Source organism: Nuphar pumila, chromosome 5 (assembly GCF_984573655.1).
Source record: "Nuphar pumila chromosome 5, dmNupPumi1.hap1.1, whole genome shotgun sequence".
Lineage (NCBI taxonomy): Eukaryota > Viridiplantae > Streptophyta > Magnoliopsida > Nymphaeales > Nymphaeaceae > Nuphar > Nuphar pumila.
Window position 1 is genome coordinate 57,003,423 of NC_143253.1, and position 288,358 is coordinate 57,291,780.

Here is a 288,358-nt window from a genome sequence, read left to right on the forward strand (position 1 = left end):
GTTTACCCGAACCCGACACGCCAACCCGCCCGCTAACTCGCCATGTAATACCCATGAATTTTATCATATAAATAAACTTAAAATTTACGTTCTTAGGTTGTTACAAGGATATTTTATTGTTTTAATTGTTTAATTGTACTTGATTCGCAGATATCCTATTTAGACCTTCAATGTTGGATCACTAATATCCGGTTCAAAACTTGGATATTCCATTCGGATCTTAGAGATCGGATCACGAACATTTTAATTGGATAATCAATAAGGGATTTTAGGCAAATGGATTGGATCTTTGGTATTGGATCATCATTATCAGGATCAAATTTGAGATTGGATTCAGGATCCATATCAATTAGGATTTATATATATATATATATATATATATATATATATATATATATATATAATATCATATATATATATATATATTATAAAAAGAAATAATAATAATAATAATAATAATAATAATATAAAATAAACATAAACTATACACGGGGATCCACAATTGGATCCATTTTGCGGTTCCACATCGCTTGAGAGACGCGAATCCAACATGTGGTTGGATCTCGGGTCTCAGATCCGGACCTGGCCCGCAACCTACGAAGTGAAAAAATATATATATATATATATATATTTTAGCTTAAAGGCAGCCCAATACGGGTTGCCCGATAAAAACTGGTTGTTAGGGTTCTGAACGAACCCTAACACACATATTCGCTATGGGGGGGAAGGGGGTGAGTCATAGCTTAGCCGTTGGAGGAGAGCTCCTCTATTCTCCGGCTTTCTCCTACAAAGGGGGACCCCGAGTTCGTCTCTCTCACTCTCCTCTGCCTCTCATCTCTCTCTTTGTCTTCTCCTACCCTCTTTGTTAAATCTCCAACGAGCCTGCGCGAACCTTCCCCGACAACCGCCGATGCCGACGACATTCCCCATCGGCGACCCGCGGCCAAGCACCACTGTCGGTCGACGTTCCCCTCTCCGGTAGCCTTGTCGGTGACCTCCCAGCAGCGTCAGCCTCCTCCTCTCGTTGGTTAAGGTAGGATCTCTGTAACTTTTCCTGTAGCTATACCTGTGCTCGGGTGTGTGCGCGTGAGAGACCAAAAATCCCCAAATAGGTGAGGGGTGTTCAGCGTTCTGAAAAAGGGGGGGGGGGGGGTGTCTGTTAACCCTAATCCGAGAACCCCAAATCTACGACTTGGGGGTTTCGGATGTGTAGGGTTCTCTGTGATTTTGCATATGTACGGGTTCCAAGTATGAAATGTGTTGTTGTCAAACTCATATCGATTTTTTTTTTAGGATTTTTGATTCGAGGGAAGGGTTTCTATGATTCATGGATTGGGTATTTTGTTTCAAGGATGCACACACAATCTATTCGTGTGGGTTGAAAAGTGCACGTTTGTAGACCGTGCTTATGGAACTTTTGGTCATGCTACAAGTTCCTCAGATTCAATATTCTAATCAACCATGTTTGTCATTTTTTTTTATATCATGAATTTATGAAATATTCATTTTGATCGAACATCTTATCTTTGGACAAAAAAAATAATAATGTGTCTGTTACGTATAATTACCAAAAGTGGTATGTCAGTAAAGTTTGACCTGTGATCCCCGTGTGATCAGTCACGCGTTACTGATAAACTTGTTGGTCTTTTCACATTACATTTTCCTACTGTCTCGTTACACCGAATTTGCTAAAAGACCGAATCTTTCTTTTTGTTGATATGCTCTTTTAGTATAAACTTTAATTAGAATGTTGTGGCTCCTAGTTAGATCAAATAGTTTTTTTTTTATATAATCTGAAGAAGGTTGGCAGTGATTTTTAGTTAAGACTCCTATGCTTTCTCAGTATAAATCGTACTCAGACATGTGATTTTCAGTGATGTCTAAAATGCTCTTCCAGTATAGATTTGAATTTGGTTGGCTGTAAATTTTTGTGTTATGCATAATATGCTTTCTGAGTATAAAGTAAATAGATATGTTGTGAAGTCTAGTAATGACTCGAGGAGTCAATAGACCGTAATTCTTTTAGTTATTTGAGTGACTAAATAAGACCATGGCTTTTGGATGCATTGAGGGAAAGCTTAATCATAGGACAATGACTTAACCAGCCTTATAATTGGAACTGCGGTTACAAGTTTGTTGTGTACATTTTCTCTGGATTTGTATTAAATGTTGGGTTTTGATTGGGTTAAAGTTAATTTACCATCTTGTTTGGCTGAACAGTTAGTGTTAATTGATTCTCCGTTAATGTTAATAGCATGCCTTGTAAATTGCTGATCAGTTAGAGTTAACTTACTACGTTGTTAGGTTCTAAACGGTTAGTGTTAATTGATTTCCTGTTAATGTTAATAGCATGTTTCGCTACATGTTGATCAGTTAATGTTAACTGACCACCATGTTATATGCTGATCAGTTAATATTGATTTTATACCCTATTATACTTTGACTAACATATCTTGTTATCCTCTGATTAGATGTCGTTAAACAATATTCAGAGCACTGTTTTTATTGCAACAGTATGACCTGCTTTCACCATACTGATTGTTAGTGCACTATTATGGTTTACTTTCATAGTTTTGAGTTCTTGAATCAATAGGAATTTAATTTCACTTAATTACAACAGCATTGACTATGAGTTTTGTATTATGGTGCACCGTTTTGTTTAACTCTGTGTTGGGTTCAGACATATGGGTATGCTGCTAGATTGTATTATGGAAATGCTTATGATAGGTAGATACTCATGATCTATATGCCTATTTAACTTGAGTGAATGTGCTTCCATGTCTACATCACCGCATATTCTGAAACATTAATTGTTAATGTGATGGAGAAAAGGGTATATATGTTGCAAATCACGAATCCTTGAACCTGCCCTAGGTGCCCTTTTTCTTAACAGATCAATACTCTACTTGTTCTTGGTAAGAGTTGATAGTGCATGGCACTACGTGTTGTGTCACACTAGCCCTTGAAATCAGAAGTGGAAATAATGTGAAAAACTTAATCATATATGGAGGTAATGTAAGTCTAACTGGTTTAAAGGTACCAGGGCATTCGTGCTTGACTGGTTTAAAGGCACCGGAGCACTCTGAGTGAGTTTGTGCAATCAATATGGAAAGAAAATTAGAATGTATATGCCTTAGTAAAATGACTAAGGTTGGGGACCTACTACTATGATAGTAGGAGGTAGTTTGGGGAAATGCCCTTGTACTTTGAGAAATTTAAATAAATGAAAAGATTAACCCACTCAGATTCGAGCTTACCTTGAAGAGGGAAAACTCTGGGACATGTGTTTAACTGTTTCGAGCTAAAGTGACTCGTTGGTCCCAGTCCTCGGAGTTGGGGGGACCCGGACTACCAATGTGTCCTAGGTGGTAGCTCTTTGTTCTTCTACAGAAGTTAGAGATGCATCCTATTTTGGTTTTGACCTTTGGGAGGTTCTCTCGGTCACTGGCCGCTCCCTTAGGATTTACAGTTTCGATTAGAACGTTCGGGCTAATAACACACCCATGAATAATAAACCCCCGAATGTTCTCTTCCATTATGGGTGATTCGGTCTGCGTGTACCCGCAGAATAAATAAAGATAAACATTAATTAGAACATTTTAGGTATCACACTGAGTAAATTGCTAAATTTATAGCTTCATAACTCTTTCAAAATATAGTTTTATACTTTTAGCATGCTTTAGAAATTGTAACATGTGAGATATTTGAATCATGTTGATGTGTAGCTAAATGTTATCCATGATAATGTTGTGGTTGTTAGATTAAATGATATACATGTTATTGTTGTTGTGTAGTTCTTTATTTAATCATGTATATGTTGAAAATCACAAATGACACCCACATCACATACTTGACACAAAATATACCTGCAAGAAAAATTACAGTAATTCCTACTTAGACAGTTATAGTCTAATTCTTATAAATTTATCATTTTTTAGGTAAAAAATAGAGTTATGGGCGACTGCGGGATGCAACTTCGATCGAGACTTTGGATTTACTGTTCCCGGGATATTTTGGTTTTCTTTTTTTATTTATTAGAACATGTTATTAAACCCTGATGTTATTATTCATTTGAAAATAAAATAAAATAAATGATTTGGTTTGCTCTCCACTGTAATGTTTCAGAATGTTTAACCTCATAGAATTTGTTGTTTCCGCTGTTTAAAAAAAAATCCTCAAAAATTTGGGTTAAAATTTCTAGGCGTTACACGCCAACCCGTTTACTCAACCCGACTCGTTTATTAAACGAGTTAACTGTGTCGTGTCTGGTTACCTGTTTAATAAATGGGTCAGGTTCGTGTTTGCCACAACCGACCCGTTTAATAAACGGGTTGGGTTCGTGTTGAGGTATGCTGACCCGCCAACCCAACCCAATTGCCACCCCTAGGCCTTGAAGCTAGGGTTGGGAAACGAGACGACCAGCTCGCTGTTCAGTACGTGAAAAGCTCAGCTCAGCTAGGGATGTCAGTGGGCCAGGGTGGGGGACAAGGTCTCCACCCCCACCCCGTCTCAAAATCCAGACTTTCGTCCTTACACTGGTTTGGATTTTAACATCTGTCCCTACCTTCATCCCCATTTCATGTCCTCCATCCTCAGTCTAAACTGGGTGAGGCAGGGTGGGAACCCGTTTTACATAGTCCATTGCCATGCCATCCTTTAAAAGGATTGATGATGGGATGGACAGGGATAAAGACGGGGCAGGAAAAAGCGTAAGTCCATCCTCACACAAGTTTTGATTTTAACCTTTATCCCCGCCTCCATCCCCGTTTCATGTCCTCCATCCCTAGTTCAAACGGGGTGAGGGGGGGAGGGACCCATTTCTGCCTGCCATCCCTAAGCTCAGCTCAGAAATTGAGCTCGACAAGCAAGCTAGAAGCCAGATCATTTAGGTAGACAAGCGGAGCATGAACATGGCAAGCTCACCTCAACTGGTATAGCGTTTTACATATAATTTACTTATATATTTTATATTTTATATTTTATAAATTGATTATATATATTATATATAATATACATATTATATGTGTTTTATATATTTTATTAATTATTTTTACATATTATCTATATTTCATATGTTATATTATCAAACTCAAAAACATTTAATATATATATATATATATATATATATATATATATATATATATATATATATATATATATATATATATATATATATATATATATATATATATATATTAAAAGGAGCCAGGTGGTGATCGGCACCTAACAAGGGTTCAGCTCGACTGTGGCAAGCCGGAGTGTGCCCTTAACGAGCCGAGCCCGAATAGCCCAAGCTCGGCTAGTTAGGCTCATTGAATCGATTATAAGAAAAACCATACCCGAATCCTATAAGAATTACATCAACCAGACTACTCACATCTATAAAATTGTATTTTTGACGTTGTATTGAAATTTGTTGACTTCAATGAAAATTTGAATCAAACCTGAGACTGGTATGAAATTTCATAAACCATACTCACGATCATATACTAATTGGAACATGGTTAACAAATAGCTACCAGGTTGAATCCCCATAGCGGCACACCGATGATCACCATACCGGAAAAGCGATACAAATAGCTGTTAGAACCCCTCAGATGGACGGTCATAGCAGGATTTCCAGGCGAACTGTCAGAGCGGAGCCTTCCCTACAGAGTGATGTTCGAAGGCCTCACCGCGCGATGGCCCCAAATGTCGGGTTTGTCCTTTTCCTCCCTCAGGGATGGCCTCTTTCTGATATCAGCAGCAAATGAAGACCAGTTCTGGATCATCACCCGCAAAAGAGCGTGGCGGGTTGCAGGGAAGACTTTGGTCACCAACAAATGGAGACCAGGGGCCCTGATCAAACTCGAACTCAACACAATGGTGCCCATCTGGATTCAGCTTCCGGAACTCTCGCCGGAGCTCTGGACGGAAGATATTTTTGTAGGAATTGCATAGGCCATCGGAGGGGAATACATCTATGTCGACGCTTATACCGATCGAAAGAGAGGCGAAACTATGCCCGAATCCGCATCGAAGACCCCCTTGCTTTCAAGCCCCAACCAGTGGTGGAAATTAAGATCGAAAACAGAGCCTTGCAAAACCAAGAGATTATCTACGAAAGTAGCATTCGCTACTGTTCATCTTGTGGATCGATATCCCATCCGACGTATCCCTGCGGGGGAAAACAGGCTCTGCCAGAAAAAATTACGGAAGCATCCGACGGAGGCTGGACTCAAGTTAAGGTGTCACGCAAATATCGAAGGGGGAGGGAAGCAAACTCCAAACAGACAGGCAACTCTGCAAGTGGAAGAAGAAGGAGAGAAACAACATCAGGAAGCGGAGAACGCCGGAACTTCCATGGAAGCGGATCTATCCCCTCGCGTTGAACGCGAAGCAGAGCAAACTTCGCTCAGATCCAAAGAGGCCGGAGGGCTGAAACGCCGGAGCATGGCGAAGGCGTGCCAGAGGGAAGCCGAGGGCCGCGACACGGCGAAGACGGACACGAAGAGATGCTCGCCCGAGCTCCCAGATAATTAACTGGGTGCATTAATTTTTTATTTAATTGATTATTTTTGGTATTATAGGAATTAATTTAAGAACTTCATACGAAAATAACCTACAAATGGGTTTGGGTCGGGCTGGACCAACCCACTGAACATTGGCCAATTGAGCCAATGAGATGGCTCATGGGTTGCTCTTCAAACCCGATCCCGACGAGGCAGGCCAAAACCCAGCTCATTAATAAATAATCCGGGTCAACTTAAAACCGGATGGGCTGAGCTCTAAAAGGGTCTGGTTCAGATACCCAACCCAAATTACATGTGGATCAGATTTGGATTAAAATTTTCAGAAATATCCTATTCAAACCTAGCTAAGCAAGCATTCTCTGTATATATTTATATAAAAATGAATACTCCAGATACCTTCTAAATTAGGTGGTTGAGTTTGGAATTCTATTTTCTCTAGTCTATATAACCCAAACCCCAGGGATTGTTATTTGGATGGGCTTGGGTAAGCCCTAACGGGTCAGATATCCAACATGTTGACAGCCCTAACTCTATGCATGACCGGTTATTATACGACTAAAATGTGTCGAGTTGATTTCTGGTTTGAGATTGTTACCTTTTAGGAACAGAAGGCTGAGATACATGAAATCCTACATGTTATTATACTTTTTTTTCTCGCTTATTATACAGGAAAGTGATGACAGGTAGGAAGACCTGCCGCAGTGGAAAGCCCTGCCAAGCTATGGTTAGAGATGCAAACGGACCGCATCCAGATCAGCTAAATACAAAGGGAAGTCGGATCCTGATCGAGTTGGAGCAACCAAAAATCACAAAAAACCTATATTAGATCCGGTCTGCTTGCACCCCTGGTTATGGTCAAGTCACACCACTCAACGGCCCGCCAGGGAGCAACAACGATAAGCAACATTATTATCAAGAGTATGATTATAAGCTAAAAAAAACTTGATATTTAATAAAAAAATGTTAATGGAATATATGTGCCATTTTACGTACTAATTATTATGAAATTTTGCATATGATAATCCTCATAGTATGAAACTAAAAATTATTCTGCTTGCTAATTTGATTGAGTATGTTGAAACATAAATTAATATTGAGAGCTATGCATGTTGAAATAAGATGCAAAATAGTAGGTTTAAAATGTTTGCTTTGACCCTTGTTTCCCTTCTTCGTTTGTGAAAAAAGAAGTGATGGATTGGCTCAAGAAGTGCTAAGAAAGGTACTAACGACAGTGGAACTCTTGTAGGGAATGAGAAACCAAAAAATATAAAGCCGTTTCCTACGTCAAAGGGACACATCATTTTCGTGGTGTGTTTCCGTGTCGATGACGAGCGAACACGCTAGGACACGTAGATACATACACTGACACATATAATAATTTAATACTAAGTTAATATTTCTTTTCAATGTTTTAAAGTATGAATTCAATAAAAATTCTATTTTTATTAAAAATATCAAAGAATTAGTTTTTTACCGATTAAAAAATTAAAAATTTCTGAGTCCACATGTCAACGTCTCTTTGTGGCATAGGCCATTTCTTTTAATTGTAAGGAGTCCCGGGTTCAAAGCCCAGATCATCCCCAACTTGCCTATCAAGAAAAAAAAATCAGTATTGGGAAGATCTTTCAATATAAAAAATAAATATTGGGGTTATATCCCATAATTTGACCAGAGGTTATCCGCCAAGCAAATGTCCCCTATGTATGTGACGGATAAATAAATTATGCATATAAACTAGGAGTTTCACATTGTCTCATAATTCTTTTCATAATTTTTTAGCTTTTCTATGACAAGCTTTTGACAGATGACATTTAAAAATGTGTTCTTGTAAGAAAACAGTGACATGCTACTTGTGACCACATACTGAATCCCAATTACACTTGGTAAACCAACGGGGGGGCTCCACTTGTTTGGTAGGAGCAGTTAGTGCACGTGGAACGTTGCAAGTTCAAAACCCAAAGGTATGAGGTGTATAACCAATCTTGGGTCCAGGCCCACCCACTAGATCACCAGAGCGTTCAAGCGAAAGTCTTGTAGATGACAGATGGAATACACTTCACCTCATTAGATGAAACATAAGAAGCGGAGAGAGATTTCTTTAAAGAGGATTGCCCATCTTCTATGTTAACATGAAGGGAAATCCAAGAAACCCATTTTTTTTCCTTTCATCTGGTAAAGTTCGAATTAACCCTGGCTTCAGTGATGGAAGGGCAATGACAATATGAGTGTGGACAAATTGGGGAAGAATTCTCATGAAAATGAGAAATCTTAATCCAAAGAAGTTTATAACTTGAGAATTCCAGTGTTTGAACCAATTGGGGAAAAGTCCTAGAGAGAGGAATACACGCAACTGCCTTTTGCTTAGGACTGCAACTTCTTATCGGTGGATGCAATGGTCAAGCTCAAGGACACAAAGGAGCCCAACAATTTGGGAATAGTTAGGAATTTGGAGGTTTGAGAATTCTCAAAATGACAACAAACATGGGAATCCTACAAGGCATGATTAGTTGAGAAATGTGAATTCTCTTTATCTAAATTTCCTGCGTCATGCTCTTCAAACTTGAAAGTGTGTAGCTGATTGTAAACTACAGGCACCAAATTCCATTGAAGCTGATGCAGTTCACACACTACACTTTGCTTTACCCCACACACTCGTTGTAACGCCTCAAAATCGTGGACTTGAAACCTTTTATGAAAAATGTTAAAAGCTTTGAAATCAATCATTTATCAGAGTTTAAAACAGAAGTTCAGCGGAAGATCAAGTTCAAAACAACAAGTCCCTAGACCTTGGGCACATTACAACCAAAAAGCAGTTTCCCTCTTACAAACCGATTTGCAGTTCAAATAGATATTTTATTGAAATTAAAGAAGAACCACATTTTGGTAATACAGTTTTAGAAATGCAGAGTTATAATCAAAAGAGATGCTTTCAAAAAACCTTATACCGCATCTATCAAAAGTATCCCCAGGAGCGCAACGTCAGGAAAGGGCATTGCCTTGAGTGCATCGCGTCATCATGCCATCGCAAGCTGTCTCAACCTGTTCACCACCTGCCCATGAAAATGAGTCACTCACACAACAGACTAGTAGGGGTGCAAAGGACAAGAAAGAGCAGAAGCTGCAATAAGTAAGATAAACGCTAGCTCAAGCAGGAACAAGCAAGACTAGCAGATCTAAGCAAATGTGCTGAGGAGTAAGCAAAGCTCTAGTAAAGCAGACAGCTACGTAAAAGAGCAGGAAGGATCAGAGTGCTGAACAAACAATTATAGCAATCTCACAAATATAATAGGTGAAGAGTAACTAACTCTATCCACCAGCCAAGCAAAGCAATTTCATAAGACAGGTATTCATAACAACACTCGTAATACATCCAAGTACCATAGGCTGGCTCAGTCCATCGACAAGTGATTACATTAATCGTGAGGCACAAGCTATTGCATCACAAGCAATTCATAAGCAATACAAGATAAGCAATCAACTAGTATGAGAAGCTAGTTATTACCAAACAAAGAACTGCGTAAGCAGTTTAACCAACAAGGGTAATGCCTCGACGGGCGTACCTAGCTCAACGAATAGCATACCGAACTACCGAGCTAACAAGCAAGCAAAGCACGTCACAACATGCGTATCTCCCGATCATGTGTATAAGTTATATCTTGTCTCATTACTGAGCAGGCCGTTGTGGGAATGCACAAGGCAAAACGTAGAAACAACCGAGATCGATTCGGGGGTCCATTATGCTATGTATTTTATTATACCCCGAATGACTGACTGAGTCCGCTTCCTAAGGGGACGGTCTGTGACCAAGAGAGTAAATCCCCAAAGGCAAAACAAAGGCCCAATGGATACGCATTCGTACTTCTGCAGAAGTGGCCCGAAGGATTTCCCCTAACCTCCGATGACTGGGGAAGGTCGGATCTTTGCCCGAGATTGCCATATATGACTGTCCATCGGAGTTTTGTACCATCCATCCTCTCTCTTGATGAACCGTTCCGAATGAGCACGACGGAGGGTTTCTTAACCGCCGTCCCATTCTCATGCTCTGGTCTTTCAACCCAATCGAGCATCTTGCCTGTGAAGGCGCATGATTATTATTTAGGTGAGTTATACGCGCCATTGCGCGTTCAAGACAAGCACACAATTCACATCTTACTCACAGCAGTACGCATCGTAACTATTCACATATACAATCACAATGAAAAAGGGGTCAATCCTCAGTGAGGGTAGAAACATCACTCCTGTGATCTCAAACACATGCCATTGCATGTTCGAGGCAGACATAGGCCTCTCATCCTACTCATCGTAGTACGCAACGTACCTGTTCAAAAGTACAACCACGATAAAAGGGGTATGGATCTCTCGCAGGAAATCCCAAAGCTTCTACTTTATAGAAACCCACAGTGAACTCATTCCAGTTCCAACTGATCGTGCTCGGGTCCTTTAGACAATTGCGAGCAACCCGCCTATTAGGCGAAAGCAACATAACAGGGTTAGCTTAATGTGTCAATACACACTTAGAGGTTACTGTAGACCTCTCGTTCTGCTCTCGTAGCCCAAACATATCGTATGTGACTAAGGGTACAACTACAAGAGGAGGGACATGAATCCTTCGTAAGAGATCCAACAATACCTTCACAAAGGAAGGCACTACGATCTCGGTTGAACCAGAAAGGCCTAGAAACTAGGTCTTGTATGAGAGGTGAGGTAACGCCGATCTAGTGATGGCGCAAGTACCTTGCTAGGATTCCCGCCCCTACTCGTGCACAGGCTTTTAAACCAGGCTATCTGAGTCAAATCGAATAGGTGAACTAAGGTTGTAACACACCTATCCCGAATGCACCGATTTGGGAGATCTGGCCGCTATCACTTTACAAGCGATACATTCCTGAAAATAGGATCGCACCTAAGACGATGTCTTTTGAGAACTGAAGTGCATAAGTGCGTGTCGTGGCTTGTAAGCCAAGTGAGACGATATACACTACGCACTCGAAGTTGCACTCAGAGAGTGCAAGCTGACAAGAGGCAAACTCATGCACATACTAATACAAAGGTACGACGAGGGACAAGCCTCGGGGGCGAAGCCGCACCGCGAGGGCAGAACGCTAAAGCTCCACACGAGGTATGAGATCATACCTCGATCATCGTAACGCACAAGCAGGCAACTACACAAGCAACTCGTGAGGTAAGAGATCTTATACTGACTACGCAAGTGTAAAGGACGACTCACGAGGCATAGGGTTGCACTTCGATAGATCGATAAGCGCAAGCAGAAAAAGGAGCATGCGACAGAGATAGGATACATGCATGAACAAGGCATATGCACGAAGCGCAACAACCAGGTAAAGACGAATACATACAAAAGGTAATTGCAAGAGCAAGCACGACAACATAAGAAAGTAAAGCACGAAGAGTAAGGCAGAAGCAAAGCCATGGCGCATAAAGCGCGAGGCAACAAGTAAATGCAGGAAGTAAAGTGCAAGAACATAAAGGAGGACCAGGATTACATCCTGGAGAACAAGGCAGACATAAGCAAGTAAATGCCAAGGCGCAAAGCGTGGGGCAGCAGGAAAGTAAAGCGCGAGAAAGTAAAGAGGACAAGGATCGCGAAACCGCGTCCTTGAGTTAAAAGACATGGAATGTAAAGACAGAAATAGAAAGCCTAGGCACATATAGCGCGGCGGCGACAGAAAGGAAAGTGCAGAAAAGTAAAGAGGACAAGGATCGCGAAACCGCGTCCTTGAAGGTAAAGACATACGTATATATATTATACGTATACATATATCATCCTCTTTTAGTTATGTTTCTTATTTTAGCATTTATCAGTTCATTATCCTTTCACGCAAGAATCCCCTACCTTAAGGGGTTGCGGGTCCTCGTACGCATGCAACGTAGGCAAGCAAGAGCTCGAGCTACAGAGGGCAAGCTACATCCACCGTTCAACCTAGAGAGCTTAGATCATTAGTATATGCCACATAAGAAAAGAGAAGCAAACATAGCAAGGTCTTCTGCCTGCAGAAGGCAGAGGCAGGAGCTCTGCATCCTGCAGACAAGGGTGCCAAAGGCAGGGGCCTCAGTCCTGCTTGGCAACAGTAGCAGAGGCAAGGAGCAGGAGCTCCCTGTCTGCTAGCACAAGGAAAGGCAGGGGAGGGAGCAGGGGCTCCCTGCCACACCTGCCACAACAAGGCAGGGGGGAAACACCCCCTGTCAGAACAAGAGACAGGGGGCGCAACCCCCTGCTGGCAGCAAGAACAAGGCAAGGGGGCAAAGCCCCTTGCCAGAGAACACGGAGATGCAGGGGGCAAGCCCCTGCTCGAAAACAGAAAAGCAAGGGGGGCTTCGCCCCCTGCTGGCACAACGCAGGAGGCAGGGGTCCTGGCCCCCTGCCGGCACAATGCAAGAGGCAGGGGGACAGAGCCCCCTGCCGAGGAGCAACAGAATGGTGCAGGGGGGGCTCCGCCCCCTACAGGGGAAACAAACGAAGGCAGGGGGCCCAGCCCCCTGCCGGCAAACAAAAGAAGGCAGGGGGGCAAAGCCCCCTGCCAAGAGGCAACATCAAGGCAGGGGGGACCCCTCCCCCTACCGAAAACCAAACAAAGGAGCAGGGGGGCTCAGTCCCCCTGCTAACCCACTGCAAAAAGGCAGGGGGGGGGGGGGGTAACCCCCTGCCAAGCAAGAGGCGACAGGGGGCTCAACCCCCCTGTCGAACAACAACAAAAAAAAGGAGAAGGTGACAGGGGGCGGAACCCCCTGCCAAGCAAACCAAAAGGAGAAAGGGGGCAGAACCCCCTGCCGAGGGATAATAGGAGAGCAGGGGGGCTCGCCCCCCACCGGGAAGCAAAAAGAAGGCAGGGTGCGAAGCCCCCTGCCGAAGGTAATCACAAAGGCAGGGGGACTCCGCCCCCTACCGAGAAACAAGGGAAAAATGACAGGGGGTGGAACCCCCTGCCAAGAAGAGTCAATCGACAAGGGGTTCAGCCCCCTGTCGACCAACAGCAAAATGGGAGGCAAGGGGGTTTTTAACCCCCTGCCAACAAGCATTAACGACAGGGGCTCAGCCCCCCTGTCGATATACCCTGCACAAAGAAGGAAAAGGGGAGGGTTTACCTCCGAGAACGACAGCAACAGGGGAGTCTGCAGGCTGGAGGGCCGAGGGCCACCGAGGAAGAGGAAGATGCTCGATGGCTGCTGTCGACCGAGGTCACCGAACGGAGGGTGGTGGCGCTGCCGAGGCTCAAGGGTTGTCGAAGTGTCTGCCAGACGCAGGGAGGAGCAGCAAAGAGGGGAAGAGGTCGGCGGCGAGTCGCCGGTGCTCGGAGGCCACAGGGTCGCCGAAACTCAGAGGGGAGGCGAAGAGGTGGCCGCAGGGAGGATCGCCGGTCGGAGAGGGAAGGTGGCGACACCGAAGCTCGCAGGCTGGATCGTCGGACTGATCTACTCGCCGGCAGCCGCGCGAGGGATGGAGCGGATGAGAGAAGGGGCAGCGATCGGGGACTCACCGGAGCTCGAAGGGGGAGAAACGCTGGTCGTCAGGGAGGCCGAGGGGTGCTCGTGTCGTCGGGAGGCCCGTCGGACCGAGAGAGGAGGCGACCGGACGGAGCCGCTCGTCGGCGTCTCCGATCGCCGGCGACAGCTCGAGGGAGGCGGAGCAGAGGAGAGAGAGAAGGGGCGAGGGTTTTGCCCCTTGCCTGAGACACCTGCGTCTTTTTAAAAGACGCAGGTTCTCGAGAGTTCGAGAACCCGGGTCCGGGTTGAGCTCGGGTCCGGCCCGGATCCGGGCCCGACACAGAGGTCAGACCCTGACTCGTGTCCAACACGTGCCAGGCACGTGTCTGACACGAGTCGGACTCGATTTTTTTTTTCCACGGGCTTTACATCCTACCTCCATTAAAAGAATTTCGTCCTCGAAATTCCATAGGAAGGTGATCTGCCTAGACCGCAGCCTAAGGAAACTAGGTAGATTAGGATGCACGCGCGCACACGAACTCCCAAACACATAAGCTTCTGAAGGGATCAGGACAACACATAATGCGTCCCAGAGAAAGGTTCGAAACCAACAACTTGATCGAACAAAGCGTATGTGTGAATTCATTATAAATTTGTCTTAGCCAAAGTTCATAGAGAGCCATAAAAGGAGAAGTTTAGCAGAAGGCTATAAGAATGCTTATTCGCTATCCTCAAGGATGAAGAGACACAACGAGTCATCAAAGAAAATGGGTCTAGTAGAAGACCAAAAGGAAAGGTTAAACATTAACTTCTACTAGACGTGATAAGGGATAAAGAGACAAAACGAGACACTGCTCTAACTTGCGTTCCTTGGACGGGGTCTCTAAATCGTCATCAAGACGTCGTGTGTCACACTCACAAACTCTAACAAACTCTGCGTCATGAATAACCACAATCTATACCCTCTCACGGCCTTATGCGGCCAACTGCCACCTATCAAGACTCGCCTAAGGCGACATACTTTCCTATAAAAGCCCACCTTTCCACAGAAGGTCTGAAACATGATCAAGATCTAAAAATCAATACAGATCTAATTCTTACATCTGAGTTGGGCATAAAAATCATGCTAAAACAGAAAACCAAATCTATAGATTCACAACTGGCTATACTCATCAATATCAGAAAATCAACACAGCTCACCATAGCCTTTCATGGCAATCAAAGTCACACAAGTTCCTCGTCGGACCTCCTGATCCGGGAAACGTACAACCTCACAAGGGATTACCGCTCTAGATGGTATACCTGGTCTTGGACAATACACTTCCTCACAGTTCACCGTCTCCGCGGCTACCCGCTCTTGGACAGTGTATATCCTCACAGAGATTCTACCACTCTAGCCGGATTACCAGATCCTGGTCATACGAACCCTCACCGAAGGCCCTTGGGAACACAATCCTCAACAAATGCCATAATCAAAGAAAACCATCACGATACACGCATCAACACAAATGACCGCTCACAGGGTCGATAGCCACTAATAATCAACAAGATCCACGCCGAATCATCTGGTCTGGGAAGATGTACGACCTCACAAGGAACTACCGCCCTAGATGGTATACTTGGTCTTGGACCATACACTTCCTCACAGTTCACCGTCTTCGCGGCTACCCGGTCTTGGACAGTGCACGTCCTCACAGAATTCTACCACTCTAGTGGGTCACCTGATCTTGGTCATACACCCCCCTCGCAGATAATCCATTGGAGATCAGATCCTCAACAGACGCCACACCCAGTGATACATGCATCAAAACAATCGACTGATCAAAATAATTGACCGGACACAGGGTCAGAAGCCACCAAGATGGGCATAAGCATAAATACCAGCAATATGCATCGTATCACTTCTCATGGCAGAACAAATCACAAAATCGCACATTCTTCCAACAATTCTTATCACGTGGCATATCGATCATATCACATAGAAGATTTAAACTACGTAATTCATCAATGCCACAAGAATATTATATCCTCAAATAGAACCTCAAAGCATGCGCAATCAAAGCATAAATTCTATACACAGAAATACGCAGATAACGTATTATGAATCAACTAAACTTCAACTTACGTAGCTTTTACGTAATCCAATAAATTCACAGGATTCAAGTTGTAAGTGCAAATAAGACAATTCAAATCTTTGCACCATCATATGCATCCACAATTCTTACCTCAAAGCACATCGCATTCGACCACTTCAGCGTGAAACACACACACATATCTACAAGACTTCTCTAGTCCAATACTCGTGATATTCGCCAATCATGCTATACAAAGATGATGTACCCGCACAACTAAACATAATGCGAATCCCTGCAACACAGTTACGTAGGCGTGATGTATCATCAAACTACTAATCATTTGTAGTCGTGAGGTGTCATATATCTAAATGATCCAAACTAATGATTTGTAGGCGTACAAGTCAACCACCTAAAAGTTAATCAGTTGTAGGCGTGACACGTCATTTACCTAATAAGCATCGCAATCAATAAGATCACAAAGACACCAAAGTTACACGAAATTCCATCGATAAGCTTTTACTTAACAAAAATACGCAACAATACACACAAAAAGTCAAAAACTAAGACTAACAAAAGCGTCTACTCGACGCTTTCTATGTGTTCTGTTGCTACTACTGAGAAGGTTGGGGCGTACTGCCCACTCGTCGAAGGTCATCGACCTTCTTTATGCGACAATCACGGATAAAGTGGCCCACCCTGCCACAATAAAAGCAACCACCAGAGGCTCGGGGACATGCCTGTCTATGGTGAACACGATCACAACTCAAACACTTTGGGTTTAACGGTCGTTGAGGCTCATTTCCTTCACTTAGTTTCTGTCTTTTAGCAGGTCGACCCTTGTTGTCAGCACTATCTTCGGCCGACTTTCGGTCGCGCCGTTGGTTAAAGTGGCATTCTTCAGCAGAATGCCCCATCTTTCTGCAAAAGTGACAATCAACAGGGTTCCGAAGGCACATCGGATCGGACAAAACATGAGGGCTGACACCTCGCTTTAGATTGGTGCTCGTGCAAACCAACCTATCAACCTTATGATCCAGGTTCTGGACCATCGCTTGGAGCTGCTCAACTGCTCCGGTTAATGCATCTATAGATTTGATCAGTTTATTGAATGACATCTAAGCAAAAACACATTCCTTAATTAAAATAACTACAAAACAATTTTAAGAGAAAAAGATACTCACAGTGCGATGCAGATGCCAGATGATCAAGGTATACCACTTTCCCAGATGCTCTGATACCAAAAGTTGTAACGCCCCAAAATCGTGGACTTGAAACCTTTTATGAAAAAGGTTAAAAGCTTTGAAATCAATCATTTATTAGAGTTTAAAACAGAAGTTCAGCGGAAGATCAGGTTCAAAACAACAAGTCCCTAGACCTTGGGCACATTACAACCAAAAAGCAGTTTCCCTCTTACAAACCGATTTGCAGTTCAAATAGATATTTTATTGAAATTAAAGAAGAACCACATTTTGGTAATACAGTTTTAGAAATGCAGAGTTATAATCAAAAGAGATGCTTTCAAAAAACCTTATACCGCATCTATCAAAAGTATCCTCAGGAGCGCAACGTCAGGAAAGGGCATTGCCTTGAGTGCATCACGTCATAATGCCATCGCAAGCTGTCTCAACCTGTTCACCACCTGCCCATGAAAATGGGTCAGTCACACAACAGACTAGTAGGGGTGCAAAGGACAAGAAAGAGCAGAAGCTGCAATAAGTAAGATAAACGCTAGCTCAAGCAGGAACAAGCAAGACTAGCAGATCTAAGCAAATGTGCTGAGGAGTAAGCAAAGCTCTAGTAAAGCAGATAGCTACGTAAAAGAGCAGGAAGGATCATAGTGCTGAACAGACAACTATAGCAATCTCACAAATATAATAGGTGAAGAGTAACTAACTCTATCCACCAGCCAAGCAAAGCAATTTTATAAGACAGGTATTCATAACAACACTCGTAATATATCCAAGTACCATAGGCTGACTCAGTCCATCGACAAGTGATTACATTAATCGTGAGGCACAAGCTATTGCATCATAAGCAATTCATAAGCAATACAAGATAAGCAATCAACTAGTATGAGAAGCTAGTTATTACCAAACAAAGAACTGCGTAAGCAGTTTAACCAACAAGGGTAACGCCTCGACGGGCGTACCTAGCTCAATGAATAGCATACCGAACTACCGAGCTAACAAGCAAGCAAGCAAAGCACGTCACAACATGCGTATCTCCCGATCATGTGTATAAGTTATATCTTGTCTCATTACTGAGCAGGCCGTTGTGGGTACGCACAAGGCAAAACGTAGAAACAACCGAGATCGATTCGGGGGTCCATTATGCTATGTATTTTATTATACCCCGAATGACTGACTGAGTCCGCTTCCTAAGGGGACGGTCTGTGACCAAGAGAGTAAATCCCCAAAGGCAAAACAAAGGCCCAATGGATACGCATCCGTACTTCTGCAGAAGTGGCCCGAAGGATTTCCCCTAACCTTCGATGATTGGGGAAGGTCGGATCTTTGCCCGAGATTGCCATATATGACTGTCCATCGGAGTTTTGTACCATCCATCCTCTCTCTTGATGAACCGTTCCGAATGAGCACGACGGAGGGTTTCTTAACCGCCGTCCCATTCTCATGCTCTGGTCTTTCAACCCAATCGAGCATCTTGCCTGTGAAGGCGCATGATTATTATTTAGGTGAGTTATACGCGCCATTGCGCGTTCAAGACAAGCACACAATTCACATCTTACTCACAGCAGTACGCATCGTAACTATTCACATATACAATCACAATGAAAAAGGGGTCAATCCTCAGTGAGGGTAGAAACATCACTCCTGTGATCTCAAACACATGCCATTGCATGTTCGAGGCAGACATAGGCCTCTCATCCTACTCATCGTAGTACGCAACGTACCTGTTCAAAAGTACAACCACGATAAAAGGGGTATGGATCTCTCGCAGGAAATCCCAAAGCTTCTACTTTATAGAAACCCACAGTGAACTCATTCCAGTTCCAACTGATCGTGCTCGGGTCCTTTAGACAATTGCGAGCAACCCGCCTATTAGGCGAAAGAAACATAACAGGGTTAGCTTAATGTGTCAATACACACTTAGAGGTTACTGTAGACCTCTCGTTCTGCTCTCGTAGCCCAAACATATCGTATGTGACTAAGGGTACAACTACAAGAGGAGGGACATGGATCCTTCGTAAGAGATCCAACAATACCTTCACAAAGGAAGGCACTACGATCTCGGTTGAACCAGAAAGGCCTAGAAACTAGGTCTTGTATGAGGGGTGAGGTAACGCCGATCTAGTGATGGCGCAAGTACCTTGCTAGGATTCCCGCCCCTACTCGTGCACAGGCTTTTAAACCAGGCTATCTGAGTCAAATCGAATAGGTGAACTAAGGTTGTAACACACCTATCCCGAATGCACCGATTTGGGAGATCTGGCCGCTATCACTTTACAAGCGATACATTCCTGAAAATATGATCGCACCTAAGACGATGTCTTTTGAGAACTGAAGTGCATAAGTGCGTGTCGTGGCTTGTAAGCCAAGTGAGACGATATACACTACGCACTCGAAGTTGCACTCAGACAGTGCAAGCTGACAAGAGGCAAACTCATGCACATACTAATACAAAGGTACGACGAGGGACAAGCCTCGGGGGCGAAGCCGCACCGCGAGGGCAGAACGCTAAAGCTCCACACGAGGTATGAGATCATACCTCGATCATCGTAACGCACAAGCAGGCAACTACACAAGCAACTCGTGAGGTAAGAGATCTTATACTGACTACGCAAGTGTAAAGGACGACTCACGAGGCATAGGGTTGCACTTCGATAGATCGATAAGCGCAAGCAGAAAAAGGAGCATGCGACAGAGACAGGACACATGCATGAACAAGGCATATGCACGAAGCGCAGCAACCAGGTAAAGACGAATACATACAAAAGGTAATTGCAAGAGCAAGCACGACAACATAAGAAAGTAAAGCACGAAGAGTAAGGCAGAAGCAAAGCCATGGCGCATAAAGCGCGAGGCAACAAGTAAATGCAGGAAGTAAAGTGCAAGAACATAAAGGAGGACCAGGATTACATCCTGGAGAACAAGGCAGACATAAGCAAGTAAATGCCAAGGCGCAAAGCGTGGGGCAGCAGGAAAGTAAAGCGCGAGAAAGTAAAGAGGACAAGGATCGCGAAACCACGTCCTTGAGTTAAAAGACATGGAATGTAAAGACAGAAATAGAAAGCCTAGGCACATATAGCGCGGCGACGACAGAAAGGAAAGTGCAGAAAAGTAAAGAGGACAAGGATCGCGAAACCGCGTCCTTGAAGGTAAAGACATACGTATATATATTATACGTATACATATATCATCCTCTTTTAGTTATCTTTCTTATTTTAGCATTTATCAGTTCATTATCCTTTCACGCAAGAATCCCCTACCTTAAGGGGTTGCGGGTCCTCGTACGCATGCAACGTAGGCAAGCAAGAGCTCGAGCTACAGAGGGCGAGCTAGATCCACCGTTCAACCTGAAGAGCTTAGATCATTAGTATATGCCACATAAGAAAAGAGAAGCAAACATAGCAAGGTCTTCTGCCTGCAGAAGGCAGAGGCAGGAGCTCTGCATCCTGCAGACAAGGGTGCCAAAGGCAGGGGCCTCAGTCCTACTTGGCTACAGTAGCAGAGACAGGGAGCAGGAGTTCCCTGTCTGCTAGCACAAGGAAAGGCAGGGGAGGGAGCAGGGGCTCCCTGCCACACCTGCCACAACAAGGCAGGGGGGAAACACCCCCTGTCAGAACAAGAGACAGGGGGCGCAACCCCCTGCTGGCAGCAAGAACAAGGCAAGGGGGCAAAACCCCTTGCCAGAGAACACGGAGATGCAGGGGGCAAGCCCCTGCTCGAAAACAGAAAAGCAAGGGGGGCTTCGCCCCCTGCTGGCACAACGCAGGAGGCAGGGGTCCTGGCCCCCTGCCGGCACAATGCAAGAGGCAGGGGGACAGAGCCCCCTGCCGAGGAGCAACAGAATGGTGCAGGGGGGGCTCCGCCCCCTACAGGGGAAACAAACGAAGGCAGGGGGCCCAGCCCCCTGCCGGCAAACAAAAGAAGGCAGGGGGGCAAAGCCCCCTGCCAAGAGGCAACATCAAGGCAGGGGGGACCCCTCCCCCTACCGAAAACCAAACAAAGGAGCAGGGGGGCTCAGTCCCCCTGCTAACCCACTGCAAAAAGGCAGGGGGGGGGGTAACCCCCTGCCAAGCAAGAGGCGACAGGGGGGCTCAACCCCCCTGTCGAACAACAACAAAAAAAAAGGAGAAGGTGACAGGGGGCGGACCCCCCTGCCAAGCAAACCAAAAGGAGGCAGGGGGCAGAACCCCCTGCCGAGGGATAATAGGAGAGCAGGGGGGCTCGCCCCCCACCGGGAAGCAAAAAGAAGGCAGGGTGCGAAGCCCCCTGCCGAAGGTAATCACAAAGGCAGGGGGACTCCGCCCCCTACCGAGAAACAAGGGAAAAATGACAGGGGGTGGAACCCCCTGCCAAGAAGAGTCAATCGACAAGGGGTTCAGCCCCCTGTCGACCAACAACAAAATGGGAGGCAAGGGGGTTTTTAACCCCCTGCCAACAAGCATTAACGACAGGGGCTCAGCCCCCCTGTCGATATACCCTGCACAAAGAAGGAAAAGGGGAGGGTTTACCTCCGAGAACGACAGCAACAGGGGAGTCTGCAGGCTGGAGGGCCACCGAGGAAGAGGAAGATGCTCGATGGCTGCTGTCGACCGAGGTCACCGAACGGAGGTTGGTGGCGCTGCCGAGGCTCAAGGGTTGTCGAAGTGTCTGCCAGACGCAGGGAGGAGCAGCAGAGAGGGGAAGAGGTCGGCGGCGAGTCGCCGGTGCTCGGAGGCCACAGGGTCGCCGGAACTCAGAGGGGAGGCGAAGAGGTGGCCGCAGGGAGGATCGCCGGTCGGAGAGGGAAGGTGGCGACGCCGAAGCTCGCAGGCTGGATCGTCGGACTGATCTACTCGCCGGCAGCCGCGCGAGGGATGGAGCGGATGAGAGAAGGGGCAGCGATCGGGGACTCACCGGAGCTCGAAGGGGGAGAAACGCTGGTCGTCAGGGAGGCCGAGGGGTGCTCGTGTCGTCGGGAGGCCCGTCGGACCGAGAGAGGAGGCGACCGGACGGAGCCGCTCGTCGGCGTCTCCGATCGCCGGCGACAGCTCGAGGGAGGCGGAGCAGAGGAGAGAGAGAAGGGGCGAGGGTTTTGCCCCTTGCCCGAGACACCTGCGTCTTTTTAAAAGACGCAGGTTCTCGAGAGTTCGAGAACACGGGTCCGGGTTGAGCTCGGGTCCGGGTTGAGCTCGGGTCCGGCCCAGAGGTCAGACCCTGACTCGTGTCCAACACGTGCCAGGCACGTGTCTGACACGAGTCGGACTCGATTTTTTTTTCCACGGGCTTTACATCCTACCTCCCTTAAAAGAATTTCGTCCTCGAAATTCCATAGGAAGGTGATCTGCCTAGACCGCAGCCTAAGGAAACTAGGTAGATTAGGATGCACGCGCGCACACGAACTCCCAAACACATAAGCTTCTGAAGGGATCAGGACAACACATAATGCGTCCCAGAGAAAGGTTCGAAACCAACAACTTGATCGAACAAAGCGTATGTGTGAATTCATTATAAATTTGTCTTAGCCAAAGTTCATAGAGAGCCATAAAAGGAGAAGTTTAGCAGAAGGCTATAAGAATGCTTATTCGCTATCCTCAAGGATGAAGAGACACAACGAGTCATCAAAGAAAATGGGTCTAGTAGAAGACCAAAAGGAAAGGTTAAACATTAACTTCTACTAGACGTGATAAGGGATAAAGAGACAAAACGAGACACTGCTCTAACTTGCGTTCCTTGGACGGGGTCTCTAAATCGTCATCAAGACGTCGTGTGTCACACTCACAAACTCTAACAAACTCTGCGTCATGAATAACCACAATCTATACCCTCTCACGGCCTTATGCGGCCAACTGCCACCTATCAAGACTCGCCTAAGGCGACATACTTTCCTATAAAAGCCCACCTTTCCACAGAAGGTCTGAAACATGATCAAGATCTAAAAATCAATACAGATCTAATTCTTACATCTGAGTTGGGCATAAAAATCATGCTAAAACAGAAAACCAAATCTATAGATTCACAACTGGCTATACTCATCAATATCAGAAAATCAACACAGCTCACCATAGCCTTTCATGGCAATCAAAGTCACACAAGTTCCTCGTCGGACCTCCTGATCCGGGAAACGTACAACCTCACAAGGGATTACCGCTCTAGATGGTATACCTGGTCTTGGACAATACACTTCCTCACAGTTCACCGTCTCCGCGGCTACCCGCTCTTGGACAGTGTATATCCTCACAGAGATTCTACCACTCTAGCCGGATTACCAGATCCTGGTCATACGAACCCTCACCGAAGGCCCTTGGGAACACAATCCTCAACAAATGCCATAATCAAAGAAAACCATCACGATACACGCATCAACACAAATGACCGCTCACAGGGTCGATAGCCACTAATAATCAACAAGATCCACGCCGAATCATCTGGTCTGGGAAGATGTACGACCTCACAAGGAACTACCGCCCTAGATGGTATACTTGGTCTTGGACCATACACTTCCTCACAGTTCACCGTCTTCGCGGCTACCCGGTCTTGGACAGTGCACGTCCTCACAGAATTCTACCACTCTAGTGGGTCACCTGATCTTGGTCATACACCCCCCTCGCAGATAATCCATTGGAGATCAGATCCTCAACAGACGCCACACCCAGTGATACATGCATCAAAACAATCGACTGATCAAAATAATTGACCGGACACAGGGTCAGAAGCCACCAAGATGGGCATAAGCATAAATACCAGCAATATGCATCGTATCACTTCTCATGGCAGAACAAATCACAAAATCGCACATTCTTCCAACAATTCTTATCACGTGGCATATCGATCATATCACATAGAAGATTTAAACTACGTAATTCATCAATGCCACAAGAATATTATATCCTCAAATAGAACCTCAAAGCATGCGCAATCAAAGCATAAATTCTATACACAGAAATACGCAGATAACGTATTATGAATCAACTAAACTTCAACTTACGTAGCTTTTACGTAATCCAATAAATTCACAGGATTCAAGTTGTAAGTGCAAATAAGACAATTCAAATCTTTGCACCATCATATGCATCCACAATTCTTACCTCAAAGCACATCGCATTCGACCACTTCAGCGTGAAACACACACACATATCTACAAGACTTCTCTAGTCCAATACTCGTGATATTCGCCAATCATGCTATACAAAGATGATGTACCCGCACAACTAAACATAATGCGAATCCCTGCAACACAGTTACGTAGGCGTGATGTATCATCAAACTACTAATCATTTGTAGTCGTGAGGTGTCATATATCTAAATGATCCAAACTAATGATTTGTAGGCGTACAAGTCAACCACCTAAAAGTTAATCAGTTGTAGGCGTGACACGTCATTTACCTAATAAGCATCGCAATCAATAAGATCACAAAGACACCAAAGTTACACGAAATTCCATCGATAAGCTTTTACTTAACAAAAATACGCAACAATACACACAAAAAGTCAAAAACTAAGACTAACAAAAGCGTCTACTCGACGCTTTCTATGTGTTCTGTTGCTACTACTGAGAAGGTTGGGGCGTACTGCCCACTCGTCGAAGGTCATCGACCTTCTTTATGCGACAATCACGGATAAAGTGGCCCACCCTGCCACAATAAAAGCAACCACCAGAGGCTCGGGGACATGCCTGTCTATGGTGAACACGATCACAACTCAAACACTTTGGGTTTAACGGTCGTTGAGGCTCATTTCCTTCACTTAGTTTCTGTCTTTTAGCAGGTCGACCCTTGTTGTCAGCACTATCTTCGGCCGACTTTCGGTCGCGCCGTTGGTTAAAGTGGCATTCTTCAGCAGAATGCCCCATCTTTCTGCAAAAGTGACAATCAACAGGGTTCCGAAGGCACATCGGATCGGACAAAACATGAGGGCTGACACCTCGCTTTAGATTGGTGCTCGTGCAAACCAACCTATCAACCTTATGATCCAGGTTCTGGACCATCGCTTGGAGCTGCTCAACTGCTCCGGTTAATGCATCTATAGATTTGATCAGTTTATTGAATGACATCTAAGCAAAAACACATTCCTTAATTAAAATAACTACAAAACAATTTTAAGAGAAAAAGATACTCACAGTGCGATGCAGATGCCAGATGATCAAGGTATACCACTTTCCCAGATGCTCTGATACCAAAAGTTGTAACGCCCCAAAATCGTGGACTTGAAACCTTTTATGAAAAAGGTTAAAAGCTTTGAAATCAATCATTTATTAGAGTTTAAAACAGAAGTTCAGCGGAAGATCAGGTTCAAAACAACAAGTCCCTAGACCTTGGGCACATTACAACCAAAAAGCAGTTTCCCTCTTACAAACCGATTTGCAGTTCAAATAGATATTTTATTGAAATTAAAGAAGAACCACATTTTGGTAATACAGTTTTAGAAATGCAGAGTTATAATCAAAAGAGATGCTTTCAAAAAACCTTATACCGCATCTATCAAAAGTATCCTCAGGAGCGCAACGTCAGGAAAGGGCATTGCCTTGAGTGCATCACGTCATAATGCCATCGCAAGCTGTCTCAACCTGTTCACCACCTGCCCATGAAAATGGGTCAGTCACACAACAGACTAGTAGGGGTGCAAAGGACAAGAAAGAGCAGAAGCTGCAATAAGTAAGATAAACGCTAGCTCAAGCAGGAACAAGCAAGACTAGCAGATCTAAGCAAATGTGCTGAGGAGTAAGCAAAACTCTAGTAAAGCAGATAGCTACGTAAAAGAGCAGGAAGGATCATAGTGCTGAACAGACAACTATAGCAATCTCACAAATATAATAGGTGAAGAGTAACTAACTCTATCCACCAGCCAAGCAAAGCAATTTTATAAGACAGGTATTCATAACAACACTCGTAATATATCCAAGTACCATAGGCTGGCTCAGTCCATCGACAAGTGATTACATTAATCGTGAGGCACAAGCTATTGCATCATAAGCAATTCATAAGCAATACAAGATAAGCAATCAACTAGTATGAGAAGCTAGTTATTACCAAACAAAGAACTGCGTAAGCAGTTTAACCAACAAGGGTAACGCCTCGACGGGCGTACCTAGCTCAACGAATAGCATACCGAACTACCGAGCTAACAAGCAAGCAAGCAAAGCACGTCACAACATGCGTATCTCCCGATCATGTGTATAAGTTATATCTTGTCTCATTACTGAGCAGGCCGTTGTGGGTACGCACAAGGCAAAACGTAGAAACAGCCGAGATCGATTCGGGGGTCCATTATGCTATGTATTTTATAATACCCCGAATGACTGACTGAGTCCGCTTCCTAAGGGAACAGTCTGTGACCAAGAGAGTAAATCCCCAAAGGCAAAACAAAGGCCCAATGGATACGCATCCGTACTTCTGCAGAAGTGGCCCGAAGGATTTCCCCTAACCTCCGATGATTGGGGAAGGTCGGATCTTTGCCCGAGATTGCCATATATGACTGTCCATCGGAGTTTTGTACCATCCATCCTCTCTCTTGATGAACCGTTCCGAATGAGCACGACGGAGGGTTTCTTAACCGCCGTCCCATTCTCATGCTCTGGTCTTTCAACCCAATCGAGCATCTTGCCTGTGAAGGCGCATGATTATTATTTAGGTGAGTTATACGCGCCATTGCGCGTTCAAGACAAGCACACAATTCACATCTTACTCACAGCAGTACGCATCGTAACTATTCACATATACAATCACAATGAAAAAGGGGTCAATCCTCAGTGAGGGTAGAAACATCACTCCTGTGATCTCAAACACATGCCATTGCATGTTCGAGGCAGACATAGGCCTCTCATCCTACTCATCGTAGTACGCAACGTACCTGTTCAAAAGTACAACCACGATAAAAGGGGTATGGATCTCTCGCAGGAAATCCCAAAGCTTCTACTTTATAGAAACCCACAGTGAACTCATTCCAGTTCCAACTGATCGTGCTCGGGTCCTTTAGACAATTGCGAGCAACTCGCCTATTAGGCGAAAGAAACATAACAGGGTTAGCTTAATGTGTCAATACACACTTAGAGGTTACTGTAGACCTCTCGTTCTGCTCTCGTAGCCCAAACATATCGTATGTGACTAAGGGTACAACTACAAGAGGAGGGACATGGATCCTTCGTAAGAGATCCAACAATACCTTCACAAAGGAAGGCACTACGATCTCGGTTGAACCAGAAAGGCCTAGAAACTAGGTCTTGTATGAGAGGTGAGGTAACACCGATCTAGTGATGGCGCAAGTACCTTGCTAGGATTCCCGCCCCTACTCGTGCACAGGCTTTTAAACCAGGCTATCTGAGTCAAATCGAATAGGTGAACTAAGGTTGTAACACACCTATCCCGAATGCACCGATTTGGGAGATCTGGCCGCTATCACTTTACAAGCGATACATTCCTGAAAATAGGATCGCACCTAAGACGATGTCTTTTGAGAACTGAAGTGCATAAGTGCGTGTCGTGGCTTGTAAGCCAAGTGAGACGATATACACTACGCACTCGAAGTTGCACTCAGACAGTGCAAGCTGACAAGAGGCAAACTCATGCACATACTAATACAAAGGTACGACGAGGGACAAGCCTCGGGGGCGAAGCCGCACCGCGAGGGCAGAACGCTAAAGCTCCACACGAGGTATGAGATCATACCTCGATCATCGTAACGCACAAGCAGGCAACTACACAAGAAACTCGTGAGGTAAGAGATCTTATACTGACTACGCAAGTGTAAAGGACGACTCACGAGGCATAGGGTTGCACTTCGATAGATCGATAAGCGCAAGCAGAAAAAGGAGCATGCGATAGAGATAGGATACATGCATGAACAAGGCATATGCACGAAGCGCAGCAACCAGGTAAAGACGAATACATACAAAAGGTAATTGCAAGAGCAAGCACGACAACACAAGAAAGTAAAGCACGAAGAGTAAGGCAGAAGCAAAGCCATGGCGCATAAAGCGCGAGGCAACAAGTAAATGCAGGAAGTAAAGTGCAAGAACATAAAGGAGGACCAGGATTACATCCTGGAGAACAAGGCAGACATAAGCAAGTAAATGCAAAGGCGCAAAGCGCGGGGTAGCAGGAAAGTAAAGCGCGAGAAAGTAAAGAGGACAAGGATCGCGAAACCGCGTCCTTGAGTTAAAAGACATGGAATGTAAAGACAGAAATAGAAAGCCTAGGCACATATAGCGCGGCGGCGACAGAAAGAAAAGTACAGAAAAGTAAAGAGGACAAGGATCGCGAAACCGCGTCCTTGAAGGTAAAGACATACGTATACATATATCATCCTCTTTTAGTTATCTTTCTTATTTTAGCATTTATCAGTTCATTGTCCTTTCACGCAAGAATCCCCTACCTTAAGGGGTTGCGGGTCCTCGTACGCATGCAACGTAGGCTAGCAAGAGCTCGAGCCACAGAGGGCGAGCTGGATCCATCGTTCAACCTGGAGAGCTTAGATCATTAGTATATGCCACATAAGAAAAGAAAAGCAAACATAGCAAGGTCTTCTGCCTGCAGAAGGCAGAGGCAGGAGCTCTGCATCCTGCAGACAAGGGTGCCAAAGGCAGGGGCCTCAGTCCTGCTTGGCAACAGTAGCAGAGGCAGGGAGCAGGAGCTCCCTGTCTGCTAGCACAAGGAAAGGCAGGGGAGGGAGCAGGGGCTCCCTGCCACAACAAGGCAGGGGGGAAACACCCCCTGTCAGAACAAGAGACAGGGGCGCACCCCCCTGCTGGCAGCAAGAACAAGGCAAGGGGGCAAAGCCCCTTGCCAGAGAACACGGAGATGCAGGGGGCAAGCCCCTGCTCGAAAACAGAAAAGCAAGGGGGGCTTCGCCCCCTGCTGGCACAACGCAGGAGGCAGGGGGCCTGGCCCCCTACCGACACAATGCAAGAGGCAGGGGGACAGAGCCCCCTGCCGAGGAGCAACAGAATGGTGCAGGGGGGGGGGGGGGGGCTCCGCCCCCTGCAGGGGAAACAAACGAAGGCAGGGGGCCCAGCCCCCTGCCGACAAACAAAAGAAGGCAGGGGGCAAAGCCCCCTGCCAAGAGGCAACATCAAGGCAGGGGGACCCCTCCCCCTACCGAAAACCAAACAAAGGAGCAGGGGGGCTCAGTCCCCCTGCTAACCGACTGCAAAAAGGCAGGGGGGGGGGGGGGGGGGTAACCCCCTGCCAAGCAAGAGGCGACAGGAGGGCTCGACCCCCCTGTCGAACAACAGCAAAAAAAAAGGAGAAGGTGACAGGGGGCGAAACCCCCTGCCAAGCAAACCAAAAGGAGGCAGGGGGCAGAACCCCCTACCGAGGGATAATAGGAGAGCAGGGAGGCTCGCCCCCCACCGGGAAGCAAAAAGAAGGCAGGGGTGCGAAGCCCCCTGCCGAAGGTAATCACAAAGGCAGGGGGACTCCGCCCCCTACCGAGAAACAAGGGAAAAATGACAGGGGGTGGAACCCCCTGCCAAGAAGAGTCAATCGACAAGGGGTTCAGCCCCCTGTCGACCAACAACAAAATGGGAGGCAAGGGGGTTTTTAACCCCCTGCCAACAAGCATTAACGACAGGGGCTCAACCCCCCTGTCGATATACCCTGCACAAAGAAGGAAAAGGGGAGGGTTTACCTCCGAGAACGACAGCAACAGGGGAGTCTGCAGGCTGGAGGGCCGAGGGCCACCGAGGAAGAGGAAGATGCTCGGAGGTTGCTGTCGACCGAGGTCACCGAACGGAGGGTGGTGGCGCTGCCGAGGCTCAAGGGCTGTCGAAGTGTCTGCCAAACGCAGGGAGGAGCAGCAGAGAGGGGAAGAGGTCGGCGGCGAGTCGCCGGTGCTCGGAGGCCACAAAGTCGCCGGAACTTAGAGGGGAGGCGAAGAGGTGGCCGCAGGGAGGATCGCCGGTCGGAGAGGGAAGGTGGCGACGCCGAAGCTCGCAGGCTGGATCGTCGGACTGATCTACTCGCCGGCAGCCGCGCGAGGGATGGAGCGGATGAGAGAAGGGGCAGCGATCGGGGACTCACCGGAGCTCGAAGGGGGAGAAACGCCGGTCGTCAGGGAGGCCGAGGGGTGCTCGTGTCGTCGGGAGGCCCGTCGAACCGAGAGAGGAGGCGGCCGGACGGAGCCGCTCGTCGGCGTCTTCGATCGCCGACGACAGCTCGAGGGAGGCAGAGCAGAGGAGAGAGAGAAGGGGCGAGGGTTTTGCCCCTTGCCCGAGACACCTGCGTCTTTTTAAAAGACGCAGGTTCTCGAGAGTTCGAGAACCCGGGTCTGGGTTGAGCTCGGGTCCGGCCCGGATCCGGGCCCGACACAGGGGTCAGACCCTGACTCGTGTCCGACACGTGCCGGGCACGTGTCTGACACGAGTCAGACGCGATTTTTTTTCCACGGGCTTTACACTCGTTCACTGGATGCATCACAAACCCATTCAGAACTCAGAACATCAAAAGATTGGAAAGTAATTGCACCACAATAAGAGACCCACTGAATTCAAGTATGGATACAAACCGAACAATAATCATATAAAGGAAAAGGACAACAGCTTATGTAAAAATTCTAAGAATGAAAGAGCATGCAATTCCGAAAAAAAACAAATGCCAGCCTTTGTTTAAGAATTAAAAATAGGGGCTCATATGAGAACACACTGAGATGACTAAACAAGAGATAAATAACACAGAAGAAATACAACATATACAAATACCTTCAAATTGCAAAATTGTGAAGTGAACAGATGCTGATGCTCTATTGAGCAACCTCAGGTGATGGGGTTGGAGCAGTAACTGGTGATAAGGATGGAGCTGGGGTTGGAGCAGCAACTGGTGATGGGGATGGGGATGGAGCTGGGGCTGGAGCACTAGTAGGTGAAAGAATCGGAGCACTAACAGGTGTAGGGGAAGCATCAGTTGTTGCAGAGGCAGCATTTTCTGGTGCAGGGGAAGCATTTACTGCTGGGGGTGGAGTTGGTGCCTGTAAAAGCAGTGGCTTGCTTGGTTGCTGAGCACTTTGTGATGGAGGTGGTTTCTGAATTGTAATTGTCGCCGGTAAAGAGGGCATTCCAGGAGGAAGAATTTCGATAGGTGGCTTATTTCCAGCATCTGCTAAGCTTGTGAGAACTGGTTCTTCCAGAGAACCCAGCCCCGCAGCTGCTGAATCTGATTGTACTGACTTGTATGATGGGATATTCTCACGTTCCTTTTGTAATGCCTTATTCCATGTCTGAACTAAATTCTTCAGTGATGGCCGCCCATGTGCCTGTATCATTATTACAATTCAATATAAACGTTACAGTTCATAGATGCATATTAGTGGACTTGAGGATAGATAATGACAAATGAAAGCGAGATAAATTGTCTGAAAGGATATCAGTTTCTAGTTGGTATTACATGAGCATGGAGAACAGCCTCTGCAAGCATCCCTGTATCCTGCATTGCCTTCTCCATCAAAGCATTGTCCCCCAAAACAGATGCTGCAAAAGCAGCTTCACGACCTTGGCCAGCCATAATCAGGTTATTTACAAGACCCTGGGAAGAGGGCAGAAAAGTTGGTGCAAAGAGTACCAGGTAAATAAATGGCAACTCAAGAATGCAAACACAGAAACATTCCATAAGTCAATAGCAAACTGATAAATCACCAACATAAACAAAAAAAAAAGGTCCAAAATGTCTGGCTTTACTCTAAGACAATGTAGTTTGAGAAAGAACATGAAAAGCACTACAGCTGCAGTTCAAGACACCTGTTCAACTATTGGCTGGACTTGAGTGTTACAGGTCAAAGTTGATAATATTAACAACAGACCCCAGCATTCATATCCCTGATTACCATTATATGAAACATGAAACCATTTGACTTTCTCCAGAAAAGAAACTACCAACCCTCATAGGCGCGAGCCAATAGCAACTGAACACAAAGCTTGACCATCTTTCTTTTTTTCTTTTTGAGAAATAGTAGAATTCTATTAAAGGAAAGAAAGAGTGATAAGGAGCCGCAGAACAGATACAACGAGTGCAGCAGTGAGAGAGTGAATCCTCACAGCACCCTCTGCTTAGATCTTGTGATGAATCACAGAAATACTAGAACAGATTAAGCAGCTTTTTAGAAAAATGAACAAAACGAAAATAGGTGAATTTTTGTCTCTTCCGGGATGGAACACATAATGCACTGGTTAGCCAACTGAATAACATATTTCAGCTCTACCTCGAGCAATATCTCCACTCTCCGGTTCTCCACTTAGCATGAATAGTTCAGTCAAGTTTTATTTCACCGAATAAGTGAACTGGGCTCTCTTCCACGACGGGATGCATATAATAAGTTTCAATACTGTATTTGCAGATAAAACGATTGAAAAAAACTTTATGCAAATAAAAGAATATCCACTAAACAAGAAGTTTTAGAAGGCAAGGAGCAAGCATCTTGATCAGTATCAAACCTAACCAACAGCTTACACCACAGGTACGGGTGAAAAGAGTACAAAGCACACTATTTTTTAAAGTGTGGTTACGGGAGAAGGCGGGGTGGGGTTGTGGTGTCTATATATATATATATATATATATATATGAGAACTGTGTTGAGACGTGTTTATAAGGGTCTTTTGGGGTTTTCGTATTATTGTCTATTTTGTGTGGGTCTTTTTGTAATTTGGTGCTCACGGTTAATCTCTACTTAATAAGAGATTAACCCTAATATGAACAAGATCTTTTGTTTTAGCGTCTCTATGTGAGTCGACGTCAGCATGGTATCAGAGCATGGTGAGGTCCTTCTCGCCTGAGGCATATTGACGTCACCACATCTCCTTCTTCAGCAGCAACGGCAGATCTGGTAGGTGCCTTAGCTTCTTCATCATCGATTAGATCTGCTTCCTTTGGGAGGAGGACGTCGGTTACAGAAGGGTCAGACCTGATGCTAGGTTTTTGTCAGCTGCAACACCATTAAAACAGGTATGGTGTCGTGACAGAAATCTGGATTAGGTCTAACCATTGGTGTTGATGTCGAAAAAAAAAAGGTGAAGGTTAACCTAGATCGAGTAGTAGTCGAGTTTTTTTTTGGCTGATCTGAAATCTAAGATCACGTCAGGTGTTGGATCAAGTCGTGTGGACAGGTAGGTCGGTGTTGTAGATGAGTTTTTTTTTAGAATTGTTTGGACGTGATTGTTGAAAGCTGCGACTGCCCAATCTGTTCTATCAAGCTTTATTAGTGCATCTGATCTAAAGTCTGAATATCAGATTGTGTGAAGGTCACTTGACTGCTGTGATTTTTATAACTATTGGTCGAAATGGCTGATTCACAAAAAGGGGAGCAGAAAAAAGACGCTTCGACAGACTATAAAGCCTTCACAAATCCCTTTTCGTATGGAACGTCAGTAAAATTAGATGAGACCAACTATGCAAGATGGTCACGAACATTTATGATGTCCATCTCAGGTCATCGCAGGAAGCATATTTGTTGGAGTCTGAACCGATAGAAAAATTTGGAATATATGCAACGTGGGAAGAGAACAACGATATCATTATGTCCTGGATTATGAACAATGTACAACCGCATATTGCCGATGGTCTCATATATTATTCTTCAACCAAGCAGATGTGGGATAACTTGAGGGATACATACTCACAAGAAACTAACGTGAGTCGTATTCTTCAAGTAGAACAGGAAATATATCAACTGCAGCAAGGGGATCAAACTTTGGCTCAATACCACGCATCCGTTAAGGCTGCGTTTGAGAGGCTGAATGCGCATAGACCTTTGTGCTGTAACAAACGAAAGTTTCACCAGGAGCAGACCATGGTGGCTCGCTTTCTTACTGGACTATCTTCAGAGTACTCGGTGGCTAAAGTCCAGATGTTGACAGAAATAGACGTTCCTACTCTTGCTGATGCATATAATCGCCTGAGCAGGCTGGCTATGTCTCTTCCTAATTCTCAGTCGAAAGCCCAATCCTCTGCTTTATCTGTTTCATTTGGTCGTGGTCGAGGAACTGTTACAAATTTCAGAGGAAGAGGTCGTGGTCGTGGTACTGGAGGCAAAGGCAAGTTGCAGTGCTCCTTCTGTGGTCGATCTGGTCATTTAGAAGATAGATGCTTTGACAAACATGGCAGGCCTCCTTCTTCAACGGCCAAAGCTGCTCCCTTGGCTCAAGTGGTCAAATCATATGCAAATTATTCCAATGATTCTGTAACTCTTAGCAGGGCTGAATATGACGAGCTTCTAGCCTTACGCCCATCTACTTCGAATTCTCTGATCGCTGAGGTTGCGTGCTTGGTAGGTGATGGCCTATCTGGCCAAGGTGGTAGGTGGATCATTGATTCAAGAGCATCTAAACACTTGTGTGAAAATTCATGTAATTTTTTAAGTTTAAAACCTGTGTCTGATCATAAAAGGGTAGTTCTTGCTGATGGCAATTCTTCCCCAATTGTAGGGCAGGAAAACATGTCTATTTTCCCTACTCTTCAATTGTCAAATGTTCTTCATGCTCATTTTCCACATAATTTATTATCTGTCAGTCGAATGACAAAAGAGCTGAATTGTAGGGTGATTTTTTATCCTATGTGTTGCACTTTTCAAGACTTGCTAATGGGAAAGAGGATTGGTGGCGGCTATGAAGAAGGTGGTGTGTATTATCTACATCAACCAGTGGGTTCAGTCTATTCTGCTGTTACATCATCCTCAAGTCCTTTGTTGTGGCATCATCGTCTGGGTCACCTTCTAGTGTCAAAACTTCGTCGTGTCATTCCTCATATACCTCATTCAGTTTCTTTTCAATGTGAAACATGTCAATTGGGAAAACATTGCCGAAGCTCTTTTCCCTCTATTCAGAGTCCGTCGAGTCAAAGATTGTTTGATCTTCTTCATGTCGATGTATGGGGTCCGAGTAGGATTCCTGGTAGGTCTCAGTGTCATTATTTGGTTATTGTTGATGATTTCTCAAGGTTATCGTGGGTGTTCCTGTTAAAAGATCGGTCTCAAGTCTCTGTTATTCTTAAATCTTTAATTGCTGAAATAAAGACTCAATTTGACATGTGTGTTAAAATTGTTCGCACTGATAATGCTCTTGAGTTCAAATCCAAAGACTTAATTCAATTATATTCTGCTAATGAGATTCAACCTCAATTTACATGTCCCCGTACATCCCAGCAAAATGGTGTGGCTGAGAGGAAACATAGATAAATCCTCAATGTTGCTCGGTGCCTAATGATTCAATCCAATATGTCTGCGTCATACTGGGGCGAAGTGGTTTTGACTGCCGACTTTCTCATAAATTGCATGCCTTCAAGTTCTATAGAAGACCATATCCCAATTCAAATTCTTCATCTAGAGGTTCCTCTTTTTCCTATCCCCCCTAAAGTTTTTGGATGTGTGTGTTTTGTGCATAGCTGGGTCCTAATCGAGATAAACTTGCTTCGCAGTCTATTAAATGCGTTTTTCTTGGGTATCCTAAGAATAAAAAAGGATATCGTTGCTATGACCCTACATCCCATAAAGAGTATGTCAGTGCAGATGTTACCTTCTTTGAGTCTCTTCCATATTTTTCGAGTACTCCTCCAAGGTTACAGGAGAGCCATGGTGGTATCCTTCCTCTACCGATTCCTCCTTTTCCGTTAGAGTCGTTTCCTCCATAGTTCTTGGCTCCATCCTCTGGTGTGTCTCGCTATCGAGACCCTCTAATAGTATACACTCACAGGTTACCACCTACCTCCATGCCCCCATTATCCCCTTCTTCTGAGGTAAGTATCCCTGAGCATATTAAAGTTTCTGCTCTTGATGATGATCTTCCTATTGCTCTGCACAAGGGAAAGAGACAGTGCACCCTTCATCCCATTTCTCAGTTTGTTTCAGAAATTAATCTTGGGGCATCTATGAAGAATTTTATTTCGGCTCTGTCTACCTCCTTTGTTCCTCTCCATCACAATCAAGCGCTATTCGACCCCAAATGGATGCAGGCTATGCGGGATGAGATAGATGCCCTTTGCTCTCGGGGCACTTGGGACTTGGTTGATCCCAGAGTTACCGAAAACGCACATGCATAAGGGGAAGCGCGCTTCGGAAGCGCGAAACGCGGCGCTTCCGAAACGCACGAGGAAGCGCACGTAAAAAAGAAGAAATGCATCCCCCTTTAAAGGGAAACACTTCCCTCTTTAAAGGGAGACACGTTTCCCTTTAAAGGGGGACACATCCCCCTTGAAAGGGGGATGCATTTACGAAATATCTTTTTTACCCTTTTTAAAAACGAAATTAACACGTGAAAAACAACAACAACAACAACTACGCCTTCATCCCAAAACAATTGGGGTCAGCGATATGAACCAAAAAAGAAATTCATTTTGGGTCTTCCACATGAATCCTTTTCCTCCAATCATTTCTATCCAACGCCATGTCCTCGGTGAGGTTCAAAGCATTCATATCCTTTCCTATCATCTCCATCCAAGTCTTCCTAGGCCTACCCCGACCTCTTTTAACTAATATATTTTCCCATTTCTCCAACCTTCAAACTGGAGCATCATTAGGCCTTCGCCGAATATGTCCAAACCACCGTAAACGATTCTCTCGCATCTTATTTTCAATGGGTGCAACACCTACCTTCTTACGTATCTCTTCGTTCCGAATCTTATCTTTTATTGTATTTCCACACATCCATCTAAGCATCCGCATCTCAGCTACACTCATTTTTTGAATATGATGTCTCTTGGCAGCCCAACATTCCGTACCATATAGTAAAGCGGGTCTAATAGTCGTCCTATAAAACTTTCCCTTCAACCGCAATGGCATTCTACGATCGCACAACACTCCAGTAGCACTTTTCCATTTCATCCACCCAACCTTTATCCTATGATTTACATCTCCATCAATTTCTCCATACTTTTGAATGATGGATCCCAAATATTTGAAATAATCATTCACCGGTATATCTTGCTCACCAAGCTTCACTACACTCCCATCCCTACTTCGTTGCTTACTAAACCGACATTCCATATATTCAGTCTTACTCTTACTCAACTTAAAACCTCTAGCTTCCAATGTCTGTCTCCATAATTCTAACTTAGCATTAACCCCAGCTCTAGACTCATCAATCAAAACAATGTCATCAGCAAACAACATACACCACGGTACATTTTCTTGAATTGATCTCGTAAGCTCATCCATCACTATCGCAAATAGGAAAGGGCTTAAAGCAGATCTTTGATGTAACCCAACCGTTATCGGAAAATTGGTTGTCACCCCTCCACAAGTGCGGACATTGGTTACTACTCCTTCATACATATCTTTAATTATACTAATGTACTTGAGAGAAACACCTTTCTTCATCATTGTCCACCAGAGAACGTCCCTAGGTACTCTATCGTATGCCTTCTCTAAATCAATAAAAACCATATGCAAATCTTTGTTCCTCTCTTTATATCTTTCAATAAGTTGTCTAAGAAGATGTATAGCTTCCATAGTTGATCTTCCAGGCATAAAACCAAATTGATTCTCCGATATCATGACAACCTTCCTCAACCTAGACTCAATCACCCTCTCCCAAAGTTTCATAGTATGACTCATGAGTTTTATACCACGATAGTTTGTGCAATCTTGTATATCACCCTTATTCTTATATAAAGGCACCAAAGTACTCTTCCTCCACTCATTAGGCATCTTATTTGTTCGCCAAATCAAGTTAAAAAGATTTGTCAACCATTCTAAACCTTTCTCTCCCAAGCATTTCCAAGCCTCGATAGGTATACCATCTGGGCCAACTGCCCTTCTTGATTTCATTTTCTTCAAAGCCTCTGCAATTTCTTTCTTTTGAATCTTGCGCATGAAGTCACGATTTATCTCATGAAAAGGAATGGAGAAGTCTCCAAGATCTTGAGCATGACTATCATTAAATAGCTTATCAAAATAATCTTTCCATCTCTCCTTAATCTCCTCATCTTTGACTAAAACCCTTTGCGTTTCATCTTTGATACATCTAACCATACCCAAATCCTTCGATTTCCTAAAAACAAGAAACTAAAAAAAAAATCCGAATAAGGGCAAAACGGGCATTTAAAAAAAAGTGAAAACTTAATAACGAAGGCTTAGGGTTTTGTTTTTCACCCGACTCCTCTCTCTCTCTCTCTCATTTTCGACCACCGACGACCGGCGACCTCCTTCGATTGACGACCTCCTCCAATCGGCGACCTCCGATGACCTCCTCCGATCGGCGACCTCCGACGATCAGCGACCGACGACCGACGACCTCCTCCTTTGTTGACATCCGACGACCGAAGACCTCCTCGAGCGACGTTGGCAATGTCTCTGTTCAGGTATGTTCTCCTCTCTCATCCACTGACGTCTTGCGACCTCTCTCTTTCGATTCGCTCTCCTCTCTCATCCACGTGTAATCAACGAGCGCAGTTACCATAGATATGTTGGTACACCCCCTGTGATACGAGCTTTAGACTCGAATGATCAAGACTGTTTCCTTGTATAGACTCAAATAGGGGCTATCGCTTACACCCCCTGTGATACGGGCGAAACACTGATTGTCTTTGCTGATTCGGGTATCAATTTTCTGATTTGGGTTTTAGATGAACATAAAAAGATCTAATTTCTTTTAAGGACTTTTGTTGAGATTTTAATTCTATTTAAATTAGATATGTTGGTTTAAATGTTGATCTGCTTGTTTCTTGTACTAGGTTCACGAATGATCAAGATTGTTTCTGTTTGAAATAAATTGATTCGCGTTATAGATTTTTAATATGCATCCTTCTAAAATGGGTTCACAGTTTCACACTGATGGTAGTTAAATCGATTGATCAATGCTTGTGTTCCGATGTTTATTACGGACAGGTTTTCAAGAATCATATATATAACCTTATGGGTTTTATACACAAATTTTGCTATATGCATTGAGTCTTGGACTCTTGGCTGATTCATGTACTGGATCATTAAATTTGATTTGATGGCCATTAAACCAAAATTTCTGATAAGAATAAATAGAACTATAGTCTTAGATTGGATTTATCAGGCTTCTACATATTTGTGATTTCCTGGTTTAAATTAAATCTGTGGTGTTTCAATTGTCATGTTTGTTTGAGATTTAGTTTAATTAAACTTGAATTTTAAGGCTTGATGCTTTCCTCTGTATTCATTACGGGTGTTAATGCTATTAGAAAAATGAAATCTGATTGGTTTCACAGTTCTGAAATTTAGATTGTGACTGCGAAGCTGTGTGTGATACATGTTGTCTGGATTATTTTAAGAAATGAGCATGATTAGTTTATGTGCAACGCTGACACTGAAGTTGTTTTAATAAACCCCACGGTATTTTACGGGAATTCGATTGCAAGGGACGTTCATGGTTCACTTTGGGTCTCTTTTTTTTCCCTTTTGTTTCTGCATTCCACTCTCCATCTTTTGTTGTTAATAATAGTTTTTTTTAAGTGTTTTAAAATGATTCCTATACTTTTATGATGCAGGTATATTTGACTGTTCTTTGCTTCATTAATGACCATCACAAGCTATGATCACGATAATTATGATGACGATGATGATTCTTTGTACAATTTGGAGCATGAATCGTCTAATGGTGTTGGGAAGGACAATGCAAGAAAGGGCAAGAGGTCTTCTGATTGTCCATATCAGTTTGAGGACAAAAATGAAAATTGTTTTGATGAGCAAGATGAAGAAGAATATGACTTGGATGACTACTATTCTGAAGATGACCAAGATGATGAACCACCTAGCATGCATAAAACAACAGTGCTATGGCGCCATGTATTGAAACAAAAAAAGAGTAGACAAAGAAAGCAAGGTGGAACCTAGGTTTTTATGTGCAGGCACTGCAAAAATATTTATCATGGGTCATATACTCGAGTTTTTGCACATCTCATGGGATCTTCAAAGGGACAAAGTGTTGGGATTGCCTTTTGCCCTATAGTTGCAAAAAATGCAGAATTGGCAAAAAAAAATTAAGAGACAATTTCGCAGAATGGAGGTTTCATCAAGTGCATTTGAGTTGAGGAGATCAAGAATTGATAATCCAAAGAAGCCTATTAGTATGACTACATCATCTAGTGGAAGCCGAAAAACAGTTGATATTCGTGATACCTTTAAAAAGGTAGAAAGAGATGATGTAGATCACAAAATTATCAGATTTTTGTGTGCAAATGGCATACCTTTCAATGTGCTTCGATCACCATATTGGGAAGAGATGATATCTGTAGTTAGTAAAGTGCCTGGATATAAACCCCCATCATATGAAAAAGCGCGAACAACGTTGCTTGACAGTGAGAAAGAGTGTGTTCACAGAGAGTTAAATGAATTTCGAGAAAAGTTTGAGGAGTTTGGAGTTTCCATTGTCTCATACGGTTGGATAAATATCAAGAACAAACACTTGATAAATATACTTGCCTCAAACTGTTTTGGCTCGATGTTCTTATATACAAACAATTTTTCTAATGTGCAACAGTCAACTGCAAACATTGCCGAGTTTTTGAAGACGGGATTTAGACTTATGGGGCCTTCTAATGTAGTGCAAGTGATTACAGACAATGCAGCAAATTGCAAGTTAGCAGGTGAAGAATTAAAACAAATGTATAATTATATTTTTTTGTCACCTTGTGTTGTGCACACACTTAATTTGATCTTTAAGGATTTGGAATATGAGTTTCATTGGTTGGGAGAAACATATTTGCAGAGTAAATAAATTGTGAAGTATATTACAAATCATTCAAAGGCACTAGCAATATTTAGAAGCAATGAAAAATTAGAGTTAATAAAGATTGCAAAAACAAGGTTTGCTTCACATTATACTACTTTGAAGCGCTTGCTTGATGTGAGGGAGAGCTTGAGGCTCACAGTAATTTCAGATAGATGGAGCGAGTGGAAACAGTCATGCACGGATGAAACTATGAAAAAATGGCTGTTACAACAGAAACAACTGTTCTTGACGAAGAATATTGAGATTTTGTACGTTTAGCATTATTGATTACAAAACCCATATATAAGATGATTAAATTTTGTGATCAGGAAGGCCCTATAATTGGTGAAGTGTATAAATGCATGGACAACATGTTGGGGGAAATCAAAGACAATCTAAAAAGACAACCAGATTTGTATGAAAAGATTCATGAGATTGTCTCAAATAGACGGGATAGAGTGAATGTGTCTCTCCATAGTCTAGTCCACATGCTTACTCCAAAATATTACGAGTCGGAGTATCTCAAGATCCCAACAACAGAAGGGGTCAAACGAGTTTCTCCTGGTAAAATTTTTATTCTATCTATTTAATAAACTTTAAAGTTTAATGATTTAATGATTTTATTATTTCATTTGCATTTTCTTGTTATAGTTATTAAACAATTTTTTTACAGAAAAGGATAATGATATCTTAGACGGTGCAATGCTTGCGCTTGAAGTGATATCTGTTGGAAATGAAGACATATCTACACTTTATAGGTCACAACTTATGGCTTTTGCATCAAGAAGTGAAAGATTTAGCCAAAATACAGCAAGAATAGATGCACTGAATCCTATAATGTCGGTGCTTAATTGGTGGCGTTTTTACAGTGGTGATACACCTGAGTTGAGAGCATTAGCCATTAAGGTTTTATCTCAACCTATTAGCACATCTTCTGCAGAAATAGTGTGGAGCACCTATAGTTATATTCACAATATTAAAAGAAATAGGCTCAATGAAGATCGTGCTGATACCTTAGTGTATATTCATTCCAATCTTCAATTGATTGACAAGTATGCTTAAATTATGTTGTACTTTTGTTTTGGTATTTTTTTTCTCTTTTTCTATCATTGATTATTTATTACCATTCATATTTTATATTCTTGTTATAAAAAGGTGCAACAATCGCTACAAAGAAGGACCTAGTCGAAAATGAGATATCAATCCATAACTTCCTATTGTAGAAGAAAATACGTTGAGATTAGAGGACATGCGTTGGAGAGATTTGGATGATAGTGCACAACAATCAAGCACTATTTCCAAATCCAAACCCAAAGATGCACAAACAAGAGCTCCATTACCTCCAATAATCATATGTACAAATGAAGTTGAAAAGGATACAAATCAATCCAACAGAGCTAATAGAACTGCAGATATACAAGAGCGACCATGTAAAACCCGCAATAAAAAAAAATTTGTTTTGGACCCGGGCTGGGTCGGGTCCGGACCCGACTCGAGCCCCTTTTCTTTAGGGTTTTAATAACCCGACTCGAGAAGGGGATTTTTGAGAAAACCCCCTTCACGAGCGCCGCACCCCCTTTCCCCCCCTTCGTTTTCGGGTGGATTGGGGAAACCCACCGGGGTTTCCCCTTTCATCGCCCCCTGGGGCCTTTAAGTTCCTCGTGGGAGGGCGAGGGGAGTCACGCCTCCCACTCGAAGCCCTTCGCCCCCCCCTGTGCCGACCTCCTCCTTCCCTGCGCACGCCTCCAGCGCTGCCCTCGATCCCCTCACGACGATCCCCCCTTCTCCTCTGCTGCGCACGCCGGCCACCGCCTCCCAGGTATGCCGTTCTCCTCCCTCTTCTCCCCCTCTCTGTCACCTCGTCGGGAGGCCGACAGGCGGCTCACAGCCCCTGCCGCGACCTCCCACCTCCCCTGTGACCACCGGGGGCTCAACAAGTGGCCTATGGGGCCCCTGTCATTCCCTCAAGGAATTTGTCGGAGTGTCGGCAGGGGACCAAGGCCCCTGCGACGCCCCCCCTCACCCCCCTGTGGGTGATAGGGAAACCGACGGGAGGTCGGTTGCCCTCCCTGTCACCCCTGCCCCAGTCTCTCTTTCTGGCAGGGGTCAGTCCCCCTGCCACCTCTCGATCACCTGTAGGCAGGGGCAATGCCCCTGCCGCTTCATGTTTCCTGGCAGGCAGGGGTAGTGCCCCTGCCGCCTTCCTGTCTCGGCTGGCAGGGGCAATGCCCCTGTCGCCCTTTGTTTTGTTGGGCTGGCAGGGGCTCACCCCCTGCCACCTCTTGGCTTTTGGCAGGGCAGGGGATAACCCCCCTGCTGCCCCTTGATTCTCAGCACGCAGGGGCTTGTCCCCCCATCACCCCCCGTCCCGAGCTCTCTCCCTCTCTCTGTCGGCAGGGGTTGGCCCCCTGCCGCCTCTCGACTGTCGGCAGGGGCTGGCCCCTGCCTCCTTGTTGCTGTCGGCAGGGGCTCAGCCCCTACCGTTTCATGGTTTTTGACAGGGGCTGCCTCCCCTGCCGCATCGATGCTGCCGACAGGGGCTGGTCCCCTGCCGTCTCGTGTTGTCGGCAGGGGCTGGCCCCCCTACCGCTTCGTGGCTGTCGGCAGGGGCTCAGCCCCTGCCGCCTCGCTGTTTTTTGACAGGGGCTCATCCCCTGTCGCCCCGCTGTTGTCGGTAGGCAGGGGCTCGCTCCCCTGTCACTTGTTTGTTTTCGGCCAGCAGGGGCACACCCCTGCTCTGCCTCTCTCTTTTTCGATCGACAGACCGGACCTTCTATTCTTCGCATGATAATTAACGTAGTGCTGAATATTTCACACTTGTAGATTTACGCAACGAGTCCAGTTCGCGCTCCGTGGCCCGACCCTCGTATCATCCACATGTTAATATATATATATATATATATATATATATATATATATATATATATACATATACTTATATATACATTCGTATATATACAAGTATATGTATACATATATGTATATATATACATATTCTAATTTATTGAAATACCCGATAGGGGTATTATTGTAATTCTGTCATTGTACCTTTCCTTTTCTTTTTTATCTTTTTCCTTTTTTCTTTTTCCTTTTTACTTTTTTGTCTTTTTATTTTTTCACTTTAGGATGACCACAAGGGGCTCCACTCTTGTAGTCGTTGGGGCCCCAACGGTCATATTTCTGACCGTTGGAGCTCCCAACGACTACAAGGGAGCCCCCTTGTAGTCTCTTCTTTAGAGCCTCCCTCCTCTATAAATAGAGGAGGTGTTCTCCTTCTCATGTATGGGTTTTATACCCCTCTCTCTTCTCTTCTTCAATAATATCCAACTTATGACTTTAAGTCATTTCCATATTTGAGAGTTTTTGTGTGTGCACATTTGGTATTTGTGTTCTTGGCTTTAGTGGTCACTCTTTAAGAGTGACATTTGCTCTATTGGTGCTTCCGCCTCTTTTCATTACATGGTATCAGAGCTCGGTTGGTGATTGGGCTTCTCTTTTATCATCTTGGAACGCGTGCCTCTCAAAGTTTTTGAAGAAGAGAAGAATATTTGGTGCCGATGGAACGTGACTCTAAAGTGGAGCTCTCTTTTAAGCTAAATGGGTCCAACTAACTCATGTGGGCCTCCGCTATGGAAAATCACCTAAGAGGTAAGAAACTTTGGGGTTTTGTTATGGGAACTACTCCCGAACCCTCTCTTGTTCTCACCAAAATTGAAAATGAGATTGAGAAGGCTTTAGATGGCGATGAGCGCATCAAAGCCATTAATGAACATCAATCCAAAATTGAGGATTGGGAAAGTAACCACGCAAAATTTTGGCATGGTTTATGAACAATGTAGATCTTAAAAATTGTGCTAATATTGCCAAATTTAGAAGGGCCAATGAGGCTTGGTTTTTCCTTAAGGGTATGTATACCCAAAAGGATCTTGCTCGACAATTTTTTTGTCAAGAGAAAATCCGTTCTACCAAACAAATGGACATGAGTGTCCGGGACTACTTTAGCTCTCTAACCCCCCTTTGGGATGAGCTTGCTCTTCTTGAGCCTAAGTGGGTTGCTCCACAAGATATTGAGCTAAGAAGGGAACAAATTGAAAATGAGCACTTTTTTCAATTCCTTCGTGGCCTTCGCCCGGAATTTGAACAAGGGCATCTCTTCTCCATAGAAGCAAAGCCCTACCTATTGAAGATGCCCTTGCCGAGATATGTCAAGAAGAGACTCGACTTGGTTTGAGCATTAAGGGTGATGATGTTTTGGCCGTTACTAGGCCCGGATCTAATGTTAAAGCATATAGACCTCCCCACTTTAACAAAAATAACTATGGACCTAGAAAGGGGATTATATGCCATTATTGTAATGAACCGGGGCACATAAGACCGGTTTGCCCAAAGCTTAAAGGAAAAGTTGCCGCGGTTGGAGAAGATTCTCCAAAGAAGGAAGAAAGCACCAAAGAAGGAGATATCAAAGAAACTCTAAATCACATCTCCGAAGTTCAACATCTACTCAAGGCTTCTCCTTCAACATCCGGGGCCGCCATTGCCTATTCTTCATCTCCTCCAGGTATGTGGATACTAGACTCCGGTGCTTCTTTTCATATGACATCTCATAAAAATTCTCTTTCAAATGTTTTTTCCGAACCTATATCTTCTTGTGTTTCAACGGCCGATGGTACATCATTAAAAATTGAAAGTATTGGATCCCTTAATTTTAAAAACTTTTTTGTTCCTAAAGTAAGAATCGTTCCTAAAATAAATTTAAACCTTTTTTCCGTATCTCAAATTACCGATCATGGATGCCAAGTCTCTTTCTCACCCAAGGATTGCACCGTGCAGGATCTCCAGTCAGGGAAGCTGATTGGGCAAGGCCATAGAAGGGGTGACCTCTATTTTATGGATTTTTTGACTCTTCCATCTAAGCCATCGTGCAATCTTGTAAAGGACAAAAGTATTGGAATATGGAACGAGAGACTTGGCCATCCAAATTTTGTAAAAATGTCTCTTTTTCCGTTTTTGAACAATACTTGTAAAGACAATCACATGACTTGTAAAGATTGCATTTTTGGGAAATCTAAAGCTATTCCATTTCCACAAAGAAGTTACTTTACCACTCGGCCATTTGAACTTATTCATTCCGATGTATGGGGACCTTCCCCTATTTTGTCTAAAGGTGGTTTTTCGTATTACGTGGTATTTATTGATGATTTTACTCGATTCACATGGATTTACTTCCTAAGTCGTAAATCCGAAGTTTTTTCCTTTTTTAAAGAATTTCATGCAATGGTCAAAAACCAATTTTTGGGAAATCTATCTATTCTTAGATCCGATTCGGGAGGCGAATATATGTCCAATGATTTTCAAACCTATTTGAAAGAAAATGGAATTTTTCACCAACGTTCTTGTCCCAACACTCCGCAACAAAATGGCCTTGCGGAAAGAAAGCATAGGCACATAATAGAGACTACAAGAACGTTATTAATCTCAAGAAACATTCCAAAATCTTTTTGGGCCGAAGCGGTTCTAACCTCTTCATATCTTATCAATAGAACTCCTTCGTCCTCCTTGAAAAATCTTTCTCCATTTGAAAAACTTTACAATATGTCTCCCGATTATAAAAGACTAAGAATTTTTGGATGTAAATGTTTTGTTTTAACCCACAAGAATGATAAACTTTCCCCTAGGGCTATTGAATGCATTTTTTTGGGATATGGCGAAAAACAAAAAGGATATCGATGTTTTGACATACTTAAAAACAAGCTTTATATCTCTAAAGATGTCACATTCCTTGAAGAGGAAAGTGGTTTTTCGCACCAACCAAATGAAAATATTGATTATTCATTCTTATTTGACTTATTGCCTAAAGATGATCATATTGATCCTAATGAATCCCTTAGTGAAGATCTTGTTGAACATCCAAGCGATGATCAAAACTTAGAACAAAATGTTTCAAGACAAATACAAGTCTACTCTAGAAGGAATGAAAGGAATCCTCCTTGTGCCCTTGAAAGATTTTCCCAAAATGACTCCATCGAAGAGACTTCTCAAAGAAGGTCAAATTGGATTTCTAAAATACCAAATAGATTTGTTTCTTATGACTCTTTTTCGCCTAATTTTCGAGCATGTCTACTTGCTCTTCACTCCTTTCATGAACCATCTCATTACAATGATGCTAAGCAATATGCTCATTGGAATGATGCTATGCAACTTGAACTTAATGCCCTTAAAAAGGCACAAACTTGGGAAATCATTGATCCTCCCAATGACAAGAAACCCATTGGATGTAGATGGGTTTTTAAAGTGAAAACTAAGAGTGATGGTTCATTGGAAAGATATAAGGCTAGGTTGGTAGCCAAGGGATATGCCCAAGAGTATGGGGTAGATTATGATGAAACCTTTGCCCCCGTTGCTCGAATGACTAGTGTTCGAGCTCTCATTGCTATAGCCGCAGTTAAAAAATGGCCAATCTTTCAACTAGATGTCAAAAATGCCTTTTTGAATGGTAATTTAAATGAAGAAGTATATATGGAACCGCCTCCAGGTATGGATTTAAATGAAAAAAATTTGAAATTAAAAAAGGCCTTATATGGTCTTAAGCAAGCTCCTAAAGCTTGGTATGATAGGTTTAGTAATGTATTAATAAATTTAGGTTTTTCTTCTTGTTATACTGACACTGCTCTTTTTGTTAAAAGGACAGGTGACTCCATTATTATGCTTCTGCTTTATGTTGATGATATGATCATCACTGGGAATGACATAAAGGGAGTAGATAATGTAAAGACCATGTTAAAAGACACTTTTGATATGTCTGACCTTGGTTATTTGAGATATTTTTTAGGGATTGAAGTGGCTTATTCCCCGCGAGGATACATCTTATCTCAGATGAAATTAGCTGCTGAAATTTGTGCCAAATCAGGAATATCTGATGAAAAGAAAGTTGAGACTCCTGAAGTCATTAATGCAAAACTGAGACTTGAAGATGGTGTTCTTCTCGAGGATCCAACCCCCTACCGTCAATTAATCGGATCTCTCACCTATCTATCCATCACACGTCCTGACATTGCTCATGCGGTTCATGCAGTAAGCCAGTTTCAGCATGCACCTACTTCAGTTCATATGGCAGCCGTATTGAGAATTGTCAGATATATCAAAAATACTATATCCAAAGGACTCTTCTTATCCTCTTCCTCCTCTCTTGACTTAACTGCTTTTACTGATGCTGACTGGGGAGGAAATCCCAATGATCGTATCTCAATAACCGGTCTTTGTATTTTTTTAGGTGAATCCCTCATTTCGTGGAGATGCAAGAAACAACAGAAGGTCTCACTGTCATCCACTGAAGCTGAATATCGGGCCATGACAATGACAACTATGGAAATCGTATGGCTCATAAGTCTCCTTGCTGACATGGGCGTCCCCATTTCTACTCCCACCAAGCTCTGCTGTGACAACAAAAGTGCAATTTACATTGCTAGTAATCACACCTTTCATGAGCGGACCAAGCATATTGAAATGGACTGCCATTATGTTCGAGACGAATACCTCAGAGGGACTATCTCATTACCATATGTTACTTCAGAGCATCAACTAGCTGACTTCTTCACCAAGGCGCTCCCAACTCCACGATTCATGTTTCTCCTTAGCAAACTTTCGGTCTTCTCCCCGTAAAGTTTGAGGGGGCGTGTTAAAAAAAAATAAATAAATATATATATATATATATATATATATATATATATATATATATATACATATACTTATATATATACATTCGTATATATACAAGTATATGTATACATATATGTATATATATACATATTCTAATTTATTGAAATACCCGATAGGGGTATTATTGTAATTCAGTCATTGTACCTTTCCTTTTCTTTTTTATCTTTTTCCTTTTTCCTTTTTACTTTTTTGTCTTTTTATTTTTTCACTTTAGGATGACCACAAGGGGCCCCACTCTTGTAGTCGTTGGGGCCCCAACGGTCATATTTCTGACCGTTGGAGCTCCCAACGACTACAAGGGAGCCCCCTTGTAGTCTCTTCTTTAGAGCCTCCCTCCTCTATAAATAGAGGAGGTGTTCTCCTTCTCATGTATGGGTTTTATACCCCTCTCTCTTCTCTTCTTCAATAATATCCAACTTATGACTTTAAGTCATTTCCATATTTGAGAGTTTTTGTGTGTGCACATTTGGTATTTGTGTTCTTGGCTTTAGTGGTCACTCTTTAAGAGTGACATTTGCTCTATTGGTGCTTCCGCCTCTTTTTATTACACCACACCCGTAGACGTACGCAGCTGCACGACATCCCGATGTAGGGTAAAGTCGCACAAAGGGCAATTGATGAATGTATTTAAGTTGAAATGATTAAGATGCCATGCTAGATATGCTTAGAGTTACATTGCTTTTGCATTGCGTATTATCATGTTTGTATGCTTAGGGGTCGAGGTACAATTTCATTCTTCGATCATTATTTTGCATAGTTGCTTATAAGTTTGAGGTGTGGTTTCGTACTTCGTGCAATACCTATGCTCTCGTTTGCTTGCATATATTTTTGCCTGCACGTTTCCTTTGAGTGAGGTACGACTTCGTGTCTCATGTATTACTTATGACCTTATGTGTCTGCCTATCTAAGTGGTCAAGGTATGGTTTGGCACCTTGTGTGTTACTTATGCGTTTTTCCCTCGATGTGCGGCATCGCAAGTCGAGAGTTGTTTGTTGACATGTTATAACCTGCATATGCTCACACTCATGGTAAATATGTACTTACATAAACGTAGTCTTGTGCCTATCCTGTTATCACTTGTTTTCAAAACACTAGAAGTACTTTAAAAGAGGGTTTCCTCCTGCGAACCCAGTGCTCTTCAAATGGCACAACTTTTGCAAAGTTAAGTTTTAATCCTCGCAGGATTTCGAAGTCACATATAGGCCCTCCCAGGTCCACACACTTGGGAGAAATATTTTATAACCCCGATTCGAGTTGCGACTCAATTTGAATAACCCCGATCAGGGGCATGAGGCTATGGATGAGTGGGGTTCTGTTGAAGGACCCATTCTTTATTTATCAATCTAGTGTCGCATGTTGATACTAAGATAAATTTTGGATGCAAGATTGATAGTGTTGCGTGAATGACTTAATGTGGCATTATGGCTTTTAAGGATGAATCGTGTCAAATGAGCACTCCTTTATTCTTTGGATCATTATGAAATTGTGTGTTGGGTGTTCCTTTTGAGAAGCCCACACACCTCCCTGGTTCAGTATAGTGTACTTTTAGACATGCACAACATGTTAAGTACTTTGTTGATCGGACGAGAGATCCGAGATGACCTTGTATCATGAAATATGAAAAATGTTGTTGAAGTGAATTCAAGACTTATCTTGCCAGGCTATGTTGTATAAATTCTTTTGCAGATAATATCTGTTGGGGTTTCTTTTGTGGAACAATTTTTCTTTCATCGTAGTCGTACTTTTGACAAGTACGACCGTACTTTTTGACAAGTACGTCTTCTTACGTTGCGATGATTGGATGAGTAGGTTGTGGCAACCTCGATGAGTGCAAATAACAAAATGTTGTGATCACCTAAATAAGTAATGTTTTCGCCTTCACCGGCAAGATACTCGAGTTGGTCGAAAGACCAGAGTATGTAGAATGGGTCTTCAGTTAACTACCCCTGATTTACTCATTCGAATCGCTGACTCCTGTCAGGAGAGAGGACAAGAAGGTACAAAACTTCGATGGACAGACCATTAATGGCAGTTACGAGCAAAAGACTCGGCTTCCCCAGTCATCGGAGTTAGGGGAATGGGACTACCATAATTATCCTAGGTGGTAGCTCTCCATGTTTGGGATGCATCCATTGTTTATGCTGCTTTGGGGATTTTTCTCTTGGTCACCGACCGTCCCCTTAGGTGCGGACTCAGTCAGCTATCCGGGTTATCATAAAATACATAGCATAATAAACCCCCGGATCAGTCTAGGCTGTTTCTAGAGTCATGCCTTGTGCGTACCCGCTTGGCCAGTTAATATCAAAACATAATTTAAATCCGATCATATAATGTGTTCAGTTATGCACGTATGAAAGTTATAGGGTACAACAGGTTCAGTACTTATGGAATTGTGTGTGTGGTTGATGAAGCATTGTATTTCGCTAGTTAACTTTCTTGTGCAGTGCTTTGCTGGTAATAGTTAGCCTACTTGTGTCAGTAAAATGCTTGTAATAATTTTAGCATTGTGCTCATGATAGTTGCTCTGTAAATCTGTTGAAATTAAATTGATATATAATTGCCTGTCTACTTGACATATTAAATTATTCTGCTTAATTATGTTCAATATTGTCATGTCCGTGCACCTACCAGTTTTTAGCGAAACTGACCCATTTTATGGGCAGTTAATGGATAGATAATACAGTCTGCGATGGCACGATGGCGTGATGAGGTCAAGATAGAGCTCTTTCCATGACGTTTCGTTCATGAGGACATGTTGGTAAATTTAGTATAAAGGGTGTTTCAAAATTTCTCTTTTATTAAACCGTGAGTTAATAAAACTGTTTTAGTAAGCTTCTTCTTGGTTTCAACAAACGAATTCTCAATTATTGAAACTCCATTTCTAAACTGTTTGATTTCAATGGTTGTGCGGGATTTGACAAAGGAAAGTTTACGCTGTAATGCGCTCAAGGTCCATTGACTTGTGGTTTTAAAAACATCATTTTCCGCTGAAGTACTATTTAAACTCTGATTATTGTATGATTTTCAAAGCTTTCTAAACTATTCTAAAAGTTACAAGTCCTGGATTTTTGGGGCGTTACAGACCATCAGTTCCTCAAGGTCGGATTGATCGTTTCTTTAGCAGGAGACCTAAGCAAGGTATGTTGATATTGTGTTTTTTATATTTTAAATTATGGTTTTTGAACATTTTAATTTTTTAACGTATTCATTATAGGAAATGAAGGAAGAAGCAGAAGACATGGTCGTGGAGGACAAGAAACACATGATGATGCAGAAAGTTCGCGATCTATTGCTGACTTAAAGAGGAAGAGAAAGATGACAGATTAATAAACTCTTGAATTATTAATTATTTTTTTGATGATGTAGCTGGAGTAGTCCAACTTAAAAACTTTTATGTTACTTTTTTGTCATGGTCTTGTAATATTTTGTTAGTAAACTGTACTTTTATTTTGAATCTTGTATGATGAAGTGAAGTAGTGGATTATGTTAATTTTAAGTTTAGAGTTTAGAACTTTGTAGCTTATAATTTACAGTTTAGAAATTTATAGCTTAAAAATTTAACCAGATCTTTATGTAATCTTTGAGTTTATTGATTTCTCATTTTCTATGTTGCAGAGATGACAAGATTTACAACAATCACAACATCAAATAACAAGTCATTTGATTCTTTCGTTGAAAAAGATACACTTTTTAATCAAATTTAATTGTTTTCTTAATGCATTATTTAGTGCTTGCATGCATTTGTTAAATGGTTGTAACAAGAATGTGAATTATGATCTTCTCTTGATGTATGATTTTTTAAATGCATGACAGTTGCAATATGATGCATTTGTTATATAATTACAACTTATATCATTTATTGTCTTAGATACATGTTTTATTTTGTTAATGATGACATAAATTTTATTTTTTGATAAAATAAAAATATATAATATTATAATTACATTTTTGCTTCCCTTTCGATTCTTATTCGCTTTTCACTCGAATCCTATGTCGCTTCCTAGGTCGTTTCCGAGACGCTTCCTAGGTCGCTTCCAAGACGCTTCCTAAGTCGCTTCCAAGACGCTTCCGAGACCCTTCCTGGTTCGCTCTTAAGTCGTCCCGCTCTTCCCGCTTCCTAAAATTTTAGAAGTGCCTCGCTTCCCGCTTCCGCTTCCCGTATCGCTTCCCGCTCCCGCTTCCTCGATTGACAACTCTGGTTGATCCTCTTGCTGATGCATATATTATTGGTTGCAAATGGGTATATACCATTAAATATAACTCAGATGGGTCAATTGAACGATACAAAGCCCGGTTGTTTGCAAAAGACTATACTCAAACTTATGGTGTTGACTTCTTTGAAACTTTTTCCCCAGTTGCTCGACTTGGCACTATTTGTCTCGTTCTTTCTGTTGTTGTGCACTATGGATGGCCCTTGTTTCAGTTGGATGTCAAGAATGCCTTTTTGTACGGGGATTTGCACGAAACAGTCTACATGCAACAACCCCCAGGCTTTGAGGTTCAGAGAGAGTGTCAGAAGGTGTGCAGGTTGAAGAAGGCTATTTATGGCCTAAAGCAGAGCCCTCAGGCATGGTTTCATAAATTATTTGAGGTAATGTCGGTTTTTGGCTTTGTCAGGTCAGCCTCCGACCACTCTTTGTTTATCAAGAAAACTAGTGCTGAAATTATTGTTATGGTGGTATATGTCGATGACATCATATTGACAGGGAGCAGTGCCCAAGATATTTCTGCAACAAAGGATCATCTTCAGAAACATTTTGTTACTAAAGATCTTGGTCCCCTCCGATATTTTCTTGATATCGAGGTGGCAAGAAACAAAGAGGGCTTAGTTTTGTCGCAAAAAAAAGTATGTTTTGGATTTATTAAAAGAAACTGGAATGCTAGGAGCGAAGCCAGCTAGCATTCCGATGGATCCCAAAACTCATATGTTCGATGAGAAGTCTGAATATGTGGATAGTGCCAGTTTTAGATCCTTGGTGGGTAAGTTGTTATATGTGACTGTTCCTAGACCTGACATTTCATTAGCCGTGTGTAAAATCAGTCAATTCATGGATAAACCTACCAAAGTTCACTGGGATGCAACTATGATGGTTCTCAGGTACTTAAAGTCATCTCCTGGTAAAGGACTATTGTTTAAACAAAATTTCTCTTTGGACGTTGTTGCTTACACTGACGCAGATTATGCGGGGTCTATTGAAGATAGAAAGTCAACAACTGGATTTTGTGTTTTTGTGGGAGGAAATCTCATTACCTGGAGGAGTAAGAAACAAACTGTTGTAGCCAGGTCGAGGGCTAAATCGGAATACCGAGCTATGACTCAGACAGCAACTGAGATTATGTGGGTAAAATCAGTTTTGACCGACCTTCAGGTGAAAGTATCCCTACCTATGTTGATGGTGTGTGACAATAGGGCTGCTACATATATTGCCAACAACCCAGTTTTTCATGAAATGACTAAACATATTGAAGTTGGCTGTCACTACGAACGTGACTTGGTTCAGGCTGGTTATATTTGCACAGATCATATAGCTTCCGAAGATCAAGTAGCTGATGTCTTCACCAAGGCTCTGGCGAGACCTAGTTTCTCTCATTGTTGTGACAAGCTGAGCATGATTGATATCTATGCTCCAGCTTGAAGGGGAGTGTTGAGACGTGTTTATAAGGGTCTTTTGGGGTTTTCGTATTATTGTCTATTTTGTGTGGGTCTTTTTGTAATTTGGTGCTCACGGTTAATATCTATTTAAGAAGATATTAACCCTAATATGAACAAGATCTTTTGTTTTAGCGTAACAAACCGAACATATTAGGCCCCATTTCTCGTTCTGCTCCATAGGTTTTAAGTGTTTTATGATAGATCTGAATTGTTAGATGTGTTTAGCATGCTCGATTTAGTGGGAATCAACTCTTGGATCATGTTTTTTTGATGAAAAAACATATTTTTATGAGCCAGGAAAACTGGTACCTTCATAGCCATTGATTTTGGATCACCAAAAAAACCTACATACAGGTAAGATTCCAGCGATCCAAAAGCCAGTTCCCACTAAACAAAACCTACATATCACATCTACGGTGTTAGATGTGAGAAAAAAAACTTAAAACTACGATTTTTGAAGAGGCCTAATGAGACCTAATGAAAAAAGGGGCCTAAGGAACGCATTACTCATATATATATATATATATATATATATATATATATATATATATATATATATATATATATATTTGTTTATAGGTACAAATGCCTATTTTTTTTCATTTGTTTTCATTTTTTGGTTGTTTTAATCAAAACTAACCTTACAGATGTGATCTACATGTTTTTCTTAGTGGGAATTGGCTCTTATATTGTCCAGGCAGGTTTTTGTGAGGCTTAAAAATCAACGGCCTACAATGTGTGATACTTTCTGGGGTCATAAAATTGTGTTTTTTTGTTAAAAAAAGCACAATTCAAAAGCTGATCCCCACTACTTTGGACATGCTGAATCCATCTATAAGGTCCTATTGGATCAAAATAACCTGTACAATGGAAATCTAGAGGCATTTGTAATAATACATTACCATCTAAGTCACACGGACTCGGCTAGGGAGGTGCCGCACCCGAGTCGACACGCCCCGACACGGGTGCGGACACGGACTCGGCTTGGACTCGGTCAACGCTGAGTTGGACTCGATCAACGAGTCGAGGCCAAGTCCGTCCACATTTTGGACTCTGTCAACTTTGACCGAGTCCAAAAATGTTCATTTGTCCCTAAAAAATGAAAATTTTTTATATTTTTTATTTAAAAAAAATATAAAAAGAGTCACAGTGCACAGTGCTGTGCACAGTGGACTGTGCTGCAGTCACAGACACAGTCACAGACTGTGTTGTGTCTGTGCACTTTTTAAAAAAAATAATATATATATATATAGCCGAGTCCCCATGTCCAAAAATTTTAAAATTGCGCCGCACCCGTGTCGCACCCGCACCCGCACCCATGTGACATAGATTACCATATATATATATATTCCAAAAGTTCTCCATTTTTTATATTCAGAATAGCACGTGGACTGCCATATGAAAAGTACTACACAAAATTATTCCTTACACTTAGGCGAGTAAGCTCTCCATGATTTGCAAGACGTAGTGCTAGTCCTCTCAACTCCTGAGATTGCAAAGCACCCTTCACAGAGCCTGCAGCAGCAAGCCTTTTCAAAGCTTCACGGGCAATGTCAGATTGAGCAGTTGCATCTGCTGCATCAATGAGATCCAAAAACTCTCTGGAGAATTTTACTATCCCTTGAACAGCATCCACAAGATTTTCTTGTTTAGCTGAAGCTAAACTCAGGATTTCAGTAACATCAGTTCCAATATTTTCTTGACCGATATCCCTGCTGTTGCTCATTGTCAAAAGGCACTGAAGTGCTCGCTTCAAGTCGTTGCTCTGCATAGCCAAATCAAATTCTAACCTAGAAAACACCACAAGAAAAGACCTAAATTCAGAAATTGATCCTAAGAAGGTAACAGAAGCCAAAAATATGTAATAGTCACAGCACATGTACAATTGCAATAATCAGTCGATATTTAATGGCTATCACTCAATGAAGAAAAGGTAAAACAAGATAATGCTTCTGATAGTTGAAAACAAACTAGGAAAGTTTGCTTTCTCTAGGTCTTCAACCTCTTAGATATCCCAGGCAAGTGAAGTGCTTCAGTTGCATAACCCATCCCAAGCATGAACTGTGCCAAATCATCATGGTGCTCTCGAGCAAGCCTACTTGCCCTGAAACAATATCGAAATGTTTAGCTCTTTTACACGGTCCAGAAATAACAGGAAAGACAAAAACTGTCTTTTAGAAGGCATACCGTTTCACAGCACTAACTGCATCCCCATAAGCAGCAAGGCAACGACAAAGAATACCAGGATGGCCGAGTGCTATTGCATGAGCACACATGTACCTGTGGCAGGAAAGCAAACTCGGTTTCATAATGAGAATTACTCCATCAGGACCCATATGATGGTGATGTTAATGATGAAGATTATATTTATTGTTATCACTGTTATTATACGATGATGATGATGATGACAATGATGTTCATGATGGAACAAATAAAGAGTTAATTCTGTTTCACTGACACCCGAACATTCTCACACACAACTTAATTTGTAACCTGCAGTTTGCAAAATGTCAAAAACAACCATAAAGCCACTATATAGAGAAACTGATTACAAGTGCATGAATGTGTAAGGACCAAATGTTTGGTGGTATTTGACAGTACCATACCATTCATGGTTCCTTTATTAGGAAACACACCTCGGATTGAGTTCTCTTCGACGAAAAACCAGTTTTTTTTTCAATCATAAAATTTTGGTGCATTCTGGGTAGTTGATTTTTAAGTTATTAATAAATCTGTATCACAAGCAATTTAAAACATTTAACAAAATATTCATAGGGTTTTGATTGACAAATATTCAACAAAATATTGAAAAGCTAGCACAGTTTACTAGATACAATGATACTACATACAAGCACCAAATACCTATGTCACATGGGTGCGGGTAGGGGTGGCAATTTCTGACACGACCCGCCAACCCGCCGCTTAGGCGGGTTCGGCTTAAGCCAACCCGTTTAATAAACGGGTCGACCCGCGTAACCCGTTTATTAAACAGGTCGGGTTCGGGTTGGGGGTATGCCAACCCGCCAACCCGGCTGACCCGTTTAATAAACGGGTTAGGCGGGTGGGTCAACCCGCCAACCCGTCTGCCAACCCGCCAACCTGCCAACCCAATCCGTCAACCCGCCAACCCGACCCGCCAACCTGAAAACCCGTTTACCCGACCCAACCCATTTATTAAATGGGTTGGCGGGTCGGGTTCGTGTTTGCCACAGCCGACCCGTTTAATAAACGGGTCGGGTTCGGGTTGAGGTATGCTGACACGCCAACCCGCCAACCCGACCCGATTGCCACCCCTAGGTGCGGGTACGAGTGCAACATGGGTGCGGAGCAATTTCAAAAATTTTGGACACAGGGACACGGCTATATATATGTATATATATTTAGAATATATATATTTTAAAATATACATAAAAAGATCAATTTTTTTAGTTTTTATATGTCTTTTGCCCAAAAAAATAGACAAAACTAGACTCGGTCAAAGTTGACCGAATCCAAAATGTGGACGGACTCAGCCCCGGTGCATTGACCGAGTCCGACACTTGGTTGACCGTGTCTGCCCCGTGTCCGAAGCCGCACCCGTGTCGGGGCGTGTCGATGCGGGTGTGTCGACCTTATAGCCGAGTCCGTGTGACTTAGCCAAATACACACATATAACGATGATTTTTCAGCAGTACAACAGTTGGCAACCAGGTTTCATCAAATGATGTAATGAAAGACAGTGGTAAGGAGCCAAAGTAGAAATTCAGACAATGAAATTTCCATCACGTACTCTTGCCAGCTGTAAAATCAAGGGTACATTTCAAGTTAACAGAAAAAGTGAAGGAGATTTTGCTTAGAAACTTATGTAACAGATAGCCGATAGGACTTCTTGCCAAGATATTTTCCTATAATCAAATTCTCATGGAATCTTGTTGCAGAACATACACAGAAAATTCAGCAATCAAGCTTTATCAACAATACGGTTGGACCACCAAGTCACAGAAGGCATTAGGCCTAAGCTGAACCATGAGAATCTAAATGCAAAAATTGCTTTGAAGAAATCTATTACTATACTGTACTAAGTGATATTGTCATGGAGTAGTCCTTTTGAACTTTTCATAGGCCATTTTAGTCATTTCTTCATTAGAAGTCCTTTCGTCAAATGTAGTAGGTCAAATGTAGTAGGTATATTTCTATCCATTATTGTACATGTACCTATTCATTTGAGAAAGAATGAACTTCATTGTGCCTCATTTCTCTTTCTCTCTTCTTCTTTGGATTCCACACACTCTTTTATTATTACAATATGATATTTCTAAGCATATAAATAAAATCTCTAACAGCCATTAGCCTTTGACAAAGAAATGCATCGTACAAATGTAAAGGGGTTTATTCATGTTAAACCATGGAGAAGGAAATGGATGTAACTATAATGCCAACGCATAGAAGCATGATATGATGTAAGATTGTACCCCTTATAGATGAACTAAGAACTCAGAAGTAATCCAAAGGCATAAAACAAAATAAGGCACTAAGCACAGTCAAAATTGGAAAAACCAACCAAGAAGCACAATCGCACCACCTCGCTATAGTGTTGGTGCCTACCGCAAATAATATAAGTGTTTTGCATTGCACAGAACATCCCCAACATGGCCATGGTTCAACTAAAGAACCCACCCCAATCTTATCTTCATATATTCGTGTTGATCTCACATCTGCCTTGCCCCTCTATCAAGCAGCTACTCTACCTTCCTAGACAAGACATAGGAAGTTGATACCAGGCACTCTTCCCTATGCTCGGTGAAGTCTCAAGAGCCAAAAATACTCTGACCGAGACACTTTTCATAACTGAAAGACTTTTTCACCAAGTGTGAGATGGTCACAAGCATGGGGGCAAAGAGGAAGAGGTGAGAGAGAAACAAGAGAGAGAGAGAGTATGGCTAACACTAAACTGCAAGTTATGGAAAAAAGGAATACATGCAACTGCTATCAGAAAAGTCAGTTGTTATCATCAACCTAAGTGGGTGGTCTCCCAAATATGTTACAAGAATACTGTCAACTTGAAGAAATATAAATCATGTCACTTTATTTGGCCAAGATGCATAGAATCAAGCACTAACATTATGGCAGGAAAGACTTAAAGATTCCTGACCATCTACGAGTAAATGACAATTACCTATCAATGAGCCATAGAACCCCCTCTCTGACACCAACAACAACAAGAGGTCCAATGGGACGCTTCTGCTCAGCAGGAAATCTAGCGGCCGCCACTGATACACCTCCCCCACCAACAGCTATCTCACTAGCCTTTCTTTCTTCCATATCTCTTGACAGTATTGAATCCTCCACGTCTATTTTAGATTGTTTTGGCAAACTCAAAAATGGTGGCACAGAAGGAGCATGCTGAAAAGAAGCTAGGCGTACAACCTTGCAGAAAATAAATATTAATAAGCACAGATGAAGTAAGAACATAACTAAGTAACTGATAAACCATTCAAAACTGAGGAATGAAAACTGCAAGTGGTTAAACACATGAAATAACAAACCAAAGAATAAAAGATCATCTAATATTTACCTTGTAGCGTACATGTTCAAAGGTTTCACATAAGAAGGCTCTGAACATGTGGAGCATATGACCATAACCATAAATTCAAGGAGGCAGCAGCTCAAGTGCAGCTAGCTGCCTTATGGGAATCCTGTTTAATATGGGAGTGAACATGCTGCCTTATGAAAATCATGCTTAATGTTGGACTGAACAAATACTTGTCTATCAACAGGATGCACATGGGACCATCTATGCATACTTGCTAGCTATGCTTAATATGGGAGTGAACATGCTGCCTTATGAAAATCATGTTTAATGTTGGACTGAACAAATACTTGTCTATCAAGAGAATGCACATGGGGCCATCTATGCATACGTGCTAGCTAAATTCATCACATTTTGAAAAAAAAGACTGGAAGATTAGAAGATCAGAACCATAATAAATGAAACGCATGGTGCTGACAAGGAGAAGAAGACTCTTTGCATTCAATAATTCAGTTACACTTCCATTTTAAGAACTTTGTATCTTACAATGATGTGTAATTACAACTCTTTCATAATAACAAGCATCTAACTAAAAGAAGGGACAGTCACTAGCAGGTGAGCTATTAACAGACATGAGGGAAAATAAAACTGAATTGTTGAGAGAGACCATGTAAGCAAGATTATCTCTACTCTGTATCTTGCTAAGGTAGTTGTAGTCTTCCTCCATGCCCCAAGAACTGAGAGAAAATGGTCTTTTCTATTATATCACAGTTTGGGCATTCTGTGGTTGCTCATAGGAGATTGGGATGCGGTTAGAAACTCGATAGAACATTGAGGAAAGCCTCCTAACACTGTTGCACTAGAGAAATTTAGTGCTGTAATTAACATTTAGAAATTAATGGAACTAAACAGTACTGAGGTTAAGTTCACATGGAACAACAAACAAGAAGATGATGGGTTCTGGGCTAGTACATAGATCAAGCTTTTGCTAATCTAGAATGGATGATGAAATACCATGATTCAAGAATAAGATGGAAGTTCTTGCTCTATCTTGGACCACAAAATTATATGGTGTGTGGTGAGACAAGAGTTTGACCCCTACAAGCCCACAACACTATTTAAAATTTTCAAAATATGGATAATGAAGGCAAGCTGTCAAAAAATTTCAAGAATAGCTAGAAAGCTAAGTTCTATTGTTGCCCCATGATGAATCTAGATAAAGTTAAGAAGAGTCTAGTCTTATCAAACAAGCTAGTTCTGAAAAGGTGAATGAGAAATTTGTCAACAAGGATCTTTCATTTAAGGTGACACATAAAATTGAAAGTGGAGATCGAAGAATCCTTTTGGTGACAAAAATATCAAAGTAAACACATTAGCAAGGGAGACAAGAAGACTGTGTACTTCCATGCTCAAGTGGAAAAGCAACATCCAGTGGGTAAACATTCATTTGTTAATGACAGATGATGGCTCTAGCCAGTATGGTGTGAAGCAAACCTCTCAAGAAGAAACTGAGTTATTTATTAGTCCCTTCATTAATGGTCAACTGAAAAAAGAGGCTAACCAAATATTAAGCAGAAGACCTAGTCTTGTTGGTGCCAGTCAATAACGTTGATGTTAGAAGAGGGATATTCAAGAAGAATGGCAATCACCAGGTGTAGATGCATTCACTAGTCTATATTTCCGGTCTGTTAGGATATTGTTGAAAAGGACAATTGTTCAGCAACTGAGAACCTTTCAACAGGAAAAGTTCTCAAAAATATTGATGCCAAACTTTGTTCTAATTTCAAAATCCCAAGGAGCAACAAAGTTATCTGAATTATGCTTTTTAGCTTATGTAATTTTATCTATAAGATAATCAAGAAGATCACAGTGTCAGCGGGATGAGGAATATAATACAGCAGATAATATTTCATCACCAGCAACTTTTCTGAAAGGTTTCTATATTTAGAATAGTTCATAATTGCTGATGAACTGGCAAAATTCCATGACAGCGAGTAAAAAGAAATGTGATTTTCAAAACCAACCTTGCCAAAGCTTATGATGGCATTGATTATGACTTCCTGGAGGAGCTTATGAACGTCTTTGAGTTTGCTGAAAAGGGATTCAGAAAGTCATGGTTTGTATTAGAATGGAGGGGCCATCAATGGACAGCCTGAGAATATGTTTCATAGTAGTAGAGGAGTCCTCTGACCAGCAGAGCAAACAATGATTAGCCAAGCAATAGCCTCTCCTCTTGACATTCAATTGAATAGACACCCATCTATAGATGGTAACCATGATAATACCACTGCCTTTCTACAAGGACCATTCTAAATTGACTTTTTGGGAAAAAGGGGAGGCACCAAGATCCATTAGAGACTTGTAAGCTGTAAGCCTATTTAGCTTTATGAAGCCATTTGTATAAGACAAAGTGAACCTATTTTTCTTGTCATCATTAAATTCTTTATCCCATTAATGTTTAGGTCCTAACTTTCTTTAACATTTCACATCAAATTTATTCTATCTTATCACTTGATCCTTTCTTATCTTCATAGTATACTCTTAAAAAATATGAGAAACAGAATTCCCATTAAATTCATTTATGTGTACAATTGCATACACAATATGCAGGTCCCTAGATTCTTGCATACACAAGTAAATGTGCATCATACATAACAATATTTCCCCATTTATGCATAAGGCTTTTGGCTCTAGAAAGAAAACTGGCCATTAATTTACAAGCACCTGCAACATAGGAGGTCTCAAAGGTATTCTCTCTTGAACAACAGCTTGAGGAGCCTCGACTGTGATCAGAGCTAATTCTCCATGCACAGCAACAGCTCTTGCCTGGGCTTCTCTTATTCTCTGCTCTTCTTTTCTCTTTCTCGTCTCAAGATCAATAGGTGTGACTCCAGCATCCACAAAAACACACCTATAAATGGAAAGTATAATTCAGCAAGAATATAGCAAGAACAAACACTAAAGAAATGCAAAATAGCAGGTTTTCTTCAGAGAATCAAAATCTTTGATACCATCTTAATCGCAACAGAACAGTAACATGAAGTAGAACACTAAGCAAAATGTAAGAGAAATACTCATGAGAGATTGTAAAATAAGAGTGCTTCTTGTACAAACTTTGGACCAATAATGACAAGATATGGACAAGGATATGCTTTAGTTTGGTCATCATGCTGCTACATAAAACACAACCAGATGATCCGCCATCCTTCCAACTCCTACTATTTCAATTCCTTCCCCCTAATTTATCATTCTCAACACTGTCCTATCTGCACTTATATTTGTCTATCTACTCCTTCCTCCATAGAGTTCGAAAGAAACCAATTTTGCCTCCTCTATTATCAATCCAACCTAGGGAATCAATAGTCATCTAACCCTAAGAAGATAACTTGTTATAACTGAAGTAACCTGATAATTAGGAAGCCCTCACAGTCAATAGAGGGGGTAGGAATGGGTGTTTTACTTATTGCATATGGTAGGTTTCAAAATAAGAACCTTTCCTTTTTGTCTTTGTTTTTAGCTTAGGTTGATGAAGTAACCAATCAAATATACGATATTAATATTATCCTGCTTTTTGTAATTGGCTACTCATGGTAGGAATATTGAACTTCTTGGATATTTTCCACTAAACTGGTGCATCATGTGTAACAGTAGCCTTGAAATTAATTGCTGCATTTTCTCTAGCTCTAGCTTTATTGAACAACTCTTTGTACTTGTGTGGCCCAAAGAGATTAATGTATTGTACACACCCAATTTTGACTGAGTCATTTCATGTCAAGAGTCATATGCCAAAATATAGTGTTTTCGGTTTATTTCGGAGTTATTTTAACTTCAACTTCATTTTTTTCTCTAAAACGACACCCTCAAGATTTTTGTCCAAAAGATCAATTAAACCAGAGGATTTTAGCTTTTAAACAAAACAAAAATCAAGTCAATATGACATTAGAGGAGAAAATTATGACCAAAACAAGGTGACTTGTTCAGCACAAATCTTGTTTTCAGGTAGGGCCCACTTTGAGTGAATTTTTGACCTCCAAAACGATCAAATTTGGTTTTTCACTTAAAAAATGAATTAAAGTAGAAGATGCTAGTTTTTCAACGCATAAAAAATCACATCAAAAGGACATCTAGAGAGAAAGTTATGGCCGAAACAAGTTAACTTGTTGAGCATATCTTAGCCTGTTGCTAATGACAATCAGAGATCGTCGTTAGGAAACTGTTAATGACAATCCAATTGTCGTTAGCACTATGTGTCATTAGCACTTCTGTAGTGTCTTTCACGTACCATTTGGCTCATTTGATCTAAATTCATGTGTAGATTGGAAATAATTAAATAAACTTCTAGAAATCTCTCATTCCTATCCCAAACGCTCGAAAACTCCATACAATGAACCTATCCTTCATTATAGAATCCCGAAAAGCTACCATGTTTATCTTCTTATCCCAGAAACCTTAGCCCCTAAGAAAGGTAACTTTGGCCAATCAGAAAGATACCTTCAAGCATCCAACCAATAGGGTTGTGCCATGTCATCAGAAGCCGAATCTAGATCTTGGATTCATGGAATTAGAATCCAAACCCGTCAGAAAAACTGCAAATAGGGACCCCCTTGTGAGAAATCACCAAAACCTGTTCATAAACAAGAAAACACAGAGAGGAGAGAGAATGGAACTGTGTTTCACGTATTCCCCTTAATAAATAGGGGTGTGATCTGATTCTATTTAATATAAAGCAATAACCCTGTAACCCTAATACACAGTTTACAATAATACCCTTATATGTAACAGTTTACATTACTACACGTTGGACAAGTTTATAAATATGGGTTGGATCCAGATCCTGACCCAAAACCATATATAAAGTATCATACTCTAATAGCCCCCCTCAAGTTGTGCATGGTGTTGAACCATAGACAACTTGTTTTTCAAGGACCAAAATCTGCATTCTGTGAGACCCTTAGTAAACAAATCAGCCGCCTGATCTTCTGCTCGAACATAGCCAGGTTTAATCTCTTTTTCTTCAATCTTCTGCCTAATAAAATGTTGATCAATCTCAATGTGCTTAGTTTTGCTGTGATGAATAGGGTTAAGAGATATCTGAATAACACTTTGATTATCACAAAGGAGAAGACAACTGGCGATCTGCTCTTGTAACTGAGACAACAAGTGCCTAATCCATGTAACCTCTGTTGTAGCAGCAGCCATTGCCCTGTATTCAGCTTCTGTACTAGATCTAGCCATTGCCTTCTGCTTTCTACTACTCCAGGAAATAAGATTGGCACCAAGAAAAATAATATAACCCGAAACTGACTTTCGATCATCAGGGTCTCCAGCCCAATCTGCATCTGAGTAGACAGTGATGCCATGAGCAGTCTTCATGGGTCTTCTTTTGGTGTACAAAAGTCCATCTCCAATAGTAATCTTTAAGTATCTTAGTATCCTTTTCACTGCATCCATGTGTCCAACCCTTGGCTCATGCATAAATTGAGAAACTTGATTAACTAGATATGTGATATACGACCTGGTAAAAGTGAGGTATTGAAGCATCCCCACTAGACTTCGATATTCAGTGGGATCATGATACAACTCTCCATCTTGTGTGCTCAATTTCTGATTAAGCACACTAAGAGTAGCAAGGGGTTTGCAATCCTTCATTCTAGCCTTTTCTAATAGATCCAAGGTGTATTTTTGCTAGGTCAGAGCAAGTTTGTCTCCTTGTTTATCTACCTCTACTCCAAGAAAAAATCGAAGAGCACCAAGATCCTTCATCTTGAATCTCTGACTCAAAAGATCTTTAGTTTCTTGAATATGGTTCTCACTATTTCCTGTAATAATTATATCATCAACATATATCAGTAGGAAAGTAGTAATCCTCATACCTCGAAGGATAAAAAGGGAATGATCCAATTGTGATCGTTGAAAACCATATCTTTGAATCTCTAAGGAAAAACTTTCAAACCACAGAGTGTTCTTTTTTATTTGCAAACATATCCCTTAGGGTCCCCTTCAGTATACCCTGGTGGTTGTTCCATATATACCTCCTCCTTTTAAGTCCTCATGGAGAAAGGCATTCTTCACATCTAACTGGCTTATTCTCCAACCATAATCTACAACCAAAGAGATGACAATACGAATTGTGCCTATCTTCACAACTGGACTAAAAGTTTCATCATAGTCTTGTATGAACTCTTGTGTGAACCCCTTAGATACAAGACGAGCTTTATAACGCTCAACACTCCCATCTGGTTTGTATTTGATCTTGTAAACCCATCGCGACTCAACAACATTTTTATCTGGAGGTCGAGGAATGACTATCCATGTTTGGCATTGGTACAAAGCCTCCATCTCTTCATTCATGGCTTGAACCCACTTTTTGGAATTAATCGCTTGAAGGAAATGCTTAGGCTCACTCTCCTTCTCAATTTGTGACAAAAATAACTGAAAATCCATAGTGAAATTCTCATAACTAACCCACCTTTCAATAGGATACTGAATTCTTTCTGAGTGTCTGATAGGAGATGCCATTGTAGTAGGAACAGAAGAATTTGGGTCATTGAGGGAGGAAGACTGAGGAACTTCTCGTTCACTATCATCGGAAGGTGAAGGAGGATTCCTCTCTCTTCTCGTATAGACTTGTCCAACAAACTTATTTATTTCTCGAGATGCTAGACTCTCTACTGCAAGTTCCTGCACTCTTCCATTTCCTTCTTGAGATGATATCTCTTGCGCACAGGTGGAAGAACAACTATTGTTTTCCTCAGAAAATAGTCCTGCGTTGAGCCATGGATCATAGAAGAGCGTATTCATATTAGTCTTGGCAGAAACAACTCTTTCATCTCCAAAATCATTCTCATCAAAAACCACATTTCTAGAGATCTTGATTCGCCTGTTGACCGGATCATAGCACCTATATCCTTTATGATGATCTGAGTACCCAACAAATCTACATTTTAACGCTTTAGCCTGAAATTTATTACGCAGAGAAGAGTCAATATGAACATAGCATATAATCTAAAAGCCTTTAGTTCATCATAATTAGGGTGCTTCCCAAACAAAATGAAATGAGGCAATTTATTCTCTAAAATGTTCATGGGTAGACGGTTGATAACGTGAACAACAAAATGAAATGCTTCGGTCCATAATCTTATTGGGAGATTACTTTTGTGCATCATGCTCATAGCACTTTCAACGATGTGGCGATGCCTTCGTTCTGCAATCCCATTCTGCTGAGGCGTATGCAGGCAAGATACTCTACGATTAATCCCACTATCTTGGAGATAATTAACAAAGTCTTGAGAAGAATATTCTCCCCCACCATCACATTGAAAATGTAGAATATTGCCGGAGAAATGAGTTTTAATTAAAATATGAAAGTGACGGAAAATGAAGAATACTTCGGATTTATTTTTCATAAAGTATATCCAAGTAAAACAAGAGAATTTATCAATGAAAATAACATAATACCTACAGACAGAATTAGAAGATTCGGGGGCTAGCCCCCACACATCAGAACAAACAATCTCAAAAGACCTTGAAGCTCTTTCATTTATTGAATAGAAAGGAAGCACATGACTTTTACACATTTGACAACTTGAACACAATTTATTATCTGACCTAGAGTTCAAGCTGGACTCAGGAATAAGTCCATCAGACACAAGTTGTTCAACAAAGACTTGACTACAATGACCAAGACGTGAATGCCAAGGATTAGGCTTATTACATTTATTTGAGGATTCCAGACTAAAAACACGAACATTTTTTGACGAAAAAGACTGAGGAGACGACTTTAAGGCAAACTGAATATAAGTAGAAGGATCTTCCTGGAAGACATACATGTTTCTACGTCGTTCCCCTCTAGCGAACGTCTTCTTCGTTTGTAGATCCTTGACATAAACAAAGGATAGAGTAAATTCAACAGAGAAATTGGTATGATCAACAAGATTGGAGACTGAAACAATGTTTTTCTTAATGTTTTGGGGCATGAAGAACATTTGAAAGGTGAAGGGAAGAATTAGACAAAGGGATCCATCTCCAGTGACAATGCTACATTTTCCAAAATAGGGAGTTAAGGTAGAAAACTTACCAGCATTACCTGTGACATGGGTAGCTGCCCCTGAATCAATGTACCACATCCCTCTTTCATCTCGCTTCAAATCAAGTTCAGACAACGTGGCCAATAGAAGCTCCTTCACATCTCCCCCAAATTTCGACAAACTCTCCTTTTGTCCCGATGAACTCTCTCCCTTTTGAAACTTTCCTTTATTCTGTGGATTGTGTCAACAGTTGGCTTTGATGTGCCCCCGCTTATTACAGAAGTAACATGTGGGTACATTTTTTGTATTGAAGTTGGATGCAATATTCGGGGTGGGCAATAATCCACGCCCACCTTAAATACCACGCCCATGTCCTCTACCGCCACCAAAACTGCCATCTCCACATCCCTGACCAAAAAGGACTCCAGTAGCAAGAACCTGCCCACCATTCTCATTTGACATGCCCTTCAAAGTCATCTCATATTGTAGTAGCTTGGCCTGCAAATCCTGAAAAGATGGTAAGTCTGGTAGACACAACAGTGAAGTCGAAAGCACATGAAATTCTGGCCCTAATCCATTCAATGTCTGTCTAACTTTATCTTTATCCACCACCTTGTATCCCACTACTGCTAGTTGATCACTGATGCTCTTAATCTGGTTCAAGTACTCCATTATAGACATAGAGCCCTTGGTAAGCAGTTGAAATTCGCGTTGAAGGAATGAAATCCTAACCTCTGATATTTGAGAGTAGGTTTTCACCAACTTATCCTACAATTCTTTCGCTGAACATTCATCTGGAATTCCTACCAACACCTCTTGCGAGAGAGTGGAAGTGATAAAAGCGACTGCGGCTTGATCACGTTTCATCCAAGTCTCGTATTTAGGATTTGATAGTTGTTGTATAGAGACAACTCCATTTTCATCCTTAGTTTCTTGCATGACAGATTCTGGAGGAGCTGAAATAGATCCATCCAGGTGTCCAGAAATACCTTGACTCTTAATGAATGGAAGGATTTGTCGTTTCCAAGTCAAGAAGTTCAAATTGGTAAGTTTTTCAGAAATAAGTTAACCAAGAAAGTTAGATGATAGAAAAGATTGAGAAGAGGAATCCATGACGGGACAAAAAAGTTTTTTTTTTAGAAATAAGTTCGATCTGATTTCATCAAAAGAAGACTGCAAGTCTGATTCAACCACTGCACACTGTAGATAGTAATGTGATAAATTAGTGTGGGCAGATTTGCAAGTCTACACACAGAAGAACACGAGTTTAACCAAGTAGTGACTCTGATTAAGAAAGAACGAATAAGATGCAAATCAGACGTCACTTGAGAAAAATAAATTGATCAAACAATAGATCTGAGTATATCGGATGCTATGTGGGAAATAGAATTCAACGTGAGAAAAAAAATCAATCAGACGTTAGATCTGAATGTGTCAGATGTCATAAAGTACCAGACGTTATATCAGATCTGGTTCCCTTTACTTGAAAGAATACCCAGATCTGTTTACACACAGATATGCAATAACAGAGATAGAAATAGAGCGGTTTTAAGAAAGGAGAAGAAGATTTCAGAAAAGAGATGAGATGAAGAAGACTTAGAAAAGAGAAAAGTTCTTTCGAGACACACCTTCCGGAGGAAAATCCAGCCCTAGGGTCAGATCTGCTCTGATACCATGTGAGAAATCACCAAAACCTGTTCATAAACAAGAAAACACAGAGAGGAGAGAGAATGGAACTGTGTTTCACGTATTCCCTTTAATGAATAGGGGTGTGATCTGATTCTATTTAATATAAAGCAATAACCCTGTAACCCTAATACATAGTTTACAATAATACCCTTATATGTAACAGTTTACAATACTACACGTTGGACAAGTTTATAAATATGGGTTGGATCCAGATCCTGACCCAAAACCATATATAAAGTATCATACTCTAATACCCCTCTCCCTAGTTAAGCATGTAGAACCACAGTAAGGAAACCTTGCTGCACTAAGAGCCCACCCTAGCCTAGGCTGATGCTACTAAGATGAGATCACTAGCCAACTATCCTAGTCTAGGTCCAGCCCTAGGATCCACCCCATCGGACCTGAACCTCCCTAAGCCCAAGTCGTGCGGAGGTGCCGCCAGATTCTTGTCGCGCTCGTCAACATCATAGAAAAGGGCTACCTAAGCCCGAGGTAAAATTTGGTTCCTTGCACTTTTTATTATAATTATTTCATTTATTTTATTATAAAAATGTTGATTTTTCTAACAAATATCATATTTTATGTTTTTATGCTTTTTCGAGCCTTGATGGTGGCTCACACCATCAAGCTCACTTTCTTTTAGGATCCGCATACGAGGTACAAGTTCCTTGCAAGCTAAAGCCCAAAAATTGAAGATTTTGAAGTTCCTGGTGCGGTTGATCTCTATCAGCGGAAGAGGAAAGGCGTACAACTTGAAGATTGAACCCCACATTTCTCTCTTATCTTATATTTGAATCCGATTTTCGAATCCAAACTCTTTTTCGGAATACCCTATTTTTGGTTTTCAAAATTTGGGGATCCATATGTATTCAATTTTGGATCTAGAAGTTGCTTGCTGATGTTGGTGAGATGGCTAGCACCCAGAGGGAAGAAGTAAAAGGTGGATTTTCTTTGGTGGAAGTCAGCCTGCTGTCTTATTTGGCTTGAATGCAATGTGCGCTTATTCTAGAGCCATAATCTTGCTACTTCTAAGAAAGTCCTTTGGTGGATTCAGCTATTCATAAAGAATGCTACAATTGCTCAATGGTTGGATAAATGTGGAGGGATTTGATAAACATTTAATAGGCTAGGAGCTCTGTGCATGTGGGAAACTTCTGGCTGATACACCTTTGTTCTTTTCCTACTTTTCTTCTTTTGCTAGGTATACTTTCTTTCTATAATCTTGAGCCATGATATCATAAATTCTTTTTGAATTCAGGGAAAAGAATATGGATCTTAGAAATTATGATTGCAATGGTCAAAGATGAGAAGATTTTGATATTTCACCAGCAGCTATTGCATGTGACAGTTGAATGATACAGATGGCTCATCCTAAAGGAGGAAAGTCAGGTTTGAACCCCACAGCAGATGATTCTCCAACTTGACTATTAAACAACGATGCAAATGAATTCAGGAACTTGTGACATGGATGGATGGATGAAATTGTACAAGTAAATGCATGATTTCAAATGTTGTTCGGCGTTTTAAATTAGCCTTAGATCAGAGCATAATTATGATGTGATGCTTCCCTTTTTCAATCATCACCAATCATCCCAAACCTTAGTTCTTTAGTTACATCAGAACTCAAGGCCCAGTAAAACTGAAACAATGGAAAATTTTACTGAAATATATTGTGCACATACCATAAAAGAAGAGGTAATTTATTCCATGACAACATGGATGCGGTAACGATGCACACTGACACCAAACATTTCAGTTATCAGGGAAGCAATAATAGCCAAGTAAACCAGCCAAACATTCAAATATAAATGTAGAAATTGATGTTCAACTATCAATAATAATGAAGCCCTAATCAGACTTACTCAATAGTAGTAGGTGTAACAACAAATAGTTGTCTGCGATGCCAAACACCACTGGTTGCAGAAGGAATTGCTACGTCTCCCAGGTATCGATATTGAGGGCGCAATGAAGAAATAACAATATACTGCGGGTAAGCAAATGCACAATATTCAACAGTTTGATCCCATGCAGTCCATTCTGGCTGAGAAAGTAGACCACTGACAGGCTGAAAGGTTTCCCAACTGCAATGTAAAAACAAACACTGAACAACTTGGCAAAAAGTATTCAAAGAAATCAAGGAACATTAATGAAATAGGAAGAAACCACTGGACAGCACAAGAAACATGAAAATTTATATCAGATCAGAAATGAGAACATATGATGAGGAAAAAGATGAAAACGTGAAATAGAATAGCTATGATATTGTCAAAAGGTATTAGTTTGCACCTATAGAGCTGAAAGTTTTGAGGTGCTGCTTCAGCCATTGAAGACTTCATGGAAGAAAAATCATCGGTAGTAGCAAAAGATGAATAGCCTGACAATGGTGATGATTGAATGGCTGAAATTGTGGTTGCTACACCAGGGCCGATCCTACGTGATGTACGATATGCAACACCAAGTAAAGCACCACCGTGCAAGCCAATAACCTGTCAAGAAAAACAATTAAGAAAGAGAAAAGGTGAAAAATTGAGAAAAGAAAGTTGTATCTGAGGTCACAAAACTCACACACACAAACACCATGACAAATGATGACGTAATATCGTGTATTTTTATACTGTGTTAAACCTTGAAATTTCTGAAAATTTGGCTAAGTGTTGTAGAAACATCGATAAAATCTTCGATGCTAGATTATGATATTTGAGTCGGGGCTTAGTTCAAGTCTCATCGACAAGACCTAAATGAGCCAATTAATAGGTGATAAAAACTTTTATTTTCGACCTTTAAAACCAAGCGAAATTCAAGTTAAATTTAGGCAAAATTCGAGTTATATATCGTTAGATGCGCCTCAAAATTCTGAGTTCGATGATATTTTATTTTTCTGAATTCAGGCTACAGTTGGCTTGAAAATCATATTTTTTTCAAAAAAGCCCCCCCCCCCTCGATGGGACCAGGTCTGGATTGGATCGAACCAGATCCGATCCATATGAACCAAGTTAATATGGATCTGAACTCAATCCAAAACCCATATTAATTAGGATCCGATCCACCTCAGGATCCATATGGATTTTGGATATGGATTTGGATCTTGGATCTAGATTCAGGTCCAAATTTCAAGTCCAGCAAAATTAAAGCTTTAGATTCAATATAAAGGTTTAATTTAAGGAAATTTAAAGTTAAAAAGACTCCCAGAGAGATAAGGCACCCTTTGAAATTTTTTGGATATTTATTAATTAATAAATAATTTATTAAATTAATATTAAAATTTATTAAATTCTGAATTTTTTAGATAAGGTAGTTAAAAAGTAATTAGGGTTCTCTAGAAGAGCCCCATCGGGTTGAGTAAACCAAAAAGGTAAGTCTTTAAAAAAAGGTACGGGTTGAAAAAGTAAAAAAAAAAGAGTTAGAGAAAAATTAGGAAAGTAGGTTGGAGATAGTTCCATATAGAAATTCTACCTCCAGCTCTCATATGAGAAACCCTAGAGGGGGCCGTCACCCTCTAGAGGCCTTCCTTATTATAAAAGCTCAAAAGAGAGAGAGAGAGAGAGAGAGAGAGAGAGAGAGTGGGTGAGGAAGACAAGAGAAGGAGAGGAGGAAAAGAAGAAGAGAAGAAGCCTTCTTCCTCTCCGGTCATCCAAGATTTTTTGGTCGTTTTAGAGCTTCGAAAAAGGTACGAGTTCCTCTCTCAACTCAAACAGGAAGAAGTAGTGTAAGTAAATTCCATGTAATGTTTTTGGTGAAAGGGGAAAAGAATGAAAGAATGAGAATCCAATTTAAAATATGTAATATATACATACATAATGTTACAATGGTTATGTATCTATATATTTATATACATATATGCATAGAAGATGTCGTCTTGTCGTTCCCTACCGATATATATATATACATGCAATAAAAAATCAGAATGACGATGAAAGCTGCTGATTTCTGTGCACATAATGGAATCTGTCCCACTGTTCAAAATGACAGATCTACCGATTTTGAAGGGGTGCACAGATAGAGTTCTATATATATATATATATATATATATATATATATATATATATATAATGTTCCTTTTCTGTTTTTTTATCGGTCATATGAAACATGCTATTAAGATTATGTCTATCGAATGGGTTTCTTGTAAAACATCATATTGAATGCTTTTCTTTTTTTTGTACTATGCATGACGTTATGGGGTGTTGATAAGACCCTTGTCATGTACAGGGTGAAAAGGCGTCGTCATTCATGACTGGGTCTGGATCCTGAGATCCAGACTCAATTCGTTTTAGTCATTTAAACACATGCTCATTAATGGCATGTTGTAATTTTAGTATTTTATGTAATGGGTATTTTCGTACCCTAATTTTTGTACATGTGTATACTTAATGTAAAGCAAGAACCGTAGACCCTATTGGGGTTTTCTTCTGCAGCCATCGGAGCCTCTCTCTCCTCTCTCATCGTTTTCTGACATGGTATCAGAGCAGTGATCCTCTCCAAGGTCTTCTTCCAAGGTATTCCTCTTTTTCTTACTCTTTCTTCTTCTCTTGAATCTCCAAGCCAATGTATTCTGCAAAATATCCTTTTTCAGTCAACGCATTCTCTTTCCTTTCTGCATATTTTTCCTGTTTTTAAAATCTGCATCTAATCTCTTTCTATTTCTAAAATTTGCATCTTTATTCCTAAAATTTGCATCTAATCTCTTTCTATTTCTAAAAATCTGAATTTGCATACGTTTCTTACTCATTATCCTCCTTATTCTCGTTCCTTTCACATCTAATCTCATACTGTTTGATGTGATTTCATTTTCTTTTCACATCATGTCCATATTGTTCCTTATTTTTTTCAGAAAAATAAGGTCAGATTTAGATCTGAGTAAAATATCAGATTTCTTTTCTTTTCGGGTTTCCTTTCTTTTTATTCCTCTTTGCATTTTTCGAAAAGAAAAACACGTTACATTCAAATAACGTGTTTCTGCTTTGCATTTCATTGATTGATCTTTATTCAGATCGGTTTACTGCATAACCTCGGTTTCTGTCTCGGGTTGGTCTGCAAAAAAAAAAAAGACAACTGAGTTCTCTGAAACTTCGTCTTTGTTCTGACTTTTATTTGTTGCTCCTTAAAAGTCTTGCTTTCACCCAATTTTCTCACCTGAAAAAGACAAATCATCTCATTCATAAGAAGTCAAGACCTTTCTGGACATCTAGATGGCTCTGTTTTTGTTCGTCCAGAGTTCATATCACAAGATGGCAAGACTGGGGAGGGTGACACTTCCATTACTTTTGTCAGAAATCTAGAATATATATCCTGGATGAAGCGAGATTAGGCTTTAGTTGCCTACATCACTTCCACCCTGTCACAGGAGCTGCTTGTGGCAATCCCAGATGACTGCACAACTATGCAGTTATGGCATCGTCTTGTTCAGACGTATTCTCAAGTTTCTCAGGCTAGAGTTTTATTTTTAAAAAAAGAGTTTCAAATGCTGAGAAAGGACTCCATGACTATCATGGAGTATTTAAACAAAATGAAAACTATCACAGATCAGGTGGTTATTGTGGGTTGTGCGATCAGTGATAAAGATATGGTGCAACAAACTTTGAGCGGGCTGGGACCCGATTATCATATGATGGTTACTTTCGTGCTTTGTTTGCCAGACTTACCTACATTTGAAGATCTTCGTGCTAAGCTCTTACAGTATGAGATGACTTTAAAAGGATTCTTTGAAGGTAATCACAACCCCATTGGAGCACACGATGTTCTTGCCACAAGCGTTAGCTATGGTCGAGGACGTAGCATGTATGAATCTCGAGAAAGGGGAGGTCAAGAGAGGAATGGACAAGGAGCTCGTGGAATATTACCTACTCCCAGTATGCCTCCTAATCGGCAAAGGCAAAGAACAACACCTACCTTCTTTCTATGCAACAAAAGGGGGTGCATAAAGGCAAATTGCTGGTTTAATACGCAAAATAGAAGAAAGCAATTGGAGACAAGAAAGGGAACAAATACATTGAAGAATAGTGGAGAAGTCAAAGAACTGTTATTATATGTCTTAGCTGAATTGAACATTAAACAAAATGATCAAGGCACTTGGTATGTTGATTCTGGTTCAGCCACTCATGTCACTGGTGATGCTGGTAAGCTCTTAAATCTTGTTCCTTATGTTGGTAGAAATAATAGTCACTGGAGATGAGTCTCACCACCATATTTCGCATATTGGAAATTTTGTAATTCCTATGTCTAACTTTTCTCTTGCTCTTTCAAATGTCATTCATGCTCCTAATATCAAGAAAAATATTGTTTTTGTCTCTAAGCTTGTAGATGACATTAATGCTTTAGTTGAGTTTACTCATTTTTCTGTTTGTATTAAGAACCTTCACACGAGGGAAACGTTCGCTGAAGGAAAACGTCAAGAGAATATGTATGTGTTCCAAGAGAATCCTTCCTCTCATGTTCAGCCTGTTGACTCTATCTTGAAGCTCACATCATCATCTTCAGTTCCTTCTGATAGTGTTTTTAATCTTTCTGAATGTATTGAGCCAAATCTTTGGCATGGTCGTCTGGGTCATTGTAGTAGTCGCTTTATTGATAAGCTTGTTTCAAGTAGTCTTATTCCCAAGTCAAGTCTGAATTTAAGTGTCGATAATAAAAAATGTTCTAGTTGTCTTCAGTGTAATAGTCATGTTCTTCCATTTTATTCCATTAATAAAAGAGCTTCAAGACCATTTGAAATTATATGTTCTGATGTTTGGGGTCCGACTCCAGTTCCTTCAATGTCCGGCACTAGATATTATCTCAGTTTTGTTGACAGCTATTCTCGATATACATGAATCTTCTTTATGAAAAGTAAATCTAAAACCTTCAAGTTATTTTGAAATTTTCATTCCTTTGTTTAAAATCAATTCTCTGAGAATATCATTTGTTTCTAATATGATGGAGGGGGTGAATTATCTTCAAATGACTTTATTAGTTTCCTCCAGACAAATGGGATAAGTAGACAGGTGTCTTGCCCTCATACACCTCAACATAATGGGATTGCTGAACAGAAGCATCGCCATATTGTCGAGAGTGCAATGAGCATGATGCATGATAGTAATCTTCCAGTTACCTTCTGAACAAAGGCTTTTCATACAACAGTCTATGCCATACATTGATTGCCCATAAACATCTTGGAAAACAAATCACCCTATTTCTCTTTGTATGGTGTGCATCCAAACTATCATGATTTGCGTGTATTCGGGTGTGTATGTTATGTTCATGTTGATAGTTTCATGCGGCACAAGTTTCAGGATAAGGCCTTAAAGTGAAGATTTGTTGGGTACGCTGATGATTACAAATGCTATGATCTTGTGAGCCAACGCATCAAAATATCTAAAAATGTTGTATTTGACGAATCAAATTTTGGTCATAGTGCTAACACTCCTCCAAAAATCAAAGTTTATCTTCCTTGGTTGAATTCAGATCTTTTTTCTAGTATTGATGATGTTTGTTCTTCTGAATGTAATCAAAGAGATGAGGAAAACGTATCTATTGTTGCACAAAGAACTCATGAAAGTGTGATTTTTGAACCACTGTCGGCCCCCGAAAGGTATAAAGGCATTGTTTACTCTAGACGTGAGAAGGAGATACCTCTCAGCTCTAATCAGGAGCAGAATTCCCCTTTTGTTTCCATTCAATCACCTGTTCACAGAAGATCTACCCGATCTCGACATCCAATTGATAGGTGGGTTAGTTATGAGAACTTCACGATGGACTTTCAACTCTTTTTAGCCTCTTTGGGCAAGGAAGATCAACCCACAACATTTTATCAAGCAATAAATTCTAAGAGATGGATTGAAGCAATGAATAAAGAAATGGAAGCTCTTCATGAATGTGACACTTGGGATATTGTTCCCCGACCACACAATGTTTAGATTCATACATGTAAAAAGTCCGAATTTATACATGTTGAATGTTCAAATTTATACATGTCACATATGCTGATTTTTACATGTTAAATATTCAGATTTTTACATGTTAGATATTCAGACTTAAACATGTTACATGTTCAAATTTGTACATGTTAAATATTCGGAATTTCACATGTTAAATGTTTGGATTTTACATGTTATTATACATGTTGAATGTGCAGATTTATGCATATTGAATATTCAGATTTATGTCCAGATTATTTATTTTTATGACTGGACTGTTATGTATGTTTTCATATGATTATTATGCATGCTTCCATGTAATTGTTAGGAATATTTTCACGTAACTACCATGCATAATTTTATGTGACGGTTCATGAGACTTGAAATCTCACTAAGAGTATGTGCTAACAAAAGGGGCAGCACGTATCTGCAGAAAATAGCATGAGATTGCCAATGGAGTACCAGTGCTGTCCCGTGTGCGGGCAGCATAGCTCCGGGCTCGGTAGCTATGTGTCATAGCCCAAGTTAACTGATTTGACAAAAGTAATTGTTGTTTTCATGATCATGGGATTTACTACAATAATGCAATAGAATTGCATATTATGAAAACTTGAATTTTTAAGTTGCTTAGTGTTGTATCATCAATCATCATACGCATGCTTGAATGATAATGCATGAGACAAAATATGAGAACAAAATGTGTGTTCCAAGCGTGTGTTCATATGCATATGAAATAGTTATACATGTCCATTCGTAATGTTTGTGAATGCACGTGCATTTGTAAGCATGTTGAATGATTGCATAAATTACATGTTCACTATGGTTTTTGCATGTAAAACCCCCAAAAAAATATTGAATATAGGTTGGATTCGACCGGATCCGGAACCAACCCGCACCCTTGTGTTTTTCTATTTAAACACCGCAGGGGGCGGGGGGTTATCTTTTACGCAGAAAGGAAACCCCTGCTCTCTCTCCCTGATTTCCCTCTCATCTCCCCCCTGCTCTTTCTCCCCTTCTCCTCGACGCTCACCCCGCTCCCTCTCTTTTCGTCGGAGCTGACTGACCCCGCAGGTACACGCCACCTCTCTTCTCCATGTCTTTCTCTCCCTCTCTCCTTCTGGTTTAGCCGACAGGAGGGCGCCACCCTTCCTACCATCTCCTCCTCCTCTTTTCGGTCAGTAGGCAAGGGAGACGCCTCCTGCCTCCTCTTTTTGGTCAGTAGGTAGAGGAGACGCCCCTTGCCTCCTCTTTTCGGTCAGTAGGCAAGAGTAACGCCCCCTGCCTCATCCTCATCTCCGATTAGCAGGCAGGGGCGATGCCCATGCCGCCTCCTCCTTTCCCCCTCTTTTTGAGTAGGCAGGAGGGGCGGTCATCCTGCCCCCATGTGTTTTTTTCGAACCCTTTCAGCTGCAGCAGGATGCTGGAGCTGAGAGGGCACCCCGAGTTGGGCTCGATCAGAAAAAGCCCAACCCGATTCGATTATCTCAGCCAGACCGAGCCCACCCCCTTCCCCTTTCCTTTTTATGTCTCTCCTCAGGCAATCGGAATCGAGCCCGGCTCGGTTGGGGTTCCAACCGAGTTTGGCTCGGCAAAGTGTTGCCTAGCCCAACTCTGCCTCTCCCTGCCTGCAACCAGTCAGGCTCAACATAGACGAACCTGGCTAACCCCGGGTCCCAGCTCGGCTCACCCCGATTAGGGACTTGGCTCAGCCAGTCGGCCCGAATCAAGGTCGAGTTTGGCCCATGCGACACAAACCTGGCACAAATACGTAATTTTAAAAAAGAATTCCCTTGTTCTTATTTTCGCAGTATGACGAATACTTTAGTGCACCCCATTGGTGCAACAGACTCAACACGTGCACCGAGGCACAAGCCATTTATAACCTACCCTCAGAATCGTCAGCAAATCTGACAATCTCTTATGTAAGGAAAAGTTGCATACAAAGCAATGGCTGAACACTTCTAACATTATATATATATATATAACTCAAGGATGTAGTTTTGCGTATCTTTCCATTTAAATTTATGCAATTTACTTTGTCACCACATTGTTACGTGCACAGGCTACTGCTTATATAATTTATTTGGTCGATATACGATTTTGTACACCGTGCACTGCTTACGCAATTTATTGAGCCGATATATGGTTTCGTACATCATATACTGCTTACGCAATTTATTTAGCCGATGTCGATTACATACATCGGACATCGAGTCTTGCTTTATATCATTTACATTGCCGCCACGCTATGATGTAGATAGGCTCATGTCTCTCTCTCTCTCTTTCTCTCTCTCTCTCTCTCTCTCTCTCTCTCTCTCTATATATATATATATATATATATATATATATATATATATATATATATATATATATATATATATATATATATATATATATATATATATATATTATGCCGCCGCGCTGTAATGTATAAAGGCTTATGCTTTGAAAAGCAAGAAACACATATCTGACAGTTGCACATTCGCAACCAAGTCTTTTCCTCAAACCTACGTAGCCCTAAGAGGTATGCACGATCTTTTTGTTTGATATCCGAAAATGATTCGGAACTCCTCGGACAAGAGCACAGGAAGTTGAGATTTTCTAATAAAGTTGGGGTTTTCTTTATAAGAAATTGATACCCCCTTCTTCGTAGTATCATTATCCAACATGCGCAGCATGTTAGTACTACGATGATTGCATAAGAGGTTTATAGTGACCTCGTAGTGTGCAATAGAACAGTGATAAAAAGAAAATCACAGAAATGGTGATAAACGGATAATTAAGAATAATAAATAATGTTGGGGTTTCTTTCTGAGAAACTGATACCGCTCTCATTGTAACATGTAATACCAGTTAAAAAAAAAATTTAAGATCGGACCCGGGTCGGGTCCAGACCCGACCCGGATCCAACCTGTGCCAGCCCCTCGAAAACCCTTTTCGAGGGGACTGGCAGCCCACAGGGGGAGGGGAGCCTCCGGCGACACAGGGGGCGAGCCCTGTGTGCGCCCCCTCCCTACTAAAAGACGAGAGGGGAGAGGGGAGGGCCTACGAGCCTCCCCCGACCCCCCGACTCTCTCTCTCATCATTGTGATGGAGGTGGTGAGTATACATCAAAGGATTTTACTGATTTTCTCCAAAGTAATGGAATAAAGCGTAGAGTGTCTTGTCCACATACGCCACAGCAAAATGGGGTTGCTGAGAGAAAGCATAGACATATTGTTGAAACGGTCATGAGCATGATGCACGACTGTAAGCATTCCATTCAGCCGTCTATATCATAAATCGTCTGCCTATGACAGTTTTGCAAAATAGTTCACCATTCTCTTCTCTTTTCGACATTCAACCTGATTATAATGTTCTGCGTGTGTTTGGATGCATTTGTTATGTTCATATTGATGATTCTCTCAGGAATAAATTCCAACCAAAAGCTTCCAAGTGTAGATTTGTGGGATATGCTGATGATTATAAAGGTTATCAATGTTATGACCCTATGACTAAGCGTGTTAAGATTTCCAAGAATGTTGTGTTTGACGAGAATAATCTTGGAGATGTATCATTTAATACCTGTCAAAGAATTCCCAAAGAAGAAGTTTATCATCCGTGGATGAATGCAGAATTATTTGCAGATGCTTAGGGTGATTGCTCACCTCAGTGTACGCAAGAAACTAATTCGGCTGACCAAAATGATATTGACTCAGGTCAAGCATGCTTACCTCAATCTGGTAATCAGGTTAGTGGAGATTCACACACTGAAGAAGGGGCAGGCCCACAATCGCATCCTATTGACAAATTTAAAGGGTATGTATATGCGCGGAGAGAAAAAGGTACTCCCTTGCTCCTCACACTGGATCAGATACTTATGTGTCTATTCAAAATCTGAGGAGTTCAAATAGAATCAGACATCCTATTGAGAGTCAGTTACAATAATTTTTCTATGGATCTTCAACTTTTCCTGTCTTAGGTTGATAAGCATGATGAACTCATAGGGTTTCATCATGTTGTGAAATCAAACAAATGAATTGAGGCCATGAATGAAGAACTGAAAGCGCTTCATGAATGTCAGACATGGGAAATTGTTGTCAGACCTCCTAACAAAAATGTTGTTGATTCTAAGTGGGTTTATAAAATCAAATATAAACCCGATAGCACTATAGAACGATACAAAGCAAGACTTGTTGCAAAGGGGTTTACACAGAAATATGTTCAGGATTATGATGAGACTTTCAGTCCCGTGGTCAAAATGGAGACAATAAGAATTATATTGTCTTTAGCTGTCAAACATTGTTGGACATTAAGTCAATTAGATGTCAAAAATGCATTTCTTCATGAAGACTTGAAGGAAGAAGTTTACATGGAACAACCTCTAGGATATGTTGAGGGAGACCCAAGCACATATGTATGCAGACTAAAAAGAGCCATATATGGTTTGAAGCAGGCCTCGTGCTCGTGGTTTGAGAGTTTCTCCTTAGAAATACAGAGGCATGGGTTCTCTAGATCTCTCTTAGACCACTCATTGTTTATCTTAAAGGATAAAGGCATAACCACCTTGTCGTTGATATATGTTGATGATATTGTAGTTACAGGGAATTCAATGAATCACATTGAAGAAATAAAAAGACTATTAAGTCAAAGGTTTAAGATGAAAGATTTGGGAGATTTGCGTTATTTCCTTGGTGTCGAGGTAGACAGGAAAGATGGTTACCTGACCTTGACACAACATAAATACACACTGAATTTATTGAAGAAATTTGGCATGTAAGATTGCAAGCCTTTGTCTACACCGAGTGTCTTACATCAAAAACTCAATTCACAGGATAGAGATTTATACCCCGACCCTACAAGATATCGAAGTGTAGTTGGTATGCTTCAATATCTTACCTTTACTCGCCCTGACATTGTTTATTCTATTAATCAAGTGTCACAGTTCATGCATGAGCCACGAACAGGGCATATAGATGCAGTCAAGAGAATGTTGAGATACTTAAAAGGTACCATTGGAGATGGGTTGGTGTATCAGAAAAGTTGGAAAAGATGAAGCATGCATGATGTCACGATCTACAGTGATGGGGACTGGGCAGGATATCTTGATGAAAGGAGGTCAGTTTCCGGATATTACATCTTCCCTAGGGAAAACCTAGTATCCTGGAGCAGTAGAAAACAAAAACCAGTAGCTAGATCAAGCACTGAGGTTGAATATCGATCGATGGTTGCTGCAACTGCCGAAGCTACTTGGACAAGACATTTGTTGAATAAATTGGAGGAACAGATCTCCAAATCTATCTTATTGTGTGACAATCAAAGTGCCATTAATATATACTTTAATCCTATTTTCCAGAGTAAGACAAAACACATTGAGATAGATCAGCGTTTCATTCGACAGAAGGTTGAAGACAAAGAGATTGAGCCTCATTTCATTCCTACAGAAGACCAGGTGGCGGATTTATTTACAAAGGGCTTGACAAAAAACAGATTTTGGTTCTTGAAGAACAAGTTATCCATGGTTCAAGACCATGCACAACTTGAGGGAGGGTATTAAGTGTCGTGTAGTGTTGGACCCAGTTTGGGTCTGACCCAGACCCAAACTGGGATTGCGCATTTACGTGCTTATTGTGTCACGGATGTAAATATTGTACTCTGTTATGGGATAGCTTTGTACTTTGTAAACTAATACCTAATGTTTTAAATACAATATACCAGGCCACGATAACGCATGTTGAAATATCGTGAACCTGTGCAACCTCATCAACACTAAGTTTTCCCTCTTCTTCTACCTCTCTTCTTCTCTTACTTTTCTCTGTTGAAGATTAGGTCTGATGCAAACGTAACTTCTAACATTACGCCCAAAATTGTCACAAAAAAGGCAGCAGATTGGCATAAACGAACCGCAAGTGAAGGCCAGCAACAACAACAACAACCTTAGTAACAACCATAAAGAGAGGTGTTAGGCCGCGTCTATGCCACCATGACCAGACAAGTAAAAGATAGCGAATAGAAACTCTGATAGTCGTAGGTTAAGCCTTTTTGTGATTCAGTACGAATTTTGCCAGGCAAAAGTTCATCAATGAAATATAGTATAAAATTTTGTTCAACCGAGTATTTAGCTCAAACTTTTCTCATAAACTCATTATGAATTGTCTTGATCACTTTAAGAGCTTATATGTTTGGGCACATACACATGTTGTGTATCATGGTTAACCCCGATTAACTTAGACTACGATCTCTTCAGATAACCTTGGAAGAAAAACCTGTGGAGATCGTGGATAGACGAGACCAAGTGTTAAGATCGAAAACTATATCTCTAGTCAAGGTTCATTGGTAGCATCATGGAATCGATGAATGCACCTAGGAACCTAAAACCGACATTAGGGAAAAAATACCCTGACTTGTACTTTGAGTTATAACTTCTGTAAAATTTTGCGAACAAAATTAATTTAAGGGAGGTAGAATATAACCCCCCCCAAAAAAAAAAATATCAGATCCAGGTTGGATCCGACAGGATCCAACTCAAATCTGAAACCAACCCACACCCCCGTGTTTTTCTATTTAAACACCGCAGAGGGTTTCTCTTTTACACAGAAAGGAAATCCCTGCTCTCTCTCCCCGATTTCCCTCTCATCTCCCCTGTGCACTTTCTCCCCCCTCTCTCCGACGCTCACCCCGCTCCCTCTCTTTTCACTGGAGCTGCTTGACCCCGCAGGTACGCACCTCCTCTCTTCTCCTTCTCCTTCTCTCTCTCTTTCCCTCTCTATTTTTTTAGCTGGCAGGAGGGCGCTGCCCCTCCTGTCGTCTCCTACTCTTCTCGGTCAGCAGGTAAGGGCGATGCCCCTGCCTCCTCTTTTCGGTCAGTAGTCAGGGGTGACGCCTCCTGCCTCCTCTTTTCGGTCAGTAGTCAGGGGTGACGCCTCCTGCCTCCTCTTTTAGGTTAGTAGGCAGGGGTGACGCCCCCTGCCTCCTCCTCTGATCGGTTAGTAGGCAGGGGCGACACCCCCTGCCTCCTATGCTCGATCAGCAGGCAGGGGCGACGCCCCCTGCCTCGTCTTTATCTCCGATTAGCAGGCAGGAGTGATGCCCTTGCCGCCTCCAAATTTCCCCCAAATTTTGCGGAGGCAGGAGTGGCGGTCCTACTGCCCCCGTGTTTTTTTTTTCGAACCCTTTCAGCTGCAGCTAAGAGGGCACCCCGAGCTGGGCTCGGTCTGAACCAAGCCCAACCCGGTTCGATTATCTCAGTCGGACTGAGCCCAACCAGGTCCTCTATCTTAGAGGACTAAGCCTAAGCTCGGTCCCGTCTAGGGACAAGGCTGGGCTCAACAGCCATATTGAGCCCAGCCCGATCCTGTATCTCAGAGGACCGAGCCTAAGGTCAGTCCCGTCCAGGGAAAGGGCCAGACTCGGCCTGGTAACCGAGCCCACCCCCTTCCCCTTTCCTTTTTTTGTCTCTCAGGCAATCGAAATCGAGCAAGGCTCAGTTGGGATTCCAAACGAGTCTGGCTCGACTGTAGTCTGTCCAGCCCAACTCGACCCCTCCCCGCCTACGGCCAGTCAGGCTTAGCCGAGCCGAACCTGGCTAACCTCGGGTCCCATCTCGGCTCACCCAGATTCGAGACCTGGCTCAGCCAGTCAGCCCGAATCAGGGTTGAGTTCGGCCCCTACGACATAAACCTGGCACAAATGCGTAATTTTAAAAAAGAATTTTCTTGTTCTTATTTTCGCAGTACGACGAAGCACCCCATTGGCGTAACGGACTCGACATGCACACCGAGGAACGGGCCATTTATAACCTACGCTCGGAATCGTCAGCGAATCCGACAATCTCTAAGGTAGAAGAAAGTTGCATACGAGGACAATGGCAGGACACTTCTAACACACACACACACACACACACACACACACACACACACATATATATATATATATATATATATATATATATATATATATATATATATATATATATATATATATATATATATATATATACACACATGCTTTTAACTCAAGGATGCAGTTTTGCGTACCATTTAAATTTATGCAATTTACTTTGTTGTCGCGTTGTTACGTGCATAGGCTACTACTTATGTAATTTATTTGGCCGATGTATGGTTTCGTACATTGTGCACTGCTTACGCAATTTATTTAGTCGATGTACGGTTTCGTACATCGTGCACTGCTTACGCAATTTATTTAGCCGATGCACGGTTATGTACATCGTGCAATGCTTACGCAGTTTATTTAGCTTGATATGTGGTTTCGCACATCGAGTCTTACTTTATGTCATTTACATTGTTGCCGCGCTATGATGTGCACAGACTCATGTCTTGATATATATATAAATTATGCTATTGTGCTTAATGGGCATAAGCTTATGCTTTGTAACATATGTATTATATATACTTATATATATAACCTTATAAGGTACGTAGTTTTGCATACACATGCCTACCTTGCATTACGTCTGTTTTTAAAGATGCAGATTTGCGCATGCCCGCCAAGTCTTTAAAGAAAAAGGGAATTTCATGCGAGATTCTGATTTTTGAAGTATTTGTTATTTCGAAAAGCAAGAAACACATATATGACGGTTGCTCATTCGCAACCAAAGTCTTTTCCTCAAACCTGTGTAATCCTAAGAAGTATGCATAGTCTTTTTGCTTGATATCCGAAAATGACTTGGATCTCCTCGACCAAGAGCACGAGAAGTTAAGATTTTCTAATAAAGTTGGGGTTTTCTTTCTGATAAACGGATACCCCTTTCATCGTAGTATCATTATCCGACATGTGCATGTTAGTACTACGATAATTGGATGAGAGGTTTATGGTGACCTCGTAGGGTGCAATTGCACTGTGATAAAAAGAAAATCGCATAAATGGTGATAAACAGAACATTAAAATTTTTAAATAATGTTAGGGTTTCTTTATGAGAAACTGATACCCTTCTCATCATAACATACATGGCATGTTAGTAATACGATGATTGGATGAAAATTTTATGGTAATCTCATAATGTGCAAATGCACAATGATGAAAAGAAAATCACAAAAATGATGATCATCGCCTTCACAGGTAAGATGCTCGATTTTGTTTGAAAGACCTGAGCATGTAGAACAGGTCATCAGTTAAAATAGAACCTGACATACCCATTCGTCTCTTGGTTCCATCAAGGGAGATGATGTGATGATACAAAACTCTGATTGAAAGGTTGTTAACAACTATACTCCACGAGCAAATGGCACGGTGTCCTTAGTCATCGGAGTTAGGGGATTTGACTACTAAACATTATCCTAGGTGGTAGATCTCATGAACTTCTGCAGAAGTTGGATGCATTCCTTGCCACAAATGCCACTGAGGGAATTCTCTTTGGATCATTGGCCATCTCCTTTACTTGTCCGGGGTATCTTAATACATAGCATAACAAACCCCCGGGCAGTCTCAGTTGTTTCTGCGTTTATCTTATGCGTACCTTCAGGACAACTAATATGAAAACAAAGTTATTATGTTCACTTTACTTATTTTGACTTGCACACCGTGAAAGGAACAACATATATGTTAGTTTTGTTCTGAATTTTGTTAGCATGCTCATTTTGTTCTCTTCAGAAACATCTAATAAAATTGGAATGATACAAAAACAAGATTAGCATGCTTATTTTGCTTATTCTAAACATCACATCACGAAAGTAACAACGTATATGTTAGTTTTGTTCTTAATTTTGATATCTATGCACCTACCAGATTTTTATCAATCTGGTTCATTTTATGGGTACAGGTAATGATTAGGTCAGTACGGCAAGCGATGACACGATGACATAATGATATCAAGATGAGACTCTTTCCCTAACGTTTCACTTTTGAGGACATTTTTATAATTTGGTATAAAGGTTTCTTTGAAATTTCACTTTTTGTATAAACTTTAAAACCACGTTTTTAATCTATTTGGTTACAATGAATATACGAAGTTACAAATCCGTTGTATAATGGAAAAGGTTCACCCGTAATGTCCCCAAAGGTTCGTTGACATGTTATTTCGAATACCATTTTTCGCTGAACTGGTATGTTAAACTTTGTTAAAGAAATGATTACAAGGCTTCCCAAAATTTTCCTAAAAAATTATAAGTCCGAGATTTTGGGGGTGTTACATTGCATGTGATGCATGAGTGGTCGAAATGTGCACCATTCCAAGGGCAGGTGTTGCTCTAAGTTTTGTTGAGTACACTGCAAAAATCCATATAAAATTATTGGTTTTTCAAATTAATTGCACTGCAAATATTGAGACGGGCTAGAGTCTCGTGTTGTGTTTTGTATGTTGATTTGCAAAACAATTTTTTTGTAAAAAACATGTCTTTTGATAAAAGAGACAAAATAGTGTAATTAATGTTTCTTCTTAGATGTCCCTTCCATAGTGTGAGAATCCTGGATGGCGGTTTTAGGGAATCGTGAGGATACTAAAACTCTTAGTGCGATTATGCCCCTGAACCCCATATGGTGGTTCACCTCCCGGCCACGGTTTTAGGGAATTTTCGCCCCTTTGCTTGGGAGTGGTATGTAGACACAGTTGTAGTTTTGGTATACCAAGAAAGTGATATCAGTGGATGTTGATTTCTCTGGTGTCCCGACATTAGATGTTGATTTCCCTGGTGTCCCGACATTAGATGTTGATTTCTAATGTTCCGATACATGGTGTTGATTCCTGATATCGGTTGAAGGTCAAGTGTGAAACCCAGTAATAAAATACAAATTGTGTGTTAAGCTACAACTGAGAACCTATTGTTAAAATGTACCATATATATGTAACATATATATAATAATAATATAATATATTATTATTATAATATTTTCTTTTTCTTTATTTCTTTTTTTTGTATCTAGTTCATTTTGAACTAGATTAATAAACAAGTCAAATTCCTAATTGGAACTTGATCAGTTATAGTTGTTGGACCCTAGTCCAACGACTCTACGGGAGAGCACAAAATGAGCTCTCCCTCCTCTCTTCCATTCTTTATAAATAGGGGGGTGATCCCCTTCAACAAAAGTACTCAATGCTTCTTAAGCATTTTATTATTAATAAAGATTTATTATTTCATTGTTGTGTTCTTCCTTTTATACCCTTTTAGGGGTTTGCTTGAAGTGTCTTTATAGACACTCTTTTGGTGGATTCAAGTGCGTTTGTGGAAGACCACTATTTCATTACATGGTATCAGAGTCGTGGAGATCTTGAAGAGTTGACTCATTTTTTGTGCCTCACTTGCAAAAGGTGTTTCATCACCTTGTTCTTGGCTCAAGAAGATTTGTTTGAAGAAATAAATCTATTGAAGAAACTTTTTGCTACAAAAAATTGTATTTCATCCTCTCTCTTATACTTTTTTTTCTTCTTTTCTTTTTCTCTTCTCTCATCTATTCCTTTCTCACCCTTGTAAAAGATGGATGACAATGATAAGATCACCATCATACCCATGAAGCTAAATTATACTAATTATGTAATGTTGGCTTCGATTATGAAGCACCACATTTGGGGAAAAGGGGTATGGGATATATTGGATGGTTCCGATTCGGAACCTAAACTATCTCTCACCAAAATAGAGGGTGATAAAGAAGTTTCTCTAACGGAAGAGGAGAAAAGCAAGGCATTAGCCACTTATGAAAAGAAATGAAAAGAATTGAGGATAAGGCATGCAAAAATTATGTCATGGCTAATTAATAGCGTAGACATTAAAAAATGCTTTAATCTTGCTAAGTTCGAACATGCCGATGCGGCTTGAGGAAATATCTTAAAAATATGTATTCCCTTAAAGATATTGCACGTGTATAATTTACAATACAAAGTTCGGACAATGACTCAAAAGGATAAAACCATTCGAGAATATTACAATGAGTTGTCCAAACTTTGGGAAGAACTGACTCTTTTAGAGTCGAAATGGCATTGTCCCGAAGACATTGTATAAGATCGCGTATTTTTTGTCCTTAGTCAATTCATGAAATTTTCGAAATTTGGCTAAGTCTGGTGGGAAAATCGTTTGAGGCTCGAGTTTTAGACCAATGTTTTAGAGTTTGGGTTTGACCCAAGTCTCATCGATAAGGTCGAGGCGAGCCAATCGAAACGTAGTAAAGAGTTTTAATTTCGACTTTTAAATTCAAGCGAAATTCGGAATTTGATATTCGTGTAATATATCGTTGGATGTGTCTCAGAATTCTGAGCGCGATGGTATTTTACTTTTCTAAATTCAAGTTTCGGTTGGCCCACAAATCACGTTTTTCTAAAATTTTAGCAGTTTGTTGAAACGGATCCGAAGTTGGATCGAATTGGATCCAAGGCCTAGGATCCGAATTTTTATGGATTTGGGTCCTAGTTAAGTCCTATAAAAATCAGGACTTGATCCGGGTCTTACTCCAAATTTTTGTTTTGGTATGGGTTTGGATCCGGATCCAAATCCAAGCCCAACGTTTTTTTTTTACTTTAAATTCATCTAGGGGCTTTAAATTGAAGTTAGTTTCATATAAAAAGTCTTCCTAGTCAATATGACCAATTTTGGAAGCTTTCAAATATTTAAGAATAAATAAATTCAAAAAAATAAATTTATTTATTTATTAATTTTTACTAATTTCGGGATTTGGGTTAAGGAGGTTTAGGGTTAACCCTCTTCCTTAACTAATTAGGAGACTAGAGGTTTCTAAATCAACTAAAAAGTAAAAAAAAAAAGGAGTTTCAAAAAAAATGGAAAGTTCCCTAGAGAGAGAGACCCATCTTTGGAAACTCTCTCTAGAGAGTTTCCCGCTATTAAGAGGGGGGCGGCAGCCCTTCTCCCTCATTTACTCAAAGAGAAAAAAATAAAACAAGAAAGGGAGAGAGAAAAGAGAGAAGAGAGAAAAGAGAAAAGAGAGGAGAGGAAAGAAAGGGAGAGAGAAAGAGAGGAGTAGGAAGGAGGAGATTGAAGAACAAGGGTGGAAACCATTGTTGCTCAGCCAAGCACCTTCCACAGCCCTTTTTTTGAATTTTTTTTCTCTAAAGGTACGGGTACTATCTTTTGATTCGAATGAGGGATCAAATATGGATGTGTTTCCATGCGTGATTCGGTGGGGATCCATGGGCAAAAGGGCTGGATGTACATGCCTACTCTTGCTTGTGAAGAAGAGGGGCTGTATGGATCCCTCCATATCCATGTGGTTGAGGCTTTGAAGGCTTCAAAAAACTAAAATTTTCTGTGTATAATATTTCTGTATTAAAAACAAAATTTTTGAATGATATACAAGCATGTTGTTCAATGCCTAATATTCGTGGAAGCTGCTTGTTGGGGATCAACCCCCCTTGTTTGTTTTTCGTTTACGCTTTCCTCTCATTTTAAGAAAAGAAATTTTTATGTGCGAGGTCAGCAGTGGTTGGGGCACGTTCTACCTAGACATATATATATATATATATATAGTCCATCTGCGCCCCATAAGGTGCTGGCCTGACAGGCCGCACCATTGGCTGTAGGCCCAGTCGAGTAATCGGCTGGGCATGTTATTGTAAAAAAAAAAGAGAGGATAAATTAAGTTTTTATTTTTGTACCCAGGGTTCGGCTGGCTGTCGGACCAGCCGAACTGGGCTCGGTTGGCCTGACAGGCCGAGCCTGGGTGGAGGCCTGTAGTTGCAAAAAAAATTAAAAAGAAAACAAGAGAACAGAAAAAAAATAGAATAAGATATATATAGAGTTTAAAATATTTTTTTTTTGTTATGCTTTTATTTTGCTGTTATGCTGTCCAATTTTGACAGCCTACACAGGCCCAGACTGGGGCCTGTGTATACGCTGCCATAACCAACCAGGTGTTGGCTGGACATGGGATGGGTGTTAACTTCCTTATAAACAGAATTTTTCTTTTAAAATATACATACGAGTGTTAATGATAGGCACCTACAGACATGCATAGATTGAATCAAATTATGCAACAGCAAGTATGCTCTTATTAAAAAATTTTCATTCGACAGTCATGTAGTACGTACTACAGTAATTGTGTTGATGTGCCTATGTTTATTGCAAACAAACTCATTGCATTGCTAGTTACACACGTGAAAACAAATATGCATTGATGTTTCTTTTAATGGAAAACATGCATTTACAAGTAGGTGTGCACATGATGGGAACATGTAGTGATATGCATATGCAATGTTTGTCGAGATTATGCAACCAACATGAATAGGCACACAGTTTGGGAATATGAATGCACATAAGTAAGCTCACTTAAAAGGAAACGTGCATAGACTTGAGTATGCATATGGTGAAACTCTGAAATTTGCTATGGTTATGCGTAAGGAATAAGAGCTTGCAATTGACTTGAAAATGCGCAATTTGAAAGTGTTGAGAATAGGTGGTTTTAAGTGAAGTCTTTTTATATATTAGAGGCTATTTGAAATTTTGATTTTATAGTAGGCTTAAATGTAACTACTCTTTTCAGCCTCTCTCTATTTAACATAGAGAGAGGCCCTAATAACGAGTTAACAGGTTCTATTATTTGCAGCCGTCTCTCTCTCTCTCTCTCTCGTCTCTCTCTCTCCTTTTCTCTCTCTCTCCCTCTCCCTCTCTCTCTCTCTCTCTACCTAGGGTTCGGTGCACTTCATTTCTTCCGCAACATGGTATCAGAGCCTACGATCTCAGGAGCGTGATCTACACCAAGGAGCGTGATCTACACCAGGAGCGTGACCTACATCAGGAGCGTGATCTGCAATGATCTCGAACCAGGTGTGGATTAAATTTTTTTAGATCTGATAACAGATCTGGGCCAGATCTGTCATCAGATCTAATGACCATCGTGGGAGTGTATCTTCAGGTCAGGCAGCCCTAACCCCCTTCTCTTGATCGAGATCTATTGATATTTTCTGGATTTGGCAGCTGATAACAATGTTTACCTTCCATGCTATCGTGATTGTCATGATTGTTGTGATTGTCGTGATTCTTCATGTTGTCGTTAATTTCTTTACTGTCGTGACTGCAACTGAAGGCGTGACTTCAGCATCTATCGTGATTGCAGCATCTATCGTTATTGGTTTTTTTTTTCATGCTGTCGTGATTAGTTAATCAGTTCATGTTGTCAGTTCATGCTGTCGTGATTAGTGGAAACAACAAGTTGGTTTTATCTGCTGTGATGAAAATTATCAGTTTTTTTGTCGAGGGAGTCTGTGTGGAGGATAGATGCTGGTCGTCAGTTCTGGCTGATGCGTGATTGTCTTATATGTGTGTGCAGTTGTTCAATATTCATGTGTGTGGGCTGCTGTCCACTACTGTAGCAGAAATTGCAGGCTTGATTCCCTGCTGTGCTGGGAAAATACTCTTCTTGTGGCCTGCTGTTCCTTATTGTCGGTGTTTTTTTTGTAACAGCTGCTGGGTTGTTGTGTGAGTGTAACACACGTTATTGAAATCTGTCCCTGCTGAAACAAGAGTATATTTTTAGTATGGCTGAAACTTCAAAATGTGATTCCAAAATGGAACATATTGGGGAGTATAAGGCTTTTGCCAACCCCTTCTCGTATGGCTCTTCCATAAGGTTGAATGAAACCAACTATGCCAGGTAGTCCAGAACTTTTATGATGTCGGTATCAGGACATCGTCGAAAACATATTTTGTTGAAAGGCGAACCCACTGAGAAATTGGGAAAATATGTTACTTGGATGAAGATAATGCCATAGTTATTTCATGGATCATGAATAGTGTCGAACCCCATATTGCAGATGGATTGATCTACTATAATACAGTCAAACTGATGTGGGACAATCTTCGTGATACATACTCACAAGAAACGAATGTGAGTCGTATCCTGCAAGTCGAACAGGAAATATATAATTTGCAACAGGGAGATCAGACCTTGGCCCAGTACTATGCCTCTGTCAAAGCTGCGTTTGAAAGACTTAATGCTCACAGGCCTCTTTGTTGCTCGAAGCAAAAGGATCATCAAGAACAAACCATGGTTGCTCGTTTTCTTACAGGTCTTTCTTCAGATTTTTCTGTTGCAAAAGTTCAAATGTTGACTGGATCAGATGTTCCCACTCTTGTTGATGCTTACAATCGTCTGAGTAGACTTGCGATCTCTCTGCCACAATCTCAGCCTGTGACTCAGTCATCTGCTCTTGTTGCCCCATCTAGTTATGGGCGTGGAAATATTCAGAATATCAGAGGACGTGGACGTGGTATGGGAGGCAGAGGAAAGCTTCAATGTACATTCTATGGAAAATCTGAACATTTAGAAGATCGTTGCTGGGATAAGCATGGTCGGCCAACCTCTTCTTCATCAAAGTCATATACTGCAAAAGCAAATGTTACTACTATCGAGGCAACAAATGTACAAGAGAATATCGCTGCAAATGAAAGTAGTATCACCCTTAGTCGTGCGGAATATGATGAGCTGATAGCTCTTCGACCTTTGAGTTCCACCCCTCTTGTAGCTGGTGTTGCCTATTCAACCGAACATCATCTTCATCCGACTGATAGTAAGTGGGTTATTGACTATGGTGCATCCAGACATTTGTGTGAAAATTCACGTGTTTTTTCAGATCTAAAGGATATTAAGGCTCAGCTTGGAGTCTCATTAGCCGATGGGAGCTCCTCCCCGGTTGTTGGTCAGGGAAATATTTCTATATCCTCCTCATTACAGTTGAAAAATGTTCTTCATGCTCCAAACTTTCCTCAAAGTTTACTCTCTGTTAGTTGCCTTATAAAAGAACAAAACTGTAGAGTAATATTTGATCCAATGGGTTGTCATTTTCAGGATTTGCTGACGGGGAAGAAGATTGGTGGAGGCTATGAAGAAAATGGAATTTACTACCTACATCATCCAATGGGTATTGTTCATGCTGCAGTGGAACATTCATTCAGTCCTATTCAGTGGCATCGTCGTCTTGGTCATCCTTCATTGTCAAAGATTTGGTCGGTCTTTTCTCAGATTCCTTCCACCACATCATTTCAATGTGAAGCATGTCAGTTGGGCAAGCATCATCGAAGTTCGTTCCCTTCGAGTCAGAGTCAGTCTAGTAATAAAGTTTTTGAACTTCTTCATGCAGATGTATGGGGTCCTAGTAAGATTCCTACTAGGACTCAGTGTTGTTATTATCTTGTTATTGTTGATGATTTCTCTAAGTTATCATGGGTATTTTTAATAAAAGAACGGTCAGAAGTTCCAAGTATTATCAAATCCCTAATTCTTGAAATAAAAACTCAGTTTGAATCTATTGTCAAGATTGTTCGCACTGATGATGCTCTTGAGTTTAAATCAAAAGGTCTGTTACAATTTTACCAAGATCATGGCATCCAACCCCAAACTTCCTGCACCTATTCATCTCAACAAAATGGGGTGGCTGAGCGAAAACATCGGCACCTCCTTGATGTTGCCAGGACCATTATGATTCAATCCAATGTTCCTGCATTATACTGGGGTGATGCGATTACCACTGCTTGCTATCTGATCAACCGCATGCCTTCGTCTTCTGTGGGTGACCAAATTCCATTACATATCCTAAAACCTAATTCCCCACTTTTTTCTTTCTCACCAAAAATATTTGGATGTGTTTGTTTTGTACACAAACTTGGCCTTGACCGTGATAAATTAGCCGCTCAAGCTACAAAATGCATATTTATCGGTTATCCAAAAAATCAAAAGGGCTATCGATGTTATGATCCTATTTCTCGCCGAGAGTATGTCAGTGCGGATGTATCTTTCCAGGAAATCTCCATATTACTCTAGTTCTGGTTCCCCGCTGCAGGTTGATCCAGCTGAGTCTTTTCCATTACCTATACCTCCTTTTCCTTTGGAATTTGTGCCCTCATTACCGAACCAAACTTTATCCTCTTCTAGATTTAATAATCCTCCATTGGTATATGTGCGTAGAGCTCCACTTTCGCAAGAGCCTTCATCTTCTTCTTCTCCTGAGGTAAGTTCTACTGACACTGTTGATCTTCAGGATGATGATAACAGGCCTATTGCTCTACGAAAGGGGACAAGACAATGTAGCTTATATCCCATATCTCATTTTGTCTCCGATGCCAGAATTGGAAATCAGATGAAGTCTTTTATTTCAGCCTTATCTGCTGAAACTATTCCTTTGAACTATCAACAGGCAGGGCTTGATAATCGCTGGAAGCTGGCTATGCAAGAAGAAATGGATGCTTTAGTATCTCAGCATGCATGGGATCTAGTTGATTCCCCAGCAGATGCTGACATTGTTGGATGTAAATGGGTATATACAATAAAGTACAAATCTGATGGTTCTATTGAAAGGTACAAGGCCAAATTAGTAGCGAAAGGATATACTCAGACATATGGTATTGATTTCTTTGAAACTTTTTCTCCTGTTGCACGGATGGGTACCATTCGTCTTGTTCTCTCAGTAGTTGTTCAGCTTGGTTGGAGCTTGTGTCAGTTAGATGTGAAGAATGCCTTTCTATATGGGGATCTATCTGAAACCGTTTACATGCACCAACCTCCTGGTTTCGGGGTTGAGGGGGAGTGTCAGAAGGTGTGTAGATTAAGAAAGGCGATTTATGGCTTGAAACAGAGTCCTCGAGCATGGTTTCAAAAATTGTTTGAAGTGATGTCATGCTTTGGCTTTAACAAGCCAGCAGCAGATCATACACTATTTATCAAGAAAACTAGCTCTGGAATAGTTGTTATGGTGGTATATGTGGATGACATCATTCTTACAGGAGATGATGTGAAAGTTATTCAAGCCACAAAGGCTCATCTCCAAAAACACTTTGTTACAAAAGACCTTAGTTCACTCAGGTATTTTCTGGGTATAGAAGTTGCCAAGAGCCGTGAAGGGATGGTTTTGTCTCAATGGAAGTATGTTCTTGACTTATTAAAGGAAACGGGAATGTTGAGAGCTAAACCAACAAACATTCCCATGGACCATAAAGTTCAGTTGTTTGAAGAAGGGTCAAAACCGGTTGATAGCAAAAGCTATCGCTCCCTAGTAGGGAAGCTACTGTATGTAACTGTGACTAGGCCGTATATTGCTTTAGCAGTAAGCAAAATTAGTCAGTTTATGGACAAACCAACTGAGGTACACTGAAATGCAGCTATTATGATTCTCAAATACCTAAAATCTTCTCCTGGAAAGGGGTTATTGTTCAGAAAAGGTGGAAATCTGGAGATAGTGGCCTATTCTGATGCTGACTATGCAGGATCTGTAGTGGATAGAAAATCTACCACAGGATTCTGTGTGTTTCTGGGAGACAACTTGATTTCTTGGAGAAGTAAGAAACAAAATGTTGTTTCTAGGTCAAGTGCAGAATCGGAATATCGGGCTATGGCCCAAACAACTGCTGAATTGATATGGGTTCGTACTATTCTTAATGATCTTCAGGTGAAAGTTTCTTCTCCCATGACCATGATGTGTGATAATAAAGCGGCAACATATATAGCGAATAATCCTGTATTTCATAAGAGAACAAAGCACATTGAGGTTGATTGCCACTATGTAAGAGATATGGTTCAAGCTAGTCATATCACTACCAAATACCTAAAGTCTGAAGACCAAGTTGCAGATATGTGTACAAAACCTCTTGATAGACCAAATTTCTCAAAATGTTGTGACAAGCTGAGCATGATTGATATCTATGCTCCAGCTTGAGGGGGAGTGTTGAGAATAGGTGGTTTTAAGTGAAGTCTTTTTATATATTAGAGGCTATTTGAAATTTTGATTTTGTAGTAGGCTTAAATGTAACTACTCTTTTCAGCATCTCTCTATTTAACATAGAGAGAGACCCTAATAACAAGTTAACAGGTTATATTATTTGCAGTCGTCTCTCTCTCTCTCTCGTCTCTCTCTCTCGTCTCTCTCTCTCTCTCCTTTTCTCTCTCTCTCCCTCTCTCTCTCTCTACCTAGGGTTCGGTGCACTTCATCTCTTCCGCAACAGAAAGTACGTGATTTACTTAACATATAACATGTGGTTTATGCATATGGTGCATCGATAATCAAAATGAATCATCAAGGGCTTAGTAGGCCCGAGTTGTGGGTTGTTTTTCCTTATTCATCTCAATGCATCGCAAAAATCATATTTTTTTACTATTTCATTTTATTGCACAGTTCTATATGTTTCCACGGGCTGGAGTCCTGTGATGGCTCTCGCGGAGTGTGTGCGAGCTTTTGCCTTTGTTTTTGCATGCTGAATTGCGAAACTCAAGAACTGACTTTTAAATAAAAAGAAAGTAACTAAGAACAATGTAATATACGTTCTGGGATCTCACATTTGAAGAATGAGAATCTTAGAGGTCCGGTCTTGGGGAGACTGTGAGGATACAAAAAACTTTTTGGGCTTTACTTTTGTCCCCTAAACCCGATATTGAGGTTCCTTCTCCTGGCCATGGTTTTAGGGAGAGTTCGTCACTTGACCTGGGGGTGGTGTGTTTTGACACAGCTGTTGTTTTTTTGTACCAAAAGGTGACACTCGTGGGCGTGAGATGTCCCTTGTATCCCCGACATTAGATGTGGAGGTCTAATGTTCCGAAGATGATTCGGTCGAGGGCTAAGTTTGGAACTCAGTAATAAAATACAAATTGTGTGCTAAGCTACCCTGAGAATCTAACTTGACCTCAGAGATTGTACCCGTTTGGTGTATCCGCGAGCAACAGTAATTAAAAAGAGAAACTTAAAGTTGTATGCATTTAATAGGGCATGCATGTGGAAAAAGGGAAAACTTAAATGAAAGATAACAAAAGGATTCATGCATTGCACATAAATCATGCATTTTCCTGTTATATATTAAATCATGCATATTTTAATTATTTCCTCAATCATTACATGACGGTGAGTGTGTAATGTTTACTTCTTATTGCATGTTGAAGTTTTGTTTTTTGCTACTGCTTAAATGTCGATGCATGCTTAGCACTTATAACTATTGCATGAAAAACTTCTTAAATGTTATATAATGTCAGGTTGCATTTCCCTCAGATTATTGCATGAAAACTTATCTATATTCTTTTTCTCACATGTTTCACTAGAAGTAGTTGTGCTCAGGATTTCGGTTCTGACACCCTACTTTATTGGTTTTTCACAGGGTCAGATGATCAGTGAAGTTGGCAGCTACTGGGAGGGCATGAGAGTCACACTTGATTCTTGACAGCTTCAGTAATGAACAGAGTGACTCTTTTTTTTCTTTTAGTTCTACTGTTCTTTTCAGTTTCTTGTTTCAGTCAGTTGTTACGTTACGCTCTGTTAAGTAGAACACTATCTCTGAAATTGATTCTTGATTTATAAATAAAGAGGTTGTTTAGGTTCTTATGAATGATGATTGTAAGTTCATTTGTGGTGTTTGGCTATCTAGTTGGAATTGGAACTGTGAGGACCCCGGGTGTCTGAGAAGTTTTCTGCACTATTTAAAAAAAAGTTGCATTTTCAAAGGGTATGAGTTGGGGTCGTTACACATTGAGCTTCGTAAAAAACTTGATATGGAGCATTTTTATCAATTTATAAATGGTTTAAGACCGAAATTTAAGTCGACTAAATCGGCTTTTCTTCATTGAGGAAAAGTTTCCTCTATCATTGATACTATAAAGGAACTAACTATGGAGGAAAACATAATTAAAAATAATACTCCAAAACCAGAAGATGATTCCGTTCTAGTTGTGTCTAGGTCGGGTAATCATGTACGCTCTTATAGGCCACCTCATTTCAATAGACAAAATAGTGACTATGACAAGAGAAAAGTTATTTGTCACCATTGTCATAAATCAGGGCCTATAGGCCTCAGTGTCCTAAACTTAAAGAGCTAAGAGAAAAGAGAGTCGCGACTGTTGGATCGGAACCCAAAGATCAAGATGCACTGGTTTCTATGGCTCAATTAATGAAAATTCTTCAACCCCTTATCAAAAGAGCTTCCTTCTTATCTAAAACCTCAACTGGAGTAGTTGTTTCATCCTTTTCCGATATAGGTAACTTTTCTTTGGTTCTTGACTCTGGTGCTTCTTTTTATATAACCCCAAATGATAATAGTTTATCCAAATGTTTTAAAAATAAGTCAAGTGTGTCAAAAGTTTTTTTAGTTGATGGAACCTCTTTTGAAGTAGAAAGAATAGGAAATTTTGAAAAGATCCATAAAACTAAAAAAAAAATATTCTAAAAGTTAGATATATTCCTAAACTAAATTTAAATCTTTTATCTGATTCTCAAATAACTGATTATGGATGTAATGTCTCATTTTATTCTCATGGTCGTTGGGTACATGATCGTCAGTCAAGAAAGCTGATTGGGGAAGCCATAGAGAAGGAGGACTTTGTTACATGGATTCTTTAGAATTGTCTAAGAATGCTTTCTGTTATAATATTTAGAAAATAGATTTGGATTTGTGGCACAAAAGACATGATCATCCTCATATGGCCAAAATCCAACATTTTACTAGTCTTGAAAAATTTTGTAATTCTGAAAATTTTACTTGTAAAGATTGTATTCTTGGCAAAATGAAAAGATTATCATTTCATGATAAAACCTTTGTTTCTTCTAGACCACTTGAATTAGTACATTCGGATGTTTGGGGTCCTGCACGAACTGTTTCAAAAGGTGGATTTGCATATTATGTCATTTTTGTTGATGATTTTTCTAGGCATACTTGGATTTACTTTCTTAAACATAAATCGAAAGTCTTTTCATACTTTTAAACATTTCATAACATGGTTAAAAACAAATTTCAAAGTGATATATCCATTTTTCGCACAGATTTACGGGGAGAATTTATGTCCAATGAATTAAAAAACTATCTTAGTTTACATGGCATTACACATCAAAGGTCTTCTCCATACACACCACAACAAAATGGACTGGCCGAACGTAAACATCGACACATCATGGAAACAACTAAGACTTTATTAATAGTAAATCATGTTCCAAAAGAATTTTGGGCAGAAGTTGTCCTAACTGCTACTTATTTTATTAATCGAATGTCATCTTCCTCTTTGAAAAATATAACTCCAATTGAAAACCTTGTGAATCTTTCTCCGGATTACTTTAGATTGAAAGTGTTTGAATGCAAGTGCTTTGTTTTCACTAACAAAAATGACAAACTCTCTTCCCATGTGATTCCCTATGCTTTTTTAGGATATACCAATAATAAAAAAGGCTATAGGTATTTTGATTTTCAAAATGAACTATATGTATCAAGAAATGTATCTTTCCTTGAAAAAGAATGCTCCTTTGATTTTGAAAAACCTAAGGAAGTCACTGAATATTCTTGCATAATAGATTTGACCTCAAAACCTATTGAATGTGATATTGAATGTGACTTTGGCAATGATCAAAGTACTATTGATCTCGAACACAATGATGGCAATGAAGAGCAAATCTATAGGGATGTTAGTTTACAATATTCTAGACGAAGAGAGTCAAATATTCCATATGCACTAGAAAAATATTTTGAAGTATCCACCCGATGGTCATATCGAGTTTCGAAGCCTCCTCAAAAATTTGTGTCATACGAATCCTTTTCACCCACATATAGGGCAGCTATTGCATTAATACACTCATATGAGGAACCATCATCATACTCTCAAGCCAAAAATTATGTAGAATTGGTAGAAGCCATGAAAATTGAGTTGGATGCACTTGAAAAGGCTTCTACTTGGACTATTCAAGATCTTCCTCTAGGTAAGAAACCTAGAGGCTGTCGAAGGGTTTACAAAGTTAAAACCAAGAGTAATGGAACTCTTGAAAGATATAAAGCCCGACTAGTGGCCAAAGGCTATGCCCAAGAATATGATATCGATTATGAAAAAACTTTTGCCCCAGTTGCTCGTATGACCACTGTCAGAACCTTAATTGCCTTTGCTTCCATTAGAAAATGACTCATATTTCAAATGGTGTCAAAGATGCATTTCTAAATAGAAACCTAGTAAAAGAAGTGTACATGGAAGCTCCACCTGATATTAGTATTCTCAAGGTTAAACCTCTTCGTTTAAAAAAAGCTCTTTATTGTCTTAAACAAACACAAAAAGCTTGGTGTGATAGGTTTAGTCAGGTTATACTGAATATTGGTTTTCAATCCTGTTTAACTGACATTGCTTTGTTTATTAAGAGTTCTGATGCAGGGGTTATAGTGCTTCTTTTCTATGTGGATGATATAATCATCACTGAAGGCGATAAACAGAAAGTTGAAAACATCAAAAAACTTCTTAAATCTCATTTTGAAATGATTGATTTAGGTTTATTAAGATATTTTTTAGGAATTGAAGTTGCTTATTCTCCTCGTGGGTATTTAATGTCTTAATCTAAATTTGCTTTTGATATTGTTTACAGGTCTGAAATTACAGATGGTAAGAAAGTAGATACTTCAGAAGTTGTCAACGTTAAGATCAGAATTGATGATGAAGAACCTCTTGAAGCTCTTACTCCTTAAAGACAGCTAATGGGAGCACTTTTCTATCTTTCCATTACCAGACCAAACATAGCACACACTGTACACACAACCAACCAGTTCCAACATGCTCCCACTATTGTCCACATGGGAGCCATTCTGCGTATTATTAGATATATTAAGTCATCTCTTTCACGAGGACTTTTTTTGTCTTCTACCTCCTCACTAGATCTAATCGCATATACTAATGCTGATTGGGGAGGTGATCCCAATAATAGACACTTAACAACTGGTTTTTGTGTTATTCTAGGTAAATCGTTAATCTTGTAGAGATACAAAAAGCAGCAGAAGGTCTTTCTCTCATCCACAAAAGTTGAATACTAAACCATGACAACCACGACCATGAAAGTAGTTTGGCTCAGACGTCTGCTTGCCGACATGGGAGTTGAAGCAACGCAAGCTTCACGTATGTGTTGTGACAACAAGAGTGCGATCTACATTGCAAGCAACCGGACATTTCATAAGCGCACCAAACATATTGAGATGGACTGTTACTATGCCAGAGAGGAATATTTACATGGAACCATTGATATGCCCTATGTTACATTAGAATATCAATTAGTAAACTTCTTCACCAAGCCTCTCGGCACTCCAAATTTTACTTCCTCTTAGACAAACTTTTGCTCATTGTATCGTAAGTTTGAGGGAGAGTGTTAAAATATAACATGTATGTAACATATATATAATAATAATATAATATATTATTATTATATATAATATTTTCTTTTATTGTTTTCTTTTTCTTTATTTCTTTTTTTTCGTATCTAGTTCATTTTAAACTAGATTAATAAACTAGTCAAGTTCCTAGTTGGAACTTGACCTAGTTATAGTTGTTGGACACTACTCCAATGCCTATAATTAGAGCCGTTGGACTCTGTTGGACTAGGGTCCAACGACTCTATGTCTCCCTCTTCTCTTCCATTCTTTATAAATAGGGGTGATCCCCTTCAACAAAAGTACTCAATGCTTCTTAAGCATTTTATTATTAATAAAGATTTATTATTTCATTATTGTGTTCTTCCTTTTATACCCTTTTATGGGTTTGCTTGAAATGTCTTTATAGACACTCTTTTGGTGGATTCAAGTGTGTTCGTAGAAGACCACCATTTCAATACACCTATCTTTAACTTCGGGAATTGTTGTGCGCATTTTTTAGTATTTGCGGCTTTTAATGAAAAGTGAAACTAAAATTGTGTGCATTTAATAGGGACATGCATACAAAAGAAAACTCTGATAATAACTTAATAAGTTAGTTATGCATGTGCATTGATTTCATGCATATTTACTATTTTGCATTAATTCATGCAAATGTTACTTGTTTTATTCTATGTTATTTATTGTTAATGTATGATATGTGATTTTAAATGCATGAATAGTAAATGAATTATGTAATTGTAGTAGTTATAATACCCTAAAAATGTTACATGAATTTGATTTATGCTTTTTTTGCCTATTTGAATTGTTAGAGAAATTCGTAAGTAGGATCTTTTATTCTGACCATGTGCACTTTATGCTTTTCATAACCGCTGAAGCCCAATGATGAGACTGACTGCCACAGGGAGCCTACGAGACCTGCGTGACTACTTTCTGACATCTTGTTTGGGACAATGTGACTATTTTTTTTTATTGATATTTATTTTATTATGTTCTTAAACTTGAATTATTAACAAATAAAGTTATTTTAGCTTGGTTGATGGTTAGTGTAAGATTCCTTATGGTTTGCATCATGGTTGTCAATCGAGAAAGCGGGAGCGGAAAGCGATACGGGAAGTGGAAGCGAGAAGCGAGGCACTTTCAAAATTTTAGGAAGCGGGAAGCGTGGGACGACTTAGGAGTGAATCAGGAAGCGTCTCGGAATGACCTAGGAAGCAAACCAAAAGCGACCTAGGAAGCGAGGGGGAAGCGAAAAAAGAAAAAAAAATGAAAAAAAATAAAAAATAGAGGAAGCGAGGGGGAGGGAAACCCGCTTCCCATAAAAGGGAAGCGCGCTTCCGAAATGTGCTTCGGGGAAGCGGGCTTCCCCAGTTACCTAGGCGTTTCCGGCAACTCTCGTTTGCATTGTGTTATGTCGGTAAGGCCCCAGATCTTTGGATATGATTTCCACAATTGTTTAAAAAAGAAATTACTTTTCAACGAAGATGAGTTGGGGTCGTTACCGATGAACTTTGAAGCACAATGACCAGATTAATTGTTATGTCATAACATCACTGTTGGATGTCATAATCATGCCAACTACGGTTATCAGGCAAGGACAGAAATTTTATAGGCAGCTGAGATTGCATCAGCCAATCATAGTCTATGTCATAACTAGTATGTAAGGTGATACTGAATAGGAGTCAAAATGGAGTAACTGTGTGACATACATCAGAGTTTGACCTTGCCAGCAGCAGGAATGCATTGTAATGGTGGTTTCACAATTTTTAATATTGACTTCAATGAATTTATTATTGATTGACCATTCATACATAGGGATTCTCCAATTCTTGCTGCCAAACAATAAGACGACCTTATGGTCCCTTTTTTTCTTTGGGCTTGCAGTACAAACATGATGCATGGTATCAATATCAATGCCCAACCAGTCTTAGCTTTTAGATAGAAGAGAGAACTAGAATAAAACTAATTTCTTTTTAAATAAGTTCTCTGAGAGCAGGACCAGCATCTTCTTCTTAGTTCATTGCTACAAGTGCACAGGCACCAAATGCTATCCATGGAAATAAAAAATTAAAAAAGGAAGCCCTATTGTGCTTCCCTTCTGCTGAACAAAGTGCATATGGTAAGACTGCCATGTTTTTTCAGTTCACTTCCACAACACATTTGGTACCAACATAGAAACGGGAAGGTTGGGATAACATAACTGCATCCCTCCAAAAAAATACTAATCAATTGCAAAATACTAAAATTACTTTTATATATTTATCTTTTGCCAATCCCTGTAAATACAGAGCCTCCATAAGGCAATTTGCATCTTTTATTCTTCTTCTTCTTCCTCCTCAACACTTCTTGTCCAGAATAAGCAAAATAGTAGAAGAGGATGATATTGCAACATAAGCTCAGTAACAAGAATACATTCAGACACTTGATTCAAATATGGGTAATATTAGGAACTGAAAGCAGCATTGAAAAATATAAAGGATAAGCATATTCAACTTAAAATAGATAGAAGAGGAAGAAAAGGAAAGGAAAAACAAATGAGGCATAAGACTTTAAAAAATCACTCATACCGGTTCACTGCGCCCATCTATGGATCTCGTTAGGACATTTGAAGTACCATCATCCAGCAAGATACGTACTTGAACAGTGGCAGCTGAAGCTGCACTGGCAGCAGCAGCAGCAGCTTGAGCTGCAACTGCAGCAGCTTCTTTTGCTTTTCTAGATGAACCTGCTTTAGGAACAAGTGGAATTCTAGGAACTATTGTGGACTCCAGCAAAGCATATCTATCACGGCATGTATCCCAGGCAAAAAGCCTTCCCGTGCCAGAGTGAACAATAGACCAATCACTGACCTTGTACACAGAAAAATATGGAACATCAGGCCACACAATCGAGACATACCTGCAAGCAAATAAAAGAAAATGAGGATATGAACCATTTTATCTGGCAATAGAAAATCTTGGATAATGGATACATTTAAAAAATAAAAGTCAAAATAATCTGATGGATAGTGGAAGACAAAACATGATTACACACAGACTTATAATACAGTGTAAAACAATCAACTTGAATACCTAAATCCATAACATAAGTTATTTTTGTCCTCCGAAAAAAAGAAAAACTCAAGATTTTAACGCTATGCTCAACTTCTCTCATATTCAACTAAGCTTAATGAGTTATACTTGCAGGTTACAGGTTTGACCAGTAGGACTAGGGGTGGCAATCGGGTCGGGTTGGCAGGTTGGCAGGTTGGCGGGTTAGCATACCTCAACACGAACACGACCCGTTTATTAAACGGGTCGGATGTGGCAAACACGAACACGACCCATTTATTAAACGGGTAACACGACACGACACAATTAACCCGTTTAATAAACGAGTCAGGTCGACACGACCCGATTACACCTCCATATGTATTCTGTTCTATCTTCTTTCAAGAAATGGTGTCTGTTAAAATGCTTTGGTAATGATGAAACATTGTACGTTCTTTCCGTCACTGCAAAAGTTAGTAGCATTCAGATACAACAACAACTACGCCTTCATCCCAAAACAATTGGGGTCGGCGATATGAACCAAAAAAAAAAATCATTCTGGGTCTTCCACATGAATCCTTCTCCTCCAATCATTTCTATCCAATGTCATGTCCTCGGTGAGGTTCAAAGCATTCATATCCTTTCCTATCATCTTCATCCAAGTCTTCTTAGGCCTACCCCGACCTCTTTTAACTAATATATTTTCCCATTTCTCCATCCTTCTAACTGGAGCATCATTAGGCCTTCGCCGAATATGTCCAAACCACCGTAAACGATTCTCTCTCATCTTATTTTCAATGGATGCAATGCCTACCTTCTTACGTATCTCCTCGTTTTGAATCTTATCTTTTATTGTATTTCCACACATCCATCTAAGCATACGCATCTCAGCTACACTCATTTTTTAAATATGATGTCTCTTGGCAGCCCAACATTCCGTACCATATAGTAAAGCGGGCTTAATTGTCGTCCTATAAAACTTCCCTTCAACCGCAATGGCATTCTACGATCGCACAACACACCAGTTGCACTTTTCCATAACATTCAGATAAAAAAATAAAATAAATAGTGACCAAGATAGGTTGATGATGCAAGAGATGGTCACCATAAATGATCAGAGCCGCCTGAGTTTATTATTTCTGCCAGAGACTGAAGGACAAGAAAGAATCAGAGATTCAGGCAATGATGGCATTGCACCCAACCTCAATGACAATAAAAACCTCGTGCTTCAGTCTTTTGCCTCTAACTTTCCAATCTATAAAGCCTATGTCTTCCTTGCATCAAACAATGGTATTACTGTCACCAACAAAATTTAAATCCCAAACTATTCATCATCCATCCCCTGTCAAACGTTCTTTCAGTCAAAAGATGTTGATCCTAGGCGCCAAACTCAGAAGTCCGAACCTTCAAGACTGACTAAATTACATAAGTACCCTTAATGCAGAGAAAAAAAAAGAAAATGTGAAAACCCATTCAATGCACAAAATATCATAAGTTATTATGTCATTAAAAGTTGAGAGCCAAGAACTTATCCATTAAATAGACAAGACCAGATGGTGAGTTGCTTTGCTGCACCTTTAGAAGCAAAAACATTCTTTTCGGAAACCGCATCTGGGTTATCTTCCTTGCAACGTATATATAAACGGGTTGTGGGTTGACGGGTTCGGGTAAACGGGTTGACCCACCCGCCTAACCCGTTTATTAAACGGGTCACCTGGGTTGGCGGGTTGGCATACCCCTAACACTATAATAACCACAATTTTTCCATTTAAAATTTTAATGTCTTATGCATGATATGAGCGGATTTGGGCACGGATCCAAGTTTCGGATCCAGAACCCATACCTAAGTGATACCTTTTATACGTATAAACCTATTAAATATTAAAATACGTAAATAAGAAAATAATAAATATATATATATATCATTGGGTAGGGTTTTGGATCCAACTATGGATCCACTTTCCTAAACAAGACCCGGATCCAACACGTTGTTGGATCCCGAGTGCGGGTCGCGGTTCGGACCCAGACCCGGCCCACACCGTATAAAACTTTAATAAAGGGAGGGATTTACAAAGGGGGGGGGGGGGGGGGGGGGGGGGCAACCAGATATGGGTTGCCCGATAAGCATGAGAAAGGGGAAAAACCCCTCCCCCGATATATCGAGTGTTAGGGTTCAGTGGAACCCTAACACGTCAAGAGGTGGGGAGGTGGGGGAGCACACCGCAGCCGCCGGTAAGGTAGGGTTTCCTTCCTTTTCGGGTGGCCACCCTCCTACAAAAGGGGACCCCCGAACCCCTCTTTCTCCCTCTCTTGCTATCCCACTCACTCTCTCACTCCTCTACCTCCCTAACCTTCGAATCGCCCTCCGATCTCCGGCCTGCAGCTCGAAACCTTGCCGGGAGAAGCCGACCGACCTCCTCTCGTGGCTGTCGCAACACCTTCGCCGGAAAATGGTGGGAGTTCAGTACTTTTATTGTTCGGTGTTGAGTGCATCCGGGTATGTGGGTCGGTCAAGAAAGAAACCTTGTTATCGCATAAATTGGGGTTTTCATTTGGGGGGTTTCCGATGACTGCGTGCAATCATTTCAGATTTGGTGGTTTTTCAATCTTAGCATGGAATAAACTCGGATTTTTGAGTTTTCTAGCTCAATCTTATGTTAAAGAAAGTCTGATTTCTGGATGTATATAAACTTATAATCGTGGAGTTCGTTTCTTTTCATGTTGGTCATTAGATTTTGTTTCCATCCTTTTTTCATGTGCCGATTTTTTATTTAAAAAAATAAATAAAATAAAATTAAGGGTAATCCGCTATATTTATAACAATTATAAAAATCTGAAATTTTGGGTCTTAATATCTCCAACAGCCATCTTATCGCTAATCATAAAAACGAAATTCATGTTGGATGTTGATTTGCCGGTAGGAACAACGAGTTTTGTTTGAATTAGTGTAATTTTATTTACTTTCTTGACTGTAGTAGCACCTTATGGTCGACAAGTAACATATTGATTATATTATGGTGTGTTAATGCAAAAACTGAAATTTTGTTTGGCTACTTTCATGAAATTATAATTTTCTTCCATTTACGCAATGGCTATATTCTGCCCAGTTGTACAGGGAAACACATAGCTAGAATGTTTCTTTAGGTCGGGTTGTTGAAATGAGGTTTCACTGTAACCTACTTAAGATTCATACTTTTAATGAGATCTCTAGACTGAATAGTTATGCACAGATTCATAGACTTGCACAATCAAGCTAGGAAATGAGTATATCAGCAAACGTATGCATAGTAATTTAAATTGATGTTTAGTCACATATTAAACTGCATAGTAACTTGTAAATGTAAATTGATGTTTAGTTACATATTAAGATGCATAGTAACTAGTAATTTAAATTGATGTTTAGTTGCATATTAAGCTGCATAGTAACTAGTAATTTAAATTGATGTTTAGTTGCATATTAAACAGCATAGTAACTTGTAAATTTAAATTGATGTTTAGTTGCATATTAAACTGCGTAGTAACTTGTAAATTTACATTGATATTTAGTTACATATTAAGTTGCATAGTAACTAGTAATTTAAATTGATGTTTAGTTGCATATTAAACTGCATAGTAACTTGTAAATTTAAATTGATGTTTAGTTGCATATTAAGTTGCATAGTAACTGGTAAATTTAAATTGAGGAGTAGTTGCATATTAAGCTGCATGCAAATTTGGTGTTCACTGCATAGTAACTTGTAGGATAAATTGATATTTAGTGGCTGCATAATTTATGATGTTCAATTTCATATTCCTTAAAATGTCCCAATGTTCATTATGTGTACATCATCTAGAAGGTTCGAATGGCCATTTAGAGGCTTATTCTCCAATGTTCCTATGCATGTGAAACTGTATATTTTTTTGAGGTACTATTGTCAGACCCTACATAATTGCTGAAAGTATCAAATGCCAAACAAGCTGCATATCTTGTGGAATGTTCAAATGAGAAGAAATGTATATAGTAGTGTTACCAAATCTCAAGACACCAACAGTGTCTTTGCTTGTTGGCAGAGCTTTTAAATACATGCCACCCTTTTTATACATGAAGGTGTGGCGGCAATTTACTATTAAAGAATAAATCAATAATAATAATAATGATTCGACAACCGAATCTATGGGTCGGTTTGTTGTGGACATATGAATGTCCAGCCAGTGTATTGAGGGTCTTGCATAGGCCATCGAAGTTATGATGTGAATCCACATGAAAATGAGAATATAATATTGTTGCTTGACTGGGTTAAAGGCACCGGAGCACTTTGGGTGGGTTATGCAATCAATATGACAAAGGATTGAGACTGTTCTATACCCTTGGTAAATTGACTAAGGTTGGGAATTCTATTGCTGTGGTAGTAGAAGGAAGTTGGGGAAATGCCATGTACTTCGGGAAATAAATTAAATGAAAAGATTAACCCACTCAGTTTCGGGCTTACCTTGGAGAGGGTAGGTGGTACAAAACTCTGGGGACATGTTTACTGTTTCGACCTAAAGTGACTCGTTGGTCCTCAGTCCTCGGAGTTGGGGGACCCAGACTACCAATATGTCCTAGGTGGTAGCTCTTTGTTCTTCTGCAGAAGTTAAGGATGCATCATGTTTTGGTTTTGGCCTTTGGGAGTTTCTCTCGGTCACTGGCCGCTCCCTTGGGATGTCAGTCTCAGTTAGAATGTTCTGGTTAATAAAATACCCTTGAATAATATACCCCTGAACGTTTTCTTCTGAGATGGTTGCCTTGGCCCGTGTGTACCCGCGGGATGAGAAAAGATAAACATCAATTAGAAAATGTTAGGTATCACAATGAGTGGAGTTACTAGGGAGACAGGTTCATATTCTTCCAGCATGTTCTGAGCTTGTGATGAAATGACGTCCTGCACTGTGTAGATGTGAGATAATCAAATTCGTATTGGGACTGCTACATGAATGTTATGCATTACTGTTATTGTTGTTGTAAAACATGCTTTAATTGCTTAATGCCTTGTTTAATTGTTGTCGTTGCATAAAATGTTATAATTGCTTAATTATAACTGCTGTATAATCTGTTTATGTGCTTAGATATATGTCTGTTACTGCTGATACATAGTCTTCTTTGTGCGATCCTTAATAGGTTGAAAATTTACACATGACAACCACATCACATACTAGATTCATGACATACCTGCATTAAGAGTACAGTCTTTCCTACTTAGACGTGGTAGTCTAATTCCTATAATTTTTATCATTTTCAGGCATACAGTAGTTCTATGAGCGACGCGGGATGAGGCGCTGACCAAGACTTGATCTACTTGTTCCCTGGCGGTCCTACTTTCTTTCATATTGGAATTTTTATTTTGAGACTCATAATGTGAAAACTCTGATGTTGGATTCTATTATTATTGAAATAAAAATAAATGGTGTGGTTTGCTTTTATCTCCCTGTATCGTTCTAAAATGCTTAACCCTGGAATTATTAGTTGATTCCACTATGAAAAAGAAAAAAAATCCTTAAAAAATCTGGGTTAAAATTTCGAGGCGTTACAGCTATGGTATCAGAGCCTGGGAACAATAAATCAAAGATCACGGTCATGCCACATCCTGAGATCGCTATGTGAGTATAATTTTTTTTTTGTCATGATAATTACATTGTTTCTCCTATATAAGTATAAATATATACATGTAATGATTTTTTTTTGAAACACTACAATTCAAAGATAGTAAAACTGTGTGTATTGAAATGATTAATAGATGTATCGTCGATCCCAAGCTAGTTCGAGCACAACCAATGAATGGCAGGAGCAAAGGGGTTTCGTGATGGAAACTCTCGGTAATCTGGCTCAGGCAATGGACACACAAACGCGCAACCAGACAGAGCTAGCTGCGGCCATAGGCAGGAGTCAAAATACCAACACGATCACATATGAGAAATTCCTGAAATTAAACCCGCCAATGTTTTCAGGAAAGACTGACCCAGAGGTAGCCGAGAACTGGATTGCAGAAACAGAGCGAGCATTTCGGGTTTTGCCTATTCCCGAGAATAAACAAACGGACTTTGGTACCTATCGCTTGACGGAAGATGCTCAAAAGTGGTGGGACACAACCCAACCATCCACTTTGTCGGGATGGATACTATTCCATGGGAAGATTTCAAGCGGACATTTTTAGAGACATATTTCCCCCAGTACGCTCGTGATCAGAAGCATTAGGAGTTTTTGGAGCTTACTCAAGGAAATATGAATTTGGTAGAATACACTACCAAATTTCGGACCTTGGAGCGTTATTGCCCAAATTTGTTCTCGAATGATAAAGCCAGAGCAACTAGGTATGTTTGCGGACTCAAGGACGGATTACGACCACGAGTGATGATTAATCTGTCGTCCACCCTCGCACAAGCCATTGAAGTGGCTACTATGCTGAACGAAGAATGGGAGCGATCAAAAAAGAGTCAAAAGGACACACCGGGGAAGCGGGGAGCCGGTCCGCAGCAGCACTACAGTGGCAAGAAGTACCAACCACCTTACAAGAAGCAGAGGTACAATGGTGGGAATCGTCCTCCGCAGCAACAAGGACAAAATCGGGTGTGCCAGAAGTGCAACCGGTTCCACTACGGACAACCTTGCCCCAGAGACACCGGTGCATGTCTCTACTGTGGAAAGATGGGTCACTATGTCCGTCAGTGCCACAAGAAGATGGCGGATATGCAGAAACGGAATGCCGGAGCAGGGCAGCAGCATCAACCATCTCAGCAGCAGCAAACACCACAGCAAAATGCACATAAGAGGGTGCTTGGACGCGTAGGAGTTGGAGAAAGGAAATCTGGTACAAGGTACGATATTTGTCAATGGCTGTGCTGCACTTGTTCTATTTGACTGTGGTGCTACACATTTGTTCATATCTATAGAGTTTGTGAAATTACTAGGTGCACATACTGAATCTCTGAAACATGAATTATATATGTACAATCTGATAGGATATAATTCGATATGTGTAAACTACATCCCTGATGTCATAATTGTACTGGAAGGACATAACTTACCTGCTGACCTAATCTTGCTCGATATTACTGAATATGATGTCATATTGGGGATGGATTGGTTATATGAACATTATGTCAATGTTCTCTGTCGCCAAGGGAAAGTGGTTTTGTTCCGACCAGGATTGCCAAAGGTTGAGTTTCGGCTCTCCAGACCTACGGTGAAGGGCCGAATTGTATCGGTATTAAAGGTTTAGAAGTATATGAGGCAAGGGTGCCGAGCATTCCTAGTAAATGTATTCTCCTGCGAGTCGAAGGTCACACCATTAGGAGAACTTGAAGTGGTTCGTGAATTCCCAGAGGTGTTTCCGGATGAGTTGCCTGGACTACCTCCACAGCGTGAGGTGGATTTTCATATCGAGTTGGTGCCTGGGACGACACCGATCTCGAAAGCGCCTTATCGTATGGCCCAGCGGAATTGGAGGAACTAAAGAAACAACTCCAGGAGTTGATGGAGCAAGGCTTCATTAGACCTAGTGTGTCACCATGGGGAGCATCAGTTCTTTTTGTGAAGAAGAAAGATGGTTCTATGAGGCTGTGTATAGACTATGGGATGTTGAATCAAGCGACCGTCAAAAATAAGTATCCCCTACCTCGCATTGAAGACTTGTTCGATCAATTGCAAAAGGCTAAGGTGTTTTCAAAAATCGATCTTAGATCTGGGTATCACCAACTTCGGATCAAGGATGATGATATTCCCAAAACAGCCTTCAGAACAAGGTACGGTCACTACGAGTTCGTAGTTATGCCATTCGGACTGACAAATGCTCCCGCAGCATTCATGGATTTGATGAATCGAGTATTCAGAGCGTACTTGGATACTTTTGTGATTGTCTTTATTGACGATATACTTATATACTCAGAAAGCATAGAGCAACATCGAGAACATTTGAGGATTGTATTGGGGACTCTCAAGGAACACCAGTTGTTCGCCAAATTCTCCAAGTGTGAATTCTGGCTCGAGAAGGTCATGTTCTTGGGCCATGTCATATCGCGAGACGGAGTAGCCGTGGACCCGGCTAAGGTTGAAATTGTATTAAATTGGGGTCAATCGAAGAACATCGGTGATATCAGGAGTTTTCTAGGATTAGCAGGCTATTATAGAAGATTCATTCAGGATTTTTCACGGATTGTCATGCCCATGTCCAAGCTTCTGAGGAAAGGAGTTAAGTTTGAATGGACGGATAAATGCGAGGAGAGTTTCCAAATCTTAAAGAAGAAGCTTACCACCGCACCAGTGTTGGCTTTACCTTCAGGTCATGGCGGTTTTGTAGTCTACTCAGACGCATCAGGTACTGGGTTGGGGTGTGTTTTAATGCAAAATGGTAAAGTGATAGCTTATGCCTCTCGCCAATTAAAGATTCATGAACGAAACTATCCAACTCATGATCTCGAATTGGCAGCCGTAGTGTTCGCTTTGAAGATATGGCGACATTACCTGTATAGGGAACAATTCGAGGTATTTACTGATCACAAAAGTCTCAAGTACCTGTTTTCCCAGAAAGAGTTGAATATTGTGACAACGACGATGGTTGGAGTTTATAAAGGGTTACGATTTTACCATTTCCTATCACCCAGGAAAGGCAAATGTGGTAGCTGACTCTCTCAGTCGCAAAGTTGGTTGCAGTTTGTCTAGTCTATTGACAAAAGGGTGGAGTTTGGTGGAAGAATTCATTGATTGGAAACCGTTCGCAGATGTCTTGGGAAGTATCAAGTTATCTAAATTGTATGCTCATTCGGAGATCCTTACAAAGATTATTGAAGGTCAGAAAGAGGATCCCCAGTATGAGAAACTGAAGTCACTAGCCCAACAAGAAAATTCACACTTCTCACTCAAAGAAGATGGCAGTATATGGATGCAAAAGCGACTTTGGGTCCCTAGTGATCCCAAGTTGAAAGAAGAACTATTGGGTGAAGCACATAGGTCCAAGTACACCATACACCCAGGGGGCACAAAAATGTTTAAAGATTTACAACGAGGGTATTGGTGGAATGGAATGAAGCGTGAGGTCGCAAGTTTTGTCTCGAAGTGTTTGACTTGTCAACAAGTCAAGGTGGAACATCAGAAGCCTGGCGAAATGATACAACAAATGGAGATTCCACAGTGGAAATGGGAAGAAATCACCATGGACTTCGTTGTGGGTTTGCCCAAAACACAGAAACAACATGACGCTATATGGGTAATAGTGGATCGACTGACCAAATCGGCTCACTTCCTACCCATACGAATAAATCAATCTCTCGAGAGCTTAGCATACTTATACATCAGAGAGGTTGTTCGACTGCATGGAGTACCAGTCTCTATTATATCAGATCGAGATCCTCGTTTTACTTCTCGGTTTTGGAGTCAGTTGCAACAGGCCTTGGGTACAAAACTGAAGCTGAGTACCGCTTTTCATCCCCAGACTGACGGACAATCAGAGAGGACTATCCAGACGCTAGAAGATATGCTGCGAGCATGTATGCTGGATTGGAAAGGTGAGTGGGACAAGCATGTTATTTTATTCGAATATGCTTACAATAATAGTTACCATGCGAGTATCGGCATGGCTCCTTTCGAAGCTCTGTACGGAAGACCATGTAGATCACCTGTGTATTGGGATGAAATTGGTGAACGGTCGGTAGAATCACCAATCGTGTTACAACATTATACCCAACAGATCAAGATGATAAGAAATAGACTGCTTACAGCCTAAAGTCGACAAAAGAGTTATGCAGATCAGAGGCGCAGGGAACTCACTTTTGATGTGGGGGATCGGGTCTTTGTGAAAGTATCATCCACCAAAAGTGTGTTTCGTTTTGGTAAGAAAGGAAAATTGAGCCCTAGATATGTCGAACCTTTTGAGATTTTGGAACGAATTGGAGAAACGGCCTATCGTATAGTCCTACATCCCCAGTATGCGCAGATCCATAACGTATTCCATGTATCTATGTTAAGAAAATATCTTCAAGATCCGTCGCATGTCATCCAGTATGAGGATGTAGATATAACAGAAGACCTAACAATGGAAGAAAAAACAGGGGAAATATTGGAACGAAGCGAGCGAGTCTTGAGATCAAAGACCATTCCTCTCGTCAAGGTGAGATGGCAACACCATGGCATTGATGAAAGCACGTGGGAACTAGAGGCTAATATGTGGGAGAAGTACCCTAATCTTTTCGAGTAAGCACCTACAGGTAAATTTCGAGGACGAAATTCTTTTTAGGGGGAAAGGATGTCATAACCACAAATTTTTCATTTAAAATTTTAATGTTTTATGCGTGATATGGGCGGATTTGGGCACAGATCCAAGTTTCAGATCCAGAACCCATACCTAAGTGATACCTTTTATACGTATAAACCTATTAAATATTAAAATACGTAAATAAGAAAATAATAAAATATATATATATATATATCATTGGGTAGGGTTTTGGATCCAACTATGGATCCACTTTCCTAAACAAGTGGTTACACTCATGATTTTTTGGTCATTTCACCATTTTGTTAGCTCAGGTAGGCATGGATTTATACTTTTCCTTTTGCTCTTCCAAAACTGCAAGTGATGCCACCAAAGATGCATATCCCCACACGCACACACAGCTGAGTAGCCAGAAAGAGAACCTTCTTCAGATATAAGAGCTCGTTCCATTACAAGGATTGGCCTATTCCAGAATCCTGTCCAGGAAACTGTTTTTGACATAAAACTTTGAAAGCTGAACTTCAACATTGGGCCTTGGTCATTAAACTTTTGCTGCACAAGCTCAATTAAAGTTACAGATACATGAAAAATTTGTAACACTTTCCTTGTAATAAGTCCTACCCTATCAATATTCATGTCAGGCATAACTGTCTATATCTTATCTGTGTTATATTACTGTCAAAATCCGTCTATGCTTAATCTGTATTATATTACTGTCAAGGCAGCAATTTGCAACACCAATCCCCTTCTATGGAAAATGGAGATGGTTGTGATACTTGTGAAAATAAGATAATGATTACCAAATCAATGTAATAGATAATACTGCTTCAGACACAAACTGTGTATGCCACAACAAATGATCGCAGAATTCTAGGCATGTGATTCAGAAAAGTAACAGATGTTGGACAAGCCAAGCTACCAAATTTCTAGACATTATCTCCACATAATGCATGCATGTCTGCACACACACACATGTATGTTATATTCATCGTAAAGGAAGAATGCAAGAAAATCCTTCCAAGAGAATATTTGCTTGATTACAAGAGCTTAACATCGTAAGGACCTCTCCAACAAAAAAGTAAAATAAAATAAAACAAAACAAAACAATAAAAGAAAAACAAGTTGCAGTTGACATTGCAATATTTATAGAAGGTAAAATGATGATTTTAACCAATTACGATATTTCTTACTTTCCAGAACTGCTCGTAGAAATAACTGAATAAGTATCATGTGGCACGGGTGTACTGATATGCTTCTTTGTTTGCTTAACAGGAATTGGCTCCAATGTATCCATCCTTGACCTTCTGGTCTCAGAAATAGAGCTAGTACTTCCTAGAGTTGGATTGGATGGATTTGCTAGCTGAAAGTTGAGCAACTTAAGTTCCTTTTCAACAACATATACAACAGAATGTTCCCTCCCACCTGGTGGTGTTGGTAAGGGAGCTGCAGCTGGAAGAGATCTTGCATCAAACTCACTGAGGATGACACCAATATTTGTACCAGTAGCAACAAGATGTGGTTGCAAAGGATGTGCAACCATGCAGTACACCTGCATCAAATACAAAAGGTGGAGTTACAGAAACTCTACCAGACAAATGAAAAATGACAGCATCAGTTGCATATGCAAAATTGGAGTACAATCACTGAAATTAAAAGAAAACTCTGAAAAGAAAAATGAAAAAAAAGGCTCTAAGTTTTTGCAAGACTAGAATCATCCATGGACCATCAGCCTAAATCTAAAGAAACAGCAATATTTTTTGAAAATACTTATGAACACAAGCAGCCAACCAAAATCTCCTGTGTAATGCATCATCATTGACATTTTTTTCCTCCATAGGTAACTCAGAATATCCAATACGATAGATGGCAGTAAAATGCCTAATCATGTTGAGAAATATCAAGAAGTTATCTGAAAATGCAAACGATGCACATGAAAGTAATTTCTATAGGATAGTGCATATAGTCCATATGATATTAAACATTGTGAAATTTACATAAGCAGCAAAACTGCCAATATTTAATCCACGGGAACAAATGTAACAGAAAATACAGAACAGAAAGGACGACAGTTAAGCCCATGGCTTCAGTTAATTCTGTAAGCCAGTGCTTTATGACCAACAAATGCAGCAAAATTAAATGTACAGGAAACTAAAAATGGTAGAACTAGACACTGGTTCAGGCAAGGCTTGAGACAGCTCAACCATGCTTTTGTCAGGCTCGACCGCAGGTCTTATAAAGTTTGGGCACAGAACCTGGGCCCATGTAGTTAGTGTAATCAAGTGAGCGGAAGAATAACAAAAAAAACCTCTAAGGTATTACAATAACAAGAAACAACAAACACAATCACAAGTCCATAAAATGGACAATACAAACACAATTAATGGCAAATACATAAGCACACAAGGTGCATATAATAGCCACTAAGGGCAATCAGAAAAAGAATAAAAAATAGTGTTTGTATTAAGTCAAAATGCTTAGGAAAAGCATTAGTTACAAGAGGAGACTTTAACCCCTTTTTATAGAACACATGAGGGCCAATATAGTCGTTGGGATGCTCCCAACAGCTATAAATATAGACGTTGGGGAGATCCCAACTATATTGGTCTAAGACCAATATGCCCTTACACAAAATGTAAAAGACAAAAAATAAAATAAAAGGAAAAAATACAAGTCTGCCCCTAATGAGAAATACTTATTACATACATGTAAAATGACTAAAATGACCCTATAAGGGCAAAAACCTATTACAATAGAAAACTAATATTATATATATATATATATATTAATAGTTAGGTAGTCTCTGAAAAGAAGTCGTCATTCACATATGGGTTTGGATTCGAGATCCAGACCCAAACTCGAGTTTATTTAGTCACATGTTCATTAATGGTTCATTGTAATTTAGTCTATTGTGTAAAGGGTATTTTAGTACCCTAATATTTGTATCAGCTAATACTTAATGACAAGCCATATACGCAGACCCTGATTGAGGTTTTCTGCAGCCACACGTTTTCTCTCTCTATTCTTTACTTGTTCTTGTGAATGAATGATAGAACCCATGATTTCTAACATGGTATCAGAGCCAAAGATCCAATATTGAAGATCGTGCCCTTCTTATGAGCCTCAAGCCAAGTTTCTTTGTCTCTTTCTAAGGTATCTCTCTATCGGATCTCATCTATTCTCCATTTTATTCCCTTGTTCTTAAGCCCAATCTTGAACCTATTCAAGTTAACGTGTTTCCTTTCTTCTAAATTCCAAGTTTTGGACTTGTTCAGGTCGACTTTGCTTTTCATCTATTTTCTTCTTTCTGTTTCTGTTCTTCTTTTCTCATTGCTGAACGTGATCTCATCCAACAACAGTTTCAATAATCATGCAAGATCAAATTTGCTCTATGCGTGATTTCAAGAGTTGAAATCACGTCAATCTAGTTCTCTTGTCGTTTTCAAATTAATGTCAAATCAAATTCTGATCTGAGCGTGACCTCAGATCTGTTTTTAATTGATTGATATTATCTTTGAATCTTTTCAGATCAGATTCACCCTTGGAACTTCTTCTCTTTTCTCTACAATTCCGAAAACAAAAACATGCTATTTTCAATAATGTGCCTCTTACTGGTTAACTTCATTCAAAACAGATTTTACTGCATAGCCTGGTTTTCTGCCTCGAATTTGCATATCGTTCAACAACAACAACAACAACTACGCCTTCATCCCAAAACAATTGGGGTTGGCGATATGAACCAAAAAAGAAAATCATTCTAGGTCTTCCACATGAATCCTTCTCCTCCAATCATTTATATCCAATGTCATGTCCTCGGTGAGGTTCAAAGCATTTATATCCTTTCCTATCATCTCCATCCAAGTCTTCCTAGGCCTACCCCGACCTATTTTAACTAATATATTTTCCCATTTCTCCATCCTTCTAATTGGAGCATCATTAGGCCTTCGTCGAATATGTCCAAACCACCGTAAACGATTCTCCCTCATCTTATTTTCAATGGGTGCAATGCCTACCTTCTTACGTATCTCCTCGTTCTGAATCTTATCTTTTATTGTATTTCCACACATCCATCTAAGCATACGCATCTCAGCTACACTCATTTTTTGAATATGATGTCTCTTGGCAGCCCAACATTCGTACCATATAGTAAAGCGGGCCTAATTAACGAATTTGCATATCGTTAATTAAAAAAAAAGGCAGCAAAATTCTTTGACATTAAAATCTTTGTTCTGAATTTTTTATTCGGATCCAATAGACCTTATTTGTTCTAAAGTAAATCTTGTTTCTTATTCTTTCTCGTTTTTTTGTATTTCAATAGACTATGGATTCATTTTCCTCTTCTCAATCTAGTCTCTCTTCAAACTTTCTTAGTCAACTCGTGTATGAGAAACTGAACAATTCTAATTTCCTAACCTGAAAGAGATAAATCATCCCATTTATAAGAAGTCAGGATCTTTCTGCACATCTGGATGGCTGTGTTTTTGTTCCTCCAGAGTTCATATCACAAGAAGGAAATAATAGTGAAGGAAATAATAGTGAGGGAGACACTTCTATTACTTTTGTTAGAAATCCAGAGTACATATCCTGGATCAAGCGAGATCAGGCGTTGGTTGCCTACATCACTTCCACTTTGTCACAGGAGGTGCTTGTAGCAATCCCAGATGACTGCTCAGCTATGCAGTTATGGTATCGACTTGTTCAGACGTATTCTCAAGTTTCTCATGCCAGAGTACTATTTTTAAATAAAGAGTTTCAAATGTTGAGGAAGGACTCCATAACTATCATGGAGTGCTTGAACAAAATGAAGACTATTATAGATCAGTTGGCCATTATGGGTTGTATAGTCAGTGCCTATTGGAATAAAAGAGAGCATTGTGGTCTCTAATGGACCGATTACAATCTCATAAAAGAGATAAGTATGAAATACAAAATAGCAAAAAGGCACGAGCCTATTGGAATAAAAAGAGAGCTTTATAAATATCACAAAAATGCTTCTAAGAGCATTGAGATACAAGAGTAGTGTAAGGCTCTGTTTATAGATCCCCACTCAAGGTATGGGAGGCAGTCCAACCGCCATTGGACTTCCTTCTAACGGTCATATCTATGATGGTAGGGGGATTAGTTCAACGACTAGTTGGACTGCCTCCCAATAGTCATATTATGACTGCAACATAATAAAATAAAAACAAAAATAAAAAAAAAGATTGCATTTCAGTTCCTAGTGGACGGTACTAAATACAAAAAGACAAAAATACCCTTGACAGGTATTCGTATATACATATAATTTTAACAATAAGAATCTAATAAGTGACTCATGCATGTGCATTGATAGCATGCATATTTATTGTTCTGCATTAGTTCATGCAACTTTACTTATTTATTTCCCTGTTAGTTGTTGTCAATGCATAATATTTAATCTTATTTTGAATGTCTGAATAGCTATTGAGTTGTGATATTGTTGTAGTTATGTTTTCTCTAAAAATATTGCATGGATTTGATTTATATTTTTCTTGCTTATTTGAATCTTTAAAGGAATTCGTATGCAAGATCTTTGATTCTAACTTTGTGCCCTTTATGTTTTTCACAGGACCTGAAGCCTAATGATGAGGACGTCTGCTATATGGGGCTTACGAGGCAGTGTGACTACTTTCTGATATTTTCTTTGGGACAGTGTCACTCCATTATTATTGACATTTATTTGATTATGTTCTCTTTTAAAGAGGGATGAGTTGGGGTCATTACAATTTTCATTCAAAACTCAACTAATTTTAATTTTTTTCATGTCATCTTTTTAGGCAAATCAAAAATTTATAAGCAAGGAGGCACAAAGAGTAATTTGATCCCATAAATTAAGAACATTTGATGAATTAGATGCATGAGTTAAGAAGAAGTAGAGACTATTTTGAATGAAAAGGACATTCAGTGGATTAACATGGAAAGAGCACAAGAGGTAGATGATGAAGACCCCATGTATCTTGGAGACGATGTGGATGTCAAAAAAGGGAAAGAAGAAGAAGAAGATAATGAAGACGATTATGATTATTGATGTATCATGTTTTATTAAAAAACTTGTTCTTGTGAGATGCTTTTGTTTATGTAATATGAAAGTATGACTCTTGTGTTATATAATAGAGACAAATGTTTCATATGTGATTTTATGTAATGTAGATTGTGCAATTCATCATTATTTCATGTAATATGATTTTTTTTAGAATTTTTACTAAATGTTTTTTATTTTTCTTGATTTTTTGAGATTTTTTTTGGATTTTTTATTAAAAATTTACGATATGATACGGTGTTACTATTGAGTTGACCGATAAGGGTAATGATACACTACTTACAACCTTGATCTCAGGGAAAAAAGAGTGTTTTAACGTACGATATGGTACAATACGTATTGTAACTTTGGGAGAAACTGATACGATACGAGTGTGTATCATATCTGTATTGGGTATATCATATGATACACCCCCAATATCAACCCATATCGTACGATATAGGGTGTATCATACAATACACCTTCGACATGCTTTAAAAAAACTGAGTTGCTTTTTTACTTTTGGGGTTTTAAATACCTCTTGAGGGTTGACTCCCTCATTTGCGTAGAAGCCATTAGAGGGGAACCCACGCACCCTATGAGCCGTGAGAGCGATTTGGGGATCGATTCATGCGCAATGGAGAGGGCTTTTACAATTTTCTTAATAATGCATTTCATCGAGCAGGCGAATATCGCGGTTGTTGACATTCGTACTGCTAAGACTTAAGTTTGTTATGTGTGTGTAAACTTGTCGAATATTTGTATGCCTATATTTTTATTTGGTGGTTAATTTGGTATGTTTTATTTTAGATCTTTCAATATCGTCTTCACATTCATATTACAAAGATGATCTTACATGGCAATACTACGGAAGCATGGATGATGTACCACGACTAGGGTTATTATTGAGATGTTTGTTTTGTAGTGTTATTATTAGAAGTGGACTGCATAGATTTAAGCAATATATTGTAGATCTTCGTCAAAATATACGGTTTATGTCATTATCCATCAATTCATTACCACTTTTTGTGTTGATGTTATTGATGAACTAGAAGAAATTCAAAGAAGAATTTTGCAAAAAATGCAAAGAAGAACTTTCAACCATTGTTTCAAATTTGAAGATGATGATGACGACTCACTTGCCAAAAAAAAATGACTGAAGATAAAAAAATCATCGCACGGCAGTTGGATGCAACACTAAGGAGTTATTGTCCTAATGTTTGACAAATAGGCATTAGAAGATAGTTTAGTTTTAGGAACTTTATAGTTTAGAACTTTAGAGATGAAGATTGGCATGTAAGACATTGGTTAAATGTAATGTTTTTTGTTATCATGAACTCTTAGTAGGAGTCATGACTTATGACATTTTAGTATGACTTGGATGTAAATTTAATATTGTTAAAAGGCTTTAATTGTGTTTAAAATTTAAATTATGTAGTTGCCTTTTATTTATATTATCAGTTATTAGTTGCATAGTTTGTTATTAATTTTAGTAGGAGGAGGAGAAGAAGAAGATGATGATTATGACTATTGAGGTTTTATATAATATTTTGTTTTTGTTTTTGTTTTTGTTTTTGTAATATGAAAGTAGGAGTCTTGTGGCATGTTTTTAATTGCAAGAGTCTTATGCAGCTCATAGAAACATAAATGCTTCATATGTGATTTTATGGTTGTATTTTGTGCAATTCATCATTGTTTCATGTGTTGTGATTTTTTTAGATTTTTTGCTATTTTTTTTCTTGATTTTTTTAAAAAAATTGGAATTTTTTTATTAAAAAATTATGATACGATATGAAACAGGCTAATTTTCACCCGACCAATAAGGGGTAACAATACGATACAACCTTGGGGAAAAACATAAAAAATACAAAGCTATCTTTAGAAGTGTAGAATGTATCCTATATTATATAGTGTCTACATGTGGCAGCATCTAGAAGTATCAGCATCGACTCAATTAGGCTAGTCATTTTGAAATACCCGTCACATAGATCTAAATCAGATAAGTTTCTGTAAAGCTAAAACTGCTGTGTCAGGAAATGAAAACACCTAGTTAAATATTGAACGAGAAATAAATTTGTAACTTCAGGGCATTCAAATTCTAAAAAGGCAAAAAGACACTGGAAATGAATAAGATGCAAATTCTTGAGGTGTTGCCACTCCATTTTGAGCACAGGATGCATCCCCTTGTCTGGATGAGGGAGATAGCTCCCTCCTTATAGGGCAAAGACCAAATTGGAAGCTAAACATGCAATTTGTTTCTCATCAAGAATAAAATAACTCAGATGGCATTTGTAATGAACTTTTTGGATTCACCCATGAAGGAACATCACCAAGAGCTGGGAGTCACAACTTCAATACCCATGGGTATATAATTCTTGTACAACTGGTACAGGTCTGCCTAACCCCAGCTTGCCTGTCTGAGAAAACAAATGAATCTTGGATCCACTGACTCAGATCTGTACCAGATGTACTTGAAATATAGAAACACCCACTACTTGAAAGAAATGAATAAAACCTGTTCTTATCCAAAAAATGAAAGATGCTTCAAGCATCTTGTTGATTCAACTTACTGCAATGACTGGCAGCATTTACCAGGTTATTGCAGAGGTAAAACCAAGACATTTTACCCAACCAAAAAGCTTTTGTCAATAGAAGCTGGATAATAGACCGGTATTATTACTTATGATGCCATTCACACCATGAACTTTTGTCATATGTTGGCATTCATTGTCAGGGTCAAGTTGGAGAAACCTTTAAAACTTGAGGACTTCTACTTTTTAACATGATGTGGACCTATGAGAGACCCATCCAACATTTACCCAGATGATTTCATGCATTTCAGCATTAATTGTCTAAATAAAGATTTCTTTTCTCTCGGAAGACTACTTCAGCAACGTAATCAAGCTACCTGCCTTCTTTTCAATCTAACAGTCAGTTTCTTAGTTTACTTTCTCAACAAAATACTAATGACATGCAACTTTTGCATACTTCCAAAGTGGATGAGCTTCAAAGTGATGCATCTAAGCACATCCAAGGAGTAAAGTTGAGGTCCTGTGAACATCGAAGGACCTCTTTAAATAAAAGATAGTGAGCTTGAACAAACAAAGATTAAAGAACTATGTAAAGCTATTGAGTAATGGCAAAATATACATATCAGGTATATGTGCCTTGCAATTGCATGTTCCTTTTTTTCTTTAACTTTCTTCATGTGTTTGGGAGTTTATTAAGATATACTGTTAAAGATCCCAATTACCTTTTATCACTTACAGTTCATCAAAACGTTGCAGATCAGATTGTAAAGAGATCCAGTGCTTCTCATGGAGAACCTGGTGGTGTCATAGCATTCCTTTGGTAAAACAGAACAGGTTTTACTGCTCCAGTAACCATATTCAATAGCTTGTGGTAAAGGAAAGTGTATTCCACAGAACTCATACTAAAAAATGGTGCTGGATGTTGTATAAAAAAGAAGACAACCGGTTGGAGCGTGCTCTTTCCATGTTGCTATCACTTATGTAAATAGACCAATAATTGGACGCATCCGCATCCAGAGCAGTAACCATGTTAATACAACATAATAGTACAGTTTAATAAAGCAAGAACTTCAAGGCAGCAAAAAATCTATTCATGGCAAAAGGCAAGCCTAATTCACACAAGTGCCTGGAATAGGAAATTTCTTCCTGTAGTAAAAAAGAAATTTTAGTGGCATAGAATCCAAGAACACACAAACCCTAAAAAGTTTAAAACAAATCAACAATATTCATCAGCTCACTTACTGCCTGGGATGTTGCAATCATTTTGCCCAGTGCACAGGAGCAAGATAAGAGGAAATCCAGTACGTGATAGGAATTTCCAGGATAAAAGCAAGATGACACAAGTAGCACACACTTTATATTGGACATTCAAATGATAAATCACCGTGATGTTCAGAAGTGAAGGTGGTGGTCGAAATGAACTGGCAACACACGACCTCTTTCATTTGAATTATCACTAAACTAGAAACTCGTGTAAGCAAACATAAGACTAGAGAATAAAATCTGTTGCTTAGGTAAAGTAAAATGTCCACTATAAAAAGTGACTGATACAAGATATTAGACGCTTGTGATAGCCAAGGAAATAAAATGAGCAAGTAGTGGATCATACCCTAAGTTTTTTACTAGCGGCAATTGCATAAGGAGGAACTAGTGATGACAGTTCACATAATGGCCTCGTTAATGCAGAGTAAGTTGGATGTTCAACAGACCTGCAAAATCAGATAACAAGCATTAGGCCAAAACACATCAGCATCACCAACTTGATGATATCAAGCAACATTAATGTTAAAACAGGCAAACTTTTACCAAATATGAGAATCCTTCACACATGTTAATATATCAATGCTTGGGGCACGAGGATGACACCAGGATGCCACGCTATGACAAGCGAGCTTTGAAACAGGCTTTATACGCCTCAACTCCTACTCAGTAAAATGGTAGCATGTTAGAGCGGTTACACAGTAATCCCAAGATGTAAGTTTCAAACTGGAAGAAACAACGGATGGTAAAAACCTTGAATGAGACTGTATCCCAAATAGCCAATGCCTTGTCCACACCAATCGTGATCATCTGAGGGGCACCTCCCAATACCCTAGAAATTTGAACAGCTACAACTCCACCATCATGTGCCTTGAGAAACATGAAAATAAAGCAATTTCATAATTAAAAAGAAATTATGATATATAAATGCAAAATGCATTTCATAAGATATTTATGACTAAACTATTGCTTATACCATAAGCAAAAGCTAAAATTAAGGATGCCAAAAGGATGAGAATTTCATTTAAAGCTATTAACGTGAATTTATCAGTTCTCTGGCATGCATAACATAAATATGTCAAATTTTAAGTCTCTCCTTGTATTGCTCTTGATTAAATGAAGGACTTCAGAAAGCTGTTACTCAAGTTTTTTTTAAGACTTTGGACTAAATCATCTTGGAACTCAAGTTTATAGGTAGATACTTTATATATAGGGAAAGTATTTGGTACCCTCTTGGGTAAGGAACCCCCTAACTGGAACTCATACTGGGAGGTTTTTTGACCAAATCTAACTAACACCATGGATGAATTCAGCATGGTTAAAATAGTAGAAATCGACTATTGGATCATATTTTCTTGACGTAAAAATACAATTTTATGAGGATTGAAAATTTAGTACGTTGTGAGCTGTTGATTTTTCAAACCCTGCAAAATCTTACAAACACATTGGAGTAACATGATCCAAGCACCGATTTCTACTAACCCAAACATGTGTTAGGACTATCAAGAATAGTCGGATCTGGATCCAGACCCAGATTCAAATGTATTTGTATTTTTGTATTTATTCCATATGATGGAGGACGATGTTGTAATATAGAGTAGACCCTTTATATAAGAAAAGACGTCACCCTAGAGAGAGTGAGCCATCAGGTTTACCTCCTTCAACATCTTTCTTTCTTCTTTCTCTGTTTCTGTTTTGTCAGTTTATTGTACAGGATCAAGTCTCCAAGGATATTTCACATGGTATCATAGCCTAAAAAATTTGTTACATGGCAAAAAAAGGATAAGTCAGTCATAGCATTTTGTTAGAATTGTATTTGTCTTGGATATGGATCCAATATGGGATCCATATCCGTACGTATGCTCCCCCATACTTGGGCGGTAGCATACTTGTAAATCTTGTAATGTTTTCATGTATTTTGTTTAGAGGTGTAAGATCCTATATATACATAATTGAAGAGGGACACAGATATTGCGTGCCCTACTTTTCTCTCTCCTTTTGGCGTCTTCCTCCTCTCTTCCTTTCCTCTCTTCTCTTTCATTACTTTGATTTTCAGATTGAAGATTGTTCTCCAAAGCTTGAAGGCGCTCTATCTTGAAGACTTATTCAGATTCTTACATGGTATCAGAGCGGAACGTCACCTGGTAATCCAAATCCCCAAATCTGTCTTCTTTACCCTAACCCTAAAATCATTATTTCTGCCGCCATTTTTTCTCTCATCTCCCTCGTTCGTAATACTCTGCCTGCGTCAACATAGACGCAAAAATACCCAAACTCTAATACCTCTTTTTCTGTCTGCGTCAATATAAACGCAGAAATACCCTAACCCTAATTTTTTTTTCTGTCCACGTCAAAATATACTGTCTGTGTCTATTCTGATTGTTATTCTCTTGTGTTCTGTGTTCATCTTAGTGATTTTCTTTTATGCATACTAGTTTTTCATACGTGACCTCTTGCTAGAATCTCTGACCTCCTTCCTGCATGCTGTATGTTGCTATCTTTCTGTTGTTTTCCTGCGTGCTATCCCTCTTTCGATTGCTTTTCAAACAGCATATTCTCTGCTAGCATATCCGCCATCCTTTGCGGGTAATTTTCTGCTAGTTTCTTGTTGGGTTTCACAGCAGCACTGCTTTTCTCTGCTTCACGTCAAATGGTGCTTCTTTAATCTTACATTCCAGCATTATATCAGCACAACCATGTCTGCCCTCTCTTTGAGTTTCCTCTCCCAACTCATCTCCCAAAAGTTAACCCATTCCAACTATTTGACGTGGAAACGTCAAATAGTCCCTTTCATTAAAAGTCATTGTCTATATGGTCACATTGATGGCTCTACTCCAGTCCCGCCTGAATCGATTTTGTGTGAAACAAAGGATGCTACTAGTTCGGTGACTGCTACAGATAATATCCCTAATCCGGCATATGCCGTATGGATGGCACATGATCAAGCTTTAGTTGCTTATATTACTTCTACTCTCTCTGAAGAAGTGCTTGCAGGTATAGATGATGATATCTCAGCTTTTCAATTATGGAATATGCTTGCAAATACATACTCTCAAGTTTCAGAAGCTAGATATCTCCAATTGAAGCGTCAATTTCAAAGCATCAATAGAGGCTCCAGATCTGTACTTGAGTATCTCTATGAGATTAAAAATGTCAGCGATCAACTTGCCATTATTGGTCATCCTATTTCAGACAAGGATAAAGTTCAGCAGGCCCTCAGTGGACTAGGGTCAGAATTTGATATATTTTGCACTGCTCTAGAGGTTCTTCCTACTTTACCCTCTTTTGAAGACTTAAAGGCAAAATTGATCCAGCATGAGGCTAGTAGAGTTCACAGGCATGATGCTTCCCTTTCTACTTCACCTAGTGTTTTAGTTACTTCTACACATGGTATGTCAGGACAACGTGCACATACTTGGGCTCACACATCCGGCCAAGGAAAGGGTATTCTTCCTACTCCTCAGGGCAGTACTCCTGTTAACATGCCAAAGCGTATCCCTACATGTTTCTATTGCAACAAGAGAGGACATGTTAAATCTGAATGTTGGCACAATCCTCAGAACAAAGCCAAGGGAGGTCGACGTGATCACAGGCCCACCCCCTCTACCACTTCTAGATCGTCTTCCTCCTCCTTCACGCCCGATGCACAACAACTCCTAATGACAGCTATGTCTAACCTGAATCTCAAGCAAAATGATGATGGTGTCTGGTATGTGGATTCTGGTGCTGCCGCCCATGTGACAGATGATGCAGGTAAACTCTCTAGTGCTTCTCCATATTTAGCAAAAGGTTTTGTAGTTACAGGTGATGGCACTCATCACAAAATTACTCACATTGGAAATGCATATGTTTCTTTGCCGCATACTTCTCTTCCTTTACACAATGTTTTAGTTGTCCCTAATGTCAAGAAAAACATTATTTCAGTATCTAAACTCATTGATGACTCTTCCTCATCAGTTGAATTCACTCCTTCCTCTGTTTTTGTCAAGGATCCTCTCACCAAGACGATATTCGTTGAAGGAACTCGTGAAGGCAACATGTACGTCCTCAAAGAAGCTCCTCCAGTGTCCAAGTCCAGTCCACCTGCTTCCTTTCCTATTAGTCCGAATGAAGTTAATTTGACTCAAATTGATATGCCCTCTGTTTGGCATAATCGATTAGGCCATTGTAGTCATTCTTTTATTTCTAGTCTTGTTATGGATGGATTGTTGCACAAATCCAGTTTGAGTCATGTTAGTGAGTCAGGCATGTGCTCAAGTTGTCAACTTTGTAAGAGTCATGCCCTCCCTTTTAATTCCATCAATAAAAGAGCTTCTAAATTGTTTGAGACGATTTACTCTGATGTTTGGGGACCAGCTCCTGTCTCATCTTCTTCCAGTAGTAGATACTATGTCATTTTTGTTGATTCTTTTTCTCGCTATACATGGATACACTTTATAAAACACAAGTATGAAGTGTTCCATCTGTTCACTCAATTTCATGCCCTCATTCAAAACAAATTTTCATCCAACATAGTGCATTTTCAATGTGATGGTGGTGGTGAATATTTATCATCTGAATTTACTGAATACTTGCTAAATCATGGCATCACTAGACAGATATCTTGTCCACACACACCACAGCAAAATGGCATTGCAGAACGCAAGCACCGACACATTGTAGAGATTGCCTTAAGCCTGCTCCATGACACTGATCTCCCTATGACTCTATGGACTGAGGCATTTCACACGGCTGTTTATGTTATAAATCGATTGCCTTTAGCTCTTCTCGCAGGGAAATCTCCTTTCTTCCTTTTGAATCATGAGCATCCTAAGTATGATGAGCTTCGGGTTTTTGGATGCATTTGTTATGTTCATGTTGATTCCAGCCTCCGGAACAAACTTCAAGCTCGGGCTGTTATGTGTCAGTTTGTGGGCTATGCAGATCATTATCGAGGCTATAGGTGCTATAATCCCCTAACAGGTCGTATACATATTTAAGGACATGTTTTTGATGAACTCAGGTTGCAGTTTCACACTTCTTCCAAGGCTCTTCATGATTCAGCGTCCAGACTGTATGATCCATGGTTATGTGCTGATATCTTAGGCGATGGGATTCAACCGACTACCTTCTCAGCCCCTTATGACAGTACTCACATTGAAGCAGATATGTCTGATGCCCAGATGGATGATCCTCCTTTAGACAGGTTTTCTGGCTTGGTTTATTCTCGTCGCACTCCTGCCTCTACTACTGATTCTGCCATTGTTCCTTCCCATCCACGAAGGTCCACTCGAATGAGGCATCTCGTGGATAGATGGGTAAGCTATTGAAAGTGCACTAGGATCGAGGCAACGAGCACTAGAGGGGGGTGAATAGTGCTTTTAAAACTTTCTGCGGAATATAGAAGGATTTTGCAAATCTCAAAGCAAACACACAAAGAACACAAGATTTTATCCTGGTTCGGTCAAACCCGACCTACATCCAGTCCCCAAGCAAAACCCGCTTGAGATTTTCCACTATCAACCTTGTAAACTACAAGATCACACAGACCATAACCGGTCCCACTTTCAGTAACAACCCAACTGAAAGCAAACAACTCTTTTACACCAAGGAGTCCTTCTTTTTACAGAAAAGAAATAAGAACTTACAATACAACCTATGAGCCTTCCTTTTGAATGCAAATGAGATGCAATTGGCTTTTAGGTTGTTGAAACACTCTACTCACGAATTCACTATCTCTCAAAGTGATTTGAGTGAAAAACTGCAGTGAAAATATCACGTGAGTGAGAAAACAAATACTTGAATGAATAGGAGTGAAAAGCAAGATTCAAATCGATTGAATTTGATGTTTTTGAGTGTAAAATGCACTCATTTATAGTTAAAAGATTACATACGTTGAGAGTATGAAAGGGTGTCAAAACGGTCCATTTTGAACGATCAAAACGTTTGAAAAATGAAAAGACACACCTTTTTAAAGTTTCAGGAAAACGGCAAAATTAGTCGACTGAAACATCAGTTAGTCGACTAATAGTTAGTTATTAGTAGACTGACAGTTATCGTCGGTCGACTGATCTGTTAATCGAGCCATTTGAAAAACTGAACTTTTGAAACTTAGTCGACTTAAGAAAAGTTAGTCGACTGATAATATCATCAGTAGACTGAAAAACCTTTTAGTCGACTGCTGCTAAAATCTTCTGAAAAACAAACATTCTGTTCGGTCGATTGATAAAAAGCATTAGTCGACTGCTGCTAAATTTTTTCAGAAAACACATGTTCTGTTCAGTCGACTGAAAAACCATTAGTCGACTGCTGCTAATTTTCCAGAAAACAGACATTCTGTCCAGTCGACTGATAAAACCTTTGGTCGACTAATTTGACAAGAATGACTTTTTAGAAAATATGGCGCGAAAGGATTAGTCGACTGATAAGTCTATTGGTCGACTAATAAATATGAAAATTTAAGAAAAGAGTTTTCTAAAAAGATTTTCAAAAGAGTTTCTTTTAGAAAAGTTTTTCTAAAGACTTTTAAGGTGAAATGCAACCTAAATATGCACTCTAAGTAAGGCTCTTACAAGAATCTAAGACTTTTAATGAATTAAACATTTGCACACTAGTCTTCAAGGATTCTTCACCGAATTCTTCAATTTCTTCATAGCCTTAGCTGAAATGCAGTTGATTCTACATGCTCATCATCAAAACCTTGTACTTGAAGTATCATGTATGGCTTCATTATCGTAACAGCTATGACACTTTCACTTTGGATTTTCAGCTTTTTATGACCAGTTTGCATAAACAGATTGAACCAAAGTGTTATTCTCAAGCCTCTAAAAATTCCCGTTGGATTGAAGCTATGAATGAAGAAATGAAAGCCTTGAATGAATGTCAAACATGGGAAGTCGTTCCACGGCCAAGGGATAAAAATGTTGTTGGGTCTAAATGGGTTTATAAAATCAAATATAAACCAGATGGCAGTATTGATAGGTATAAAGCTCGACTTGTGGCTAGAGGTTTCACTCAACAACATGGCGAAGATTATGATGAGACTTTCAGCCCTGTTGTTAAGATGAGTACCATTCGAGTTATTCTTTCTCTTGCAGTTACTCTTGGATGGCCATTACATCAACTTGATGTCAAAAATGCATTTTTTCATGGTTTCCTCAAAGACTGACGTTTACATGGAACAACCACCAGGATATGCTACTAATGATTCTAATTTATGGGTATGCAAGTTGCACAAGTCATTATATGAGTTAAAACAGGCTTCTCGTTCATGGTTTGAAAGGTTCTCCCTTCACATTCAAGAAGCTGGTTTTCAGAAGAGTGCCCATGATCATTCTCTATTTATCTATCACAAAGGAGGGATCACTACTTGGTTATTGATATATGTGGATGACATAGTTCTCACGGGTAATACTTCCTCTCACATCGTTCAAGTCAAAGAGGTGTTAGAACAACACTTCAAAATGAAGGATCTCGGGGACCTCAGATACTTCTTGGGTGTTGAATTAGACAGGACTGATGACTCTCTCACTCTTTCCCAACACAAGTATGCCCTTGATATTCTCACCTCCTCTGGTATGACTGATTGTAAGCCCATTAACACGCCCAGCATTTTGCATGCAAAGTTGAACGTTTCAGATGGAAGTCCTGCATATCCTGATCCGACCTTTTATCGCAGTATTGTTGGGAAACTTCAATATCTGACATTCACTCGGCCCGACATTGTATATGCTGTCAATCAAGTTTCCCAATTTATGCATGCTCCCACAGACACTCATATGGAAGCTGTCAAGCGTATCTTACGTTATCTCAAGGGGACTATTGGCGATGGACTTACTTATAAACGCATGTCTCCTACTGTGGATGGTCATATTATCTCTACTTACACTGATGTTGATTGGGAAAGCGATCTTGATGAACGTCGATCTGTTTCTGGCTATTGTGTCTTTCTCAATTCTAACCTTGTCTGTTGGAGTAGTCGCAGACAACGCGCCATTGCAAAATCCAGCACAGAAGCTGAATATAGGGCCATGGCTGCTGGCACTGCTGATGCTACTTGGCTTCGTCACCTCCTTGGGGAATTATCTCTTCCTATTGCTCAGTCTTCCGTGTTGGTTGACAATCAGAGTGCCATTAAAATTTCATTCAATCCCATATTTCACAGTCGTACCAAGCATATTGAGATTGATCAACATTTCATTCGTCAGAAAATAGAAGATGAGGAAATCTCCCCTGCATATATACATACTTCTGAGCAAGTTGCTGATCTTTTCACCAAAGGACTCACTGGATCACAGTTTTGGCATTTGAAGAACAAGTTGGGCATGATGAAAACTCATGCACAACTTGAGGGGGGATGTTAGAATTGTATTTGTCTTGGATATGGATCTAATATGGGATCCATATCCGTACGTATGCTCCCCATACTTGGGCGGTGGCATACTTGTAAATCTTGTAATGTTTTCATGTATTTTGTTTAGAGGTGTAAGATCCTATATATACATAATTGAAGAGGGACACAGATATTACGTGCCCTACTTTTCTCTCTCCTTTTGGCGTCTTCCTCCTCTCTTCCTTTCCTCTCTTCTCTTTCATTACTTTGATTTTCAGATTGAAGATTGTTCTCCAAAGCTTGAAGGCGCTCTATCTTGAAGACTTATTCAGATTCTTACACATTTATCAGTGCTATCCTCTCCCGTGGGGTCCTTTTACACATCCCATCAGGAGTGCCAGCAAAAGAGTTGTGGGATACCTAAGGTATGGGCAGATTTCTACTCTCAGGATATATTAGTTGAAAGCAAATTTTTCAGAGTGAAAAATGGGGGATTCACATGTTACTGAATATCTTAAAAAAATCAAAGTTCTTATAGATCAGCTTGCTGCCATAGGATCCCCACTGTTGGATGAAAATATATGCAAGAAAAGAAAACAGTTAGAGGACTTGGGCAAGAGTACATGTTCATTGTTGTTTATACTAGAACTGCCCCTCGTCCACCATTTGATAAACTGTGAACCATGCTATCAGAACATGAAGCTATGTTCAACATACCATTCGGGTCCCAAAAGGATGAGGTGAATCATGAAGTCATGGTTGCAGCCCAAAATTTTAACTCTTCCCGAGGAAGAGGGCATGGTCATGGGCACAATTTTGGTGGACATGGAGCAAGTATTCTTCATACACCTTCTTCCTCTTTTAATCAAGCGAATGTGATATGTCAAATGTGTGGGAAGAAGGGTCATATATGTTCCAATTGCTATTGGCGTTATGTTCATACTTATCAGCCACCTACAGTGTTGATTCCAGATCGTTTCTGGGACCTTGCAGTTGTTGCCCCACCTTTAGCTGGTGCTGGTCTGTGTGCTCCAGCAAATTTTATGCAGGCTCCCACCACTCCACTTCAGTTGGTGATTAACACGATTTGGAGGCCCTTACTGCTGGATTTGAGGAGCTCAATTTCCAATAAAAACATAATCATGTTGGGAATCTGTGGGCTGTCAACATGCATTCTTCATCCCAGAGTTATCGGAAGCGCCTAGCCTAGTGGGGAAGCGCGCCTCCCCGAAGCGTGTTTCAGAAGCGTGAAACATCGCGCTTCTGAAACGCGCTGGGAAGTGCCAATTTTTTTGGGGAAGTGCGCTTCTCATTTATGGGAAACATGCTTCCCCCGCACTTCCCCCTTTTGTCATTTTTATTTTTATTTTTATTTTTATTTTTATTTTTATTTTATTTTATTTTTATTTTATTTTATTTTATTTTTATTTTTTTTTATTTTTTTGCTTCCCCTCGCTTCCTAGGTCGCTTCCGATTCGCTTCCTAGGTCGCTTCCGAGACGATTCTTAATTCGCTTTGAAGTCATCCCATGCTTCCCGCTTCCTAAAATTTTGAAAGTGTCACGCTTCCCGCTTTCGCTTCTTGTATCACTTTCCACTACCGCTTCCTCGACTGGCAACCATGCTTCATCCCCAAATGGAATGCACTCTACATCAGAACACTCTCCTGACACCTCTCCTCAAGGTTGGTTCATGGATTCAGGGGCTACACATCATGTTACGGGAGATTCAGGTAAACTCTCTCATGTTGAACCTTTTCGTGGTAATAGGAGCGTGATTACTGGAGAGGAGAAACATCACCATATTACTCACATAGGCACAGTTGTTGTTCGCACAAGTGAAAGGTCTTTTTCTTTATTTAATACCTTACTTGTGCCCAATATCCAGAAAAATCCTTTTTTTTTTCAACTTTGTCGTGATACTAATTCTCTAATCTCCTTTTTTTCGCCCTCTGTTTCTATAAAGGGCATTCCCACGAATCAAACGCTCGCTGAGGGGAGAAGATGCAGAAATCTATATGTCCTGAATGAAGCTCTCAAGTCACTTTCATCGTTAGCCAGTCATTCGTTGTTTGCATCGTCATCAAGTGCAGGAGTTCAACCACAAGTTGATGTTTAGCACCGTAGATTAGGTCATTGCAGTTCGAGTTTTCTTGATCTTTTATATAATAAAGGTTTTATTGATGTCAAAAGAAGAAATTTTTCTTCTTGTGTTAGTTGTATTTTTAAAAGTCATTAACTACATTTTTCCATATCAAATAAAGGAGCTTCTTTTCCTTTTGAGCTTATTTACTCTGATGTTTTGGGACCTTCTCCTGTTATGTCCCTATCAAAATCCAAATAGTACGTGATTTTTGTCGATGACTTTACGCGTTTCACTTGAATATATTTTTTGAAATCCAAGGACCAAGTCTTCCATATTTTTTGTAGATTCAAAACACATGTTGAAACCCAATTTTCTCAAAAAATCTTAGCCTTACAGAGTGATGGTGGTAATGAATACATCTCCAATTAATTCACATAATTCTTACTTGATAATGGGATTCGGTGTTAGCTGAGTTGTCCAAGGACTTCCCAACAAAATGGTGTGGTTGAACGTAAACACCATCATAGGGTGGAAACAACCTTAACTATGATGTATGATGCTAATCTCAAGACTGGTTTGTGGTCGAAAGCATTTTATATTGTCTTTTATTTGATAAATAGGATGCCACTATCCAATCTTGGAGGAGAATCTTCCTATTTTTTGTTATATGGTTCATATCCCAATGTCGGTGTTTTGTTCACATTAATGATTCGATGTGAAATAAATTATCTCTCAGGGCAACTATGTGTCAATTTATTGGCTATGATGGAGTATATAAGATATAGATGTTTTGATTATGCTACAAATAAAGTCCTTGTTGTTAAAATATACATGTAATCAATATATTTATATATATATATATAAATATATTCACCCATACCCGATAAGGGGTATTTCTATAAAATCGCCCAATAGGGGCAGTATAGTCTTTTTCCTTTTTTTACTTTTTCTTTTCTTTTTCCTTTTTCTCCTTTTTCCTTATTTTTTCTTTTTTGTGCATTAAATGCACCTTCATTGGGGGGCCCAACAAGGAGTCGTTGGGATCCCCAACGGTCACAATTGTGACCGTTGGGAGCCCAACGACACCTTGTTGGGTCTCCCAATGGTGCCTTTTCTCTCTTTTCTCTAAACCCTCTCACACTCCTCTCTTGCCTATAAATAAGTGGGGTCTCCCCCTTTGTAATGTGTGGCTTCTTCAAGCCCTTTAGTGCATTTATAAGATTTTATGCTTTCTAGCCATTATTTGCTTTTGTGTATGTCCTCTTTTGGACTTGTTCTTTGATTTCTATGTGTGAATGTCCATTGTAGGACATACATTTCTTTTCCGCATATTTCATTACATGGTATCAGAGCCTTGGTTGTGCTCTTGATTCATATTGCTAGTTGTTTTGTTCTATCTCTCTTTGCTTGTCCTCCATTGTTGATTATATAATGGAAGGAGAACAAAAGATTGATCTCTCCTTCAAGCTCAATGGTACTAACTACATGATGTGGGCCGCCGCCATGGAGAACAACCTCAAAGGTAAAAAACTTTGGGGATACGTTATGGGCACCATTAGGGAACCTCAACTTCAACTTACGAAAATAGATGGTGATCAAGAAAAAGCCCTAGAAGGAAATGCTCGCATGAAGGCTATTGAAGATCACCAATCCAAGGTTGAAGATTGGAAAAGTAAGCATGCAAAAATTCTTGCATGGTTCATGAACAACGTGGAGCTAAAGATTTGCGCCAACATTGCTAAATTCTGCCTAGCAAATGAAGCATGGTTCTTTATGAAAGGTATGTATACCCAAAAAGACCTTGCTCGTCAATTCTTTATCCAAGAAAAAATTCGTACCATTAAGCAAGGTGAAATGAGTGTAAGAGATTACTATAGCACTCTTGGCCCTTTGTGGGATGAGTTATCTCTTCTTGAACCTAAATGGGTATCAAGTGAAGATGTGGAAATGCGAAGAGAACAAATAGAGAAAGAACACTTTTTCCAATTTTTACATGGGCTTAGGCCCAAATATGAACAAGTGAGGTCCTCCCTCCTTCATAGATCCAAACCACTTCCCTTGGAAGATGCAATAGCCGAAATATGCCAAGAGGAAACACGTCTTGGTATGATTAAAGGAGGAGATGAAGTTCTTGCCGTGACTAAACCCGACAATCATATGAAAACCTACAAGCCTCCACACTTTGGGAGGCAAAATAACTATAATGGCAATTATAGGAAAGCCATTTGCCATCATTGCCAAGAACCGGGTCATATAAGACCTAATTGTCCAAAGATAAATGAACCTCCAAAAGGTAAAGTTGCTATTATTGAAGAAATCTCGCAAAAGAAGGAGGAGCCAATGAAAGGGAAAGAGTCTTTCTCCCTTGCTCAACTATCCGAAGCACTTCAAATCCTACTCAAGTCACCATCAACTTCGGGAGCCGCCATTGCCTCTTCTTCTCCTCCAGGTACGCCTTCTTTGATTTTTGACTCTGGAGCATCTTTTCATATGACCCCTATTGAAAATGGACTATCCAATGTATGTAGCAACTCCAAAAATTCCTATGTTTCCACCGCCGATGGTACCTCTTTACAAGTTAAAAGTTTTGGAACCTTAGATTTTTCAAAAGATTTTTTTGTGCCAAATGTAAGAGTAGTACCTCAACTTAATTTAAATCTTTTATCTGTCTCTCAAATATGAGATCATGGATGTGAAATCTCCTTCTCAACCCAAGATTGCTCTATATAGGATCTCCAGTCCGGGAAGCAGATTGGGCAAGGCCATAGGAGGGGAGATCTCTACTACATGACCAATTTGAAACTTCCTACTAACTCATTTTGTAATCATGTCCAAGATAAAAATATAGAAACTTGGCATCAAAGACTTGGACATCCAAGTTTCTCAAAAATGTACTCCTTTCCTTTTGGAAAGAAATTTTGTAATGAGAAACATTTTGTTTGTAAGAGTTGTATTTTTGGAAAAATGAAATCCACCCCCTTTCCAAAGAGAACATTTGTGTCAAAAAGACCCTTTGAACTAGTTCATTCGGATGTTTGGGGTCCTTCTCCGGTCATATCAAAAGGAGGATACTCATATTATGTTACTTTCATTGATGATTTCACTCGATATGTGTGGATATATTTTCTCAATCTAAAATCCGAAGTCTTTAACTTTTTTAAAAAGTTTCATATGATTGTCAAAAATCAATTTTCAACTAATATCTCCATTCTTCGATCCGATTCCGTTGGAGAATATCTATCAAATGAATTTCAAGAATATTTGGAAACCAATGGAATTGTCATCAAAGGTCATGTCCTAGGACTCCCCAACAAAACGGTCTAGCCGAAAGAAAGCATAGACATATCTTGGAAACCTCTAGGACTCTTCTCATTTCCAAAGAAATTCCAAAATGCTATTGGGCTGAAGCCGCCTTAACCTCTACTTATTTGATAAATAGGATGATATCCTCATCTCTACAAAATATATCTCCATATGAAAAACTTTTTGAAAGAACACCCGATTTTAATAGATTAAGAATTTTTGGGTGTAAGTGTTTTGTCCTTACACATAAAAGAGATAAGTTATCTCCCAAAGCTATCGAATGTGTGTTCTTAGGATACGGAGAAAATCAAAAGGGTTTTAGGTGCTTCGATCCCAAAAGCAACAAACTATATGTATCCAAAGATGTTACCTTTTTAGAAAATGAGAACGGTTTTGAGAAAAATAAAGATATTGATGAAAGCGAATATGCTTTCTTATTTGATCTTCTCTCTCAAGAAGATGTGACTCCCCACGTTGAGGATGTTTCTAATGATTTAGAGGATACTCCTCTTAGTAATGTTGAAAATGGAAGTAATGATGTTGAAAATAGGTTAATTCAAACCTATGCTAGGCGTGGTCAAGAAACTCCCATTAGTGCGTTAGAAAAATATTCTCAAAGTTCCAACATAGAAGAAACCTCTTTAAGGAGATCTAGCCGGATCTCCAATCCACCAAATAGGTTTGTTTCCTATGAGTCCCTAACACCTAAATATAGGGCATGCCTAATTGCATTACACTCTTATCATGAACCATCACACTATAATGAAGCCAAAAACATTCCTCAATGGGTTGAAGCCATGAAACTAGAACTTAGTGCCCTTGAAAAGGCTAAAACTTGGGAAATATCTTCATTACCCACTGGAAAGAAGTCTATTGGATGTAGATGGGTCTTCAAAATTAAAACTAAAAGTGATGGGTCATTAGAACGTTATAAAGCTAGGTTGGTAGCCAAAGGGTATGCTCAAGAGTACGGAATAGATTATGAAGAAACCTTCGCTCCCGTAGCTAGAATGACTAGTGTTAGGACTCTTATTGCAGTTGCATCCGTTAAAAAATGACCTATCTATCAATTGGATGTTAAGAACGCATTTCTTAATGGCGAATTAAGTGAAGAGGTCTATATGGACCCTCCACCGGGAGTATCTATTGGTGAAAACAAAATTCTTAAACTAAAAAAGGCACTATATGGGTTAAAGCAAGCTCTGAAAGCTTGGCATGACAGATTTAGCAGTGTAATGACTAGTTTGAATTTTCGTTCATGTTATACTGACACTGCGTTGTTTGTGAAAAGTGCAGGATCTTCAGTAGTGATTCTACTACTATATGTTGATGATATGATCATCACTGGAAGTGATGAACAAGGAATCCATGATATTAAGAAAGTTTTAAAAGAAAATTTTGATATGTCTGACCTTGGTTTCTTAAGATATTTTTTAGGTATTGAAGTTGCCTACTCTCCCCGAGGGTATATTCTCTCTCAGATGAAACTTGTTGCTGACATTTGTTCCAAATCTGGCATTTACGATGATAAGAAGGCAGACACCCCTGAGGTCATCAATGCAAAGTTAATGTTGGAAGATGGAACACTTCTCGAGAATCCTACTCCCTACCGGCAACTTGTTGGGGCCCTGACCTACTTATCCATCTCTCGGCCAGACATAGCTCATGCAGTTCACTCAGTCAGTCAGTTTCAACATGCACCTACATCTGTGCACATGAGTGCAGTCTTAAGAATAGTCAGATACATTAAAAACACCATAACTAAGGGAGTTTTTCTTTCCTCTTCATCATCTCTTGATTTAATTGCTTATACTGATGCTGATTGGGGAGGAAACCCTAATGATAGAGTCTCAACTACCGGTTTTTGTGTTTTCCTAGGTGACTCTAGGATCTCTTGGAGATGCAAGAAGCAGCAAAAGGTGTCATTATCCTCAACTGAAGCGGAATATCGTGCAATGGCCACTACAACCATGGAGCTTGTATGGCTTAGAAGTCTCCTCAATGATATGGGCGTAATCATCTCCACTCCTTCGAAGATGTGTTGTGATAACAAAAGCGCCATTTACATTGCAAGCAATCACACCTTCCATGAGCGGACTAAACACATAGAGATGGACTGCCACTATGTTCGAGATGAATACTTAAAAGGAACCATAGCACTGCCCTACGTCACATTCGAGTACCAGTTGGCGGACTTCTTCACTAAAGCTCTTGCTACTCCTCGTTTCATGTTTCTTCTCAACAAGCTTTCGGTTGTATCCCCGTAAAGCTTGAGGGGGGGTGTTAAAATATACATGTAATCAATATATTTATATATATATATATATATAAATATATATATACATATAAATATATTCACCCATACCCGATAAGGGGTATTTCTATAAAATCGCCCAATAGGGGCAGTATAGTCTTTTTCCTTTTTTACTTTTTCTTTTCTTTTTCCTTTTTCTCCTTTTTCCTTATTTTTTCTTTTTTCTTTTTTGTGCATTAAATGCACCTTCATTGGGGGGCCCAACAAGGAGTCGTTGGGCCCCCAACGGTCACAATTGTGACCGTTGGGAGCCCAACGACACCTTGTTGGGTCTCCCAATGGTGCCTTTTCTCTCTTTTCTCTAAACCCTCTCTCACTCCTCTCTTGCTTATAAATAAGTGGGGTCTCCCCCTTTGTAATGTGTGGCTTCTTCAAGCCCTTTAGTGCATTTATAAGATTTTATGCTTTCTAGCCATTATTGGCTTTTGTGTATGTCCTCTTTTGGACTTGTTCTTTGATTTCTATGTGTGAATGTCCATTGTAGGACATACATTTCTTTTCCGCATATTTCATTACACTTGTTTGAAAACATATGTGGCATTGTGTTCTGTTAACAACACATCCTTGCAGTATTTTTGGCCATTCTCATCACAAAAAATGCAGCAGACACTTAGTGGTAATGTTGCAACCAATGATGCTCGACCAGCAGCCACATCTTCAGTTGTTCATACACAGTCATTAGCACAGCCACCTTTTCAATTTTTTAAACAAGTGTACAGCAGAAGAAATGAGCATCGACCTGACACGTATCGTGAGCTTGCTGCCCTGCACAATGCCTTAGCGAATCAGCCCAACGACTCTCCCGCTTACCAGATTTCTAAGTCTGTTCCATGTGATACCAGCAGGGCTACAGTTCAGCCTAATCAGATGTCTAGTGGTGCGAAAATTCAGCCACCTGTCCCTTCCACAAATGATGATCTTGTTCACCTGCAAGTCTCCTCTATTCGCATGACCAACAGAGTAAGGCATCCTCCTGAGAGATGGGTCAGCTATGAAGCTTTTTCTCTAGATTTTTAGGTTTATGCTACTTTACTTGCTGAGGTTCAAGAGCCACGGTCCTTTGTTGAAACTACCCGACATCCACATTGGATAGATGCCATGAATGAATAGATATCATCCCTTTATAAATGTCATACATGTGAAATGGTTTTTTAGCCAGAAGGCAAGAATGTTGTGTATAAAATTAAACAAAAATCTGATGGCAACATTGAACGTTTTAAAGTCATGTTAGTGGCGAAAAGCTACACTCAGGAACATGGACTTGATTTTGATGAAACATTCAGCCCAGTTGTTCAAATGGGAACGATTCGAATTGTTTTGTCTCTAGCAGTATCCAATGGATGGGATTTATTCCAATTGAATGGTAAAAACGCCTTCCTCCATGGTGATTTGTATGAAGAGGTGTATATGGAACACCCACCTGACTACCCTAAGGAAGACACTCAGTCCACCGTGCTCAGGTTAAAGAAAGCTATATATGTCCTCAAACAAGCATCGCGCGCATGGTTTGATATGCTCAGCAATACGGTACGGTCACTTGGGTTTGAGTGTAGTCATTGTGACTATTCCTTATTTGTCTACAGTGACAAATCTGATATTACTATTATCTTGGTTTATGTGGATGATATAATTATCACTGGCAACAATGGTGCTAAGATTAAGTAGTTGAAATCCATTCTTCATGGAAGGTTTCACATGAAGGACTTGGGTCCCCTTCGGTTTTTCTTGGGTGTGCAGGTGGATCAACAATCAGGTCGTCTAATTCTATAATTGCACAAGTATGTTAGAGACATTCTTCACCATATTGGAATGTTGCAGTGTAGGCATGTACATACTCCTATGGTCATTCAGACTCAATTGGGCAATGCTCTTTCTGATCATGTTGACTTTCCTGAGCCAGAAAAATACTGCAGCATCGTTGGTGCTTTGCAACACTTGACCTTCATGCGCCCAGACTTAGCATTTTTGGTGAATCAAGTATCACAGTTTATGCATAAGCCATAGGTGAAGTATATGAAAGCTGTGAAAAGAATTCTATGATATATTAAAGGTACTCTCCCAGATGGCCTCATTTATGTCAGACTTGTTTCGGTGCGTACTTAAGTCTCTATCAAAGTTATCGCATATTCGGATGTTGATAGGGAACATGATCCTTTTGCGAGATGTTTTGTGACTAGCTATGGGGTTTATTTGGGTACTCACCTCGTATCTTGGGCTAGTTGAAAGCAAAACAGTGGCACGTTCGAGTACGAAAGCGGAATATTGAGCTATGTCAGTGGTTACTACTAAAGTTGCATGGATTAAACATATCTTATTCAGCTTGCATCAGCGTATATTCAGTTCCCTATTATATTGTGATAACCGTAGTGTGGTGACCATCTCTACTGATTTGGTTCAACATGGTAAGATGAAACACGTAGAGATTGATCAACATTTCGTCAGATAAAAAGTGAAAGACAAAGAAATCCAGCTGGTGTTTATTCGAGGAGAGGACCAGGTCGTTGATCTTTTCACCAAAGCACTTACCACTGGCACTTGAAATCCAAATTGTCCATGGTTATCAACCATGCTCGGTTTGAGGGGGCATGTTAAGACTATCAAGAATAGTTGGAACTAGATCCAGACCCAGATCCAAATGTATTTGCATTTTTGTATCTATTCCATATGATGGAGAACAATATTGTAATATAGAGTAGACCCTTTATATAAGAAAAGACGTCACCCTAGAGAGAGTGAGACGTCAGGTTTATCTCCTTCAACATCTTTCGCTCTTCTTTCTTTGTTTTTGTTTTGTCTGTTTATTGTGCAAGATCAAGTCTCCAAGGATATTTCACATGTAGATCACATCGGGAGGGCCAGATGTGCAAAAAACATCAAAAAATAAAAAATATTACAGTTTTTTACTTGGGGTTCCTCACCCACAAGGGTAGCAAACATTAACCCGTATATACATATATACATACATACGTACGTAAATACATACATACATATAGAGAGAGTTCAAATTTCTTCTGTGGTATTCGTTCTTTTCCCTTTTCATTGAACTTTTGATCAGAACTACTGAGAAAAAACAAATTTTTTTAATCATTTCCAAGGGATTTTCTCGCTGAGCAGACAAGATCTTTTGTTGTTTATTGCATATAACCCAATAAACACATAGATTGGCAATGAAATAATGCAATTGATTAAGAAGTTGTCAAATCTATCTGAATACTTGAAAAGATGTAATTTTTTATTAATGCATTGAGAAATAAATTACAAAGAGTTACCTTCAAGCTCAGTTTAGGTACAAGTTCCCGAGAATCTTGAATGTGATCTGCGCTCCAGAGTACAAGCAGTCCATCATTCCCACCAGAAACCAGAAGTGCCTGGAAGCATTAATAAATGGAACAACTTAAAGAAACAACCTTGATCTTTCCTCTCTTAAAACAAAGGAAATTAAGGGTGGATTTGGATAGATTGTTGACTGAGGAAGGTGTCAGAAAGTTTATTTTAATCACATATGAGAAGTTTGTCAAATTAGACAGAATAATAATTCCTTTTTCCCACCTCATGCAAACATTATGAATTGCTGGCATGAGAGAATTCTCATTAGCAAGAATTATCCCCAGTTGTATCCAAGGCACTCTTAGTTAAGATAGACCACAGAAGCACTACAGAATCAAAAGTGAAGAGAACATGTATAATTACATATTAAAATACAAATCAACCAGCCCAAAATATAGTTTAACAGGCATTGAAGAAATAAACAAACTTGTGTCCAAAAATGGCAACCAAAATAAAATAAAACAAAATGTGACAGGATAAGTTGTAAAAATGCAATACAATTGATATAAAATATAACCAGCAGCTTTACATGGAAATTACCTCACCAGAAGAGGCAAAGAATGTAATCAAACAAGAAATTGATCCTTTATGACCGCCAGTATATCTGCGAACAAGCTGCAAACAAGACTTTTTCAGCTCCAAGAAGTTCCAATAATGAAGAAAGACCAATGGTTGCTAAAAGGCAAAATTATTAGCTTATGTTGTCAACAGCAGACCTTGAAATCTCATTATCAATATTTATCATCTTCCATGCGCCATTATTCTTAAAAAAGTAGGGTTCCAATCCATATGACAGCAGTCAGTTTTCAAGTCATTCCTCAACAGATAAATGTTCAAGAATACCCCATCACACTTCTCAACATAAACTAGAATAAATAAACAATAACAGGAAATACAACCATTACCAACCTTCCATGTAATCATTGAAAGGACTCGAATTACACCATCCGAGCCACCAAAGGCAACAAGAGGGCCATCACCAGCAGCTGACCTTGACAAAAATTCCATGCTGCAGTGACAAGCCAAAATGTTCAGAAAATAGTAAACAAGCTGGTTGGGCATAAACTAAGTATGAACTTTGCATCAGAACATGGCATGGTACCACATGTTATAACATTTACCCCTTGTACAGCTGACAAAAATTAAGAACTTCATAATATTCATGCAGCTTGATTTATGAACTTCCATTCCAGAGGAAAATACCAGGCTAAAGTTAAGTGAAAGGATTCTGCAACAAACAGTAGAGGACGAAAATTGCAACGGTGCAATATCTGAAGATTCTGAACTAACCAGATTCCTTAGGTAATGGTTTAAGAATATAAACTATAAAGCACAAGGCCAGGAAAAACACAACCCACAATGTACATGAGAACAGGGTCATAGAATTTGCTGGACGAGACAGCACCCAATTTGCTGAAATCATGAACCTCTCTCTCACAGAGAAATGTAAGCACTTAGCAACCTGCAACCCTTGTGACTGCTCAAAAATACAACCGGATGTTAGTTACATGCAACTCTAGTGACCGCGGGCTCATGATAGAGCCCATACATGAGTCGAGCAGAGACTGAGCTTGGCGTATTCAACTCAAGCAACCTTATTAAAAAGAATTATATTTCCTTAACTTGTAAAACTGTGAATCTGTGACAGGATGAGATTTGAAATCATATCCAACTTAGAATCCACAAGGTGGCCACAGCACAACACCACTTTTCTTGTATTCACACACAAATATACATGTATATGATTCATTATCACACATATAGACGACATTTTGACAAAATCACAACATCATCCTGATACAGTACCAAAATGATTTAAAATGGAAAACATTCATAATTTTTCATATTACTTTTTCTATACTTTATGTATGGTTTTTATCTTATCTTCTATTTCTTATATTTGGAAAACTTTTCTACCTTTTCTTCATACCCTAAAAAAGAAAAGAATGCCAAAATCTGCTTTTCACTTCATAACTATTTCCTTTTTTCTAAAAAAATGATGAGGCCTCTAAGGGATTTTCCCAAGATTACAGGAAAATGGAAAATGTATAAGATTGTGAGCAATTATTTTTTCAAGATATGTAATATGGGTACTTTAAAATGTTCAGCATATCAGATAAAAATTGTTGTGAGCAAATTTTATCTGATTTATATTTTTCTATATTTTCTTCATCTTCAATGAAGTCTCTCTCTCTCTCTCTCTCTCTCTCTCTCTCTCTCTCTCTCTCTCTCTCTCTCTCTCTCTCTCTCTCTCTCTCTCTCTCTCCATGTATTGTACACCTGCACCATATTCATATCTATGTGACATAGTTGTGAAGATATCACAACATCAGTATTGGTGACTATATAATGAACTAATGAGTTAATCAAGCCCCGACAAGCTTCAGCACAGCATCGATCTCAACACCCTTAGCTGAACGAGCCTTAAAGTAGTGCAAGCTTTGCTCATTTATTGAACAAAAAGTTCAAGCCATGCCCAAGCCTCTCACAAGAGAATAGACTCATTGCCCACACACACACACATGTTTTATTATTATATTTAATGTTATGCAATTATACAAGTTTTGTGATATGTTACGCTAAATTACACACAATCTTATGTTCATTCATAGTCACAATCATATGTCTATTATTAAATGTAACTATTTATTGTAATATTTTTGTGCTTTTTGATGTTTTGTTCTTTTGGTTCCGATTATGCCGACTAGTCCATCTACACCTGAATGGTCCTTTTAGGGGTTTTCTGCCCCGACTAGCATTTTTTGATAATTACGCGGTTTATAGTTGGAACGTCAAAAATCTTGCAATACCTATAAGATATATTAGTGATTTTCGGTTTTTCTATATTTTTTGTTGCTTCATTTTCCCTTGCTCTAATATAGTCGGAAGCTTCCAAGGAATTCTCCCACTTCATAAATCTATATTCTCCATATGATTTCTCACTGATAAACTCAAGAAAGCTTTAGTAGGTCAAGCAATTCATAAATATTCTTCTCTCACAAAGATCAAAAACCATAATGTCCATAAGTGGGTCTATTACTTCAAAGAAATATTACCAAACATCAATACATTGTTCCAAGAAAATACAAACATGGATGCAAAAGAACCACCAAACAAATACAGTTCTTATATTCTTATGGACCAACACAAATAGGGTTGCTGACAATAGAAGGTTGTAGCTACAATGTTGATGTGTCAACATTTATCTCTGTATCACTTGCAATTAGAACCAGAGCACACATTGCCAGGCCAGGATACCTCCAGCTTTTAACAACGCAAAAATACACAGAGAAAAGACTTACCAAAGAAGGGATTTGTTGTCAAGGTCTTGTTTTGGTACATCACGACCACGCATTGTGACGAGGTCAAGAAATATGGCTTTATTCTCACAGCAAACAACAAGGAAATGCCTGCCCCTAGTTGAAGAAGCAGGGGGAGTAAAAGCTGACAAATGCTGGTTAACTGCAGCTGGAGCTTCGGCAGCAGCAGAACGATTACGCCAAAGTTGCCAAAAGTGCACATCGTCATCATAAAAACCCACCTGTTTAACACTTTATTTAATGATAAAATAAAAATATTTTTCCTGTCAGCAGAAATTTCAAGAAAAAGATATCACATTGACTATTTTGAGAAAACAAGGCAAAGGTACATAAAATAATCACCTCCCACCACGTATAGCCTCTGTGGGTTTTCCTCTTAGTTCTGCGTGTGAAAAGGAAATTCAATACAAATTATCATCATTTCACTCAGGAAAAAATACACTTAAGATTTGAAAAATGATGATAAAAATTTAACCTTCGATATAGATGATGACTAGATCTGTTTGTAGCTGTGTGCACATAGTGTAGTCATACCAAGCGGTTTATGCATTTTACTGCATTGTATCCCAGTACAACAGAAAGTCGTTTTACCTCCCATGCCCATATCAAAAACAACTTTTTTTTCGAGTTTGTGTGTGTATGAGTGTGCGTGCAATTTTTGCAAAATACAGATTCAAGAAACTAAAGAAATAGTGAGACATGAAGCCGCATTTACTACAACACCATACAAGAAATTGCACTCTCTGAAACTCAAAAGGTTGGATGAACGAAACATTAAAAACACGAGCATCCTGTTCAAGTCAGTCTTCCAGCAATTTCGGATGTGTCTCGCTTTCCCATTTTCTATGGTAGAAATCAACCATTGAAACGTTCATCATTCTCCTAAACATATGTGATCAGCTGCAGAAGCAACCGCAATTTTTCTAATGTTTTTTCCAGAAAGGAAAAGAAAATCACCCCACAAAAAGATTTATAGCAAACAAAGGTTTATGAATTTGCCAACTACACTTGGTAAATTGATCCAGTGTGACGAATCACGAACTCACGGACACAATTTTCAGCTGAAGAGGAATCTAAATGCCAATAAATTAGAAGGAGCAAAAGCAAAAAACCAAATAAAAAGAAAATTAAAGGATATAAACAGGAAAAAGAAAAGCAACAAATTCTTCATGTCAAGGACTAGTTTCCATATCACAGAATGAATAGCAACAAGCACGTGCAAGCAACCACGAGTTCTCAAAGCACGCAATCTAGCAAATCAACGAAATTCAAACAAACACCGCATAACACAAACAAGGAACCAGCATTTTTCATTCCAAATCGAGTACACTCAAACAGAAACGCAGCTCAGTGACGAGATCGTTACCGGATTCGCCCTCGGCGAGCTTCTCCAATTTCGCTCCGACGAGGCGCCTCTCGTCGACACCTCCGGCCTTCAACTCATATATAATCTAAACGATTCACGAAAGGCTTTCAGAATGAGATCGATGGATATGAGGCAAAAAAATCGGAAGAAAAAAAATGCCCTAAAAAGGAGGAAAAAGGATGACGGCGAGAACCTGGCGGTGCTCCCAATTCCAGACGACGACGTGATCGGAGGCGTCCGCCGTCGCGATCCAAGGGTGCGTCGGGTGCACCTGAATCCGTACGATCTTGTCGCTCGTCGGCCGGAATGCTCTCAACCTCAACATCTTCCCTCCTCCCTCTCTCTTCTCTTCTTCCTTTCCTTCTTCCTCTTCTCAGGTCGGCCTCTAGTAGCGCGGAGACATTCCGGATGGTCTAGATCTGTTGGCGGCAAGGGAGATTCCGGTCATTTCCCGCGTCGGGCGTTCGGTGAAGCCGATCGGATATCGGACGGAAAATGAGGTCGATCGGAAGCCGGTGGGACGGACTTAAGCATGAATACGGGTCGGATATGGATAGGGTCAGACTTGACTCGATATCGTATCTGTTTTTTCGAAGAGTAAATCCGGATCCAATTTCGGTTCCACTCGAATCTTGTATATGTAAACGGCTCAGATTCGAGTCGAAAGTAGCCAATACCAGGTCCTATTAATTAGTTCGGATTTGGATTCGGATTCAGGTGGAGAAAAGGTAATACTGAATCCAATTAAATATACGTAATTGGACTGGGTTACGATTTCTTAACCGAATCTGGTTATTAATCAGATCCAGTTTCCTACTTTCTTTATAGAGTAAAAATTGTGTTGGACCTTGAATAACATCCGACCCATTCACATCCCTCGTTGAATTGTCGTGAACTAGTACAATTTTTTTGTTTGATTTATGACACGGAGGAACCACACCCGGGATTGGAGCCCTAGTCGCCCTGGGTTTAGTTTGTTGCATTTAAGGTCGCTAAAACTCCATTAGAAAACATTTTTTGCATTTAGAAATAAAATATCGATTTAAACAGTTGAGTAAAGCAAAACACATGATTGATCTTTGGTTCGATTACCCCTAGTTATGGCGCCAAGAACGGTTGAACCACGTACCGACAGTCGAGTCCCATTCTTCAAAATTTTCTCGCATTTTAAAACGGAGGTGAGTCATTTTCAAAATCTTTTTCAAATGTCAGTTTGACTTGCAAAAGTAAAATTTTGCAATGATAATACTTACCCAAAGATAGCCTAGGTTCTCAAGGCTTAACTGGAAATAGGTTTTTTCTATTTATTTCATATTGTAACTTGTGTAGACTTTAAGAGCCTATCCTTGGCCTATATATAGGTCCTTGTTTTTTAGCTTTGGTATGATTTTTTTTTTAAATTGCCCTTTCTTAAAATTGTCTGTCCCTCTCTCTCTTTCTTTCTCTACTGAGTCCCTACCCCTTGACTCGTCTCTCTCTCTCTAAGGGCCAATTGTTTCTCACATCAGGGTGTTTAGATCCTTGTGGGTTTGATTATACTCATTGGACCAAGTTGTTGCCTAGTCTCCACTCGGTTCGATGCAGTCAACTCCAACACTATAGTGATCTCGATCCTCTCAAGCTCAACTCGTGTAACTCAGACCTTCTCCAACTAAACCAATATTGTAGTAGACCCTTACCCACTTAGCCAAGTCTTTGTAAGTCATTAAAATCATTATCTTATCCAATTTCCAAGTTGAAACCTCACCTAAACAGATTCTGCCCAAAACTAGTTTGCTAATGGAACTAGTTTTTCGTCAGACTTTGCATCATTGCCCATCCCAAACCATAAAGCCTTTGGGTTTGAAATTTTTACTCAGCCTTCATTAGAATATCCACTTTCAACCATCCAAAATTCATGATTTACTGGTTTCCAAATTTTGAGAAACTAATTTTTTAATATGGGTCTCCTTGAACCAAAACTCACTCTGCCTACAGAAAACCCTAAAAAACTTACAACTTATTCAAGTCATATCTCTCTGACCCTGTATTACCTTACCTTCAAATTTTACCCAGACCTAGTCCAAGGTGTCCAGAACCATCTCTTAAAATTTGAGATTTTTCTATAATTGGGCATACTGATATTTTTACCAAAACCCATCAGAAAAATAAAACCCTATCCACCCAAATTTGACTTTGACCTAACTGAGCTTACTTAAGCCCATCAAACCTAATCCCATACCCTGCAACACACTATTCAATACCCCTTAATGTCACCACATCTCTCGCCACTCCCATGGTAACAATCCCTTGCCAAATGCCTTAGCCTCCCACCATTATAGCAAGCGCCACCACCGTCTCCTCCACACCCACCTCCTCCTCCTCCATAACCACTGCCTCCTACACCATAACTGCCAGCGATGCCGCCATATCCACCATGGCCTTTGGGTCCTCCACTCTTGCTTCCCTTTCACCGCCATAACTACCACCCCCTTCTCCTCGACCTCTACCACCATCATCGGAAAACCCTCTTCTGCCACCGAACAAGGGGGAACCATCAAGGTTGGTGATGTGGATGGCCTTGGTCCTGCCATCCTCATCCCTCTCGACCTCATACTCGATAACCTCGCCCTCAATGAGGAATGCGCAAAGGGTGGGGAAGGGAGGAGGGGAAAGGGGTATCAAGTCATCTTCTCACAGAGAGAGAGAGAGAGAGAGAGAGAATATCCAATAAAACTTAAAAAAATAATATGGATGCGTTGGGTGCGTTCAACCCAAGTCTGACACCCACCATATCCGACGATATGTTGCACTCTCTCTCTATATATATATATACATAGTCAACCCTAAACATACAATTTGGTACCAAGTATTAAATAAAACACATGCAAACCAACATAATCATCCATGACACCAACCAAACATGAATAGTATAAGGCTATTAATATATATATATATAGATAGATAGATAGAGAGAGAGAGAGAGAAACTTAAGCATGCAAAAAAAAAATATATGAAACTCACCTTTCGACCTAAGTTACTAGAGTTGATAGAAGACTGAAAAGTTGACCAAAAAGATGTTGCAACCTTGCCTGAATGCTGCAAGATGAATTTTACATGAATCACCATAAAGGAAAGAGAAAAGGGATTAGTATCCTAAAGGGAAAATGGTTAAAGGTTTTAATGAGAAACCAAAAAAAAAAACGAAAAAATGAACTTCAATGACTTTATATATCAATCAGAAAGTATGCAAAGGTAAAAACAATCACAAAATGACAGTGACAATGAATTGCAAAGGTAATACGACATTTGTAGATGTACATTGGGAGTATTAAGTTAAAGAAAGTTCGTATATTTTGTGAACATTTTCAAACATGATTTGCGATGGTCATAATATATTTGTGGACATACAATGAAAATATAGTTAAAGGAGGTTCACACATTTTGAGGACATTCACAAAAATGATTTATGAAGGTCGTACTATATTTGTAGATGATTTCAAAAGTATTTAGTTAAAGAAAGTTCACACATTTTGGAGATATTCTTAAAAATGATTTGTAACAATCATACTATTTGCATACGTACATTGGGAAATATAGTTAAAGGAGGTTCACATAGTTTGAGGACATAAAAAAGAATGATTTGTGAAGGTCATATTATATTTGCAGACGTAACATCATACGTCAAGAGTATTTAGTTAAAGAAGGTTCACATAATTTGGAGACATTCACAAAAATGTCCTAAAAAGTTAGGAATCAATCATTTTTTTATATGGGGGTATTTTGGTAAATTATAAGGCATTTAGGAGAATACACCATTTTTAAGGTCAGTATAATCATTTTTTTATTGATTTTTTAAGTGAAGTCCGATTAAATTAGATTTCAACCTACCCTATACCATATATTCTTATGGACCATGGGTGAACAGGGGCTTCTGAGTTGTTTTTCGTAAATCTGTCCTTCCAAATGTGTTTGGCATGCTTGATTTGCTAGGGACTGACACTTGTTTCATGTTTTTTGAATGAAAAAGTGATTTTTAAGCATTGAATATTTATGAAATTTTTGGACTATTGATTTTAAAACCTTATAAAAAACATACCTCCACGTCAGAAACAAACACTTCCAAAGACTTTTCATCCGAGGAAAAAACAACCCAAGAGCCAATCCCTATAGAATCGAGCATGCAGACCACACAACACCCTTAAAAACAACATGGATGCAAGCGACCAATGTAACCTCCTTTTGGACAAATTAGGGCGATCATAGTCCTTGGTGGTCACCTAGCTTGAGTTCTCCTGAAGGACCCTCATAAATCCTCATTCTTGGATTAAGACAACTTTTGCGGGTCAAATTTATAGGACACTTTAAATTTGGTTGAGATAATCAGTACATGTTAAAAGGAAGATAGATCTCTTACCGACTTCTTTTTGTTTTTTTTGTTTGAAGAAAAAGAGAAACATTTCATTAATAAAATCATCAACTAGAGATGGACTTTGGTCCTAGAGAAATCAACAACCACTTTTGCGGCCTCACATTCCGATGAATTAGATTGGGGGCTGCTGATTGATTTCCTAAGCCCACGAATTTTGGTCTTGTTTTCCTGTTTTTTGTGTAATTTTTTGTATTTTGATGGTTGCTGAGTGTGTGGGATTGGATGTGTGATATCTCATTACTCCTCAACCTTCATGCTTAGTTCCTTCTCTTTTGTACCACTATATCGTTATTAATATATATATATATCTAAAAAAAGAAGAGAAATGGCATTTGAAAATTGAATGGATCCAATGGACATCCTGAAATCCTTATGTTTGACCGATCATAAAGAACACATCCATCATAATAAGCTGAGAAATCACAAACGGAATCGAGCCAGCATCATTGAAGATACAAGAATTATGTTCATGCCAATAAACCACCAAGTCGGAAGAAGACAACACCTTCAAACAAAGTGTCATCTGTTAGAACCTAAAAAATTAAATGGTAATGATTGTGTGCTCCCGGAGTACATACTCCCAACTAATAAAAGCTTTAGATTTTTCACTTTTAGAACATTTTTTGTTGATCAGACCCTATAGATATAACCTATAAGCATGATTTAGTAGAAAACAAGTTTTGGATCATGTGATTATAGCATACATGTATGTTTTTTAAGACCTTTAAAAATCAACTGCTCACAATGTTTCAAAATTTCATGACTTAAAAAATCCTATTTTTATGTCCAAAAAACATGATCCAAAGCATGATTCCTATCAAATAAACTATGTTGAGTACATCCATAAGGTTTGATTGAGAAGATACAACCTACAACCATGATTTCTAGTATGTGGGAGTAGGTACTCCCGAAGCACGAAGCATTACTCAAAATTAAAAGGCCCAAAGAGTAGGTCCCTAACCCGAGACTCCTCACGTGCAAGCAGATTCTTTTACAGACTTATAAGGTGCGTTTGATTGGTGCGATGCAACACATACGTGTGTGTAAAATTGAGTATATATAGTACATATATATAATATTAACATGCGTACATGAGCCTTAGTTGGTGGGCTTTCAGGTATAGGTAAGTGCCTTAGTGTGATTGCAGATAAGCAAGACCTTGTAAAGCCCGGAAAATCCCATATGATCCAATATGCAAAATATCAAAAGATGGTTTTTATTGATTAAAAAGTTAAAAAAATTGTGTCCTCATATCCTATTTTCTAAAACATTTTCAAACTTGTGAGTTGAACCCATGTCACATGTCCTTGTGTCCACGAATCTTTGTGAGATGGATTTCACAATGTCCTCTCCATCCCCGACTCCTTTTATCTTCCCCCATACTTCAAAGTTCAACTTGTTGAACATACTGAGATCTTACTACATCTGAATGCAACTTATTTTACAAGCACTAAAGAACTCATTGCTGAGCCAAAAATTGTGGGTACCTTGGTTCATTTACTAGCCTACTTGGTTACACTCTATACTAATTGAATTGGTAAAGAGCTATTGATCGGGGATAAAGAGTTAAAATATATGGGTGTAAGCCTAACTAAACTCAAATATTCAAGATCAGCTAGGTTCAAGTTGAAAAGGTGAACCAAGTATGAATTTTCAACGAAAAATGATCGTACTATCTTTATAGAATGGGATGATTTCAGAAATGCCTCACAATTTGCCGAAATCCTCCTCATGCTCAAAATTTTGATTCTTGACTTTTTTAGGATACTTTTATCCTTCAACATATGTGTGCAAACCTCCTGATGCTCGCACAAATATGCTACAAACCTCTTGATGTTTGCATGCAAACTTCCTTAAGTTTGCACAAATATATATGTTGCAAACCTCTTGACATTTGCACAAATATATTGTGAACATCCTTACATTCGCATGTGACCCACTGATGTTTGCACAAATATGTTGCAAACCTCTTGACATTCGCATGTGAACCTCCTGACGTTCCCATAAATATGTTGTAAACCTCATGATGTTTATACAAATATATTGTGAACCCCCTGACATTCACACATATATATTGTGAACCTCATGATGTTTAATGTGAACCTCATAACGATCACACAAATATGTTGCAAACCACTTGACATTTGCACAAATATATTGTGAACCTCCTAATGTTCACACAAATATGTTGTGAACATCCTAACGTTTGCACAAATATATTATGAACCTTCTGTCATTCTCACAAATATGTTATGAACCTTTTGACGTTCTCCTAAATATGTTGTGAACCTCCTGAAGTTTCCATAAATATATTGTGAATGTCAGGAGGTTTGCATGAAATTTTACAATGATGATATAAACTTTATGTTATGTAGTAGTGATATTTACTTAACTGTTTTCATTGTACTACATAACAAAGTTAAACAATAAGCAGTTGAAAGTAAATTTCAAGAAGCAGTTGATGAAGAAAATAACTATCGAAAAATAATGTTTCAAACGATGATAGGAAATGTGTGGAGAATGTGCATTTATCTCAGACAATATCTGTTAAAGAAAATCATGAGGCTAACATCTAGCTCTCTCAAATAGTTGGCAATATTGATATTCATAACATGCACACATAGGGCATACAGTTGTCCCAACCAATTAGAGATATAGATATCATACACACAAATAATAAAAACTTGCACTAACAATTAATGTTATACATGATTAGGGGATGCATGCAGAGAATGTGTAACTATGTTAGCAAACAAGTGATGTTGATGTTTACTACAATAATGTTGATAATATCCAGCCATCTAAAGTAGATAATATCCTAGATACAAGTTGTTGGACTATGTAATCTATGTTTGAGATATAGGTATTATTTTATAGTTAATCATAAAATTTGAAAATACAAGAATGATGTATACATGCAAGCAAATGAAGAGATAAATACGATGCCTTGTAATTTAGTCTATGCATATCAACAACCAATTAGTGGTAGCAACGATTATGTAGACAACAGAGAATCTGATGATGAGAATGACTATACTGTGTCAAATGAGGGTGACTGAAATGATATGCGAGAACTGAGACACATGACATGAGACAATTAATGGTGAATGCAAATGATGTTCAAATAACAATTGAAAAATTGAACCCTTGATTTGTATAAGCTATATGAGCATTTATTAGGCAGTAGAATTATTATTTTTCCTAATGAAACATGGCTGAATAGGTTTTCATTCAGTGGATTCTCATATAATGAAGAGCAATTGAAAATCATTGAAATAGAGGCATTTAAAATGATTGACAAGTTGCGTAATAAAAAACTTAATGACCAAGAATCTTTTTAGTAGCTAATAGACTTAAATGATGGAGACATTGATGTCAGTCAAAGGTTTAATAATTTAAATCATTGTCATGTATATTTGAAGGATCATGCGATTAGACATAACTATAAAACAAAATTATTGAAAAGTTGCAATAATAGAGTGACTATTGTATGCACAAGAAAGAACCTGCAAACTATGGCTGATTGTCACTAGAAGATCCATTACACAAAAGTGTGCAGAATAACGTTATTTCAAGTGAAAACATATAAAAGAGAGTGTATATGTGGTGGCTCATTGAGCAACCTTCGAGTAAAAAAAGTCTTTTCCGTGTGGATTATAGGTGTTTTCACCAATGACATGATAACCTAAAGATGACTCTAAGAGAAAAAATTAATGACATTAGTCATGAGGAAGGTGTTGACATTAGTTACAAACAAGCATGGCATAGACGAAACTGTAAAAAAAAGTGCTATATGGTATATACGAAGAGTTCTTTAAGATGCTTTATACTATTTGGATCATTTGATGAAGGCAATCCTAAGAATTCTAGGGGACATTGAGACTGATAAAAAAGACTAATTTAAGTCTATTTTTTATCCTTACATTCATGCATAGATGAATTTTTAAAATGGCGTCCTCCAGTTCTTATGGTAGATGACATGTTCTTAAAAGGAAAATACATGAGTATATTGTTGTCAATGCATAATATTGATCATTCTAGTGAGATTTTTTTTGTAGCATTTGCACTTATAGATAAGAAATCCAAGAAATCATGTGCATGGTTTTTAGAGTTTCTGAAGCAAGAACTCATATGCTATGATAAGACAATTGATAATTATCTTAAATAGGCACCTAGGGCTCTTGTATGTTGTCCCAACACATGTCAAGTTGGATATTGCATGAAGTATTTGACAAAGAACTTTGCTAAAAAAAATTAGTGCAACACTTAGTGCACTTTCGTATAGCCCAACTTGAGCATCTACGCAACAATAGTGCATATATTTTCTAAAAAAAATTGGAAGCAAGATCAAGCCATATGTGATTATATTATCACTGACGTGAAACCAATATTTTAGGCTACATCTTACTTTTCAGGAAAAAGATATGGGTGCTTAACATTTAATATAGTACATTTGCCCTATACGCGACAAGCTCCTAGCGTCTTTTCTTAAGAGGTTTTGTATCATGTTGATGATACTATTTGAAAAAAAAAATCATATCGAGAAAAAAATGTTAGATGTCATTGTGCAGAGGTAAAAAAATGGTAGAGGCACTAAAAAAAGGATAACTGCGGTTCGTATTGAAAGCAGCTTGGCGCCACCCCCATGATTTTTCTTTATTGTTATATTTTATGTTTGGGGCGGGTTTTGATATATCTCTCATTAGAAACTTATGTATCTAATGATCCATATGGGTGTGTATTAGGGGTTACTAAGAGGGATGCAAAGGTCTTTTAGGGTCAATAAGAGTTGCATGAGGAATGATTGAATTATCAAGGGCAAGAAAGTCCTTTCGTTTGACTCAATGCCCTACTAGGGGTCTGGTGGGCTTTTTACAAGGCTCAATACCCCCTAGGAGCATTGTCATTATTTGTCAGAGGAGACAATGTCCCCCAGAGATATTTTCCAAGATGGAAATATCCAGGTGGCTTGGAGGTCTGTAACTACCTATAAGGCATTATAGAATGTGTCATATTTTGAATTCTAAATCAATTAAAGATTATCAATTTGGCTTACTAGTTTTTTGGTAGGATTGGATCTTTCCTTAGGCAAGAGATTAGCTCTCTTGGATTCTTTTCAAAGGAGATTTTCTTTCTCTTTTCCCTGACTGTTATCATATATATTGCTACTGATGTCAGTATGTGACCTGCGATCGATATCACGATTGCAACATTGATTTTGAGAAAGGAGAATGTTCTTTATTGGGTGACAAGTGGGTGAGATTCTATGTGAACATGTAATTGCATACATTCTGTATGAGGGTGAGCTACTCAAAAATTACTGTAACAAATACTTTAAAGTTGATTCATATATAGTTGCATATTATACATTCTCATTCTTTTCAATCGTAGATAATGCCCTACATAACCCTCCATTGACTTTTATTCAAGTTTATCCACCAAAGGTGACACGTAAATGAGAGTGATCTAAGGTAAAAAGATGAAAAATAACACCAAAGAATGTGTCATACAAGTGTAATATATGTTGCGAGAATAACCATAACTGACATATATATGCATAGTAGTATGTTTGAGTATTTATTACTAAATATGTGTGCTTGTGTGTGTATTTGTTAGGATTTGCTGACTTAATTACTTCTATGTATTTTTTGAGAGTTTTTAATGAACTGCTCCAATATCTTTATTGATAGGTGATGAGTTTATTGCTCCTATATCTTCTATGTATATCTCAAGTCTTCCGCAATATGGATAAAGTGCTTAAAGGAAAACCTGACAGAAGAAATGTTGCAATCAAATAACCACATGTATAAAGTGTATCCAATTATGGTAAGTTGTATAAGAAACAAGTATTGTATATATTTATTTGTAGTACACATACATGTTTATATTCAATTGCAATTGACCATGAAAACATGTAGATGAGAACTAACTCGATCAACAACTAAAAGAACAGGAGTATGATTATGATTTTGGTATAGAGACATTGTTGACTAGTGATGCAAGTATTAGGTTTGCATATTTTTTTGTTATATATATTGATTTAAATCTAGCATGGATATATCACACATGTTGATTATGTAGCATTTAGAAAGATTCATAACTATAATTGAACATGTTCATATACAGTACCAAACAACAGGAAATGAATTATCAAAGACCACTTACCTTAACATGTGGTTCTCAGTGAGTCCCGAAAGCGATCTTATTTTTCTCCATGACTCACATGAACTAACCGCTTAATATTATTGTTCACAACAAATAGTTAGCAAACTCGATAGGCAATTTGGGGCTTGTGCTTTCTTGGAGAGCTATAACTTAGGATATCTTTTTAAGAAATGTGACAAGGTATTTGTCATATTGTATTAGTTATGTATTATAGTGCATACTTATCTTTACATTTACACTACATATGATGCATATTTATGTCTTCGGCCGATTTATGTTGCAGATCTTAATCCCTATCAATTGAAGCAATCAACACTAGGTTCTTTTAGAGATGAATATGAATGCAAGAGAGTTCAGGTTATACAATTTCACTACAACAATAACGAATGTAGACAATGATGTTGCAGATCTAGTATGAACTGTTGACTTATTTAATAATGTATTTAATTTGCTCTCATATTAGGTAGAATTAATGTTGTGTTTCAACTATATTATTTTGCAGAACAATTTGACTATGACATTTATATTGAATGGTAAGTCTATTTTGTGCAAGGGATTCCTCAACAAAATAATGAGAAATTACTTTCGTATATGATTCTTAACTCAATATATACAAGTATATGTTTTTGACAATGCAATTGTTACATGTATGATTGCAGTATATTTGTGCTAATGTATATGAAGTACTTGGCAAGCGGATGCAACTCAGTTTCACGTAGGTACACTGTCATGTATGGTTTTATTGGGTGCTTGAAATATAAGCTAATTAGTTTATTTGCTAATAACCTTTTTAGGAGGACATAAAATATGTAAGGATATCGTTGGTCAAATACTACAATGAACTAAAGAAGAAGAAGCCAATGCAAGCAAAGGCAAACAGAAAAAAACAAAGGCAACCATGACAATAACTCCAGAGAAAAAAAAAGAACGACGACAACCATGACAATGACTTTGATAGCTAGTCAGGTAGAGCTGGAGGCTTATGATGGAGAAGTTTCTCTTGAAAAATTATAGCATCATTTGATATGAATGATTGTGTACTGCAATTCATGAAGAAACATAAAAATGTTTTGTAAATAACATACATTTTTTATGCACACCAAAGCGTGTGAATGTCAGGACATTTGCACAATAACTTAACCTCCCAATTTAGTGATATGCGAACATCAAAACATATACAAACATCATTGAATTGAGAGGTTAACTTATTGCATGATTTTTTTGATATTCACCCTTTGATATGCGAACATCAGGACATATCCAGACATCATTGAATTGGAAGGTTAAGTTACTGAGCTAATGTACTGACATTCACACTCTGATATGTGAGCATCATCGAATTGTTAGGTTAATCAACTGCACAAATGTCCTAATGTTCAGACACTAAGATATGTGAATCACTAAATTGAAAGGTTAAGTTACTGTGAAAATGTCTTAATGTTCACAAATATTTGTGAACATCAAATAATTTAAAGGTTAAGTTAATGCACAAATGTCCTGACATTCACACACTAAGATATGAAAACACCACTAAATTAAGAGATTAATCAACTATGCAAATGTCCTGATGTTCATAAACTCTGATATGCGAACTTCACTGAATTGAGAGGTTAATCAATTGTACAAATGTCTTGATGTTCACACACTTAGATATGTGAACATCACTGAATTGAAAGGTTAAATTACTTCGTGAATTCCCAATGTTTGCACACACATATTTGTGAACATCATTGAATTAGATGGTTAAGTTACTTAGAGAATGTCCTGATGTTTGCACACTCGGATATGCGAACATTATCATTCAAACATAATATATACATGTTATTTACATAAAATCTGATTTATTCATTCAAGCCTTGTCAATACATTCACTTAGTCAAATCCTACCCATAAATTCATACATTTAAACACAATATAGAAAACTTGCTATGTACATGTAATCTCATGTTTTTGTCAAAAATATATTAAAATCCTGACAATACATTCATTCTTTCAAAATTTTCCAATACATCTCATATTTTTGTTAAAATACTTTAAAACACTGCCAATATATTCATACATTCAAATATAACATAAACATTCACTCCTTCAAACCCTGCCAACACATTCATACATTTAGACACAGTATAAAACCTGCCAATACATTCATTCCTTTAAACACTATAAATATCCATAGATTCAAACACATTATAAAAATTCTATTTATCTATATAAAATCTCATGCTTTTGTAAAAAAACATAAAGAATACAATATTATAAAAGGTATGTTATAAGTAACTACCAAAATATTCATAAATATCAACCACAATATAAAAGGGGTATGCTATTTACAAAACATTTCATATTTCTTTAAAACTTAAGGATCACATAGCCAAGAAATCTATGGGTTGTGACCCCTAGAGATGTTGCATATCTTGCACACATGCTTTAAAGTCATGAAATTCCTTATTTTGTAGAAGTTTTTCCTTCGTAGCGAGCAGTTCATCCTGGGCCAATAGAAGTTTCTTCTTCATAGCAAGCAGCTATTCCTAGGCCTGTAGAAGCTTTTAATTTATTGCAACTCATTCATTCAAGCTCGTCAGAGTTGTATGTAATTGAGAGCTTTTAGTCTTTGCAACTACTAATTCAACATTTGCATCATCTGATCAATTTCAACTCTCACTATACCTGAAGTCCTTCTATGCTTTGGACTTAAAACCCCAATTTGCTTGACTCCCTTGCATTTGGAGACAAAGTATATCTATAAGTTTGATACTAAAATTATGAATTTGCGTGATAATAGATTTTTTATAGAGTTAGTTACATATCATAATTTAATCATTTAATATAAAATTAAAATTGATTCATTTTAGTTTACTAGTTATAATTGCAAACATTAACAAATAACTGATATACTAATGCATACACATCAATAATTGAATACATGATAGTAAATTGCAATATATAACTTAGTCTCTTATAAACATAATTCACACATTCACATATCACAATTTAATAATTGAATATAACATTAAAGTTGATTCATTTTAGTTTACTAGTTACAACTGCACACATCAATAAATAATTGACCAACTATTGCACACACAACAATTATTGAATATATGGTAATGGATTATAATATATAATTGGTTCTTTTAGAAACATGCTTCACACACACTTACATATCACAATTTAACAATTGAATATAATAATAAAATTGATTTATTTTAGTTTACTAGTTATAATTACACATATCAACAAATAATAGATCCACTATTGCATACACATCAACAATATTAGAAAGTACCTATCCACGAGTACTAGACCATGTGACCCATTGTGACCTTTTCATAAGAGCATGCAATTCCTCCTCCATGGGATAATCTTCTCCTTCTCTCTTCTCCACCCTCTTATTAGTGTCATCTTCCACCTCAATATGATCATCCTCTCTCTCTACCCTCTTCTCCACCTCAGCCTCCTCCCTTTGCAGAGGATCCTCCTCTTCCCTCTCATCACCCACACTCTTACTCTCCACCTCAACCTTCGCCTCATCCCTTTTCTAAGGTTCCTCTTTGGTCCTCTCACAACCCACAACCTTGTCCTTCTCCATCCTCTCCTTCATCTCAACCTTAGCCTCCTCCCTTTGTTGAGGTTTTTTCTCTGCCCTCTCTACCCTCATGGTGTTCACTCTCACCCTCTCCATCTCATCATTTTCACTATAAGTGGCTATGTCTCCTACTTCCTCGTGCTTGCAGGTTAGTAACGATCGAAGAATCAAAAGTCATGGACTCCTTATACTTTTTAACCACTAACTGCTTACTAATATCTCATCTCTCTCTTTAGATGCTTCTTGGATGTGATACATGAATATGGACACAAACACAACAACCTTTTTTTTTTTGCAAAAATTTTTCTTACAGAATCCTCCTTTTTCAATGAGGTCTTGGGCCTTTTATTTTATCATAACAATCTCGATCTCATCTTACTAATATTGCATTTCTTGTGAATTATATTGGAAAGTCATGTCCTTGGCCACATAGCAGGTTCCTTGTCTATCCACTTATGAAGCTTATCCCATACATCATAGTATGAACCATTAGCTAGTGGGTATTATTTTTAAAAAAATAGTATTCAAGAGAGAACAACTTTAGTATATTACACAAGGTTTATGGTAGAGATCAATTTCAATCGACCTATTTGTAACATGTATATATCCTACCTATTTCTATGAAGGAACAATAGGCATTGATGTCTCCATGACACTTTCTTCACTCGTCATTTTTATAATACAAGATAAACAATTTTCTCTATAGCCAAATTTGAGGAGAGGTAAACAAACATAATAGAATATTGAAATGCAAAAAATACTTGAGAATCATGCCATTGTTCTCTTGTCATCTTTATAATACAAGATAAATTCAAGGATAGAGACATACCAAATTAAGGAAAAAAAGTGGGCAACAAAGACTCACATGAAATTGAATTAAACAAAAAAAATAGAATAGGCTATTGAATATACAAAAATAATTTAAGAAAATAATTGATTCATGCCACTGTTTCACATGTAATTGTTTCACAAAATAATTGATTCATGCCACTTCTTTAAAAAATAAAAAATTCAATAGTTATAAGAAAAAAAACTTGTTCTTACTAAAAACTTCGCCCTTGATGATGTCAATAACACCTCACTGAGAAAGCTTGTAAAAAAAAATTGCCTTCGAAAACAGGTTGGGTACCACAAAACTCTCGCTAAGAAACCCCAATGCTATGCAAAAGTTTTCCTCAAATGCAAAATATAGCTTTTATACATACGAAGAGTCACATTTAATACACGTACGGAGGTTCACAAATGTTACTGCGAGGGTCAGGTGATTCATAAAAACCTCATGAGAATATTAGTGAATCACATGTTGAATATGCGAATGTTTGATATATCTGCAACTGAGCTCAAAAGTTTTGTATATACAGAGGATGTTTATGAGTCGTCTGTGCAAATGTCAGGAGAACATTTACAAATATAAGTAGAAAACAAGCAAAGGTAAGGACATTTGCAGATGTGAGACTTTTGAGAATGTCTTACATTTGTAAATGCCTTACTTTTGCAAATGTTTGACTTTTGCAAACATATGCACGTACTTTATATAAATTTTTAGTTAAAAGAGGTTCACATAGTGTCTGTGCGAAGGTCATGATGTTCGCAAATGTGTGACACAAACTTGCAATAAGAAAACATGTGAAGGTAAGGACATTCACAACACATATTTGCTAATGTTAGAAATATATTTGTAGGCATAGGTCTAGACTTTAGGTGAGTTTTTAGTTAAAGGAGGTTCACATGGTAGATGCATGAAGGTCATAACATCTAAAAATATGTGACATGGACTTGTCAAGCTTGAATAAAAAAATATGCAAAGGTAAAGACATTCGCAACAGACATTTATGAAGATAGGGTACATTTGCAGATGTACGTCATGACTTTAAGCGACTTTTTAGTTACAAGAGGTTCACATGATGTCTGCGAGAATGTCAGAATTGACACAAATGTATGGAGCAAACCAACTGATCTTGAAACTTTTAAATTCTCTACAAGGTTTGCATGAGGCATGCAAATCTTAGAAGATCCACACATTTCATATGTGAATATCCTGTGTTGGGATTCAAGTTAGCCCTGTTCGCAAATATTTTATGTGAATTTTATCAAGTCCATGAAATGTTCATGTGAATGTTGCAACCTTCAAATGATGTATGATCTATCACACAAGCATCAATATTTTTGCTTGTGCGAATGGTAAAAATGTCCTAAAAAGTCGAGAATCAAAAATTTGAATATGGAAAGCATTTTGGCAAATTATGAGACATTTTTGAAATTATGTCATTTTACGATAATAGTATAATCATTTTTTGCCATTTTATAATAGTCAATTCTTATAAAATCAGGCATGTAGAACACATTTGAATGGCCATATTTAAGAAAAACATGGAAACAAATTAAAGGTTTAGTGGGCTGGTGGTAGGTAGCTACCATATATATATATTGCCTTTATGAAACTACTACATGTGAATTCCTCATTGGTTTTTTAAAACAAATAACAAAAAGGTTTCCCACAAAAAATACAATATTTTTTAGAAAGTAGTCCCAATACTTGGATCCGAACTTGAGATATGGGGATGTTCTTCAAGATCTCTTGCCTTTCCTCCTCAGTTGAGAAAGGACCAGCCAGACGAGGTACCTTCGATCTTCATTTTGGGGTGACAATGTTGTAAAAGTACATACTTTGAGTGCAAACCCACAAAAAATACATGTTTAGTAGCGGGAACCACCAAATCAGAAAAAAACATGAAAACACAAACAATATACTAATGTTAGCCATATCTAAACTTACAAAAATGAATCAAATGGATAATAAAAAAGCACCAAATCTCACCTCAGGCTTAGGTAGTCTTTTCTACGGTTGACAAGTGCGGGAGCACGGGCAACACTTTAGCTTGGTGCAGGCTCAAAATGAAGGAAGATGGAGATCTGGACCCTAGACTAGGCTTGATGTGGGATAGAACTAGACTAGGTCAACTAGGCTAGGTCGGCTAAGCTAAGTTTGGTTCTGCAGAGATTTCGACAGAGTAAGGGTGCTAGGAGAGACAAAGACCAAATCTTCTATAGAAGGTGCCCATTATTTATGGTTTTTCTAATCAATTCAAAAAAGTTTCCTTCATATCCGGGATCCATATGGATGGGTGACTCCTATTGGATTGGTTTAAATCAAGTGCTAGGATTTATCCAAGGTATGCTGCCTTAAATAAAGATTTTATTTTTGTAAATAGGATTTGGAAAGGAGGATATTTGGATTTAATTTCGAAAGGTAAGTGGTGAAGATAAGGGCTGGATGTACTTTCTGAAAAGAACACTCAGAATCTAATAACGATAAATGATTTTTTTATAAAAGGCTGCTGAAGACACATTTTAAGTCAGCGACAAATGAATGTATCGTTAACTTGACTAATGACAACAAATCATGTGAGAACAACAACTGATGACGACGATTTATAGGAGGTGACAACCGTTAACGACAATTGAATATGTCATTAAGGTACATTGATGTCACGACCCAGAACACGATTGATGATAATGATAATTCAAAATAGTTTATGACAATTCAAAGTTTGATAACGACAATTAAATGTATGGTAACACTAATTAAATGTATCGTTACCACCCTAGAACTTGTTTTAGACATAACTTTTGATTTTGATATCAGTTTGACTTGATTTTTTGCTTGTTGGAAAGTTGTAAACCTTTTCTTTAATTTTTCTTTTGGTCAAAAGCCTTAAAGAGGTCATTTAAAGGTCAAAAATCAGATTAGAGTCAACTTAAGTGATGAAGTTCAAGGTTATTTATATAAAAAATATCTTGTTCCAAAATGGGGTATCTACATAATGCCCCTTTTTGTTGTCTAGTGTACGAAGTTTGGTCGATAACAAAGAAGTAGGTACACCAACTTTAAAAAGAGTAAAAGGTCGGTTCTGATAATTTGTTAAAAAAAAAGGTTTTTGACAAAGGAAAAAACATGGATGACTTGAATATGCAAGATGATAGCTAAAGGCGTGTAGATAGCTTAACACAAGAGATTTTTGTGATGTCTGTAATATAGATGGAGAGGTCTGCCCAAATGAGGTTGGACTGCAGACTAAGTTAGTACATGATTTCACATGAGGGTTTTCTCTTGAACTCGGTGATGTGAGTAAGAAGTCTTGCTAAGTGAGACCAAACGAAAATGAAACAAGTGCCCTTATCAATTGAAAATCACACGAAAGACAACTGATGATTTTGATAAAGACAAGCTTCTTATTGAAAAGACAGACATAGATAAACTTTTAAGGAAAAAACATAAAAAAAAGACAAGATATTTTTGGACTTTTTTTAAAGACAATGATTTCATTTGAAAAAGGCGTCTCTTAGGACAAGTTTGAGTTTATGATGGTTTATATGCTCATCAAATGGGTTTCGGATTGCTCCATCAATCCATAGGATAACCTATGGGCCTAATGTTCATCTATCTACGTGATGATCCTAAAATAGATTTGGGTAAGCTTTTCTTAATAGGACACGGGACAATTGAGTTCCTAAGAACTGTCAATTGCAAGAAAACTTGTTAATAATATGCAGAAAAATGCATATGATATGACATGATAATGCATGTTGAAATGCTTTAATTTGACTTATTTTGATCAAGATGATCTCGGAGCAAGTTCTTAAGATATTTTTTTTGACTCATGAAAGATAAACTTTTTGATAAAATAATACAAAAAATACTTATCATTAGCTTGCATTTTTTGGCAGTTATTGAGCTCCCAATGAGCTAAGAGCCTTATAACATGAACCAATAGTGAATTCGCCTTTACTATGCTTCCATGATAGTTTGTCAGCCCCAGCAGACTGGTTGAACCGATGGATCTCGCTTATGATGCTCATTTATTCTTGCAAACCAATAGTGACCTGCCTTTCCAAAAAAAAGTGGTCTCTCCCATTGCCCACCTTAACACTTGCAACCTCTATAAAGTCATCAAGCACATTCATCAACCCTTTCCACATGCCAGAGCCATTTTGCCATTTAGAGTTTGGGATCCAACCCAAGGCCAACCCTTAATATCATGTTTAGCTGTTTAACAATGAAATCCACTTACTTTCCATCGTGCATAACGTCCACCACCACTTAATGAGGTTGGCCTGATTCATCTTATCAATTTTCGAGACCTCAAGGCGAGTTGAGATCAAAGGAGCGGCTAAGTGCCATGGCTATGTGACACTGGCCTGACAGCATTGCATGGGGCCCACAGCTATAGTGAAGACCCCACATAAATGAAAGTGCACTAGGATCGAGGCAACGAGCACTAGAGGGGGGGGGGTGAATAGTGCTTTTAAAACTTTCTGCGGAATATTGAAGGATTTTGCAAATCTCTAAACAAACACACAAAGAACACAAGATTTTATCCTGGTTCGGTCAAACCCCACCTACATCCAGTCCCCAAGCAAAACCCGCTTGAGATTTTCCACTATCAACCTTGTAAACTACAAGATCACACAGACCATAACCGGTCCCACTTTCAGTAACAATCCCACTGAAAGCAAACAACTCCTTTACACCAAGGAGTCCTTCTTTTTACACAAAAGAAATAACAACTTACAATACAACCTATGAGCCTTCCTTTTGAATGCAAATGAGATGCAATTGGCTTTTGAGGTTGTTAAAACACTCTACTCACGAATTCACTATCTGTCAAAGTGATTTGAGTGAAAAACTGAAGTGAAAATATCATGTGAGTGAGAAAACAAATACTTGAATGGGTAGGAGTGAAAAACAAGAAGTAATTCAATATAATTCTATTGAATTTGATGTTTTTGAGTGTAGAATGCACTCATATTTATAGTTAAAAGATTCCATACGTTGAGAGTATGAAAGGGTGTCAAAACTGTCCATTTTGAAAAATCAAAACGTTTGAAAAATGAAAAGACACGCCTTTTTGAAGTTTCAGGAAAATGACAAAATTAGTCGACTGAAACATCAGTTAGTCGACTAATAGTTAGTTATTAGTAGACTGACAGTTATCGTCGGTCGACTGATCTGTTAATCGAGCTGTTTGAAAATCTGAACTTTTGAAACTTAGTCGTCTTAAGAAAAGTTAGTCGACTGATAATATCATCAGTAGACTGAAAAACCTTTTAGTCGACTGCTGCTAAAAACTTCTGAAAAACAAACATTCTGTTCGGTCGACTGATAAAAAGCATTAGTCGACTGCTGCTAAATTTTTTCAGAAAACACATGTTCTGTTCAGTCGACTGAAAAACCATTAGTCGACTGCTGCTAATTTTCCAGAAAACAGACATTCTGTCAAGTCGACTGATAAAACCTTCGGTCGACTAATTTGACACGAATGACTTTTTAGAAAATATGGTGCGAAAGGATTAGTCGACTGATAAGTCTATTGGTCGACAAATAAACATGAAAATTTAAGAAAAGAGTTTTCTAAAAAGATTTTCAAAAGAGTTTCTTTTAGAAAAGTTTTTCTAAAGACTTTTAAGATGAAATGCAACCTAAATATGCACTCTAAGTAAGGCTCTTACAAGAATCTAAGACTTTTTAATGAATTTAAACATTTGCACACTAGTCTTCAAGGATTCTTCACCGAATTCTTCAATTTCTTCATAGCCTTAGCTGAAATGCAGTTGATTCCACTTTCTCATCATCAAAACCTTGTACTTGAAGTATCATGTATGGCTTCATTGTTGTAACAATCTCCCCCTTTTTGATGATGACAAACTTAATCAAAGATGAAAATTTAAATGCATAGATGGAGATTTTACTCCCCCTATCAATATGCTGCAAAACATTAAGAGTTAGCACATTTAAAGCACATATATCACATATTGATTGGTTTGCATTTCCATTCATCATTTCTTCATGCATTTAGAAATACATTCATTCAAAGCTTTCTTTTTCTATTAATTTTGCATTTCTCATGCAAGATCTCTTGTAATGCTATCTTTATCAATGCAAGATCTCCTGTAATGCTATCTTTATCTTTTTCTCCCCCTTTGTCAGAATAAAAAAGAGTAAGGGCAAAAATAGCATAAGCAGGAATAGACATTTAACTCGTATCTCTATTTTAAAACACGACAAGAGAGTTCCGGCGTGTTTTGAAGATGCGCCAGTCACTGCAAGAGGATTCCGGCGTTTCAAGATCACGTCCACAAGATTCTGGCGTCTCCCTGTTACGGTAAGAAAATCCCGGCGATGATGGAGTCGAACGACACTCCGAGGGTTTTTCGGAAGAGAAAGAGAGACAAAAGAGAAAGAGGGGTTTTTGGTTTAAGGGTTTCGTTTTTTAAAAAAAATGAAAAGGTACGAAGTGAAACGATGCCTCTTTAAAAACGGGTTTTAAAAAACAAATCCAAGGGGTGTCGGGTCCCTTCACTTAAATTTTTTTTTTTAAAAAAATTTAGTCGACTAAAACTTTATCGGTCGACTAAAAAAGTGCGACTTATTCTAAAAATATCATCAGTCGACTAGAACTATATCGGTCGACTAATATGATGCGATACATTCCAAAATATAAAAACACCAGTCGACTAGAATTTTATCGGTCGACTAAAACAGTGCGATTTTGAGATTTTGTTCAAAAAACAGCATTTTTATAAATCCAAAAATGAGCAAATACCTAGTTCTCTCCTAATTCTCATAAAATCTTCATTTTTAAGAGGTTTAGTGAAGATATCGGCATGTTGTTCTTTAGTGGAAATAAAATTTAACAAAATATCTCCTTTTAACACATGATCTCTTAAAAAATGATGTCTAGCTTCAATATGCTTAGTTCTTGAGTGCTGAATAGGATTTTTCGAAAGATTTATAGCACTAGTGTTATCACAATAAATAGTTGTTGTGGAGTAATTCAAACCAAAATCTTTTAAGGTCTGTTTCATCCAAAGTACTTGTGAACTTGCTAAACTAGCTGCTATATATTCAGCTTCAGTTGTTGAGAGTGATACTGAATTTTGCTTTTTACTAAACCAAGAGACTAAGGAATTTCTCAAGAAATGACAAGTTCCACTAGTACTCTTGCGATCAGATTTACTTCCTACAAAATCTGCATCACTATATGAAACTAAATCAAAGGAAGATGATTTTGGGTAAAACAAACCGAAATCTGAAGTATCTTTCAAATATCGAAGAATTTGTTTTACTGCAGTTAAATGAGATTTCTTTGGATTAGCTTGAAATCTTGCACACATATAAACACTAAACATAATATCAGGTCGACTAGCAGTTAAGTATAATAGAGATCCGATCATACCTCTGTAGAGCTTAGTATCTACACTTTTACCATTTTCATCTTTATCAAGAGAAATAGTTGTACTCATAGGATTCCTTCTTGATTTCGATGAGTCCATCCCAAATCTCTTGAGAAGTTCTTTTGTATACTTACCCTGATTGATGAAGATTCCTTCTTCAGTTTGCTTTATTTGAAGTCCAAGGAAGTAGTTTAATTTGCCCATCAAGCTCATTTCAAACTCTTCCTGCATAGCCTTAGCAAATTCTTTACAAAGAGAATCATTAGTAGAACCAAATATTATGTCATCAACATAAATTTGCACAATAAGAATATCTGAATTAAGATTTTTAATAAATAAAGTGGAGTCTACCCGACCAATGGAAAAACCAGATTGTTCTAGAAAATTTTGTAGTCTTTCATACCACGCTCTTGGTGCTTGTTTGAGTCCATACAGAGCTCTTTTCAATTTGTAGACCTTTTCTGGATATTTCTCATTTTCAAAGCCTGGGGGTTGCTCTACATAAACTTCTTCATTGATGTGTCCATTTAAAAATTCACTCTTAACATCAATTTGATATAACTTGAAGTTCATGTAACTAGCAAAAGCAAGCATCATACGAATTTACTCTAATCGAGCCACTGGTGCATAGGTTTCATCAAAATCTATGCCTTCTTCTTGATTATAGCCTTGTGCCACTAGCCTTGCTTTGTTACGAATGACTTCACCATTTTCATTCAGCTTATTTCGGAAGACCCATCTTGTTCCAATTACTGGATGATCCTTTGGTCTATCAACTAGATCCCAAACATCATTCCTAGTAAATTGGTTAAGTTCTTCAGACATGGCTAAAAGCCAAACTTCATCATCACATGCCTTATTGATATTCTTTGGTTCTAATTTAGATATGAAAGCAATATTTGCAATATATTTTTCTAACTGCCTTCTAGTTAGGACACCACTCTTTATTTCACCAATAACTTGTTCATGTGGATGATTAGGAACTTCTTTCCAAACCGGTTGAAGAGAAATATTTTCTTGAGAAGTACTCTCTATCAAGAGTTCTTCTTGAAGTATTGCTTCTTCTTCTTCGCTCAGAGGAATAACCTGCTCACAATTCTCATCAAATGCAACATGTAGAGATTCTTCAATACAAGATGTTCTTTTATTGAAAATACGATATGCTTTACTTCTAGAAGAATATCCAAGAAATATTGATTCATCTGATTTTGAATCAAACTTATCAAGATTATCTTTGGTATTTAACAAGAAACATTTACTACCAAAAATTTTGAAATATGAGATCTTTGGTATACGATCATAATACAATTCAAAACATGTTTTATGTAAAATTGGTCAAATAAGAACACGATTTAAGACATAACATGCTGTATTAATTACTTCAGCCCAAAAATATTTTGGTAAATTTTTATCTTGAAGCATGGTTCTAGCACTTTCTTGCAAAGTTCTATTCTTTCTTTCAACAACTCCATTTTGTGGAGCCGCTCTAGGAAAAGCAAAGTTGTGAGATATACCATGTAAATCACAAAACTTTAGAAAAGATTCATTTTCAAATTCACCACCATGATCACTACGAATTTTAATAATAGATGTAGATTTTTCATTTGTAATTCTTCTACAAAGTTTAGAAAATTCTGAAAAAGCATCATTTTTGCTTTTTAGAAAAATCACCCATGTAAACCGAGAATAATCATCTACTATAACAAAAGCATACTTGCTACCATTCAAACTTTGAATTCTAGATGGTCCAAATAGATCTAAATGTAAAAGTTCAAGAGGACGTTTTGTTGAAACTATATCTTTAGCTTTAAAAGAACACTTGATTTGTTTACCCCTTTGACAAGCATCACATAAGTGATCCTTTTTATATGGTATTCTAGGTAGGCCTCTTACAAGATCATTCTTGAATAATTTTGAAATAATTTTAAAATTAACATGTACAAGTCTCTTGTGCCATAACCATTGAATTTCATTTGAAACAATAAGACATTTTTCATTAAAAGAGGGCAATTCATCTAGATATTTCATACACATTGTTTCTTCTTTTACCTTTAAAAATGATCTTTTTAGATTGAAAATCAGAAATTGAGCATAAATCATTTTCAAAAGAAACATAAAAACCTTTATCACATAATTGACTAATAGATATTAAATTATGCATTAAACCATCTACTAAAAGAACATTTTCTATCAAGGGAAATTTTTGATTACCAATATTACCAATACCTATCACTTTTCCCTTGTTATTGTCACCAAAGGTGACGGTTCCTCCATCCTTATTTTGGAGGGTGGAAAATAACTCCGGCCTTCCAGTCATATGTTTGGAACAACCGCTGTCCAATATCCATTTGCTCCTTTTGTTGTGTACCTACAACAAAATCAGAAAATAGAGCATTTGACCCCTTTCTATTTTCGGGTCCATGAGAGTTAGTCTTAAGAATCCATATCCATTTGGATTTTGGTTTCCTTTGATAATAAGTATTCTTTCTATAAAAGGATTTAGAATAAACATTTCTAGAATAATCATTTCTAGATGCATTTCTATTAGAACTAAAAAATTTAGTTTTATGAACAAAAGGTTGAGAATAATGTCTTTGATTTTTCACCACATAGTTTGGTCTATTTTGAGTATCAAAGAAGCTATATCCCAATCCGGTTTTATTAACCGAGCATCTTTGAGAACCAAGAAGTTTTTCTAGATTCTCTTGACCATTTGTGAATTTGGTCACTATAGAAAGAAGATCATTTGACTTTTCTTTAAGACTAGATATTTCTTTTTGTAAGAGATTGGTTCTAACTCCAATTTCTTTTATCTCAAGTGCTTGGCAAGAATTTTCCTTCTTGAGATCTTCTATTTCTTGAAGTAACACTTTATTTTGAGAGTCAAGAGTTAAATTTTCAGTTTTTAACTCTTTATTTTTAGAATTAAGACTCTTAAATTTAGTATATAAATCATTAAATGCTTCAAATAACTCATCATAGTAAAATTGACTTACCGAATCTTCTTGTGCTACAAAACACATGTTGGCGACTTCTTCATTTGATTCTTCATCGGAAGAGGAGTCACTATCATCCCAACAGGCTTGAAATGCCTTTTTCTTCTTGAATTGGTCCTTGGGCTTGAATTTGAGAAGAGGACAATCTTTCTTGATATGTCCTGCCTTTTTGCAGTTAAAGCACTTTACTTCATTGGGAATGGAAGAATCTGCTTTCTTTGCCTTTCTTTGAAATCTTCCCTTTTTGATGAATCTTCTGAATTGCCTTGTGATGAGGGCAATATCTTCATCTTCTTCAGAATTTTCTGAGTCAGAAGTAGCCTTAAAAGCAAGAGACTTCTTTTTAGGCTCTTCTTCTTGTCTGTCTTGAAGTTGGACCTCATATGCCATTAGGTTACCAACTAAGTCTTCAAGAGTGAGAGTATTGAGATCATTTGCTTCTTCAGTAGCAGTGGTTTTTCTCTCCCATTCAGGAGTTAAACACCTTAGAATCTTTCTCACTAAATCCACTTGTGAATATTCTTTTTCAAGGGATTTCAAAGTGTTAGTTATATCGGTCATTCTAGTTACCATGTCCGATATAGATTCATTTTGCTTCATTTTGAACAATTCAAATTTATGAACTAAAGAAGCAATTTTAGATTCCTTTACCTTTGACGTACCTTTGTGAGTCACGAGAAGAGTATGCCATATTTTATTTGCTGTAGAGCATTGAGAGATGCGATTAAACTCTACCTTGTCAACGCCACAATATAATGCATTCATGGCTTTGGCATTCAGTGAAGCAGTCTTCTTTTCATCATCGGTCCATTGACTGAAATCAGTTGATGGAGTTTGGTACTTTTCTGAAACAACTATCCAGATTTCGAGATCCATGGATTGCAAGAATATTGTCATTCTTACTTTCCAGTATCCATAGTTTGTTCCGTCGAAGAGAGGAGGACGAACAGAGGAGCTTTCTTCTTTGTGCAGAGATGTTGTAGTTGTCATGCTAGATGATGGTCAAATCAAAGTAATAGCTAACCTGTGCTCTGATACCAAATGAAAGTGCATTAGGATCGAGGCAACAAGCACTAGAGGGGGGGGGGTGAATAGTGCTTTTAAAACTTTCTGCGGAATATTGAAGGATTTTGCAAATCTCAAAGCAAACACACAAAGAACACAAGATTTTATCCTGGTTCGGTCAAACCCGACCTACATCCAGTCCCCAAGCAAAACCCGCTTGAGATTTCCCACTATCAACCTTGTAAACTACAAGATCACACAGACCATAACCGGTCCCACTTTCAGTAACAATCCCACTGAAAGCAAACAACTCCTTTACACCAAGGAGTCCTTCTTTTTACACAAAAGAAATAACAACTTACAATACAACCTATGAGCCTTCCTTTTGAATGCAAATGAGATGCAATTGGCTTTTGAGGTTGTTAAAACACTCTACTCACGAATTCACTATCTCTCAAAGTGATTTGAGTGAAAAACTGAAGTGAAAATATCATGTGAGTGAGAAAACAAATACTTGAATGGATAGGAGTGAAAAGCAAGAAGTAATTCAATATAATTCTATTGAATTTCATGTTTTTGAGTATAGAATGCACTCATTTTATAGTTAAAAGATTCCATACGTTGAGAGTATGAAAGGGTGTCAAAACTGTCCATTTTGAAAAAACAAAACGTTTGAAAAATGAAAAGACACACTTTTTTGAAGTTTCAGGAAAATGACAAAATTAGTCGACTGAAACATCAGTTAGTCGACTAATAGTTAGTTATTAGTAGACTGACAGTTATCGTCGGTCGACTGATCTGTTAATCGAGCCGTTTGAAAATCTGAACTTTTGAAACTTAGTCGACTTGAGAAAAGTTAGTCAACTGATAATATCATCAGTAGACTGAAAAACCTTTTAGTCGACTGCTGATAAAAACTTCTGAAAAACAAACATTTTGTTCGGTCGACTGATAAAAAGCATTAGTCGACTGCTGTTAAATTTTTTCAGAAAACACATGTTCTGTTCAGTCGACTGAAAAACCATTAGTCGACTGCTGCTAATTTTCCAGAAAACAGACATTCTGTCCAGTCGAGTGATAAAACCTTCGGTCGACTATTTTGATACGAATGACTTTTTAGAAAATATGGCGCGAAAGGATTAGTCGACTGATAAGTCTATTGGTCGACTAATAAACATGAAAATTTAAGAAAAGAGTTTTCTAAAAAGATTTTCAAAAGAGTTTCTTTTAGAAAAGTTTTTCTAAAGACTTTTAAGATGAAATGCAACCTAAATATGCACTCTAAGTAAGGCTCTTACAAGAATCTAAGACTGTTTAATGAATTTAAACATTTGCACACTAGTCTTCAAGGATTCTTCACCGAATTCTTCAATTTCTTCATAGCCTTAGCTGAAATGCAGTTGATTCCACTTGCTCATCATCAAAACCTTGTACTTGAAGTATCATGTATGGCTTCATTGTCGTAACAATAAAATGCTGTCATGTGATTAGCCAAGGCACTTAGCAGCTGATCCTTGCTCCTTGTTTAGAAGTAAGCTTGCATGAGGTCACTTTTAGCTTTAAATCAGGTAATTTCCTAATAATGTCTCACCTAGGGAAGTAAACGGGCCCGGTTTACCCGGACCCGACCTGAACCAAACCATATAAGGTTCAAGTATGGTGATAAATAATAAGACCTGGGTCCAGACCTGAAGATTCAATTAATACATGGACTCAGGTATAGTTTGAGAAATTTTATACCAGATCTGAGTTCTGATTAAGACCCCTAAATTATTAATGTGAAAATGATAAAAAATATGGTTTTATTGGGTATGTTCCTAGTTTGGTTCATGTAGTTCTTATTGAGTCTGGGTATGGTTTTTTATAGTGGACTAATCGGGTCCAGACCAGATACCATACTCTTTAAATCTGGTCCAAGTCTGGTTCTAGTTGGGTTGAAACTAAACCTGAACCGTTGACACCCCTAGACCCACCTTTTACCTGATATTCTATGTCAGGTACCACTTTTTCAAAAATTCTTGTTACAGGCCAAAGTTTTTTCAATAATGGTCAAATACGGACCTTGAGTTTGGGAACACATGATTGTGCCCTTTCACCCAAAAATGGGAATGGCCTAGATACCATCACTGACCCACTATTTCATGTTAAGAGTAGTGGTGAAGCCCAAATCCAACCATTTGTCCGCCCTAGTTATGAGTTTATAAATAGATTGGATTTGGATACAGATCTGGCAAGATCTAGGCCCAATCTGACCATTTTCAACCCTAGTTATCTATGCCACAAAGACACGTGGACACCAGGACATGTGATCTAGATTTGAGTCCATTCAAAATGTTTTTAGAAAATATGACATGAAGACAAGGAAATTTTAAATTTTTAATGAATAAAAAACTATTTTTTAAATATTTTAATATTAAAAATTGCATTTTTATAGAAATACAACCCCAAAACATTAAAAATAATAACATAGTATTGAAATATATTACACATGTGTCAATGTCTGTGTCCACATGTCAAAAGATGTTTAGTCGTGTCACAAAGAACACATCACAAAAATGTCATATATGCCTATGAAATAGCAAGTTTTGACATATGTTTGAAATGGATCTGATCAATATTTTCAGCTGCAAAACATCCAGAATGCACACGTGAAAGAAGAAAGACTTGAATGCATTGAGTAAAAAAAGCATGCAAGATTTTTCCACATGAATATGCAGTGCAGTTCTGCGATATAGCATAACTATCTAGCCTGGGATACAAGGATTCATGGGTGAGGGATCCTCCATATTCTTTAGGACCATACTCACTCACAACTCATAGAAGAAGGTCTCAGACAATGAGAAGATGCCTAACTATATTTTGATAAACAAATTAATTTATAAAAGGAGTATTACTAACTATATTTTGATAATTTGGTTAATGAAGAGTTTGATTTAGATAAAGATATACCTGAACATTAGCGGTGTATGTAGAAGCAACATCAGCTACCTTACTCAAGGGTGCAAGAAGGTTTCTATAAGCATTGCCAGAAGTTTTAAAACCATGACATAGCAAAACAACATCTTCTCGAAGGAGTCCACTCTGAAGTGTGAGAAGAGATTTGCATATTTTTCATCGAAAACTATTTGATGGTAAATATTGGATGTATATTTATAAGTAAATAAATGTTCAAATTTTTAGATTTTTATCTACTAATTGATCTTCCTTTGGTTAACAACGAGCATTGAAGAAAAAATTGGCGAATAGAGTAAAACAGACGGTCTAACGTATTGTCTTCATAACTTCGGAGGTATCATACGCGGGTAAGTTTCTTATTCTATAAGTTTATTTTTTTCATATAGTATAGTGCTAAATATGTTTGATCTAATAGATTCTTAATTTGTTATGTGCAAACTACAATAGATGGGCAAGAATCGATGATAAATGCGTTCTACAAAGAGAATCACACTCAATCAGATCACATGACATTCATCTGTAGCAAAACAAAAGATACTTTTATAAGTAACTCACACTTCGTATTGCCACATTCATTCATTGTATTTTGTATATTATCATTAGTTACTGATAACCAATTATTAATGATATACAAACGAAGCTGCAATCTGTGAAGATTAAAAATTCAACATCTTCTTCACAAAGAAGCTCATCGATGATGCAATGAGACATCTTTACAAGGTCCTCAAGGAGAGGTACATACATGTGAGAGAGATGGATGCATTTTTTTCTCCATCCAAATCATCATACTCCAACCAAGCCTCAGTTTCCCAACTATCTACTCAGTTGGAAGCAACACAAATGAAGGTCCAACAATTAACAGATAAAATGATATGAGAGAGAGAAACAACTAGAAAGCTTAGAGAAGATATGCAGGCCTTCATGGATGCGCAAAGATAGAACCCCTTATCCTAGATATAAAAATTTTGAACTCTTTACTTATATAAGAAGTGTATATGTTTTGATTTTTAAACTCTTTGCTACAATTAAATTTTGATTTATGTGCATATTAGAAGTGTATATGTTTGTTACAGGCTTAGAGAGGATGAAATAGGGTGTAAGGGGTTTGTATTTGAAGTATGTTTGTTGTAGGCTTAGAGAGGATGTAGTGAATTTGTATTTGAAGTGTGTTTGTTGCAGGCTTGGAAAGGATGTAAGGGGGTTTGTATTTTTGAAGAGTATTTGAAGTTTTTGTTGAATGTATGTTTGAAGTGTATGCCAATAGTTTGAAGTGTGTTGAATGTTTGGGGATGTATTTTTGAAGTTGAATGTTTGAAGTGTAATGTTGTTTTTGTTGAATGTATGTTTCAGTTGTTAATTTTAATATATTTGAAGTTTTTGTTGAAGTATATATTTTTGGATGTAATTTTTTTTTTAAAACTAATTGATAGTTTTTAATTTGCAAGTTTATAGCATATAACAGTGATATTCCTATCTCGTCGTTATAGGTGAGATCCCTTTCTTGCTATATAGCTAGCTTATAATGGCAAGTTAATTCTTCCTATTATAGCCTATAATGATGAGTTAATGCTCGGCACTGTGGACTATAATGGTGATCTAGGAATGTTAAAACATATAGGTAGCCCATAACGGTGAGCCAGAGTCTTGCCATCATAAGTATCTCGCAGTTAAAACAATCTCATCATTATAGGCTACCTCGCTGCTATTAGTGTTTTCAGTTCTGACGAATAATCTCGCTGGTGTTGGGTCACCTTTAAAGACGACCTATAAATGTCATTGTTATTGGTCAACAAAGGTCATTTCTTTATGCTGACTTATCAGTGAGAATTTTGGCCGTTATAAGCTAATAACGACAAGAAATAGAGCAATAGTGGTGAGAAAAATCACCGCTATTGACCCTGATCCTTGTATGTGTCTCTCTCTCTTTCTCTCTCTGAGCAACTTGATGTATATATTGTTTTATGATGATGTTCTCTTTGAGTTATTTGATGCTTATTTTTACTAACAAAGCAGCAAATCTTTTGCAGTTAGATGAATGTATTCTATGGTGAGTATATGAGAGGGTTGATAATAAGAATGTCATGAGCGGACCAACGGGTGCTCCACTTATCTGGTAAGAGCAGCTAGTGCATGTCACCTTGTGTTGGAATGTCACAAGTTTGAATTCCAATGGCATCGTTGTATAACTAGTAGGGGGTTTGCCTAACCCCAGCTTGCCTATAAAAAAAAAGGAATGTCATGAGGTAACGAAATGGACAATAATGTGTTCTGTTTTGTTTGATCTCTCCTGATGGACTCTCATAAAGCCTCAATGTTGAATTAGGTTAACTTTTGTTGGTCAAATTTGATTGAGATAATCCAAACATGTAGAAAAGAAGATAGGATCGTCTTTTATGGATTTACAAAGTTCAAACCAAGACAACCAATGAATTGTTCAAGCCCATCAAGGCTATGCATTACTTCTTGCTCTCACTTTTCTGTGAACTAGTGTTGACCCAACATGTCCAAGTCATTCCAGTCATTGAACCCCTTAAAAATCATGCCTAAAAATTAGCAGTATTCTGACTGTTTTAATTAGTTTTCTATCAAAATTGAACTTCAAGAGGTGGATCTTGAAACTACAGGATTCCTATATTTTCCACCGACCAGGGGACAATATAACTATAACTATGATTTCACTTCTAGATGAAAAAGGTTAGCAATTTACCCATCTTAGTTGTATGGTCTCACAAAACTTGACCCAATCGAACCATAGTATGAGAATAAATAACAAAAAATAATCATATTGTATGATAAAATGATGAGTTTCTCCCAAAACCCTACAATTTTCCAAAATCCACCTAATGACCAAAACCATAAATGTTGAACATTAAAATGACCAATTTAACCTTCATATGTACGGTCCTCCTGAGGATATACAAATTTCTTTTGTCAGATTTTACTATTGATTTTTGACCCAAAAATTGAAGGATTTCAAAGAAACACAAAAAAGAACAAAGAAACTATACATAAATACCTTTTCAACATCTAAATCATTGAAAAACAATGAATGAGCGATGAGATACAACCCCTATAACATCCCAAAAAAGGAGATGACAAGTGTGATTACGCCTAGCTCGGTTATTCTATGCTATTTTCTGGCCATCTGCGCTAAAAATTTAGAATAATAATAAAAATGATAGAGATAGATCGATATGTTAGCTTTTTAATACCACAAAGATTGCCTTGATCTGATGAGCGATTGGAGAGCAAAAACCTTTGAAAGATAAACTTTTTTGTTGTATCACACCATCTAACTAAAAAGTAGATTCACGCGATTTTTTTACAGACCTCACTAAATCCGCATCAAATATAGGCGAGGATGAGGAAGTCCACATAAAATATAGGCAAAAAATGACCAGGAAGTCTGCATATATTTTATGCAAACTCCCTCATCCTCACCTATATTCTATGCAGACTTCTTGAGGTTTTCTTCATAAAATATATGCAGACTTTCTCATTCTCGCCTATTTTTATGCAGACTTCATGAAGTCTTTCTTATAAAATATATACAGACTTTCTCATCCTCGCAAATATCAATAATTTTTTGCTTATATTTTATGCAAACTTCCTCATCCTCGCCTATATTTTATGTACTTCATGAGGTTTGCAAAAAAAATTATGTGAATCTAACTTTTAGTCAGAAGGTGTGATACAACCGAAAAGTCTATCTTCTAGAGGATGTTTCTCCCCAACCGCTCATTAGATCAAGGCGATCTTGGTGGCATTAAAAAGGTAATTGATTCTGTTATTTTTATTATTTTTTAAGATTTTCACCACATGTGATCAAAAAATGGCATAGAATAACATGGCTAGGCGCAATCACCTTTTTTCAGAACATTATTGGGGTTGTATCTCAATGTTTGTTTATCATTTTTCAGTGATTCAAATGTTGTTGAAAAGGTATTTCTGTCTAGTTTTTTTGTTTTTCATGTGTTTCACTAGAATCCTTCAATTTCTAGGTTGAAAATCAGTAGTAAAGTCTGTCACTGAAAAAATTTGCATATCCTCATGAGGTTCACACATGCAAAGGTTCAAATAATAATTTTAATGCCCAATATTTGTGGTTTTTATCGGGCGATTTTTTGGCAAATTATAGGGTTTTTTGAGAAACATATCAACTTTGTTGTGCATTACAATCATTTTTCAAATAAATAAGCTATATAAGTTCCCTAGTGTTGACAATCTCACGTACACACTAATTTCCCCAGTCAATCTCTCTCTCTCTCTTCCAATTTTTTGAGGTCACTAATCTTCAGCCGCAATGAAGAAAACAAAGCACCACAATGAGACAAGAATAGGATTTAAGTTGCTCCCTATAAAGCAAGAATTTGTGGGCCACTATTTGCGAGAGAAACTACTTTCTAAGGGCGGTGACTATGATAGCAAGAACTTGATTCCTATTGTCGATGTGTACACTCAGTCCATCCGAAAAAACTTGGAGGTTCTTGCTCTCTCTCTCTCTCTGTCTTTGTGGTAGACTAGCTAGTATGGATTTGGTCAAGTTGGCCATGCACAATCATAGGTTCCATTGACCACGAAGTGAAGTGGCCCAAAAAATGAGTGTCACTTGTTGTTTATCATTGGTTACCTCTACATGTGACGGGAGAGAACTGCAATTAGAGTAGCTACCCTAAAAGGGGAGTGTCACCTACCTTTGACTAGCGTTGGTGACCTCTATAGTTTATGTAGAGCACCACAAATGTTGTATATGACCATGTATTGATGAGTGTCGCCTACCGTTATTTAGCAATGGTGACCTCTTAAAGGGTGAGAGTGTCGCATCCCATGGTAGTGTCAGGAAAGGCCCACTCTGGTCCTTGACGAGTGCCCCTAGGTCCCAAGTCCTCTAGTCTAAGTGAACTCCCTAATGGGAGGGACTTTGACATATAATGCTTCTTCAACAATATGCTGTTTGTTGGAGTGATTTTCTCACACACATCAAATTTAGAAACCATAAGGAATGAGTGGGCAAATACAATGATAGGGCTGAAACACACAAAATGTGTTCTTCAGCCCGATCACAACGTCATGCCTTCAGGAATGGATGGATCAACTCAAAGATATAGAGCTTGCTCAAGACATGCAGTTACCATCTTGATTTGCATTATTTCCCATACATGTTATCTTTTAGAGTTTTTCCCATAATTATCCATCTCTTATAAGGCAAACCTAAAATCACCATTTCATTGATTTTCCACAATCATCCTTACATCTCAAAATGTTAAGACAAATGCACCCTTCCATAATGTGATTTCTGTTGGACTTATAAAGCGGGTCCAACCAAAAGTGACCCATATTGACACAAGTCCATCAAGGGGAAGACATAGTGTCTTCTCTGAAGGCTTTTGGGTTATAGGACATTTATGAGAAATGAATTGTTCTCATAATTGTCCATGAATACCTCTTAATAACCCATGAAATGAAAATCCTACACCCACTATAAATAGATCACCATAAAATATGATGGGAACTGCATGTTAAGGTGATCTCTCTGTCTCTCTCTCTTTGGGTTCAAGAGACCTGCTCACCATTCAACCTGATGGCCTGGTCTCATCAAGAGCGTCGATTGGCTGAGGTGAACACCGACCACCTACATCTATCAAAGCTTCTCCAGATCGACCATGGCAATGTCTAGTAAGTCATGTTCTCTCATAGTTTACGTCAGTATTGGGTTATGGGCCCACATCACACTGCCACTGTGTGTGTGGGTGCATCATCAATCTAGCCATGCTTGCTAGATTCGATGATCTTTTCATCTCCCTCATCGGACTCTCATTCAGTTTTTGAGAATCAACGATGTAATAATGCAGGTGCAAGACAACGACGCACCGTCTGTCGGCTAGTTGTAGATTCCATGTTGGCTCTGTCAAGGCCAACAAAAGTCGTTGTCATCAAGCGTAAGCATCAGTGAGCCAAGCTTTCACCATGTTTTTGGAGCCCTCACATTGAGTTCCCTCCACCATGATGAGATAGTAGCAGCTGGCACCATGAGGTCGGGTCAGGCCTTACCGGGCGGCGACTGACCACCTGAGGCCAACCATCATCGCTAGTAGCTTGAGGCCATCCGTGCGTGGCAGCTATAGTCCCCACCACATTTTTGGTCGGCATTGTGGCAGTGAAAAGCCATTGTTGTTTTCAGCCAATCTTTCGGCTGGCTGACATCACCGGCGAATGTTCGACGATGACGGTGGCTGGCCGCAAGAGTCTGGCCATCAACGATGGTTGCTGAGGCAGCTGTCGATGGCAGCCGCTGTCGGCCATGAACATTGGGGTAAGGGGGTCGAATCCTTGCTTTCACAAAAGAGTTGTCAAATGGTGACTAGGTTGGACAACCTTAGGCCATCAGAGTAAGACCATCGTCGATGGTCGCCATGGTAGGCTGCCGGTGGCGGCCGTTGAAGGTGGAAAGAAGGGGGCCCATTTCATAATCCTTCATAGTCCATCTGATTTTGACCTCTTTGCTTACTGAATCTTGACCCTTCAATATTTTTTATAATACACATAATGATGAGTGATTCTTTAATAACCTCTTAACTAAGTGTGTTGAAGAGAAAAAAAGATTGAAGAGTGAGAAGGTGCATAGTACACATATAGCTTTTCATCAAGAAAAGTGTAGGCCTAGGGCAATAAAGGGTTCATTCAAGAAGAAAAGAAAGAAGAAAACCTCTTGAGAGAGTTCTAACTCTCAGGCGAATGCCAAATCCCAGTCTAAAGGTTCTTCTATAAAGTGTTTTTTCTGTAAAAAGAAGAAACATAAGAAAGTAGATTTTTTGAAGCATAACAAATGGCTCAAGAAGGAAGGTAACAAGTCATTCATTTTGCATAAGTGCAATTTAATTCCTGTTTCATTGCATAGTTGGTAGATTGATTCTAGTGTTATAGTGCACATTGCCAACTTTTTGCAGGCATTTTTGAACAAAAGGGAACAAATGGATGCATTCACATGCCAAGAACATTGGGACCTGCAGAGTCTAAAGACTTGTGAAAGAAGAAATTTTTGGATCCTTTAACTTCATAGATTCAAAACCATGTGTTGACTTCATAAAGGCGAAACAGTCCCACACATATAAGAAATATGCCAAACGCAATAATGAAAAATTAGAGATTGTGCATACAGATGTTTGCAGGCCATTTTTCTCATATTACACGGGTAAAAAATATCTTGTCACCTTTATAGATGATTACTCATGGTATACATATCTCTACTTATTATTTGAGAAATCTAAAATGTTAAGTTTTTTAAGGATTTCAAGAAAGAAGTAGAGAAACAAACTAGTGAAGTTATAAAAGTGGTTAGGTCTGATAGAGGTGGTGAATATTATGATTTTTCACTCATATGAGATAAAAGAAATGGTCATTAACATAGTTTTTAAAAGAAAAAGGCATTATACTTCGATACACCATGTCAGGTAGTGCTTATTAGAATGGTGTAGCTAAAAGGAGAAATTATATGCTTAAAAAATAGTTTGAGCGATCTTAAATCACTTAAATCTTCTTTTCACCTTATGGGGTAAAGCTCTTAAGACAACAATACACATATTAAACAAAATTCCTATGAAGGCTGTCCAAAAGACTGCTTATGAGTTATGGACTGGTAGAAAACCTTTCTTATCATATATGTGTATATAAGGATGTCCAGCTAAAGCTAAATTGTATGACCCACATATAAAAGCCATTGATCTTAGGATGACTAGTGATTTTTTCATTAGTTATCCAGAAAGATCAAAGGGCTTTAGGTTTTATTATCCATCTCATACACCATAAATAATGAAAACAGATAAAACACGATTTTTTAAAAAATGTTCTTTTGGGATAAATGCATCTCAAAGTCTTGCAATTGAGAAATTACAAGATTCAATTTTCATATCTACGAAGGAAAAAGACAGTTTTCTCAATCAATATCCCTTTGGATAATGTTAGGAAAAATCAAGTTAATGAGCCTCAATCCCAAGTAAAACAAGTTGTTGATGATGATATAGTAGATGTTCAATTTAAACCATATATAACACTTATATGGAGGTCCACGAGGACCAAAGAATCTGCTATCCATCCAAACTATGTGGTGTATTTGCAAGAACACAATGATTTTATAGATATTGATGATGATCCCTTAACCTTTGCAGAAGCTATTGAAAGTGAAAGATTGACACATTGGATCAATGCTATGAAAGAAGAGCTTGTCTCTATGGCAAAGAACTTAGTGTGAGATTTAGTACTTTGACCTAATAGAGTTAGACCTGTAGGTTATAAATGGGACTTTAAGATAAAAATAGACTCTAAAGGGCGAGTAAAGAGATACAAAGCTAGGATTATTGCAAAGTGATTCACACATATGGAGCACATTGATTATAATGAAACATTTTCTCATGTCTCAACGAAGGAATCATTGTAAATATTCATTACCCTCGTAGCTCATTTTGATTTAGAGCTACATGAAATAGATGTGAAAACAACTTTTCTGAATGGGGATCTGGAAGAGGAGGTATATATGCAGCAACCTCCTGATTTCATTATAGATAACTCAAATAATTTAGTTTGCAAACTGAAGAAATCAATATATGGACTTAAACAAGCCTCTCTTCAGTGGTATACAAATATTCAATCAGGTGATTTTAAATTTTGGATTCATTAAAGACATTATTGATTAGTGCATATACCTTAAGGCTAGTGGGAGTACGCTCATAATTTTGGTTTTGTATGTTGATGATATTCTTCTTGCAACTAATAATTTGAATCTGGTACATTAAATAAAAAAAAATTCTCTTTCATTTTGATATGAAGGACATGGGTGAAGTCGTTTATGTCCTTAGAATTGAGATCCGTCATGATAGAACTAAGGGTGTACTTGGTCTCTCTAAAAAATCCTATATCCTTAAAGTTCTTAAAAGATATAGGATGAAAAATTCCTCTCTTGATTCTGCACCTATAGTAGAAGGAGATAAATTGAGCGTAAAAGACTGTCCTGAGGATGATAATAAAAAGGCTCAGATGACAAGCACTCCATATACTTAGGTGGTTGGGAGTTTACAATATGTGCAGATCTACACGTGACCAGACATCACTTTTGCTGTTGTGATGATTGGTATATATCAGTCCAATCCAGGCATTGCACACTGAAAGACTGAAGAATGTCATGTACTATTTATAAGGAACGAAGGATTGGACCTACAAAAAAGTTGACCACCTGGAGGTCGTTAGACACTTTGATTTAGACTTAGGAGGATGTCTCAATAGTAGAAAGTCTACTACTGGATACGTCTTCCTACTGACAAGTGGTATCACCTCATGGAAAAGAGAAAAGCAATGTACAACTGTAGCTCACACCATGAATGTAGAATTTATTGCTCAATACGAGACTTCATCTCAAACCATATAAATCAAAAACTTCATCATGGGTCTTGGTATAGTAGACTCTATTGAGAGGCCACTAAAGATCTTGTGTAATAATAAAGTTGTTGTATCCTTTCGAATAACAAGAGTTCTACCTCATGTTGACACATAAAGTTAAAGTACATTGTTGTTAAAGGAATGACTGAGAATTATTTAATGTGCATTGATACAACCAGTACGAAGGAAATGACTGCAAATCCTCTTACTAAAGGGTTAACACCGAGATTATATTCTCAACATATAATGAGGATGAGTTTACTTGATTTCTTCTTATGCATGACAATATATTATGGTTATATGTGATCACATTTATGAAACTAAATTGATTCTCTATGGTTTTGTGCATTGTTGATTCTGTGTAAAGTGTCTCTCATTTTAAAGAGAGAATAACAAAATAAAATATTAATAGAACCAATAAAGTGGGTATGAGACCAACCTTTTCATAAAGGCATTCTAAACATGCTACACTTAGAATGAATAATATTGTAGTACATAGAAATATGATATCTCATACAAAAATGTTTATATCTATGACTTGTATGATTTATTCTTGTGATTTAGTATAGCTTATGAACCCACACAAAACTTGAATCAAGATAACGGTAAAGAACCCCGATAAAAAGTTTTTTCGTGTCAATGGGTCAAGTGATAGAATGTTGGACTTATGAAGCGGGTCAAATCTGAAGTGATATTGGCATGGGTCCATCAAGGGAAGACGTATGGTGTTCTCAAGGGGCTTTTGGGTTACAAGACATTTATGAGAAATGACTTGTTCTCATAATTGTCCATGAATACCTTAATAACCCATGAAATAAAAAGCCTCCTCCCACTATAAATAGATCACCATAGAGTGTGATGAGAACTGTGTGATAAGGCGATCTGTCTCTCTCTGGGTTCAAAGGTATTGCTCACCATTTGACTTGATGACATGGGCTTATTGAGGGCATTGATTGGCTGAGGAGAATGCCGACCACCCACATCTATCGAACCTTCCCCGGATCAACCATAGCAGGTTCTAGTAAGTGGCATTCTCCTGTAGTTTACATCAATATTTCTAGTTGCCTTAAGGATGGTTTTGCCGTGGTTGGGAAAAAAGGTGATGATTTTATAAAATAGAGAGAGGATTTTGCAAAATCAAATAAAGAAAGAATAATTAGAACAAAACTATATATTTAAGATACTGAAGTATGATACTGTTTGCTTTACTACTTCAGATTTCCCAGAATGAATAATGTCACCATGTCAGATATTCAACTCGAGCAGGATTTCTCTCATGTGGTGCCTTGCATGGTGGAAACGAACTCAATTCATAGAGTCCTATGAGGATTTCATTTTGTTTGGGAACAAGCATTATCTTCGTGATATATTTCCAAGCATTTGTCATCAAAAGATACATATGTTAGCAGATATGAGACCAGTTAAAAATAATAGTAGAGTTCCCTCTACTTCAAGCTTTGGATGTGGTTCTAACCATCAGGTTTTGTAATTCACGAGCAGTATGAGAATTTATAGTTTGATTTCACAAGATGCCACATCTAATGAAGCTCACAATTTAAGGCATTCAAGAAGAATTGATAGCCAAAGAAGTGTAGAAACAAGTGGTGACCAAAAATAAGATTTAGGAAAATCGAGATCCCAAGCCCAAAGGCATATTCTTAAGATTGCTATCTTTAGAACTTCAATTGCCCCACTTAGAGAATTTTGAAGATGCAAAAAGGGTTTGTTCACAACCGAGTTTTCATGATACAACTAGGTTTGAACTTCAAGCGAGTCATTGCTTCGCAAGATCAGGTGACCTTTCCCACACTTGAACTTGGCAAGCCAAATCAAGAACAAAAGAATAGAAAGAGAAAGCTTGAGAATCAAAAAATTTGATAATCCAAAAGATGAAAAATAAGTAAATTTATAGAATTTAGGAAGGCCAAGACGGTTTTGTGATAAATGAAATTAAAGGCCATAAATCCACCAATTTAAAAATTAGACAAAAATGATCATGAACGGTCACCTGCCTTTGACTAACGATAAAAAACCTCCAAAATCGTCCAACAGTCACAATGCTCCATAAATGTTATATAAATGCATTTTTAAAGTCTTTTAAACAACCAAACCATTCGAAAAACATAAAGTCAAAAGATGGCTTGGTTAAAGCAGACTTCAACACCTCACATGCGCCTCACGCCGTTGCGAGCGTGCAAAGCGTAACAACATCTACAAGTTACCCTAACACACAAGGTTTACCAAAGTAAAGAATAGAGAACAAACACTCTATTTAAACTACCAGATAATTTCTCCCTCTTAGATATGAGACTACACATTTTCAAAGCACTTTTGGTGGGAAACAATAAATCACCAAAAACTTTACAAAGATGCTATATTTGAAACTTTTTCTAACAATACTCCACTAGTTTCAAAATATACTTGACTTGCATAAAAAACTTATGCATTAGTGAGAGTGTCTACATGATTTGAACTCCCACTTAGTGAATGAAAACCTAAATTAACCGAGGTGCTAAGTGGACTTACCTTGAACTTAGCTCCTTATATTGTTAACCGAGTTTTCAATCACACACAAGCTTTTAAAAGTTCAATTGTGTGGATTTCAAGTTAGCACATTTATAGCCTTGTGCTTGCCTGGATTCATGAGTGCTCTAGAGAATTGCTAATTCTCATAAGAAGCGGCTCACACTTCTATACTCACAAAGATGAGTTTGTCTAGGTATTCTCTAGCACACACCCGAGCCTTAAGGCCTACGAACTTATTAAGAGCTATTAGCTCAACCCTCACATTAATTACAGCTCATGAGCACACATCAAGAATGGACTCATATAAATATGCTCAATACCTGTCACTCATCAATTCATTTCCCATTGAACTTAGGCATGTGGGATTTCCAACACTTTGGGTTGGGTAGCTTTAGACGATGACTTAATTGGCTTAATTCCTATTCCCCTCAATGTTTTACTAATGACATCTCTCGAAAGGTGTTTTGTAAATGGGTCTGCCAAGTTTTGACATAACTTTATATATTTCAATAATATAATAATGTCATCAATCAATTTTCTTATAAAACTTTGTCTTAGACTAATTTGTGTAGACTTTTCATTGTATTTCATATTACCAGCTTTAAATATAGTTGATGGGCTATCACAAAATATTGAAATAACAGGTGTAGACTTCTCACATAGTGGAATATCCACTAGCATATTGTTAAGCCATTCAGCTTGTATACAAGCAGACACCAGCATAATAAACTCAGCTTCCATTGTATAATGAGTTATACAGGTTTGTTTCTTAGACCCCCATACAACTGATCCTCCACCAAGGGCAAAAACCCAACTAATCATAGATTTGAAATCTTTAAATTCAGTGTTACAACTTTCATAATTATACCCTTCAATAATAACAAGAAACTCAGTATAGTGGATTCCGTAGTCCAAAGAATGCTTAAGATATCTAAGAATCATGTTCACAATATTTCAATGTTGATGTCCAGGATTATTAGTATATCTACACACCTTGCTCATTGCACAGGCAATATCAGACCTTGTGCAATTCATTGCATACATAAGACTACCTACAACATTGAAATATTTTTAAAATTTTCTCAATATATCCATACTTTGTAAGAATTTTGTCAATATAATGTGATTGAAATAATATAATACCATTTTATTTCTTAGAATTTTGATTCCTAAAATAATATCTATAACACCCAAATCTTTCTTACAAAACATGGAAGATAAAAATCTTTTTGTTTAGTTTACACATTAACTATTAGAACACAAACTAAGCATATAATCAACATGTAAACAAATAATAATAATAGAATTATAATGTACTTTATTGTATACACAATTATCAACATCATGTATTTTAATACAATTATTTACCAGAATACTATCAAATTTTTCATGCCTTTGCTTAGGTGCTTGCTTTAATCCGTATAAGGATTTCTTAAGTTTACAAACTTTGCGTTCATGCCCTAGCACTACAAAACCTTCACATTGCTCCATATATACCTCTTCGTCTAAATCTCTATTCAAAAAGGCTATTTTCAAGCCCATTTAATGGATTTGAAGCTTATTTATGTCAACTATGGCAATTAAAATTCTAATAGTAGATATTCTGGTTATAGGAGAAAAACTATCAAAATAATCAATACCTACTTTTTCTTTAAATCCTTTTGCAACCAAACGAGCTTTAAATTTATCAATTATGCCATAGACTTTTAATTTCTTTTTGAAAATCCATTTGCAGCCAATAGTTTTACAACCAACAGGTAAATTTACTGATTTCCAGACATTATTAGACATAATTGAGTCAATTTAATCATTTATAGCTTTTCTTCAAAAGGCAACATCTTGAAAAGACGTAGCCTCTTGAAACGATACATGATCATTCTCAATTAGAAATATATAAAAGTCCGAACCAAAATTAGTTGGTTTTCTAATGCATTTACTGTGCCTAACTTCAGTTTCAGGTTCATGACCACAATCATTAAAATATTTAATCATGTCATAAACCAGATGATCATCAAATACAATATAAGTACCATCAAGAAGCGATTAAAATTTTTTTTTATGTTCTATGAAAGTTGCATCTCTATATTCAATAATAACATCATTAGAAATATCCAAAAATCTATATGATTTACTATATTCAGAATATCCAACAAATGTATATTTGAATGCTTTAGGTCCAACTTTCATTCTTTTATTTTCTGAAATTTTAACATATGCTAAACAACCCCAAATAAAAAAATAACTAAGATTAGGTTTCTTACCAAAACACAATTCATAAGGTGATTTATCAAATTTAGAAAAAAAAACTCGGTTTAGAATATAACAAGAAGTAAGTAGAGCCGCTCCTCACAAGTTGGGATGTAAACTCGTATTAAGAAGCATATCACTTATCATTTCTACAAGTGTTTTGTTTTTATTTTCTGCTACACCATTTTGCTCAGGAGTTTTAGGGGCAGAGGTTTGATGAATAATACCATTATCTCCATAGATTTTATCAAATTCTCCACCTAAGTATTTACATCCTCTATCTGTTCTTAAATGTATAATCATGGTTTTAAACCTATTTTGCACTTCAGCAAGATAAAAAAAGAATTTGAAAAATGCTTCATATTTATGTTTCATTAAATAGTCATAATAAAATTTTGAGTAGTCATCTATAAAGGTAATTAAATATTATCACCACGACTCGGAACATTATCCATCGTACATACATCTGAATGCATAATTCAAGTAATTTATAATTATTTTCTACAGTAGAAAATGAGAGTCTAGATAGCTTAGTTTGAATGCATGTCTCACACATATGATTATGATCTATTTTGACATGACAAAGAAGGAGACCAAAATTAGTCATATTATGAATGCAACGAGAATTAATATGTCCTAATCGTGAATACCCAAGAAAATAGGAGTCAACCATATAAACAAAATTAACATATTCATTTATGCTCATCATGAACATACCACTATTGGCAAACCCTTTTCCCTCAAAGATTTTTCCTTTGGTCACAGTTATAATCCTAGACTCAATAACAATTTTGAAACCTTTTTGTGATAGTAGATCTACATAGATTAAATTTTTATGAACTTCTGGAGCATAGTGGACACTTTCAAGTGTTAAGATTTTCCCATTAGGTGAAACTTAATTTCCACACTTCTTTTTCTCAGCACTTTAGTTGAGAAAGAGTTTTCCATAAAGAGATTACATCCCTCCCCCATTACTTCATACAACTTGAATAAGTTCCTATTGTTTGCCACATGAATAGTATTTTTAGTATCCAGGTACTAGTCCTTATTCGTAGCCACCATGAAGGTTACAGAGATTACATCAACAAGCCTCTCCTCAAACTCATTTGACTTGGGACCAGTCCTCTTCCGTTTTCTGCATTCTCTAGCAAAATGGTCAAACTTGCCACAAACATAGCAACTGATTTTCTTTTTATCAGCTAGGTTTTTTCCTTTCATGAAATTCCTTTTTGTTTTTGTGAGTTTTCATGATTTTTCCACACCTGTTATTAATAATATTCACTTTAGGATAACCCTTTTTAAGACTCAAATTCTTTTTGTCACAAAGACGAGTCTTCTCATCAAATCAGATGTCCTTAAAAAGACCATATAAAGTGATTTTTCTCATTTTTATATTTTAGGTGATTCCTATATTCTTTCCAGGAATCAGTTAATTTCTCAATGATGACTACAACTTGGAAGTCATCATCAAGATACATACCTTCTCTCTAGATCTTATAAGCCAATATTTGTATCTCATGAATTTGAGCAAGTATAGTCTTATCATCAATAATAAAAAAATTAACATACTAGTCTATGATAAACCTTTTTTTTCTATCATCTTTTGTATTATACTTGATCTCCAGAGTAATCCACAATTCTCTAGACGACTCCAAAGGAGAATACAAGTCAAAGAGAGAATCAGCTAAATTGTTCAGAATATGCCCTTTATATCGGTAGTTGTCTATGTGTCACTTATCTCGCTGTTTCTTATGTTCTTTTGTCTCAACTTCTCCAACAACAATAGTGGGACACGCCTTTTTGAGGACATAGTCGATATGCTGCTCAGACAAAAAGAAATAGACCTTCGATTGCCACCGCTTGAAGTTTGACCAATCAAATTGATCATGTTTCTCAAGGTCACGACCCAACAAATTGATAGAGTTGGGTGTCAAACCAGAGGCCATATTGAAATTCTAAAATTGTTGAAAAAAGTAGTGACCAAAAATAGGATTTAGGAAAATCGAGATCTCAAGCCTAGAGGCACGTTCTTAAGATCAATATCTTTAGAACTTCAATCACCCCACTTCGAGAATTTGGAAGATGCAAAAAGGGTTTGTTCACGACTGAGTTCCTAGGATATAACTAGGCTTGAACCTCAAGAGAGTCACTACTTCGCAAGATCAGGTGACCTCTCTCACCCTTGAACTTGATAAGCCAAATCAAGAACAAAAGAATAGAAAGAAAAAGCTTGAGAACCAGAAAATTTGATAATCCAAAATATGAAAAATGAAGAAATTTATAGACTTTATGAAGGCCAAGATGTTTTTTATGATAAATGAAATTAAAGACCATAAATCCAATGGTTTAAAAATTGGACAAAAATGATCATGAACTATCACCCACCTTTGACAAACGATCAAGGACCTCCAAAACCCTCCAACAGTAACAATGCCCCATAAACACTATTAAATGCATTTTTAAAGTCTTTCAAATGACCAAACCATTTGAAAAATGGAAAGTCAAAAGATGACTTGGTCAAAGCGGACCTCAACACCTCACATGTGCCTTGCTTCACTGTGAGCATGCAAAGTGCAAAGTATGACATCAAAAGGCCATATTGTGCCTCAAGCACCCTTGCGCACACACACACACACACGTGTGGGTGAACGATACATCCGTTCCTGTGCGAAATGCAACAATGTCTGCAAGTTACCCTAACACACAAGGTTTACCAAAGTAAAGAATATAGAACAAACACTCCATTTAAACCACTAGAAAATTTTCCCCCTCTTAGATATGTGACTAAACATTTTGAAAGCACTTTTAGTGGGAAAAAATAGATCACCAAAAACTTTACAAATATGATATATTTTGAAACTTTTTCCAACAATCCACCACTAGTTTCAAAATATACTTGGCTTGCATAGAAAACTTATGCATTAATAAGAGTGTCTACAAGACTTGAACTCCCACTTAGTGAAAGAAAACTTAAATTAACCAAGGTGCTAAATGAGCTTACCTTGAATTTAGCTCCTTATATTATTAACCAAGTTTTTAATTACACATAGGTTTTTAACAGTTTAATTGTGTGGATTTTAAATTGACACATTTAGAGCCTTATGCTTTCCTAGATTCATGAGTGCTCTAGAGAATTGCTAATTCTTATTAGAAGCGGCTCACACTTCTAGACTTACATAGGTGAGTTTTTCTAGGTGTTCCGTAACACACACACACTAGCCTTAAGGCCTACAAACTTATTAAGAGCTATTAGTTCAACCCTCATATTAGTTACAGCTCATGAGCACACATCAGGAATGAACTCACATAAATATGCTCAATACCTATCATTCATCAATTCATTTTCCATTGAACCTAGGCATGTGAGATCTCCAATGCTCTAGGTTGGGTATCTTTAGACAATGACTTAATTGGCTTAATTTTCATTTCTCCTGATGTTTTACTGATGACATCTCTCGAAAGACCTTTTATAAATGAGTCTGCTAAGTTTTGACATGACTTTACATATTTCAATGATATAATATTGTCATTAATCATTTATCTTATAAAACTATGTCTTAAACTAATATGTCTAGACTTCTTATTGTATTTCATATTACCTACTTTACATATAACTGATTGGCTTTCACAAAACATTGAAATAGCAGGTATGTGATTCTCACCTAGTAGAATAATCTTTTTAACATATTTTTAAGTCATTCAGCTTCTCTACAAGCAAATGCCAAAGCAATAAACTCAGATTCTATTGTAGAATGAGTTATACATGTTTGTTTCTTAGATCCCAATGCAACTTTTCCTCCACCAAGGGTACAAATCCAACAACTCATAGATTTGGAATATTAAAATTTAGTGTTCCAATTTGCATCATTATACCCTTTAATAATAATAGAAAACTTGGTATAGTGGATTCCATAGTCTAAAGTATGCTTAAGATATCTAAGAATCTTGTTTACAACATTCTAATATTGATGTCTAAGATTATTAGTATATCTATACACCTTGCTCATTACATAGGCTATATCAATCATTGTGTAATTCATTGCATAGATAAGAGTACCTACAACACTGACATACTTTAATTATCGAGCACTTACACTATCATTAGAAGTCAATTCAGATTTGGATCATATGGAGTGCATGCAGGTGAACAATAAATATATCCATACTTTGTAAGAGTTTTCTCAATATAATATGATTAACATAATACAATGCCATTATTATTTCTCATAATTTTGATTCTTAAAATAATATCTGCAACACCCAAATCTTTTATACAAAACATGAAAGATAAAATCTTTTTGTTTGGTTTAACATTCACTATTAGAACACAAAATAAGCATAACATCAACATATAAACAAATAATAATAATAACATTATAATCTACTTTACTGTAGACACACTTATCATTATATATTTTGACACCATTATTTACCAGAGAACTATCAAATTTCTCATGCCTTTGTTTAGTGGCTTGCTTTAATTCGTATAAGGATTTTTCAAGTTTAAAAACTTTGCATTCTTGCCCTAGCATTACAAAACCTTCAGGTTGCTCCATATATATCTCTTCGTCTAATTCTTCATTAAAAAAGTATAATTTCACATCCATTTAATGGATTTAAAGCTTATATATGACAACCATGATAATCAGAATTCTAATAGTAGATATTTTAGTTATAAAAGCAAAAGTATCAAAATATTCAATACATACTTTTTGTTTAAATCCTTTTATAACCAAATGAGCTTTAAATTTATCAATTGTACCATCGACTTTTAATTTCTTTTTAAAAATTTATTTGCAACTAATAGTTTTACAACCAATAGGTAAATCCACTGATTTCTAAACATTATTAGACATAATTGAGTCAATTTCATCATTTATAGCTTATTTTCAAAAGGCAGCATCTTGAGAAGACATAGCCTCTTGAAAAGACACATGATCATTCTCAATTAGAAATGTATAAAAGTCTGAACCGAAATTAGTTGGTTTTCTAATGTGTTTACTGTGCCTAACTTCAGTTTCAAGTTCAATATCATAATCATTAGAATATTCAATTATGTCATTAACCAGATGTTCATCAACTAAAGTATGAGTACCATAAAGAAGAAAATCAAACACATTTTTATGTTCTATGAGAGATGCATCACTAGATTCAATAATAAAATCATTAGCAATATCCAGAAATCGATATAATTTACTATGTTCAGCATATCCAACAAATGCATATTTGAATGTTTTAGGTCCAACTTTCTTTCTTTTATTTTCTGGAATTTTAACATATGCTAAACAACTTCAAACACAAAAATAACTAAGATTAGGTTTCTTACGAAAATACAATTCATAAGGTGATTTATCAGATTTAGAATAAGAAACTCGGTTTAGAATATAACAAGAAGTAAGTAGAGCCTCTCCTCATAAGTTGGGATGTAAACCCATATTAAGAAGCATAGTACTCATCATTTCTACAAGTGTTTTGTTTTTTCTTTCTGCTACATCATTTTGCTCAAGAGTTTTAAGAGCAAATATTTGATGAATAATACCATTATCTCTACAAAATTTATCACATTCTTTACCTAAGTATTCACATCCTCTATATGTTCTTAAATATACAATCTTGGTTTTAAACCTATTTTGCACTTCAGCAAGATAAAAAAAGAATTTAAAAAAATGTTTCAAATTTATGTTTCATCAAATAAACATAACAAAATTTTGAGTAGTCATCTATAAAGGTAATTAAATACCTATTGTCACCATGACTCAGAACATTATCCATCATACACACATCTGAATACACTAATTTAAGTAATTTATAATTCTTTTCTACACTAGGAAATGTGAGTCTAGTTAACTTAGTTTGAATGCATGTCTTGCATTTATGATTATGTTCTATTTTGACATGATAAGAAAGTAGACCAAAATTAGTCATATTATGAATGCTGCGAGAATTAATATGTCCTAATCTTGAATGCTAAAGAAAATAGGAGTGAACCGTATAAACAAAACTAACATATTCATTTATGCTCATCTTGAACATACCACTAGTGGCAAACCCTTTTCCTATAAAGATTTTTCCTTTGGTCACAATTACAATCCTAGACTCAATAACAATTTTGAAACCATTTTGTAATAGTAGATCTGCAGAGATTAAAATTTTATGAACTTTTGGAGTATAGTGGACATTCTCAAGTGTTAGGACTTTCCCGGAGGTGAAACTTAATTTCTATACTCTCATTTCTCAGCATTTTAGTTGAGGAAGAGTTTTTCATAAAGAGATTACATCCCTCCCCCACTACTTCATATAACTTGAACAAGTTGATGCCGTTTGCTACATGAACAATGCTTTCAGTATTCAGGTACCAATCCTTATTCTTAGCTACTATGAAGGTTACAAAGATTACAACAATAAGCCTCTCCTTTGACTCATTTAGCTTAAAACCAGTCCTCTTCTGTTCTCTGTATTCTCTAGCAAGATGGTCAAACTTGTCACAAACATAACAACTGATTCTCTTTTTATCAGTTAGCTTTTTTCATTTCACGAAATTCTTTTTGTTTTTGTGAGTTTTTATGATTTTTTCACCCCTATTACTAATAATATTCACTTTAGAATAACCCTTTTTAGGACTTGAATTCTTTTTGTCACGAAGACGAGTCTCCTTATCAAATCGAATGTCCTTAAGAAGACCACATAAAGTGATTTTCTCATTTTTATGTTTTAGGTGATTCTTATATTCTTTCTAGGAATCAGTTAGTTTTTCAATGATGACTGCAACTTAGAAGTCATCATCAAGATACATACTTTCTTCCTTGATTTTATAAGTTAATATTTGCATCTCATGAATTTGATCAAGTATAGGCTTATCAAATTGAATGTCCTTAAGAAGACCACATAAAGTGATTTTCTCATTTTTATGTTTTAGGTGATTCTTATATTCTTTTCAGGAATCAATTAGTTTTCCAATGATGACTGCAACTTGGAAGTCATCATCAAGATACATACCTTCTCTCTTGATTTTATAAGCTAATATTTGCATCTCATGAATTTGATCAAGCATAGGCTTATCATTAACAATAGAAAAATTAACATACTGGTCTACAATAAACCTTTTATTTTCAACGTCTTCTGCATTGTACTTGATCTCCAAAGCATTCCACAATTCTCTAGCCGACTCCAAAGGAGAATACAAGTCAAAGAGAGAATCAACTAAAGTGTTCAGGATATGCCCTTTGCATTGGTAGTTGTTTGTGTGTCACTTCTCTCATTGTTTTTTCTATTCTATTATCTCAACTTCTCCATCAGCGATAGTGGGACGAGACTTTTTGAGGACATAGTCGATGCGTAGCTTGAACAACAAGAAAGAGACCTTTGATTGCCACTGTTTGAAGTTTGACCCATCAAATCGATCGAGTTTCTTAAGGTCATAGCTTAGCAGATTGATAGAGTTGGATGTCAAACCAGATGCCATATTGAAGTTCTAAAATTATTGAAAAAAGTAGTAACCAAAAACATGATTTAGAAAAATTGAGATCCCAAGCCTAAAGGCACGTTCTTAAGATCAATATCTTTAAAACTTCAATCGCCCCACTTCAAGAATTCTGAAGATGCAAAAAAGGTTTGTTCACGACTAAGTTCTCAGAATACAACTAGCCTTGAACCTCAAGAGAGTCACTGTTTCGCAAGATCAGGTGACCTCTCTCACGCATGAACTTGGTACGCCAAATCGAGAACAAAAGAATAGAAAGAGAAAGCTTGAGAATTAGAAAATCTGATAATCCAAAAAGATGAAAAATGGAAAAAATTATAGACTTTAGGAAGGCCAAAGTGTTTTTGTGATAAATGAAATTAAAGGCTCAACAGTCTGAAAATTAGATGAAAGTGACCATGAATGATCACCACCTTTGACTAACAATCAAGGACCTCCAAAACTGTCCAATAGTAACAATGCTGCATAAACGCTATTAAATGCATTTTTAAAGTCTTTCAAATGGTCAAACCATTCCAAAAATGAAAAGTCAAAAGACATCTTTGTCAAAGCGAACCTCAACACCTCACATGCGCCTCACTCCACTGAAAGAGTGTGAAAATTGGATGAAAATGACCCTGAATGGTCACCCGCCTTTGACTAACGATCAAGGACCTCCAAAATTGTCCAATAGTAACAATGCCCCATAAACGCTATTAAATGCATTTTTAAAGTCTTTCAAACCGTCAAACCATTCCAAAACTGAAAAGTCAAAAGATGGCTTTGTCAAAGCGAACCTCAACCCCTCACATGCGGCTCGTTCCGCTGAGAGAGTGCGAAAGTCACCCTAACACACAAGGTTTACCAAAGTAAAGAATAGAGAACAAACACTCTATTTAAACCACTAGAAAAAATTCTCCCTCTTAGATATGGGGACTAAACATTTCCAAAGCACTTTTGGTGGGAAATAATAAATCACCAAAAACTTTACAAATATTCTATATTTTGAAACGTTTTCCAACAAGAAGTATAACCTACGCGCAGATACAATCCCTTCCCATTTGTCTGATTCGACTGCAATTGGGTCTTATATTGTCATATATTCATATACTTTCTGTCTTTTTTTATTAAAACACACCTGTCCATATAGTTCATTTGATTGACTTTCATTGTTGTTTATTGATTCTTCCTTTACCATTTTTGTATAAAGTACAAGTGATGTATACAATTCATGTATTTTCAATTTTTCTATTGATTCTTACCTGTGCATATGGTTCATTTGATTGATCATTCTAGTATAAAACCGTAACAATCTATTTTTGTAATTTGATAGGGGGGGGGGGGGGGCACAATGCATTCTGCATTCTAAAAATTGTGTCAGTAAGAAGTTAATAATAAGTTGCAGCGACCAACAAAAGTTGGTTGGCTTGGCTTAAAGCGCTGAAAGACGTCAATGATACAGATAATACATTGGCTAATTTTCTCCAAGGATGAACTTTGCGTGCTCACCTGTGGATTACTACAACACGATGTACAGGAAGAAGGGGGAGGGGGTTGTATTTTGCAAAGATAAACCCTTTGATAGATTTTGTAGACCGACTTTTTGTCCCTCCAGGGTGTCCCCCAGCTGAATCTTTATTCGAATAAAAAAGAAAGTAATAAGTTCACTCACTCACATACCTTCAAGAAAATGTAATCCGCACTCTGAAAAAATCACTTAAAAAGTTTTAACAGTAAGTTGACCCCCACTCACAACTTGACACAAGCGAGATGCTAAAGTGAGAAATTAAGGTAAATGAAAGAAGTGTACCAGTCAGTCAGTCGAATCTGACATATGTTTCCATATAATAATTGATCACCTTTGCTGTTACGAAAGCCAAAATGAGTCTAATTACATTGAGCTTATTAATAATAACACGATAATAAAGGGGATTGTGACAGATTAATAACTTGGTGGTCCAAGCATTTTGGCAATTTCATAGTTGAGGGACTTGTTGCCCACTAGATCATTAGGGTTACACTTTTACTACACTAGGTTGCACCCAATTACTTCATAGGCAATGCTTACTTAGCCTTGTTAGTCTATGAGATTTTGAGCATGGCTAAAGGACACACATTCCACAGAGCCCCATCACCAAGAGGTGATGATAATGCTCATGATTGCACATGGCATACAGTGATGATAATGCTCATGATTGTACATGGCATACAGTGATGATAATATTAGTGATTATCAAGGAAACTACCTCCAAAAGAGCATAAGAGTTTGACTCGGATCCATGATATCCATGTCGGATGTGAGTTAGATTCTAAACTATTTAACTGACTACCTCCAAAAGTGGATGAAGAGTTTGACTCAGATCCATGGTATTCATATTGGATGTGAATTAGACTAAAACTATTTAACTGTCATATGATCTGTCCTGGGGATGTCAGCGAAACAAGTTTGGATCGGATATCTGACCGACCTGACTCCATTTAGTCTGATCTGGTATCAAATTTGGAGTCTGATTAATAATCGAATTCAGATTCAGATTCGCCTTTTTATCTGTGACAACGAACTTGCCCAATTCCATAGGAAGTTTTGCATCCTCATGAAAGTCGTGAAGCATCAAGAAGAAATCTTCCTTGAAAACCTCCCAAATAGCTCAAAAAAACTCGATTGAAAACCCCATCGACGGCCTTAAGCTCATCCATAGAAAAGGGTTGCTCTAGAGCACTGCAATCACCCTCCTCAATGCGCGGGAGCTGCAGGCCAGCCAAGCCAATGCGGTGACAAAGCAGCGAACCTATTTCTGACTCTACTAAAATGTCATCACCCTTGTCCCACAAATAGATAAGGCAGAAATATGATTATGATGTCTTCTTGCTGAGGCAAAAAAGTGAAAGCATTTTGTATTTGTGTCCTCCCTTTCCCTTGGGCGCCATTCGGAAATCTGAATACCTAACTGCTTCTCCCTCAAGCAACTAGACTCATCGGCAATGTCAACACTGTTATGTCCTTGCCCCTCCTCCCAAAAAACTTTGTAGGCTCGTGAGCTCCTCCTCCCAGGCTGAAATTTGAGAGAATTTGGCCACACCCATTTATTTCCACCAATGAATAAGTCAACCTTTTTAACAATATTGTGAATAGCTGCCCACTTCCCCCCCTCTTACTCCAAGGATGATCTGAAACTCTAAAACCGTTTTGGATTTGGGTCTAGTTCAAAAGACATGATAACAAGGTCAGAACTTGATTTTCCTTCTGCCTAAATAATTGACAGAACGTGCTCGGCGAGCCATGTTTGTGTTGTTTAATTTGCTGAATATCAGCTCATGCCCAAGCTAGACTAATGAGTCTAAGCTGACTGACTATGACCATTACGAGAGCCAGATCTCTCTCTCTCTCTCTCTCTCTCTCTCTCTCTCTCTCATGAGGAGAAACCCTCGCTAGGTACCAACGGGCTCCGCGTGGTTGGTAGGAGCTGTCAGTGCACGTCTCCTTGTGGTGGAACGTTGCAGGTTCAAACCCCAGTGGTACACGTTGAATAAGACTGGTGGGGGTCTGCCTAACCCCAGCTTGCCTTTCGAAAAAAAAAAAACTCTCGCGAGACACTTAATGGGCCCGAGTAGGGTCTACGACCATCCTGACTTACGTGCCCCAACCGTCCAAAAGCTTGGGCACACTTGTGCGCCAATGTACGAACCCACTGAAACTTGCAAAAGCCGAGCTTAGCTGAATAGCTTCTGAGAAATTTACGCACCAACGTAGAAGCCCACTCTTATCTTTTGAGAGAGAGAGAGAGAGAGAGAGAGAGAGAGAGAGAGAGAGAGAGAGAGAGAGAGAGAGAGATTCAATAAGGCAATCTATGTTGAAATTAAATTTATTCCTTTTTGTCAACCATTGTATAAAAACAAATTATGTGATAATCATCTGAATGTATATAATCAACTTGATTTGAGGAAGTTTGTGAACCATTGTACTGAATCCTTGGGATGCCTTGTCAAGTTATTTTTGTAATCCACAAAGTAGAGCCCGAACCTTGAAGTGAAGCCAGCAGCCCACTCCCAATTATCCAAAAGTGACCATACAAAATACCCTTTCACATTACACCCATCTTCCCTGCATTAGTATATACCAAATGTTTTTTCAGAAGAGCATTAGTACCAAATCATTGTCACATTTTGAGAAATTTTCTCATCAAAACCTTGACCTTGTTTGTGGATCTTCTAATCTAGGTCAAGCCTGGCTTGTGCACTTCATCACGTTAGGTTTGATGGAGTTTCTTTTCTTTCTAGGTATACTTAACTGTTTCAAACATACCTAGAAGCTTTTTTCTTTAAGATATGACCATCAGAACCATACCCAACAAGTTAGACTTAACATGTGATTCTGCCATGGTATATTTTTAGCTAAACAAGCCTTTTTTTTTTTTGGACTAGCAAGAAAGCATGTTTTGGATCAAGCAATTTAGATGTTAAGCTAGATATTCTAGAAAATTTCAAATTTTGATGGCCTAGGTTCTGCCAAAATCTCATGACCAGGTCTCTGATAAGCTTGAACATATAGATGGTTGTCATTTTCCAAGATTTGTACACGTGCAATCTTGCACACGTGTGCGTGTGTGCACTGTGTCCTTCACATTTAGGGCATGTGCTACGATCCGCTATGGTGTGTTTAGCCCCCACGAGAATCATTCTCTCACACAATTGAGAGGACTCATGTTGCTCCATTTTCTCATGTTTAAGCAAACATGAGAAAATAAGGCATGAGAGTCTGTTTCCCATTTGCAGTAAGAATTATTCTCATCTGACCCCATATGATTCTGATTCATAAGATTCCATTTCTCATTGGAATCGGACTAAAATGGTAGGCCAAGAAAACGTGTTCTTAATCTAGTGATAGACATCAATTCACTGTAGTATATTCGATCGAACGTTTGAACCCAATTAGCCTAGAATATAATGGGATGGGCTGATGCTGCCTGGCTTAGGCAGGACCAGATCTAGGTGTGGGTCAGATAGCAAGAAGCAGACCTGGTAAAATCTCTATTATTAATATATAGATCGCTCGAACTCGGGTCAAGCTTATAAGCTTAAAAATCAGACTTGAGTCCATATCAACCATGGTAATTTTGTGGATCAAACGGCCAGGTAGCTATGAGACACTAGGTCCAGAGTTACCTAACATTGTCCAAGACCACCCCAGATCAAAACGTATGAAATACAAGTAGACCATTGCTTCATATTAAAGAACTTACTTAATTGAAGCGAGCAGGTTTGTGAGATAATCATTATGGTATTTGATCCTTTTCTCATCCTTGAGTGCTTGCTTGATGGGGATCAAGGGGTTGTTTGCATCATCCATCCCTGTAACACAACGGTTGATGTCATTAGACAAACATAGTGCTATGGAAGCGACACATTCTTTGATATTCTTAACCGAAAAAATTAGGGACGATACAATTGGGCTAAGGGTCAACAACACAGTGCTTTGTGGTTAGGACTGGTAAGTGAATCTAGCTGCTTGCTACTTGACTAAGTTGGGCTCCACAAAGAGCTCATTCTGGCTCAAGTAGGATCAATTTGGTTCAACAGGCATATGTGACGACTCCATCACATTCAATCAGTCAAGTCTGATGGAGCAAAGGCTGCTCTACTCAGGTAGGCTCATACATAATACATACACATAACGCGTACATACATTGTAATGCCCATAATTTTTTGAGAAAATTTCTTGAATTTTCACATTTTTCTTTATTGAATTTTATATAAAAAATTTTAAATTTTGGTAGGCACTGTGTTGTAGGATTTAGAAAAAAATCCAAGTATGAAGAAAATACCCCTATTTGCCCTCTTTTTGTTTTTTCGAATCTCTCTTTATCTTCTCCAAGAAATTCCTCTTCTCATTTTTTTCATACCAAACCCTTGGTGTTTTCAACATTGGATCAGCAAGGGAGGCATCCACGATCATGTGAGGAGCGTAAGAAGGTCGTGGGTGAGGCCGTCATTCATGCCAGATGGCCGATTTGTATTAGAAGAGCAATCTACACACGTATGATCGATTTTTCGTTAAAAAGGTAGGAAAGTTCTAAGTTCTATACGTAAAACAAAATTCATGGGTATGAATTATTTTGATTTTTCATAAGTACAAACCCTAAATCTTGTCTCCCATATGTGGGTTTGGTTTAGGGCCATTGATGCATGTGATGAAAAGAGGTTTTAGAAAGAAAACCCTTCTAAAAATAATTTTCTCAAGAAAATTGATTCCTCATAAAATAAAACTGTCAAAACTGCAAAATACACATGTTACTCAGTTATTTTTCTATAAAATTCGATTTAGATTAGTAGATTATGTTCATATAGATGTGTTGTAAAAATTAAAGCAATTTCTACAATCTTTTTATAGGAAAGTATCTGTTTAGGTGTTATCGAGTTTCTAAGAAAAAAAATTGATAAGTTTAGTATGTAAAAACCATGATATGTATGATTATTTTTATGCAAATTTTAATTGGAGATCATAGTGTATGTGCATGTGCATATTCTAGAATTATAGAATAATTTTTTTATTTTTGTTTATAGAAAAAAAATAAAAAATATGAATTCGAGTGGCCCATTTTGGTCCCACCTGAATGCATATTCTCGTTATTACGTATTTTTGGCCTAACACCCAACCGATAAATCGCTCGTATCTTACTCGTTTGAAGGAGTTTTGATGAGAGGTTTATTGTATTGAAAAGCAAATTTTTGCATCTATTATAAAATTTTGAGCTTTATTCATAGGCTGAGCACAATTCTGTGATAATCAAAATAGAAAAGTGCAGGTCTATACCAAAACGTTCGTAACTTCCTCATTTAGATGAATTTTTACTAACGGTTTGTAGCATAGAAAAGCTGACAAAATTTTCTTCAAACAGTAAAAAATTAAGCTCTAACCATTAACTAATTTTTTTTTTGTAGTCTCTATAATAGTTGAACAAAGTTAGGTTTTTGCGAGTTTGGATCCGGTTTAGAATCCAACTAGCTAATTATAGCGAAAACTATGCGAATGTGTATATGCTATTTTGAATGAATGTTTAGCTGCTATAAACTGTTAAAATTATGAGTTTACTGAAGGGAATTGAAGTGCTCACTTATAAGACACAAATTGATAAAATTATTAAGGAACAAGCATGCCTTTGTGGCCTATATCGAATGGACAAACCAAAGTGTCCATTATGCATATTGAATGTGATTGTTATATATTATTGAACATGCTGCAATTTTTTGCATATGACTGCCATGTATGTAATTTAAATGATGTAAATGAATAGATGTATCTAATGTTAAATAAACTTTTAATTCCTTGTTATGCATTCATGCTCAATTTTGAAAGGAATGAAACACATGCTAAGATTTCGAACTAAAGGTTTCGAAAATGCATCCTTAGACTCTGAAGTGGCTGAACTTATTGAATGAGACTGTTAAATGGATGTTGTATGTAAAATAAATAATTAAAAGTTAAACATGTAACATAAAATTATTGATACTCACTGGGAGAAGGTAAGTAGTACTAATCTGGCTTCGTGGGTACTGATTTGAGCACAAAAAGTTGCTCCTCCCCAACCAGGAAGATAGGCAAACCTCCACATTTGACTACAATGTGGAGGATACAAAATCTCATGAGTAAAGTCCAATGCATCGGGATGATAGTGTGAGAACTTTTCTCGCTCTTTGTGTCCCTCACCCGTTACTGGCAAATGGTGCCCATCCAGGATAAAATCACTTTTTGATTGAAAACAATGTTTGTGCTGTGGCCCAGACCTAGGAATTCTCCCTGTGTTTGTACCCACAGGGTTTTGAAAACTATAACATAAATGATTGTGCATTAGATAAGCATAACATGCATCATATAATAAAGAAAATTTAATTAAAGATAAGAATTGGTTCATGCATGAGAATCAACTTCTGCATTGGTTAATTTTGTTCATGCAACCTGAAGTATTTTAGTGTGAATGAATGACTGATAAATGTTAAATTCTGCATTATAAGCTTACTTAGACTATTTGCATCATATGTTAAATTTGTTTGTATATAATTTTGTTAAATGCATGAAAATCTAAAGTAGTTCCTGCTTACGTATTTTGAATTACATGTTTGGTATAGCTTTACCTTACTGAAACAAGTTTTGTCTGACTCTATGAATATTAATGTTTTCAGAAAGTGAGTGATCTCATATGCGATGGCGAGAGGTTGCAACGGAGACCAAGCCATACCTTTTTTACACCTACGATGTTTTGAATTGAGAGCATTTTTAATATCTCAAAGACTCTGATATTTGATTTAACTTGATAATGGACATTTATATTTAATTTGGACATGTATGACCATTTGATTCAATTTATAAGTATTTGATTTTTATTAAATGTATATATGAATGTGAATGTTATAAGAAGTAATGTGCCAAGTTTTAGTTCCGATTGATTTTACTCCGCTGCAATTTTATAAAGAGATTTAAATGTATTTACAAAAAAAAAACATGATTTTTAGGATTTAAAAATTGAGGTGTTATATATGCACACACACATATGAGAAATGTATTTACAAAAAAATGTATGCACACACACACATATAAGAAATGTGTTTGTCTGGAGTCTGGACCTTGCAAAAAATCATAGTTGCATTTGTTTTTTTCTCAACTTGTGGTGTATCATAGTTTACTCAATAGAAAACATGTCTTGGATTATTTTTGTTTAGAGGTGTTTTTTGGATAGAAAAAAGTCAAGGGATCATATCACACTTAATCATAAAAATATTCAACATTGAATCAATTTGATATAAAGTTCTTCTGTTTCTTTCTGAAAAAACAAAGATATAAAGGATGTCACAAAAACAAACATATCTACAGGTTTAGACTGATGAAAAAACTGATGCAACCATGATGTCTTGCTGGGACTTAGCAATGGTCATAATAAAAACGGGTCCTAACAAATGCATTCCTCGAGATGAGGAATGCATCTAAGAGAAGTGGGTTGTCCGAGAGTTCGATTTGTTTTCTTGTCCTCTGTTTTTCTTCTCTATTTTTTTTTTTATAATTCTGTTGTTCTCAAACTTGGCCCATTGACAATTTTGCTTAAATATTAACTGAGCTTCATTCAGTAGGCTGAATCCTAATTTGAGATCAAACTAAAGGAGCCCAAAGTTACATACATTTTTGGGTAAATTGACTTGCTCACGAGAAATGAACAGGTATTCTTTTCTTGAATATATAAAATTAACAAGCAACCTTTGACCAAAATAACTGTGATAGTTTGAGATCATCATGGTGCCAATGTAAAGAAGAAAGAAAATGAGCTTGGAAAATGCCACCAAAATATGCTTTAATTATATAATTACCATTTTCTGTGATGATGACAGGAGGGTTCCCGTACTTGTTCTTGATATAATTCATCAGGCTTCTCATCCCTTGAGGCACAATGTAAAGCCATATTGAAGATGCCTGCCATTCCCCCAGTTAGTATGTGCTTAGCTATGTAATATCTCTCTTAATTATAAACATGAAAGCAAGCATTGGCTCTAAAAGGCAATTCTACAGCTGGGAGTTAAGGCCTAGGTGACTTGTGCACAGTTTGGTATGTATGGATCTGGTGCAGAAATGAAACAAATAAGAACAAACATCAGATTTTCAATCATAAATGTGATGAAACTCATAAAAAGTTTAATATTCTAGTCTGGTATGGATGAGAAGATTAAGACAGGCTTTCATAAAAGCATTTACCATGATATGTAAAATTCTATATTACTGGGTAAGTACCTTATCTCCAATGGCTTTCCCATTTTTGAAGGCTGGAGACGCAAAAGCAAAAAGTAAGGAAACAGAGTCAGCACAAGGATGTAATGAGGAAAATGTCAGTTCAGAAGTTTTACATGTACTATCCCCTTCACGAGAAGCATTTTTCATTTAGGAGGCATTTTTTCCCCATTGTTAAGTGCTACTGTGAACAATTATATGGGATTACAGAAAATCATACTGCAGACTGCCATTTTCAACTTTCATCAAGCTGTTAATGCACAAAAGGATTGAGAGCCCTTTGATGTAAAGTGATTTTCTAATTCTAAAAACATACAGTAGAAAAGGGGAATTTGACATCCAAGACCATGCAGGGAAGTTGTTGGCTTCTGCTTCGTATTCAAGTTACTATTACTAATACTTACGTTGAAGCTATAGCAGTACAGAAACAGAAATACTTACGTTGAGTTATGGCACCAGAATCTGCCAATGCATCATGAAGGAGGGTTCCAATTATGTTGGTAGAGTTTTTACTTGCATAATATGTCGTGTAATGATTTATACCAACGAAATCTAAAGACCCTTTAACCAGAGCTGATTCATCTTCTGTGAAGTTTGGTAGCCGGCTTCCTACTCGGCTTCTCATTGAGCTTGGATAATCTCCAGTAAACAGTGGATCCATAAACCTGATGGAGATCAAATGAAAAGAAAAATAGGTCCGCCAATGACTACCAGAAACAAAGGAACACCATCTACACAAAGATCTGAAAAGCTCATCATGTCAATAAAATGATATTCTTACCATCCAAACTGGAAATCTTGTGCTCGTTGTGTTGCTGCAATGTCTTCTGAAGAGTTCGAGATTGACTCATACCACATCACATCCAATGCTATTCCAATTGATCCATTTTGTTGAGTCTGTCATCTCTCATACAATCAGACTAACTTAATTTGCCATAATGAATCTTCTATTGTCACTATTGTTTAATGAAAGCAATGGTCCTTATAAAAGGAAAAATTGTCTATTCATTCTCAAATTGATTCTGGTTGTTTAATAAGCAACTCCTACATAATAAAATTTTAAAGCACTACTGTTGTCCTGCTAAAATTATCTTGAAGAGAAATAAAATCATATATACCTGGGTGTATTCTCAGTCATTTTACTAGTTACTACCCATATTTCACTATTGCAGCCAGCATATTAGTGAGCTACAGCAGCAAGTCATGCACACACACACACACACACACACACACACACACACACACACAGAGAGAGAGAGAGAGGCAAGCAAGCACACATGTTCTGGAGACAATCAAGAAACCTCCCCTCTCAGAGGTTATTACCTTATATTTTCTTCGATAAATATCGGCAACCTTAGCATGTGAGAGCAAGACATTGTGTGCAACAGTGTAAGGTTCAGTAGCTGAGTTCCCTGCACTGCAGAAGAGATGAAGGAGAACAGAGCACCTTCCTGGTGCCTGAAGTCCAACATCATATCCTTGTATTGCAAATGTATGTGGCTCATTAAAGGTGATCCAGTGCTTCACCCTGTCACCGAATTTTTGAAAGCATGTCTCCGCATAGTTTGCGAAGTCATCTCTGAAATCACATAACAACAGAATTAACAAATATTTAATCTATATGAAAACAGTCAGATGTTCCACAAAGCATCCAATGCATGTTCTATATGAAAACAGTCAGATGGCAACAGTTAACCACTGAATATTATAGAGATTAGAGAAAACCATATTGTTCTACAAATATGTCAATCCAAAACTTGACCTGCCACCAACATATAAATCACGCCAACCACCCACTGATGGTGGTCCAAGTAGGCTTCTAGTTCCACACTTCATTATACTGGGTTGCATAACTGAAATTGTTTGTCGGTTCAAATCCCAAAAACTGAAATTGATGCTCCACTACTACAAGGTAATGCAACTGTGCTGCATTGACATAGTTGCAGCATATTCACCAATATGACAATTGGTGAATATGACGGTAAGCCATGCGATGAACGGCATCCAAAATATCATGGTTGAACTACATGTTTTCAGCCGTTCATTTTGCAAATTCTTGACGCCGTTCCTCTAGGGCATCAACGGCTTTGAAAACAAACGTGGGACCATCTAGCAGACGTAGAGTCTTTTTTCGACAGAGAAAGCTGGGTGTTAGTTATACAACCATACCATTTGGGGTTCTAACTTGCAACGTCCCAACACAAGGTGACGTGCACTAACTGCTCCTGCCAGACAATTGGAGCCCCGGTTGGTATCTAGCAGATCTAGAGTCCAACCATGATATTTGGGATGCCGTTCATTGCATGGATGAGCAGCATCAGGGTGACCTCTGATGGATTACCATCAGTCTGACCTGATACACACTCGGAGGAATTCTCAGTCGTTATGATTCCTAGAAATAGAAGTCATGGAAAGTGCAAGGTATAGCCACTAGATGGTACTTCTCACTTTTCCACACAAAATTTTGTATCACGAGATTTTCGTCTAATCCAATAATCTTCTGAAAAAATGAATCATAAAAAACAGTGAATTAATCTTGGCATGCACATGGTAAAACGTGATACTGGATTATGGCGATTAACCTCATAAACGAGTGTATCTCTCTTTCATAGGAAATAAGGCCTCCAAACAAACATATCCATGAGAAATATATAGTAGAACCCACATAATAAATGCACAAAAGCAGTTTTTCTGTCAAAATGGGTTCATACCTCCTCCAAGGGGAAGCACTTTCCCTCCAAAATGACCCTTTGGAAGGAAAGAGGCTTCCCTTAAGTGGGAGTAGTGTAACAAATGCATGTTATTGCACTAAAGGAAAGAGCCCCCTCACCAGCTTAGTGCCTTGTGATTTATGAATCTGACTCCACCAGATTTTCAAACGTGTTATGTCAAAACATTTATTAAGGCTATATACGGAGCACACGTATATAATATGAATCAACTCATAAAAGAACATACATTATTTTGGGGGCTCAAGATTTATCTATCAATTCCACCATATTTTCAAATTTGTTTCGTCAAAGCATATCATTAATAGTACACAACATATGCATATAGTCAGTCTCAACTGATAAAGGAACTCACATTATTTTGGGGCTGAGCCAGCCTGAATACTTGTCGTTTAAGGCTTGGGGAAGATCCCAGTGGTACAATGTCGCATATGGTTCAATTCCTGCAATTTCCAATGTTCCCCAATAATTAACATGAAATTGATCTCTTTTGTAGTGACTACCTAATGTTTCTCACGTCATAGTAGGTGTATTTCTACCTTTGTCCAGTAAAGCATTTATGAGATTATTGTAGTGATCAATCCCAGCCTGATTTATAGAACCGGTGCCATCTGCAAGCAAAAATAAATAAATAAAAACATGGTGAATTTATAAGCTGATGTTCCTGATGGCATAAATGCAGTGGTAGAAGCTGTCAGTGCACGTCTCCTTGTGGTGGAACGTTGTAGGTTCAAAACCCAGCAGTACGTTGAATAATAACCTAACACCAGTTTGCCTTTAAAAGAAAATAAATAGATAAATAATGCAGAGGCATTGATCAGATTTCCTGCTTACTAGGAAAAATACGAGACCACGCAATGGAGAAACGATACGCATCCATTCCCATGTTAGCCATTAATTGTATGTCTTCCTGCATTGCATGCATGTTCACAAAGAGGCATTAGATTTCTCTTCCCCCACCAGTCTTGTGTGAGTGGAAAGACTGTTTTCATGTGTCCCCAAAATATGGTTTTGCCAAAATGTGGTGTAAGGATGGAGTTGCCAAAAATATCTTTTTATAAATTATGTCAGAAATGCCGTGTTGGGGCTGCCTAACTCTATTTCCAATGCAGTGTTTTGGCAACACCAAACAGCCAAGAGCACACTGGCGGGGAAACTGATGTGATTACTGCTCCCAAAGAGGGATGATTATCCTTAGTTTATTAGGAAGCACACTTTGAATTGAGTTGTTTCCATATAAGAATCTTTATATTTCAGTCTTTGTAGTTATTGATTTTTGAAGGGCTTGAAAAAATGGTTTACAATCAAGTTCAGGGTCTCAAATGTTTTTTTTTTAACTGGAAAAACCACCCCAAGTGCAGAGACCTAGCTGCACTGGCTCAACCTGCCATACTTACTGTCATTGTTCTGTCAGCATAAAACTCCGAGGGCTTATCCTTGGGTCCCTTTGATGCCATTCATCTACTAGATGAATGGCACCAACCACTGTGGCTGGAGCCTTCAGAGATGCTTTAAATGCTGTTCATGGAGGACATCAACGGCTCTCAAAATTGTGGAACGCACCATAAAGAATCCTACTGCTACTTAATCCAATGAAAAATAATATGAAAAAAAATATAGGACTCCAATGAAATATCCCTAGGGCCTCAAGTTCTCTTGAGCCACCCCTGCCCACACACCATTGTTGGATAGTTTACTTCTTAGATAGGTTGCACAAAATTTTTCAGAGCCATTGATTTCTTGGTGAACTGCATCTAAAGCACAAAAAGTAAACAGATAAAAAACAAGAAAAAAATGGTGGTGTTTGGGTTGCCGAGCATTCAAGAACCTCCGATGATATTACCACTGACCTGACGTGGTCTCTAAATAGATCTCTCTCTCTCAACTCAAACACAAGAAAAAATGATGGTGTTTGGGTTGCCGAGCATTCAAGCACTAGAGTAAGGCTGTCAATGATGCGGGTACCAGACCCATTAGGGTATACCTGAACCTGCCCAAATAACAATTTGTTTTTTTTTGGATAATCCAAGGGAAGCCACCCATCACCGACCGCACCTTGGCTAGCATCCCGTTGACAGAGCCGGACCAAAGAGGCCAATGAGGCTTGGGCCTCAGGGCTCCTGGGCCCAAAAAAAAATTTAGGGGCCCATTTTTAAGGCCCGAGCTCCCCATAAAAATTTGAGGGGCCCATTTTATTGTTATTTTGATTCTTTAAAAAAAAATCGGAAGCGCTACCCCCGAACTCCTACTATTAATAGGGGGGCCCATTTTTTTTCTCGGCCTCAGGCTCCATAAAACACAGGTACGGCTCTGCCCGTTGATAAAACCCTTAAGGTCCCTTCTGCCCACCGAGAAGTACTCAGCTTCGACCTTGCGACAAGAGACACCACTGGTTTCGAACTTATAATGTGTCGCCCCTACCAGATGAGAGGAGCCCTTGTGGGCTCAAATAACAAATTGTTAACACTGGTGGAGCTGCACCATTTCCGAGGAACCTTCTTTTCTTTTATTCATTTATTTTTCCTCTCTCATTGTTGCATGATATAGGTGAATACCAGATGTATAATGCATCAGCAGGCATCAGGTCTTAGCAAGTAAGCTACTTACAAAACTTCCTTTTGTAGATGAGAACTTTCTTAACCTAAGCAGTTATATGTAATTTTTCAAACTTTAAGCCTGAATTTCTAAATGTGACAAAAGTTGGGCATGTCTTTTGTAAATTATTCTGTTTTTACTTTTCCATGCATAAAGTATGCCCACAGTATTAGGCACAGTGCCAAGACTAGAATCCATTAACCTGATGATCTCAAACCATATGCTCCAACTTGGTGGAATTTTTATAATTACTGCAAAATTTTTCGTGGTATCCCCATGGGAATTTCTAGAAATGCTGGAGATCAGAAACTTGGTCATGCTTAACGTGACAACCAAACGGACCATAACAGATAAGGGGATGAAGGCCGTAGCCAAGCTCAATGTGGTGACCTAAGAAGTAGCGGTTTGCGTACCTTATAACGATGGTATTGATCCACTGTGACATCTCCGTTGCTAAAGTCCAGCACCTTACCTGCATAGGGGCAACGCCTGAATTGTGTTATTAACTTATGATTGATGAAGTTGTAGTTCTCTTGCAAGGATCAATGAGTTAAGAGGCCTGGTAGGGATGCAAACGGTTCGGATCTGGAACAGCTAAATACATGCGGATTCGGCTCGGAATCAGATCCGACACAGCCAAAAATTGCAAAACCTCCATCCTGGAGCCGACCCATTTGCATCCCTAATTACAGGCCACACCGTGGTTGATCCAAATATGAGGCTGAACTTAAAGCAATAGGTTTGAATCCATGATCTTGATCAGAACTAGATCCAGTGAGGTGCAAGGTTAAATCGGGGTCTGAATTTTACATGAAGATACTGGATCCAGTAAAAAATGGCTGAAAACAGCAATTTTCAAATTAAAAAAAGTATAGATGATATAATTCAGATCCCAATTTTATCAACAAAATTATTGATCTGAGCCGTGGGGGGGGGGGGGGGGGGTCTAGCCTTGCACTCAGTTTAGGCAAATGATCTGCTCATGGACCCTGCAGGTCCATCTGTTCACGGCCTTCTTAGAGCACATAAAAAACTCTGAAGCATGAGAAACATCACAATGCTCAACCTAATGCCATAAACGGTTCAGCTCTGATTGGATCCAAGTCTCACCAAGTCTGGTGTATGTGACCATGTTTAACCAGCCTGACCCTTCAGCAGGTCGGGCTACTTGGACTGGACCCCATCACGCCTTAAAATGCCGGCCCAAACCCGGTGTCCACCACTGCCAACGGTGTTGGCATATTGTAAAATAATTAGACATGACATAATATTTGGAAAACAAGTCCTACATAGATCAGATACATGTGCAAAAATGAAAGTTGCTTTCCCAAAATCTTATTTTTGCCGAAGTTAATCCCCAAGGCAATTTTTTTTTCTTTTTCAGTTCTATTTGGAAACTGACAGTTCATATGGGAGTTCGTGCATTTGGTAGATACATGTCCAAACTTCCGGTTTGGTTTGGACTCAGGTGAAACCAGACTTGGATTAGATTTTTGGGTATGGTATCGTACCCAGGTCTAATCGGGTCTACTGTAAGATAAATCATACCCAAACCCGATAACAACTACATGAACCAGACCCGGTAAAATAATAATTTTATCATTTTTTATATTGAAAAATTGCGGGTCTTAATTGGAACTTGTGTCGGGCCCAGGTCTGGTATAAAATTTTACAAACTATACCTGGGTCCATGTATTAATTGGACCTTCGAGTCCGGACTTGGGTCTTAATTGGGTTTTCTTATTTGTCATAATACCCAGACTCTATAGGGTTTGGTTCGGATTGGGTCCGGGTAAACCTGACCCGTGCCTCTTTATATTTACACTAAAGAGTAAAAAGTGGATTTGGTAGCTACCACCTCTGGGAGGTATTGGGCAGTTACCACTTTTCCAATACACGTGTTATTTTTAAAAAGAGAAAATTCCACTTTCTGGAAACTGCCAAACAGAGGCTTATCCTTACCATTATCCAATCTTCCTTAAATTGTATCAGATGATAATAGCGCCCTTTTCTTTCTCGCCAAGGTAAATGAGGCTTGGGTGGCTTGCAATGGGATGAAAACACTGTTTCAGTGTTGCTAAAATATAGTTTTGCCAATGTGTGTTGTTGAGAGATGGAGTTGTCAAAAACATATTGTGAAAGGAGCTTAAATGTGGCAACCCATTGTTTCAGCAGCGCCACTGCTCCCAAACAGCAAGACAGTATGAAAGCATGACAGAAACCACAAAACAACCACCGATTTAGGGATGGCAGTGGACTGGGGTGGGGGACAAGGTCTCCACCCCCGCCCCATCTCAAAATCCGAACCTCCATCCCCGCCTCCATCCTGGCACGGGGATGAATATTAACCTCCACCCCCCATCTCCGGTTCAAACGGGGGCGAGGCAGGGTGGGGCCCGTTTTCCCTTAGTTTATAGTCATCCCTTAAAGGATTGGGGACGGTACGAGGCGGGGTGGGGGCTTGGCGGGGATTGGGACGGGGACAGGGCGGAACGGGGAAAAGCGTAAGTCCATCCCCACACGGGGATAGATTTTAACCTTCATCCCCTATCCAAAGGGGGCGAGGCAGGGCGTCCACTGCCATCCCTACACCGATTCAAGGCTCCCAAACATAGCCTAAGTGTTCTTCAACTCCAAAAGGCAATATGCGATACTAAAAGGAAAACAAGTATGCAGATGATGAATGCTAATACTAGGTCTCCATTTGGCAGTTCCCACCAAACCCATGGTTAATTAAAAAAAAATCAGAAATATGAGACCTGTTTTTGGAAATCTGCAAAAGGGTGATCCCTAATTGAAATTTTCCCTTTTGGAAAATGATTAGTGTAGGAAAAACGGAAGAAAAAATGAATCAGGCGAATGAAAACAGCAGCTGCAAATTACCAAAAGAATGAGAGAATTTGTCCCACACGGTCATTCCTCTTCCATCTTCCTTATAAGCTCCTTCATACTGCAAAGTAAAAAGGAAAAAAAAAATAACGGCTAAATCACCGTTTGAGATGTTAGCAAGTTTTCACTAAATAACCTATAGAAATCGCATCCGCATGCTAAACAGCTAATGAAGTCTGCTGGATAGTATGGTACTGTCAATTGTACCAAATGCAGCAATTTTGCAGGTCACAATTGAAAGAAACTACCAAGGGCTTGGTTTGCAGGTCACAATTGATTAGAACTCGGGAACTGTGATTCTTAGGATCATGGCTGACTGTCAATGGATCCATTATCCGGTCCATTACGGTGTACCCAAAACCGCCCAAATAACTAATTGTGGGATTAAGGTTGAGATTTTGTCAGGTCATGCAAGAAAATGGAATCCCAAATCCATGTCCATATAACTTAAGCAGCTTAATTATATTGACTAAAAATACATGTAGAATACTTGGGTCAAGCAAGGTCAAGTCAGATATCTAAGAAAAATCAGAACTTAAACCCGACCCACATATTTCTTGAGTTGGGTTCGGGTCGACCCAATTAATATTCTGGCTGATACGCATTTTATATGCCCATACCCAGGTGTTGGAGTCCAGGTTGGTTAGACTGGTAGCTAGAGTCGAGTACCCAATACAAACCTGACGTGTTGAAGATCTACAGTGACAATCATTATTGGTTTAGGAGAGCAGTGACCATCATCACCATCACCATCACCATCACCATCACCATCATGGGGTCAATAAGAGGCCGTTTGTTTTTTCAATGGGCAAGGGGATCTAAGGATTTTACCAACTAGAGGCCAGCCTACGTGGGGGGACACATGGGGCCGGGCATACTCATATTTAATGAGTGTGTCCCCAACAAATGTCCAAACAACGAGTAAGGTGGCAGACCCACATCACCAGCAAGGGGATGCAATAGCGTGTGTTTTTTAATTACCATTATGCATGAATCGATGAATATTGTGTGATTTGATTTTTGTTAGAATATTAAATTTTTTTTATTAATTAACATATATGTATAATTTTTTGTAAGATTTTTGTGTATTTTTTTAATTATCATTAGGCATAAATTCATGAATATTGCATGATTTTATTTCAGTTAGAATATTAAGAGCTTTTTTATCAATTAGCATAAATTCATAATTGTGATGTTTATAAAAGTTAGGGTTTTGTTTTGTTTTTTCTAGAATGACATAAATGTTTAATTAAGGATTTAAGATTTTTGTGTTTTTAAAATTATTATTGGGCATGAATCCATGAATATTGTGTGATTTGATTTTGATTAGAATATTAAGAATTTTTTATTAGTAAACATAAATGCATAATCTATAATGTTTGTAGGAATTAAAAATTTGATTTGGTTGTTTTAGAATGACATAAATGTTTAGTTGTGGTTTTAGGGGGTTTTTGTGTTTTTTTTAATTACCATTAAGCATGAATCCATGAATATTGCTTAATTTGATTTTGGTTAGAATATTAAGGTTTTTTTAACAGTTAGCATAAATACATAATTTATGAAGCTTTGTAGGATTAGAGATTTGATTTTTTTTTCAAGTTGCGAATTAGTATAGTTTATTAGTAATTATTTTTTCTTTTACTTTCTATGTGTGCCCACCCTAGTTTAGAATCCCTTGATTCAAATGCCCCTAGATGAACCGACATGATCTCACCACTAACAACACCATCAACTCTATACTTTTTGTTATGCTTGGTTCATTAGATACGAGTGCAAACAACAATCTTACTTAAAGAACCACATCTATAGTGAACTACACATGCTATCTAATTGGAAAAACTATATTTTTTTAGATCTTTTTAGACTTTTTTTATAGATCTATTCCTGTAGACATGTTTTTTCATGGCTTGTCTAGCATAAACCAAAATTTGGATAATGAGATTATGATGTATTCAAGTGTTTCAAGAGCTTAATCAACAGTCCGCAATGCACCAAAATGTCAACAATCTTGTATCCTAAATCATTGTAGATGGCTTCAAGGGATAAAGTTTTGGTTGTTTGCTTAATCTAAATTATATTTGTATTCTCTATCACTTTAGATTTAAGAAAAAATAAAAAATAAAAACTCATGAAAATTTCGGTTCACACTCTAGTGCTCATATTTCTAGTTCTCATATTCTAGTGTGTGTGTCTATATATATATATATATATATATATATATATATATATATATATATATATATATATATATATATATATATATATATATATATATATATATATATATATGTGTGTGTGTGTGTGTGTGTGTGAAAAAATATATGGTGGTTATGTACCATAATACCATATGGCAGTATACACTTTTGTTTGTGTAGATCTAGCACTCAAATGGTAGATCTAACCATACAGATGAGTTTAGCATGGTTTGTTTACTATGTTACAAGGTTTTGTCATGTTTGATACATTATAAAATTATATTTTCAAGATGGCAAAAAATCAACGGCTCACAATTTATGAAAATAAGGGTGGTTGAAAAATTGTATAAAAGATCATATTTCAGTAATTTTAACACATGAATACAGTAAAAAGGGCATGCTAAGCATGATCCAAAGTTAGATTTTGCATTTGGAGCTTAGATATATGAAAATCAAGTGTATGTTATGATGGTACAATACCACCCTAGAAGCTATATATATTGCGTGTGTGCCAAGGATTCCTTTCACAAACTAAAGCTCACCACTCTTTTTTTTCTCATAATGGTGGAAAAACCACCTTGCTAGCTAAGCTCGTATCCGAAACCTTCTCCTTGCACATTAGAGAATACACTAGGATTTGACATTGCAAGAAGGGACATGCATTCGTGGGTTTCAAACTAGTAACATCCCATCAACTTGGTGACGTTCATGAGTTGTCGTCCTTACCAGATGAGTGAAGCTTTATGGCATATCTTTGATCATGTAAATACGGGTTAATATTTTGTATTAATGAAGATACGAAACTATTGAGTAGAAATCACCTACCCTTCATTTTTTTTTTAGATTTTTTTCGTAGATCCAACCTATTTATGTGCGCTACTAGCTATGTTTGTTTAGTAGAAAATAGGTTTTGAATTACATGATTGTGGCATGTAAATATGCTTTTCAAAAGCATTAAAAATCAATGGCCTTCGATGTACCAAAATTTTATGACTTAAAAAGTGGCATTTTTACATTAAAAAACCACGATCCAAGGTTTGATCCTTAGCAAACGAACCATGCTTAATACATCTGTGCTTAGAATGAGTTGATAAAGTTTGAAACTATGATTTCTACCTCAATAATTCCGTACCTTCGTTAGTACCAAACATAAACGCTGTATGAATAGTTGCTTAGAGAAGAAAACGCTAAAAAGTTCAAACAAATCTAATATGGCACGTATGCCCCCAAAGCACAGCTGTTTCAGTCAATTCCACAATACGTGCCGGCAAAGCTGCTACCAGAATGCCGTTGTGGTCGCTAAGCAAACGGAGCACATACTGGATGAACATGCAATCTTCTCCACAGTGAAAATGAAAATGGAGCAAGATGGAAAACTTTACCATTCCAAAACTTTTCCTAATATGATGCCCACAAAAGCTAAGGAGGATCAGGTGCAATGTGATTGCATACTTTCAGTGTGCTGCTGCACCTGATCACTCTCTATCTTTGGGATACAACCTGTCATCTGCTGGGCCAACAGCACATGGTGGGTGATCAAATGCAGCAGCACACCAAAAGTGTGCAATCACATTGCACCTGTTCTTCCCTCCACAAAAGCTCTGAGTGAGTCGTAAATATCACCAGATCGAAGAGACATGATAAGTTTGAAACCTATAGGTGCAAGTCCCTTGCTGCAAGGCCGAAGTTGGGGGATACTCTTTTATTGGCAAGAGGGATCTGGGGCTTTTACACTAATGAGTTTGCCAGGGAACGAGGCAGTTTTTCCATTTATATATCCAATTAAAATAAAAAACTCCCATCACAAAGAAAAACAAGAAAAGGAGAGGTGATGTGATTTCTGATCTCCAAGATTCCTGTTAAGAACTAAGGATTACATGAAGTAGAAGATAAAGAGATTGAAAATTCACCTGATAGGCAGAGGAAGCGGTTCCAAACACAAACCCTTCTGGGAAACTGCCTCTGTTGATGTCCGAAGTGCCAAAAGAAAAGCCTTGAATGATTAAAACAATCACCAGGAGTGCACCAATTTGACTGCCATTTCTGTACCCCATGCTACAAGTGAAGGAAGCCTATTTTGGAGAGAGAGAGAGAGAGAGAGAGAGAGAGAGAGATTATTGTTATTTTGGTTTGATGTCAATGTGTATAAATGGAGGAGGGTGAGAGTTGCTGGTTAGTGGGAGTGGGTCCCAGGGTGAGTTGCAATCGTTGGGTACTGGAATTACTCATTTCACACTCTTTGTTTTTCTTTTTTCTTGTATGGTTCTTTATGTCGTGCACTCTACTTTTCATGAATTCACATGTTTGGATTTTCCCAAAAGGGAGGACAGTAGCTCTTCTGGCTTGTTGGCATTAGCTAATAGTTTTCCTATATTGCGACAAAGTGGATGCCGGACGCTCACCCACATGCGTTGTTGGTGGGTTTTGTTGGCATTAGCTCATGGTTTCCTATTGGGATTGGAGTTCAAGGTTATGCTCATAGTTATCGAAAGCTTCTTGCTATATCGAGAAGCTCATTTCTTGGGAAACTCACTTCGAAAGAGGAAAACTCATGGCTTTCGCAAGAAGAATAGACTTTAGAAAAGCTGCTTTCAAAATATGGAAATCTTGATTCTCATTAGTGGAAAGCCCTCTTCTGTTTCGTTTCCCTAATCGATCCTCTTTCGCTTTCTTAATGTTTCCCTCTCGTTTTTGTCACTTCTCAATAGCTTCGTCATATCTATGTAAGTTTTTATTAAAAATTAATACTTTCTTATGACAAGCTTGCCAGTTGGTTTTATATGGTTTTATGTTTGTGTTAATGTCACTTCTTATTTGCTTCTGCCCATGCTTCATATTTCTAACTTTTTTTTCATGTGCTTGCATAATTGCTTGATATAGTTCTCTCCCACTTCCTGCTTCATACTATTTTTCTAACACTCGCTTCTCAGCTTCTGCTTCATGCATAGTTTCTTGTATCAATTTTGTTACTTGATAACTATGGTTATGCCACAAAAAACACCGGCATGAGCTAACTCATGACACGGATTCGATGTGCAAGTTCAAAATATAAAGTAGGACATGTGTCATGAGGTCATGAACATGTTGGATTTTTGAGTCAGATCGAATCTTAGATATGACCCATATTGACCCGGGTACGTACATCAAGGGTCCAAATGATTGTGGTTGTTCATATCATTGCGGGTTACGGTCGTAGGACAGTTATGGAAACCTCCCACCATATCCCACTATAATAAATAGGAGACTCATGGTAGCGTGATTAGTACTACAGATGTCTGTTATCATTTTCTCATCTCGTCTAGGGTTCAAGGGTTCTACTCGCCTTCACCAAAGGTTCATCCAGACCATTCATGGCCGCTTTTGGTAAGTGGTTGTTTTTATCCCTTTGGGCTAACATTAGGTTATAGGAGACCCGGTATCCAATTGGATTGGGTCTGATCCAAAACCTGATTCGAGTGTCCCATTCTGGGTGGACCGGGTTTGGATCTTTTGATTTGGCCCGAGCCCATGGTCTGTTTTGGCAGATCGGGTTAGAATCTATGGATTGGATCAAGTCAAGAACTGAACCCTGTTAACCCTGGAACATAACTGGTTCAGGAACCAATTCAGTCATTCTGGGATCGATTTAGTATATTTTAAAACTGATTTCTAGCTTTTCAGGACCAGTTCATAGTTTCTAGGATCGATTCAGGGATTTTGGAGACCGATTCAGGGGGTTTGGAGACTGGTTCAAGGGTTTGGGAGATTGGTTTAGGGTTTCTAGGACTAGTTCAGTGCTTTATGAGATCGGTTCAATGCTTTTTGGTGCCAGTTGAGGGCTTTCAGTGACCGATTCAGGGTCTTTAAGGGCTCATTCAAGGCCATTTTTAGACTCAATCTCGGGTATTACTTGTAAAAGTATGCTTTTGTCATTTATCTCGTACTTTTATATGGTATTTTTATCATGGAAGGTGACTTTAGCATGATATTATGTTTATTTTATATTGTTTTGAGTTGTTTATGATATTTAAGCATGAGATTATGACTAAATTCAAAGTATATGTGATGTGGCACGCTTCACAATGTGATTATACTTACAGTAAAAGATCTCAATCAACTCACTCTTGCAATCACCAAAGTAATCTGAGTTGTGTTGATTGAGGGTTCCGTGGATGGTATTTGATTGTGTGTGACTTTATGAAGCAATGATTCTACCCAAAGGCAGGTCATTGTGTTACAAATTCACATATGGTATAATAGCAAGTATATACATCAGTCTATTAAGCATGTTCGTACCCATATGTATAGTGTTGAATTGTATCTGGTTACAGGATCTATTAGTTTCACCAATTGAAGTCAATTCTTTGAGAATTAAGGAGGAAAAACAACTTTAAGTATTATTATTTTCACCAAAGTAGAATGATAATGAATCTATTATGCTTACCTTAGAAAAGGTGAATAATAAAGAGTTTCATGTTTGCCCTTTCGATATGAATCTTGCATGAACATTTATTTGATTTTTTTTTTGTTCTTGTTATACCAGGTTCCATGATCATTGACGATTCTAGCAATATTCTCATTTTAGATGAATAATTTTTTTTTTGTTGAAAAAAAATTATGTTGTTCACTTTAGGTTACATGGACTTAGATTTAGTTTTAAGAACTAACGAATTACTTGCTCTCACAGAGCAAAGCACATCCAATGAGAAGGTGACCTCTGAGAAGCGGGAGCACTCAAATAGACCTAGCTTGTTGCTTTTGCAATCATGAGTGTTTAAGAATATTCGAGGCACAATCTCTCACTGTAGGACAGTGAAAGAATTTCTGAGAGACCATTCCCTTAACCTTGTGGAGTGAAGCTCATAGGACAATAGTGCATATATTAAACAAGGTTCCTATTAGGGTTATTCTAAAAACTTCTTATGAGTTATGGATAGGTAAGAGACTTTTATTGTCATATATGCGCATATGGGGATATTCGACTAAAGCTAAATTGTATAACCCACATATAAAAGTCTTTGATCCTAAAACGATGAGTGAATTTTTTATTGGTTTTCCAGAATGATCAAATGGTGTTAAGTTCTATTGTCCATCTCATAGACCACAAATAATGGAAACAAACAAAGCAAGATTTCTTAAAAATAGTTCTATCAGGATAGATGCACCTCAAAGTCTAGAATTTGAAATTATAAGATTCAATTTCTTTACCTACAAAGAAAAAAACCAGTTTTTTTTTATTATTGTCCTTTTGAATGATGTTAGGGAAAATCCATTCAATAACAATCAATCTCAAGTAGAACATGTTGCTGATGAGGATATACAACAACAAGATACAAATGTTTAAATTAAACAATCAATTGTGTTGCACTTGTATGGAGGTCCATGGGGACCAAAAAATTTGCTATTCACCCTAACTATGTGGTATATTTATAAGAGCCCAATGATTTTATAGATATTGATGATGATTTATTAAACTTTGCAAACACCATTGAAAGTGATAGATCAACACATTGGACCAAAGTCATGAAAGAAGACCTTCACTCTATGGCAAAGAACTAAGCATGAAATCTAGTATCTCGACCTGATAGAGTCAAACCTATTGGTTGTAAGTGTGTTTTTAAGATCAAAACAAACTTTAAAGGGCAAGTGCAGAGGTACAAGGCTAGGCTTGTTGCAAAGAGATTCACTCAATTGGAGGGCATTGATTATAAATAACTAAAAAATCACTGAGAATAATCATGACCCTCGTAACTCATTTTTATTTAGAGCTATATCAAATTGATTCTAAAATGACTTTCCTGAATGGAGATCAGAAAGATGAGATATATATGCAACAACTTAAACAATTTAGTTTGCAAATTGTTCGGATGACAAACTATTTGGATGACAAACCCTATTTGTCGATTTGCTAACCTTTTGTTGTCGTCTTATGTCATCTAGCAACTATTTATCATTCGTCTTCTACCGTCCAACAACGTTTTGTCATTTAGCTTTCGCCATCTACAGACCCACGTGTCTGCATGATCGCTGTCTGGCAATGTTTTGTCATTCGACTTTTGTCGTCTGCAGACCCGCATGTCTATAGGATCGTCGTCTGACAACATTTTATAATCCAACTTCTGTCATCCGCATACCCACATATCTACAGACCTGCCATTCGCAGACTCGTGTGCCTACAGTTTTGCTATCTGCTAGGCTTTTGATGTTCGAGGACAGTGTAATCTGTAGACAATGTTGTTCGCTCTGCCTGTAGTCTTGGTAAGTTCTGTTATCTGTTAGATTCTACCATCTGATAGATCGACCGACCGATAGGTTTTGCCATCTGATAGACCTCATTGTTGCATTCTTTTGTTTTCTTATAGATCTTCTGTTTAGTTTTTTTTTACTTATTTATCTGACATATAGGTAATCTTACATTAGACACATGCATAAATATTAGGCTTAGGTCTTATCACATTTTAGAAATACTTACTAAAAAAAATTACATTATATAGAAAATAGGAAAAATATCATCTCCAACAAGCTAGGGTTGATTGAGACCTTTTTTGATTCATTGTATGCTCTTGATACTTTTTTTTATCCCTTCTCTTAAGTTAGAGCTCCTCTTTTATTTTGGTTTTTTAAAAATTTCTTGTCCTATCATTTGGTTCTTCAGATCCCCCCACCAGTACTCTAAAGTTGTTAACTTGGGTATATTGGTGGTGATAGCATTGGAGCAGGATAATCCACATAAGTACCCTTAAGTTGTTAGCTTGGATATATCGGTGTTGACTCAGAAGAGAACCCTAAATCTTAGAACTCGAACAGACCTCACAGATCTATGAATACATTTTTTGAGTAGAACTAGGATACCCACTATTTTTTAAAATCTCTCGTTACTTGTTTGGGTCTGTGTGAACCAATTGCTTGGGGTATAATGAATACCTGATCAAAAACCCAAAAACTCCAAATGTAATCTATCCTAGAAGAATCACCTCTAGAGAATCCCATGTACGGGAAGCCACCCCATATGATACAAAATATTATATTTGATGAGAATTTAGAAGAGAGGAGCCACACTGACATTCCTGATGAGTTTATGGACGATCAAAAAAGGAAAAATGCCATAATGTTTCCCGAGTCTAACTCACATCAGTATCCTCATCGATCTTGTAAAGTCTCTCATGCGGGTTACGAGATGCGTAGTTCTAGCACAAATGAGTCGACCAAAAGATGAATCCTAGAAACCTCATATTTTAAAGCTTGGTTCAAAGAACAACACTCTCACTAGTCTTGTAAAAGTCTTCGTGCAAGTTACGAGACGGATAATTCTAGCACAGGTGAGTCTATAAGGAGACGAACCCTTAAGACCTCACATTTCAAAGCCCAATCTAAAAAAATGATGTGATAGCATAAGACAGTCAAAGCATGAAAATGATGGAGAAAAAATTAAGAGAGATTCAAAAGCAACTAGAACAATAATATGCACGAGCCAATAGAAGGGATAGAAGTGCCCAAGAGTCAGAACGCGAATGAGCATGTGTCAACAGGAAGAACAGGAGAGCCCAAGAGTCAGATTTTGAAAAGGGCTAGAGTCAGTGGGGAGAGTCTCAAGTGTTTGATGTGGAGAAGAGAGTACATAGACCTAGGCTGACCTGTCCAGTCTGAACCATGTCATCTGAATCAAACAAAACAAATTAAATCAATGGAAGACATGGTCCAGTGCCTAAGCTCGAAGATAAGATACATCAACATAGACCAGAGAGAATACTCTGTGGATGACTTCTTGCTGGAGGAATATAATGACGAGGATAATGAGACCTCTCTAAGATTCCTAAAGTTTAGTGGGAATGGAAACCCAAGAACACACATGACTCTGTTCATGAAAAATATGACAAAGTACAAAAAAAATGACAGGTTCTTGATCAATTGGTTCCCTAGAAGTTTAAAGGGAGAGACCCTAAATTGGTTCACCACGCAGAACCTCTAAGACATAATAGAATTTGATTAGATCATAAATATGTTCATCGAGAGGTTCAAATTTAATATAGAGGTCCTCCCCACTATAAGTCAATTGTATGACCTTAAACAAATGAATGGCAAAAACACCCACAATTCATCAATTAGTGGCACTCCATGGCCAGTAGGATGAAGGGGTCGATCTTAGACTCTCATGCACTGGTCATCCTGATTGACAACTTCTCCTAATCTCTACAAAATCTCATCAACATGTCTCAGGTCAAAACCTATGCCGACCTCATAAAAAAGGCTACAACCTTCGAAGTAAGCATAAAAAAGAGAGTGTATGACAGGTTCCTAAAAACTAGTAGGGATGAAACCATCTACAAGATGTCTAACTAGATCCACAACCAAGTCAATGCAATATGGACCTTAGAACGAGGTGAGTGAAGGCTAAACAATCAAATTTAGACCAAGCAAGGCGATCAAGCCCGAAGAGGAGATAGCAAAAAAGACACACCTAAAACGTCAAAAACAACTATATATAGAGGGAACCCAAAATGGACTAAGGACACAATGTTCTCCAAGTTCCAACAAGCCCAGTTAGATATCCTAGATCTCTGGTTAAAGGACGGCTTGGTGAAGTTGCTCGAAGTGTCGAACACTAAGTATTGTCGATACCACAAAGTTGTGGAGCACGACACTAAGGAATGTTTTATCCTTTGGCATGTTATCTAGGATAATATCTAAAGTGGTGACCTCCTCACAAACCAAGAGCAAGAACAATCCCAAGAAAAGGAGGACGTGAACCACAATGAAGAGGAAGAAGTTCAAGCCTATGAGCCCAGAGAAGAATGGTTCTTAAAACAGGTCAGCGAGCATAAAGCATCAACCATTATAGTAGTCTGTATTCTACGAGTCATTTCATATAGTGACAGTCACTGACAACAATCAGTGGTTCCCCAAGTGTGTTATTAAGAGGACATGAAAGTACCAAGAAGATACATCCCACAAGATAAATAAGAAATTTTGGAGATGTCCCATCAGATAATTGTGATTCATTTGGACCCACTTGATGATCACACTAAGGTTTTCCCTCCTGTGTCCTGCAAGAAAGATCACATCCTACAAAAAGATAATCTCTTTGTGCTCTCACTCAGGAAGAAATGTTCGAGAGATAGAGCGAACTAAGTCAAAAAGAACACACCCTTATTTCTTTACCAAATCATCTCTCAACCCAAAAGTGTCAAGCACAAAAAAAGGATATACGATTATCAGTTTAGAGGTCACCCTCAATACAAACAAGTCTCTAGATGCCTCAACGGTAGATAATCATCTTGTACATAGGGTACCAACCATTCAAAGGATTGGGTAAAAACCAGCAGAGCATCACAGAGCCACTCTTATCCGCTCCCAGAATGAGAACCCAAGGTCTAGGTTATGAAGGACCTAAACAAAAAAAGAGGCAAAAACAAAAAGCTCACATGGGTCATAAATGATCATTTCAGAAAGGGGTCAACTATCATCAACTCAATGGAGAGTCTAGTTGCTTCAGAGAACATAAGGTTGACACTTCCTTTGCATCAACTCAGTCTAAGCTCACAAAGGTCCAACAACAATTCAGGTCCTTCCACCCCTTCTTCTAAAACAGATCAACATCCTCAGAAAAAGGCAACCACAGGTTAAGGCAAAGTTACAACACTATGGAGGAAAAAAGACATCTTGCATGGGTCATCATCTCATGGACTCAGGCAAGCCTTCAAAAATCTAAATTCTGTAAAATAGTCTTTCGAAAAAAATAAAAAAACAAAAAAGTTTTGAAAATCCAAAAAAATAAATAAAATATTTTAAAATCCAAAAAAATAAGAAAAGCCATAAAAATTCAAAAAGATTTATTTTCTAGGGTTCAAGTTAAACTCTTCATTATAGGATCATACTATTCTTGTTGACAAGACTAAGGAAGCTTTTGTCAAGCCCCTTTCTTTGTTTTTTTTCAACCATTCTTAATTATGCCTTTCTAACAAAATTATATGAGGACATGTCAAAGGACTCTGGACCTATCTAGAACCCAAGTATAGGGCATCGTAGAGCCATCCAAAGTCTAAATCTATCAGACAAGAAGGGACCTTTAGCAGCAAAACATACAAATTTCAAGTTGGTTTGACCTCATTCGATGGGACCCACCCTCCACATCCTAGTTGTCCTAAATATTGGCTTGACCTTGTTTGGCATGACTACAAATGATCTTCAAATCTTAATTGTCTTTGAACTGGTCTAAACTTGTTTGGCAAAACCCACAACAATCTTGACAATCCAATTCACCTTAGCTTTAATAATCATAGATAGAAGATAGAGCTTCATCATGATGCAAGGCATAGCATTAAAAGATCATTAAAGGCCAGGGATCTTTTGCCAAAATGGATCAAACTCTCATCAAAATGGCCATTTTATTAAAGTAAGTCCCTGAACCCGAGAGTCTACTGGTTGAGTTTTTGTAAATGCTCTTTTTAGAAGATAGTTTTTCAATAAAATCTTTGGAAAATCGTCAACCAAAAGTAAATAACCGACTTTCCACAAAAGTGGCAAGCACGGGTCGAATCCACAGGGAACGAGAATTACTCAATTATTTCTGAGAAATCCAATTTATTAATTCACAAATCTAAGTCAACAATTACAAGGCTAATAACAATTACAAATTAGAACTAAAACTAAATAGAAAAACACTTCAAATCTTTTGTTGCATGCCAAGGGCACTTCTGTCCTTTCACCACTTATCAATTTTTCACACTTGGACAAGAATCTCCTAGATTTTTTAATATGCTTTTCAACAAAATAACACAGGAAAATGCAAAGTTAGTAAATAATTCAATGAAATTAAACTAAAATTTAAACTACACCTAATTTTAAAGAAATTAACAAAAACAAACCTAATTAACACTAACAGATCAAATCAAATAACAAAATAATTCTAAAACTACTCAATCTAGGTCTAACTACGTTAATCGATGCTGATAAACTGATTATAATGCAGAAAACACTGAAAATCAACCAAAAATGGATAAAATGATGAAATGACTATATTACCCCTAAATAGTGCAAAATGACTTCTGACAACTTTTCGTACACAGACTGTTTGGCAAAACAAACAAAGTTCAAAATTCTTGAGATTTCTTCTATTCTGTAACTAACAGATTCAAGAAACTGACAGTTTTTACAGAATTAAAAAATGATATCTGGAACTCCAGATATAAGTGTTTCAAAACTAGGGAAAATCTGGATATCGCAGGTCCCGAAATTTGAAAACTCGAAAAAGTTGTTTTCACAAAACGCTTAAAACCCAGACCAAATCAACTCGGAATGAGTTGAAATTTGGTCCGTAGATAGTGAACACGCCAATAAAGAGAATAAAAAAATAATTTCTAGAAAAATAAAAAATTTTGCACATAAAATGACGAGTATGCGACAGGGAAAAAATCGGTTTTCAAGTTCAATACACTATTCACTTTGGAAATCTATCTTTAGCACTAAGAATGCAACCAAAATGCAAATACCATCCTAAATGATGCTAAATGACAGGCACGATGCAGAGGATGAATGCACTTGAATGACGAAATAAAAATGCAAATACACCACACGACTAAATGCTAACAATAACTTCAAGAACACACCAAATGCGATTTAATCTAACTAATGATGCAATATTAAATAATCTAGCTTGAAAATCCAACTTAAAATAATCTAAAACTGCAATCTATACTAAATGTTAAACTAACAACACACTTGCACAAACACATATACTTAAAAATAGAAATACAACTGAACTAATTGAACTAACTAGGTTATATAAAACCACTAATGATCAAAGTTAATTAGAAACCAAAAATTAACTAAGTGAACCGATTTGAATGAGAATTAACCTTAGCTAGACTCACGGCTCACCCTATGGACTCTCTAAGTTGAATCAGTCACACACATGAACTAAAATGGAAACGTAAAATTCTAATTCTAATTAACTAAAAAAAAGACGAAAAGTTAATCCTAAATCTAAACTATGCTACTATGGCAAGATAGATAGAAAAGTGTAAATGCTTAAAAATATTTTTGGAAACTTGGGCTATCCAAAAATCGTCCAGCTAGAGAGGAGTTACACTTCTTACTTACCTTTGCTCAATTTGGGAAATTTGAATCAAACCAAAACCATCCAACCCAAAGGAAGATCTTTTCTTTAATTGATTTGTAAATCAATTTGGAAAGTAAGAAAACCGTCCAACCCAAGGGTCCACACATTTTGAACTTTCTAAAAATGTTTGGAAAACAAATAAATTTCTTTCTCAAAACCGTGGACACCCCATTTGGCAATCCAATTGAATTTCAAAATAACTTTCCAAAGCTACACAAGTAACTCCCTTCTACCTTGGCTAGGCAATCAAAATTTAAATCTTTCTTTAAATGCTCCACACGATTTTAGAGAACCTCAAAATTACCAAAATGATTTACACACCTCAATTACTCAATTCTCCTCTTTCTAAAAAAAATGATTTAACCTAATTGAATGACATATGTTAGCACTAACTTACTAATTACATTATTTCAGTAACTATACAATACATGGGAAACACGACTTGGCAAAGACTAAATGAAATAAATAACAATATAAAACTACCTAAACAAGACTACCTAAAAACATTTCTATATTCACTATTCAAATGAACCTAGACACTGAATTGAATCTACCTAATCCTAAAAACTTGCCAACCAAAATCTAAAGCTCAAGCTGGACCTCTAATGGCAGACGTCCAACTTGGAGAAGACAATCTATTCTAACACATAAGACTCGATTTTAGATAAACTAGCGAAATCAAAAATTTTTTTCTTGCTTTTCAATAGGACAAACTAACACTAACGAAAACTACCTTAATTATTCGACAAATTAAATATTGAAATTGTTGTGCATGACCTACTGGGATTTTGGCAAAAATAAAACAGAAAAACAAACTAAGCCAAGATAAAGCAACTAGCAAGTATAACACGATGCACCTAGCTAATGTACTAAAAATGATAAATCTAATTTATAACTGACGACCCAACTAAAAGAAACAACACTTATTTATCATAAAATGACTCGAAAACAAACAAGTTGGATGCACAACATTGCTGCACGAATGACAATAATCTGAATTGAAAGAGGCAATATAATCTACTAGATTAGATCTAGCCGATTGAGTCTTAATCCAACGAATTTACAAGAACAAATCACACGACACATTTAAAACTAACCCCACTCAAGTTTTCTAATCAAATCATACTGAGAATGACTAGAACAAAATATGATTAACACAGTTTACTGTAAAAAACTTTAGAACTTACACTCCCTAAAACGCCAAGATCGGCTAGAAATAGTCTAGCCGATTTTTTTGGTTTTTAATTGAAAACACAATCTAAATTAGACTCAACGACCACACTGGATCAAAAATAAATTTTAAAAGACATTTTTCTGTTGAAACCTTACAGAAAACCAAAGACAACAAAAGACTAAAATCGGCTAGAAAGGGATTTAGCCGATTTTCACGTTTTGGGGCTAAAAACTGAAAGTAAAGACTCTAACACCTCAAAACGCAAAACAAAATAGATCTAACGTCTAACATGCTGGTCTATGCACAAACGCTACACTAAGGTTGAAAATACAAAAACACATCGCACACACATAAAAAAAAATCTGAACAATACACCTGCACACACGTTGGGTCTTAACTAGAAGAAAGGGAAGAAGAAGACCTACCTCCAGGGCGATCCGACGATTGTCGGGAAGGAGAGAGCGGAAGATGTCTTTGGATTTGCGTCCCGTATTGTTCAATGATGATGGAACGTCACCATGAGAGTGTGTTTTGCAGCTGCACCATGTTGGAAATCCACCAAAGATGGGAAATGAGCCGATTCGCGATCAGAGGGCTTAGAACACCGGATGGAGGTAGAGCCGGTCCTTCTGTTGGAGTGTCTCGCACTTCCACGCAAGAAAAGTGCTTTCCACCTCTGCTACACCTGCAAAAACACAACAAATCAATGTTAATACCAACAAGGAAGACAAAGAAATGAAAGAGATGGTGAAGGGAGATGAAGAAATGCTTGGAATTCAAGCAAAGTCTTGATCTTCAATAGAAAATGGCATGAAATGGGAGGTTGGAAGAGAGCTGAAGCAAGAATCACAAGGGGGGCACAAATTCCAAAGCCAAAAACGTGTAGGGTTTGCTAAAAAATGTTATTTATACTTTTTGCCTTTTTCAGAAAAGGGTTTAAACTGAAAAATATTGCCCTGCGCCACTTTTTGAGGGGGTTTTCTGTAAATTTTTTCTAAATGGATATGCGTGTGGGTTGGATTTGGGTTTTCTAAAGATTCATCCAAGGTCCAAAACAGCCTAGTTGGGTCGGATATGGATCTGATTCACCTCGAAATCCATGTCCGAACACTAAAATAGCCATAACTCTCTCATTTTAACTCTGATTTTTCTAAAATTTGAACCACAACCCCTTGATATTAAAATACATCTAAACATGGGTTTTAAACCTTAAACTCATCACAAAATGCATGAACAAATAGCTAACATGATGTGCATTTGATGCATCATCAAATACCCCCATGCTTGAGTGTTTGTTAGTCCCTTAACAAACCACTAACTATGTTATGCAATAAAAACAAGAAATGATAGACATGTATGCATAAAAACTAACTCACTTTCGTAGGAATCACAGTTGCATTTAGCTTATGCAACAAGCCCTTTAAACCCCTGGGTTACCCCAGTGGACGAGTAAGGTCTCGTGAGGGTTTGCAGAGATGCTACCCACAAACATCAATGAAATGCAGGAATGAATTTTTCAAAAAATATTAGGCACTTTAAGAAATCGGTTGGAGTAAATATTTCATGTAATGAACACTCTCAAAATAAATTCAGAAATCTCATGCCACTACAGTAAAAATCTTTTTCCTTCACTTTTCTAAAATTGTAATTATCTATGATTTTTCTCAGAAAGTCAAGTATTCTCATGGTATCACTCATTTATCCTCACCTGTATATTTTCTGCATAGTAATTCACAAATATTCCTAAGCAATGAAATTTTTCTCATTCAGCTCATTCTTTTTCTTTCTTTGGATTTTCAATTTTTCACCATTTTTCCATTCTCTCACTTAAGCATTCTTTTCAACCTTTTGAGCACTATTTCGAATATCCAGTTTCATGAACCGTGTAGCGAGCGTTGGGTCAGTGACTCCCAGGCCAGACGACCTTAGGGCACTAGATACAGAGTATCCCTCAGACTTAATTGCTCGAGTCACTAGACCTTTTATTCTAATAGTTCACGTATAGTCTTTCTCTCGTCATGTGCAATGTCTCTATCTCTTAGGCTTTCTATGCAGTTCATGTAACAAGCTTTCGAACCGGTGGCTTCGAAACCAGATGGCTTTAGGGCACCAAGTGTAAAACACCCTTCAGATTCTACTTGCTCAAACTACAAAGGCCACAAATATCGACTAGACAAGAAGATGATCTTCTTCGTTATCCTTTTCGTCAAGAGACTCAAACACTTCATCTTGTGCCTGAGTTCCACTACTAGGATTCATAAAGTCATCAACAACTAAACGTAGCTCTATTCTTTTAAGCTCATCTTTCAAAAACATCTTTTCATTGCTTATTTCTTCCACAAAACATATTGTGCATACTTATACTAAAGTGATTCAAAACTTTCTAACAATCAAATACTATCTTTTCTTTGAATTTTCTCATAAATAACTACTCTATTTGAATCAGTTCAGAGATTTTTTTTTACATGGGGCTTAAAAATTTTTTAACTGTTAGATTATGCCAAAAACAATCATACATGCTATAAACTTGTTCTCAAACGCCTACTTTAGCTACCAGACATATAAAAAAAAATTTAGTGTGCATCTAAACCACCCCCCCATGCTTGAATGACACTGTCCCTAGTGGCATACAAAATATGTAAGAATGCAATGCAAATGCACACTAAAAGACAATAGAATGAATATGGGAGAAAGGATAGATACAACCTGGTCCGTGTCGGGTTTCTGAAATTGATTGACTTGACTTTGCAGCATCCTATGCATATCTGATTGCATAATTTTCTGCTCATCTGATCAATGTATGTTCTGAAAGCTCTGCCCTGTACCTGGTAACTCATTCTCATACACTAAATGTTAGATTCAACCTGCATAAACTAAAAACAAATGTCAGCACATATGAAATGAAAAATAAAGTACTGGAATGAAAAACAAAACTACTCTACTATGTACATATGATACATCCCTCTGGTCAAATCCTTATGCCTTCATGAGATGCACTATCTCACACTCACCATTCTGCAAAGACTCTGAAATGTAGGGCTTCAGTCTTTGCCCATTAACCTTGAATGTACCTTGGGTCTGAGGATCAAATAATGTAACTGCTCCATGTGAAAACACTTCTTTTATAATGTACCGTCCCTCCCATCTTGATCTCAATTTTCCTGGGAATAAATGCAAACGAGAATTGTATAACCAGACTCTCTGCTCTGGCTCAAACACTTTTCTGACAATGTGCTTATCATGAAATGCTTTAGTGCGAGCTTTGTATAACTTGGCATTCTCATATGCATCATTCCCGAGTTCCTCTAATTCTGAGAGCTGCAATGCTCTCGCTTTGTCAGCCTGGGTGAGGTCAAAATTCAATTTCTTGATGGCCCAATATGCTCTGTGCTCCAGCTCAATAGGAAGATGACATGCTTTCCCGAATACAAGGTGATATGGGGGCATGCCAATGAGAGTCTTAAATGCAGTTTTATATGCCCAAAGTGCATCATCTAAGCATTGGGACCAATCCTTGCGGTCTGGGCGAACTGTCTTCTCTAGAATCCACTTTATTTTCCTATTCGAAACCTCTACCTGTCCACTGGTCTGCGGATGATAAGGCATGGTGAATCTATGATTGACAGAATACCTTCTCAGCAGAGAAGCTATCTGTACATTCCTAAAATGCTTGCCACCATCACTGATCATCGCATGTGGCACCCCAAAATGACTGAAAATGTTGTGCTTAATGAACTTAAGCACCACTCTATGATCATTGGTCTTGGTTGCCACAACCTCGACCCACTTGGACACATAATCAACCGCCACTAAAATGTATAAATTTTTGATTGATGGCGGAAATGGGCCCATAAAATCTATGCCCCAAACATCAAAAATCTCGACTATCAAAATCGGGAGCAAGGGCATCATGTCCCTCTTGAACATGTTCCCAGTCTGCTGACATCTAATACATCTCCTGCAGAACTCATGCGCATCTCTGTGGAGCGTGGGCCAATAAAATCCAGAATGCAAAACCTTTGCAAGTGTCTTCCTACTGCTAAAATGCCCTCCACATGCCAAAGAATGGGAAAAACTAAGAATAGACTCGTACTCCTCCTCCGGAACACATCTTCTGATGATCTGGTCTGCGCAATATTTGAACAATTCTGGTTCATCCCAATAATATTGCCTCACCTGAGATAGGAATCTCTCGCGCTCATTTATATTCCAATGCTCAGAGATCTGTCTCGAAACCAGATAGTTCACAATAACAACAAACCATGGTAACTGTGATGTTCTGACTGCCATGATCTGCTCATCGGGGAAAGAATCACTGATCGGTCTCTGATCCTGCGTAGTCTCCACGATCAGTCTAGACAGATGGTCTGCTACTATATTCTCGCTACCCTTCTTATCTCGAATCTCGAGATCAAACTCCTATAGTAACAAAACCCAACGAATGAGTCTCGGTTTGGTGTCTTTCTTGCTCAAAAGATACTTCAATGCAGCATGATCGGAATAGACAACCACCTTCGAATCGAGAAGATAAAACCTAAACATGTTCAATGTGAATACTACAACAAGTAGCTCCTTCTTTGTCATGATATAATTCATCTGAGCATCAGACAGAGTTCTACTTGCGTAGTAAATCACATAGGGATTCCTGTCAATCCGCTGTCTTAAAATGGCCCCCATCGCATAGTCAGAAGCATCACGCATGATCTCAAATGAGAGCGTCCAATCCGGAGGTCTCAGAATGGGTGCAGTAATCAGGGCCTCTTTGAGAATCTAAAAGGCCTTCATGCAATCCTCACTAAAATCAAAGGGCTGATCCTTCTCCAATAAAGTACAAAGCGGTCGAGAGATTTTACTGAAATCTTTAATGAACCGCCTATAAAATCCGTCATGCCCTAGAAATGACCTAATCTGCCTCACAGTGGTAGGTGGAGTCAAACGAGAAATGGATTCCATCTTCGTTCTATCAACCTCAATCCCTCTCTTGGACACAATGTGTCCAAGCACAATCCTCTCCTGGACCATAAAGTGGCTCTTTTCTCAGCTCAGAACTAGGTTTGTCTCCACACACCTACTTAGTACTTGAGTAAGTTTTTGGAGACAATCCTCAAATGAAGAGTCATACACCGAAAAATCGTCCATGAACACCTCCATGACATCATCTATCATATCAGATAAGATAGCTAACATGCACCTCTAAAAAGTTGTCGGGGCATTGCAGAGCCCGAACGACATACATCTAAATGCGAAGGTGCCATAAGGACATGCAAATGTCATCTTCTTCTGGTTATCAAGTTGGACCGCTACTTGATTATACCCTGAGTATCCATCTAAGAAGCAATAGTAGCTCTGTCCTGCGAGTCTCTCTAAGATCTGATCAATGAACGACAACGAGAAATGATCTTTCTGAGTTGCCACATTCAGCTTCCTATAGTCAATGCACACTCGCCATCCTGTGGTGGTCCTCATCAGAATTCTTCCCCCCTTCTCATTTTCCACAACAGTGAGTCCTGACTTCTTTGGCACAACCTAAATCGGACTGACCCACTGGCTATCAGAAATGGGGTAAATAATCCCGGCATCTAACCACTTCACCACCTCATTCTTCACCACTTCTTTCATGTTGGGATTTAACCTTCTCTGCATATCCCGCACTGATTTGACTTCTTCATCACAATGAATTCTGTGCATGCAAAATGAAGGATCAATCCCCCTCAAATCAGCCACTCCCCAGCCAATTGCTGCCTTGTGCTCTCATAAAATAGTCAGCAATCTCTGCTCCTGCTCCTCAGTGAGCAGTGACGAGATGATCACAGGCAGAGTCTCGTCGCCTCCAAGATATGCATACTTGAGTGAATCCGGTAAAGATTTCAACTCAAGTTTCAAAGGAGACTCGATCAAAGATTTGGCGGGGGTCTCCCCAAATGGTGGGAGAGGCTCAATGCCAGCTCTCCAAGGAGGTAACACTGACGACACTCTAGACACATCTACACTAACTATACAACTATTCTTCTCTATATGGTATAAATCTAATGAATCCTCAGTAATGTATAAATTGGGTTGTTCTTCCACTAAATCCTGTGCAATATCTACATGGAAACAGTCCATATCTCCCGCTGAACCCATCACGGCATTGAAAATATTCAACTTGACTTTCCTGTTGCCGAAAGATAAATCCATAGCTCTGGTCCTACAGTTTATACATGCATTGGCAATCGCCAAAAATGGTCTGCCCAAAATAATTGGAGTCTGGTGCTGGCTAACCACTCCTTCCATATCGAGGATGATGAAATCGACTGAGAAATATAAATCATTCACTTTAACTAGCACGTCTTCCAAGACACCTCTCAGTACCTTGACAGAACGATCTACCAGCTGAAGTGTAATAGGAGTCGATCTCATCTCTCCTAGCCCAAAAGAATCATAGAAATATCTGGGCAGAATGTTCACGCTTGCTCCAAGATCGAGCAAAGCGTGTTCTATCCGAATGTTCCCTATGGTACAAGCAATGATAGGGGCTCCAGGGTCCTTGAGCTTTGGTGATGTCTGATGCTGAATCACTGAACTCACCTGCTCAGTCAAATGGATCCTGTTAGGAACTTTCTCTCTGAATTTCCTCTTCTGAGTACATAGTTTCTTCAGGAATTTGGCATATGCCGACACCTACTGAATGACATCGAGCAAAGGCAGGTTGATTTTCACATGCTTGAAGATGTCAAGCATGTCCTGGATCTTCGTGCCCTGCTTCCCTCTAAATCTGAGAGACTCTAATGCTTTGGGATAAGGTGGTTTGGGGATATACATCGGAGGGTCCTCCTCTTTGTGAGAAGGCTCACTCCTATCCTTCTTATGAACTGAGGTGGAGGATGATGGTGATGGTGATGATGATGGTAATGGCTGGGCCAAAGAAGATGAAATACTAACATCTGGCTCATCGATCCTCTCTCTACTCTCTCTGCTCTCGACGTGATACTCACGTCCACTCCTCAAAGCCATAACAGATTTGGCCTGCTGCTGTGACTCAGTATGATACAGGCCTCCGGTCATCTGGTCCTTGCCCTTCGGGTTCATGACAGCCTAGCTCGGCAAAGTACCCTCAGGTCTTCTACTAATAGCCTTTGCTAACTGACCCATTTGCGACTCTAGCTTTGCAATGGACTGCGTGTGTGAGCTCAATATCTAGCTACACTTCTCGAAAGCATTCTGGTTAGAGGTTTTTACCTCTTGAAATGCTTGGAGAAGTCTCTCCTCAAAAGATGTCTGTGGGGCAGCCTCTTGCGGAATCAGAGGAGGAAATGAGGATAAAGTCTGAGGATAACTCGGCCTCTAGAATGTCTGAGTGAATGCTGGCGGCCGAGCTGGTTGAGAGGATGTAGGCATCTGGATGGAAGACTGTGGATTCTTCCATGAGAAATTAGGGTGGTTACGCCAACCCAGATTATATGTAGATGAAAATGGGTTGTTCTGAGGTCTGGCGTAACCCTGAGCAGCCTGAACTTGTTCTTGAACAAATTCAGGGTACTGAGCTACCGACGGGCACTCAGTAATCTCATGTGTCAGGCTGGCACAAAGAGTGCACACCTGCTGAGTAGTGGATGGTCCCGAGAAAAGCTGGTCCAACTTCTGAGCAATCATGTCTACCTTGCACTGTAGTGCAATAGATGGACCAATCTCGAGAACACCACCTTTCTTCTGAATACTGGGTGTGGCTCTATCAGAATGAGAGCTAGAAGCATGGTGGAGGGAATTCTCTGTCAATGTGTCAAATAGCCTCCATGCTTCATCCTCGCTCTTCAACATGAAGGTCCCACCACATGAAGAGTTGATCATCTGACGATTCTTGTCAGACAATCCATCGTAAAAGCTCTGCACCAGCTGCCATCTCAGCACCTGATGATAGGGACACTTCCTAAGGAGATCCTTCATTCTCTCTCAGGTCTCATGAAACTGCTCACCATCTAGCTCTGAGAAGCTAGTGATGACTCGCCGGTACTTGTTCGTCCTACCAATTGGAAAGTACTTCCTAAGGAACTCCTGCTGTAGCTGATCCCATGACCCTATCTCTACTGAATCTAAGGACTTTAGCCAATACTTGGCCCTGTCCTTCAATGAAAACGAGAATAAGGTTAACCTCAAAGCATCATCGTCGAAATTCTGTATCTTGACAGTAGAACAAATTTTGAGGAATTCGTCTAAGTGCCTGTAGGGATCCTTGTGACTAAGGCCATAAAAAGATGGAAGCATCTTAATAATGCGAGCCTTAATCTCATAGTGGGGCACTCCTACATCGGATTTGCGAATGCAGGATGCCTGGACATAGTCTGTGGGAATGAAGTATTCCCTCAGAGTGCGTGGAGGAACTGGAGCTAGAGCCAGAGGATCCATATTGCCCACTATTGTCGAAACTCGAGGAGAATGTAAAATTCTCTCGGGGTTGTCAACAAATGGATATAATGGGGTTCCTAGAGCTCTTCGCCCATGCATACACTGGTACTAAGACCAGATGCAAGCACATGACCTAAATCTAAATCTAAACTAAACTAATCACTAAAATGTAAATAACAAAAATAAAGACTACTAATAAACAAATATTCTAAACTAATTATGTCAGAACTAACTAACTAAGTAAATGAAATAGCAATTAAAACTAGCCTAATTTATTGAAAAGGAAAAATACAGGAAATCACAAACTAAGTTTTCTAAAACCCACCTGTCTAATCGCTCCTTGCAGAATGAATATTCAGTGAATCCTAGAAAAAACAGTACGTGAAACCTATATGCACTAACTATGTTAAACCTATATTCACTTACTAATCCTACTAACTAGAAAATAAAAACAACTAAGTAACTAATTAACTAACACACATTAATAAATTAAACTCTAAGAAATAAAAGAATAGATTCGCCGTTCCCCGGCAACAACGCCAAAATTTGGTTGAGTTTTTGTAAATGCTCTTTTTAGAAGATAGTTTTTCAATAAAATCTTTGGAAAATCGTCAACCAAAAGTAAATAACCAACTTTCCACAAAAGTGGCAAGCACGGGTCGAATCCACAGGGAACGAGAATTACTCAATTATTTCTAAAAAAATTCAATTTATTAATTCATAAATCTAAGTCAACAATTACAAGGCTAATAACAATTACAAATTAGAACTAAAACTAAATAGAAAAACACTTTAAATCTTCTGTTGCACACCAAGGGCACTTCTGTCCTTTCACCACTTATCAATTTTTCACACTTGGACAAGAATCTCCTGGAATTTTTAATATGCTTTTCAACCTAATAACACAGGAAAATGCAAAGTTAGTAAATAATTCAATGAAATTAAACTAAAATTTAAACTACACCTAATTTTGAAGAAATTAACAAAAGCAAACCTAATTAACACTAACAAATCAAATCAAATAACAAAATAATTCTAAAACTACTCAATCTAGGTCTAACTACGTTAATGGATGCTGCTAAATTGATTATAATGCAGAAAACACTGAAAATCAACCAAAAATGGATAAAATGATGAAATGACTATATTACCCCTAAATAGTGCAAAAATGACTTCTGACAGCTTTTCGTACACAGACTGTTTGGAAAAACAAACAAAGTCCAAAATTCCCGAAATTTCTTCTATTCTGTAACTAACAAATTCAAAAATTTGACAGTTTTTACAAAATTAAAAACTGATATTTGGAACTCCAGATATAAGCGTTTCAAAACCAGGGAAAATCTGGATATCGCAGGTCCCGAAATTTGAAAACTCGAAAAAGCTGTTTTGACAAAAACGCATAAAAACCAAAACAAATCAATTCGGAATGAATTGAAATTTGGTCTGCAGACAGTGAACACACCAATAAAGAGAATAAAAAAATAATTTCTAGGAAACTCAAAAATTTTGCACATAAAATGACGAGTATGCGACAGGGCAAAAATCGGATTTCAAGTTCAATACACTATTCACTTTGGTAATCTATCTTTAGCACTAAGAATGCAACCTAAATGCAAATACCGTCCTAAATGCTGCTAAATGACAGGCACGATGCAGAGGATGAATGCACTTGAATGACGAAATAAAAATGCAAATACACCACACGACTAAATGCTAACAATAACTTCAAGAACACACCAAATGCGATTTAATCTAACTAATGATGCAATATTAAATAATCTAGCTTGAAAATCCAACTTAAAATAATCTAAAACTGCAATCTATACTAAATGTTAAACTAACAACACACTTGCACAAACACATATACTTAAAAATAGAAATACAACTGAACTAATTGAACTAACTAGGTTATATAAAACCACTAATGATCAAAGTTAATTAGAAACCAAAAATTAACTAAGTGAACCGATTTGAATGAGAATTAACCTTAGCTAGACTCACGGCTCACCCTATGGACTCTCTAAGTTGAATCAGTCACACACATGAACTAAAATGGAAACGTAAAATTCTAATTCTAATTAACTAAAAAAAAACGAAAAGCCATAACTAATTGATTTAAATTCAATAAACATCTAAATAGTAAACACTAGTTAATGCCTTATTGACTAAGAATCTAATCACTACCTAGGGTTAACATAATTTGCTAAAATAATTAATCCTAAATCTAAACTATGCTACTATGGCAAGATAGATAGAAAAGAGTAAATGCTTTAAAATATTTTTGGAAACTTGGGCTATCCAAAAATCGTCCAGCTAGAGAGGAGTTACACTTCTTACTTACCTTTGCTCAATTTGGGAAATTTGAATCAAACCAAAACCATCCAACCCAAAGGAGGATCTTTTCTTTAATCGATTTGTAAATCAATTTGGAAAGTAAGAAAACCGTCCAACCCAACAAGGGTCCACACGTTTTGAACTTTCTAAAAATGTTTGGAAAACAAATAAATTTCTTTCTCAAAACCGTGGACACCCCATTTGGCAATCCAATTGAATTTCAAAATAACTTTTCAAAGCTACACAAGTAACTCCCTTCTACCTTGGCTAGGCAATCAAAATTTAAATCTTTCTTTAAATGCTCCACACGATTTTAGAGAACATCAAAATTACCAAAATGATTTACACACCTCAATTACTCAATTCTCCTCTTTCTAAAAAAATTGATTTAACCTAATTGAATGACATATGTTAGCACTAACTTACTAATTACATTATTTCAGTAACTACACAATACATGGGAAACATGACTTGGCAAAGACTAAATGAAATAAATAACAATATAAAACTACCTAAACAAGACTACCTAAAAACATTTCTATATTCACTATTCAAATGAACCTAGACACTGAATTGAATCTACCTAATCCTAAAAACTTGCCAACCAAAATCTAAAGCTCAAGCTGGACCTCTAATGGTAGACGTCCAGCTTGGAGAAGACAATCTATTCTAACACCGAAGACTCGATTTTACATAAACTAGCGAAATCAAAACTTTTTTTTCTTGCTTTTCAATAGGACAGACTAACACTAACGAAAACTACCTTAATTATTCGACAAATTAAATATTGAAATTGTTGTGCATGACCTACTGGGATTTCGGCAAAAATAAAACAGAAAAAAAAACTAACCCAAGATAAAGCAACTAGCAAGTATAACACGATGCACCTAGCTAATCTACTAAAAATGATAAATCTAATTTATAACTAACGACCCAACTAAAAAAAACAACACTTATTTATCAGAAAATGACTCGAAAACAAACAAGTTGGACACACAACACTGCTGCACGAATGACAATAATCTGAATTGAAATAGACACTATAATCGACTAGATTAGATCTAGCCGATTGAGTCTTAATCCAACGAATTTACAAGAACAAATCACACGACACATTTAAAACTAACCCCACTCAAGATTTCTAATCAAATCATACTGAGAATGACTGGAACAAAATCTGATTGACGCGGTTTACTACAGGAAAACTTTAGAACTTACACTCCCTAAAACGCCAAGATCGGCTAGAAATAGTCTAGCCGATTTTTTTGGTTTTTAATTGAAAACACAATCTAAATTAGACTCAACGACTACACTGGATCAAAAATAAATTTTAAAAGACATTTTTCTGTTGAAACTTTACAGAAAACCAAAAACAACAAAAGTCTAAAATCGGCTAGAAAGGGATTTAGCCGATTTTCATGTTTTGGGGCTAAAACACTGAAAATAAATACTCTAACACCTCGAAACACAAAACAAAATAGATCTAATGTGCTGGTCTATGCACGAATGCTACACTAAGGTTGAAAATACCAAAGCACACAACACACACATAAAAAAAAAACTGAACAATACACATGCACACACGTTGGGTCTTAACTAGAAGAAAGGGAAGAAGAAGACCTACCTCCAAGGCGATCCGACGATTGTGGGGAAAGAGAGAGCGGAAGATGCCTTTGGATTTGTGTTCCGTATTATTCAATGATGCTGAAACGTCACCATGAGAGTGTGTTTTTCAGCTGCACCACATTGGAAATCCACCGAAGATGGGAAATGAGCTGATTTGCGATCGGAGGGCTTAGAAGACTGGATGGAGGTAGAGCCAGTCCTTCTTGTTGGTGTGTCTCGCACTTCCACGCAAGAAAAGTGCTTTCCACCTCTGCTACACCTGCAAAAACACAACAAATCATTGTTAATACCAACAAGGAAGACAAAGAAATGAAAGAGATGGTGAAGGGAGATGAAGAAATGCTTGGAATTCAAGCAAAGTCTTGATCTTCAATGGCAAATGGCATGAGATGGGAGGTTGGAAGAAGTCTGGAGCAAGAATCACATGGGGGGCGCAAATTCCAAAGCCAAAAACGTGTAGGGTTTGCTAAAAAATGTTATTTATACCTTTTGCCTTTTTCAAAAAAGGGTTTAAACTGAAAAATATTGCCTTGCGCCACTTTTTGAGGGGGTTTTCTGTAAAATTTTTTAAAATGGATATGGCTATGCGTGTGGGTTGGATTTGGGCTTTCTAAAGATTGATCCAAGGTCCAAAACAGCCTAATTGGGTCGAATATGGATCCGTTCCACCTCAAAATCCATGCCCGAACACTAAAATAGCCATAACTCTCTCATTTTAACTCCGATTTTTCTAAAATTCGAACCACAACCCCTTGATATCAAAATACATCTAAACATAGGTTTTAAACCTTAAACTCACCACAAAATGCATGAATAAATAGCTAACATGATGTGCATTTCATGCATCATCATCTACCATATAAGACAACCAATGCTTAAGGTAGGATAAGGCAATGACACGATCAAGATAAGGTACTTTAATCTAATGATTCTAGCTCATGAATATATAATGATGAATTATAGGGGCACAAGATTATTATCGATGCATGAATGCAAATCCTTTGGAAACCCACCTAGGCAACCAACTTTCTAGGAAAATGGTTAAGTGTTACCTTTGATGCAAATTTGCTTCATAGGTTGGCTACTTGAGGAGTCTTTTTCTTTTATCTCGATATGAAAAAAAATATTAAAAATACAAGAAAAGAGAAAAAAAGGAAAATAAAATACAAAAAAGAGAAGTGCATTTAGACTAACACCTACTCTGGGTTTGTGGTAATGTGGCAGACTCTAGTCATGAGACTACCTTAGGTGTAAAGGTTAGAATAAAAAGGTGTGTGCTGGGAGAAAGTTAATACTTGCCTCTAGATATATGGCAATGTGGCAAAATCCAATCATATAGCCTTTGGAGGTAGAAGTTGAATAGTTGGGGGCATTCCTCCTATACTGGAAAGCCATGAGACCCATGGTTGCTAGACCTCAGATCAATAGATGATAAAAGTGAGGAATAAGCCCTTTCAAGCTAAAAAGAAAGACTCTAAGAAACTTATTTAGGGACAAGAGGTGTACTTGAATGCATTTTCATCAAACTCTACTCCTTCAGAGTTCAAGCCTTAGTGGAGACCATTAGACTCAACAGGAATGCCTTGAGATTTAATTTCTTATCACTATAACTAGTTACTTAAAAATTAAGGTAGAATTATAAAAAATAGAATTCAGTGAAACCAAGTCTCGCTATCTTAGACAAACCTAAGAGGAAGAAAGTCTAAAGTATAAGAATCTTAAGGGCAATAATCAACTTGTTAGGAAGGTACTAATTTTTAAAGGAAAAAAGCAAAAAAAAAAACCTTTGACTTTATATGATCAATCATTCATGGATGTCATAAGCTACCCACTCTTTTTCAAATGCATGTCTCACTGCATATCATAAAAACTCATTGCACGCATCAAATAGTCTAGCCAAAGAGATCCTTAGTCTAAGAAGTAGACAAAAAAATCTGCTCTCTCTTCGGTGCTACCTGATTGAAGTATGCTTGACTCTTCTCGCTAGATCAAGAAGTCTTACATCTAAATTGATCATCTTAGAAAAAGTATCTTCATCCTAAGGCATTACTAGGGCAACTCTACCATATGCATGAGCTCACAAGATGTGTAGGATTCTTGATGCATGCCCCCCATAAATTCTCAAAAAGAAAATTGTTTACAAAGGCATCAAAAATCAAAATGGAACAAAAAGGCATAAAAATGAGTCATATTCCTCTTGTGTTATCATTGCCTCAAGCCCAATATTTTTTCTCTTTACTACAAATAAAGTTGTTCCTGAACTGGCCCAACCTCGTTCAATGAGATTCATAACGATCTCCACGTCCAGATTCTATTTTATTTTGACACTAGCACCGACCTCGCTCGACAAGACCACCAGATAGTCTTGGCAATCCAATTGTCCTCAGATTGATCCAACCTTTCTGAGTGAGCCCCATAACGGTCTCAACAATCCAACTCTTCCCCTCGAATGCTGGCACTGACCTCATTCAATGAGACCAATCACAGTCTCGACAACCTAGCTTTCTCTAAAAAACATTGGCTCGACCTCATTCAGCGAGACTCAATCAGTCCCCCAAACTAAGCTGTTTTTAAATCTGGCCTGACCTTGTTCAGCGAGACTCAAACATTTCTCATAACTTAGTTTTTCTTTAAATACTAGCTTGATCTTGTTCGGCATGATTGAATTTACTTTCGACAACATAGTGTTTCAAGCCTTGAGTGTCTACTCATTTGTCATAAATCAAATCATATTTGATTAATGACAAATCAGATCATTTGCAAGCACCAAATTTATGATACCTAATTACTAACATCCTTTGAGACAAGTATTTTCTGATGTTAAGCGAGAATCAGGTACCCCTCATACTTAGACAACAAGAAAGATTTTGTTTTCTATATAGAGGATGACTCATTGTACTGTCTATATGACAACACAACCGCTTCATCGTTCACTGTACCAAACGTGTGGATAAGTCATTCGACTTATCCATATCTTTTTTCAACTGTCCTGCACATTTTTTAGGGCAGGAAGTCTCCTCTTGGATGAGCTTTCTTTCGAGAGGACTCTCTTGGAAGAGTTTTATCCTCGTCTGGGGATAAACTCAGATCCACTATGAAAGTGCACTAGGATCGAGGCAACAAGCACAAGAGGAGGGTGAATAGTGCTTTTAAAAATAATCAGCGGAATATTGAAGGATTTTGCAAATCGAAAAGCAAACACACAAAGAACACAAGATTTTATCTTGGTTCGGTCTATCCCGACCTACATCCAGTCCCCAAGCAAAACTAGCTTGAGATATCCACTATCAACCTTGTTAACTACAAGATCACACAGACCAAAACCGGTCCCACTTTCAGTAACAACCCTACTGAAAGCAAACAACTCCTTTACACCAAGGAGTCCTTTTTACAGAGAAAAAAATAACAACTTACAATACAACCTATGAGCCTTTTTTTTTAATGCGAATGAGATGCAATTGACTTTTGACGTTGTTGAAATACTCTACTCACGAATTCACTATCTCTCAAAGTGATTTGAGTGAAAAACTGGAGTGAAAATATCAAGTGAGTGAGAAAACAAATACTTGAATGAATAAGAGTGAAAAGCAATAAGTAAATGATTCAAATCGATTGAATTCTTATTGTTTCTCTATTTTTTAGTGTAAAATGCACTCATATTTATAGTTGAAAGATTCCATACGTTGAGAGTATGAAAGGGTGTCAAAACTGTCCATTTTGAATGACAAAATGTTTGAAAAATGAAAAGATACGCCTTTTTTGAAGTTTCAGGAAAACGACAAAATTAGTCGACTGAAGCATCAATTAGTCGACTAATAGTTAGTTATTAGTAGACTGACAGTTATCGTCGGTCGACTGATCTGTTAATCGAGCCGTTTGAAAATCTGAACTTTTGAAACTTAGTCGACTTGAGAAAAGTTAGTCGACTGATAATATCATCAGTAGACTGAAAAACCTTTTAGTCGACTGCTGCTAAAATCTTCTGAAAAACAAACATTTTGTTCGGTCGACTGATAAAAGCATTAGTCGACTGCTGCTAAATTTTCAGAAAACACATGTTCTGTCCAGTCGACTGATAAAACCATTAGTCGACTGCTGCTAATTTTTTAGAAAACAAACATTCTGTCCAGTCGACTGATAAAACCTTCGGTCGACTAATTTGCCAAGAATGACTTTTTATAGAAAATATGGCGCGAAAGGATTAGTCGACTGGTAAGTCTATTGGTCGACTAATAAACATGAAAATTTAAGAAAAGAGTTTTCTAAAAAGATTTTCAAGAGGGTTTCTTTTAGAAAAGTTTTTCTAAAGACTTTTAAGGTGAAATGCAACCTAAATATGCACTCTAAGTAAGGCTCTTACAAGAATCTAAGACTTTTAATGAATTAAACATTTGCACACTAGTCTTCAAAGATTCTTCATCGAATTCTTCAATTTCTTCATAGCCTTAGCTGAAATGCAGTTGATTCCACTTGCTCATCATCAAAACCTTGTTCTTGAAGTATCATGTATGGCTTCATTGTCGTAACAATCTCCCCCTTTTTAATGATGACAAACTTAATCAAAGATAAAGCATTTAGATGCATAAATGAAGATTTTACTCCCCTTATCAATATGTTGCAAAACATTAAAAGTTAGTACTTTCAAAGCACATATATCACATATTGATTGGTTTGCATTTTCATTCATCATTATTTCATACATTCATTCAAAGCTTACTTTTTCTCTTAATTTCCTTGCAATTCTCATGCAAGATCTCCTGCAATTTCAATGTAATGCTATCTTTTACTTTTTCTCTCCCTTTGTCAGAATAAAAAAGAGTAAGGACAAAAATAGCATAAGCAAAATAGAGATATAAGTTTAAAATATTACAACCCATAAAGTATGAAAGTTTAGACAACAAAGATCAGAAAAGTGAGTTGAGCAAATCCTTGATTGAAGTAATCTCTTTCTGAATCGAAGATAGTTGTTGAGTCACATCTTCACGAAAAGTGTGTTGATGCAGCTCCAAAGCTTCCAGTCTATGCATAACTTCATCATTGTCTTGACTTGTAGAAAGTTTCTTTCTTTTTGCATGAGATGAAGGTGTCGCAGAAGGTGAAGGTTCAGAAATTGATGGTTCAGTAGGATCAGATGGTTCAGTTTGATCAACATTTAAATGAGGCAAATATTTAATTTTCATTCTTTTAAAAATTGTTTGATCAAAGAACTCTTTTTGCTCAATGTATTTTTCATTTGTTAAGGGAACTTTGAAATGTCTAAAAATACGAGTTAAAAGACACATTGGCCCAGTTAACAGAAATATTTCCAAATAAAACATAAAGAGCCGTAGATAGATCTGTGGAATAATAATCAAAAGAACCAATTTTAGGTAGAACATTATGGGCAAAGATTCGTCCAGCAATGCGTGCACGAGTTTGAAGATTAGTATTTTTGAAAGGAGGGCAGTGAGGTGCGCATAGAAGAAGAATTTGTTCAAAAACTCTTTCATCATTTAATTCAATAGTGTTGAAAAGAGTGTCTGAAGGTGGAATTTCAAGAAATTCTCTAAGTAGTTTCGAATCAAACTCGATTTCAACATCACGAACAAGAGAGGACAAAATTCCAGTTTCATGATCCATTTGTAGATTTGTGTAAAACAAGTGAATAAGAAAAGGATAGTGAAGAATATCTGCACAAGCATCAAAGAGATGTGAAATTCTAGGAAATAATTCTCTTATGTTGTAACGAGAAAATAGGTGAAATAGAACATTTCGGCCTGGTAAAATAGGTAGTGCAGAAATTGATCCAAAAGTATCATATAAGAGAGGATTTCAGAGTAATCTGAGTGAAAAACCATGTCTTGAAGTAGGTGTAGGAGGAGGAGAACCTAAACCTTTTGCAGATGCAGACTTCGTACGAGGCATGGTTAAAAACAGATTTACCAAAAAAAATGTCGGCTTCCAAATGACGTCCGGCAAGGGGAAAATGTTGTTCGGCGTTCAGAAACGAAGGACGATGCGGTGGCTGACGGCGAGTGTGAAGTCGGCCACAAGAGGATTCCGGCAATACATTGTCACGGCAAGAGAGTTCTGGCGTGTTTTGAAGATGAGCCAGTTACTGCAAAAGGATTTCGGCATTTCAAGATCACGTTCGGAAGACTCCAGCGTCTCCTTGTCACGGCAAGAAAATCCCGGTGAAGATGGGATCGAACGGCACTCCGAGGGTTTTTCGGAAGAGAGAGAGAGGCAAAAGAGAAATAGGGTTTTCGTTTTAAGGGTTTCGTTAAAAAAAAAACCGAAAAGGTACGAAAATGAAGTGAAACGATGCCTATTTTTTAAAAAAAAACAAGTTTTTTTAAAAAAAAATCCAAGGGGTGTCGGGTCCCTTCATTTAAATTTTTTTAAAAATTTTAGTCGACTAAAACTTTATCGGTCGACTAAAATGTGCGACTCATTCTAAAAATATCATCAGTCGAATCGAAATATATCGGTCGACTAATATGGTGCGATTTTTGAGATTTTGTTTAAAAATCAACATTTTTATAAATCCAAAAATGAGCAAATACCTAGTTCTCTCCTAATTTTCATAAAATCTTCATTTTAAAGAGGTTTAGTGAAGATATCGGCATGTTGTTCTTTAGTGGAAATAAAATTTAACGAAATATCTCCTTTTAACACATGATCTCTTAAAAAAAGATGTCTAACTTCAATATGCTTAGTTCTTGAGTGCTGAATAGGATTTTTTGAAAGATTTATAACACTAGTGTTATCACAATAAATAGTTGTTGTGGAGTAATTCAAACCAAAATCTTTTAAGGTCTGTTTCATCCAAAGTACTTGTGAACATGCTAAACTAGCTGCTATATATTCAGCTTCAGTTGTTGAGAGTGATACTGAATTTTGCTTTTTACTAAACCAAGAGACTAAGGAATTTTCTAAGAAATGACAAGTTTCACTAGTACTCTTCCGATCAGATTTACTTCCTGCAAAATCTGCATCACTATATGAAATTAAATCAAAGGAAGATGATTTTGGGTAAAACAAACCAAAATTTGAAGTATCTTTCAAATAACGAAGAATTTGTTTTACGACAGTTAAATGAGATTCCTTTGGATTAGCTTGAAATCTTGCACACATACACACACTAAACATAATATCAGGTCGACTAGCAGTTAAGTATAATAGAGATCCGATCATACCTCTGTAGAGCTTAGTATCTACACTTTTACCATTTTCATCTTTATCAAGAGAAGTAGTTGTACTCATAGGATTTCTTCTTGATTTCGATGAGTCCATCCCAAATCTCTTGAGAAGTTCTTTTGTATACTTAGCCTGATTGATGAAGATTCCTTCTTCAGTTTGCTTTATTTGAAGTCCAAGGAAGTAGTTTAATTCGCCCATCAAGCTCATTTCAAACTCTTCCTGCATAGCCTTAGCAAATTCTTTACAAAGAGTATCATTAGTAGAACCAAATATTATGTCATCAACATAAATTTGCACAATAAGAATATCTGAATTAAAATGTTTAATAAATAAAGTGGAGTCTACCCGACCAATGAAAAAACCAGATTATTCTAGAAAATTTCGTAGTCTTTCATACCACGCTCTTGGTGCTTGTTTGAGTCCATACAAAGCTCTTTTCAATTTGTAGACTTTTTCTGGATATTTCTCATTTTCAAGGCATGGAGGTTGCTCTACATAAACTTCTTCATTGATGTGTCCATTTAAAAATGCACTCTTAACATCAATTTGATATAACTTGAAGTTCATGTAACTAGCAAAAGCAAGCATCATACGAATTGACTCTAATCGAGCCACTGGTGCATAGGTTTCATCAAAATCTATGCCTTCTTCTTGATTATAGCCTTGTCCTACTAGCCTTGCTTTGTTACGAATGACTTCACCATTTTCGTCCAGCTTATTTCGGAAGACCCATCTTGTTCCAATTACTTGATGATCCTTTGGTCTATCAACTATATCCCAAACATCATTCCTAGTAAATTGGTTAAGTTCTTCAGACATGGCCAAAAGCCAAAATTCATCATCACAAGCCTCTTTGATATTCTTTGGTTCTAATTTAGATATGAAAGCAATATTTGCATTATATTTTTCTAATTGCCTTCTAGTTTGGACACCACTCTTTATTTCACCAATAACTTGTTCACGTGGATAATTAAGAGCTTCTTTCCAAACCGGTTAAAGAGGAATATTTTCTTGAGAAGTATTCTTTATCAAGGGTTCTTCTTGAAGTATTACTTCTCCTTCGCTTAGAGGTATAACCTGCTCACAATTCTCATCAAATGCAACATGTAAAGATTCTTCTATACAAGATGTTCTTTTATTGAAAATACGATAAGCTTTACTTCTAGAAGAATATCCAAGAAATATTGATTCATCTGATTTTGAATCAAACTTATCAAGATTATCTTTGGTATTTAACAAGAAACATTTACTACCAAATATTTTGAAATATGAGATCTTTGGTATACGATCATAATACAATTCAAAACATGTTTTATGTAAAATTCGTCGAATAAGAACACGGTTTAGAACATAACATGTTGTATTAATTGCTTCAGGCCAAAAGTATTTTGGTAAATTTTTATCTTGAAGCATGGTTCTAGCACATTCTTGCAAAGTTCTATTCTTTCTTTCAACAACTCCAATTTGAGGAGCCGCTCTAGGAAAAGCAAAGTTGTGAGATATACCATGTAAATCACAAAACTTTAGAAAAGATTCATTTTCAAATTCAACACCATGATCACTACTAATTTTAATAATAGATGTAGCTTTTTCATTTGTAATTCTTCTACAAAGTTTAGAAAATTCCGAAAAAGCATCATTTTTGCTTTTTAGAAAAATTACCCATGCAAACCAAGAATAATCATCTACTATAACAAAAGCATACTTGCTACCATTCAAACTTTGAATTCTAGATGGTCCAAATAGATCTAAATGTAAAAGTTCAAGAGGACGTTTTGTTGAAACTATATCTTTTGCTTTAAAAGAACTTTTGATTTGTTTACCCCTTTGGCAAGCATCACATAAGTGATCTTTCTTATATGGTATTCTAGGTAGGCCTCTTACAAGATCATTCTTGGATAACTTTGAAATAATTTTAAAGTTAACATGTCCAAGTCTCTTGTGCCATAACCATTGAATTTCATTTGAAACAATAAGACATTTTTCATTAAAAGTGGGTAATTCATCTAGATATAGTTCATACACATTGTTCTTTCTTTTACCTTTAAAAATAATCTTTTTAGATTGAAAATCAGAAATTAAGCACAAATCATTTTCAAAAGAAACATGAAAACCTTTGACTAATAGAAATTAAATTATTCATTAAACCATCTACTAAAAGAACATTTTCTATCAAGGGAAATTTTGGATTACCAATATTACCAATACCTATTACTTTTCCCTTGTTATTGTCACCAAAGGTGACGGTTCCTCCATCCTTATTTTGGAGGGTGGAAAATAACTCCGGCCTTCCAGTCATATGTTTGGAACAGACGCTGTCCAATATCCATTTGCTCCTTATGTTGTGTACCTACAACAAAATTAGAAAACAAAGCATTTGACCCCTTTCTATTTTCGGGTCCATGAGAGTTAGTCTTAGGAACCCATATCCATTTGGATTTTGGTTTCCTTTGATAATAAATATTCTTTCTATAAGAGGATTTATCATGTCTAGAATAATCATGTCTGGAATAATAAGCATTATAGTTACCATGATTAGATGCATTTCTATTAGAACTAGAAAGTTTAGTTCTATGAACAAAAGGTTGAGAATAATGTCTTTGATTTTTCACCACATAGTTTGGTCTATTTTGAGTATCAAAGAAGCTATATCCCAATCCGGTTTTATTAACCGAGCATCTTTGAGAACCAAGAAGTTTTTCTAGATTCTTTTGACCATTTGTGAATTTGGTCACTATGGAAAGAAGATCATTTGATTTTTCTTTAAGACTAGATATTTCCTTTTGTAAGAGATTGGTTTTAACTCTAATTTCTTTTATCTCAAAAGCTTGGCAAGAGTTTTCCTTCTTGAGATCTTCTATCTCATGAAGTAACACTTTATTTTGAGAGTCAAGAGTTAAATTTTCAGTTTTTAACTCTTTATTTTTAGAACTTAGACTCTTAAATTTAGCATATAAACCAATGAATGTTTCAAATAACTCATCATAGTCAAATTGACTTACCGAATTTTCTTGGGCTACAAAGCACATGTTGGGGACTTCTTCATTTGTTTCTTCATCGGAAGAGGAATCAGTATTATCCCAACATGCTTGAAATGCCTTTTTCTTCTTGAATTGTTCCTTGGGCTTGATTTTGAGAAAAGGACAATCTTTCTTGTTATGTTCTGCCTTTTTGCAGTTAAAGCACTTGACTTCATTGAGATTGGAAGAATCTGTTTTCTTTACCTTTCTTTGAAATCTTCCATTTTTGATGAATCTTCTGAATTGCTTTGTGATGAGGGCAATATCTTCATCTTCATCTTCTTCTAAATTTTCTGAATCAGAAGTAACTTTAAAAGCAAGAGACTTCTTTTTGGGCTCTTCTTCTTGTCTGTCTTGAAGTTGGACCTCATATGCCATAAGGTTACCAACTAAATCTTCAAGAGAGAGAGTATTGAGATCATTTGCTTCTTCAATAGCAGTGGTTTTTCTTTCCCATTCAGGAGTTAAACACCTTAGAATCTTTCTGACTAAATCCACTTGTGAATATTCTTTTGCAAGGGATTTCAAAGTGTTAGTTATATCGGTCATTCTAGTTACCATGTCCAATATAGATTCATTTTGCTTCATTTTGAACAATTCAAATTTATGAACTAAAGAAGCAATTGTAGATTCCTTTACCTTTGACGTACCTTTGTGAGTCACGAGAAGAGTATGCCATATTTCATTTGTTGTAGAGCATTAAGAGATGCGATTAAACTCTACCTTGTCAACTCCACAATATAATGCATTCATGGCTTTGGCATTTAGTGAAGCAGTCTTCTTTTCATCATCGGTCCATTGGCTGAAATCAGTTGATGGTGTTTGGTACTTTTCTGAAACAACTCTCTAGATTTCGAGATCCATGGATTGCAAGAATATTGTCATTCTTACTTTCCAGTATCCATAGTTTGTTCCGTCGAAGAGAGGAGAACGAACAAATGAGCTTTCTTCTTTGTGCAGAGATGTTGTAGTTGCCATGCTAGATGATGGTCAAATCAAAGTAATAGCTAACCTGTGTTCTGATACCAAATGAAAGTGCACTAGGATCGAGGCAACGAGCACTATAGGAGGGGTGAATAGTGCTTTTAAAAATAATCAGTGGAATTTTGAAGGATTTTGCAAATCGAAAAGCAAACACACAAAGAACACAAAATTTTATTCTGGTTCGGTCTATCCCGACCTACATCCAGTCCCCAAGCAAAACCTGCTTGAGATATCCACTATCAACCTTGTTAACTACAAGATCACACAAACCAAAACCGGTCCCACTTTCAGTAACAACCCTACTGAAATTAAACAACTCCTTTACACCAAGGAGTCCTTCTTTTTACATAAAAAAAATAACAACTTACAATACAACCTATGAGCCTTTCTTTTGAATGCGAATGAGATGCAATTGACTTTTGAGGTTGTTGAAATACTCTACTCACGAATTCACTATCTCTCAAAGTGATTTGAGTGAAAATATCAAGTGAGTGAGAAAACAAATACTTGAATGAATAAGAGTGAAAAGCAATAAGTAAATGATTCAAATCAATTGAATTCTTGTTGTTTCTCTATTTTTTAGTGTAAAATGCACTCATATTTATAGTTGAAAGATTCCATACGTTGAGAGTATGAAAGGGTGTCAAAACTGTGCATTTTGAATGATCAAAACGTATGAAAAATGAAAAGACACGCCTTTTTTGAAGTTTCAGGAAAACGGCAAAATTAGTCGACTGAAACATCAGTTAGTCGACTAATAGTTAGTTATTAGTAGACTGACAATTATCGTCGGTCGACTGATCTGTTAATCGAGCCATTTGAAAATCTGAACTTTTGAAACTTAGTCGACTTGAGAAAAGTTAGTCGACTGATAATATCATCAGTAGACTGAAAAACCTTTTAGTCGACTGCTACTAAAATCTTCTGAAAAACAAACATTTTGTTCGGTCGACTGATAAATGCATTAGTCGACTGCTGCTAAATTTTCAGAAAACACATGTTCTGTCCAGTCGACTGATAAAACCATTAGTCGACTGCTGCTAATTTTCTAGAAAACAGACATTCTGTCTAGTCGACTGATAAAACCTTCGGTCGACTAATTTGACAAGAATGACTTTTTATAGAAAATATGACGCGAAAGGATTAGTCGACTGGTAAGTCTATTGGTCGACTAATAAACATGAAAATTTAATAAAAGAGTTTTCTAAAAAGATTTTCAAGAGGGTTTCTTTTAGAAAAGTTTTTCTAAAGACTTTTAAGGTGAAATGCAACCTAAATATGCACTCTAAGTAAGGCTCTTACAAGAATCTAAGACTTTTAATGAATTAAACATTTGCACACTAATCTTTAAAGATTCTTCATCGAATTCTTCAATTTCTTCATAGCCTTAGCTGAAATGCAGTTGATTCCACTTGCTCATCATCAAAACCTTGTTCTTGAAGTATCATGTATGGCTTCATTGTCGTAACAATCTCCCCCTTTTTGATGATGACAAACTTAATCAAAGATGAAGCATTTAGATGCATAAATGGAGATTTTACTCCCCCTATCAATATGCTGCAAAACATTAAAAGTTAGTACTTTCAAAGCACATATATCACATATTGATTGGTTTGCATTTTCATTCATCATTATTTCATACATTCATTCAAAGCTTACTTTTTCTCTTAATTTCCTTGCAATTCTCAAGCAAGATCTCCTGCAATTTCAATGTAATGCTATCTTTTACTTTTTCTCCCCCTTTGTCAGAATAAAAAAGAGTAAGGGCAGAAATAGCATAAGCAAAATAGAGATATAAGTTTAAAATATTACAACCCATAAAGTATGAAAGTTTAGACAACAAAGATCAGAAAAGTGAGTTGAGCAAATCCTTGATTGAAGTAATCTCTTTCTGAATCGAAGATAGTTGTTGAGTCACATCTTCACGAAAAGTGTGTTGATGCAGCTCCAAAGCTTCCAGTCTCTGCATAACTTCATCATTGTCTTGACTTGTAGAAAGTTTCTTTCTTTTTGCATGAGATGAAGGTGTCGCAGAAGGTGAAGGTTCAGAAATTGATGGTTCAGTAGGATCAAATGGTTCAGTTTGATCAACATTTAAAGGAGGCAAATATTTAATTTTCATTCTTTTAAAAATTGTTTGATCAAAGAACTCTTTTTGCTCAATGTATTTTTCATTTGTTAAGGGAACTTTGAAATGTCTAAAAATACGAGTTAAAAGACAACCATAAGGACGAAATTGTTTTTGTTTTCACAAATTTGTAAAATACACATTGGCCCAGTTAACAGAAATATTTCCAAATAAAACATAAAGAGCCATACATAGATCTGTGGAATAATAATCAAAAGAACCAGTTTTAGGTAGAACATTATGGGCAAGGATTCGTCCAGCAATGCATGCACGAGTTTAAAGATTAGTATTTTTGAAAGGAGGGCAGTGAGGTGCTCCTGGAAGAAGAATTTGATAAAAAACTCTTTCATAATTTAATTCAATAGTGTTGAAAAGAGTGTCTGAAGGTGGAATTTCAAGAATTTCTCCAAGTAGTTTCGAATCAAACTCGATTTCAACATCACGAACAAGAGATGACAAAATTCCAGTTTCATGATCCATTTGTAGATTTGTGTAAAACAAGTGAATAAGAAAATGATAGTGAAGAGTATCTGCACAAGCATCAAAGAGATGTGAAATTCTAGGAAATAATTTTCTTATGTTGTAACGAGAAAATAGGTGAAATAGAACATTTCGGCCTGGTAAAATAGGTAGTGCAGAAATTGATCCAAAAGTATCATATAAGAGGAGATTTCAGAGTAATCTGAGTAAAAAACCATGTCTTGAAGTAGGTGTAGGAGGAAGAGAACCTAAACCTTTTGCAGATGCAGACTTCGTACGAGGCATGGTTAAAAACAGATTTACCAAAAAAAATGTCGGCTTCCAAATGACGTCTGGCAAGGGGAAAATGTTGTTCGGTGTTCAGAAATAAAGGACGATGCGGTGGCTGACGGCGAGTGTGAAGTCGGCCACAAGAGGATTCCGGCAATACACTGTCACGGCAAGAGAGTTCTTGCGTGTTTTGAAGATGAGCCAGTTACTGCAAGAGGATTTTGGCGTTTCAAGATCACGGCCAGAAGACTCCGGCGTCTCCTTGTCACGGCAAGAAAATCCCGGCGAAGATGGGATCGAACGGCACTCCGAGGGTTTTTCGGAAGAGAGAGAGAGAGGAAAAAGAGAAATAGGGTTTTCGTTTTAAGGGTTTCGTTAAAAAAAAATGAAAAGGTACGAAAACGAAGTGAAATGATGCCTATTTTTAAAAAAAAATGGGTTTTTTTTTAAAAAAAATCCAAGGGGTGTCGGGTCCCTTCATTTAAATTTTTTTAAAAATTTTAGTCGACTAAAACTTTATCGATCGACTAAAATGTGTGACTCATTCTAAAAATATCATCAGTCGACTCGAAATATATCGATCGACTAATATGGTGCGATTTTGAGATTTTGTTTTAAAATCAGCATTTTTATAAATCCAAAAATGAGCAAATACCTAGTTCTCTCCTAATTTTTATAAAATCTTCATTTTTAAGAGGTTTAGTGAAGACATCAGCATGTTGTTCTTTAGTGAAAATAAAATTTAACGAAATATCTCCTTTTAACACATGATCTCTTAAAAAATGATGTCTAACTTCAATATGCTTAGTTCTTGAGTGCTGAATAGGATTTTTCGAAAGATTTATAGCACTAGTGTTATCACAATAAATAGTTGTTGTGGAGTAATTCAAACCAAAATCTTTTAAGGTCTGTTTTATCCAAAGTACTTGTGAACATGCTAAACTAGCTGCTATATATTCAGCTTCAGTTGTTGAGAGTGATACTGAATTTTGCTTTTTACTAAACCAAGAGACTAAGGAATTTCCTAAGAAATGACAAGTTTCACTAGTACTCTTGCGATCAGATTTACTTCCTGCAAAATCTGCATCACTATATGAAACTAAATCAAAGGAAGATGATTTTGGGTAAAACAAACCAAAATTTGAAGTATCTTTCAAATAACGAAGAATTTGTTTTACGACAGTTAAATGAGATTCCTTTAGATTAGCTTGAAATCTTGCACATATACACACACTAAACATAATATCAGGTCGACTAGCAGTTAAGTATAATAGAGATCCGATCATACCTCTGTAGAGCTTAGTATCTACACTTTTACCATTTTCATCTTTATCAAGAGAAGTAGTTGTACTCATAGGATTCCTTCTTGATTTCGATGAGTCTATCCCAAATCTCTTGAGAAGTTCTGTTGTATACTTAGCCTGATTGATGAAGATTCCTTCTTCAGTTTGCTTTATTTGAAGTCCAAGGAAGTAGTTTAATTCACCCATCAAGCTCATTTCAAACTCTTCCTGCATAGCCTTAGCAAATTCTTTACAAAGAGTATCATTAGTAGAACCAAATATTATGTCATCAACATAAATTTGCACAATAAGAATATCTAAATTAAAATGTTTAATAAATAAAGTGGAGTCTACCCGACCAATGAAAAAACAAGATAGTTCTAGAAAATTTCGTAGTCTTTCATACCACGCTCTTGGTGCTTGTTTGAGTCCATACAAAGCTCTTTTCAATTTGTAGACTTTTTCTGGATATTTCTCATTTTCAAAGCCTGGAGGTTGCTCTACATAAACTTTTTTATTGATGTGTCCATTTAAAAATGCACTCTTAACATCAATTTGATATAACTTGAAGTTCATGTAACTAGCAAAAGCAAGCATCATACAAATTGACTCTAATCGAGCCACTGGTGCATAGGTTTCATCAAAATCTATGCTTTCTTCTTGATTATACCCTTGTGCTACTAGCCTTGCTTTGTTACGAATGACTTCACCATTTTCGTCTAGCTTATTTTGGAAGACTCATCTTGTTCCAATTACTGGATGATCCTTTGGTCTATCAACTAGATCTCAAACATCATTCCTAGTAAATTGGTTAAGTTCTTCAGACATGGGCAAAAGCCAAAATTCATTATCACAAGCCTCATTGATATTCTTTGGTTCTAATTTAGATATGAAAGCAACATTTGCATTATATTTTTCTAATTTCCTTCTAGTTTAGACACCACTCTTTATTTCACCAATAACTTGTTCATATGGATGATTAGGAACTTCTTTCCAAACCGGTTGAAGAGGAATATTTTCTTGAGAAGTATTCTTTATCAAGGGTTCTTCTTGAAGTATTACTTTTCCTTCGCTTAGAGGTATAACCTGCTCACAATTCTCATCAAATGCAACATGTAAAGATTCTTCAATACAAGATGTTCTTTTATTGAAAATACGATAAGCTTTACTTCTAGAAGAATATCCAAGAAATATTGATTCATCTGATTTTGAATCAAGATTATCTTTGGTATTTAACAAGAAACATTTACTACCAAATATTTTGAAATATGAGATCTTTGGTATACGATCATAATACAATTCAAAACATGTTTTATGTAAAATTTGTCGAATAAGAACACGGTTTAGAACATAACATGTTGTATTAATTGCTTCAGCCCAAAAGTATTTTGGTAAATTCTTATCTTAAAGCATGGTTCTAGCACATTCTTGCAACGTTCTATTCTTTCTTTCAACAACTCCATTTTGAGGAGCCGCTCTAGGAAAAGCAAAGTTGTGAGATATACCATGTAAATCATAAAACTTTAGAAAAGATTCATTTTCAAATTCACTACCATGATCACTACGAATTTTAATAATAGATGTAGCTTTTTCATTTGTAATTCTTCTACAAAGTTTAGAAAATTCCGAAAAGCATCATTTTTACTTTTTAGAAAAATTACCCATGCAAACCGAGAATAATCATCTACTATAACAAAAGCATACTTGCTACCATTCAAACTTTGAATTCTAGATGGTCCAAATAGATCTAAATGTAAAAGTTCAAGAGGACGTTTTGTTGAAACTATATATTTTGCTTTAAAAGAACTCTTGATTTGTTTACCCCTTTGGCAAGCATCACATAAGTGATCTTTCTTATATGGTATTCTAGGTAGGCCTCTTACAAGATCATTCTTGGATAACTTTGAAATAATTTTAAAGTTAACATGTCCAAGTCTCTTGTGCCATAACCATTGAATTTCATTTGAAACAATAAGACATTTTTCATTAAAAGTGGGTAATTCATCTAGATATAGTTCATACACATTGTTCCTTCTTTTACCTTTAAAAATAATCTTTTTAGATTGAAAATCAGAAATTAAGCATAAATCATTTTCAAAAGAAACATGAAAACCTTTGACTAATAGAAATTAAATTATTCATTAAACCATATACTAAAAGAACATTTTCTTTCAAGGGAAATTTTGGATTACCAATATTACCAATGCCTATTACTTTTCCCTTGTTATTGTCACCAATGGTGACGGTTCCTCCATCCTTATTTTGGAGGGTGGAAAATAACTCCGGCCTTCCAGTCATATGTTTGGAACAACCATTGTCCAATATCCATTTGCTCCTTATGTTGTGTACCTACAACAAAATTAGAAAACAAAGCATTTGACCCCTTTCTATTTTTGGGTCCATGAGAGTTAGTCTTAGGAACCCATATCCATTTGGATTTTGGTTTCCTTTGATAATAAATATTCTTTCTATAAAAGGATTTATCATGTCTAGAATAATCATGTCTGGAATAATAAGCATTATAGTTACCATGATTAGATGCATTTCTATTAGAACTAGAAAGTTTAGTTCTATGAACAAAAGGTTGAGAATAATGTCTTTGATTTTTCACCACATAGTTTGGTCTATTTTGAGTATCAAAGAAGCTATATCCCAATCCGGTTTTATTAACCGAGCATCTTTGAGAACCAAGAAGTTTTTCTAGATTCTCTTGACCATTTGTGAATTTGGTCACTATGGAAAGAAGATCATTTGATTTTTCTTTAAGACTAGATATTTCCTTTTGTAAGAGATTGGTTTTAACTCCAATTTCTTTTATCTCAAAAGCTTGGCAAGAGTTTTCCTTCTTGAGATCTTCTATCTCATGAAGTAACACTTTATTTTGAGAGTCGAGTTAAATTTTCAGTTTTTAACTCTTTATTTTTAGAACTTAGACTCTTAAATTTAGCATATAAACCAATGAATGCTTCAAATAACTCATCATAGTCAAATTGACTTACCGAATTTTCTTGTGCTACAAAGCACATGTTGGCGACTTCTTCATTTGTTTCTTCATTGGAAGATGAGTCAGTATTATCCCAACATGCTTGAAATGCCTTTTTCTTCTTGAATTGTTCCTTGGGCTTGATTTTGAGAAAAGGACAATCTTTCTTGCTATGTCCTGCCTTTTTGCAGTTAAAGCACTTGACTTCATTGGGATTGGAAGAATCTGTTTTCTTTACCTTTCTTTGAAATCTTCCATTTTTGATGAATCTTCTGAATTGCTTTGTGATGAGGGCAATATCTTCATCTTCATTTTCTTCTGAATTTTCTGAATCAGAAGTAACTTTAAAAGCAAGCGACTTCTTTTTGGGCTCTTCTTCTTGTCTGTCTTGAAGTTGGACCTCATATGCCATAAGGTTACCAACTAAATCTTCAAGAGAGAGAGTATTGAGATCATTTGCTTCTTCAATAGCAGTGATTTTTCTTTCCCATTTAGGAGTTAAACACCTTAGAATCTTTCTGACTAAATGCACTTGTGAATATTCTTTTCCAAGGGATTCCAAAGTGTTAGTTATATCGGTCATTCTAGTTACCATGTCCGATATAGATTTATTTTGTTTCATTTTGATCAATTCAAATTTATGAACTAAAGAAGCAATTTTAGATTCCTTTACCTTTGACGTACCTTTGTGAGTCACGAGAAGAGTATGCCATATTTCATTTGCTGTAGAGCATTGAGAGATGCGATTAAACTCTACCTTGTCAACGCCACAATATAATGCATTCATGGCTTTGGCATTCAGTGAAGCAGTCTTCTTTTCATCATCGGTCCATTGGCTGAAATCAGTTGATGGTGTTTGGTACTTTTCTGAAACAACTATCCAGATTTCGAGATCCATGGATTGCAAGAATATTGTCATTCTTACTTTCCAGTATCCATAGTTTGTTCCGTCGAAGAGAGGAGGACGAACAGAGGAGCTTTCTTCTTTGTGCAGAGATGTTGTTGTTGCCATGCTAGATGATGGTCAAATCAAAGTAATAGCTAACCTGTGCTCTGATACCAAATAAAAGTGCACTAGGATCGAGGCAACGAGCACTAGAGGGGGGGTGAATAGTGCTTTTAAAAATAATCAGCGGAATATTGAAGGATTTTGCAAATCGAAAAGCAAACACACAAAAAACACAAGATTTTATTCTGGTTCGGTCTATCCCGACCTACATCCAGTCCCCAAGCAAAACCAGCTTGAGATATCCACTATCAACCTTGTTAACTACAAGATCACACAGACCAAAACCGGTCCCACTTTCAGTAACAACCCTACTGAAAGCAAACCACTCCTTTACACCAAGGAGTCCTTCTTTTTACAGAAAAAAAATAACAACTTACACTACAACCTATGAGCCTTTTTTTTGAATGCGAATGAGATGCAATTGGCTTTTGAGGTTGTTGAAATACTCTACTCACGAATTCACTATCTCTCAAAGTGATTTGAGTGAAAAACTGAAGTGAAAATATCAAGTGAGTGGGAAAACAAATACTTGAATGAATAAGAGTGAAAAGCAATAAGTAAATGATTCAAATCGATTAAATTCTTGTTGTTTTTCTATTTTTTAGTGTAAAATGCACTCATATTTATAGTTGAAAGATTCCATACATTGAGAGTATGAAAGGGTGTCAAAACTGTCTATTTTGAATGATCAAAACGTTTGAAAAATGAAAAGACACGCCTTTTTTGAAGTTTCAGGAAAACGGCAAAATTAGTCGACCGAAACATCAGTTAGTCGACTAATAGTTAGTTATTAGTAGACTGACAGTTATCGTCGATCGACTGATCTGTTAATCGAGCCGTTTGAAAATCTGAACTTTTGAAACTTAGTCGACTTGAGAAAAGTTAGTCTACTGATAATATCATCAGTAGACTGAAAAACCTTTTAGTCGACTGCTGCTAAAATCTTCTGAAAAACAAACATTCTATTCGGTCGACTGATAAAAACATTAGTTGACTGCTGCTAAATTTTCAGAAAACACATATTCTCTCCAGTCGACTGATAAAAGCATTAGTCGACTGCTGCTAATTTTCCAGAAAACAAACATTCTGTCCAGTCGACTGATAAAACCTTCGGTCGACTAATTTGACAAGAATGACTTTTTATAGAAAATATGGCGCGAAAGGATTAGTCGACTGGTAAGTATACTAATAAATATGAAAATTTAAGAAAAGACGTTTCTAAAAAAAATTTCAAGAGGGTTTCTTTTAGAAAAGTTTTTCTAAAGACTTTTAAGGTGAAATGCAACCTAAATATGCACTTTAAGTAAGGCTCTTACAAGAATCTAAGACTTTTAATGAATTAAACATTTGCACACTAGTCTTCAAAGATTCTTCATCGAATTCTTAAATTTCTTCATAGCCTTAGCTGAAATGCAGTTGATTCCACTTGCTCATCATCAAAACCTTGTTCTTCAAGTATCATATATGGCTTCATTGCCGTAACACACTAAAGTTGAATCTAGACCTAAAAGATTCAGTGATCCATTTCTCATTCGAAACTCTATAAATAAGGGTTCACCCCTACAGTCTAAGGGGCTGAAAAAGGATAGGTATGAGTGTTGGTCCTAGAAGGAGCATCTATAACGAACACAACCTTGCCCTCGTCTCGAATCCAAAATTTGAAATCCTACATGGAGGCATCAATGAATAGACAAGGCCAACTGAAGCTTGAATGATAAACGGACCCAAATTACGAAAAAGATATGCAACAACCCTTATTTCTTTATTTCCTTGCATATTTTGATTTGTGTATGGATATTCTCATATATTCTCATCTCTTATTGCATGTTTGCATCCCAAAGAGCCTCGATGGTATGATTCAAGCTACGAAGATAAAAAAATTGCCTCAAATTTACCTTTTCCTTGAGCAAAGGATGGTCAAGACTTGCAAACGACATCCCCACATCTTTTCAAAAAAAGCCTCAAAAAGATTTTGCGAATCTAGGTAAGTTATTATTCCAAACTTTAAAATTTTTATCAACATGAATAAAAAATTATTCTCTAGGGTTGGCACCATAGTAAAAAAGGATAAATTGACACTACAAGAAAAACATTAATTAGCGACAAAAATTTGCGATGAATTTTTTTCGTCGCAAATTTGTGATGGATTAGCTAGAGAAAATTAGTTGCTGCCAAAATTGAAATTCGCAACGGAATTAGCGATAAAATTTTTTCGTCTTCAAATCCATCCCTAGTTAGCGACAAATTAGCGATGAAAAATTTTTGTTCCAAAATTTATCGCAGAATAGGCACATATCAGCGACAAAAATTATTCATTGCTAATTCATCGCAAATTAGCGATGATTCCATCGTGAAATCGGTCGCTAATTTGCGCTATAAAATGCCCCATTGAGGGCACGATCTCTCTCTCTCTTCCCTCCTCCCCTCATTTCTCCTCGCAGCCTTCACACCAAATGCATCGACGAGAGCGTCTCTCTCTCTCTCTCTGTGCAAGGGTTCCGCTGGAGCGGCGGGTGTCGCCACCACCGCCTCCGGTGCCAAGAGGCGGCGTCCCTTCCACAGCACAACGGGTGGCTCCTCCTCCTCTCCTGCCGCTGGCCACGGTGACTCTGCCGCCCTGTCGACGCCCCTCGGCCCCTCCCTCCACGTCCAGAGCTCCTTTGCAGGGGCACTTCAATGTCCCTCGGCTCCGCTTCCCCCTTCCTTTGGGGTGCAGACCCTCCTCCATTCTCTCTACTCCTTCTGGGTTTTCGTTAGGGTGGAGTACATTGCTCCTCGCCTTCAGCTTCTCGCCCTCTTCCATCTCGGCAGCGGTACGACAGCCACCACCCTGCACTCCACTTTCCTCTGTATTCTCTTCCAAACTCATGGTTCTTCTTCCTCTTTTTTGGTGTTGGTCTTTTTTGGTTTTCTCGTTTCTTTGCGGAATTTCTTGTCCCCATCTGATGTCCAGGATTTTGGGGTATTGCCAAGTAAGAGAGTTCGTTTTCTTATGGTTGTTTGAGCTTGGATTATGGTGAATTTCAGGATTTGGAGCCTCTGTTCATCTGTTGGGATCTGTATGACCTTTCTTTCCTGGTTCTTCCTGCAATTCTGCTTAGTTTGCATTTGGGATGTGAGAATTGGGATTGTTCTCTGACCGAGTGCCTTTCTCTGACGATGAATTTGCTTTTCCTTTTTCTTCTTTTGCTTTTTAAAGGCATTTGCTCGTCTAAGTGCTGTATATGGAGGAACCTACATGTTGAACAAGCCTGAATGCAAGGTACTTCATCTTTCTTCCATTAATGTTGAAATCCTGAAGTTTGGTTTAAAGGGTTGTTAATATCTTCCAAAGATTCATAATGATTAGAAATTTTAAGTTCTTGTGGATTTAGCACTTTTTTCAATAAGAAATCATACTGTTCTAATCCAGGTGCTTAGGCATTCTTATTTTTCAGTTTCTGAATGATTTGTCTTTATAGAAATTTCCAATCCCTTTTCAGTTTTTTGCTAATATTCATGAATGCTATAGGGATTTACTTAGGACTTGGGGAATTTTTCTATCGATAACAATGTCTTTAAAACAGATCAAATCATTCAGATAACCCATTTTGAACCTTAATTAATATCCATCACATTTTGCAGGTGGAATTTGATGAAAGTGGAAAAACTTTTGGTGTGACATCTAAAGGTGAAACTGCCAAGTGCAAGAAAGTTGTGTGCGATCCATCCTACTTGCCAAACACGGTAACTATTATCCAGCATGTCACTGAGTTTTCTATTTTAAGTGGGTTATTTGTAAATTGTAATAGACTTTCAATTACCATTTTATAACTTCAACAGGTGAGAAAGGTCGGGAAGGTTGCCCGGGCTATTTGTATAATGAATCATCCCATCCCAAACACAAACGATTCACACTCGATGCAGGTTATTCTGCTTCAGAAGCAACTAGGACGCAAACCAGACATGTATATTTATGACTTGTATTTTCAAATGCTTTTGGTGTCAATTACAGTCACTATGGGGACATCATTTATTTCAATTGCATGCTTGCTTGTGCTTGCCTGGACGTTGACCACCACACATGCAATTTAATGGAGCTGCTGTTCTTCAGCTTTATTTTGCTTTAGTGGTTCTCAAGTTTGACTGACTTATTGCTGGCTTAACCATAATAGCTAATGACTTGAAAACTAAAATGATTCTTAAATTTTCTTATGCCCAAGAGTAGAAATACTTTCCTTAAATGAAAGATTTCACCTTTTTCTTTATGATCTTCATGGTGGAGTTGCAGCATCTTTGCTCAAGAGATGTTGGGTCCAGGGTCATTATATGTTATAGACATTATAGACTGGGCTCATTCATAGTTTTTGCCCTTGCAGTAAGCGGGGTACGGGGGCTCCCCCCGGCGCGGGTCCCGCTGCGCGTTCAGCGGGAGGAGGGTCATGAAAGTTTTTTTTGGGCTTATGTTTGAGACCCGGTGTCTTATGGATCAGACCCAATTTTTTACTAGCAGCTTAGTTAAAACTGCGTAAAAAAACCTTAATTTTTGGTCAAATGGGAACTTTGACCTTCATTTGATTAAAAAATTCAAGGTGTGTACGCCTCGGCTTGAGGCGTGCGCCTCAAGGCGTATGAGGTGTGCGCCTTGGAGCTCTTTTTTTATTTTTATTTTTAAATTTGTCGATGGATTAGCGACGCATAATATCCGTCGCTAATATTCAATGATGATTTTTTGATGTTTTGCGATAGATTATATTTTGTCGCTAATGTCGTCGCTATTGTAGTGACAAAATATAATTCGTCGTGAAACTAAATTCATGCTTTTTTAGCGACGGATTAGCAATGAACTTGATCTGTCGCTACATAGCGACAGATTGTGGACAGATAAATTTTGTCGCAATTTAGCGACCAAGATTATGCGACAGATACTATTCGTCACTAAACATGTTAGCGACAAATTTTGCGACGGATAGCGTCCATCGCAAATACGTATTTTTCTTGTAGTGTGAGCTTTATGGATCGTCCTCATGATAATAATAAAAAGGCTCAGATGGCAAGCATCATGTATGCTTCGGTGATTAAGAGTTTGCAATATGCACATACTTGCACACAACTAGACATCACATTTGTTGTTCAGATACTTGGTAGATTTCAGTCCAATCTAAGCATTGCACACTGGAAGGCTGTAAAGAAGGTCATGCACTATTTACAATGAACAACATATTATATGTTGATCTATAAAAAGGTATACCACCTTGAGATCGGTGGATACTCGGATAAAGATTTAGGAGGTTGTCTCGACAATAGAAAGTCTACTACGGGATACGTCTTTCTATTGGCATGTGGTGTCATTTTATAGAGAAGCGAAAAGCAGTCTACAATTGTATCTCAGATTATGACGGCATAATTTATTGTTCTATACGAGACTTCAAGCCATATGAATAAGAAACTTTATTACGGATCCTAGTATAATGAACTCTATTGAGAGGTCACTAAAGACCTTTTATGATAATAAAGTTAGTGTCTTTCTTTAATAATCAAGAGCTACACTTTATATAGACACAGGGAGTTAAAGTACTTTATTGTTGAAGAAAGAACAAAGAATCAATTAGTACGTATTGATATAATTGGTATGAAGGAAATGATTGTGTATTCTTTCACTAAAGGGCTTGTACTGGATTTGTATTCTCAACATGTAATGAGGATGGGTTTACTTAATTCCTTGTGATATATGACAATACATTATGATTTTATGTGATCATATTTTTTAAACTAAATTGATTCTCTATAGTTCTGTACATTGTTGATTCTGTGTAAAGTGTCTCTCATTTGTAAATGGACAATAACATAATACAATACGAAAAGGATAAAAAATAATGGGTTAGAGACCAACTTGTTCGTAAAGGCACTCTTAACATGCTGAGTACTTAAAATGAATTATATTATAGTACATGAAAATATAACATCTCATATAAAGATGTTCATTCCATGACTCGTATGATTCTTTCATGTGATTCAGTATAGCATGTGAACCCATGTGAAAATTGGACCAAGATAACAGTAAAGAACCTTGATATTGTATTTTTCCGTGTCAATGGGTCAAGTGAGAGAATGTTGGATTTTTAGGTCGGATCAGGTTCAATCTAAATGTGACCCATATTGACCTGAGCACATCAAGGGTCCAAATGGTAAATGGTTGTTCATATCAGGAGGGTAATGGTTATAGGACAATTATGTGAATATGAAGATGTCACATAAGTATCCATCGATGTGGCAATCATAGCCTCCCACCATATCCCACTATAAATAGGAAACCCATGCTAGTGTGATGAGTACTACATGCTTGTTATCATTTTCTCTGGGGTTCAAGAGTCTTGCTCACCTCTCGACATAATGGCCTAGGCTCATCAAGGGTGTCGATTGACTGAGGAGTACGTCAACAATCCACCTCTATCGAAGCTTCATTCGGATCATCCATGGCCGCTTCTGGTAATAAGTGACTTTTATGATCCGATTAGGCTAACAAGACATTGTTTTAATTTTTTAATCAATAAAAAGTATTGTTTTAGTAAAAATGAAAAGATTATTAGAAAAATAGTAAAATCATATTCATATATTTTAGTGTCAATGTCAGCATACATGTCCAAACGTGTTAGAAGGCACATATAAGCGAAACGACGTGTCCCTATAGTATAGGTTCATCTCCTTGTATTCATCATCTTGGCATCTCTGTTTACTAAGAAAATTGATCTGAGGGATCAAATTAATCATCAATATGCACCACATTTTTCTTTTTTTCTTTTTTTATTTATACTTACTAATTACTTTTCTTGTATCTTTTGTCTAGGAACCAATTGCTCTTTTTAATGCATTAAACTAGGGGTGACAATGGGCTGGGTTTACTTGGACCAAACCCTATAAGGTCCGGGTATGGTGATAAATAAGAAGATCCGATTAAGACTCGAGTCTGGATCCGAATGTTTGATGAATACATGGATCCGGGTATAGTTTGTGAAATTTTATACTCGAGTTGGGCCATACCTGAGTTTCGATTAAGACCCACAATTTTTTAATGTAAAATGATAAAAAATATTATTTTACCGGGTATGGTACAAGTCCGGTTCATGTAGTTCTTATCGGGTTTGGGTATGGTTTCTCTTATAGTGGACCCAATTAGACTGGATCTGAACTGGATACCATATTCGAAAATCAAGTTGAGGTCTGGTTTCACCTGGATCCAAATCAAACACGACCCGTTGACACCCTGCATTAAACCGAAAACATCAACTTCCAAGCTATTTTTGCATTCCCACTAATGCATTTTCAATATGGATGGTCTTGCACGACAAATTACTGTCACATTGTGTAGGTTGTTGGGTTCTTTTCACACAACATATTAGACAACATCCCTTTTCCCTAGCATTTGGCACGTATGAGTTGTTATTGACATGGGCCAATGTTGTCAGTATCGGTGGTGGGTACTGGGTAGGGGTGGGCAACAGACCGGGCGGCTCGACCAAGCTGACCCAGCCTACCATGGGTCAGGTTTGGATCATGATTTTAGGTTGGGCCAATTAGCTACCAGGCCAAAACCCAACCCATCATATGTGGGCCGGGTCCGGGTCGACCCACGAGTTTCTGGGTCAGTCCGATGAGCTTGAGCTATTTATTAATTTTTATAATATACAAATTAAAAATTAATTAATTGCATAGTAACTTAGTAAGTATTATTATGTACCTAATTGGTTGTATTAAATTTATAAAAATTAGAAAGATAATTAGTTGGGCACATGAAAACTTGTTAATTATTTATTATTTACGTAATTAGTTGCACTAATCATTGGGTTTAGGCCAGGCCAGGGCGGATCCGGCCTGCTTCACATTGGCCCAATCGAACGAGTCATGGGCTGCTCTTTAAACCCGAGCCCGTTATGGACTAGGCCTATTAATAAATGGGCTGAGCCGCACTTAAAGGTCGATAAACTCAACTTTAAACAGGCCGGATGCTGTGATCATCGCAAAAATTTTCCTCTCTTGATATTTCTCTCTCTTCCTTCTCTTTTCCTTTCCAACCTCTATTTCCTCTTTTTTGAAGGGAGAAAATAAAAGACAAAAAGGGAGGGAGAAGAGAAAAAAAAAGAAAAGAAAAGAAAAGAAAAGAAAAGAAGAGAGAGAGGAATTCTTTTGCGGGGTCTCACTTGACTTTAATTTTGAAGATTTTTAAGAAAATAACTCTCCTCCGTTTTGAAATATTTGTGGAAAATCGGGAGACAGGATCCGCTCGTCGGTACGAGGTTCGACCGTTCCTGGCGCCTTTACCAGGGGTAATCAAACCAAAGGTCGAATTTATGCCTTTTGCTTTGCTAAGAAATTATCTAAGAATTTATTATAAGTCTAAATGCATAAGGAATCATGCTTGTGCAATGCAAGAATGTATGCTCTTTTTGAAAAATGATTTTGGAAATCCCCAAGTGTTTCTGATGAATAGAGTGAAGAAATGGTTTCTAACTTAGAACTTTAAGATTTAAAGTTCTAAGTTTTTGGAATAATCAGAGCTTGGAAAAATAAATCTGAACTTCAAAAGGAATGGTTTTGAAGCTGAGATTAAAAGAAGAAGAAAGAAAATTTCAAAGTCATAAATGGACTTTGAATTTAGAATTTTGAATCAGGATAGAGATGAAATTTGGAATGTAATTTGAATTTCAGTTGTAAAGCTTGAAATCAAAAGAAAAATATAATTGAGAAATAAAATTGGTTTTTGGATTCAAGATAAACTTTGAATGAAATTTAGATTTGGAGATAGAATTTGATTTGAAATTTGGAGTTCAGAATGAAATTTGAATCAAAAGTTTGGATTCTAAATAGAGTTGAAATCCAAGATGAGTTTGAATTCTGAATTTAGAATCCTAAATGGGAATTGGATCTGAAATCTGAGATCCAAGATGGAATTGGATTCTGGATCCTATATTGGGTCTGAAGTCTGAGATCCAAGGTGAAGTTGGACTCTGGATCCTAAAATGGATTTTGGATTTGAAATCTGAAATCCAAAAGTGGAGATTGCATTTAGAAATCTGGATCTAAGTAGGGATTGGGTTCTAACTTTGGATTTGGATTTTGAAAGTCAAAATGGGACTTTTAAAGATGGATCTGGGTTTTGAAAACCCAGATTAAATTTTAAAATTTAGGAAGAGTCAAATTTTGAGAATCAAACTCAATCTCAAACTTTGATTTTGAATTTGAAGATAAGAAAATAAACTTGATTTTGAATTTGAAATCAGAAGATGAATCAAAGGTTTCAAAGTTAAATCGAACTTTGAGATATTGAATTGAACTTGAATTTGGTCCTGAATTGGAAGTTGAATTTTGAATATTGAAATGAATTTCAAAGTTAATTTAGACTTTGAATTTTGGAAATGAGATAGAATTTGAATCTGAATAAGGATTGATTTGAAGAAAATACTCAAAATCACTTGAAGTTTTGAAAGAGAATTTTGAAAATATGATGCAATTCTATCCTAAATGATGAATGAATTAAAATGATTTGAAATTGGATTTGAAAATCATATCTCATTCTTTAAATGAATTAAAATAAGATTGAAGATATAATACATCCTTGACTATGGTCATTGAATGTATTATATAACAATCATATTAGAATTCAGGTGAAGAATAAAACATATTTTGGTGCTTTTATAGAGTTTAAAATGAAATTAGCTCTCAATATATCCTGACTATGACTATTGATATATATATTGAGCTAATTTTAAACTAAACTCTGATAAAAGAAGGAAACATTTAGAAACATATGATGATTTTTGAAAGGGATCCAGTGTGGATCCAGTGTTATTCCATAGAAGATGAAAAATCCTAAGTCTTGTTCACATCCTGACTATGGTCATTGATGTGAATCATCAACTTAAGATTTAATCACCTTTTATAAAACGGTGCACGTGCCATTCGTGTGCCCATTTGTGAAATTTTGAAATAAAAGAAGAAAATGATATGAAAACAAGCGATTCATGATATTTATAATGCTCATTCATTCTAATCTAGGACGGGAAACGTAGAGTTTTCATTAATATCCAGCTTATTACAAATTTGGGAATGCAAAGGAATAATAAAATCCTAAATCTAAGGAAATTCCAACAATTTCTGAATATTTCTTGCAAAACACTTTGATTAGTATGAACATGGAGGAAGATTGTACTTATCATATGGATATCAATGAGAAAATGCTCATATGCCAAGATTTAAATGATGGAAAGATGGAAAAAAATGATATATATGATTATACGTACATATATATATGCATATGTATATGTATATGTATAAGTATACATATATATAGATATATATAGCATGAGAGAGGAGAGGAGATAAGGGGAAACAATATACTACGCTTATGGGTATTGCTATTTGAGGGATAATGGAACTGGAGGTATGATTATTTGAAGATGGCAGGTGCGGCTGAAGCACCGAGGTTGCTGTGAAAGATGATGTAATTGAAGATATACAGTTGTTGGAATATATACACAGGGGACAAAACCATAGTAAAGCAATGGATAATCACATAAGGATGATATTAGTGATAGTTGGAATAGATTTTGGTACATGTGGTGTATGCAGTGGACATACAAAGTGAAGAAAGTGGGAAAAAGAACAGTAGCTGTGAGACTGGGGCTGTAGGTGTTGTGGATGATGTAACTAATGATATAAAGGGGCCACGGTTAGATGGAGAAGGGATGACGAGTTGTGACTCTATCCTGAAATAGAAAGTGGTGAGGGGATCAGCACTTCTGCCGATGCCTAAGCGAGAAGGACTGCAACAGTACACTGGCATTGCTGTAGGCATGTGAGAGAGTATAGTAGAACATACTACCTTTGGTTTTGAACTCTACAGCAGTAACTGGTGCTGGAGGGCGTGGGTGTTGCTAGTAGATAGCTGCCAATGCCAAACATGCAGGTGGAATTGGGAGACAATGGCAATGGGTAAAGGTATGGTGGTGGATTCTGAAGTTCAGAAAAGGTTGAACCCCAAGCGTAGATGACTGGTTGAGGTTAGTATAAACAACCTGACAGAAATCAAAGAAGAGCAATAAAAAGGCAGTTCAGCAGTTAAATTTCAATATAAACATCTGATAGAACAACTTCTGAGCACTAAATATATACCTTGATAAAATACAAGTTTCCTGAAAAAAAAAAGGACAAACAGTTTGGTTTAGAAGCACACTATCATCAGTGAGCTAAAGTATGAAAATAAGAGTAAAGTTCCTCATGAAAACTAATTAAGGACTTAGGGAAAAATCAGAGTAGCAATAATGCATATATCAGCAAACAAAACAAAGCCATCATGCGGGAACTAAACCACCTGTGAGTCATGTAAAGAAACCAAACGAACAAACCTCTACTTACAGAATTTGGGGACTGAATTTTATCAGAATCACACATACGCAACATTATAACGGGGCAAGACAAGGGTTCTGCTATATGCACCACTGAAATATTGTTAAAACAATAGTAATGAAAATGAGATGTAAAGGAGAGTATAAACAATTTAAAGAATGATGTACAACAGATATAGGGAACACAAAATGAGTATATAACAGCTTGATCAATCTTAGCAAAGTGAATACTTACCTTGATTCAAGTTCTCAAATGAATTTATCTCCTCATGATAGTTCAATGAATCACTTTCAGCAACAGGTTGTTTTATACTGCTTTATGTATGCATATGATGATGACAAACCATGTCGAAGGTCAGAAGCCACTGAATGCCACTATAAACCCTTCCCAAAAAGGGGCCAGCACAGAGTGACCTCTTTGAAAAAGGCGCAACCCATGTTTCAGCACCAAATCCTTCCTCAGACCAGAAATCAGAACTGGGAATGTAAAAGAAAACTTGCTCATCCAAACTTCATTAGAAATCTGATTCGGGAACCAAATTTGATTCAATCACCTAGTCTGATTTCTCTGTATCAACCCAACAAAAATGGTAATCACCTGATCAACTGGGAAACGCTAGAGGGATTTGGATGACCCAGGAAATAGACAAGAGCAGGAATTCAAAGGGGTCAATTAGCAGTGGCCCCAGAAACAGTAGAAGAGGTCAAAAGGAGACCTCGGTTTAGACTTTTTACAGGTTTGAAATTCATGTCAACAAACATATTTTACCATAGTCATCTTCAGTGAATCAGACCTCCATGAAGTCATTAACAGTAATTCAAGATCATAATACAGAAGCTCCGATGTTTGCTCCGTCAGATCATGATGGGTGACTTTGACTAATGTAAGACAATATTCAAGTAGGATGGGAAGAGCTGAATTATAAATAACATCACTCTAATGCAGGTTCATTTAGGCAAGAATTTCTTCACAAAATCAAGGCCCAAAAGTACATCATAATAAACCAATTAGAGACTGAAAGATCGGTACTGCATGAACAAGAAAATCATCTCCAAATGAATATTTAATCTGAAAGAACCACCATCATTTAGCTTCATCCATCCAAGTCACACATAAAATTACATTTGCAGTGAATAACTGAAACATTTATGGAATCTAATATATCAAATTTTATCACCACAAACCATAGGTGTTTAACTAATAACAATTCAATAAAGTAGCAACCAGAGTGAAAAATTAGCCGATATGATTGCACCGGATCAGGTCCCATGTCAAGGTGCTGCCATTTCTCTAAACGGTAATTCCCCTTGGAAGACATATTCAATTTTAAATCAACAGTATAGATTATTTTGAAACATTTCAGAGAAGTTGAACCACTTACCTGGGAAAATTTCCTGCTAATCTTGTTGGGGATGAATTTTACCGAGCGAATTTCTGCGAAACTCCTATTATTGTCCACCTGACCCATGATCGACATATCCGGCCCATCTCCACACAACATAGCAAATCGAATTCCAGGGCTGCTGACTTCCCAATTAAGTGTATCATAAAAGACTATAACCACCATTATGGGGAAAATAGGGGAAATAACAGAGAAGTTGCAAGATAAATACTAGCTGCCTAGGAGAAAAGGTAAGTGAACCATGGATCAACAACATCATTCACGACTACAGGGCTCTATGAGCTCATTTCCCCCTGTTCTTTAAGCATCATCTTTTGGAGAAAATGGAAAAAGTCATACAGACATGCTTATACCGAATTAGTATTTACAGAGGTATGAGCTAGAACATAAATTGATGCTGAGCCCCTTTGATAGCAGATGAGAGGTGATGTCCCTTCGCTGAACTCCTAAACCCAACGAACTCCATATTGTTCATGCCGTGATGGGAGGGTCATACAAGTGATGAACAAACACCATGAAACCAAGAACGGGAGCCTCAGAAATGTAACAGACAGTTTAGGTTAGCAGATATTTAAAACAGGAAATCTCAAATCAAGGATAATCGACATATGAACAGAAAATCAAACAAAACCAAATGAGATATCAGAGTTCAAGCCGATTGTTTGTTAACAGGAAATTGAACTAATAAAAGAAAAAAAAAAGTGTCGGAACACATTCGTTCCTCTTGTTGTAGCTTAAGAGTGGGTTGGTGTTGCACAGGCAACCCAACGCCACCATTATTGCGTAAATGGGGCTGGAAAAACAGAAAAATCAAAAGGGGAGTCAATACTAAAAATGAAAAAAAAATGGACTCAGAGATTCGAAATCAACATGAATCAATGATGGAAAGACAAAAGATTAGGTAATGAATATTTGCCAAAACCTAAAAAAATCAAAGCAAATCGTAAATCAAAATATAATGAGCCATAGGAAATAGCAAGGAATGGAGCCACTTACCTTCTGCTGTAGGGACTTTTGATCGATTGTTTTCAGTTGATGCCGATGAGAACCAGATAGAGGAAAATGGTAAAAATGAAGAAGAGGGGGAAAATCAACGGAAAGAGATGAACATGGAGGGGTGAAGCGCGGATCCAGATTGGGAACCCTGCGTGCTCTTTTTAAAGAGGAAAAGGGGAAGGTTCGGGAAGGGGTCTGGAGGTTTTGAAGATGTTAGAGATGGGTGGAGGAGGAAGAGGTTGCACGATGGAGGGAGATCGGGAGGGGAAGAGGTTGCGATGGAGGGTTTGAGGAGGGGAGCCGAGAGGGGGAGAGAGAGAAAGAGAGAAAGAAAGGGAGGGTTTCGAGAGAGACGACTTTAGGGTTTTCTTTTCTCCCTTTTCAACACCCATTTCGATTTTAGTGATTTTTCCAAAACGAGCCTTATCAAAAGAATGATTTTTCAAAAAGGTGGTTTTTAAAAACTTTTTTGTATTTTCTTTTAGATTTTCCTATCTTTTTTTGTTCTTTTCTTGAGATTTTGATTTTTTGCTCTTTTTCTTTAAAATTTTCTATATCTTTTGTATTTTTTGAAAACAAAACTCTAAAAACTTATGGGATTTCTAGACCATTTATAAAATTTTACAAAGAAGGCTTTACTGAGAATTTTGAGTTTATTCTTGGAAAATTTCTTCAGAAAATGGGTTAAGAAAAGTGAGTTTGGATCCCAGTGAATCCGAGAAATGAATAGAATTTTTTTGTTAAAAATTGACCCGATTATTCAGAGAAGGTGAGTCAGGGGCAAAAGGGGAATTTTGGATTTTCGGGAAAATTTGGGGTGTTCACGGATGACCAACCCTGTCGCTGCGTATCGACAAAATCAATATGATTCACCCTTGAATCAACTATTTTTAATAAATGTAAAAAATTATTTATTTTTAAAATATTATTTTAATAATTTTGACATGTATCACATTCTGATTAACACGTAATATTTTTAATTATTTTTTGACTAATTCAGAACTATCTACTTGAGTATCGGTATGGGCTGATTCACCTGAATCATTGGCCAAACGATACAGGGTCGATACCTAAATTGACAACATTGATACAGGCAGTAAAATCTCGTTACTCATATCTGGATAGATCTTTGTAGACACGTGCAAATATCAATGAGTCGAAAGTCATAGGTTCTAGTTGTTTTTAACTCAATTTGACAGGGTTAGATGTGATCTACATGTTTGATTTAGTACATATAAGGCCATTTATAAACAGGTTTTTTGGGCAAATAAAAAAATCAACAAGTATAATTTTTTGTATTTTTTTTATATATTAGACAGCAGCCCTTTCCCTAGCATTTGGCATGAATGAGTTGGCATTCACACAAGGGGTGTCAACGGGCCTGGTTCATCTGGACCCGGCCCCAAGCAAATCCTATAGGGTATGGTGATAAATAAGACCCGATTAAGACCCAGATCTGGACCCAAAGGTTCGATTAATACATTGACCCAGGTATAGTTTGTGAAATTTTATACCAGATCTGAACCTGATCCCAGTTTCAATAAATGATAAAAAATATGGTTTTATAGGGTATGGTCCGGGTATGATTTTTCTTATAGTAGACCAATTAGGCCTGAGTCTGGACCTGATACCATACCCAAAAATCTAATCCAAGTCTGATTCCACTTGGATCTGAGCCAAACCTTACCTGTTGACGCCCCTAATTCACAGACAGCAAAAGCCACAAATTGTTATTATCACAATCTCATTGCCCATATCTGCATAAGTCTTTGGTAGACACGTGTAACTATCAATGAGTTGAAAGTCATAGGTTGAAGTTGTTTTAACTCAATTTGATACGGTAGATGTGATATGCATGTTTGATTTAGTACAGACAGGCCCTTTGGATCACTGGATTATGATGTATAAACATGTTTTTTAGGCAAATCAAATATTCAACAGCTGTAATTTTTTACCACAAAAATCAAATCTTTTTTGTCAAAAAAAAAATGATCAAAACGCTGATTTTTACTAAATCATGCAGATCGCATCTACAGTGTCAGGTTGGGTCAAAACAACCTGCACCTATGAGTTTCAACTCATTGATACAGCATTTACGCGCGTACCAGAAACTTCGCTCCCCATATCTTGACGACTCAATTTTAATTACGTACTGCTTGATTTTACAATAAGATGCGTTTGGATCACACAAAATCCTGACTTTCCTAATACTACTATCAAGATCCTCAAAGTTTCTTAATTTTCAACTTGTTTATACATACAAAGGATTTGTATTTGGATTTTATATGCTATTTATGCATTCCATCCAAAAAAGTTGTTTGTGCATATAAATGAGTATATATATATGAGAACTGAACATATTAGGCCCAATTTAATGTTCAGCCCCGTTCTGCCCCATAGGTTTAAAGAACTATTAGATGTATTTAACATGCTCGATTTAGTGGGAATAGACTCTTGGATTATGTTTTTTCTACTAAAAACATATTTTTTTGAGTCGGAAAAAATTGGTACCATTATAACCATTGATTTTGAATCACCGAAAAAACCTGTATATAGGTCAAGATTTCGGTGATCCAAAAGCCGGTTTCTACTAAAGAAAACCTATATATCACATCTACAGTGTTAGACATGAGAAAAATAAGGTCTAACAAGACCTAACAAAAAAGGAGGCTTAAGGAACACATTACTCTACATGTATATAATGATGCAAACATGATGAATGAGATATGCTAAATAGGTTTTGTGAGTTTTTTGGAGTTTTTTCACAATTTTGACTCCATAGATGTATTTAGCTTGGTCGATATACTAGGAATGCATCATGTGTTTTCCATGAAAAAAAATGAAATTTGAAGCCTCAAAATTTTACAAAGATTTTGGACCATTGATCTTTTGAAGCAGGTGTCAGTTAAACAATCCAAGTGCTGCTGATACTTATAAAATCATGTACATACATATCACATATGTATGATAATAATTTAAAAAACAAAACAAAAAAAAGCCCCAAAAGAAACTCATTTATCATGTTTCATTTAGCATATATATATATATATATATATATATATATATGTGTGTGTGTGTGAGTGTGTGTGTGGATATAGATTGACAAGCTGGGGTTAGGCGCACTCTGTCCAGTTACATCACGAGTTAATTACATGAAGCAATCAAAGGAAAATCAATTTGGTGGTTTGTCCTTCCAACAACCGTCATCCCCCAGGGCCCCAAGATGGTTGAAATGCGCCTCTGTATGAATGCACCCTTTCGAGGTCTAAACACACTTAAATCCATCAAATCTAAAATAGAAATTCACAATCTGTTGATCAACCACGTGCCTATTAATTCTCCCTTCTAAAGCATTCCATAATCTTCACCGCATCACATGCTTTCAATAATGATAATTCGCACTTAACCTCATGCAGAAATTCCTTTCACCAGCTCCATTCTCTCACAATTCATTCAAGCAGGGATCTAGCTTAAAAAGGACTCAATAATGTGTCATATTTATAATAAAGTATACAAAAATATAACCAAAAAATGCAAAAACATTTACAAAGTCCAATAATGAACAAACACGATGGCGTAAGAGAAATATAAGTAAGAAGTCCACAATAAGACAATACAAAAGCCTTAAAAAGATAACACAATCAAGTAAAGAATAAAACCTTTATTAAAGAGAGTTTGAAAACACAAGTAAAGGGAGAACACCCCTATTTATATACAAGAAAGAGGAGGAGCCATTAGAAGCTCCCCAACTCTTGGAGTCGTTGGGGAGCTCCCAATGGTCATATTTATGACTATTGAGGCCCCAATGACTCCAAATGTGGGGCCCCAATGCTCAAAAGAAAGAGCAAAAAAAGAATAAAAATAAAATAAAAAAATAAATAAGTTGTTTCTAATAAACAACTTATCATACAGGTAAAAAGATTAAAATGCCCCTATTAGGCAATACAAAGAATATATATATATATATATATATATATATATATATATATATATATATATATATATATATATATATATATATATATATATATATATATATATATATATATAACTCTCCCTCAAACTTGACAGGGAAAATTATACCGAAAGTTTGAAAATAAGAAAAAAATCAAAGGAAGGAATCCAAGTTTTCAAGAGTCTTCAAGAAAAATCTCCATCTTTATGACATATCAGAGAATTTTGCAAATGTCAATTTTCAAATGTCTTTAATGGTGATAATCCCCAAGCGCTTTCATTGACTATCTCCATGATGTAGTCTTTTCTCAATCCATCACATCTTTAAGAACATGCAGAGAAAGAACAAACCAGAAAGCTCCAAGTACACAAGAAAAATATCCAAGCTCAATAGTTATAAAGTTTTAGAACCAATATATTTTAAAACAAGAATAGAATTTTTCAAACATAATAGTAATAATTTTTGAATCATTAGATAATCATTTAAGGGAATCAAGAGGAGTATCACTCAAAGATGAATTAAATTACAAAATCAATTGATTTTTCAAGAAACCATAACATTGATTATAAGAAAATTTGATCATTAAAGGACATATGATTCATCAAAAAGAGATAAACAATTATGCATAAATAATATCCTAAGCATTTCAATAAAGCATAAGAAAAAACTAATTAAATTCATGCATACAATTATGTGAACCAAGCTAATACACATATATGCATTCTGCAATTAAAGCATTTTTAATACACATGAAACAACAATTAAAAGATAGCCGATCATTACTAATAGTTTTCTTTACTGTTTTTAATTAGTTGTTACTAATAGTTTTCATCATTTTTTATTATTTTCCCTTTTAGAGACTAACATTAGTATTAGAAATAGTTCCCTTTGTTTTGTGGTTTGGTGTTTTGCAAGGGAAGCCTTTGTGTGTGAAGAGCCCTTTAGTAGCTTTTATAAGCTTGTTGGTTCAACTGATGTCCAAAGTTCCAACAGTGCTATGTGATAATATTGGTTCTTCTTATTTGGCAGCTCAGACTATGTTCCATAACAAAAGTAAACATATTGAGATAGATCTACACTTTGTCAAGGAGGGGTTAGCCAAAGGAGAATTTAAAATTGAACCTATATCTTTAAAAGATCAAATTGCCGATATTCTCACAAAACCATTATATGCACAAAGACATGTTTGTTTACCAAGCTCAATGTTTGTCCAAGACCCTTGAGCTTGAGGGAGACTATTGGAGTTTAAGACGTTCAGTACGTCCAAGTCATCCAAGAGAGAGAGAGAGAGAGAGAGAGAGAGAGAGAGAGAGAGAGAGAGAGAGAGAGAGAGAGTCTCAGGCTGGTAGGGACTTCAAGAAATGTCCAAGAGGGAGAGAAGAGTCCTAGAAGAGTAGAGACTCCAAAAAACTCTTGAGAGAAAGAGAAAGCTTACTAAAAGAAGAATCCTAAGAAGTGTCTCGATTTAAATAGAAGTCCAATCTCAATAAAAGAATAAGTCAAGATGAATCATAAGTTCAACTCAAGAGGAGTTTGTCTTCTCATGTAATTTGAACATTTATAAATACGTGTTTGTAATCCCTTATTGAGATGAATAAGAATACATGTCAAGAGAAAGTTGGACCATGGATGCTGGTAAAGTTCATTATGTAAATCTGTGCTTTTTTGCATTTGGTGTGAGTTCTTTTAGTGAACACTTAATTCCCCTTTACATGGTGCGAGTCATCCTATTGCTCTACTCTAGTTATATGCTTATAGGTGGCTACCTCCACTGGTGGGGTGGATAAAACTTTAAATCTTTAGTAGATTTCACCATGGCTGGAGAATAGGCTATACTTTGCGTAATGATCAGGGTAATTTTTTGAAGCTACATGGCCTCTACCCAGTGAATTAGCCACAACTCTATATTTTTTCCCTATACTCAACTTTGAAATTGTAGGTTGCTTACCAGCACTCCATGATATTAGTCTTAGAAATATTGCATAACCACTCGTAGAGCATCGTTTGTTTAGGGATCCTGCCCAATCTGCATTTATCTAAACACATAATTCAACTGATGTCATTGGTTTGACCAGGAATACAAAATGAATTGTATTCTTCAAATATCTCATGATTCTCTTCAATGTTGTCTAATGACTTTTAAAAGGATTTTGCATAAACTGACACATTTTGTTGATAACAAACAATATGTTTAGTTGAGTCATGGTAACATACTAGAGAGATCCAACAATGCTCTTATACTGAGTTAGGTCTTCAAATGGTCTTCTCTCAAATTTGGATAACATAGCAAATGTTGACATGGGCATAGCAATAAGTTTAGCCCATGTCATACCTGCACGTTTCAAACACATATTTTCTTTGAGACAAAAATAGACCATCATTAGTAGGCACAACCTCAATGCCAAAAAAATAATGAATTGACCCCAGATCCTTAATGTTGAATTTTATTTTTACTTATTTAATCAGGTCCTGAATTTGTTTGTCTAAATTTCCTGTAATTATTATATCATCCACATAAATTAAGAGAAATATCATAGTCACTTGATTTTTGTAAATATAAAAATGTGTTATGCTCTGCCACCTTTAAAATCAAGATTAATTAAAAAGTTATTGACCTTAGAGAACCAGGCTCATGGAGCCTGCTTAAGACCATACAAAGCCTTCTTTAGTTTATAGGCATATCCTAGCTGATTGGGATCCTTAATATCGTGGTGTTGCTCCATATATACATCTTCAAACCGTATTTCATGAAGAAAAACATTATTCACATCTAGTTGATGAATACACTACTAATAATAGTGGGTTTGATGACTGCACTTAAAGTCTCAAAGTAGTCTAACCCCTCCTATTGAATGTACCCTTTTGCAATTAGTTTGGCTTTATACCTCTCTAGAGACTCATTTGCTCTATGTTTAATTTGGTATATCAATTTGCAACTAATAATATGTGGAGCTTCTTCAGCTGGAACAAGGTACCATGCATTTATGATTTTTCATAAGGACATCAGACTCTGCTTGCATAGCTTCACACCACCTTGGGTTTTGGTATGCTTGTTTAAAATACACTGGTTCTTCATCTTTGGGTCAATGCAACAAGAAGTGTCATAGGTATAGGATGTTTTGTCACAAGAAGGATCTTCGGTTCTAAGGTTTCATCCTAAAACCTAGTAATCACGAGATGAGTATGTCCTAATTGGGCTAGAGCAGGCTGAGTTACCATAACACGACTGGCATCTGATGGGATTTATGTACTAAGGGACTTTGGAGAGATAATTCCATTAGGCTTAGGAGATGCCTCCCTTTAGTAGAGTGACCCTGAGGTAGTCCTCGGTGAACCAGAAGTCCGTCTTTTCTCAGTTATCGTAGACTGATCAACAACTAGAGGAACAAGAGTAGGCAAAAGAATGACTGACTGAGAGTCACTAGTCTTGGTTTATGTTTAATTCTTTTGGTTCTGAACAAAAGAAAACACTTTTTCATCGAACACACATCCCATAAATATGCAACACTCACTATGAAAATCAGATTTATGTCGTTGAACCAGCCTGAGGTAGGGATACCACACAATTCCAAACACTTTAAAAAGCTTGTAATCGGGTTCAATATTAAATAAGACCTTTATAGATGATTGATTTTGAAAAACTTTTCTAGGCAACCAATTTATCAGAAAGACTGTAGTGGAAAAAGCATAGGACTAAAATCTTAGAGGGATGTTTGCTTGAGCCATTAATGCCAAACCAGTTTCAACAATGTGTGTGTCTTCTCTCAATAGCATCATTTTCGTTCATGGGTGTGAGAGCACGTAATATGATGCCCTATACCACATTTTGACAAAAACTTAGAGACATTGATATTCTTCGCCCCAGTCAGAATGCAAGTATTTTATCCTGTGTGTTGCAGGAGGTACTCCCTGGGAAGCCCCTTCAAAACTTGCATAATAATATCTTCTCACACAGGTTTGTCAGCTATGGCAAGCTGGCGAAAAAGTTCTTTGGCTTGTTGAATGTAATCATCAATGGACTTGGAACCTTTCTTAAGTCTTGGAATATAGACTTGAGTTGCATCACTCAAGATCGTGAGTGTGCAACATAGAACAACTTCAAACTCTTCCAAACATCAAAGGAGGAAGTCAAGCCAACAATTTGGCTATGAATGGGTTTCATGAGAGATGATAATATCTAGCTCAACAATAGCAGGTCACGTCTTAGCCAATCAACGTACTCATTCAATTCCGTAGAATCCTCTTTTATGCTTGGGAGGGGCTGATCTAGACCCATCAAAAAACCCAAACATATCATAAATAATCAAGATCAAAGCCACTAGAATATGTTAACTAGAAAGATGTGAACAAGGCATTTTTAACACTTTTCTGCAAATCCAACCTTGCAAATGTATTTGGCTTAGACCATTTGCTAGAAATCGATTGTTGGATCATGTATTTTTGATAAATTTTTTTTTGGATGGTTGAATATTTACAAAAAATTTGAGCGTTGATTTTCAAGCCTTAAAAGATCCTTCTTATTTATCGTAATCGAATGATCTACAAGTCAGTTTCTATAAAACCAAACATCTAGATCTCATCTGTATGGTGAAATTTAAGAAAAAAAACCAAAAAAATTGGTTCATACTTCAGTTCACATATTTATAGTAAACATATTCTAGTGGCTATATATATAGAGATAGAGTGTGTGTGATTGGTAGTTGCGCAACCCTTAGGTGAGAAACTATCAATGGAATGATTGTGGTCATCCATCATGGGGTGTGATGGACAGCCATTGTCCAAAAAATCTGAAAAAAGATGTTAAAATGTGTTGTTTGCACATTTTAGCATCTTTAGTGGCACTTTAAAGCATCATTAAGCATCTTTTTATAAATAATGTACATGTCTCCTAGGCTTGATGCTTTAAAGCATTTCTAAAGGTCCTAGTGAAATTGAGACCTTTAGTGGTGCTTTAAAAGCGCCGCTTAAGTTTAAATACTCGCAAAAAACAACATTTTTGCGAGTGTTTTGCATTTTTTTGGGGCACTGGCCGCCAGACTCATTTCACT

The 288,358-nt window shown here is 37.9% G+C and overlaps 3 protein-coding genes across 3 annotated transcripts; 1 reads left to right on the forward strand and 2 right to left on the reverse strand.

The window, feature by feature from the left end:
- Window positions 1-30,636: 30,636 nt before the first annotated feature.
- On the reverse strand, window positions 30,637-149,870 carry LOC149837653 (uncharacterized). The gene is made up of 21 exons (XM_090006174.1): window positions 149,626-149,870; window positions 149,433-149,517; window positions 148,409-148,448; window positions 148,049-148,297; window positions 145,656-145,755; window positions 145,287-145,361; window positions 144,689-144,787; window positions 126,161-126,277; window positions 125,954-126,069; window positions 125,757-125,856; window positions 116,773-117,131; window positions 104,901-105,231; window positions 71,724-71,923; window positions 71,300-71,518; window positions 62,446-62,632; window positions 59,368-59,618; window positions 56,400-56,492; window positions 56,215-56,316; window positions 55,642-56,002; window positions 31,569-31,706; window positions 30,637-31,437 (listed from the first exon to the last, which is right to left on the reverse strand). The coding sequence occupies exons 1-21, from the start codon at window positions 149,755-149,757 to the stop codon at window positions 30,928-30,930; spliced, it is 3,864 nt and encodes a 1,287-aa protein (XP_089862300.1). The 5' UTR covers window positions 149,758-149,870; the 3' UTR covers window positions 30,637-30,927.
- Window positions 149,871-204,373: 54,503 nt separating this feature from the next.
- On the reverse strand, window positions 204,374-222,677 carry BGLU40 (beta glucosidase 40). The gene is made up of 13 exons (XM_090007453.1): window positions 222,534-222,677; window positions 218,423-218,489; window positions 215,953-216,011; window positions 213,779-213,854; window positions 213,484-213,555; window positions 213,300-213,387; window positions 211,539-211,794; window positions 210,997-211,112; window positions 210,657-210,880; window positions 210,219-210,250; window positions 209,801-209,903; window positions 205,687-205,795; window positions 204,374-204,548 (listed from the first exon to the last, which is right to left on the reverse strand). The coding sequence occupies exons 1-13, from the start codon at window positions 222,675-222,677 to the stop codon at window positions 204,374-204,376; spliced, it is 1,521 nt and encodes a 506-aa protein (XP_089863579.1).
- A 45,351-nt stretch (window positions 222,678-268,028) lies between these two features.
- LOC149837655 (uncharacterized) lies at window positions 268,029-269,649 on the forward strand. The gene is made up of 4 exons (XM_090008083.1): window positions 268,029-268,388; window positions 268,775-268,837; window positions 269,200-269,301; window positions 269,398-269,649. Exons 1-4 carry the CDS (start codon window positions 268,029-268,031, stop codon window positions 269,647-269,649), a joined length of 777 nt encoding a protein of 258 aa, XP_089864209.1.
- The last annotated feature ends 18,709 nt before the right edge of the window (window positions 269,650-288,358 follow it).

Excerpts from the sequence above, each read along its gene's own strand:
- LOC149837653 (XM_090006174.1), bottom strand. The coding sequence starts at position 149,757 with ATGTTGAGGTTGAGAGCATTCCGGCCGACGAGCGACAAGATCGTACGG. Across the intron at positions 105,232-116,772 it reads TCTACGAGCAGTTCTGGAAA|GTATGTCTCGATTGTGTGGC; the intron begins GTAAGAAATATC and ends ATTTGCTTGCAG. Across the intron at positions 59,619-62,445 it reads TGAGACCTCCTATGTTGCAG|GTTGTACGCCTAGCTTCTTT; the intron begins GTGCTTGTAAAT and ends ATTTTCTGCAAG.
- BGLU40 (XM_090007453.1), bottom strand. The coding sequence starts at position 222,677 with ATGGGGTACAGAAATGGCAGTCAAATTGGTGCACTCCTGGTGATTGTT. Across the intron at positions 213,855-215,952 it reads ATCAATACCATCGTTATAAG|GAAGACATACAATTAATGGC; the intron begins GTACGCAAACCG and ends CATGCAATGCAG. Across the intron at positions 210,881-210,996 it reads CAAGATTTCCAGTTTGGATG|GTTTATGGATCCACTGTTTA; the intron begins GTAAGAATATCA and ends GATCTCCATCAG.
- LOC149837655 (XM_090008083.1), top strand. The coding sequence starts at position 268,029 with ATGCATCGACGAGAGCGTCTCTCTCTCTCTCTCTGTGCAAGGGTTCCG. Across the intron at positions 268,389-268,774 it reads CCTCTTCCATCTCGGCAGCG|GCATTTGCTCGTCTAAGTGC; the intron begins GTACGACAGCCA and ends TGCTTTTTAAAG. Across the intron at positions 269,302-269,397 it reads CATCCTACTTGCCAAACACG|GTGAGAAAGGTCGGGAAGGT; the intron begins GTAACTATTATC and ends TAACTTCAACAG.